This window comes from Sardina pilchardus, chromosome 5 (genome assembly GCF_963854185.1).
Source record: "Sardina pilchardus chromosome 5, fSarPil1.1, whole genome shotgun sequence".
Taxonomy (NCBI): Eukaryota; Metazoa; Chordata; class Actinopteri; order Clupeiformes; family Clupeidae; genus Sardina; species Sardina pilchardus.
This window is the reverse complement of record NC_084998.1, coordinates 22,887,861-23,159,271: the sequence shown is the minus strand read 5'-3', so window position 1 is coordinate 23,159,271 and position 271,411 is coordinate 22,887,861. Positions and strand designations below refer to the sequence as shown.

At 43.3% G+C, this 271,411-nt stretch overlaps 15 protein-coding genes across 24 annotated transcripts in view; 11 read left to right on the top strand and 4 right to left on the bottom strand.

Moving 5' to 3' along the window:
- unc119b (unc-119 homolog b (C. elegans)) overlaps positions 1 to 4,534 on the bottom strand; it is a 21,729-nt gene extending 17,195 nt beyond the window's left edge. For both annotated transcript variants that reach the window (XM_062536971.1, XM_062536972.1), the window contains exon 1: positions 3,881 to 4,534. In XM_062536971.1, coding sequence (XP_062392955.1) covers positions 3,881 to 4,178 — 298 coding nt within the window. In that variant the 5' untranslated portion in view covers positions 4,179 to 4,534. The remainder of the gene's footprint in view (positions 1 to 3,880) is intronic.
- Positions 4,535 to 9,225: 4,691 nt separating this feature from the next.
- On the top strand, positions 9,226 to 12,457 carry cryba1b (crystallin, beta A1b). Of its 2 annotated transcripts, none has more exons than XM_062535693.1 (6): positions 9,226 to 9,279; positions 10,085 to 10,160; positions 10,409 to 10,527; positions 10,888 to 11,029; positions 11,402 to 11,544; positions 11,774 to 12,457. In XM_062535693.1, exons 2-6 carry the CDS (start codon positions 10,113 to 10,115, stop codon positions 11,919 to 11,921), a joined length of 600 nt encoding a protein of 199 aa, XP_062391677.1. In that variant the 5' UTR covers positions 9,226 to 9,279; positions 10,085 to 10,112; the 3' UTR covers positions 11,922 to 12,457. The 2 variants fall into 2 exon arrangements, with proteins under 2 accessions (XP_062391677.1, XP_062391678.1); XM_062535694.1 differs by having other exon boundaries at positions 9,267 to 9,288.
- Positions 12,458 to 33,327: 20,870 nt separating this feature from the next.
- Positions 33,328 to 35,378, top strand: liat1 (ligand of ATE1). The gene is made up of 2 exons (XM_062536969.1): positions 33,328 to 33,983; positions 34,872 to 35,378. Exons 1-2 carry the CDS (start codon positions 33,710 to 33,712, stop codon positions 35,201 to 35,203), a joined length of 606 nt encoding a protein of 201 aa, XP_062392953.1. The 5' UTR covers positions 33,328 to 33,709; the 3' UTR covers positions 35,204 to 35,378.
- Positions 35,379 to 38,663: 3,285 nt separating this feature from the next.
- On the bottom strand, positions 38,664 to 48,000 carry aifm5 (apoptosis inducing factor mitochondria associated 5). Its single transcript, XM_062537442.1, has 18 exons — positions 47,976 to 48,000; positions 47,448 to 47,538; positions 46,802 to 46,911; positions 45,991 to 46,100; positions 45,328 to 45,372; positions 45,082 to 45,163; positions 44,417 to 44,529; positions 44,124 to 44,210; positions 43,784 to 43,875; positions 43,634 to 43,685; positions 42,995 to 43,069; positions 40,875 to 40,938; positions 40,687 to 40,763; positions 40,483 to 40,600; positions 39,996 to 40,094; positions 39,234 to 39,309; positions 38,969 to 39,073; positions 38,664 to 38,741 (listed from the first exon to the last, which is right to left on the bottom strand). The coding sequence occupies exons 1-18, from the start codon at positions 47,998 to 48,000 to the stop codon at positions 38,693 to 38,695; spliced, it is 1,470 nt and encodes a 489-aa protein (XP_062393426.1). The 3' UTR covers positions 38,664 to 38,692.
- Positions 48,001 to 48,911: 911 nt separating this feature from the next.
- Positions 48,912 to 54,175, top strand: LOC134079596 (TLC domain-containing protein 2-like). 2 transcript variants are annotated; one of them, XM_062535691.1, is made up of 5 exons: positions 48,912 to 49,449; positions 49,614 to 49,696; positions 49,927 to 50,009; positions 53,078 to 53,437; positions 53,504 to 54,175. In XM_062535691.1, the coding sequence occupies exons 1-5, from the start codon at positions 49,283 to 49,285 to the stop codon at positions 53,534 to 53,536; spliced, it is 726 nt and encodes a 241-aa protein (XP_062391675.1). In that variant the 5' UTR covers positions 48,912 to 49,282; the 3' UTR covers positions 53,537 to 54,175. The 2 variants fall into 2 exon arrangements, with proteins under 2 accessions (XP_062391675.1, XP_062391674.1); XM_062535690.1 differs by lacking the exon at positions 53,504 to 54,175 and having other exon boundaries at positions 53,078 to 53,497.
- Positions 54,176 to 54,691: 516 nt separating this feature from the next.
- On the top strand, positions 54,692 to 60,593 carry ccdc92bb (coiled-coil domain containing 92Bb). 2 transcript variants are annotated; one of them, XM_062535688.1, is made up of 4 exons: positions 54,692 to 55,041; positions 56,219 to 56,366; positions 57,469 to 57,516; positions 59,074 to 60,593. In XM_062535688.1, exons 2-4 carry the CDS (start codon positions 56,237 to 56,239, stop codon positions 59,799 to 59,801), a joined length of 906 nt encoding a protein of 301 aa, XP_062391672.1. In that variant the 5' UTR covers positions 54,692 to 55,041; positions 56,219 to 56,236; the 3' UTR covers positions 59,802 to 60,593. The 2 variants fall into 2 exon arrangements, with proteins under 2 accessions (XP_062391672.1, XP_062391673.1); XM_062535689.1 differs by having other exon boundaries at positions 56,155 to 56,366.
- Positions 60,594 to 62,794: 2,201 nt separating this feature from the next.
- On the top strand, positions 62,795 to 78,190 carry LOC134080829 (clustered mitochondria protein homolog). Its single transcript, XM_062537440.1, has 27 exons — positions 62,795 to 63,968; positions 64,319 to 64,509; positions 64,966 to 65,137; positions 65,382 to 65,525; positions 65,896 to 66,017; positions 66,592 to 66,746; positions 67,886 to 68,011; positions 68,297 to 68,444; positions 68,628 to 68,720; positions 68,953 to 69,347; positions 69,545 to 69,841; positions 70,326 to 70,492; positions 70,699 to 70,797; positions 71,197 to 71,297; positions 71,393 to 71,545; positions 71,725 to 71,787; positions 72,127 to 72,371; positions 72,786 to 72,870; positions 73,544 to 73,697; positions 74,095 to 74,234; positions 74,369 to 74,449; positions 74,758 to 74,883; positions 75,596 to 75,717; positions 76,006 to 76,099; positions 76,272 to 76,406; positions 76,825 to 76,898; positions 77,142 to 78,190. Exons 1-27 carry the CDS (start codon positions 62,795 to 62,797, stop codon positions 77,206 to 77,208), a joined length of 4,923 nt encoding a protein of 1,640 aa, XP_062393424.1. The 3' UTR covers positions 77,209 to 78,190.
- Positions 78,191 to 79,592: 1,402 nt separating this feature from the next.
- Positions 79,593 to 104,141, top strand: pafah1b1b (platelet-activating factor acetylhydrolase 1b, regulatory subunit 1b). Of its 2 annotated transcripts, none has more exons than XM_062536967.1 (11): positions 79,593 to 79,736; positions 90,206 to 90,575; positions 93,352 to 93,436; positions 93,694 to 93,768; positions 94,301 to 94,507; positions 96,271 to 96,439; positions 98,006 to 98,108; positions 99,262 to 99,490; positions 100,137 to 100,238; positions 100,758 to 100,914; positions 101,160 to 104,141. In XM_062536967.1, exons 2-11 carry the CDS (start codon positions 90,544 to 90,546, stop codon positions 101,231 to 101,233), a joined length of 1,233 nt encoding a protein of 410 aa, XP_062392951.1. In that variant the 5' UTR covers positions 79,593 to 79,736; positions 90,206 to 90,543; the 3' UTR covers positions 101,234 to 104,141. The 2 variants fall into 2 exon arrangements, with proteins under 2 accessions (XP_062392951.1, XP_062392952.1); XM_062536968.1 differs by lacking the exon at positions 79,593 to 79,736 and adding an exon at positions 80,094 to 80,199.
- Positions 104,142 to 111,815: 7,674 nt separating this feature from the next.
- mntb (MAX network transcriptional repressor b) lies at positions 111,816 to 130,497 on the top strand. 2 transcript variants are annotated; one of them, XM_062536966.1, is made up of 6 exons: positions 111,816 to 112,058; positions 116,450 to 117,272; positions 118,131 to 118,172; positions 118,737 to 118,848; positions 125,607 to 125,799; positions 126,949 to 130,497. In XM_062536966.1, exons 1-6 carry the CDS (start codon positions 111,986 to 111,988, stop codon positions 127,797 to 127,799), a joined length of 2,094 nt encoding a protein of 697 aa, XP_062392950.1. In that variant the 5' UTR covers positions 111,816 to 111,985; the 3' UTR covers positions 127,800 to 130,497. The 2 variants fall into 2 exon arrangements, with proteins under 2 accessions (XP_062392950.1, XP_062392949.1); XM_062536965.1 differs by having other exon boundaries at positions 125,607 to 125,802.
- A 652-nt stretch (positions 130,498 to 131,149) lies between these two features.
- Positions 131,150 to 141,867, bottom strand: septin4a (septin 4a). 4 transcript variants are annotated; one of them, XM_062536963.1, is made up of 13 exons: positions 141,629 to 141,867; positions 141,170 to 141,317; positions 139,910 to 140,215; positions 139,657 to 139,753; positions 139,396 to 139,482; positions 139,178 to 139,301; positions 137,632 to 137,766; positions 137,117 to 137,234; positions 136,794 to 136,895; positions 135,651 to 135,747; positions 135,036 to 135,198; positions 134,061 to 134,160; positions 131,150 to 133,576 (listed from the first exon to the last, which is right to left on the bottom strand). In XM_062536963.1, the coding sequence occupies exons 3-13, from the start codon at positions 140,162 to 140,164 to the stop codon at positions 133,505 to 133,507; spliced, it is 1,350 nt and encodes a 449-aa protein (XP_062392947.1). In that variant the 5' UTR covers positions 140,165 to 140,215; positions 141,170 to 141,317; positions 141,629 to 141,867; the 3' UTR covers positions 131,150 to 133,504. The 4 variants fall into 4 exon arrangements, with proteins under 4 accessions (XP_062392947.1, XP_062392948.1, XP_062392945.1 ...); XM_062536964.1 differs by lacking the exon at positions 141,170 to 141,317; XM_062536961.1 differs by lacking the exons at positions 141,170 to 141,317; positions 141,629 to 141,867 and having other exon boundaries at positions 139,910 to 140,486.
- A 419-nt stretch (positions 141,868 to 142,286) lies between these two features.
- zgc:110222 (uncharacterized protein LOC550336 homolog) lies at positions 142,287 to 143,365 on the top strand. The gene is made up of 2 exons (XM_062535687.1): positions 142,287 to 142,841; positions 143,067 to 143,365. The coding sequence occupies exons 1-2, from the start codon at positions 142,583 to 142,585 to the stop codon at positions 143,297 to 143,299; spliced, it is 492 nt and encodes a 163-aa protein (XP_062391671.1). The 5' UTR covers positions 142,287 to 142,582; the 3' UTR covers positions 143,300 to 143,365.
- A 1,934-nt stretch (positions 143,366 to 145,299) lies between these two features.
- Positions 145,300 to 160,791, top strand: mtmr1b (myotubularin related protein 1b). The gene is made up of 16 exons (XM_062536959.1): positions 145,300 to 145,562; positions 145,981 to 146,086; positions 149,378 to 149,453; positions 149,789 to 149,883; positions 149,983 to 150,090; positions 150,171 to 150,272; positions 150,888 to 150,971; positions 151,296 to 151,445; positions 151,700 to 151,888; positions 153,940 to 154,125; positions 155,367 to 155,573; positions 157,293 to 157,385; positions 157,812 to 157,925; positions 158,131 to 158,307; positions 159,896 to 160,075; positions 160,134 to 160,791. The coding sequence occupies exons 1-15, from the start codon at positions 145,426 to 145,428 to the stop codon at positions 160,046 to 160,048; spliced, it is 1,977 nt and encodes a 658-aa protein (XP_062392943.1). The 5' UTR covers positions 145,300 to 145,425; the 3' UTR covers positions 160,049 to 160,075; positions 160,134 to 160,791.
- A 1,398-nt stretch (positions 160,792 to 162,189) lies between these two features.
- Positions 162,190 to 169,069, top strand: LOC134080828 (mitochondrial ornithine transporter 1-like). Its single transcript, XM_062537439.1, has 6 exons — positions 162,190 to 162,193; positions 163,362 to 163,620; positions 163,825 to 163,965; positions 164,630 to 164,802; positions 166,887 to 167,045; positions 168,945 to 169,069. The coding sequence occupies exons 1-6, from the start codon at positions 162,190 to 162,192 to the stop codon at positions 169,067 to 169,069; spliced, it is 861 nt and encodes a 286-aa protein (XP_062393423.1).
- Positions 169,070 to 171,125: 2,056 nt separating this feature from the next.
- LOC134080487 (uncharacterized) lies at positions 171,126 to 181,783 on the bottom strand. The gene is made up of 3 exons (XM_062536958.1): positions 175,962 to 181,783; positions 175,551 to 175,835; positions 171,126 to 172,610 (listed from the first exon to the last, which is right to left on the bottom strand). Exons 1-3 carry the CDS (start codon positions 181,702 to 181,704, stop codon positions 171,697 to 171,699), a joined length of 6,942 nt encoding a protein of 2,313 aa, XP_062392942.1. The 5' UTR covers positions 181,705 to 181,783; the 3' UTR covers positions 171,126 to 171,696.
- A 40,812-nt stretch (positions 181,784 to 222,595) lies between these two features.
- Positions 222,596 to 259,805, top strand: LOC134079592 (short transient receptor potential channel 5-like). Its single transcript, XM_062535686.1, has 12 exons — positions 222,596 to 222,657; positions 224,579 to 224,897; positions 235,001 to 235,424; positions 240,974 to 241,495; positions 247,156 to 247,492; positions 249,245 to 249,384; positions 249,931 to 250,253; positions 252,849 to 253,044; positions 253,253 to 253,462; positions 255,136 to 255,177; positions 257,161 to 257,250; positions 257,526 to 259,805. The coding sequence occupies exons 3-12, from the start codon at positions 235,038 to 235,040 to the stop codon at positions 258,489 to 258,491; spliced, it is 3,213 nt and encodes a 1,070-aa protein (XP_062391670.1). The 5' UTR covers positions 222,596 to 222,657; positions 224,579 to 224,897; positions 235,001 to 235,037; the 3' UTR covers positions 258,492 to 259,805.
- Positions 259,806 to 271,411: the final 11,606 nt, after the last annotated feature.

The window sequence follows — 271,411 nt, the reverse complement described above, 5'->3', positions numbered from 1 at the left end:
AGCACATGTTTGTGTTTTGTTGCAATAATCCATGCAGGCTTAGGCTAGCATATGCATTGCATCACCTCTGGGTCAAGAGCAGAGAGATAAACAGCTCCGGTGGGTTGCAACACCCCGAGGAACCATTACCGCTTTTTCACACAAACTGAACCACTTCTACAAACAATATACCTGTGTGCCATGGCAACTGTGTGTGTTCATCCCAGTCCTGTCTGCAGCCATAGACATAGTGGTGTAGTCTAGATAGCTGTAGTGGGTAGACTGTGAAGGAGTCTAGGTAGTTGTAATGGGTATACTGTGATGTTAATACCTATCCTTGCCTATTTTACATTAAGTGGGTATACTGAGATGGTGATGCTTTTTAAGTGGGTACACTGCATAGTCCTGCGTATCACTACACCACTGCATAGACCTCTTCACGTTCAGCCAGTGATTAAATGGTCAATTTGAATGCGTTGTGAAATTTCTACCGCTCGCTCGGTCATCTATATCAGATACACTGTATTTTTTTAGACGATGTGGCACATACTATCTGTTCTAAAAGTGCACACTCACACCACAAAAACGGCACGTCCTGACTCATTCTAAGCACAAAGATCTTTATTTGTCTTCCTTTTCCTTCTCTTAATCTATCTCTCTGTCTGTCTTGCAATACTCTCTCTGCCCTGAAAATGGCAAAGAAGAGAATGAAGAGAAAGAAGAGAGTGATACAGATAGTGATAGTGAAAGAAGGAGAGAAGGCTATGACACACACACACACACACACACACACACACACATATATATATATATATATATAAAAAATGGCAAAGAAGAGAATGAAGAGAAAGAAGAGAGTGATACAGATAGTGATAGTGAAAGAAGGAGAGAAGGCTATGACACACACACACACACACACACACACACACATATATATATATATATATATATATGCGCTAGATATATGTGTTATGTGTGGACCCTCTCTCAGATTTCACGGCCCCCTTGGGAAACTGGCTTTCGAGTAGCACTGAGTGGAGGGGACCCCCATGGGCACCTGTAACCATGGTAAAAGTCTCACAAACACAGGGAGTAGGTCACTTATCAAGGTTCGCTGTGAAAGCCTTGACGCCATAAGCCATGTCCTGCAGAATGAGTTAATTAGTGTGCAGCTCCCTGGAGATCCAAATTAACGAATAAATACAGGGACGAAATAAAGTATTTACACATAAGGAGTTTGAATATGAAATGCTGTTTTCTTTATATTTATTTTCATTTTGTACATTTTATGGAGCTTTATGTTTTATGTTTCACAGCTTATGTTTGCTTTAATTTGTAAAAAGCATACATTTGTCCAGGATATCAGTAGAATGGTGGTCAGACACTGTTATGCTGGGCATCACTGACACTGTAAATTCAGCAGCCTTCAGGCAATCAGTGGTTTTGTCATAAGATCATACAAGACCAGTCTGGAAAGTAACAACCAAACAACTATCACATTTTTGCTTTCTCCTTTTTTGCCTCAGTGTTTTGTCATTGCTCGTGTTGGAGGGTGCGAAACTGAAAGTGTTCTCCTCACCCAGGACTGCTCAGGAGCAGGCCCCAAAGGTAGACACCCATCTATATTACTTTTATTATGTCCTGCCAGGGACTGCAGATGCAAATTAGCCCCAGGCTAACTCTGGCACAATACATCAAATGGCAACATTTATGTTTGAGATTGTACATGGTCCCTAATAAAAACTGAATAATAAAAAAAAAAAAAAACAAAGAAAACAACAACAAAAAAATGCTTTTGATTGAGGTAAACGGGTTCAGATTTTATATTCATATTAATCAATATACATGGAAACGTCTCTAATGACAAGCACCTGGGTTTTGACTTCATCCTGCACTTTCTTCAGCTCATAATGAGTCCCATTTGTATGGGACAGATGTGATTGAAGAAAGAAACACGCCCCTGTGTGTGAAGGGACAAGCATGAACGGCAGGGTCACCTGAACCCAACGACGCAGTTGAGCAGTACAATTTAATTATTTGATTATTTCTCAAGGGACTGTTTGTTAAAGTGGCAATGTCAATGTCATAACAAATCACTAATCGTTTAAATCACCTGTCTGAAAGTAACTTTAAGTCACTTGTTGCATGCCAGAGCCTACATCTTAAAGTGAAAGTTGAGTTAATTATCTTATTTCCCGACTGAAAATGTTGCGTCCTCTCATCCTGTCTATATTTCTACAGGTACGTAGAAGTGGTAGGCGCCTGCCAGGCTAGCAGGTAGGCCCTTTTTAACCATGTGCTTTGTGAATGTGTGTTTGTATGTGTACGTGTCCAGCACCAGAGGGGTGAGTGACACTCTAAAGGTCTGTTGGTGTGCAGGTGAGCACATGCATGTCTCTTTCTGCGTACGTATTGAAAGTGGTTGGACAAAATGTAGACAAGGCACTTGGGATTAGAAGCAAGCAGGCTGACGAGGCCACCTGTGAAACCTAATCACAGATACCTCATCTTGCTACTTGAAATTACTATTCCGATCTTGTGTACAATCAGCCAGACACATTATCGTTGATCCGCAGCATCTTCAGCTAAGTGGGTGGAGAGGGTGGGGGTGGGGGGGTCCAAAACCCAAACGGTCCCAGCTGGGTCTAGCTGGAAAGTGTTTGTGAAGTCCAGGCGATACCCATGAGATACTTAATGGAACATTGATCATTGGAACATTAGGCCTATACATGCCTTTAATTAGACTCCTCTGTGTCACTGTAACATGTAGAAGTTTATCTGCAAGGGCATGCCATGCAGGAACACAGCGATTAAGTCTTAGCTTCCTGAGGTGTGCAGGGGACCTTTTTGAATGAGGAGTGACTTCATGCTGGGTGTTGTGTAAGCCATTATGTGACACTTTAAATACAGTAGTATGCAGGCTATTTGGCCACCTGTTACCTAACCATTCTTAGGAGTGGAGAAGTAAGGAATCAGCTTATCCTTATCCTTTAGCAATGTGCATGCTATATGAGGAGGAAAACATCTTCTGTATGTAATCTGTATGCATGTGTATGTGAACATCTCTGTTAACCTGTACAATAGCAATGACAAACTATGTGTCAAGGCATTCTTGCTTCAAGCTATGTTAATGAACAGTTTATCAGTTCCACGCCTAAGCTCATCTTATGGCTCTATGCTTGTTAGTTCAGACATGCATTTCCTGCAATGACCCCATCACCATAAATAGACTATTGGCATGTTCATTCCACAGCCTAGGGCTCAAAGAAATTATCTCTCAGTGGCCAATGATTTTATTCCCGTAAGTGTGATGCATTAGCTATTCATTTTCCAGAACAAATGGCAATTCATGCAAAGGTCAACCATATATGCTACTTATTTGGGGATTCTGATCAGCGCCAAGTACGTTCAGCATGGTGATAACGTTCATATTATGGATTGGAACAGGAGTTCGTTTCAGTAAAGTAAACGACGACCGTGTTGACATGAATGAATGGCGATAGGATGTAATGGTGGTAGCATGTAAGTATGCATCCCACTGCCTCCATAGAGTCACTGCACAGGTAGGCTATCTTAGATAGTACTGCTTGTGACAAGGGCAGACAATGTGTCACAGCATGAGGATGTTTTATACGGGCTATGTTAGGATGCGTTAAGTTCAAGCTACTTGAAAGAGCAACGCATGCCTGCGAATGATGCGTTGCCTACCTCACACCGACTCACAGGTGAAATGTCTGATTAAGATGACAATTAGCCTGAGACACAAATACAGGTACCTATTTGATGTGTCGCGCTTTGCATCACAACGTCGCAACAATTGGTGTGACGCGACTACATGAACCCTGAAGCTGAAAGCGACATTGTACACATTGAATTGTCCATTGACATAAATCTGACTTACTTTGAGTGATCTTCTGTAAACCCAATACATCCTCGGGTGTAATTATCGTATTCGCCTGCAATTCCTCCTCCGTGGTAGCTGGTACCCCGACGTCTGTCGTGTTGCAGCCCACCTTGACTTTCATCGCCTCGGCTGAATTGGGGTTCGCGTTCGCCTGGCTACCGCAATTATTGTGGCTGTTGTTGCTGCTGCTGCTGGTTTCTCCGCTACCACCGCAACTGCCGGGATTATTACCACCGGACTTCTTAGCGCTAGATGGGTCCTGGCTCTTGCCTGTGTTAGTACAAGAATAGCTCATTATCCGTCCTCCCTCCTCCCCCTCCTCCTGGTCGAGCAAGATACAAAACAGTCACCCTCCCTCACCCTTGAGCAGGTCGCCCGCTTAGTTCTTAATTTAAAGCCCTTATTCTAGACGAGCTATAGCTTCAGACTCGACATCCGCACAGACGCATAACAGTCCTCCCACAAACGTTCGTCGAAGCAGAGTAAGCAAGCACAGTCAGTTCTTGAGAGTCTCATTCAGTCACCTTTACGCAGCGTTCAATACACATGCGACCATATAGCGAAGGAATGGCAACATTCACTTCGATATCGGATGATACTGAGGCAATATTATAACTACAATATTAATAGAAAAACGCACCCTTCGTCTAGTTCTCCAGACTGAATGACAGGTTAACGTTAAACCATGCACAAAATATCATTTAGAACTCTTACCACGTTGCGTAGATTGGAGAAAAGCATTTAGGTTGACATAGGTTTACTTAAACTGTTGTCTTGTAATTGAAGGCTATGGGTGATGAATGTTCATTAACCTTAAGGCAGATAACAGAAGACTTCATGTTTTCTCAATTACGGTACATTACTCTATATACTCTTTAAACAAAACTATCAACTGACCTTTTCTTTTTAGTCTATATATATAAAAAAACATGTGTTCAGAATAAATTGTAGCTTAACTCAAACCAGGCCTATACGGATAACTGAAAAATGACAGCCATGTAACTTAAGTTTACAAACTATAAAATAAATAACTGTAAATAACTGATTTCTAACAACGTAGGCCTGGCATCATTGTTCAACATTTCCAACTTAACCGAAACTTTTAGGACTTTTCAGGCCAATGGTGAGTATGGTCAATTGTTTTCCCCCGTCAAAAAGAATAGGTTCTTTGCCGTCTCTTTTACTGATGCATACGCTTCTAACAAACCTTGACTGCTCTTTTCAATAATCATATCAATTCATGTCGAGGCTTATGAAAGAAAACTATCCTGGATCCGGCTACTGACCTCAAGACAAGCAAATATTTGGATGACATCATAGCAACTCTAACAGCACCATATAAGACCACTAGGGGTCACTGTCTGAGCAGAAGTATAAAGCAGGTCTGAGTACACTTGTTTTAAAGTGCAGTGCATGACCACCTGCTGGAACTTGACTGAACATTCCTATCAGCGACACAGCATACAAATATGTTGCCATTTTGTGTCTGTCCATTATGTTCAAAGCAAATGAAAATCTAAACATGATATCTTACAGTTATTGTTAATAAACATAGTCTGTCTTGAATAATAAGAGTATGTTACATAACCACAATTTATCAACACCCTTATAACCCCTCAGTTGTCTGCAAGATGTCTGCCAAAAGGTAACTGGCTGCCAGCTTGATGAGATACTGGATGGGCTTGAACATCTAACTATGGAATCAATCAGGAACATTTTAACATTTTGCACCGAGATGTCCATGAAGAACTTCATAAAACTAGAGTGAATTGCTTTAAGGATATCTTTTATTGCAGTACTTCTCAACCAGTGCACCAAGGCACACTGTGCCACGAGGCAAAGTGGAATGCGCTTTAAAATTTTGGAGGAGCCCAATGCGTTTTTATACAGGCTCATGAAATAGGCAATAGGGTTATTTCAAAATGCATCAGTGACACAGCTTCTTAATTAAAAGGCTCAGTCAACATCACATGAGCATAATCGCTGTGGTCTCTCATGAACACTCAGATATAGAGAACATATGGGCATAAGTCTATAATATAGTCTTTAATAATGTGAGTGACATACTTTATAATCAGTAACCATGAGTTGGTGTGACGTTTTGGTTTGGTTTGGTTAGGTGTGCCCTATTAGCCCCTAACATGAGGACAATCTCTGCCTATGCATCCACTACAAAAGACTACATATGGTCAAAAGCACTCCAAGCCAACTCAGCAAAGTGTGTCTTGGTGGTTTATACTTCTATTTGGTGCTGTTATGATCCGTCTGATGCACTCTCAAAATCTAGTGTAAACAGACTATTTAATTGGTGATAATCGTGTTTTATTTGATGTTGGCCCTGTTGGCCCTGCTGGCCCTGCTCACTAGAGTAATTTCGAAACAAAAGTTTCATACAGACTCATATTTCATATTTTTTAAGTAGGCTACTGCTGGGAAAATAATGGCTCCTGACTGAATTTAAAGTATTTTCTCTGTGTTGCATGTGTCAAGTAGTATTATATCGATCACAAAACTACCATATCATAAATCCATAAATCACGTCATGAGGTGTGTTGATCAGTGGTTTATTGCTATTATTATTCTACCAAGGTAAGCATTTTGCATACAGTACATATTTGATTGATCAAGCAATAGGCTTTTCAGTATAGGCTACCGAAGTAGGCTCTGAAGTGAATGATTGGCTCTCTCTCGATAGCTTTGGGTCAGATTTAGTCTCTTCACAGTGTTTGAGGTATAAGAGAGAATGACATGATCCCTGCCTGTCAGCAATGTAGAACATGTATGGCTGTGTGTGTGTGTGTGTGTGTGTGTGTGTGTGTGTGTGTGTGTGTGTGTGTGTGTGTGTGTGTGTGTGTGTGTGTGTGTGTGTGTGTGTGTGTGTGTGTGTGTGTGTGTGTGTGTGTGTGTGTGTGTGTGTGTGTGTGCGTGCGTGCGTGCGTGTGTGTGTGTGTGTGTGTGTGTATGTGTGTGTGGCACTGGCCTGCTGACTAGGCCCAACTCTTTGTCACTGTTGGATAGCTGTCCTCATCAGCAGAAAAGCATTGCACTCAGACACACACACACACACACACACACACACACACACACAGAGAGAGAGACAGAGAGAGAGAGAGAGAGAGAGAGAGAGAGTCAGACACACACACACACACACACACACACACACACACACACACATACCAGGCAGACATTCATTCATTCATTCTTTCATGCACAACAGGTGTTAACTACCAAGCATTTGAGAAAATAACACACATGCAGATTTTTCATCTGGTGTAGGAATGCGTTTCTCTGGTGGACATCAGTTTACAAATACACTACTACTTTATTCTATAATACAACTAATAGAGGTCAGGCAAAACTATTCCCTTGATTACCATCACTGGACATTTAGTCATGTAGTTAGTCAGACGTTTTGGGTGACCTGTTGTGATAGCAGATGACAGAAAAATCATCAACCAACAAATCATCTGTTTTCAATGTCTTCTATTTCCAACATGTGTCTGCATTTTAGGAACTACGGTTACTGAATGTGACAGTATAGCAGGCCTTCAGTGTTTTAACTGGTGTGCAAATCCACACATTTCTCCTAAAGCACCTAGTCTGTTTTAGCATTAGTCTTACTATTCCTAGTTTGCATTTATTCTACGAAAAATGGGAACATTCAATATTATCAAACAATATTAGTATTTCTTATGTAATAATCATATTAATGAACACTTTATGACTTTTTATGTTATTATTCTTTATTTTATTAATTTATGTTATGTTCATGGCTGCCACATCTGAAATGACAGCAGATAATGTCCCTCAGACTACACTATTGTGCAGCTTATTTACCCACATTGATGTGTAGTGTAATCTTTTTAAAAATCAAACAGATTGATTGATTGATTGATTGATTGATTGTGTTGAAGTTATGATCGCCAAAGAAGTTACAAACACAAGGCTGTATTATAAAATGCACTATACAAACCCAATAATGCATTTATTATTTTATCTATCCTTTTAGGAAGGTTCCATTTAGATGCAATACCTCTTCTGCCAGAGAGTGCCGGTCAAGGTGGGCAGCAAATGAGATAAAAAGTTTCATTCACAAATACAAACAGAGATATAAAACATAAAACACAAACAAAAATGCAACGAGCAAACTAAAACACAGAACAGACAAAGTAACATGAGGGGAAGTTATGGTAAGAATGTGTTCTGGAAAATGACAGTGACATGCAACAAAAGTCAAATGTGAATGCAGCTGAACATCCCTTGTGCAAAGAATGTGCTTTCCAAGAGGCAAGAAGTGAGCAAGAGGCAAGTGAACCAAAATCCAAAAGGAGTGATCGCTTGATTCCGTTTTTGCTGCTGGTATAGTGAGCGAAAACACAAAGCGAATATAATTATGCCCACAGACAACCGCTCCCACCCAGCAGCAGATCTCAGTGTAAGGCATGAGAGCTGCTAGTAGATACCCACAGAAAATGCCCATTGGGACAGTATGTCTGCTGCTAATACTACTTAGTCAGGGTTGGGGTTGGGGTTGGGGTTGGGGTTGGGGGTGGGTGGGGGGGTTCAGAGAATATGGATCATCGTCCCTTAAGGTGTAATTCTGCTGGTGTCTCCTGCTCTGGCAATACCTCTGAAACCCAGAGAAACTCAAAAGAAGCAGATATCGTTGTCACTTTTCCTGCACATACGTAACAGTGCATCAGTCTAAATTAATGTTCAAATGAGTCTAAACGCGACCTTTGACCTTTTCAGGGTTTATAACTTCTCATTTCATTCTCAGAACTTCTTTTTTTTTGGTTAAGGGATGTCAATGCACACAGACACACACACAGTGTAACAAGTTCACTAAGCGCTGTAGCAGATACAGTATACTTGTCCAAAAAGTGAAATGTGAATGCCCACCATTAATAGTGATGCAGTGATGGAGATGAGGCTCCTTGTGGCTCATGATTTCCAAAATCTCAGTCTACTTCACAAAGCCAACATGTGGCACAATACCTAAGTTTAACGAGTAAATTGACATGCTTATATAAAGATAATCATATACCCCAGATTCAAATTTTAAAATACACTCTAGAGTGGCAACATATGCACAGCATCTTACTGTGTGAAACATTTCCACCATGTTGACTGTGAGTCTGTGACCATGTTACCTATTGGGAGCCGCGGGCCTTGTTTTGTGCTCCTGGACAGTGCTACCTGCTTTGTATGGGGTTGTGTTAGGGCACTAAAGCTCAGGCTCAGCCCGCAGACAAAGGGGCCCCTGGCAAAGTGCTGACGGCAGCCCAGTCAAATGAGTCACTGGGCATTCACCCGTCCCCTGTATAAATACCCCCACAGTGCCTGGGACACGAGACCGATTGGTATCCAGTCAGCGCACACAGCTCATTATTTGGGTAGGTCTGGTAAGCCATGGATGCATTGGTGAACAGTTCTTTTTTTTATTATTATTATTTTATTTTTTTAAATAATCAGATTTCATTTGGATCATATTTTTCTTAAAATATTTATTTTCCAGCAATTTCACTTGATTAGTAAAATCATCTATTAATGTGAGAATGTATCATTATCAATAGGAGGATACAGTAATTTTAAACACAAAAAAAACGAAATTGTGTATAAGTTGAAATATATTAATTATTTAATTAGTGCCACTTAAAGGGAACTATTAATAGAATAATTTAATGTTTTTTTGTTGGTAGAACTACATTTAGAACTACAATTGCGATATATCAAGTTGCTGTATTTGTGTATTAATGTACCTGATGGAGTATAGATCCTTTTGCAAACCATTTGTGTTACTTCTATCTTAACTTGATTTATAGATATACATGAGTAGGCCTACAGATATCTCTACAATATGATGCAAGTGGCATAAGATGTTGAGTGTCCATAAATAATTCAGTCATTGAATTCCTTTTTTCCATTTTTCTTTTTAGTTAAAAGGTTCGAAAGTGTTTGTTCCAGCCTTCTGCGGCTTTAAATGGCTTTTTTTCTGGTGTCAGGGTCTGATTGTTCAGACTGATAATGGAGCGAAAGGGATAACAGCAACAATGCTGTAGCGGCACTTCATTAGTTCGGTGGTCCTTTTTGACAGCTAGAGTGAATACCCTTTGGTCAGCCAGAACCCTCTGGAAGTCCAGTGCTTTGTCTTCATGTGAGGGAGCTTTGTGTACAGAACAACTTCTCTCTGTTTTGCAGGTCTGTTAGTAATCAGGAATAAGACAAAATGGCTCTGACAAATCCCATGAACCCCATGCCCATGGGCCCTTGGAAGGTGAGTTTTAAACACACACACACACACACACACACACACACACACACACACACACACACACATACACACACACACACACACACACACACACACACACACACACACACACACACACGAACATGGCTCACTGCACTGTAGTTTCAAATCTTAATTTTCATGCAAGAAAGATAAACAAGACAAGACAAGATAAAACACAACCAGGACTACCAACACCCAACGATCTAACTTTTACATTTCTATCTTGCCAGATTACCGTGTACGACCAGCAGCACTTCCAGGGAAGGCGCATGGAGTTCACTTCCTGTTGCCAGAACATCATGGAGTGCGGCATGGATAACATCCGTTCTCTGAAGGTGGAGTGTGGCGCGTAAGTGTTCAAGTTGAGAAGGGAAAGATCCAACTCAAGTCAAACTTCCTGGTTCATGAAGGGTCCACCGTGTAACCCTCTTCCTCTACATGTAAATGTTCAATATAATATTGAATCAATGTATCATTGAACAGCTTAAGGAAGTCAGTATGGAAGTTAGTACAACTAAATAAATAGCTAAACAACTTTTACCTAGCCTGGCAAGCCAAACTTTGCCGCTAGGGTGCGTCTAGATTGCTAGGCTAACTTTTACCCCCCTCTTCTTCTCAAACCCCATTCTTCTTTGTCTTCTCATCATCTTATCATCTATGACTGCCATACCTCAATCGCTGTCCCTATCCTCTTGTGCTCTGTCTTCAGCTGGGTGGGTTATGAGCACTCCAGCTACTGCGGCCAGCAGTTCATCCTGGAGAGAGGAGACTACCCCTGCTGGGAGGCCTACAGCGGCAGCAACGCCTATCACATCGAGAGGATGATGTCCTTCCGCCCCATCTACTCCGCTGTGAGTATCACATCACATGTTTAACTGCCGTCAGACATGTATCTGCTAGAGCAACACAAACAGCATTCGCTTCTATAGTACTAAAATTGCCTGTGAGCAAGGGCATTGCGCTGGGCAGTGCTAACTGGGCTAGCTAACCCGATTTACTACCCAGACCCTCCTGCTGGAAATTACATTAGTCTTTGAACAATCCTTTATCCACAAAACATTCAAGGTTTAGGATGCTTTTTTGATTCATGCCAAGTCAAATCTCTCCTCCTTGAACATTACGTACATTCATATGCATAATGTAATGCATTATGTTCACAAATACCTACCTAATAATCCTGGCTACGTCTGACATGTAATGTCCTCTCTTTATGCCCGGAGCAGAGTCACAAGGAGTGCCGCATGGTTGTGCACGACTGCCCCAACTTCATGGGCAAGCAGTGGGAGATGTGCGATGACTACCCCTCTCTTCAGGCCATGGGCTGGGGCATGAGCGAGGTCGGCTCTATGAATGTCCAGAGTGGAGCGTAAGTATCAGGGTCCCAGACTGTGGTGAAAGTGAGAGCAATTCTTTGCTCTTGCGTTTGTTAATGAAACGGTACTTCAAATGAGAGTGTACTCTGAGTAACAGAGTACACTAGGATGTGTACTCTGTTAGCAGCTAGAAGTTCCCTCACAGATAGATCAACAACACTGCTATTGTTATTTTGATACAAAAACAATCTATACACTCAACAACCTTTCCCTCTCCTCCAGCTGGGTGTGCTACCAGTATCCTGGTTACCGTGGACACCAATACATCATGGAGTGTGACTGCCATGGAGGAGAGTACAAGCACTACAGAGAGTTTGGCTCCCACGCTCAGACCTTCCAGATCCAGTCCATCCGTAGAGTCCAGCAGTGAGAGGACCCTCCAGTGCCCTTCCTTCCTTCCTCCCTACCTTCCTTCCTCACTTCCTTACTTCCCTTCACCCTTCGCTTCCTTAACACTCCCTGCCCTCCCGCACCTGCTCCCACCTCTCATGACTCCACCTCCATTTTACTGCTCCTAGCCCTGCAGGTCTGGCTAGACCACAAGGACCACAGGCCCCCCAAGACCTGGTGGTACACCACTGAAACATTGTTCACAGCACTTTTTACCCATCACTTCAGGAAAAGATAGGATGTGAGAAAAAAGACAGAAAGAAAGTAAAAAACCAGAAAGGATTTAAGTTAAGAAGGAACGACAAAACCACCTGTACGAATCGCCAGAATCACAGGACGGCTGTGGTGTGGCAGGCTGCCTCCTCTTGTCCATCGTCACACGTCATGATTGTAACATCTGCAGTCGCTATGGTAACCATGGTAACGAGATCGATGAATAAAGAGAGTGAGCAAAATCAGAACACAGTAAAAGGGTGTAATTATTATGAAATAAATTGACTGTGTGTTTTGCGTGCATCTGTTCTTGTGTTTAATTTTTCAGTTGAATTAAATACACACCAAAATGCACCAGGTCATCTTCAGCCTTTTAAGCTGCTACATCCATCAAAAAAGGCCTCAAGCCATGATACAGACAGTTAAAACAAGATTAAACATTTAACTCTGGGATTGAGTGACTCAGCAACAGTTCTGTAAAGGATGCCAGTCACAGTCCCTAATAAGTCCCCAAGCGCACATCACTGCTGCCATGCTCAAAGAATTGAAGTTTTCACAGAGTGTTTTGGATGAGTCTCATAAACAACTACAACAGTCAAGCGACTGCAGACCTTCACCCCTATAATTGGTCAGTGAAAAAAATAGAAATAAATCCTGCACTGGGACCCTATTTCACATAATCAAAATAGGTGAAATGAGATATGTTTTTTTTTTTTTTTTAAGTTATATGCACAGACACACACACACACATACACACACACACACACACACACACACACACACACACACACACACACACACACAGAGAGAGAGAGAGAGAGAGAGAGAGAGACCAGAGGCACACAGAGATGGACAGACAGACTCGATTACAATAGTGTAAGTGTTTTATACCTTTTGAATTCAAATACACATCCATAGTCTTTGGCCAAATCAATATCTTAAGGTGTTCCACAAGGGCTCACCCTTGGGCTCATCCAATTCAACAGTAGTTCACTGCCTCATGGTGATCATCAAGAGCTGCTATGATCTAACACACCAAAAGCCTTCACAAACAAATTTCTTCCACCTGTGAATATAACCAGAAAATCACAGCCTGATGCTGAAAAGTTTGTACATCTTCAACCACCAACTTGAATTGTTCACTGATAAGATTTTAAATAAGATCACCAGGAAGCAACTGAGCTCTCAGAGATGTCCAGCAGGTGGTAGCAGAAATATCTCATTCAGTGATCTCTCAAGCACTTCATATCTTCCTTTCCCTCTCTCATGGCCACAGAATACTATCCAGCTTGTCAGTCTCAGAGAAATCTAGACTGTATATGCTAATGCCAGGCGTGCTGTTGCTGAAACTTATAGAGGTCTTGCAGTGGAGCAGTAATTGCACAACAAGTACTGCCTGCATTTATGCTGTTCTTTTTAGGTTTTAGTGTAACACATTTGTCAGTTAGTGCTCACCAAATGACCCTTTCCCTGGTCATGTGACATCCTGACATCACCTTATTGCTCAGTAGTGTCTTGTCGTCTTTGTCTTGTTGTCTTTGTAATTAATGACACAGTTCCTGACTCTGTCAGCATCCATTCTGATGTTGTTCCTGTATTTTCTCCCTGAGTGTTTCCACACAGAGCCATCTGATGACCTCAGTCAGGATCCTAAATCTTAATCATTTCCACACCCTTCAAATCTCTTTGCTCTTCCCTCTTCTCCTGGGAGCTTTCTCAGTACTTAAGTGGCTGGCTGCACGGCATCCTTGGTAACCAGAAGCCTTTTAACCAGAGAGCAATTGATGATAATACAATGAATCAACAAGGCAATACCAGACATGGCCACTCGTTCTGAGTGAAGGTATAAAAGGAAGAGGAAAAGGCTCAGAGCAGCCTGTTGGCTATCCTACCCATACTGCAATCTTGACAATGACAATCTGCATGCAATACTATAGAATAGACCTTGAAGCTTGAAGCATTAGTTAGACACATCACTAAGTTGACCAATGCCAGAATGATGCATCTCTTGGAGAAACTAAGCACAATATGCACAATCAGTCTTGCATGTGGCATTATGGTCAATGTCATAGCTGTACTTTTATTTTTTATTTTTTGCCCTTTTCAATATTATAGATGTAATACAAGCTGGGGTGTAGTCTAACAATATTGTATTTCAGGAGAACACTGCTCCTTTGGTGAAGCTCTCTTCATTTCTAGCTGGCTTTTCAGATTGTCAGTCTGCTGTAGGATTATAACGTTTCTGTCAGTAGAGCGGCGCACCCGCAAAATGTGAAGTTTAATGGACTGCTACATTAGGCCTCCCAGGAGGTTCTGCTCTCTTCCTGTAAGGGAATGGGCTGCCTGGCCAAGAGTGGTATTGATTTCAAAACTTCACTTGAACAGTGACGGATCCAAGCTGTTTCAACATGCAGATCCATGAAAGGAAGCACCTTTTTTAACCATTATTCTGAGAAGCACCTGTGAGGATCAGTATTACTGTATTTTTTATATTTTTTTTCTATTTTGACATTAACTTCAGCTTTACTGATGATGGAAGCAATGTGCAGCAGATGCTGTATAGAACGTAAATGAAGGAAAATAAATTCAATACTGTACTGCCAGAGGGCTTAATCTCTAAAATAGATCTGGACAGGGCGTGAGATCAAGAGAAGAACATTATTGGATCTGGCAAAGTAACAGCACACTTTGGAAGCACATTGTGGTGGTTCTAGCAAATAGGAGACCCCTGACCTTCACAACCTGTTTTAAAGAAATATCTGAATAAAAAATGCATTCATTAAATCCATATACATAACAGAGACAAATAGCAATTATTTTAGTTATACTGTAGATAAATGCAAATATAGGAGATCATTATTGAGCCCCTACCCTATTGCTTGCCAACAAAAAACACAAGTAAAATTAACCTACTTTCCCCTGCCCCCCTCCTCATCTCACACTTCAGCATGGACTTCAGTCTGTCCAGGAAGTAGCTTGCCTAGCTCATGAACTAGATCAGGGAGCCTACTCCAACAAAGTAAATTGAGTAAGATTGACATGCCAAATGCAAGCGTATGTTAACACTGAGGACTGAAACATGTAATATACACTTAATGCTTGCCGTTTGATGATCAAGGTACACATAAGAGTTTTTCACAGGCTTACATGGTCATTCACTTGAGTTAGATAAGGTGTGGTAGAGACCATGTTGAGTAACTTTAACGCATGCATTCATAGCCCTGCATTATGTTTCCTGATTGGTGTTTAACTGAAATAATATTGCTCAATACAATGGCATGATACTGTACCAGGAGGAGTGTTATGCAAATAAATATTTGAGATAGTGGACCTTGTACCTGTATAACCAGGCAGAGGGTTAGTTAATCCACTCCAACAATGTCCGGTTTCCATGGTGCTAAGTGGACGAGAGCCACGCCCCCTGGACGGGCCACCAGTGCAAAGCAGGTAACGACCAACACCCATTTTACAGCTGGGTGGACTGAGACAATGCAGATGACGTGCCTTATCCAAGGGCATGGTGATGTGCAACATCTAGTCATCATCTGGGACTCTAACCATCTTGCCATTGCCATCCTAGCTCCTTAGACCACTGAGTTACACATTCTATGCAGGCAGAGGGTAACATCACAATGAGCTGGTCTTGCCCAGCAAGTATAAGGGCCCTCTTTATCAGAATTCTGAGTGGCCTTCACAAAGGCAAGAGGAAATTGAGCTGTTTCATGGTGATGAGAGCATCCAAAGGCCTGTGGTTTCAGAGGATAGTGGGCGGTGATGAAAACACCATGGCAATGCTTCTGTTACATTGCTCAGCACAACTTGAGAACGTGAGAGGGCATTAAGTAACAGACTAATGCATCAGAAAGGGTATAGAAGACTCAGTTTAAGTATTTTCTCTACTTAAGGAGAGTCATTGTAAGCAATTTATGACCTGGATTATAGTACACAGTGAAGTCAGCAGAAATAATGCACAATAAGACAATAAGTGCACAAGCCAAACTGTAAAATCACTCAAGAAACAACATGTTGAATCTGTTGTAAAAAAAAACATTAAAAAAAACTGTAGTCACAAATGCATTCTTGGTGTCAAGTTACAGACAGGGCATTGACTGAGCTCTTATAGAATGTAGGCATTTCAAAGAACAGTCTGTTGGTGGCTAATGCAGACCTGTGTGTAAAAACTGTGGCAACAGAGACAGAATATTGATTGGTTGTTCTTTTGATCTTATTTCTCCCCTGCATTCTCTCCCCCTGACTTTCCACAGCTTTAGATATGCAGACATCTTAGATATATGTAGAAATGCAAATGTACCAAATAATAAATGCACAATTTTACATTATACTGTACATCAATTTTCTGCGTACACAGATCAGGTGCTCACCACCACTACTGAGACCGTTAATAAAACTATCATGTTTTTGTGATATTATTGTTCATAGAACAATCTTCCAATACATCTCACAACTTATTGTTTGTGGAAATGTTTCATAAAAAAATGTCACAGGACAATTTTGTTATTTGTAGACCTTATCATGTTAACATCCCCACATAAACTAATAATAAGAAAGTATAAAGATTGACCTGTGTCAACTATATATTCAGCACTGTGTTCGACGCATAAATAAAGTATTTCCGAAATATTCATCATATAAAATGATGAAAAATGCTTTTGACTTAATGCACACTGTGACACAAGCCAATATATTGTCCATATCACATTACATAGGACCAATGCAGGCTTCTGTGTCTATGTGGTGGTGCATGCATATTGATTGTTGTGCAACAGGAAACAGCCATGCTTCCAACAAGGATAATGACACCAAATGGGTTACACTTCCCTTGAAGGTATCTATATAAGAGTGATGTGACACTGTCATGAACATGTCATAAACTTTTAAAACAAGTCCTAAATGTTTATGACATAACGCTTCTGTCATTAAGTGTCATTTGTTTTTTGTCATGACAAGTTAGGGTTAGGGTTAGGGTTCATATGTCATGACAAGGTGATGTGTTCATGTAGATACCTTCAAGTAAATTGTTAAAATTGTTTTTTTGTGAACAAAAAAATATCTATCTTTAGGTATGAAAGAATGGACAGGTAGATGGATGGATGGATGGATGGATGAATGATAAATGTCACACATGCACTGCCTGTCCCTCTGGTCCATGATTGATGGTTGAAAAGGCTCTCTGGCTCATTCAGCCTCTTAACAGCTTGTAATGGCTAATCAATGATGCAGAATGATGCCTGTGAGTCAACACACATCAGCTCTGACACACAATCACTGACCCAATGCTGTTCTATATATTCTGTGCAGTCCCTTAAAGACCTGCAAGGTCTAGTTGAGCTGTGGACATTGTTATAACCGCAGCGCGAGTGAAGTGGCATTAAGTCAGAGATTTTTTTTTTCCATTACGGATTTTTTATTTGTTTATTTTTTCCTTCAGTAATGTCAGTGGTTTTGAACAGACCAACCAAAGACCAGGCTGCACGAAACTTGGTGGGCATGCAGCCCCATATGGATGACACGGAAGCGTTGATTTTAGTGCGCACACTCGCTTGCACACAATTTGTCAGGTGTGATTTCATTTTGTGGAGAGAATGTGCAGGACTGAGCGGCGGTCATACCCCTTGACGATTCTTTAATCAATGTATCTTATATCCCACAAGATCTTGTATATACGTGGGAAGAAGTGGGCAGAAACCAAAGGTTAAATGGTCTAGGAACTCTGAGGTCGAGGAACGGAGTTCCATCAATGTTGATTGATGAGAATGATTGAAAGGAACAGTGGAGAATCAATTGAGTCGAATGGGTTCCTTCCTTCTATAAGGATCCCTTTGAGTTTGTGGAGCCATTATTCACTAAGGAGGAAAAAGGGAAGTTTGGAAAGTTGACCTGGAGGGGTATATGGCATCTGCAACAGATACAGTTATGGCTGATCAGAGACATAGATATTGTGTTACCGGCGCAGACATTTCTCCAGTTGGAGAAACAGGTTAATCACTGGATGAGACCCAGGTGGAAAGACGTCCAAGAGGTACTGTGAAAGAGCTGCATTCTTTCCTGGCCAGAATGGGATAGCTTATCGGGTCTCTAAAGGAGAGTGTGATGTTCTGATGTTTCTGGAGGTGTATGGAAAAAAGGAAGAACGCAGCAATGATAGGTCAGTTTTGACCAATGAGTCAACTTAATCTGACATGATTTAGGACATCATCAAGTGTCAGCTATATACCATAAACAGCTTTTTTGTTGCAATTGTTACACTACATTCTTCTACATGGCTGGATATACCCTTTCACCAAATGGAGGTACTTCTAATGACATCAAAATGGGTTGGAGGTGAAAGGCTTCATGATGGCCTTCTGTCAGCCAAATTGAAGGACAGTCCAAAATGGGCAAGGATGAGGGTGAAAGCTAACTGACAGGGGACAGGTCTTGGAGCTTGGAGAATTCATTGTTGATTGAGGTTTCAATGCCATCAATAGATCCTTCTTGCCTGGAAAACGTTGTGGTGCTGACAGTTTGTGATATTGCCACTCATTGGGTGGCCTTTGTGATTGATTTGAGAGAATTTTGCTAATAATGACGCCAGGAACGCCCTAGGTGCCATGTTGTTTTTATGTAATGTTGGAGCAAATAATTATCAGCTTGTAGAAGAGTTAAAATGTGCTAAGGCCAGTCTGTAGATCAGATTCCAATGATCCAGTCATCAAGATGACTGCCCCAACAATGAAAACGAGGAAGTGGAATCCAAAGGAAGCAGTCACGCATGCTCAAGGCGCTCAGAGGTAGGGATATTTTTGGGCAGGAGCAGAATGATTGAGAAGGATTTGGTCTTGGTATCAGTTGGAAAGCATGGAGTCTACAATACAGGAGAAGAGACAGATGGCAATCAGCTTTGTTTGTGTGTGTGTGTGTGTGTGTGTGTGTGTATGTATGTGTGTGTGTGTGTGTGTGTGTGTGTGTGTGTGTGTGTGTGTGTGTGTGTGTGTGTGTGTGTATTTTGGGGTCTGGGACACCAAACGGCACTGTTGAGCCTTCTGCAGGTGCTGTGGGCCAAATTGTCTGCTTGATAAACACAGATTTTGTTGCGCATGGAGGGTGCTTTGTTGATGATTTTGTTTTTGTTGCTTTGGGTCTTTAGTTGCCCATTCTGGCTACTGGCAGCACATGTGGTAGGCCTACCGCTGAATAACTGATTTTCTCACAGCCCTGAGAGCCAAGTTTCTGTCATGCCTAAATGCAGAGTAAAGTCTGCTCAGAACAGAGAAAACAAAATCATCACCTACTTTGGACCCGAATCCCAGATATCTTTAATTCACCCAATAAGGTGTGCAGTTTGCTTTATGTGACACTGTGTACTGTATGATATGCAGTCATACAGTGGGAACTCACTGTTTTAGCCAAATTAGTTAATGGGTTTCATCAGGTCCCTTTCCACAGGTATATAAAATGAAGCACCTTGATTGCAAATGGTACAGCTGTGGAAAGGGACCTGCTGAAATCCACGAATAGCAAGGACCCTTTTGAGTGGGAACATAAATAAATAAATAAATAAATGTACTTGCCTAATATACAGTATCATTATAGGCTTGCTCATTAGTCTTTACATCACAGTATCAAAACCAGAGGTGTCAATGTCCAGCTTCGGAAAGTAAAAGTCTTTTGTTACTTTTGTTCCGACCATTCACTTAATCAGCTGATTCTAATTAGCATAACTCTTAAATTTTAGTAAAATCAACTGTTTTAAGCAAACAGATAGAACCAGTACGGTATTCGGCAGATTTCTACTTTCTGAAGTTGTACTTTTACATCTCTGATCGAAACACACCACAGGGAGTTATTTGTTGAGTTAATCATTAAAAATGGATGCGGCACAATTATATACGTTTATAAGCTTCTTCATGTTTATTGGAGACATGCTGGATGATATCCACAGAGCAAATGTATACATTTGGAGTCCATGAGACAGTAAGAGACATAGAGTACTGTGTCATCAGCATTTTGATATTTCTTGTGTAACGCTTCTTGATTTCCAGACAAAACAGATTGTACCGTAGTAGATAGTGCAAATAGTAAATACGAATGCAGTTAATTCACAGTTAGTATTTCAACATAAGATAAATTCACCCCAACTGCAAGCATTTTAATAAGGAGTGCTCCAAGTGAGTGCTCTGAAGGATTTTTTTTCTAAGTTCATCATCATCAGAAACATTCAAATAAAAGACAGCATGTGGTTGCAGTAGTACCATGCCTGATAAGAATCTACAGTCCTTAACTACCTTGATCATTAATCGCACCATTTGCGTACTGTATGGGTAAGCTGAGGTAGCCATCGTGCAGTTGTCTGTTTTCAGAGATCAGCAGATGCACATGCAAAATGTCAATGCACATGCAAGTCCAACCAACACATGTCAGAAATATGGTAGAAAATGTTACAGATCAACCAGCCCAAAGGTATAATTTACAGCACCCTCCACATTTATTGACATCCCCGACATCACAGCGAGGGCAAACAGCCTGGTCATTTTCAACATGGGAAATACAAGAGAATGCACAATTCGTATACACCTCATTAGAGTTTTTGGTATCATGAAATACCTGGGCTTTTTAAATCCAAATATGGATGCCTGCCAAGACACTAAAAGTGAGTCATGATTGGATCATCCAGCAGGTCGACAATATAAAATATATGTCAATAATACAGATCAATGCAAAAATGGTGTCGTGAACACAAAATCAAGTTTCTGCCATGGGTATCTCAGTTCAATCTCATCCAAACTCCATAGAAAACCAGTGCGGTAAGCTTAAGAAGAGATTTCAAGAGAGGACCTATCAATCTGGCCGATCCGGATATATTCTGTAAAGGTGAACGACCTAAAATCCCCTGCTTTTGCCACCACCATTACACCATCACACCAACGATGAGATGTCACAGGAGAAGACTAAGAGCTACTTCAATGGCAAAGGGGGGCTTTACAGAGAATCAAAGTGAGGCCAATAACTGTGGCATGCATTTGTCTTTTTACTTTCAATGTTGGATTCCCCCATTGATTTCAAGGGGCCAAATATGATTTTTTTTTTACAAATGTGGAGAGTGCTGTAGCAGAATGCTCAGAAACAAACAGCATGCACACACACACACGCACACACGCACACACGCACACACACACACACACACACACACACAGACAGACACACCCATTGAAATATAAAAAATATAAAACACCTTAGCTTTAAACATCCTCTTTGTACCACTAGACATCTTTGGTTGAAACTCTGTAGTCAAGATTCTCAGCATCTTGCACTCGGGTATTAGGGTGCCTGTGCAGCTTTGCTACAAAGGTGTGCAGCTATAGCTGTGTTCGAAATATTCGGCCATTCACTAACTCACTCGCTCACTATTGTTATATGGCCGATTTAGTAGTGAACAAGTGAACGTTTTGAACACAACTTCTGAATGATGATATGTTTACCCTGAGGCTTGGCCTGGTTAGGTCTCGTTTGGGGAATCAACATAACCCTTGTAGACATAACTCGCCCTTTCCTGGCAAAGTTTCTTCAATATGGTTATATAAAGCAAAAGCATAATTATATTGATCCTCCATCCATTTTTTGCTTACATTGTTGTTCAATTCACATAAAAATGCAATCATTTGCTTTTCTCATTACACTCAACATTAAAACAACTGGCATGCTTTTTTTTTATTTAACCTCTGCTTTCAAAACCTCTGCGAACAGACATCACCACACACAAAAATGTAGATCCATTTGGGGAGGGGAAATATGGATCAAGGGAGAGAGAGACAGAGAGAGAGAGAGAGAGAGGGAGAGAGTCAGATCATGTATAATTACGTAACAGCATGCACAGTACGTGAGTTTTAATGCTTTAATGCTACAGAGTTGCCCATCAGCCTAATCTCAGACCAACAGCTTTCTTCAATGGAGAGCCAGGTAGCCTATACAGACCTAACAACCTATGTATATTCGGTTGTTAGGTCAGACATCACGAGCCCAACAGCTTTTTTGTCATAAGACGTTTATTGGCGCAGCCAGATGGTTTTGCAACTTGTAGCCTAAACAAACAGCATAATTACTGTTGCTGTGCAGCCAGATGATATTATCAAAGGTAACGCCCAGACTTCCACGAAAATAGGATTTTATTGGTTGAGGCAACAAGTGAGTAGTATAGGATGACAATGTTCTTAAAGGCTAGCCTATTCTGAATAGCCGAAAAATAGTTTATTTTATTGTCTTTGAAGAAAAAGAAGAGGGTCTGAAAGCCGATGGACCGGGAAAGAGACGTATCTGCCCATTATCCCTTACATGACATATTATTAGGCTAATAACCGAATAAATTAAGACATGGTGGTGATACAATGGGCAACTACTGTAGCCTATGGCAGAAGGCCAACTTCTTTCAGTAGGCTATACCAACACACAATCAGTAGATTCCACACGGTCCTGTGTCCTTAATTAAAAGCAACATATGTTAAGATTAATGCATGCATGTGTGCTTATGTGTTAGTAGCCACTTTTGTACCTGCAATTATGATATACAGGAGAACACAAACACCGACAAGGATGGCAATGATGCTCATATGTCGTGCAAGTTTTCCCACCCGTCTTGCGCCATCAACATCCCCAACCTGGTACAGTGACCGTGACTACAGAGGAAACAAAGTTGCAAAATACGAATTAATGCCATCTCTGGCCAACCATACGTCATGACAGAAACATAATAATTAAAAGCACATTAATTGATTCTAGGCTTTGTGAGGGCATTTTCCACATCTGTTTATGAGTACTGCCGTTTATGACAACTGGTCAATGCTGAAGTAGCCTAACTATTGTTTCAATGGGCGAACCCGACCGCACCCTCTCTTATCCACCTGTCTCTGTCTGTCTAACTGTGATGCCAAAGTGATGCCATTCGGTTCAATACAGCAGCACTTACCGTGTGAGAGTAATAAAGGGCGAAAAAACTTAATGGGCAACTAGGACAAAAGCAGGATAGCAACGCGAGCCAAAGATAGCTAGGCGGAGCAGGTGCCTGAGGACCGGGAGATGATGCGCGACTAAAGCTGAGCCGAGACGGAGACGGGGACGGGATCACAATGTTTCCATCAGATCCGGACTTCATCGGTGATCTGCGCCCATTTTGTTCGGCATTCAGTGACCTGGCACTGCCTCGTATACTCAGAGAAAGTGAATCCAAAGGTTTCAAAGAGTGTCCTTCGCTCTGCTCCGTGGCTGATACACCCAGAAGTTTTTGTGTATCTTTGTAGACAGCGTGATGAGGAGCTCCACTCTCACCTAGCACGTCTTTTTCATAGGTGACATCTGTGTTGATGGCCATTGCTGAAAACATATTATAATTCATGTACAAGTTAGGTACAGTCTACTTTACATTATACACTGCATATCTTGGGTTGCATCCATAGCCTACAATGTCTCATAGAAGCCCTGAAGTAACCCACTAATGAGAAGGAAAAAAAACTGCTTACTTGACGGACGTTCACAAGCTTCCCATCAATCTTTAAACAGGATACACACGTCTTGCCGTTTTAGCGAAAACAAATATCGAATATGGTTAGGAAAACCGTAGCCTACCAAATCATTTAGGCTATATTTTTGTCTAAAATAGCCTAAGTATCTTTCATTACAATTCTTGCAAAAACACAATCGAGACTACACTGACAGAGACCACTCAGTCTCCTCACCCCTCCCTTTCCGACTCCAAACTTCTGAGAAGACCTCCGGTTATGACCGTGAACTACTGGCACTACACATTCCTCTCTCAGCTTGCTTCTTAAAGAGAAAACAGGACGATGCCACCGAACACCGCGTGATATGCCCTGTCTTGCGTCAAATATGAAAAGTGAAAATAAGCCTGCCTGATAAACTTAATTGAAGACAATATATCATTGGACTACCTTACAATGTGAGAAAAGGCAAGATCCATTCACCGACCGGATGCACCAGGTCCAAACGACCCAAATAAACATTTGAATAGAGGTTTTCATATCATTTCAACTGGACTTGTCTTGAAATAGATTTGCACCAATCGGTGTGATGGTGGACTTGACTATATCCATAGCTTGTTGACTACTATTACTATTACTATTACTTTAGCTGTATTTTTAAAGATGTTCATATGTGACCTCGTTTCAATGTACAGTAGGGCCTATGCGTCGACAATGTCATTGTTGTAGTTTCTTCAGTTAATCTTGATTTGAAAAGTACAGAAAATACTTTAACTGTATGATAATGTAATTTCTGTGCATGTATCTATGGGAGATAAAGGTGTCCAGGTATATTGAAGGCCTCCTTCATTGTCAGCTAGCTGGCTTCATTGATCAAGATCAGTGCTTGATGTCATGGTACCTATGTTATTTTGATCATTTCACTGTGGGTCTAGCAAAATAGCCATTGTGATAACCACAGCACATTGCTTCCAGTTAACCCTCTGGAGTCTACCCTCCAGTTAACCCTGGGGATTTGAAAAACTGTTTCAAACACACATCTCAATCTCTGCTAGTTTTTGTCCTAGAAACATATAGGTGACACCATTAGAAACCTTTACTAGTTTCCAAATATATATGTAAAAGAGAATGTATCAATGACACTTATAATTATATTGTTATTATTTATTGTCATAATAATATAATTATTATAACAATAAAAGAAAATCCTAGGATTTCAGTCCTCTCACCTGCAGCATGCCCATTCAAAAAGCCTGTTCAACTTAATTTGCATTTGAAAGAGACACTCACTAAGTGACACATTTAGTCTGACTTTTTTCCAATTAGTAGTAACATTTCATAACATTTTTTAATGTTCTTTTTACTTATATGGAGCCAACACCATTGTTTTTAAGGTTCAAACTTCAAAAGTCCTAGCTCTATATATAGTGTGTTTTTTACCTTGACTTTTAACCTTTGAAAATAGTTTTTTTTTAAATAGTTTAAATACACTGAATTATAATAAAAAGTAATTTCATTACATCCACTTACTCTCATTTAATTATTGTTGAGGACCTCTAGAATATAACCATATGTGCCACTTTTGCATAGATGGTGTTAGTTATGAAAAACCTAAAAAATCTCAAGGTATAGCTGACTGCCTCAAAGTGCCTGAAAAGGCCCCGGACGTCCAACTAGTGGTCCGAAATTGGCCATGTTCTCCATTTATGTCATAGCAGCTAAATATTTATTTTTTTGTCCATCTTTAATTTAGGTACTTTTTTATTTGTTTATTATTATTATTATTATTATTATTATTATTTTATTCATAACTAAGATACTTTAAGCTACCGATAACCTTCCTGGAGTGTTTCCATGGACATTGACAGCTAATTCGGCAGTCTACAGATGCCATCTAGTGGTGAGAATAATTAGCACTCTTTTCAGTTTGTGAAGTAAGTTGGCAGGAAAAACCTTGCAGGAAACACCATGGTGCTCCACCTAAGGATTGGTTTTACTGCATAGGCTACTTGAACCCCTTTTAGCTGGAGGAGACATCTGCAGGTCAGTTTAACTCATCAATATGCTCTAGCCCTGCCTCCTGACACATCTGCAGACAATGAGAAGCATGTTGTGAATCATAATGATTTATTTACACCATTTAATACAGTATATCTGCTATCAACTCACTTGTGCCTTATTGCTTAAATGGAGAATGTATTGAAAAATATCTATATTCCTCATTTCTATGATTCATATTCTGTCTAAACTTGATATGACATTATGGTCATTTCCACTATAGGAAGTGGAGCTGGGTTTTAGGGGGCCGGGAGCATCATGACGAGAACTGAGAATTATTTGTCAAACAGATGGACCCATTCAGCGTGACCACAACCATTTAGAACTCATGAGTGTAAACGTTGCCCATCAAATGTTTCACAGGCAGACCTCTTCCATGTATGAAAAATAACTGATGGCTATATAATTTAGCCCGATTGCCATCCATTAGCCACATGAGGTGGTTGTGGAGTGGCCTAAAATGCATGAAGTGCAGGCTTACTTTGAAATGGAAGAGAGTCCCTGTACGTTTATCCCCATTATATCGCCCGATTGCGTCATGACGTGAGTGGTCAGTGCGATGACACACACATGGATATTGTCTGACGTCATTATCATCTAACAATCTTATTTTTATCCCACTCCGTTTCCCCTCTGTTGACTCTCCACCCCACCCCCCCACACACACCACCACCCATTCTCTCTTCACCCACATTGTGTGGCGGACAGCCTATTTTTGTCTAGAGATCTTGGTTTCTCTTTTTAGAGGATCATGCCTCCTTGATTTTTATCAGATATCACAAAGCAAGCACATGATTTTAAGTGTCAAAGAGTCTGGGATTTTGGGCACAAGAAAATATTGTTCTCTCTCACCATAGGCTGTAGACACACACACTTCTCACAAGCACTTTCACTTTATTGTCCCTCAAACAACAGAAATAACATTTGTTTACATTTACATTTATTCGTTTAACTGCCGCTTTTAAAGCAATTTATAATTACACTGACTTGGAAATGTCAATGTGCCGACCATTTCCTCATGATAGTCAAGACATCAATGAGCACCTCAAGTGGTCCAACCCTCTTCTTCACAGAAGTCTAGCATGTAAAACATGTCTGCAAAAAAAAACATTCTGTAATGACAGCAGAAGAATAGAAAACATCTCTGAGAAAATCTCAGATCAGTCTGACCTCCCAGTCTCTCGTGTTGTGTGAACGATGCCACCGCGGGTCAGAGCGACCCACAACAGTTCTTCAGCTGGCAGCTTTCGCTCATACTCAGTAAAGCATGCCAGTGAAGAACTGCAGTGGAGCAGCCAGGGATTCAAGACAGGCAGGCAGCCAGGCCTACCGGCAGCAGCGGCCTTCAGTCTTCATATCTGAGAGAAAACCATCTGCAGTGGCAGGTGGTACCTGATGCATGCACTCAAAGAGCGATCATTGTTTATTGCTCCACTTATTGAGAGAAGAGGAATGGCCATTAAGAGAAGACAAATTTCAATTGAAGGAGTTTCTATACGTAGACACATCATAAATTCATATTTTTCTAATACGAACACATAAATCTGTTTAAAATTACTTACGGCATACACTTATGTAACATTTATGGAGAGGATACAAAACAATATCATGATTGGACATCCAACAGTTTATACTGCATGCTAGACATTGATACTGGCATACTAGAAAGACAGTTTTTGAGTAAATCTATATACATACAGTAGATAGATAAATATACATTATGCATAATGCACCATGTGGACAACATCCTTCTCAACCTTGCTCAGGCTCCTTTAACCCATCTGGCCACCGCTGTTTTTTTTCCACACACAAGCCTGTGAACATGCTGCACAGATGGTGCAGGAAATCCAGCAACACAATGGCCACGCCACGGAGGTGACGTACAAGAAACAAGCAGTCATCTCAAGAATTCTTTTAATCTCGAGCTCCCACGTTGGTGGGGAAGTCGTTTCAGGATGGGCCAGGGATAGGATAGGGGGGGGGGGGGGGGAGGAGGTCGGTATAAGCCCAGCTCTTCCTGTATAATTCTTTACAGTAAGGGTACATACCTAGACTTACTAGGCCTTCACCCCCTATGCAGGGAATAATCTTTATGGTATCACTACAAACCTACTGGAATTTGAAGTAAGTATTAGTAGTAGCCTAGGGATTGATACCATAGTGGTGATACTATCTAAAGGGAGCCTGCTGTATTTTGTGCAGTCATTTGAGTGCATCCAGTTAGTCCAATCCAGCCAGTGCAATTGTGATAAACATCAGAGGACATTCCTAATACATTCCACCTGCAAGGGCTTATGTGCTGTGTGCCCTAACTGCAGAGTTTCACTATTCTATGTTTCAACTCCACATGTTAATATGTTATAGATCTCTCACTTTACTTCCCTTCCCTTTTCTTTCTCTCTCTCTTTGCTACACTTCCCCACCACTCCCACTCACATCTCTCTCTCTCTCTCTCTCTCTCTCTCTCTTTCTCTCTCTCTTTCCCTCCCTCCCTTATTCTCCTCTCAGCTCTGAATGCTCAACATTCCAAGAATTCCTAGTGCATATGTCTGAAATTCCACAAGCTTGCTTGGTCGCCCCTGCCAGTATTTCACAGTCCTAGACTTCAGCCGACCCCAAAACCTGCCTCATTCAACTTTGCCATCAGGTGCCTTGAGCCCATGGTGTGCCATTCCCTATCAGTCAATCTGTGCACTCTTTTCATTCTATACGTGGCATGCTAGCTCTATTCATGCTGTAGCAGATGTCAAAACAGCTCATCTTTTATTGTCAGCAGCACCATCTGCGTAGGTCTGTTATGACCTCAGAGTTCTGACTTCTCTCATTCAGCTTTCAACGGATCCTTTGCTTACTCACTTTGAAATCACCCAGATCTCCCCCACCTCCAACACACACACACACACACACACACACACACACACACACACACACACACACACACACACACATACACACACACACACACACACACACACAAACACACACACACACACACAGGCACACACACGCCTGTGTAGACATGAATCAGCAGGATAGAGAAGGTCACAATGTGAGTCGAGGCCTAGAAAACACAGCATAAGAATGGAAGTCACACATGCTCCAGCTCACCCAAATACCAAGGCCTACTTACAGTAACACTGGCGCATATGCATTGCAGATCAGAACAAAAGGAATAATAGGCTATGCCGTCATGAAGCTGAAGGCCTGATTTTACTTGTATTATTTCCTGGAGATAAAAGTAAAGATCTGATATATATATATAACAAAAAAAAAAACAGCATAGGCCTATGTAAAGGAGGAAAACATTAATGCTTTTCATCAGCATGAATGTCCCTATGTGCAATTGAACTTGATGACTAAACCAAAAACTCAAGAGAGCTATTTCTCTGAGATGTGCGTCAGCTAAGCTTCTGAGCTATGGCAGCCTAAAGTGCAGTGTTACACCTTTTTACATAATGTGATCAGATGAAATGAAACAAAAGATATTTGCTCTCCATTGCTAGGACTGCACAAGATATGCACTCCACACTATAGTACCTTCTTGGAACCTGTACCTGTGTGCTCCTGATCGAAAAGGGTCAGCAGTTTTGCAATGGGTAGGGCCCCCTAAGGGCAACACACAACATTGTTGCACAAGAGAGCATTATGCAATTTATCCCAGACAGACAGTCTGAACAGTTAACTGGACAAGACCTAGATATGACAAAAGGATGTTATCCAAACACAATATTGCTTTCTTTTTGTGATACTTGCCAATACAATTTCCCTTCCCAACACATAAAAGATGTGTCGTCTCAAATGGTGTACACCTTGTCGAAATGGAAATAACTACAAATGTACAGTTAATGAAGAACTTACATGCAACATTCCCAATACCACCGGTACCTAAAATTTCCGTAAGCGTAAATCGACTGCAACCGCCCAAAAAGGGTGTGGCGCTGGAATTCCTTCTCCCTGTCAGAGGTGAGTAATTTTCACAGAATTGACAGCAGCTTTGTGTAAGCAAATGAGCTACGCAGATCGATGGATGATGTGTGATGCGAAGGAAACGAAACTGAGACTGAACTATTCTGCGGGTGCATAATTGAGGGCTTTACAACGCGAATGGTCATATAGTCATATAGGCTACTTAATCTCCCCCTTTAAGCCCATCTTCTAATATCGGCTGCTTTTAGGCCCAAGACTGCAACCAGACCAAAACGAGGCCTACCCAAACTTTGGAACTGTTTGATAGTCAAACAAATCCAAATCGGACCATGTTAATTCGTTTAATTGGAACTAATTCCCCCCACACATAACAATTGATATGGGCCTACTGAATTGCACGATGACAACAATTTAGTAGGCTATTGATTGTTGGATTAAATTGTCAAATATGGCGACTCATAAAATCGGAGCCAGCATCATGCAGTTTTAAGACGTTTTCAGTTTTTTTCTGTAATTGTGTCGTTTCAGTTAAAGAAACAATTTAACCGACATGTCATGAGAGTCACCTACATAGGCTATTCCAATTTAAAATACTTGTTAATCACTGTTTGGACTAGAGCAGGCTATTACAGTGGGTTCACGTCATGACTAAAACATTTCAGATTCAAAGGTTAGGCAGTCATGAGATAACGATGTCGGTCATTTATCATGTTAGCAGAGACAAAGTAGGCTAACAGAACAGCACAACGAGAAGTTTCTATGACTTTCAGTTGACTCACAGTTGTGAAATCGAATTTACGTAAGATGTTCAGACTTTTGTGAATCTATCGTCAGGCTGACAAGTGGGTCACTTCCATAGTTTTACTTACATTCTACAGGCGCTCAACCTCTCACCAGGGGTATCGTTTCAAACTGATCTTTAACTGCCACACCTCAATCATCGATACGTTTGGATAATCCTGTAGAGCACACGCATAACTATTTGCCTCGCCTAAGCTCAAGGGCAGTTACAGAATGCGGTAGGCTACCTAGTTGCGCGTAATTGTAGCCTAAAAGATTGCAAACGGCAAGCAATGAGTGAAATACCCGTGGGCCCGCAAATGGCTTGCGCTCTGATTTAACGAAGTTGTTTCGGCACCGGCTCATAGTATTTGTTTGCCTCTAACCTACCTCAGTCCAGCCGGTTTCTTACTGTGATCAGCTGGCAAGGCAGTGACGCGATCCGCAACAGCTGGCCAATGGAAGTACAACGTCAAACAGTGGCTGTGACGATCGTCTCCTCCAGCTTGAGAACGTTTTCTTCGTCATCCAGTATCTTCTCTGATTCGTTGAGAAATAAGGCGGACCAAAGACTCATAAGCCAGTAAACGAGGACGCTTCATTGACGTTTTTCATCCATCCAATGAAACATAACCTATACGAAAGAAAAAAACTTTCCTGTACAATCATAAAGCCATCATCTGAGTACATCCGATAGGTCTATAACCAGAGCAAATTACAGTAGAAAAAAGGTATAAAGAAATGGACTAGGGAAATATGTATCTACAGTGATATGAGGTCTAAAATGATGCATCCTACCTGTGGAGTGTAACTTCTAAATTCATAATTTGTGCTGGTTCCAGTTATATTTGAGTATAGCCTCTTGCTTATCCACGAGTTATTCAACAACACTGAAAAGATCAAGGTGCAATGTAGCGGGGGAAAAAAGGGGGGGGGGGGGGGTCATGCATTGTTCCACATGCCTGTGGAATCAGTGATTTGTACAGTATGAGGAAATACTTAAGATCTGTGTCAGTGTTCTCAAATGTAAGCGGTATTTCACACTGTACTGTGAGTATTGGTACTGTATATTGCGGCATTGCCTTTGACCATAGCTTCAGGATTGCTATTTTAAATATGACTGTTTTTTATGGAGTTTATTATGTGTAGGACTCAATACGCTGCCTTTTCCCCCTAACAAATAGGAGTCAAAACTTCTGTCACTGTGCCCTAAGGACTTTCCAAGTCAGCAAAGAAAACAGAATTTACTTCCCCTTTAGTCACTGGCCTCTCCTCTGCCTCTGGAATTCTGCATGTGCATCATAATGTAAAGCAGGCGTTCAGTTCCTGAAGGGAAAGTGACCTGGACATGCAGGAATGTGGAACTGATTAGGGTCAGCAGTTTTGCAGACTCAAGGCTGCAAGCCAGATCAAGGGTTCAAGAGTCGATCAGCACACAAGTGGAGCAAGTGTGCATTGGGCCCAGGAGTTGGGAGAGCCCTGTCGTCAAGTTTGGCAGCACATTATTTCTTGTTCAGGAACGGTTCAAGACTCTGCCCGCATGTAGCATGGCATTTGTCCCAGTAGTTCGGTTCTATTTACGTAATGTGTACACTGTAACCTGCATGACTGCTAAGTTGGGCCCCACATGCTTAATGTTCCAGTGCTGGGTGATAACAGATGCATTTTCTGTGCTAAATTTAGGGGTTAGTTTCCGAGCCAAATGCAGTTTAGACTGCGTCAAGATATGTGTCAGTGTGTGTGTGTGCCCACTGCCCATGCAAGCAATTTACTAGGCTTAAGTGTTAATTACTAAATGAGTGACACAAAAAACATTGTGTGAAGTTGCAAAAAAAAGAAAAAAAAGATAAATACAGAGCTACAGTGCAACTGGAAAGCATTCAGACCTTTACAAAAGTTTACCACATTTTGGTATGTTTCAGACTCATCTTAAAATGGATTCTGTTATTTTTTCCCCTCACCTTTACGCTTTTCCCATCATCTCAACAGAACTGTGGATTTCATTAGTGACCATTGGGTCTATGGTTACCTGTCTGACCAAGGCCCTTCGTCCCGGATAACTCAGTTTGGTTGAGCGGCCAGATGTAGGAATACTGTTGGTTGTTCCAAACTGCAGATCTGTAATCTGCAGATTGCATTGAGCTCAATGAGCATCAAACAGGCTAATAGGCTAACTGGAAAAAGCACCATGCCAATCTCTAGCTATGGTGAAGGGTATGTGATGATGTGGGGCTATTTTAATTTCAAAGGCCAAGGGAACTTTATCAGGATGTATAATATCCTGGATCCATGAAATAGCTGGCCTTTAAAAATAAAAACATATAAAAAAATCCTCCTGCTCCTATGGGAATTTAACATAGGGGTCAAATACTTATGCAACCTGTAGGCTATTTAAGGAAGAACATCTATTTACGATACATTCTTCAATCACAAAGAAAATTAATGTCCTTAGCGGTTTGATTTTTACTCATTTTTTAAATTAAGGCATTACAATCAATTCTCAAAAGATGATTTTATATTCCTCTTTTTAGTCAACTTTAGCATGTGAATACTTACTATACCCACTGTATCTATCTATCTATCTATCTATCTATCTATCTATCTATCTATCTATCTATCTAGCATAGCCTACACATTGATTGCACCATCTAGTGGTAGTTTAAGATAAGAGTGATGGAATTGTGAATGGCTGATTGTTGACTTGTTGAACTGTTCATGTTTTGGGTTAATTACAGATTTGTATGCTATATTATTTGTGATGCAGGCCTATGTCTTCAACAGTATTGGTCGATCACTGAGTATTCTTTTGTAATTCTCATTTGCATGTTTTTGTTTTTTCTGTTCTTGGTACGATTTTGTTGTCATTTTTTCATTGCCTTTATATTCATTGACACCAACAGTTCTGGGAAAATAGGAGAACTCTGATGAATGGGAGGAGTTGGTCTGGGTTTCCATGGAGATGCGTCTCTAAGCATGCCTCCATTCACGACAGCAGCAGCAAGCACCTGATTTCAAGTCTGACCATGGGAAGCAGCAAGTAGCTTGAAAAGTTTACCTTTTCTATAAAATATCGTGGACAGTTTAATCATATTGACTGTTGAAACGATTTAGACAAGCTAAATGCTTCTGTTTTTTTCAATTGTTGCGACTTCTGGCTGGCTACAGAACAAATCTTTTCTAAACAATTACAAGTCTTGTCGTAGCCTGCGTTAGCTAAAGTTAACGTTTGCCGTGTTTGCAAGCCTTATTGGGCAAGGCAGTAATCTTTTTTGCTCTAGCCAGCAACCAAGTGGATAGCCTTATGGCTACTTCAAACAAACATGGTCTTGGTCAAGGAATAGGAGATGGTGAGGTTCTAGCACCTAAAAACAAGTCTACGCGAAATAAGAATTCATCAATGAAGCAAGCATCTCATTCAGATAATAACGACAAAATCACACCAGACAAAAACAAATGCAAGAAGAAGAAAAAGAAAGAAAAAACGTCGGAAAATGACAAAAAGAAAGCAAACAAGTCCAATCGTGAAACACAGAAAGGAGATGATTCCAGCAGCCCTCCAAACTCTGAAGACACAGGTTTGTCTCTGTCTCAGCCACTTGCTTGCCTGTAACAGTTTCTAACCTAGCCTACTACGTTACATGGTTAAATTGTAACATTGTATTATAAGTAGCATAACAGTGTAATTGCAACTGTATCAAAAATGCGGATATTAATTTACGCACAGCCTAACCTGTAGCCTACGCAAATAGACCTATCTTATAGCCTAGTTAAATTAGCTAGGCTTTCCATTAATGATGATGCATGATAGCAACTTGGGCAGTAGCCTTTTGATATCACGTTATAATTAATGTGCTTATTACGTTATAACGTAACCTGCATATCCAGTAGCATACATTCATATTCTTGATTTACTACACATCAACAAAGAGCAGAGGACATTAATCTTGCAGGCCTACCACATAGGCTACCCTATGTAAAAAAAAAAAACAGAAAAAGAAACCCAACAAAACGACATGTAAAAAGAATTAGTCTGGGTGAGATATCAAAAACTGAGCATAGAACAGCAAGCTAGGCGTAAAGCTTTATCTTGCAGAACATCTTCACAAGGAATCTGTTTGGGTCTGTACTGTACAATTCTCAAGTGTCATAATCAGATTACTAATTACTGTGAAAGGCATACTGTACCATTAGATGGAGTCTTTTGAATTCTCAGGACAAAGAAGCTGACCCTCCCTACTTGTGGTCAGTGTAGAATGGCCAGTGATGTCACTGTCATTAGTGTCTCCCACCCCACTCGCTGTATAGCACCTTTGTCTGAGGGATTAAGTTGTAATCTAACTGCCCCATGTTAGCAAGGTGCTGATTGTGTGTTAAACATGGCATTAATAAAACAGTCTGTATATATTTTTCAAGGCCAGTGAGTCATACAGCCTTAAGCCAATTCAAAATGTGTGTGTTCTCAGATAAACAGCCATCTGATGCAAAGTCCAGCTCCAGCTCCTCTCTGCCTATAGGTGGAAGCCAGGCCAAAAGCAAGACCAGCAAGAGGAGCAAAAAGCTGAAGAAGTCTGTTTCGAATCAAGAGACAGCCCTAGCCCCTTCTGCCGAGAAGGCCAAAGCGGAAGTCAGCACAGAGTCCCTTGAGAGCTTGAGGTGGGAAGGAGTCCTGGACGACCCTCAGGCGGAGGCTGAGAGGCTGGAGGTGTATAAAGCCAACCGCCGCAAGCGCTATTTAGCAGCGCGGCAGCTGCAGCTTGGACAGATAGCTGTCAATCAAACCTCCCAAGTAAGGTGAACTGCAAAGATCAGGGGTCTTGGCTACTTGACATCTGTGAATTTACCGACTACCTCTCCCCCCATAACACAATTTTAAGAACTGAAGAAAAAAAAACTGCCTCACTATGTATCTCAGAGTTTGTTAATGTATTGTTGGTTGTTTGGACATTATGATTAATAAAGTCACACTCAGGGACTGTGAGTATGTTATGAACTAAAGGATATTTCAGTTAAACATTACCTGACAACCACTGTCACGTCAAACGATACAAGACCCAACTAAGACCGAAATAGAGGCAAAGAATTTAAAAGGAGTACACTTGAAGATGACAGTGTTCCCGGATCTGGAAATTGTCGGTATGTTGTGGTGTTCTGAATGTGGTTTTACAGTGAGCGCCAACAGAGGGTGCCAGATGACTTTGTAGTACCTTACATCATAGCTCTAAATTGTCTAAAATGAGGTTCAAATTGTTCAAGCTGATGTCAAAGATTAAAAACCACAACAAATCAAAATTAAACATTATTTATTTTCTACAATCTCCCATTTACATTTTTTTTCTCTTTTCAAACTTTGGTTGGAAAAAATACAAATAGCCTCTGTCCAAAAACAAAATACACCTCCTTGATTAATTTAATGAAAACAAATTTGCTCAATCTATGTGTTGTTTACCCTTACAGCCATACATCAACTACAAGAAGTACAGCCTAGATGCACTGTATTTGATTACAAAAGAAACTAACAGTCATAATAGTGTACAATTACCCTACTGCTTATCACCATAATGATGATGATGATGATGTATGCTTCACCAGAGTCATGAAAGGATTGTGTATACAAATGGAACACTTTTGTGATGTAAAAAACAATGAATAAGATCAGATTATTTTATTGTAGAGGTGTTCTCAGAGATAAAATGTCAATAATTCCAAGTGTAAACATGATCAAAATACAGTAATACTATATTATTATCAGGTGTCTGATATGTTTTATAATTAACATATCATTCTGTACAAAACCCTGTACGTCTCAGCCAACGTCCCATTGATTTCACATACAGTACATTTCAGTCATGCAATGTATCATAGGCACTAGACAGGGCTGCTGCCAACAAAAGTAGCACATTTTGACCTGTATTAAAATCGATTTAACTTTTTATGGATGCCAGTAAGGATGGATTAAAGTATTTATTTGTGTGACATTTTAACCTCGGATGCATGAGTAAAAACTGATAGAAATGATACGGAACAGAACACTGAACAAAATGCAGGATCAGGAGGATAACAAATACTGATATCTACTCAAGTAGGCCACTTTCTTTTTGTCTCAGATCACTTGGACTACTTTGCTACAGAACTGCAAGAAGTGTACTAATTACACACAGATGCTAAAACATTGACTATTTTTTTTTCTTTTTTGGATGTTACCTTTTTGTGATATGCAAACCAACAAACGTTATTCAAATATATATTTCGACCCTCCTCCCCCACCTATTTCCTTCCTTTATCTTAAAGGTACGATATATATAATAAGACACCCCTACTCCCCGCTAACACCATGCTGCAAAGATTGAGACGCTCATATAGCCTATTGTGTAGATATTATATATTTTTTTGTATAAAAATAACATAAATCAGATGTCCATTAGTTCAATTGTTTTTACATTTGAGAAACTAATATTTTCAATTTACTGTAATCGTACTGATAAGTTCAATGTTTTTCGTTCAGAGATTTTGTTGCAATCGGGCTGAATCAAATATGCCATTATCATCAGCTAATGTGTGTCATTTCATTCTTTGGATTGGTGCATTTGACGTTAAGATGCATGTCCACTGTATTAGTTATTAAGCTAGCTATTCCTTCCTATATACACACTAACAGTAAGCCCTGACCATATTATATAAGTACATAAACAAGGCTATAAAGCCATCATCTACTAGATTAGTTTCAAGTTACTATGCTATAAGAGCACTGCCATACTTAAAATGACTAGTACTTGGTTGTTTAAGGTTCTCTTTCCATGATTCACCCTAAACCCATGCTACCCTTGGTCACCCTGTCAGATAGTTTAAAGCTTAAATGCTTGAGATCTTAAAATTAAGACCTACAGTATAGAGGTCTGCTTGCCTTGATTAAGTGAATGTACAGTAACAGTGCAATTGATATACAGTAGATGCAGACACTAATGGTGACCTAGATATTTGTTTAAATTATAGAAGTGTTACATGTAATCTTAGGCCTCCTCCACCTTGGAGAAACTATTTATTTACTCCTGAAAAGAGAGAGGAAGAATACGTGTGCAAACGTGTACACTTGGGGTGGGGAGTATGGTATCATTTAGGCCTAGCTCACTTACAGACAGCTATTGCCTGTACAGTACATTGTGCTGAGGGGAGGGGTGGGCCCCCTTTTGGGGGCAAAGCTATACACAGTATGACAGAAGTATAGCAGCAGTGCTTTTGCGTTGACAAAATACCAACTTCTCACAATTCTAGTGAAATTCTGCTCTTTCAATTAGTGGACACACAAAACAAAATGTCTTCTCGTCACAAATGCTAATGAGTTTTAATGAGCTGTTTTTAAAAGGTTAACTAAAATGCTGAGAATTTACAGACAGAGTGTAATTTCATAGGCCGATTCCCCTGCGCCAATGCAAAAAGTAGTAGACAATGATGTGGACAGATCCTAGCACCTATCGTCTTTTTAAAAACAAAAAAAACAATGAAACAACGGCGGTTTGATTCTGCTGCGTCATGATACTGATACTCACAAGTTATAGAGACTGACACAAGACTGAGGTATGGTGTTGACCCTGAATCAGTCACTGAATGCAGAGAGTGGACAGACATTTTCCCGTCTGAGACAACATGACACAAACACACCCCACGAGTGGCACAGAGCGACGCACTCACAGACAAGAGAGCTTATAAAAACGAGTGTGCATGTGTGTGTGTGTGTGTGTGTGTGTGGAAGAGGGACAGAGAAGGAGAGAAAAAGAGAGGCAGCACAGCAATTTTGATGTAAAGGGCCCCACTTGTTTCGTTTTGGCCTTTTGTGCTGTGCTTGTTCAGTCCTATTGTGTGTTGTCCTTTTTGTCATCGCTGCCAAATCCTGCGCCCCTTGCTCATTGATGTGGCCCGTAGACCACTGTTTACCTAATCCCCTCGTGTTCTGTTTGGCCGTTTTGGTTTACAAGGGCAGCGGTACATGCCGCCAGGGTTTTTTACTGTTGTTTTGTCTACCCTGAAAACAGACTACTGCCATGCATATGTGATCCATTCTTATCTATGTGCTGTCAAACAGATAGACAGGTTGTGACATAAATGTGACACAGAATCAATAAAGATGTCGCCCCTTTTTTTTGCATAACTTAAGCTTAATACAATTGCTTGAAAACTCTTAAGAAAGGGACAGGGTGTGTCTGAGGACACAGACTGAGATGGAAAGATGAGAGTACAGAGGATCTGGATGAGACTGGGAGGTCAGGAGGAGGAACATTCCAGGCTGGTGTCACGACAGGTTTAGATCGGGCAGATGCAACCAGCTGAGATCGTCAGATCTTTCAAAGACATAAAGTAATTTTAACAGACAAGTCATAGATTTTGCAGTTGGAACTGCAGTGCAGAGGTAAAATAAGAGGAAATATATATTATTTCATTTTTAAAACCAAGAATTCATGTATGATAATTTACATGAGCATATTGATATTGTGAGTATATAAGTAAATTAATGAAACCACAAATAAGAAAAGTTAAATATGTAAAATAAAGCCAATCGACTACTTACTCAGCTTCTGCTTTTGAAATGGTTTTACCAGTGGCTAACCTCTCTGCAACCACGGAAACCGCAGGGTCAAAGTTCAGCCCTGCAGCGGCCACCACTTTGTCATCCCTTAGGGATTATGGGTAAATGATGACAATTAGTTCTGTCTTAAAAGCATACCTGGGCTACAATATCAGCTTTGGAATTAATTACTCTCCCAGGGGTGTCAGAGGGCACATAAACTATATGGATATGGTTAACCAGATCAAGGATACTCAATACCACTTACTTGATATAGAGTGCGAGGAATTTGGAATGCTCAACTTTTCCTTTTAATACTAAATCAGTGTAGCCCTCCCCAAACCCTGAAAGACAGATAAAAAGACACAAAGCATATTTAGATTTTTAGCCGAAATTAAAAAGTTCTATAATATAATAGTATAATAATTACTTAAGGGATGATGTATAGAATACCGGTAATTATCGGGAAATAGGTCCCGACAGGTCGAACCAGTCTTGTTTCCGACCTGAAGGGACCTATTTCCCAGTAATGACCGGGCGTTCTATAGCCTACATTATCCCGCAGCTACTTGCAAAAATAAAACCATAAACTCCACAAGATAAGACTCTTTAGGCTACATTTATTTGTCACCATTTCATAATGGCTTTTGCTGAGAAACAAATAGTTCGCAACACAATCAAATCAATCATTGAATCAAACACAGCTGATCAACCGTCATTTTTGAATGAAGGTGCAATGCTAGAAGTGACCAGAATACTTATGGAGTGATATGAAAGACATAAATAAGAAGCAAAAAAAACATTTTCCTTGACAGTGGTCAGTTCTACTTAGTGACGGTCTGTTATCGAGAAATATCAGACCTCCGAACGTTGGGAAGTGAATGGAACATTCTGTAGCATTACTGTATGAAGAGCCGTGTAATAAATAAACACACACACACACACACACACACACACACACACACACAAACATAAACACAACAGCAGCCAGCATCCAGGGATGCCATGGCCCAGCCCCCCACCCACATACCTGTGTAACGGATGGTCATGCCCAGGAGGACGGTCCAGTAGAAAGGCACAGAGTCGAACTCTACCTCTTTATTCAGCATGTTCAGGGCTGCCACCCGTCCTGGTAGGTTAAAAAGCACACATGCACGGTGACTTCACGAAAATGTAGGCCTACACATTTTCTCATAGTTGTTTTATTGCTGTAAAACGTCTTATTTCTTGTTTTCCCTGAAGGGTCTGTAAGGTGTGAGGGAAATTGGAATGGGAATCTAGATCTGTGTAGAGGCTAATGGTTGTGTTACAGAAATGCTGCCCTCAAATCTTGTTTCCTCAATAAAAACACATCGGGTGTCCTCAGGGAAATCATTTTGTTCACCAGAGAATATTTTGTATAGCTATTGGAATGTGCTGAATAACCTCACCCAGATTTAACACTTTCTTCACAGAAACCAATTTGTTGTTATTTGTTGATATATGACAAGTCTGTGGTGTCTGCTGCACATAGTTACCATGTGCCTGTGCTAGCTGCCAGTGGCCTATGTTTACTTTCTGGTCTTTGGCCATTTTCAGAGGGAACGTTGACAGGTCCCCTGCACAGAAGACGTCCTTTATGTTTGTCCTCATATACTGCAGGGAAGAGAAAAGTGTCTGAGCCAAATGTCTTGAGTGGAATCATCCATTCTGTCGATCATGAATGAATGACACAAGTTTACCTTGTCAACAGGGACGAAGTTCTTTGCATCCATGGTAACATTGCTCCCTTGGAGGACCTCTGAGTTTGGAATGACACCTGCGGAGATAAGGACGCATTTGTCAGACTTGACTGTTGGTGTGAATAACGTGGCATTTCTGAGAAACTGAAAAGGGGAAAAAAGCATTGGGCCACACCTCCTATACATACCAATGCCCACTATAAGAATATCAGCAGGGATAACAGTGCCGCTTTTCAGGATTATTTCTTTCACCTGGAAGACAGACACTGCAGATGTTGTATGCATGCACAGTAGCCTACGTATATCTGATAACGTAGGTTTCTTCTCCATTGATATATTTAAATTTTCAATTTCAATTTAATTTCACATACAGAGCGCCAAAACATTACACATGTCTCATGGCGCTTTACAGAGTGTTAAACATTCAGAGAGGGCCCATGAGTAACGAGGAAAAACTCTCAAAAAGACTCAAGGGCCCAACCCATCTGCCTGGGGTCAGTTAGGGTCCAGTAAGGTCATTTTAATATATCTGCATGAATGATGCTGTTACCTCACTACCTGACATTTCTTGCATTCAGATGCATTCTCAGATTAATCTGTCAAAACATTGATGGCAATAGACCTTGCGAAGTCTATAGCATGTTGTGTGCTGAACAACATAACATGTATTCCATAGGCTATGCTTTTCCCATTCACACGACTGCAACCGGGCATGTGTGTCTGTCTGTGTACTTTCCCAACTATTAGCCGCGGTTTATACATTGATTTTCCCAATTTCTTCAGCTATGAGGTTAATACACAGGGGCAGTTAAGGGATAATCAACGACGCGCCGTGCATTTATAGGAAAATAATGGACGTTCGAAGTGGTAATATGGTCCCGACGCCGCAGGCTGCAGTTTTTAGCGTTACATTCACATTGGCGAATTAATATTCAAGTGTAATAAGCCCAAAAGAAGGGATAGCCGTGCGGTATATCGAAAAATAATGCACGTTCCAAATAGCGCATCACAATAGGAAATTTGACCAAGCAGTGGTATAATATGATATTAAAATGGTTTTGTTTCTTTTAACTTGCATAAAACACTGTCCTGCGGCAATACACAATGCAGCTAATACACAGGAGATTCCCTGTAATGAATGGAATTCAACAAATGGCTGAATCCATAGAGTTCAAAGATGTCTATCTCAAGTGAGGCTTTTGATCTTGAAGGAATTCATATGTTTATGTCCCATTCAAGGCTATAATAATAATAATCAGTCAGATTCTACTGAGTTTTAATAATATTCATTATTCAGTATCACTTATTGATTCAGCTGGAGGTGTGAACCATACCAGCTGTAAGCCGTGTTGCCATTTCTTGTTAGCTTCCATAAATCTTGGTCCCTATAGGGGCTCACCCCCTATTGTCAATGGCTGTCCATGTGCAAAACTAATCTGCACTTTTTTCTGGACGTTTCCCGATTTGTTAACACAGCTGGACCATCTACAGCACTAGATTACAGAGCCCAAAAGAGTCCAACTTAAAGGAACACACCACTGTTTTATGAAACTGGGTTATTCACCATCTCCCATAGAGTTAGATAAGTGAGCAAAAACATGCTTGTCTCTGTGCATGAATTTTAGTCCAGCAGCACCCCCACTAGATTAGCTTAGCATAGTGAATGGAATCCTTTGTTGCCGGATAGCATGTTGTGAGTACAAGTGAGCCAAATATATATATATATATATATATATATATATATATACAAAGTATACATTACTTACTTTGTGTGACCTCCATCTTCACAACGAGTACAAATGGCAATGCAGATTAAAACTAGGTGATTTCCTAAGCAGGTATAGACTTGGGACTATATTGGGGGCTAAGCACTATACTTGGGTGCAGAGACATTACACAACGCATCAGTACTTTCTCACTCACCACAGCAAAGACAATCTCTGCACCCAAGCAGCAGTGCTTTGCCCCAAATTTAGTCTCAAGTCAACACCTGCCTAGGAAATCGCCTAGTGTTAATCTGCATTGCCATTTGAACTCTATGTGAAAACGGAGGCCACACAAGTTTTTGCTGGCTCACTTTTTCTCAAGGCAACAAAGGATTCCATTCACTATCTAACTCTAGGAGAGACAGTGAATAACCAAATTTCATAAAACGCTGGTGTGTTCCTTTAAATACCCTTTTAGTTTAGATTAAATAATATAATAACTGTTTGTAAGTGTAATAATGTCTGTATGACCTCCATAGTAGATTAAAATGCCATTATTGACAAACATTCACATTTTATGTTTCATGTCTTATGTTCTTTACCTTCTTGTCTTCCCCTCTGATCTCTGTCACACTGTCATTCATGTAAAATGTTACACCTTTTTCTTCTAGTATCTGAAAGAACAATACCATATCCATAATTCGTAATCGTATCATTAATACGTTGCTGCCTTAAAAAGAAGTATTGTTTTTTCTTGTTTGGCTATAGAGACACTCTTGTGTTTACTGACCATCATAGTAATCTTCCCAATATCAGGTCCAAAGGTCCTCTGGTATGGTATTTCGCTGCTACCAATGACGGTGATGCTGAATGCCTTTTCGGTCATGTATGAAGCTATCTCCATGCCTTTGCAAACACAAAGATGATGAATGGTGTTCATACATCACATGATGTTCAGCTACAGGTTGTCAATCATCTTAAATCTTAAGGCATAATTTATGGGAGAAGACGGAGATATCACACCATGAGGCCTGTTGATGTTGTACGATTAGCAACAAGCAACACCTTAATTAGCTGAAATGTGCTAACTGTTAGCTGAAAAACAGGTTCAGCTAACTAGTAGCTGATAAAATGTAAGATTTAAAGGGACATATCAGCGCACCAACAAAGGATGTGCCCACAACAACTATCCTGTTGTTCACGCAGGCGTAATGGATTCGTCTGGCATCCTCCGGGGTCTCCAACATCAAGATGTTCTCCAGGTCAGAACCAGGACACTCCAGTCCCTTGGCTCTGAGGAAGAGCATAAACATGAGTTCTGAATCAGCTCAGATCTTATGTCCTCATTGTCTGGATGTCCCACTCTTTTAAATGTTCTTTTTGACACTTACCTACAGCCAGTTGCAATTAGAAGCTGGTCATAACACTGAGTAATGCCATCATTGAATGTCACTGTTTTCTTGTCAGTATTTATTGACAAAGCCTGGTAATACAAATATAATAGAACGTGTTACTCCATAGCAGGTAGATGTTCTTGTAGCTCACCTGGAAGAGTCAAATGCTACCAACACCAAGGCCATGGCTTGCATACCAGGGGAGCATGCATGCTAACAAAAATGTCTAACTACAATAGTACTATCATTTTGGATAAAAGCTTCTAGTAAATTACGTATAATGTGTATAAATTGCAACTGATTAATTGATCCTCTTGCTTTTAGTAAGACAGCTTACCTCCTTTCTGAGCCACATTTCTATGTCATACTGATGGAAAAACTCCATTCTTCTCAACAGGATACTGTCACTTTCCACATTCATGACCTGAGGAAGATAACTGACGTTCAACTACTACTTTGATTTTCCACAGGCAAATACATTCAATATTTCAAATGACATTTCCAAGTAAGATGACCCACATGCTCTCAACCACTGCAACGTGCAATATTTAGCCTTTATGTCACAATCATAGAGCCCCCCCCCCCCCTTTACCAAGCCATTCTAAGTCCTTCTACGCGGCCCAGCCATACCTTGCTGAGTCTGGTTTTGTCATATGGCAACAGGTCATCTCTTGTCACCATGATGATCCGACCGCCATACTTTTCTTGCCGCAATGTTTCAGCACACACCAAAGAGGCACATCCTACACTTCCACACAAAATGAGTTGAATTGAGATGGATATATGGCGCTAATAACATAGCGACCCCATATGCATTTTTCTCTGTCTGACCGTGTCAAAAGTCAAGCATGCTTAAGAGAAATATAGGAAAAACAAACATACACACAAATCATCTATAGCAGTTCAGCCAAATAGAAAAACCAGTCATCATTTAACATTCCATTACCAACTGATATTGTTGAGAATGTCGGAATCATCCTATTAAGTTTACAGTTGAAGTACACACATACCCACACACACACACACATACGCACGCACACACACACACACACACACACACACACACACACGCACACGCACACACACACGCACACGCACACGCACACGCACACGCACACAGACACAGACACACACACACACACACACACACACACACACACACACACACACACACACACACACACACACACACACACACACACACACACACACACACACACACACACACACAAACACACACACACACACACACACACAGTGAGAGTAAGGAGCATAAACAATGATTCCATTCTCACCTCCCCCTAACAGTAAGACGGTGTGGGAGACTCCAGGTACTCTGCTGCCCATGGACTTTAGCCGCTTGTTCTGTTCCAGAGACTAAAGACAGCAGTTCTTTTACACACAGCATTATGCACCCATTACAGAGTTTTAACACTGCACACAGAGCTAATTCTGTATAAACCTGCTTCCATCCTTTAAATGCTTATGATTCTAACTGAAATGGTTAAATCTTAAAATACAACTAAAGGATGCTAAATTACCTTTTTGTTGATTGATACATACACTTTACTATTCTCGACTTTCACCTGAAGGAAAAAAAGGAGAGTTTGTTGCAACATCAGACACTGTAATACCCCATGCATTGAAAAACACTGAAAGAATGCTGAAATTTCAAATGTTCCTCATAAGATGATCATGTTTCATCTATACGTGTTAGAAACTAGTCCTGAAATGACATAAAATAGTTCTCTGAATGATAATACATCGATACCGCGCGCCACTATTGGTTAGGTCAGTGTTAGGTTCAGGAAATATGTTATTCAACCAATATTCTTAAAAACCACAGACATGTCCACACAATACTATCAGTGATGGGTTACCTCCTTACATCGTAACCAATCTGCTTCATCCTTCATTTTTAAACCAATAAAACATTTAGCATAGCAGCGCATGCCAGGAAGAGAGGCAGATGTCTACACAATGTCAAAAGGATAGACCGGAATTCTGTTTAGAAGAGGTGTCTTACTGGTCCAAAATGTGTCCAAAACATCAAAGATGACATGTACTGATAAAGCTCATTCAATGTCAGAGCTCATTCTTTTAAGGTTGCATTTTGATGCATGGAACTGTTCTGAGTGCCTCATGACTATCACAAACACTTGTTCAAGACAAGTCTTAATAAGAAGAACATTGAGTAACAGTGCCTTGTGAGTAGGCAAGCAGTCCATTGCAGGGAACTCCTCCAGATCACCTGTCTTGAGGTCGAAGCAGGACCCATGCCATGGGCAGCGGACCCTATGGTCACCCAGGTAACCTGTGGACCAATAGGAAAGGAGTGAGAGAAGATTTCCAAAGCAACAACTTTTCTGTATAACTGGAAAGTAGATTGAGATGTGGTGTTTTGACATCTCCTGTCAACACCAAAACTACATTGCTATATGCTTTCTGGCTTCAGACAGTAAAAGTCCTACCATGTTTTGGTTCTACCTAAAACCTAGACTGGCTAAACCCTGCCCGATCGCCTTGCAGCTCAGGCTGGAAACGTCCACATTTTTATATCCTGCTTCAGTTATCAGATCCTTGTTCTGATTGGTTGAAGGACTATAAAAATGGGTCATTTGAATAATGCCCGTTGATCACGCCTCTTGTGCAGTAGAAAATAGAGAGCAGACTCCCCAGACTAATGTTCAATCTTAAAAGATTGAGCTCGGTCTGGTGATAGCCAGGCTACCTAAAATCAGTAAGTATATCATCTTTCTGGTTGTAGGGTTGAGCTAATATGATTAAGCTGTTTATTATTGAATGGTTTGAGCAAATATGTGGAGGGACTTTCACTTTCTGATGCCACATTTCCCCATCTCTGTCATATTTAGGAAGTCAGTTAAATTTAGGAAGTCAGTTAAATGTATAGAATACCTGTCCAGAGACAAATGTGAGGAACAGCACCTCAAATGCCATACATTTCACAGCATTCTAACCATAACATACATGGGTTGGCCTGAAGGCTTTATGTACCTTTACTCAGTGGGGCACCGTAGTGGGTGCATTGGTTTCCAACTGCATGGTAAACTCCTTCACAGCGTGCCAACAGGACATTATGGTGACCGACTTCAACCTCCATCATCCTGCATGAAAGCAAAAACATGCACTATAATTGGCAATTTCCAAGAGACATCCTCTTCACCCAGCTTTTTTTGCAAGAATGTTTGTAATAAAGCATTCAGTTCTTTAACTGTATAAATGCAAATGATAACAATCGTTATCAAACTGTTTAGAGTCAATGCCAGACGTTTAGCTGGATATCATTGTTGCATTCACAATAAGAATTTATTCCTGCAATGGCTCCATCAACCTAAAAAGAGGTTAAAGTGGGCTGCAATAATATTCCATTTCCACATACAATCTGAACAGAAGGAAGAGATGCTCAAAAATGTGACAGTTATTTGTTTTCACTTGGGACAAACGAGTAATTTGCCTCCTGGGTCATGTATTTACAACATTAAACCATAAATACATTGAACTCTTTGCCTCAACATTGTTCAGACAGGAAACCTCTGAAAAATATGTTTGTCTGCACTGAAAACTTGTTTGTTTGGCAAAGCTGGTGCGAGTTGATCTGAGATCTGTATGCCTGAAAACCTTCCTTGTCTATGGGCCTTACTGTCCATCTTGGAGCTCTGACTCCAGACACACGGCCTCTGTGACCTCCTCAGGCTCCTCGGGGTCAACGTCTGGCACAGGGTTGGTCTGACCTATAGGGGCACACATGAGACCAGCACAGCATCTGACATACACTGTTGCGTAATTCACATAATAGCGACCATGAGATTAAACGTTTAACGTAAAGCACTTTATTAACTAACATACCTTGACAAAGAGGGGAAAAAAATATTTTATCACAAGTAAAAAAAGTAGTGAAAGTAAAAAGTAAATAAATAGCAGAGAATTGTAATTATTCAACGTGGTCAAGAAATCTATACATAAAAAAGGCACATTGGTCCATAATAGCATGTGTATCAAGCTGTCCTGAGCACATCAGGCCTGGTATCTTTCCAATAGCATTTGAAAAAGTGTAGTTGACACCATGTTGACTAAATTGGAAAATACATAACATGCGACCAGTTAAGGAAGAGCCTTTAGATAAAATACATTGTTTCATCATAAATCAGGAAAAGTAGGCCTATAATACCTTTCTGCATTGGAATGATATCCATATGGGAACAAGTGTGGGTTCGTCAAGCATCTAGGAGAAGCACTGAAGTGGTTGTCAATTACTTAAAAGAGAAGAAAACAGAACACTTACTTGATTGCCTTGCGGACATTTCAATTGGCAAAGAATTTCAGTGTCTCAAAAAAAATAAAAAAAATAAAAATCCTTGTCACCAGTCGATTTGATTTCAGTAAAAGGAAATCTCGCATCTAGGCTGTTTACGCAGCCGAAGTTTAATCTCTATTAAACGAATCTAACTGGTGGAAACTTAAGTCCATAGCCTCGGCATCCACAGTACTCTGCTACCCAACTCATGACCGGGGTATACACTGGGAATTTGTTGAAACATGAATTTGGCTAGCAAATTTAAGTCCACGTATGATAAGCAAGCGGATGGAGGTGCTTCACTCTTAGAAATCCATTGACCAAGACCCGAAGTCTGTACTCCGTAGAGTGGCAGGCCTACTTTGAATCAGAAAGTGAACCTTGCTGAATAGCGCAGGGGACAATTTCCCCGCAGCACAAAAACAGACTTCAGAATGGCTGACGAGGCAACCAGCTACAACAATGGTGAGCGTGTAGAACAAAGTACGTGACACTGCACATCTTGCGTAAACTACACCGATGTGTTCATTTGCATCTTGCTTCAGTGTGACGTTTGACAGTAGACCTATCTCAAATTGCCAGAGGTTATTTGTAAAGAAACAGGTAATCAAAATAGGCTACTATAGTGGAGATGATCGCATCATGCTTGGTGTCCAACTAAATCTAAAGTGTCAAATGTGCTAAAGTAGATTAGGTTACACTGCCTACTACATCACCTGTAAAGCATCTGTAACTCACAACTCTGAAGCGCGCACCTGAAGATCCCGCAGTTTTCAGTTAAGATTGGCATGCCCCCTGGTGACGAATGCAGTGATAAGAAAATAACATTAGTCGTGCGAGCCACGAGGATCTTATCAGAGGGGGTGGAGAAATATCTCCTCTTGACTTGAAGTTGAGAGTTTAATGAAGCAATCGTACATTCCAGTGTTGCATGGCTATAGTCGATTTTGGGATACGCTTCTTTAAAGACAGGCTTCTTCTTCCAGTCCTTCAAGTTGCTGCAAACGAAATGGAGAAAATAGCCTCAATATAGTCTGTTATGATTAGTTAGTCGCAACACGTAGTGTCGCCAAAGTTTATGTAGGTTACAACAACTAGCCTACAGCTTATTAGCCTATTGCTACTTCTACTTTAAAAAGGGGAAGATTACAGAAACGTGAAAAGGACGCTTCTTCGAGATAATGGATATCTGTATTGTTTTGGGATCCGCTGGTGTGTTCAAACTTATGAATGCAGCGCTGAATTCGCTGCCAGTTCCTGCTGTTGCCCGCAAGAACACGTGGAGATGGAGAAACATATCTACATCATTAATTCATAGTATGCTTACGGGAGTTTGGGCTGTAGTTGGGTAGGTATCAAGTACATGTACGTACAGTATTTGTTTTCTAATCAATCTACACGATGCCATTCTCATACAACATTGGCATATATGTCCACGCAGTATACGTGAATTCACCGTTTTGTAACGGTGTAGTCATTGGTACCATAGTTTTATCCTTATATTTTCTACAGGTTCTATCAGCATCCTGAAATGGCTAAAGATCTCATATCAACACACTCTGCCCTCTCTCATACCCTAGTGTCAGTTTCTACAGGTATGTGGAAGTTTTTTGTAATCTGGTAGTAATTAAATATCCAATTAAACTAAAGGCTATTAGTAGATGGTGTGTCCTGCTCTGCAATGCAGCAACTTGAGCAGAGTGAACCAGCTATCTTTACCTCTGAGGTGTCAAGGACAAGGTATTTTGCTGTGTATAAGTTGTAGATAAAACAACAATATGGCTTGTTGTACTCCAATATACACACATACATATTTGTTTTCAAGGTTATTTCATCTATGACTTCATTGACAATATCCTCAACCAGAAGCTCAGTGTAGCCTGGGAAGTCTTATCTCACCATTTTGTGGTAAGGTTGCATACTGTGTCACTACATTGTAATGTAAACATTTTGTTGAACTGCATTTGATTACAGTGACTTGATTGCGCACACTGTGAAACGAGTGCCACTGTGAACTGCAGAAAAGGGAGTTGGCAGTTAAGTGGAGTACATTGGTTTAATCTGTGGATGAGAGACGTTGGCATCGGAGTGCTGGCGTCATGTAAATTGTAACCCAGATAGTAATATGTTGTGATATTCTGATCTGAATTCTTATCATGCAAACACATCGTGTAGTAGCATAAATGACACTTGTACACATGATCAGATAGATAGATATATAGATAGATAGATAGATAGATAGATACTTTATTGATCCCCAAGGGGAAATTCAAGATATATTAATGTAGTAAGTTGTTCACCATATAAATGGCATGTCTTCTCCCGTTCACATTGAGAGTGTTCCCCTATATTTTCGGCCATACTGAGAAACCCTCTGACCCCTCAAACAGCCTGTTGTTGTTGTGTGAGATCCTAACCAGCAAAACCAGTATATACTAGCAGAACCAGTAAATAACCAATATTTATTTTCTCACTTTGCAAATGAGTGAAATCCAATTTGCACCCAGAGTGTATGTGAAAAGGAAGGGCTACTATGCCCTTATCTCAATTCACATGAGAACGGAAGGGCACAATGGGAGGTGAACAGGCTGTTGTAATTGACACTCCAGGGATTGCCATCATTACAAATAGACAACACCACACACACACACACACACACACACACACACACACACACACGCAGGCGCGCACACACACACAAATGCAGAGACCAAATTTCCCTCACAGGATCAAAAGAGTATATTTATACTTAATTATACGAACACACACATACACCTACACACACACCAACACCTACACACACACACACACACACACACACACACACACACACACCTACAACTACATACACACACACACACACACACACACACACACACACACACACACACACACACACAAACACACATGTGCACACAAAACCACACAAACAGAGTCATAAATGTTTTATCTTTGCATAACCCAGACCCATCCACATGTTATATCACTTTTTTCAGGTCAAGGACTTTGTGACACAAGTGGAACGTAGTAAAAAGGTCTTGAAGGAATCCATGTGATATCTTTATCTCTGCTCACATATCCCATGGTTTTCTGTACTTGTAATAGATAACACTCAGAACAGTGACTGTGTCTGTCCTGAGGTCGACATTTTCAGGATGTGACACATATGCGTGTCATGTTCATCTCTCTCTCTCTCTCTCTCTCACACACACACACACACATATGCATCATGTTAATCAAAAACACAACACTGTGTGGACAGTGGAATCTTCCATCATTGCAAGATTGTGTAGAATTGAGGTTAGCATATGTTTTTCCGTACAGATATACTGAGGTCAGGCACAGGTTGTGAAAGTGTATGCTTTTCACATGTGCTTTGTTCCTCATTGTTTATTAACAAACACATATAGGGAAGTTTCACCATCATTGCATACATGTATGGCAATTTGAATACAGGTAGCTACAGTCTCCCTCCGTATGATTCCTGGTTGACTGAAGTACACTGCACAAAAGCTATCTAATATTCTCTTCTTCTGACAAAAGGAATGGCTTGGTAGTTGTTGTCACACAGAAAAGCACTCGTGTTGACTTCAGGAAGCACAGTCTAAAGTCCACAGTAGTGTATAGAGCAGTGGGACATGAGAACAAGACTGATCCAGAGTGTTTTTTCGGTGTTACACAAATTGCTTTCGTAGATGTGCACAGGTTTTACATAACTTGTTATAATCCTAAAACAAAGCCGCATTTACTGTAGCCCTCACTGGCTGATGGTTGACCCCTTTTACATCTGTAGAGGTGCTCAAACTGACAATTAACAAAGTGTGCGTGCGTGCGTGCGTGCGTGCGTGCGTGCGTGCGTGCGTGCAGACGTGTGTATTTATTGTGTGTGTGTGTGTGTGTGTGTGCGTGTGTGTGCAGACGTGTGTGTTTAGTGTGTGTGTGTGTGTGTGTTTGTGTAGGCACATGCATGTTCGTGCATGTGTGTATGACCAATGACCTTTCATAAATGAGCTGTCAGAAGGTGAGACCAAGTTGCTTAACTGCATGTGATCTCATGAAAGATACTTTTACTCCAGTGGCAGCTTCAGCTGACCCTGGACTGACCTTTATACAATTATCAGTGTGCCCCACAAGCACTGCTAAACAGCTTCAGGTTAATGTATTGTTCAGTGCTATCGCTTGGTGCAGAGTTGTTTTTGATTGTTTTGCTGTTGCTGTCTTTGAAATTCTTTCACGTGCTAAAGCCCATTCTTAAGAGATTTGTGATGTCATGTTTAAACAGCCTTTGTAGATTATCCGTTTATCTCGTTTTTCAGGAGTGTATCTGTGGCCACACTCGTACTGTAGAAGACTTAATTTAATTTAATAACACAGAGCTGTTACTGTTAGTGTGTCATTTTGAAGAGCCAAGTGTTGGTAAACACAAAATCCTCTCTGTGTGTGTATATATATCTACACACACACAGACACACACAGACACACACAGACACACACACACACACACACACACACACACACGTAGTTTCTATACATATAGTTTCTAATCAGAAATTATGCAAACACAGCTCGATATCTTAATATCCCTTAAATGCTGCTATAGCATAATCTGCTTTTGAACTATGTCCTGTTGATAGGATAACCAGGTTTGATTATAGGTTGACATTTATGATCTCTGCCCCTCTCCACACACACACACACACACACACACACACACACACACACACACACACACACACACACACACGTAGTTTCTATACATATAGTTTCTAATCAGAAATTCTGCAAACACAGCTCGATATCTTAATATCCCTTAAATGCTGCTATAGCATAATCTGCTTTTGAACTATGTCCTGTTGATAGGATAACCAGGTTTGATTATAGGTTTACATTTTATGATCTCTGCCCCTCTCCTCCACACTCACACACACACAAACACACACACACACACACACACACACACACACACTCACACACAGGTGGTGGCGTGCTTCAGCATTGCCGTTCTGACCCGTCAGTACGTGGGCTTCGCCGTGGTGGCCCTGCTGGTGGAGATCAACTCGGTGTTCCTGCACGTGCGCCAGCTGCTGCGGATGTCCGGCCGGGGGGGCGGCGCGTCCTCGTCCTCGGGCGCGCTGTGCCGCCTCAACAGCGTGCTGAACCTGGGCACCTTCGTGGCCTTCCGCATCAGCACGCTGGCCTGGATGACCCGCTGGCTGGCGCTGAACCGGACGCGGGTGCCGCTGCCGTTCTACGCGGTCGGGAGCCTGGGCCTGCTGGCCATCATGGTGATGAACGCCGTGCTCTTCTACCGGCTGCTGCGCAGCGACTTCCTCCAGGCTGGCCGAGAGGGAGCGAGGAAGGAGAAGTGAGGAGACGACTCAGGAGTTCTGATTGGCCTCCAGGCTGGCCGAGAGGGAGCGAGGAAGGAGAAGTGAAGAGACGACTCGGGAGTTCTGATTGGCCCCCAGACAAAGGCCTCGTCCAAACACATTACAATACACTGCCTACCTCCTAATGTATATTGTATGTTTTCATACAATGTAAACAACTAGAGTTAGGCTTAAATATACAGTGCAGGTTATGCATCCATTTACGGTACTCTTACTAATGTATATGTTTGTACAGTCTTTAATATAATTGAATGTGTACATGTATACTTTATATTCAAAGAACATGAATGCTGTGTGTGAGTTTACTTTTGGTTTCCATATTCTCTAGAATGTAACAGCCACATCCTCAGATGTATGTGAATTTACTGTACTAGGAATCCTTAATCCAGCCCCTAGTAACCCGGATGTAGACTACATTTGAACCACTCGTTATTACTTATACTCATATCAGACACTTATCAGCAACCCATTAAATGGACATGTGTTATTTGAGAAATTCTCAACTTGCAGTAGTTTATCTTTAACAGGGGCCTACTGTATATCTGGGGCCTGGTGAGATATATGATAAGGGACACTGGCATCAAGTTGAAGGTTCACACGCTCACATGGATGTTAGTTTATTGTACCCAGAGTGCTGTCTCACAGTGTAGGCTCTTCTCATTTGTCTTTTTATCTATCCTCCCTTCCTTCCCTCCTCGGTCCTCTGGCTCGTTCCCACTGATCTAGATAAAGAATGATGGGGTGACAACAATAGTCTTTCCAGTGTTCTTTATAGATCAGTGGGAATGAGCCAGACTCCAGAGGACTGAGGAAGGAAGGAGAGGAGGATAGATAAAGACGAATGAGAAGAGCCCAGCTGTGTCTCACGGTCTCACAGTGTGACTTGATTTGACGTTATAGACATTTGTTGTCGAAAATTTGTTGAAAACTGCTTTGTCCTATTGACGCTATAGAAGGCGGATTCTAGTCAAAGACAACATTTCTTTCTTGATATACGTGTCCCTCTTACACCCTTAGTATTGAAGGTTTTGCACTTTCACACCTTTTTAGAATTCCCACTTCCAGTAAACCTTGAGCCAACAAGCCTAGTCAGTGTGTCGTCTTTACCACTAGGGGTCAGCATAACGCCAGGATAACCTGCATCCTCGTCCAAGGTACTGAAAATCTGTCAAGGAAAGTAACATAAGAACAATGTCTTGGATTACGCTGCAGCAAAGATGACCACACTTTTGAACATAGCTTTACAGTCGCCTGGTGCCTACTTAGCGTTTCGTCCTGAAAGTAAATGCTGACAAGTCTTAGAAGGCGTTTCGTTTATAAGAGGAAGAAGAAGATCAGCGTCATTACGGAAAATCTGTTCGTCGGCCGTGTGATTTCCCCATTTTTTCTCAGAACCATTAATTGTGTCGCTGATTCGTTTAGCTGGGTCTCTGCTTTCTGTCGGACATTGCCCACCTCACCACAAACAAAACCTGCCACTGAGCCATCCGGTCACGATGCACTGATAGGCTACAGTCGTACCGCTGTCGAATTTTTCATCTATTGGAAAGGTGAGTTGTGACAACAGAAATTTGACATTGCCTAAATGTGGTTTGTCGTATGGAAGAGTGTAACTGATTAACAAGAACGGCTTAGCAATTAACCAGTCAATACCTTAATCTGATACGCAGCCCACATATACCACGTTGAGTGGTAAGTGAAAATTGTAGGTTGCTAACAATGGATAGTATATGGAAGGATGCGATGGCCAATTCTGTCGGAAGGGATGTTTCGACATTTAAATCAGTGGGTAACATGCTCAGAGTAAAGACCTCAAGTAAATTATAAGTTAAAGTTGCATTCATGCGCGGCAACTGAGGTATGTTTGATGAGACTACCAAGTCTTGCACTAGAGACACTATAGCATGAAGCCCTAATTTAGGTTATCTCCGAGGTGCTCTTTTAACCGACAGCGGTGCCTAATGAAGGAGACGGTGTCAAAGGCTTAGGGGAGGGCCTAACGAAAGTGTTTGATGGGCTTGGAAAATACTGCGGAATCAGCATCATAGCACAACCAAGCATCTCACTGAAGAAAACAAATACATTTCGTGAAGGACCTGTACCATTGCGCTGCGCGCGAGCAGCTGAAGAGCATCATTTAATTGCTGCGATCTTCCAGTGATGCAATCCTTTAGGCCATGTTACAATAGACCCTGCGATTTAATCGAAGCCTTGCTGATTTTGTATACTTATAACCATACCTTTTGGACCAATTTTCGAAAGATTATTATAAGGTTGGCAATTATTTAAGGAATACAATTTTAGGTGTTATTGATTTGACTTTGCATTAGGCTACATTTTCAAACTAATGCTCATGAAAAAAAAATCTCAACTGTAAAGTAGAATTCTAGATGTAGGGCAGGTGTCTATTATCCTTATTATGATACGTTGGGTTTACTCTGATATACAGTATACCATCTGCATCTATAGTTAGAGAATTTAGGATTACACCATTTAAAATTAACAGTATTCATATAGTGTATTGGTATCAAGCAAGATATGTGGCTTTAGGGAACAAATCATGGCCCAGTGGTCATCTTTGATATTGATGACATTAAAATCAATACATGCTTTTGCAAAGGGGGGCATAGACATCACATCTCAAACATTTCACCCCTCACCAGGTGAACAGCCCCACACACTGTCTCCAGCAACACTCACACTGACCCGGTGTCCTCCCACTCCCAGGTGAGCCGCGTGGTATCCATGGAGACGAGTGCCCTGGCCCAGCAGGTGGACAGCGTGGAGCGCAGCGTGGCATTCCTGCAGCAGGAACACCTGGTGCTGCTCACGGGGCTGCGGCTGGAGATCCTGCACCTCAGGAAGCGATGTGCCGGTCGGTCACCTCACCTGACGTGATGTCACTTTCTCGCGCAGAGCATGGGTGCCTCTCAACATCTCTCCTCGATCCTCGAGGGGCGTTCCCACTGATCTACAACTAAGACTAGATAGACTATCCCATTGTTGCCGCCCCATCATTCTTTATCTAGATCAGTGAGGACAAGGACCGAGGAGGGAAGGGAGGGTGTATAAAACACCACATGAGAGGCACCCCTAGTTTCACTTTCCTCACTCCCAGTGCTGTGACCATATATATTAGACAATGCGGTATCTACCTCTCTGATATCTATGGCTGTGACCTTTGTTGTGATGCTAAATACCAGAGTAGCGACCCTAGATAAGTAAGATGAGTCTATTGAATGGGTTTTATTAATTTTGAGGGCAAACAAAGTAGCACAAGGTTTGAACGACAAGTGATTGTAAAGATATACACCCTAAATCACTAAATCACTGTAACACTCAAACCCTTTATGACCAGGAGATGAATGGGAAAGAAATCAGTAGAGGGGAGTGGTGTTGGAGTAACACTTATGAAGAGGATGTTGTGTGAAGTGTGTATAAAGTGAAAAAGTACTTGTTTGTGTTAATGTGTCACTGTGCTTTATTTCTACTGCACGAGAGGTGTGCTCTCTCAGAGGAGGGGTGGGACTGTCGAGCTCTATTGGCATCGTTCAAATCATGACTCCGTAGTCCGTACGTTTAGACAATCCTTCAACCTATCAGACCAACGATCCGGTGCATCGTTTGGATAGGCTAGTTTGTGATTGGAGCCAAAGGTTCTGGCAGGGAACAGAGGAGATAGATGTGCAGGTTTCCAGCCTGAGCTTCTGGGCAAAATCCAAATTCACCGACAGGCCAGACAGGGTTCACCCAGCCTAATGTGTCACGGCATCGGAAATGTAAACGTCCCCGTCGTCTCTTCAACCAGTCTTATATCGAAGTAAAATTCCTTGTTTGTTAACGCAAACCTGGCCAATAAAGCTATCAAAATAAATTTTGATTATGATGATATGCCACCTCTGTGTGTGTAAAGGTTTAAGGTGGAAGAACAGTATTAGCTCTTTTAAAACCTCATTTGTCTAATCCTCTCTCTACAGAGCTGAACTGTGAGCTAAATGAGAGGTTACCCAGAAGAACCCAAGCTGGTGAGTACTGCAGTCAAATCTACCAACGAGCTGACCGCAAAACTATATACAGTATATATAGTTCTGAGGGGCAAGCCACGTTTGTTCATATAACACCCTTCACACATACACAGTGGTAATTCAAAGTTTATTCAAGTCTTTATGATCAGATCAGAGAGCGCAGAACGCTGATAAGATGACAGACAGCAGACCTTGGGACAAACAGAAATATGACACAAGACAACGGATACAGATGATGAAGGCTTGATGAAGAAGACTGATTGTATAAGGTCTATCTGCCTTTGCGATGTAGTACCTTGTGGTGGTACAGAAACATACCAGATATTCACCATTTTGACGTAAATCCTAAGTGTGTTGTTACTGGATAATGGATTCTCTGTTTGCAGTGCTTTTGTGATCGCAATCAAAACAAAACAAAACAAACTAGAAAAGCAAGCAGACCTCCGCCTGCATTGTTCTTCCTGGGTTGTCATACTACAACTAAACTATTCGGATCACCACCACGTGGCCATACCATGCCATTACACCACTAAGCTAAATACATAAACGCCTCCGGAATCCCGACGGAATTACAGATCCCAAAATGTAATCGTTTCTTCCTTGGGTCATGTCCGACCTTCCCTCAAAATGTCATCGAAATGGATCCATTACTTTTTGAGTTATCTTGCTAACAAACAGACAGACAGACAGACAAACAGACAGACAAACGCCGGTCCCCGATGAAAACATATACCTCCTTGGCGGAGGTAATTTATTAGACCTGTAGAGAGTGCTGTTTGCATTCTTATTTAGTATTTCCTGCCTGCTCTCTGCTGCTTTAATTACACACAGTGTATCATATTATTATGCAATAAGAAACAGTGTGGTATCTTATTATGCCAACACATAGGGGAACTGTGAGAGGTCAGAGATACACTTGACATGGCACTGGGAGTAATATGAAGTCACTGTCATTGTTTCCATCTGCTAACTGTTTCACCTCACTGCTCAGCCAAGTATGAGCCTCTGTGTCCTCATTTGTCAGTTGAATGCTTCACTGAACGGCCCTTTTATGTCAATGGGAATTTGCAGTTTATTCTTTTGAGCAAGTTACATTGACTGGATAGTGTGTGTGTGTGTGTGTGTGAGTGAGTGTGTTGTTCTCGTAATTCTCAGCACTTTCATCTTATTCTCAGTGGCTTCAACCTAATGTAGCATTTCTTGGATAGTAATCCAGCCACTATCTGTCTAATGAATGTGCTGTATGTAAAGTGTAAACCCAAGTAGTTCTGTAACTGCCTGCAGAATGTGTGTATTTGTATGTGGGTGTCTGTTATGCTCTGTGTTTCATTCATACATGTGTTTGTGTTTGTGTGTGTGTGTGTGTGTGTGTGTGTGTGTGTGTGTGCCTGCATGTGCACCTGCGTGTGTTTGTGTGTCTGTATGTGAACTTGTGTGTGTGTGTGTGTGGGCACCTGTGTGTCTGTGTGTGTGTGTGTGTGTGTGTGTGTGTGTGTGTGTGCACTTGTGTGTGTGTGTGTGTGTGTGTCTGTGTGTCTGTGTGTGTGTGGTCTGCAGACGTGGACGAGGAGCAGGAGCAGCTGGAGGCGCGGCTGCAGACGGCGGAGCGGAGCCTGGCGGAGCGCGAGTGCGGCCTGGCCGACCTGCGGCTGGAGCTGCGGCGCAAGGGGGCGCTAGCGGGCGCCCTGCAGGCCCGCCTCCGCGACGAGGAGCGCCGCTTCCTGGACGAGCTCAAGCGCCGCAGCCACAAGATCACCGCGCTCGGACGCCAGCTGCGGCAGCAGACCGACGTGGCGGCCCGCCTCTCCTTCCAGCTCCACTCGGCCCGCTTCCGCCTGTACCACCAGACGGACGGAGGAGGTGGTGGAGGAGGAGGGGGACCAGAGGAAGAGGGGGTGGACGATGACGACGACGACGACGATGAAGAGGAGAGCGAAGAGGGATCGCCCGAGTCGGACTGGTCGCTGTCCGCGCAGGCGTCCCCCGAGGTGGTGGAGCGGCGGCCGCCGAGGGTCTGCGCCACGTCCCCCCGGTCCCGGCGCTCGGAGCGCGTCCGAGAGTGCGTGCCGCGGGTGAGGGTGCACGGGCCGGAGGAGCCACGGGCCATGCCTGACCCCGCCCTCTTCCTGTACCCGTTCAGGCATAGGCTGCTGCCCCTGCACGCCTCACTGGGGCGGATCTGCAGGGAAGCCGACCAATCAGAGACCTCGGAGGGGAGACGGAGCAGACACAGCAACCAATCACCGGTCAGGGGGAGAATGGAGCCAGACACCACTGAGTTATAAGTTTATAGTTAGATACATAGGAGAAGTAGAAGTCTCCATAAAGAGTCTGGTTATGTAGCTAGGCAAATAAATGTATTGAAAGGAACATGACAACTTGTTGGGAGATTAGCTTATCTGCCGTCCACAGTTAGATGAGAGGATACATAACACCCTTTGTTCTCTGTGTGTGCCTTGCTAACACAGCAATTTTCTAAGTACTCGGCACTGTATTCATACTTGGGCCTATACTCTCATGATGGCAAAGGGGAGCGTGCCTATGCTCCCCGGGTCCTATGTTCCCCGCTTTGTATGCGATTGGGGAACATAGGACCGTTTTTTTTACATTTTAAAAAGAGTCATATGTTCCCTGCTTTTCCTAAAAAAAAAGGTCCTATGTTACCCGGTATGTATTGCGGCCGGGTAACATAGGACACTTTTGGGGAAAACCGGGGAACGTAAGACCCTTTTGGGGAAAACCTGGGAACATAGGACCCTTTTGGAGAAAACCGGGAAACATAGGACCCGGGGAACATAGGACCCTTTTGGGGAAAACCGGGGATCATAGGACCCGGGGAACATAGGGATGACCCCTGGCAAAGCACTGCCACCTGGGTGTAGAGATTGCACACAGCAGCACAGCGTGCCAGGCACCACGAGCACAGAGTTTGATCCCTCAGCGAAGTGAGGATGTAGTCCCGAGTGAGTATCTGCGTAGAAAAGAGAGGGATGTATAGCCTCTTGTCTAACTCTGGGGTACACAGCAAATTAGCCAATTCCCCAAAAAGCTGCCGTTTTCCTTTAAGGTCTATATTTGAGCCTACTGTGCTGAAACAAGGAACGACTTATATCACTTCAAGCCCTGGAATATGTAATACAGGGGTCTAAGTAAAGATGCATCATTATAATCGTCATTGTCATGTTCATCATCGCTGTTAATTAAACTACACACTGTAATCTTGGTACAATCAATGAGTCACTCACTTAAACCTCACTGATTTTAACAATACTGTGCTGAATATGCTGGCCTTAGACTGTTAGAGAAACATATGAGATTGCATAGAAAATGTTACTATTTACTAAGCTTTACTGAGATAAGCAAAGAGGTATGTTTATATTCATAATAATACAGTCATGAAGTATGATTGTGTTATGTTTTGTATCAGGTATATCACAGTATTTGATGGAACCTGAATAGGCATCAATGTCACTTTAAAATAAAGTATTTCTTTATCATTACAGTGAAGAAATCTGTTAAAGTGTTTGCAGCTTTCTCAAAAATATCTGAGTTGCTGTTTAGTTATCCACTTGTGCCTGTACAAAACCAGTTTCATAGGAAGCCATATAATGATAAATGATGTCCAAGTCCAACGAATGGAGTAGCAAACAGGGATGGTGTAACTGTCAAATAAAATGTATTTAAACGATCAAATATGATATTTGTTGCTTTTTTCCCTCGAAAGTACAGTGTGCTGCGTTATGATGCACGGTCACGTGGTTCGTATTGTATAGCAGGTAGCCTAGGCTATAGGCTAATGGCTGGAGATTGTCCAATATTTTGGACGTTTTTGCCGTATGTAGGCTATGACGCTCTGGCAAGAAAACAGAAGAACGCATGCTTTACTACAACATTCTATTAGCGCTGTCCATGGTAGCCAGCTTTTGCCGAAGTTCATTAGTGGATGGCGTCACTTCGCGATACATTTCGCCACTTTTATTATTTATTAATTCAGTCCAGTCTCCTCACACATCCTTTTGCATTTTGGTTTCATGCTAAATTGCGTGTTCGAGGCTACTGTTAAGCTAAAATAAAAAATACACACCACCAATTCCCTTGATTTACTCGGCTATTTGTTGATTCGTTGTTCGAGAAACTTCCCAGACCCAGGAATTCACACTCCCCCAACTGCTCCTCTGAATGTTAATAGTAGTAGGCTACTGCAGCACTCTGCCATAGCAACCACTGTGGAGCAGCAATCGAGCCATTGTCCTCGGAGACGCAAGAAAAAAGGTGTGTTTGTCATGGTTCTTTCCCCTGTCTCAGCCAGACCGGTGTGCTAGTCGTAGCACTTGCCCCGGCTATTTATACACACCGGCTCCGCTTTGACAGCTCCAGAACATGGCTTCACGTGACTGCAGGCTGATCAGATTCAAAGGAATCCTGTGAGTCATAGACATGAGCTCAGCTTAGTAGCCGTGGCGACGTATCGGCAATGGCTTTAAGCGTGGGGATGAATTAATGTGTGTTGGGTCGTCCTTCTGAGAACACGAAGCTAGCTGTTATGGAAGGGGGACTGGGGCCTCCCTCTTCCTCCCCTCCCACTGAGCGAGAGACAGAGGGGGAGAACGCGTGAAGGGCGCAGGAGGACACACATGGGGCTTGTGTAATGTGTCACTGGAGCAGGGGACTCTCTCTTGGGCCTCGGACGGACCTCCTCTCATCCTCTCTATTGCATCAGTGTACAGGACTGCTTGAGGACCGTCTTCTACCGGCATGCTGGCGCTCAAGTATTTCATAATGCTGAATCTTTTGTTTGTAGGATTATGCACTTTTGCTGAATGTTAACGTTTATTGGGCTATTTTTCTTGCCTTGGCTGATTGTCATTCCTTTTTTTCTACTGCTGTGCCTCTGCGGTGACTTTTCTCATCACTCCCTACCTGTCACCTGTCTTCTTCTTCTGTTTCCTCTGAACTCTGCTCTGTGAAGGATCTGTGAGCATTGTGCTGTGACTGTGACTGACCATGGACATGCTCTGGAATTCAGCACGTCATGCTCTGAGACTGACCCTGTTGTTGGAGTGAGCAGCTGATAGCCAAGCCTGGCAGTCAGCTCTCAGCAGCTGCCTCTCAGTGCAGACCTGAAGGGGCAAGCGGACCACGGGTCAGAACAAAGTAGCAGCAGAGTGGGAGTGTTAGCTTAGCCTTTGGAGGGGTAGTACCCCCTCCTGGACACTGCTGCCCCTACACACTTTTTTTGTTTCCTGTAGCGTGACTGTTGTGCTGTTTATTTGGCGCCATGGGGAACGTACTGAGTTGCTGCCACAATCTCTCAGGCCAACAGCTCCAGCCCAAGGAGATGAGGGACCCTGATCCAGAGTGGTCGCCGCTGCTGTCGGAGGAGAACAGCGACGAGGACTGCCCGTCCCCCTCCCAGGCCATGGGGGAGGCAGAGAAGTCCCCCGTCCTGGACCAGGATCACGCTTTCTTCCCTGACATCGTCCTGAGCAGCAGCCCTGGCGCGGCCCTGGCGATAGCCGGGCACTCTCTACGCCCTGACCAGGGCGTGTGGAACCCCAGCTTCGTCCCGGACGGCAGTGACGGTGTCCAGACCGTGATCATGCAGCCGTACAGAGAGGAAGACTCACTGCAGGTGGACCTGCACCCTCTCTACGGGCCCGGGAAACCTGAGCACAACGCAGAACTTTTCAAACAGGCTGTGGGTCCAACAGAGATGGACATTGATCCTAATAAGCACAACGTAGTGCTGATGGACCATATGGAGCAGAGTGTCGACGGGGCAGAATCCGACGTGTTCCAGGACGAAGCCGCGGACGGTGGATGGACAGAGGGGGGCATATTGCGGCCGGGTCAGCAGGCAGCTGCGAGGACAACACTTAGAGCTCAGCATATGGAACACAATGCTAATCAAAAGCAACAAGGCGTGGGGCAGACAGGGCAGGGCGTGACGGAACAGATGGACCCGAGAACCGGACAGACAGAATGGCCTCTGGAACATGGAGCGTTTCCAAATGCGGTTGATCTGGCTAAAGAGAGAACGCTGCTGTCTGAGCAAGGTGTAACGGCAGATCAGAACGTGGCCTTACAAGAGCTAGGCCTGGTGTACCACAAAGACCAGAATGGAACCCCAATGCATGGCACAGAGAACGATCTAGTCCAGTTAGAACCGAACGGAGCGCAAGCTAAAACAGATTTGAAGACGGTTGGACAGAATGAGAAAGGTGCTGCACAGGCCAGACAGGGTGGGGATCAGACATCTCATGGCCTAGTCCACCCCCAGGGAGCAGCTGGACAGTTATTTCAGAATCAGGATCAGGCCCTGCCAACAGATCAAGAGTTGATGCCAGTCTATCTGAATGTGTCGGATGAAGCACTTCAGGGGGAGGAGCAGAAAGAGCAGCTGACCCTGTTTATGGTGGACAGGCTGTTTCTGGCTACCCCGCCAATCACAGGTATGATGTAAGCATGTTGTGACAGCACAGGCTTTTGAATCTTCTTTTAAAGGCCTTTAAACTAGTTTCACCTTCAATCTAGAACTGATTAGATAAAAAAAAATATTCATCTCATTAGACATTTAGACACTATTGAAGTTACAATTAACTACATTAAGGAATATGAATAACATCAATCAGTAGCTTTGAGCGTTTCACCATTGTGTACTCTGGAACAAAGTGTGGCAAAATGCACATACAGTACATACACTCAGGCACTTGCGGAGGCATTTGCACCCTCCTCTGCACTATTACAATCACTCCATTATCTTTGTTTCCCTCCTCTCCGCTCCCATGTTCACCCATTCCAGGGCCCTGTGCCAACGCCATGCGAAGCGGCCCCATGATTCATGAGCAGGAAGAGGGGGCCCTGGCCACATGGAAAGGGGACGGTGATGTGGGGCAGGATGGCGATGCCAACATGGAGGAAGTGAGCCTTAATGAGGACACGTCATTCACAGTTAAAATCCAGGCCCCTGGCACCGAGCCAGTTAACTTCCAGGTATTAAATCCTATTACTGTGGCAGTGTGGAGCCTCTAAAGGAGAGTGCCTGAAGAAGAGTCACACTGCTGTTTCGTTATCAGACCCTACCACTTTAGCTACTGTATGTGGAAAGCATAAATATCTGTTATGAAATGTGCACCAATATGTAAAGATTTTGGCAGCAATACAAACAAAGGCAATTGCTATGAAATTACTACCAAGAAATTGTTTTGTGAGCTGGTTGCAACTACAAGTAGCCTACTCTTGATCTAATATCACTTTATACTGTGCAGCTGTAAGAAATAAAAGCATGCAAAAGCTTGTGTAACTGGATTGCGATCAGTTATTGACACAGCGTACTGTATATACCTGTGTGCTGAAATGAATGAAACAGAAACGGTAATCATTTTTTAATCACTTAATAGCATTGATAGTTTGCTCATTCCGGTCATGCTTCTGCCCCGTGTCCTTTAGGTGTCCCCCATGGCGATGGTGCAGGAGCTGAAACAGCTGCTGATGGACTATGAGGAGACGTGCCATCGCACCTGCTTCTCCCTTCAGCTGGATGGAAGCACGCTGGACAACTTCACCCACATGAAGTCCATCAGCGGCATGCAGGACGGATGTGTGCTCAAGACCGTAGATGGTAAGAGTCTATGTTGACCCAGCAGCCATGTGTTTGCAAGCCTGTCAGGATTATTGACTGGTGGTAACAGTGTCATTCAGTGACAGTGAAACCCCATTACTAAGTGTCAGACTACAATGTGCAACAAATGGATATATACACAAAACAATACAGGGATACACATCAGTGTAAATTAAAATCTTTCCTAATGACTTCCGGACACAGAGGTGAAATCAAGATATGAAATACTGTTGTGTGTCCACAGAGCCCTACACCGTCCGTGAGGTACGCATCCACTTGCGCCACATCCGGAACCTTCTGAGGAGCTTGGACCCCACTGATGCCTACAACGGAGTGGACTGCAGGTCGCTGTCCTTCCTCAGACTCTTCACCGACGCAGACATGAGAGGTAGGCTACCAGGCAGCTACCCTTTGGCTCATCTGGTAGTGCACAAGGCTGGAAAGATCACGGAAAGAAAGGTCGGAAAGTCGCATTAAGGCTGCACAATGATTCTGGAATATGCAATGTAGGCATAAGGAACATGCACATATCTGATTGTACTGCTGCTTGCTGCTTGTGCCAATGCATAGCCAAATTACTTATGGCTTAAAAGAAGTGGGTGCAACAAAGCATTTAATATCAGTTCACCATGTACTGCCCTTGATTAATGATGCTTCCTTACTGTATACCGTAATGTCTGCTCAGCTGAGAGGGAGCAAAATGTCCTTTGTAGATAGTGGGTACACTCTCTCACTGCTCATGCCACCTTTCTATGCAGACAAGCCCAGGAGGAGAGGGGACGAGCTGAAGCAGGAGAGCTGTGGCCCTCCAGATTACATTCTGCCAGGGAGCAAAGAGTGCCCTCTGAGCCCTCTACAGCCAGCGGAAGAGGATGCTAAGGTAGGCTGCAGAGACACAACACACTCTTAAAACCAATGCGTTGGAAACAACACAAACTGTGTTTTCAATATGTGGACACAGAGATGTGTTACAAAAACAACACAAGCTGTGTTATTTTCAACACATACTGTCTAACAAATAACAAAAGCAATGTGTTGGAAATAACACAAACTGTGTTGTCCCTTTCTGGACACAGAGATATTCAACACATTCAACACATTAATTTTGAGAGTGCACCGGAGAAGGTGAAAATGGACACTGATTCTGTCAACCATTCACCTGGTTTCACAGGGGTTGAAATCTTGAATCATGACAGCATTTCTGTTTTGTTTTCTGGGAACAAAGCAGAACGGCTGCCTTGTTTCAGAATTTACTTCTGAGGCATGGCTTACTTTGCTCTTCCGGAAACAAATACTTTAGATAGATAGACAGACAGACAGACAGACAGACAGACAGACATACTTTATTGATCCCCAAGGGGAAATTCAAGGAATATACTTTGAATACGTTGCTGTTGCTCGGCTGTCTCGTCTGTTTTGATGGACACTGATGACCTTTTGTCCACTGGCGTCAGCCTCTGGAATTCCTTAGGGCCCTGACCATGAGTAACTGGAACCCGCCGCCAGGAAACCGGAAAATGCACGGAGACCTCATGTACCTGAATGTCGTGACACTGGAGGAACGTCACTTCAGCATCACTGCCTCGGTTCGTGGTTTCTACCTCAACCAGTGAGTAGCTTAAAAGCCTTTTGTGATGCTGTTAAATGTGTGTGCTGAATTTTAAATGTGTTTGTGAATTTGTTGCTTGTGAAATCGCAGATTTTTGAAGCAGATGCAAATGTTAGTGCTGTTATATATGATATAATAATATATTATTATATCATTGGTATTAATAACTTTTTGCTTAAAGGGATATTCCGCCATTTTTGGAAATACGCTCATTTTCCACCTCCCCTCGAGCAAAACAATCGATATTTACCTTGTTCCCGTTCATCCAGCCATTCTGTGAGTCTGGCGATACAACTTTTAGCTTCAGCCTAGCATAGATCATTGAATCGGATTAGACCATTAGCTTCTCGCCTGCTAGCTTCATGTTTAAAAGTGACTAAGATTTCTGGTAATTTTCCCATTTAAAATGTGTCTCCTCTCAAGTTAGAAAGTGCAATAAGACCAACTGAAAATGAAACCTGGCGTTTTTCTAGGCTGATTTGACATGGAACTACACTCTCATCTGGCGTAATAATCAAGGCAACTTGCAAACGTGCCATAGGCGCAGTGATATCGTACGCAGCATCTGAAAATAGTCCCCATAGACAACAACCAATAGTAGTGCCAGTAGTTTGCAAGTTGCCTTGATTATTACGCCAGATGAGAGTGTAGTTCCATGTCAAATCAGCCTAGAAAAACGCCAGGTTTCATTTTCAGTTGGTCTTATTGCACTTTCTAACTTGAGAGGAGACACGTTTTAAATGGGAAAATTACCAGAAATCTTAGTCACTTTTAAACATGAAGCTATCAGGCGAGAAGCTAATGGTCTAATCCGATTCAATGATCTATGCTAGGCTGAAGCTAAAAGTTGTATCGCCAGACTCACAGAATGGCCGGATGAACGGGAACAAGGTAAATATTGATTGTTTTGCTCAAGGGGAGGTGGAAAATGAGCGTATTTCCAAAAATGGCGGAATATCCCTTTAACATAGGCTTACTGTTTTTTTTTTTTAACAAATTCATATTCTATATGTCGCTTTGGACAAAAGCCTTTGCAAAGTAACCATAAATCCTAATAACCATAACCATAAACAAATAGAATCTTAAACCTATTTCAAATGTTGCCTCTCATGTGTGTGTATAATGTGGTGTTGTCTAAGGTCAACCAGTTTCAGCTTCAACCCAAAGCCAGCGAACCCCAGTGTCCTTAGCCATGATTTAGTGGACCTTCTGAATCACATCAGCCCCTCGTTTAAGAAGAATTTCAGTGCCTTGTTGAAAAAGAGGTGTGTGTAGTCATTTGGTCAAACATAATAACATTCCAATACCTTTTTTAAACTTTACATCTAAAAGTCTGTGTCCACTACCTTGATAATGTTTTAGATATTTATTTAACCTTTACATTCTTGAGGATAGCCCTAATTTTCAATGATGCCAAGATTACAGTCACAATGAAAATAGCACACAATAATACAGTACGCAATAGTATTAGTGACATGTACAAATACACCAAAACAAAGTAACCAATGGTTGCTTATCTTCTTGTTTAATTGTGACTTTGCTCACATTAGGGTCCACAGGCACCCTTTTGAAAGGTTGGAAACCCCTTTCCAGCAGTACAGCTGGACAGCTCCAAAGGTTGACCACTATTTAGACTCAGTGAGAGCTGAGGATGCCCAGACCTCCCGCATGGGTTATGAGGAGCACATACCTGGACAGGTAGGGAGTATCACCTCAGCAGTTATAATCTCTATAGTTATCCATGCCTGATGGGGCGACCTGTCATAAAATGTCTAAGAGATTCCTTAAGAGAGAGATTCATAATCATGATATGGTACTTTTTTTGGTGGGTCACACAGTGTTTTTCTTTTGTGTGTGTGTGGGGTTGTTGGGTGTCTGTAGACACGGGACTGGAATGAGGAGCTGCAGTCCACCAGGGAACTCCCACGGAAGAACCTCGGTGAACGACTGCTGAGGGAAAGGGCTATTTTCAAGGTGAGCACTTCACACTTTATACACTAATGAATATTCACATTTGAATCCACTGAATGGTACTGTCTTACTGTATTTACCCCCTTTAGACCTCGAGATGATATTTATTGTTGGTTACTCTACATACTTTGAATAATAAAAGTGAATTCAATAAAATTTGAAATTACATATTATTCTCACAATCTGTCTCCAGTGCTTTCTCCGTCTTTATTTCTCAAACATCTCTCGTCCTCAGACAAACTCTGACTTTGTTTCTACGGCAACGCGTGGCGCCACGGCCGTGGTCGACGGCAACGTGATGCCCCTCAACCCCGGCGACGAGCCGCGTATGCACATGTTCATCTGGAACAACATCTTCTTCAGCCTGGGCTTCGACGTGAAGGACCACTACTTGGAGCAGGGCGGGGACCCCGCGGCCCACGCCGCGCCCACAAACGACCTCAAAGGCGTCCGGGCCTACGCGTCCATAGACGCGGAGGGACTCCACACACTGGGCACCGTCGTGGTGGATTACCGGGGCTACCGGGTCACTGCCCAGTCCATTGTGCCGGGCCTGCTGGAGAAGGACCAGGAGCAGAGCGTAATCTATGGCTCCATCGACTTTGGCAAGAGCGTTGTGAGCGACGCCAGGTACAAACGAACATTAAGAACGACGTCTACGTATATCTGAGCAGAGTGATGAATCAGATACAGATCTATGGATCGGTTAAAAGCTTCTGCCGAGATTAATTGATCTTGTTAGAGTCTTTGATGTTCTCATTTAGGATCTGATAAAACAAATTAATTAAACATGCAAGTCCCCCCCCCCCCCCTTCCCTTTCTTAAAGGTTTGTGGAGCTGCTTGAGAAGACCAGCAGGCACCTAAGGATCCAACGTCACCTCGTCTTAAACAAGAAGGGCGAACGTGTGGAGCTGTGCTCCTCCGTGGAATGCAAGGGCATTGTGGGGAATGACAGACGCTTCTACGTCTTGGACCTGATCCGTACCTTTCCGTCGGACCTCAACTTTCTCCCCTCGGCAGAGGAACGTCCGGCAGAGGGCCAGAGGCCCGGGTTCCCGCGTCAGCACCAGCATCGCTTGGTGTGCCTGAGGCAGGAACTGGTCGAGTTGTTCATCGAGCACAGGTGAGGAGTGTACCTGATCGACCCCTACTGATACCAGAGAGGGTTAAAGCGGATAGTAATGAAGGAGCTTTGCTGATACGCTCACTAAACTCTATAGCCAAAAAGTGTGATTTCACCGAATAAAACCATTGGCTTTGCATTATGTTCAAACATCTGAATTAGGGAAGTTGCGTTGTTTAGCACTGGAGTGAATGCTGTCAGCCCATTACCAGAGTTGATAGACAAGATAGATTTTTCTGTCTCTGAATGTGCTGAGAAGCGACACGATGATAGACAGAAACCATTTAAAGGGTTTCAGCAAAGCCGTGATGGCTTGCTGGCCCACAAACGCGACTGAAATATATAACTCCAGTCAGACAGTGCCAGTTAGAGGGTGTGGCAGTACCAAATCAATTCACAATAATGGCATCACTAAGATGGTGTAAATACCAGGATGAATTACGAGGACACCTGCAAGTGTACTACCAATCCCATCATATTTCAGGTACTATCGTTTCTTGGAGATGGTCAACAGACGAGATGGACCGTCTACAGCAACAGACAGTGAAGACACGGACATGCAGCTAATATCTCTAGACGACAGCACGTCTGTTGTAGCCGAGAAACAGATGTTCCCTCTCAGTGATTCTGACCCAGATTGGTCCATTGCAGGTAAGAGTCCTGCTTGTAAGGTATACTTGAGTATCACATGGGTTATTTGGGTTGGGACTATCTTGCCTTCTTATACCCCCAAATCTATAGACCAGACTGTCCAAAGCAGGACAACATTGAATAGTGTTTTTCACTTTTTCTCTAAGAGATCTGGCCAAAGATTTTACGGCCAAACTAAATGTTCCTTTGTTTATGTCCCCTTGAAGGTTGCGCTGACAGTGTGCTTGCTGAAGCTTGTAAAATGGTGGGATCCACAAGCACAACATCCTTTGACATCCGTTTCAACCCTAATGCCTTCTGTCCGGGTGGGTATGCTGAATCTACTGTTTGCAAATGACAAATGTGGGAAACTAACAAGGTGTCATCTGTTTTTGAGAAACAGTTTGTGTGTGTGTGTGTGTGTGTGTGTGTGTGTGTGTGTGTGTGTGTGTGTGTGTGTGTGTGCGTGTGCGTGTGTGTGTGTGCGTGCGTGCGTGCGTGCCTGTGTGTGTGTGTCTGTGTGTCTGTGTGTGTCTGTATGTGTTTGTGCATGTGTGTGTGTGTGCATGTGTGCGTGCGTGCAGGCGTGCGTGCAGGCGTTCGTGCATGTGTTCGTGTGCACATGTGTTCACGTGTGTATGTGCACCCTGGTATGTGTTTGTGTTTGTGTGAGTGTCTGTGCATATAACGTGTTATCTGTGTGCATTTGTGTTTGACCTCCATAGCTGTGCACTTCCCTGAGGAACACGCTGCGGATCTACAGGCACAGAGGCTCTTAATCAAGGAAGCCGCTGCCTTCCTCGTCAACACACAGATCCCAGCCCTGGTATGAGCAACACCTTCCACACTAACTTGACCCCCCCCCCCTCCCCCCTCCCATCTGGCTGTCACTGAATCCTCAACGAGAGTGTTTCTGTGCAGGTCAAGAGCTGCATGGATCACACCACCTTGCCGATGGATGGTGCCACCCTGACGGAGGCTTTGCATCGTCACGGAGTAAATGTCCGCTACCTGGGCACAGTTGTGGAGGCCATGGAAAGCATGCCTGAAAGGGAAAAGCTGGACTATGTCTATGTGAGTTTGCCTTATGCCACATTCATGAGTAATGTGCACAGTGTGTACTGTACATTGATCATCATCCTGCAGTACATACAAGTGCAGTACAAGTACAGACAAGTGCCCATCATGTGTCGTGTGTACACTAGGATACAAGGAGCAGAAAGTAAGTTAACTGTGACTTCATATGTCTGCAGAGGATTTCAGTTGCAGAGCTGATCACAAGATGCACAAAGCATCTGTTCAGGACATACTTCCAGGTAAGAGCTTCTCTTCCCGTGGTCATGCACAATGATTGACAGCAGAGTGAGCCGTTATTCACTTTTGTTTGTGTTTGTGTGTGTGTGTGTGTGTGTGTGTGTGTGTGTGTGTGTGTGTGTGTGTGTGTGTGTGTGTGTGTGTGTGTGTGTGTGTGTGTGTGTGTGTGCGTGTGCGTGTGCGTGTGTGTGTGTGTGCATGTGTGTGTGTGTGTGTGTGTGTGTGCGTGCGTATGTGTGCATGTGCGTGTGCATGTGCATGTGTGTGAGTTTGTGTGTGTGTGTGCGTGCGTGTGTGTATGTGTGTGTGTGTGCGCGTGTGCATTCTATATTCCTCCTCAGGCAGTGGAGCCTTCCTCCCTCTCCGCCTCTGTGGCCCATTTCCTCAACTGCTTCCTGAGCTCGTTTTCGGACACCGCCGGACCCCAGACCACCGAGAGGCGGCGGAGCAGGCGCAGGAAGAGCCGCGTGTCGGGGGCGGCGTCCGCAGTGGCCACCAGCGGCTCGTGGGTGGGCCTCACCGCCAAGGAGCTGTGGAGGACCATCTCAGCAGAGGCACAGGAGTACTACCACTACGCCCTCCAGTGGTGAGAACCCCGAAGTGCACCTGTTCATACAAACAGACTCAGTTCAGGCTCACAGATTGTGGCTAAAAGAATGCATTGGCATTGAAAATGTGTATCACATTTGATTTTTTTTTATACCCATAACTGACGATAATGTTAATTGAATGTATCTGAACAGTGAGTCTCATACACAGCTTACATGCTATTGAATATGACCGTGTGGTTACAGCCACAAGTCACATTTAACTACAGAGGTGTAAGTGCTAGATGATGCACTTAACTTTACAGTAAAATCATTCATAAAATCATGCAAACGTCACATGATGGAATCGCATCATTCATTGCCCTCTCTGTGCCCTCTACGTGTCCTGACAGTGTGCTGCCACCTGCTGGTACACATATGTATCAACTAACCTCCGTTTGTCTGTGACCTAGTGAGAGTGTGGAGCAGGCGGTGGAGAAGTACAGTGTCCAGAGGATCACGCTACTCAGAGAGATCGCCCTGAAAACAGGCATCCAGGTGACCCTGCCTTCCCATCTCTGCATGACAGTGCATCATTGGTGCAACCCTATCTAGTCGTGAATCAGTTCCAGTTTCATATTAGACAATGGCTGTCTTTTTAAAAGATGACCTTTGAAACGTACGTATAATAAGATAGGATAATAGGATTCTTATCTTTAGATTAGATTGGATTCTTTTTATAAAACCTGTACAGGAAATGACAGTGTCACAGCAGCTTCAAGACAGACACAACACCACACATTGACTCAAGTATATCCATACCTGTTAAGTTCAAATAAATGTAAAACATATTTGGTACCACTTCATTTGAAGGGGTCTACATAGGGGTGACATGTAAAAGTCATAAGAATGACAAGACAAATGTCATGCACAGTTTAGTTTTGGTTTTCGACATTCCAAAAACCGAATGACACATTCTGACAATAGTCCTAAACATCAATAATGTGTCATAAATGTGCATGACATGTGTCATAACGGTTACATGTCACCCCTATGTAGATCCCTTCAAATAAAGTGTTACCCAAAAATGATACATTGAACTGTGGAAGAGATCTTTATTATTGCTGCATCTTAATTGTGCACTTACTGTACATGACATTGGTTGTGCGATTACATTTGTACATTGATAGTGCATCGCTGGCCTGTTTAATTTTACTTGCATATTCCTTAGGTCCTACTGAAGGAATACCACTTTGAAAACAAACGCAGTCCAACATTCACAGAGGAGGATATTCTGAACATATTCCCTGTAGTGAAACACATTCGGCCCAGCGCTTCTGATGCCATTCTCTTCTTCCAGAGTGGTCAGACAAAAGTACAAGAAGGTACGTAGAATGTGATGTCACTGTTGTGGCAAGATGCTCAGTGTGCAATTACCACAACAACATGGTTTCTGTAACTGTTCTATTAGTGTTTAATTCCCTTTAAAGGTGCAGCCCACAATTCTAATCATGTACACTCTTTCATTTTTCCTCACAGTCCTTTCGCTGTATGTTATAAATATACATACAATATCATTATTATATTTATATATTCCTTTATATCACTGTATAATTGCAGACTGTGCCTTTAGAGTAAGATGATGTGTAGAAACAGTTCTGCTGGCTGGTTCTGTAGCCAGCTTTTTCAGAACCAAGTTTGTTTTGTAAAAGTGAATAAATAATACTAATATCATTGTCTATCTGCATGTGTGTGTGTGTGTGTGTGTATGTGTGTTTGTAGGACTGCTAAAAGAAGGAGCTGAGATGATTGCTCAGGCCCTCGGCCTCTTCACTAATGTGTATGGAGTTATGCATGAACAGATCTGTGCCTGTCTACGACTCCTGGGGCGAATCCACTACATCCTGGGAGACTATGCTGAGGTGTGTGGATTCATTGGGCTCTTGAAACTGGGAAATGAAAAAGAGCTTTGTTTTACGTTTGCTTTTATGGTGCATGCAAATTAATTGTGTGTGTGTGTGTGTGTGTGTGTGTGTGTGCACATTTTCCATCAAAGGCTCTAAACCACCAACAGAAAGCTGTCTTGATGAGTGAAAGAGCATTGGGAATTGACAATCCTCACACAGTTCAAGAATACGTAAGTCTTTGTAAATCATTGATAGTCACATTTGTATGTCAACATACTCTCTCATATGGTAATGCATTTGTTGTACTTCGTTCCATAACAAAGAAACAACAAACATTCTTTCATGTAGTGATATATGGTCAAATTCTTCAGAGAAAAGTCTCCGAGTCTCCTTCTTCAGAGGGAGAAACAACGACCTCAGTCAACAGAAGATTCACAGTGTTGTCCTTTTCGTCTCTGTGTTCAGATGCACCTGAGTGTAATCTGAAGACCTCAGTCAACAGAAGATTCAGTGTTGTCCTTTTCGTCTCTGTGTTCAGATGCACCTGGGCCTGTACTGTTTTGCGGGAGCGCAGCCGGTGACGTCCCTGCGGTTGCTGTACCGGGCGCGGTACCTCATCCTGATGGTGTGTGGGGAGGACCACCCGGAGATGGCCCTGCTGGACGTGAGTGCACACCACAGGGAGCAGCCCCACACACACACACACACACACACACACACACACACACGTACACACACACACACACACACACACACACACATCCAGCTGAGCTCCAAACGCAACACAACAATGAAATATGCTGTTTTTAAATGTGGGCCTGTTGTATGTTGGTGTTGTTTTGTGAAATCATTTTGAGAGCTAAGATAAGAGGGTCTGTTTTGCCTTTGATTCTTTTGAATAATCTATGATTTTACACTTACATTGCCCTCCCCCCCTCACTCAGACTCACACACACACACACACACACACACACACACACACACACACACACACACACACAGCATGATAACTAATTTCAAACAAAACTTTACAAGACTTTAAAAACCAACTCATAAATTGATCTGACAAAACCCTACAAATCTAATGCATTCATATTCCAAAGCAGAGTGCACTGATATTGCAGCATTTATCTACAACACAATGTATTATTTACAATGCATGTTTAGTGCAGAGGTGCAGATTGACCTTCCTTTGGCTTGATTTAAACAAAACCAGAGCAGTTTGGCTCCTCCTTTAGCTGCCGGAGTAGGTGTAGAGGGTTCACAGTGAACCTCAGTCTGTTTTTAGATCTGTGTCATTCATTTTTAACATGGTTGTTGTTTTTGCCTCGTTTGGCTCAATTGCATTGTTTGCCTCCGCTGCTGTTTGTGTGCAGAGTAAGATCGGTCTGGTGCTGCACGCGTTGACAGAGTATAGTCTCTCCCTGAGGTTTCTGGAGAATGCTCTTTCCATCAACATCAAGTATCATGGACCCTCATCACTCAAAGTGGCACACAGGTAAATAAATCATGGAGGTATCAGGGAAGTGAGGGAGAGTGTTAATGATTTGGTACTCAGACCAAGAGAATCTTTATTCACTTAAAAATATTCACTCTCAAAACATATGCCGTATGAATTCAGCAGATTTAATTTCCGATAGAATGTTCATTTATTCAGATTTCCTGTTTACCTCTTTAGTATTATTTATCTATTTAATTGTGTGTCATATTACAACACATATTTTGGTCACACACACCCCTCTCCACTACTTTTGTCACTCATGCAATTCTCTGTTGTTGTCTTTAGCCATTACTTAGTGGCCAAAGCATACGAGAGCAAAGGGGAGTTCCGCGCCGCTCTTCAGCATGAGAAAGAATGCTATACAGTTTACAAGAAACAGGTGAGTGATCCTTATGACAGAGAAGCCCCTTATATCTGCATTTACCTTTCTTTTTTTTTTACTGAATTTGTTGAGATGGCAGAATTACAAAGCCAAAATGTTTTATCTATTTACCTCTGGCGGGAGAGGTATATTTTTGTGATGAATAAATCCTATCATCGTTTTTCTGCAGCTCGGAGAGCACCACGATAAGACGAAGGAGAGCTCAGAGTACCTGAAACACCTGACTCAGCAGGCCGTGACCCTGCAGCGCACCATGAACATGATCTACCAGACCGGACATGATACTAGCATCGCTCCGCTCCATGTTTGTTGCTCTTCTTAAATATTAACCATAACCTTCAAAATGTTCTAGGTGTGTGTGGGTGTGTGTGTGTGTGTGTGTGTGGGTGAGAGAGAGAGAGAGAGAGAGAGAGAGAGAGTGTGTGTGTGTGTGTGTGTGTGTAAGAGAGAGAGAGAGAGAGAGAGAGCACCATAAAGCTGCACAAAGTGTGTGTGTGTGTGGGGGGGGGGGGTATGTGTGTGTGTGTGTGTGTGTTTGTGGGTGGGTGGGTGTGGGTGTGTGTGGGTGAGAGAGAGAGAGAGAGAGAGAGAGAGAGAGAGAGTGTGTGTGTGTGTGTGTGTGTGTGTGTGTAAGAGAGAGAGAGAGAGAGAGAGAGAGAGAGAGCACCATAAAGCTGCACAAAGTGTAATGTCTGTTGAGTTGTCATTCTATGTGTTGGCAGTTGGATCCTCCAAGCAGGATATGGATCCTAGAACAGCTCAATCTGATCAGTGGAGTTGTTCTCATCCCCCTTAGGTAAATAAAGGAATGTTTATATTGTGTATGTGCACAACTGTCACACACACGTTTCTTACTGCAGAGAAGTCATTTCAGTTCTCTCTGTGTGTGTGTGTGTGTGTGTGTGTGTGTGTGTGTGTGTGTGTGTGTGTGTGTGTATTAGGGATATCAGGGAAAAGTCAGAATGCAGAATGACTTGTACAGTATGTGATTTTTCTGTCATGTCTGACCTGAATCTTTCTTCATTTATGTTCTTGACAGTAACAAGGATCTGGAGAACCTAAGGGACCAAGCACTGAAAACTCAGTCACTGGCAGTCAGGGCTTGAAATCAGACAGGAACCTCCATGATCCATTACAGTGCCCCCTACAGCTTGGGAGGGTTTGAGATTCAGTGCACATTTGGGAGGGTATTGCTTTGTAGCCTATTAATTTATTTTCTTTTTAGGTCTACACGTTTCTGTTTCTGATAACTTTATTAAAGGGTATAGTAAACATTGAGAATGCAGTGCATAAACAAAACATTACATTAGGAGGCGTTATGTTATAGATTGGGTGATTACATTGTAAAACAATGGTCCTTCAAAAGGTTCATTCATGGCTGAAAAGGTGAAGACTTTCTCCAAGAATTAGGCAATTACTACTTAGGAGCTGTTTAACTTGTTGATCATAAAATAAGCTGTTCTTGGGATTACAGGCCACTGTATGATTAAGGGACAATTTCTGCTCAGAAGAAAATTGTGGTGATGAGTCACTCAATTACTGACAGTGCACTGCTAATAAAGAGAGCCCTGAATATTAGATTCTGAAATGGTGGAAGGCATGTCTTTGAACTTCTTTAAATGTTCATTTTGAATGTATAGTGACTGTTTAACTAATTAGTATTGCTACAAATATGATACATGTGAGTATGTTGTCTGAAAGGATTAATGTTAAAGATGTTGAATAGTTCATCTAATGAACAGATTTATGCCTGAAAACAGATTTAATCTAAAATCTAATGCTGCTGTTGCTTTTTTATTATTCTGTTCTTGTTTCATTCCTTTGAGTAAAAGCCCTTTCACACCATGTCCGACATTTGAGACTAAATATTTGCACAGTATCATGCAAGGAAATAAATATGTGTGTTTGTAGTCTTTACAAACAAAGATGGAATGTGTTCAGTATGTATTCAATTACCAGTGTGATTCCATGTTAATATTTCATCTGAAAATTGGGACTTGGTGTGAAAGGGCCTTAAGTATTTATTGGTTAACAAGTTGTAATGTAAGAAATTAATTTACTGGAAGTAAAAAGAAGACCAATTAAATGGTCTATTTGGGATGATACTCTGACGTCTTGTGAATGTTTTTTGTGATGTGTCTGATATTGACCAAGATCCCTTTTTAGATTTCAGCATGGAAGGATGGGATACTGGATGCTGGAGGGGGAAAAAACTATGACAGTGTTTTCAGTTTCCAAAAACATGAGTCAAAATTCTGAATACAAGTCTACATGTGGTAAATGGGGAAAAAACGGCAATACCTCGATCAACCACAAGATGGTGCAAAGAGGGATGTTTTTTGGTGACGTCCCATGTACAGAGAGGCACACTTGGTGACCTTTCCACCTCTCCACGTTGTGCCGTTGGTCTCTGGTTGCTGTTTTAAGTCTGTCTAGGTATGGTTTGCATGGGAGTGTCCTGAAAGCTATCAACAATGGTGTCTTTAGAAACAGGACTTTGACTACATTCACATAATATACCGCGTATGACTAGTCCAAGCATGAAAGTGGAGTAAAGAATAGAGTAAGTGTAGATTGTGTGGAGGAGGGAGGTCAATGTTTGGTCAACATTGCTCTCAAGCTGCCTGCATGCATGCATATCCTACTTTTATTATGCAGTTTTTATAATGTTATGTCATCACACAAAATTGATGGAATTGCAACCTAAAATGTCATGAGCATATGGGTCTAACAAGTGTAGACAAAGACACTACATGCACACACACACACACACACACACACACACACACACACACACACACAGAGAGAGAGAGAGAGAGAGAGAGAGAGAGAATGTGGCATTCATATGGGCTTGCAGGAGCAAAAGTAGGGTAATTAATCATTTGTAATGCAGCTGCAGTTTAGTGCAAGCCATTGTAAAATCTCTTGTGGATTATTTTGAGAAGATACCTGTTGTGTTGCCAAAGGCTGAAGTCTAGCCTATATCAAGCAGTTTCACTCTGATGGAACAAAAATAGATGTTTAATGCTTATTTTGCATCAAAGCAGCAAAGCATTATAATTGATATTTACTAGGCCTAATCTGATGGCAGCTAGGTCTACTATTATTCTTAATCAATAAGATGTTAATTGTTGTGGATTCTAGCATCAATTACTGCAATACTGCAACCAACATAGATGTAGGCCTGCTACAATAATTTACATTTGGATATCTTGTGTCATGTAGAATAATTCCATTTAGCTCTGAATGGAACATTGATTGTGATCAGGTAGTGACGTTTCGACATTCGTTACCGTATGCGACAGATTATTACAGTGCTGGTAATCTACGAATCATACATTATCGACTCGAGCAACAGCCTGGTAAGAAATTGTACAGATGCACCGAAATATGCACATCACTTGTTTTGCAACTATTGCACGTAACGTAGGCGCCCCAGTTTTCAATCGACGTCCGTGCGCGTGCACGGCGTTCGGGTACGATTGCGGTACAGAAACATAGGAGGAGAAACAACATTGACCTCGCCGGGGAGTATTGGTTTGTCGGAAGTGACTCGTCCTGTTAAGAAGCTTTTATATTTTATCGTTCACTTACTGGTGGTCACTAGTATATGACACCTGGGTTTGCAAATAAGGTACGACTGCTTGTTTTCATCTGAATTGTGAAGTTATGGTATGAAATAGGAAGTGCTTAAAATGCCGATGTGGCTGCAAAATTTGCGCCTCCTGCCTGTCTCAAAATGGCGAATAGGCCGTTAGCTAGCTGGCTAGCTACATTGCAAAGGGTGGAATTGTACCCTATAAGGTATCGTGATTCATACTGATTTTCACCTTTAATTTGTAAATGAGGATGTCCTTTTGTGGCTTCGGGCGTATATAAATACAGTGTCTATACTGTTATCATTATTGTCTGTAAAACAAAACGGCACTCCTTGCCAATTGAGCCCACTTGACTTTGTTAGCTAAGTTAGCTAGGTAGCCAGAAAGCTAAGGTTAGTATCGAGGTAAGCTAGCTGACAGGCAAATATTTCTAGCCTACGCAACATTAGCTAATGGGAATCAGAGACGTGAACTTCATGGTGAGAAACAAGTTAAGAGGTAAAGCAATTAATAGATGGCTTGCATGGTTGTTTGAAGTTGTTTGTTGTCATCTGGCTCTGTGGTAAAATATCAAGAGTACTAGTGTGCAGAAACCAGCAGATGAAATTGTATGATATCGAACTACGAGCTCATATTCAGTGATGGACGATAGCATCACAGTTAAAATTGGGCGTGTATCAAGGATTCAGTGCCACATCGTAGCCTGCTAGCTATCGTTACCACAACAGTATTTTGTCCTGTAAAACTGATACACCTCCCGAGCACACCAGATGAGCAGAGATAATGTTACTTGGCATGCATGATGTTATGGTTAGTCTTGTATAATTACTTTTGGTAGCAAATGTCCCCCTGTAAGCGAGGGGGAGCTGTACCAAAGGATTGGTCATTTAGCCAGAAATTGTTGCTCAGGCCAGCATCGCCTAGTCGCCTGTCTTCCATTTGATTTTATTCCCAGAATAAATGATGTGATGTGAGGTGAAATCCAGTAACAACATGCTAGTCCGGTTAGCCAGACAGACCGTCTCGCATATTGTGCGCTCGTGCTAGCAAATGTTCTAAGAACTAGTAAAACCAACAGTGTGAAATTAATCCTGGTCAAACGTTTCAGGGAGTTTGGCATGATCTGACAAGTGAACGTCCCTGCCCGAACTGATGTTCGTTGGTCCAGTGCTACGTTGTCATTGCTGTAATTTCATTTATCTTTGGCACGAAGTCAGAGCATGTGCAGTGTGATCTAACGGTTCATTTAGTTCATTACCCCGTGGATGGTCTGAGGCCTAAGTGAGGCTTTCAGATTATTTTCCAAATTTCATGGCAGAATTAAGATAGCCTTTTACAGTTGTCTAGTATGCCGCTTTTGTAAACGGCTTGTGCTAGACATGACCGCTGGCTAGCGGAGACATTTAGCACACAGATAAATCATTGAGTAGCTTTTTGGGTGGAGTTTTCGTCATGTGGCAGATCACACCACAGTCACTGTAGTCCAAATTTGTCTGTTTGCATTGTTATGCTACCATTTGTTAACCAATCATAGCTTTTGGAGAGGGGGATATTTTTTTTCACCGGGACACTATCTAGAAAGAATACTGTGACCTGACTAGTGGTGTTTGGTTCCAGCTTTTGCTGTTCATCACATCAAACACTTTGTTGTTGTATCACACAGTGGTCTAGAGGGTATGCTATTTTGGAGCAGATTCTGGCAAATTGTGACTGTCTAAGCCAAGTGATGAAAAAACAAGCACATTTATAATTGCCCATCATGTTGGTGGTGTTAGGAACTATTTTGTACATCTTAATTGGTCATCTTTAAGAACTTTGCTGGTGTAGTTTTTGCTCTTCAGGTCTCTTAACTGATCTCTATCACACTATGACTGAGATCATGGATTGACGGACTGTACACAGTATGTTCAGCATCAGAGTCTGGAGAGACATTAAATTAGGTCAGAAGGCAAAAGCTTTAATAATGGAAAAGAAACTTGACTTTTGACGAACCTGGCAGACTCGTAAGGGAGGGGTTCCGTCATTGGCTGTTCGAGATCGAAACAGATTGAAACGCATGTTGCTGTCCTAGTGGGCTTTAGAAGCCTCATTCTCCATCAGCTGAATGCCTCAGGCTGTTTTAACCATAGACTATAAGGGTTTCAACCCAAACACATCATGTTCTAAATTTATTCCATGGGCAACATTGTTTTGGTGTCTCCTAAGCCTGTGTTTACAGTGAGAACATGTGTCTCATCTCGGTTATCTGTGAGACTATTCTAAATTAGAATTAGAAAACTTATTTTTTTCTTGTGGGTGGGCTTCTGTGTATGTTCACTGATGGAAGAAAGGTGCTGATGTGGGTTAATCGAATTGAAGCACAATTATTGAAGTCTAGGCTAATTGAATTAAGGAACCTCATGTTCAAGGGATGTTGAATTGCAAACACATGCTCATAGACTTAATAACACGATGGAAGTAGCTGCAGGGTTGTAAGTGAAAATTTGTTGTTTATTCAACGGATTTGTTCAGAGCAAAATTCGATACATATTTGAGAATATGCCACATACGAACCTAAGTGCTTGTGGTCATCTCCTAGTTTCACTGTATAGCATAATAATGTAGCCAAGGTGGATGATGTGAAAAAAGGCTTTTGTAAAGAGTGTAGTAGAGTGTAGTTATCTAAGTGGATGTCTTGAAGTCAATGTCCATAGACTTTGAGAACGCCCTCAGGATATGACCTCATTATGCTTTGATCAGAGTTGACGAGAAATTCTGTGATGCTAACAAGTGTTTAAAACGTCGTTGTCTTACTATTGTGTTGAATTTGATTCATATAGGCTACTGTCCAGTCCACAAATACCCGATGGTATGGACTCAACTAGCTAGACCACATTCAGAGTCTTCCAGTGTGCATTAGGCTGTCTTTGGTGTGAGAAAATGTTGTTGTCCGTTTACCAGTTGAAAGTGTAGTCATCATTAGCATCAGATGCCACAACCTTGCCTTTCACTCTTCCTAATACCTTGAGCATCACGGCAAGCCGGACCAATTTAGCGGATGACATGTTGGCCATTTAGTGGAAATGAGCAGATATCTTGTGAACGATCCTGTCTGTATGCTGACAGGTAATCAATACCTTTATTTAAGGCTCAACCTCGGTTTGGTAGTCTGTTCATGTATTTCAGCATATACCTTTATTGGGGAATTACAGCATCCATCAGAAGACTTCCTCTTGCTGAAACATTGCCAATCAACCCCTACACCCTACCCCAACCCCCATCGGATACCTCACCATAGCAAAGGCTAAAAATTGATTAGGCAGCAGGACTATGATGCGTTAAGTGCATCTCAGAGTAATGAGCATTGTGAAATTCACTGGAGAACAAAGGGAATGGCACTCTTAAGCCTGCTGACTGCATCTCTTGTGTTTCGAGCCTAGTGTAGTAGATCACATGTGTGATGTGCATGTGCTGGAGCTTGTTTTCATTTCTCCGAGTTATATGACCATGATGTTTGCATGTGGGACTGTTGGTCTGTGCTGAGAAAACGCCTTCGCTGAGCAAGTCCCCACAGGTTCTCCGTTTCTCTATTGCTGTTATTTCTACTTATTAAAATCGTGGTAGCAGCTGCAGCATTCAAAGCAATGTGTTACTAGTGGACCTAGGCCTATTGCTCAGGGTTTGTGTCCACCTCATATCTGTTACCTGTCCTTTTATCCTTTTGTGTGATTCATTTGATGTGATGTTAACAAGTCTGACATTTGGGGCCATTCCAACACTCTGGATAGTGAGTGCTAATGGTCTAGGTATACATTTATTCATCCATTTCTGGATTAATCAGCTCTCCATACATAATTTGCTGTTTATGTCGTCAAATTGATTACTAATAGGCCAGATATCTAGGCCTACATGGGAAAAGAATGGTCTCTCACTACTTTTGCTTCAGATCAAGCACAGTTTTGCCTTTTTTAGCTGTTTGCATTGATGCCATGATTCTGTGTACATTTCCACACCATGTTGGAGGTGTTGGGTAGGTGTGTTTGACCTTCAGAGCAGTCTGAGACTGGATTTCATGGAACACGGTACAACATATGTGACCAAACTGTGAAAACTCCATTTAGAAATCTCTCTCGCACACACACAAACCTCCTGAAGATCTTTGTGGGTGGTCATTGTTGTTGGTTTGTTGTGTCCAAGTCCCTGCCGTGTGATGACAGATGGCCGCCAAAATCCGTGGACATGCCATGTTTTGCCAGAAAGGGAGCATTTCTTGTGTTTTTATTTGCTTAGCATCTCCAGGCCTTTTGTGCGTCAGTAAGGCATGGTTTGGTTGCATATTGGGTCCCCATGATTTCAATTTCATCTGGAATGAATTTAAATCTGAGGAGTTTTATGATGTACATCATGATCCCTCTATTAGATTTTTCTATTTCTATTGGAAATGCCATTGTGGGAATTTACCTGTAGCCTAAGACTCTAATGAACATTTTATTTGGTACTTTGGCCTCCAGTTGTTTGTTTCCTCATGTTGAGATTTTAGGTCATGTTTTCTGAATCTCCTTTATGACGCACATAAGGTTGGGTATCGTTTGCTTGTTTCTTCGATTGATTACCCAAATTTGATTGTATATTCAATTTATTATTAGTATCTGTAGTTTCACTGCATCTAGGCATAATTCTAATTACAGATGGCTTGCCATAACGTTACATGTAAAAATGGCTTGCCATGGATGCATATGCAATGTCAAACGTTCCTCCGCTTTCAAGTTTATTCAGTGCAGATGACTTGCAATAACTTAAACGTTAAAATGGCTTGCCATGGCCCTGCCAGGTAATATGCTTGTCCCTTGCCTCTTTGACAGCTCTAGAATATCAGTGCAGAGGTATGTTTGTAAGATAAGTTTCATACTCATGTTGCATGCTACATATTTACAAGTACATTTTTGCATGATCTTCAAATTCATTGTGAATGGGCCTCCTGTGAATGAAGGATGAATGTCATTATTAGTGCGGAAGTTTTCATATTACAACTTTGCTAATAGCATTTCAAATAAATGGCAGTTAGTGCATTTGCAAGCTTTTTGTGTGAACTAGGCCGTTGATGTTGTTTCATAGCCTTTTGCTCGTGTATTGGTAGATTTAGAAGAAAGAAAAAAATAGAGAGAATTTAAGTGGCACCAAAATTCACGTTGTCATCCAATCATCATTTGCGTCGGCACCGATTCCATATTAAAACAGAGTTTCAGTGCCCAACCCTGGACGCACATCACTTTGCTGCCTCTGTCCCAAATACATCAGAACCTGAGTGAGTACTTGGTGAAACCGTAGTGTGCAGCCTGCGTCCTTGTGTTGCAGCCTTGTGTCCTACAGTGATGCATGGCGGCAGTAAGCTTATAGAGTACAAAGTGATGTCCTTTGAGGTCATGTGGCGGATACAGCCAGCTTGTCTGTTCCACAGTGGATCCTCTATGTGATTGATAAGTATAGAGAGTTTCTGTGTACAGTATGTCTGTGTGTGGTAGGGAGGAAGGGGGGAGCATTTGGGTCAGGTCAGAGTGCCCACTGATCAAAACCCTGCTGCCTGTGCCCCAGACTCTGCTACCCTACTACCCCACGAGGGCTCAAAATTAGCACCAGCCGCCAGCCAAATGCTGGTAAATTTTGAAGTTGGCTGGTAGATTTCAGACAGAAAATACATATTTCCTATTGAATGGCTGGTGGATTTCACCAGTTCATCTGTCTCTGGCTGGTAGATATTCCCATTTCAAAAAGTACATTTTGACCCCGGTACCCACTACCCCTGCTACTTCTAAACCGTAAAGCACACAGGTGATGTGGCTGATGCAACAGAGATGCAGTGGTCGGTTTCTCCCAGACTGCTGTGAAACGGCAGGTTAGGATTCTCTGCATGACCGGGTTGGATGATATGGATGTAACATTAGTCGAGTTGAAATTATCCATAATTTCTTAAAGAGACCCTATGCAACTTTTTCATAGTCATAAAATCGCTTAGAAATCGTTGTTTTGCTTGACTGACCAGTTTTATCGAAAACAGTCACATTTCCTCCCGCCCCTAGTGTCCCTCTCCGCTATTACAACCTTGCAACTTTCTGATAAACGATCGTTTGCTGTTTACATCTGGAAGTCAGAGACGCGAAAGGAACAAGAAGAACCACGCTTGCAATTTATATATTTATATATAGCCTATATATGTATAAATATACACGCTAAAGCTGTCGGGGAAGCTCTGCAGAGAAATATGCAAGCATAAAACGAGCGAAAACTAAAAACAAAACCGAAACCAGAGATGAAATCGCCAATCCTGCATTATTCCTCTTTAACATCCTATAAGCTTAAAATGTTTGACCTTTAATCAAAACTAGCAGATGGAATAACGAACAGACAGGAGATTCTGTCATTTTTATATTGGCTATCAAATATATTTCATGTGTAATTTTCATGGTGTTGTACACACCATGAGGCTATATGGATGATATTGATAAGGCTGAAATTGTTTTATAATGGCATGACATGCAATGGAATTAATATTGGACATGTTGCCATATCAGTTGCCGCTTATCCATTCTCATGACCGATGTGGAAAACGTCTGCATTCATTCTCAATCCACATTTAAGATCCGTCTAGGTTAAGCTTCATCCATGCAGTCTCTGTTGTGTGTCATCTTGGTTGGTGTGACTGAATGTATCGGACTATTTGAGTGTCACTTGTTGCACACAATGTTATCAAGGAATGTGGTCACGATGGCCGGTTTATGAGCCAAGAAGGGAGAGTGCTTGAAGTTTATCCATGCGTCCGAAGTTTGTATGTTTGCTTATAGCCTAAATGTCATTACTAGACTTTTACAAAAGCTTGAATGTCCAGCAAGCAACAGACGTAGTTCAAATATGAATGAAGTTAATCAAGATTGCTATCCAAGTCCATTTTGAGAAGGAGAAGCTGAGGAGCTGGAGTCCTTTACTTCACAGCTTCTTGCCAGTTTTAGAATTTGAATGCCTTAAAAATGCCTACAACAACCTGTTCAGTTGTCTTTCAGAGTTTGTTGTAGGCCTACTTTCACTACCTTCACATCTGAATAGGATTATGCAGAGATCATATAACTCCACAAGACCTGAGAAATCCATTGTGACTAACCATTGCAAGCTATCATATGTTGGGAAAGTGGTTTAAATAGCCTATAGGCTACATTATGACGAGGGAGGATATGTGTAAGGGACATATGCATTGCTCAGATGGCTATATTCTGGAAGGAGGAATCGCAACAAAGATCAGACCAGCAATTTTTCTTGTATGAGTAGACCAAGCGTAGTTAGAAGTTAGCCTGCACATTTGATTGATGAATTTACGCTTGGATTTGAATAAACTGAAAGCAAAACAAAACAAGGTAAAGTTCATCTCGTTCAAATCACTGGAGAAAGTGAACAAGTCCCGCCCCCATTAATTTCAATGGGAATGCTAGGCTAGTGTCAGGCTTCAACATGGCATTTCATGGGGCCTGTTTCCGGTGCCGTTTTACTTAGCCTATTAAGTGCCAGGTTACTGATTGACGTAAGGTACAGAAGGAGAGCTCGTGCCCACACCAAGCTTGTGCATGAGCTGAGAGAGGAACAGCCACCAATCAGCATGAGGAGAAATGGCACCGGACATGATGTATTTCTGGAAAATGGCAACGAGGAAGTGCCTTGCTAGTCGGCGACGCTAATCAGTCAAATCCTGACCCCCTGGTTCAAATAGCGTGGCTATCCCTGATTAAAATGACTTGCCTTGGATAAATAAGTAACCTATTGTTGGAAAAAGAACAGCACATTTGGTCGTTGAAATGGGAAAATATGCACTGAACATTGCTCTTCAGCAGTGAGGTCGCACTTGAATACCGTGTGTGTTTGCACCTGCTTAGTATGAAATAGCCAAAATCAGATACTGTCTACCAAGTGTGAATGTGGCCTGTTAGCAAATGTCACAAAATGACACAGTGCCATGATGAGGAGACTTGGTAGTGCAGTTATAAATTTAGCCCGACCTCACCAGGGCTTGTGCTGGGTTTTCCATATCAACTCCATAACCAAGCCTAAACTGTAAGGTCGAGGTTGAGTTGTGTGCTGTGTGGAACAGTGTGTATAGCATGATGCATACTTTAGCTTGTTGTTCAAAACTGTGTTAGTTTGGGGTGGTGGTGTTGGTGGTTGGTTGGCCCTCCGACTAGCCTGAATCAGTCTGATCAGATTGACCTGGCCTGTGGTGTCACCTGGGAGGTTGGAGGCCATGGTGTCAGCAGGGTCAAGGCAACAGTTCAGTTCCCATGGAGCCCATGAACTCTGTCAATGCTCCTTCATGTATACATACGCCATTGTTCTGCAGTTTCCTATACTGTAAAGGCCAGATTAGTTCTATGGGAAGTGACTTGATTGATTTTACATGTGTTCTTTAGCTTACGTTCACTTTGGATTGTATAAAGACAAAGGGAAGCGTTTGAGGAACACGTGGGACTGATCGACTTTTAAATTCAGTGTGTAGCCTAAGCCTACAGTGCAGACTAGTCTTGTCACCAGTCGGCATGGTTTATCTTGGATAAGGATTAACTGAGGCCACAGCTCAAAGTCTTAAGTCCTAGAACCTACCCTTACCTTGAATCGACACCGACTCCTCTGTCTCTAGCCTCAACTTGCTTTCCTAGACAAAGTTTGGCGCTTACTGGCGAATCTCTTTGAAAACCAATTTTGAGAGTCCCCTGTCAGTTAGGAGGCCTGCAGTAAGGTAGAAAGATTGAAATGTTCCAGAGTCTGAGCTTGAACAAGCATGTAAATGTTTAAATGCCAGTGTGTTTGCCAGTAATGGAGAGGTTTGGTGACACTAGGGTTGAGGTAGCCTGGATGAACCCAGACAAACTTGTTAGCAAATTTGAATTTGTTCTTCACGTCTGGGTACGTTCCCATTCAGGCCAAATCACCAAACTCCCAGGAACGTGTTGTTAAATTATTTTTCAATTTCTTTAGAATTTAGTAAATAACTGCATTTAGCTCTGTTTACAAGAAAGCAAATGGCGTCGTTTACAAGAACAATGTGTTTGCTACACTCCAGAAACAATTCTGGTGGTGTAATGCACCTGTATACGTTTATTTTCACTTCTGGTTACGCTCCTGGAAGTCGTAAAATGTCATATTCAGAGATGGGTGTCGATAGGATTCTTCCCAGACTGGCCCGCAGAGCAAATTTAAATTTGCGAACATGTTAGTCTGGCTTTAACCATGCTAGGGTGAGGTGGTTTGTGACAGAATGTTCTCACATGGTTGACACACTCCCGGTGGCGAGTGAACTGTGCCCTCTCGCTGCAGTGTCAGAGCTGGCGTTGCCTTGGCGATTATGTCATAGTCCAACTGAAAATAGACCTCACTTTTGTCTGTTGACAAGAGGCTCCTGCGACCTTGTGCCCTCAGATGTATAGTGCCTTGGCCTGTAAGCAGCAAGGGTGGGCGCATTGAAATGGAAATGATGTTGGTTGGACCAGAGAAAAGCTGGCTAGGAGAGGTTGAGTTTATCTATTCATTCATTTATTTATTTTTTTATTTTTTTATTCATTCATGTATTTATTTAACCATTCAGTCCTAATGGCAGGTTAAGTAGCACAGCGCAATATCTCTCTCTTTTCATTTCACCTGCATAGTATTGTTTGTGTGGGGAGGATGCAAGGGATTAGTTTGTGTATGGGGGGGAGTTGAGGGGATAGATAGGCCATTTGGTCTTGTGCTAAGGGTTCTTCCCTTTGCCATAGGGATTAGTAATCCCTTCACCAGATCGCCCCCCTCCACCCATCTCTGGGGGCTAAGAACATTAAGCCTATTGTCGCCCCAGGTATCACCAGTCTGGAGGCTTTGTTGGATGTTGTGGGTGTACACTGGTGCAAGGATGTTGGCAATATGGAAGTGCTACTTTTTTATTTGACAGGACAAAGAGGAAGAATAAATAAAATCAATGATTTGGCCTACAACAATTCCGACCATTATTAGTTTGTTATTAGTCTTCTGTTGACTCTTCTCAATATTCAAATATTCATGTGGATATGAAACATTGTAATCTGAGATGCTTTCTCTGTGGGGAATGGCGTTTTGTACACCTAGTGATGTCACATAGAGATTAGGGTTGTGCCGATGCATCGTCCATCGTGATGATTGACAGGCATCACCATGGAAAGCAACCATCGTGATGCCACGCCTCCACATGCCAGGCACTTATTTCTGTTGTACCCTAAGCTAAAATATAAAAAATAAAAACCTTTCCCTGGAAATGAAATTGAGCCTAGAACAGATGCACGTAGGGTGCTTAAGAGGTTGCTTGTTTGTTTTGGTCTGTGTGAAGGTATTGAATATGCATAAACATGTAGTACTGTGGTCGAAATATGTAGTCTCGTAGTGTTTGGTGTATTTGGCAATGTTTGCCTTCTCAGGCATAATCATCAGAAAGTAAAAGTAAAACTAAACTAAACTTCTGTCTCTGCCCTTTTCTCTCCAGATGAAAGGAAGATCTCGCTGTTGAACCTTGCCCCCCCCCTCCTATCACCTGCGAGCATCACCTGGTCTCAACGTTTCGGGACTTTCCAGAAGCCACCCGTCTCCTAGGAGTGTGTTGCCAGTGCCGGCTTCTGTACATCTCGGCCTTTACGCCAGAGAGCGAGTGGGACACTCCCCCCGACACACACACACACACGTGCACGCACACTCCGGAGAGGAGCTGAGCAGAGTGCCGTGTAGTGGCAGACACACACGTGCACACACACACACAGAGATACACACACACACCCCTGCAACAAACGGCTGCAGCAGAGGCAGCACCCCAACCCTGCAGCCACCATGGTGCTGTCGCAGAGGCAACGTGACGAGCTGTAAGTGTTCAATACACACACACACACACACACACACACACACACACACACAGGTACAAAGTGGCTTGTGATGGTAAATTACTGTAATTTCCCTACTATTAGCCGTGGCTTATACATTGATTTTGCTACATTTCTTCAGCTATGAGGTTAATACAGGGGGGCAGTTAATATGGTTTTGTTTCTTTTAACTTGCATAAAACACTGTCCTGTAGCTTATACACAATGCGGCCTATATGTGGGGAAATTACTGTAAGCATTTTGATGTTCTCATCAGATATAGTGTTGCATATACTGCATTCATCATGATATAAAGATTTAATGGAGATGCATTACGATTACATTAATACACGGGTTTAGGTGTTATAATCCCTTGTGCCTAAATCCAAGGTAAAAACTTTTAATAAGAAGCCCCTGCCCAAATTGACCTAAGAAAGCATGCTAACCACCAATCTGTCAACTAGTGATCACAAGCACAAGACAACTGGCCCATCTAACAGCAGTATACAGTATGCAGTATATCAAGTGGGCACCCTCATTCACCGATGTTTCGTTAAGTTAGGCCCACGACACCTCATGAAGGCTTAACCGTGAAATCAGCATCCTGGAGACACTCCCCTAAATGCTGCCACCATAATACAACATTGAAATATCCAATATCCAAGATACTCTTAACCAATCTAGGCCGAGGTTGGTTAGGTTGGTCCGTCCCGTTGACTGAACCATAAACCTAAAAAACCCTAACCAACCACCATCGACCTAGGCACAGTCTGTCACAAACACAAAACAAATGAGCCAGTTCGCTTACCTTAGCTGTCGCCCCATGTTGCCACCATATTACCACGATAAAATATCCAAATACTCTTAACCAACCTGCATGCGATAGTGTATTACTGAGTAATACCCTTAGAGAAATTAAATGTTTGCGGCAGATTTGCATCAAACAAAGTCTGCCAATATTGGCTGCTAGAGGAAAACTTCCAGCCAAACTTCTAGTGAACTTCTGGTAACAAACACAATTTGCATATAACATTGCTGCAACATTGCCAAAAGTTTACCACAACTGCTTGCCAGAAACCTAATTAGCATGTTAAAATATTACCTTGCCGCAAATTTACGGCAACTGTTCACCAGAAACCTAGCATTTCTGCAAGGGCAACCACAACAAAAAGCAAGCTAAGTGTTTGAAAGCCCAAAACAGCGGTGGCTGTACATTTCAACTTGGTGAGTGTAGTGTACTGGACAGGACAGGGTGCTCAAACTTTACTGTGCCATGGAACATTCCCCAGAATGACACAATGCCACAGTTCACCATTTAGAAATGTTGACCTCATCATGGCACTGTTGCAGTTCTTCTCCTGCAAATAAGGGCTCATGAGCCGGACACAGAGATCGTTGACAAAGAAATTGAGGTTGTCATCCAGTGTACCAAAAATGCTCTCTTCTTTTGGGTGAAATGTGTTTGTTTTAAGTTGGCCTTTAATCTAAAGACAGATCAGTTACTCATCCCGGTTGTGTTTTCCGGGGCTTGCCTCAGATGTACTTATCTGGAGTCTATCCTTGCCAACATATAGCCTTTTTTTGAAGGCATGTTAATTATTCATTATGTTGTGTCTCTCCTGAAATAACCCCTGGTACAATGTGCTGAACACTAGCGCAGGCCAGATGAGGACGTATGGATGTGTAGCGTTTCCACAACAGCTTGTGCTAATTTACAGCGTCGCTAAATCTCTCAGTAATCATAAGTGTAACTGCTCCCCACGGCCACGTAGAGCTTCTGTAAATCAGAGCCACAGAGCCGTGGGGTGGGTGGGTGAGCAAGAGAGTGGCGCTCTCATCTGCTGATGGCCAGGGCCTAAATTTAGTTCCGCAATGAGCTCATGAAATATTCACCATCTCTCGGAGAAGGGACGCAGGGCGTGTTTGCGTAACACTGAATCACTGGACAAGATGAGCGGAGAGGGTGTGTTGTGTGTTGTGTGTTGTTTTCATCAAGCACTCGTACGTCTCCTCAAGAATGGACAGCTCCACAAGTCTTTTATGTTTTATCAGCACTTTGTAATTAGGGTTGGGTGCAGATCACATTTGAACCGATATCGGTGCTGGTGCCTGAGGCCTGGTTGAGGTTATTTTTGGGTGGAACTCTCTAAAGAAAGCACCATGCCTTCACGAAGAACGGAACATGCCAACACCATGCCAATAGACTGATCACCACGTACACTAGGGATGTTTTTTTTTCAGTCCTCCTCTTGCCCTCAGTTGTAGTGGTTTAATACATCTCATCAGGCCCCATCCGTCAGAGAGGTGCTCGCGGCTCCGCGTGTTCCCTCCACGCTCCGTTTTGATTGGCAGTGATTCAGCGTTTCATTTCTCGCTTGGCTGCCCACGTCCTCCCCATCACACCTTCTGATCTCCAGTGTCAGACCAGCGGGAGAGACCTGCATTAGACGTGCCCTCCGGCTATCTGACCAAATCACCGACACCTTTATCGCGCAGATGTCACGCTGCACCTGCAATGCATGTGTCTGTGTTTGCTCAGGACCTGAAAGCTTAGCTGGTCTTTGAAATTGGTTGGTCTGCTCTTTTTTTTTTTTTTTTTTTTTTAAGGCCAAAAATGATGCTGTTCAATTGGATCATCCTGTGTTCAGTGACCTAGACTATTAATGCCTTCCTGTGTTTTGTGAACACTCTGTGAACGTGAATGCTAAGCAACACCCCTACACCACTGCTGGATATTAGCACTCGATGAGCTCACCCGGTTTCCATTTGTGTTTTCCAGAAATCGAGCGATAGCTGATTACCTCCGGTCCAACGGCCATGAAGAGGCATACTCCGTTTTTAAGAAAGAAGCAGAGATGGACATGGTAAGGGCTGATTTCTCGTCTGGTGTGAAAGTTAATAGTGTCAATAAAATGAGGTAATAGTAGCGGATTTTGTAAGGTGTCACACCAATACTTAACCATGATTGTCTTTCTCAAATACAGTGAGCAGTATGGTCTCCATGTCGATGAAGCCGTTACCCCCATCTCCATATTGATTCCAATTTTCTTTCTTCTTTCTTTCATCTTTCTTTCTTTCTCCCTCTCTCTCTCTCTTGCTCTCTTTCTCTCTCTCTTTCCAGAATGAGGAATTAGACAAGAAATATGCAGGCCTTTTGGAAAAGAAGTGGACATCAGTCATCAGATTACAAAAGAAAGTATGTTGTCTTTTGAACTACGCTTGAGTGGGTCAAAGCACTCCACAGGTTGTGACTCTTGTACATGCAGTTGAAACTACTCATGTTAAGAAATCAGCACAACTTTACTACTTGTAATGATCCCCCTGTACACTGGGCCTCTGTAAAGAGCCAGACAGCTTAACATTTTCTTCTAAACCTGAAAATGGCCTAGAACATGTTTAGCACTGGCATTTCCATTTATATGACAATACTCTGAGTGTTTAGCTTTTACTGAGTGTGCGTGTATGGTATGTTATGTAATAAAGCCCTTTATGTGAACATAAGACGCATGCATGCCAGACACGGTGTTTAAACCATGGTGGAATAACAACTTTAGTGCCTGTTTTAAATGAATGTCAGAGTGGCAACACGATATTTGCTCCCTTGTTTTAGATAAAGTTGGGTACACATGAGATTGCAGACTGTTGTAGACCGGTTCACACCATATTACTATGCAGTTACAGCCCTTTGTAGATTCTGAGACCTGTGTGTGTGTGTGTGTGTGTTTCAGGTTATGGAACTGGAGTCCAAGCTGAGCGACGCTAAGGAGGAGATCACCCTAGGAGGCCCCATCGGCCAGAAGAGGGACCCCAAAGAGTGGATCCCTCGGCCCCCAGAGAAGTACGCCCTGAGCGGCCACAGGAGCCCCGTCACACGCGTCATATTCCACCCGCTCTTCAGCGTCATGGTGTCCGCCTCCGAAGATGCCACTATTAAGGTGTGTGTGTGTGCGTGCTTGCATGAGCTGTGAGGTAGTGACAGAAATGCGATTTAGAACACCCTCAAGAATCGGACAGCTGAATGGAGTTGTGCGTCAGAATTGAGTCATGACTATGCTATTATATGATGATTGGCTCTTTGTAGCACGTTCTAGATTTATAATCTAGGCGTACCCCATCAGAGAGAAGGTATTAAGCATGCAGATGATTTGTTTGTTTTGACCTCCATCATTGGTGAGATTGACTCTTTTCTCATGTACTGAGATTATATAGTGTATGTGTGTTCTCCTACGTCCCACACTTTTACGCTGGTATGGTGAATCCTTTCCTCCCGGCTCGTCCACTGAATTAGCAGCGGATCGTGGTACTGCAGGAGGATGAGGAGGAGACATGCGCTGTCCTCCTTTCTGCTGACTCACTCGGTCTCCATGGAGAGCTGGTGATGCAGTGGTCACCAGGGGCAACGCAGGCCTGGCACTGCTTTCAGCTTGATGCAGGCCAAGCTCCCTGCCTCCCCTCCTCCCCCTCCTCCTCCTTTCTCTCCCCCTCCCTCCCTCCCTCCTCCTCCTCCTCCTCCTCCTCCTCCTCCTGTTTGCCTCTCCCTCTCTCCTTCTCTCCGTGCTTTCTCCCATTAATGCGCTCCACGCCCCCCTTCGTAAAGGAAAAAGGTCAATGTTGATCCTAGTTTATGGGTTGCCATAGTTTCTGTGTGCTCCATGCCAGCCGGTGGTCTGGGGAAAGGAGCCAGTGTTGCCGTGGTTCTCACTTAAAAGCGGTAAAAGGCGTTCGTCCTGCATACCTGAACGCAGTAACCGTAGTAACCCAGTGACAATCTGGCCCTTTCTGTGTTGAATAGGAGACAAAAATGGTTTTGAATTTTCAAGCATAGTAGGTCAATTTGTATGTGTAGTATGATGGTGTCCATTGTTACCCAGGCTGTATTATGATACCTGCTCGCAACGTCAGAAAGGGGGCGAAAATGGCTTTTCAGCACCGGCTCAAAATGCGTTTGAACCGGAATGATCTGTGCTGCCAATTCAGGCTTTTCATCCTACTGCACATGTATTGATCCAGACAAAGCACCCCACCCCTCCTTTTTGTGTGTGTGTGTGAGTGTGTGTTTGTGTGTGTGTGTGTGTAGCTTTTCACATGCGAGGAGCCACCCTTTCACCACTGGATCTTTCTGGCATGAGCAGGAAAACCTTACTGGAAGTGTCTCCATGTGACTCCCTATGATTGGCCCTCATACAAGTCAGCTGCTGACATTTCCCACTGATCTGAGCAGCAATTCACGAGGGACTCCTCCTGACCTTTTAGCAGATCTAACACCCTGTCGCTCAGTTGATGGCAGGCTTGTTGACTCTGCTCCACCCCCCCCCCCCCCAGTCCCCCTCCCATCTACCCTGCAGGCTCTCCATGTCATTCAATTGCCTGTGAATTGTTTGAAAGTCATGACTGATGCCAATGATGTGATGATGGCCTTGTCTGGGATGGCTTTTATTTTCTGCCATCATTTAGCTTGATGGTGAAGTGCTTTGGTGATTCACCGTGGTGTTTAGACATCGTTATGACTAAGAGTTTGTGTTTGTTTTTAAACTCTTCATTTACATTCTCCATTTCTTTGTCTCTTTTCCTCTCTCTGTGTCTGTGTGTGTGTGTGTGTGTGTGTGTGTGTGTGTGTGTGTGTGTGTGTGTGTGTGTGTGTGTGTGTGTGTGTGTGTGTGTGTGTGTGTGTGTGTGTGTGTGTGGTTCACCTGTGCAGGTTTGGGACTATGAGGCGGGAGACTTTGAGCGCACCCTGAAGGGCCACACGGACTCTGTGCAGGACATCTCCTTTGACCAGTCGGGCAAGCTGCTGGCCTCGTGCTCCGCGGACATGACCATCAAGCTCTGGGACTTCCAGGGCTTCGAGTGCATCAGGACCATGCATGGTGAGACACCGCTCGGAACACTCACGACGAACATACCATAATGTTCAGGAAATACATTCATGTTCAGAACGTACATGAGCATACATTAACATAACATTCATGTGTGTTCTGAATGTTGATGTATGTTCAGGAAATACATTAATGTTCAGAACGCACATGAACATACATTAACGTTCAGGAAATACATTCATGTTCAGAACATTTGACCAGTTTTGGGAGTAAGGGATTTTCTCTTGCAGTTGAGTGAATGCGTATTGTTATGGAGCACAGATCCATTCACTTTAACACACACTATGTTCTGATAAGGTTTTCCTCACAACCTTGCACTGTGTAGAACAGGCGTGGCAACGCTTCTCCCAGTCTTTAATCTTTGAAGACGACTCTGACCGCGAAGTTAAGGAGCTGTTTATGTTTATGTTTCTGAGTGGCATTACAAACAGTTGGCTGCGGCTCTACTTACTGTCTGAGGGACGGAGCGTGAGATGGCCCCTGACTGTATGTCGTTGATCTGGACCCTACTGATTGCTCCGATTAACCCAGCTGGGATTAATGTAACCACCCTGTTTGGGTCAGGACGTAATCTGCCTCTGAGGTCCCCAGGGGCAGCGCCGTCCCACCACACTGGCTGAGCCATTTAACCTCCAGTGTTTGTTTTGTCATTTGTGTGTAATGGTGCATATTGTGTACTTTTTTATTATTATTTTATTATTATTATTATTATTATTATTATTATTATTTAGTTAAATGTCAGGAAAATCAGGTTTGTGTGTCGGCCGTATTTCGTCGGCCAGACCCTTCTCCTTTTGTCCCATGGCGTCTGCCTGATGCGCTACAGTCCCGACCTCAGGGAACCTCCCATCCCCTGGCCTCCCCTCCACTCCCATCCCCTGGCCTCGCCTCGCCTCCCCCCCCCCCCTCGCCTCCCCTGGCCTGGCCTGGCCTCTCTCCCCTCTCTCTCCTCTGGTGGCCTTGTGTGTCCACACGGTCATCAGACTCCCTCCCCGGGGGGTCGGCTTGTTTGGGTGGATTAGTGCCTCTGACCAGCCGCCCTTAATTATCCCCTCCGATTAGGTGACATTGTGTCCCCCAGCCATACACACACACACACACACACACACACACACACACACACACACGCCCACTCCCACCCCAGACACACACACACTCCATCCGCTTCTCTGTTCCAAACTTCCCAACCCGTCACAGCAAGGCAGCGATTCGGTCACACAGAAACCATCTGTTCTGGCGTTTGGTGAAATACAGTGCTCATTAAATGACGTCCCTGTGACTCGACTTATGGAGTACGGTGCTAATGTGGAGTTCAAGAGTTCTGGTGGAGCGCGTATCCTAATGCGTGTATTCCATACGTCACCCAAACTGGAGGGTTTTGCCACTGAATCCGCCTGGGTATGCTGATGATTCTCATCATGCTGATTCAGCGTTTCTCTGAGGCTGTGCAAACCTCCAACAGCTGTTAATGGTTTTAGATGATAAACACATCGGATCACCACACACACACACACACACACACAGCACTTTGATAATGAGCCACTCTGTCTCTTGCAGGCCATGACCACAACGTGTCGTCAGTTGCCATCATGCCCAACGGTGATCACATAATCTCTGCATCCAGAGACAAGACCATGAAGATGTGGGAGGTAGCCACTGGGTATGTATCAAACAGCTTTACCTGCTCTTACTAATGATTGCTTACTGAAATAAAACTGAAATTAATTAAATATTTACACAAACAGTAGGTTTGCTTAATGAATCTCTCAGATATAAGATTAGAGGAGTGCATTCAGCATTATGTGGCAATTCGGTTATAGATCCAAGCAAGACAACGGCACATTCCTTTGGCACCCTGTGATCTTATGCTTTGAAATGGAATGCCGTGAACACTCTACACATTCATGAGGTTGCCCCCCCCCCCGCGCCCCCCTCTTGGTTCTTCCAATCGCTCGCTTGCTCGCTGTCGCTGTGACCCCAGCTGAACTAGGGGCATTGTTTTGACCAGAGGGCATAGCTTGTTTTTGTCTGAAGAGTGCTCAGTCATGAGACTGGGTTCTCCAGGCTCCCGCACAGTATACACTCTATTCATCCCTCCCCAGGACCAGAGGGGGCCTGTTCAGGATGTACGTGAAGCGGCGATGTCTGATTAAAGATTTTAGATTTGGCCCTCAGACCAGGAAGAACACACACCCAATACTGCCAAGTAGACTTTTTGAAATGAAAAGGAAAATGTGCTACCAAGTGAAAAGTATTTTCGGTGTCAAATCGTAATCAGTCAGGCACTGATGATGATGATGGTCTGTCACCTAATGCAGACCTGAATGCATATATGAATATGATGCGCTCATTCCTGATAGGGTATAGAATAGGGCTGTGCAATTAATCAAATGAATCAAATCAATTAATCGTGATTATGACCTCCAACAATTATGAAAACAACATAATCGAAATGTAATGATTATTTTGCTATGTTCAGTTTCAGAAAAATTTTCTCCTTTTCTCTTGTCATGTGCATTATCTTTTTACATCATTTTTTTAACTGTTTTAACTGTTAACTGATTACATTTAAAATTCAATTTCAAAATGTTAAAAATGTAATTTCTTTCAGTGATCATGTTTTATAACCGTGATCTCAATATTGAACAAAAATAATCATGATAATGATTTTTACCATAATCGAGCAGCAGTAGTATAGAATGTCATTAACTTAGTGCTATAAGCAACACTGTTGTTTTCATATGTCAACATGTTCTGCCTTCACTGCACTGTGACCCAAGCATCAACTCTTATTTAATTTTTTCTCCCTCTAGCTACTGCGTGAAGACGTTCACGGGCCACAGGGAGTGGGTGCGCATGGTGCGGCCCAACCAGGACGGCACGCTGCTCGCCAGCTGCTCCAACGACCAGACGGTGCGCGTGTGGGTGGTGGCCTCCAAAGAGTGCAAGGCCGAGCTGCGGGAGCACGAGCACGTGGTGGAGTGCATCTCCTGGGCGCCCGAGAGCGCACACCCCACCATCCTGGAGGCCACCGGCTCAGAGGTGTGTGTGGGCGTGTGTGGGTGTGTGGATGTGGGTGTGGGTGTGGGCGTGTGTGGGCGTGTGTGGGCGTGTGTGTGGGTGTGGGGATGTGGGTGTGGGTGTGGGCGTGTGCGTGTGTGTACCCCACCATCCTGGAGGCCACCGGCTCAGAGGTGTGCGTGTGTGAGTGTGTGTGCGTGCACATCACACAGAGAAATGGCATAACTGAGTGAGAATGTGAGAATGACGGAGAATGTGAATTTGCACAAAGCTTCAGCTATGAGACTAATAGACCGGGGCAGTTAATATGGTATTCACATGTTGCTTTTTTTTTTTCTTTTAACTTGCATAAAACACTGTCCTGCAGCTTATTATATACAATGCGGTTAATTCACAGGAAATCACTGTACGTGCACATAACCTGTGTTGGTGTTGACGTTTACATAGTTGTTTGTGTTTACATTTAGGTGTGAGAATATGGTTATTTACACCTAGTGAACCTAGACCATATGCAACAGTCATCTTTAATTTAGTTTATAACTAGCCTTTAATAGACTTTAACTTTAGGGACTTTCATGTTGCTAAATAGACTTTAACTTTGATCTCTAAAACGGTGTTACCGATGTGATTTTCTGCCAAACTAACCGGAGCGTTTGATGTGTTGTAGAACAAGAAGAGTGGCAAGCCTGGTCCATTCCTGCTCTCTGGCTCCAGAGACAAGACCATCAAGATGTGGGATGTCAGTACGGGCATGTGTCTTATGACGCTGGTGAGTGGGCCACCTCAGCCGTGCTGAAGGAGTAAAGCAGAGCAGCTTAAAGCTGTAGGCCATGACTCTAATCTTATACACTATTTGGTCAAGTTCTGTGAATTTCTCCTCACAGTCTTCCAGTTGTTTGTTCAGTGTGTGTTCCAAAAAAGCTCTGATTTGTACACATGATGTTTAAAAAAAAAAAAAAAAAAAAAAAACTCTTATGTTTGGCCTGGATGTGTAAATTGAAAATAAACAAAAAGACTCGAACTGACATACACTTCCAGTCAATCAATAATGTTGCTTCAAGAGCACTGACGGAAGGGTTGTATTTGATTGGCTATTGAATTCAAATGTCAACCAACTCTTCCATTGGGATTGAAGAGTGCACCTTTAACCTTTCAAGAAATGCTGTCGTTATATTAGCCCTCTAGTTGTGTTGCTGTATCTCCACGTGTGCTTGCTCCAGTGTCCACATCTCTGGCCCTTATCTCTTAACTCACCCTTGCTCCCTCCCTCCCTCCCTCCTCCTCTCAGGTTGGCCATGATAACTGGGTGCGTGGCATCATGTTCCACCCCGGTGGCAAATTCATTGTGAGCACCGCCGACGACAAGACCCTGCGCATCTGGGACTACAAGAACAAACGCTGCACCAAGACCCTGACGGCCCACGAACACTTTGTAACCTCTCTTGGTGAGTAGTCGCCCTGTTGCTTGGAAACACACTCATCCCCCTGGTTCAAGGGTGTGTCTGCCTGCATCAGCAGCAGCAGCAGCAGCAGCAGCAGCAGCAGCAGCTGCCATGACTCATTTCCCAGGCTTGTAGCTTGGTGGAAAATCAGGCACATAACTGTGTTTGTTTTTGTTGTCTTTACACAACATGAACGTTAGCCATTACGTTTGTTTTATTTTTGTTTTTTTCTCCTCCCTCCCTTACAGATTTCCATAAGACGTCTCCCTACGTGGTGACCGGAAGCGTAGATCAAACAGTCAAAGTCTGGGAATGCCGCTGATCCCATCGGCGAGGCTCCTCCCCTTTTCCCATCTGCCCGCCCCTTCCAAGTCACTCATCCTCCAGGAAGCACTCATCACCGTGGTTACCACACCCCAACCCGCCGCCCCACCCCCCGCCCCACCCCCTTTATCCGAGCTGTCGGCATAACTATCTTCCTCCTATGTAAATTATTCTGGGTGTAGAACTGAGCTTATTAAAACATTATACACATGGCACACACACTTGAGAAGGAAAAAAAAAAGTATTCTTGCATGGTAAAACCCCAAAAACTTATACACTGTAAATTTGCATTACCATTGTGTAGAGAGGTATGGTAGAGTTAAACACACAGGAGCTGATGCTCTGAACCCTGGACAAGGACACACACACACTTGAGGCGGCGAGTGCAGTCCAGGGAGCTCAAACACAGGGCACTACTAAACCGAACTTTTCTGTCCTTTTTTTCCCCTTTTCTTTCTCTTTTTTCTTTCTTTTCTGCCCTTGTTCCCCTCTTCTCTCATTTTTCTGCTGTCACATCTATCTCTTGCTGCCGCAGTTTGTACACTGTCAGTGCCTAAGGGAGAGAGACGGAGGAGGAGAGAGGTAGAGGTGGATTTTTAAGACAACATAGTGCATTTCGTCCCCTCTAAACGTAATCTACCCCTCGTGTTACCATGGCTTTGCACAGAGGAGCCTGTTGTTTTAAACTCACATTGAAGTATAATGGATCCCCCCCACCCCACCCCCCCTGTGTGTTTGTATTTTAAATCTCAGGTCAGCCTGGAGTCCTTAACAAGCAGGTGAATGTGGCTGACATCCAGTGCATACTCCTTTCTCTATGTAAAGGCTATTTCCCCCCAATCCAGTTAGCCAAGCGTCTATCAGTCATGTCATGTCATTTCATGTCATGGACCTCCCTGTTAGTCTAGAGCTTGGGGACGACCCTGATCACGAGTTTGGTGGCGATCTCAAACCCACAGGGAAGTATTTTCCACATTTCCCCCTAAAAAAAGAGTAGATGAGAACCATATGCAGTTAAGTGGGCATAAACAGTATATGTTAAACATTTTCCAAAATGTTGATTTTTGTTTAGAAAAAAAAAAAAAGAAAAAAATATGATGCAATTATGTCCCGTCCCCCCTCCCCGCCATGATCTCCTCTGTAGACAGCTACACTGACCAGTGCTCAGTCCACTCCCTTCCTCATGACGTGCACTTCCACCTTCCACACACAAGCCAGTATGTGGACACTCATCACTAAAGACTAAAGCTCAGAAGGTCCCCCCCTAGTGTCTAGCACTACGGTAGAGGCAGCCCAAGCAACCCCTCCCACTGTTGACAGGCAAGAAGCGTCGACACCGCTGCAGTTGGGGTCTTTAGCAATGATATAAAGAGACCTACTCTGCCACTGTAGATTGGCCTGAGAAGTTCGTCTGTCCGGGCACTAACAAGAATGGGCCGCTCTCCTGACCCCCTGACCCCCACCCCACCCCCACCCCTACACACACACACACACACACGTGCGCGCACACACACACACACACACACCCAACTGCCCAGCAGTTTGTTCACTCATTCAAACGCCCACAGGCCTTCTAGACTAGCACAGAAGCTAGTTCACAAGGGGGGGGTGGGGTTCTCGAAAGGTCACCACAGTGACCGCGTGTACAAAGACCACTTTCACAGAACCATTTGCTTGAATGGGGATTTTTGGGGAGGGAGGGTGGGGCATTGGGGTGCATTCTAGAATATTATCGCCTGCGAAACCGATCCATTCTGCTGCTTCTCTGCTTTTGTCATCTGCCTGTGTATCTGTACATGAACCTGTCAGCTGCTGCGCTGGAGCGAGCGTGTGTGAGCGTGTGTGTGTGTGTGTGCGTGCGTGTGTGTGTGTGTGTGCGCGTGTGTGTACATCATCCATCTAAAGAAAGCTTTTGACCTGTTCAGTGGTACGGCTCAAGTGTCGTTGCACTGAAGGAGCTATCTCGTCAGGCTCTTCTCTCGGATCGGAGTGTGTGTGTGTGTGATGTCCTATAGTTTTTGTTGCTGTTTTTTTTTTATGGTTCTATGTTTGTTGCTGAGAGAGTGTGTGTGTGTTTTGTGTATGTTTTGCATTTGTCTAAACTGACAAAATTCTAACGTCTAGAGAGAAAGCCCTCCCAGGTAGATCAATATGTGCAATAAGTAATAGGCTGCTCTGTGCGTCTCAAGAGCTCCGTTTTGTATGTATGTATGTATGTATGTATGTATGTATGTATGTATGTATGTATGTACTGTATGTAAGTATGTTTGTGCAAGCTATATACATGACTATAGGAAAAGCTCTTCCTTTCTTTCAAGGGGATTGTGGGGGATTTAAAAAAAAAAAATATGAGAAGCTGGAATCAATGGGGAGGAGTATAGTTCAGGAGGTGAATAGAGGAGAGGAAGGGGGGGGGGGCGCAAAAATCACCTCCCCGACACCTTTTCAGGAGGAAGACGCTATAGAAGCTGAAAGGACGTAACCAATTCCCATCGTTGTGTACGTAGATAACCGCGTGGTCTGGTCAGCCCAGGCCTGCGAGCCCGTGGAGCTGACCAGAGACCGGCGCAAAAAATGTCCAACTGTCTTTTTCTCTGCCTTGTATACTGAGGGCCGTCTGACTTAACAGGATTTTACTCTGCTTTTGTGATCTCACTGTTCACTCACTCACTCACATTACACTCTCTCACACACAGACACACACACACATACACACACAGACAGACAGACACACCGACTCAAGCACACACATTCCCTCACTCAGACACACACACACATGCACACAGACCTACACTTACTCAGACACGGGCACACACATGCACACAGTAAAATTGTGTACCGATATATCTGGATGTCATTGTTTGCAACATAATTAAAAATAATAAAGATGTGTAAATACATGAAAACTGTCTATGGCTACATTTTTATCTAACCATGTATCATCTCCTTTTAAAATACGCTTAACATGGTTAGTCGTACTGTACAGCACGTCCACGGTTTCAGCAAAAAAAAAACAATATAAACTTTCTCAGGAGAAAACACATTTTATTCCTAGTGGAAAACAACACTTTTTGAGCATAAGGGAGAATGGTGGATTGAAGAATTCCAGACCTGATGGAAGAAAATAATACATTTCAAACAGGTCGCTAATGCAGAACATTCAGCAAGGGCTCCCCCAACATTTTAAAGGAGGAGAACCCCAAAGCTTGGTCGAATGCCATATAGCGGCCTGGCCGTGCTGTAGTCTGAGCTGCGAGAGCGTAATTGGGGCACGGGAGTATGAAATATGCAGAGCGTCAGAGAAGCCAGGACGGTGTCATCTCCCCGGGGACTCCTGGAGCCATGCTGAGAAGAGAGAGAGGAAGAGAGGGAGAGAGGGCGCAAGACTGAGAGTGCAGCCTTATTTCACATGCTGACAGCCTATCAGGGAGGACATGAGCGCCTCACTATCAAATCACACAAATCATCTGGGATGTTCGCTTACCAGGCAAGGTAACACTGGTCTGTGCACCGACCTTACGCACAGATCGTGTGCCATTTTTTGATGTGCCTGGTGGTCTGATTACTCTGCATTTTTGATTGAGCTATGAACCTTTATCCTTGACTGTGGCACAGCCACCTTTTTACTGGCCCAAGGGGGGAGTCCTGTTCAGTCGTCTCCCTCACTGGATGCTAAAATTGACAGATGGTACATCCCTCCACCCACCCACCTGCCTGAAACAGAGCTTCTGGTAATGGATGACACAGTCGGGCCTCTCAACACCCTCAGCATCCGGACTGTATCGTAGCGACGGGATGACGGGGGGATGGTTCCCATGGAAATGGAGCCCACTGCAGTGATGCTGCAGAAATGCTCGGTTGCTCAGACTCTGCTTGGACCAGCCCTTTGGAGGAAGCCATGCGTAGTTAGTCAAACCGCACTGAAACAAATACAAATCCCATGCTCAGTCTCAGCCAGTCCTCAGTTCCAGAAGGTCCTCGAAAACGTGGATGCTTTAACCGCCACCCTCACCACCCTTGCCACCCTTCTTCATTAAACATGAATGAAAATGAAAAGGATGGGGGGTTTTCCTCAGATGTACACATTATGTATTAGACGTGCAACTTCCAAGCAGTTTCAACTCTATAAATTATTTCCTCTGTTGTTCTTTTAACATTCTCAGCTACACTGACCTCCGGCTGACTCTTCTGTCACATCTCTGGCAGACACATGCTCTCCTCATTCCGATCGCACCTGCAAAAGGCAGACGGGGGCTCGGAGACTTACTTCAATAATGCATCTCTCCCTGCCAGACCCACGCCCAGGAGCACACACACGCACACACACACACACACACACACACACACACACACACACACACACACTCACACACACACCCTTAGAGCTGCTGCCCTTGTCTCCCACTCCTCCTGTATCCTGGCAACAGTCGCCAGGGTGGTGCAGACATTTGTCGTATGTCTGTAAGGCCACAGTGCTTGACCAAACAGGAGCCAATAGACAAGAATATCAGATTAGGAGGGAGTCCGGGAACAAAGGATGATGATGATGATGTCAATTTGCAGCGCTGAGGTCAGTTACAGTGTGTGGTGAGAGCAGTGTTCAAGGATTGGATAGGGGGAGAAGATGGCCGAGATGTCCAGATTAGGACCAGCATCAGTTGTCATGGGGAAGGATGGAGAGGAGGAAGATGGTGGGAGATGGAGTTCACCTGCTCTGCTGAACGATGCTTGTGGTAGTAATGTATTGCCATGGAAGCAGTGGAGCAGAATGATTGACCCACTTATGTAATTGTGATCTTCCTACACCACACATGAGCACACTCACACTCACACACACACACACACACACACACACACACACACACACACACACACACACACACACACACACACACACACACACACACACACACACACACACACACACACACACACACACTCACACTCACACGCGCATGCCTCTAGAGATCAGCATCTTTGCATTCCAACCATTTTCAACCAGCTTGCATTCCCCCTTGGCTTAACACTTAAGATATTCATGCCTGCAGTGCACTCTGAAATGTGTTGCATTATTTGCGATCAACTTAAAGAAATCCAGTCAATCGATGCAATGAGAGGATCTCCTTATGGCGTCTCTCTTTGAAACCTGGATTGTGTGCTGCACTGGTTCTAAGCAACACTTCTGTCCCGGCCTCCGGTCTTGCAAATTGTTGCTGGTTGACCAGATGCATTGGTGTGGGCTGAGATGGTCAGATCCCGCCCTGTGAGATGAAGGGAGGTCTGATCTGTGTTGTTATTGCACTGCACCGTTGAGCCGCGCGTGTTAACAGACCAACAGGATCCTGGTCTCTATTTTCCATTATGGAGCTGCATTGATTTCCACTTGTTTGCTTGCTCTCGGAGAAGAGACGCCATTTATCAGGGGACCAGTGTGCACACTGACAGTGGCCACGCTGGTATCTCCATGACAGAACAGAGCTGGCAATGTAGCATCAGAATTGTATTGCTGTTATTTTAAGATAACCTGCAATGTGTTGTGTTGCAAACATTTACATCTTTCAATGAACCAACTTAAGCATGTAATTAAACAGAATTTGCACCCTAATGTTGTACAATTTGAATAACCAATATGTAAATCATGGCACTGTGGTGTGATTAATCTTATTTTCAAGCAATTTTGATGATGTCAGTGCTAGAAAACCAGAGCTGTAGAAAACTAGAAGAGACTGCCCTCTACTGGTAGTATGGGCACATGCCATCCGCTCTCAAATGTAGGCAAAGCTGGAAGGGTAGCCTACCACACATATCCTTAAAACTCTGGATTTCTCTGACATTTTGCATCTGTTAACCATGACACAACAAACAAACAAACAAACAAACAAACAAACAAACAACCTTGCAGTGCTACTTTGATGAATGTGGCACACACTAGTATTTCACACTGAATTACCGCAGACCCAGATGACTCTTAGCCCCTGCCTTTAATCAGCACCCATCAAAAGCGCAGTCATCTGGTCGTCCGGTCATAAGTCATCTATAGGATTGTTACAAAATTATCAAAATAATTCAGTATTCTGCTATGCCATCATGTACCAATTAAGAATACTACTGCAAAGGGTAAAGTGGTCCTCCAATTAATGTGGCAAAGCTAGAACAAGTGAAATCAGAAGATGTAGACTGTGCACAGGCCAAATTTGTGTATTGGTGATAGTCTTGTTTCAGTGTGTGTCATGTGTTCCACAGTCCACTATTGCATTGTGGACTTATCTTTTTTATGGGACAAGTCAATGTACATCTTTACTTCGGATAACACATTTTCTTTTCATCAGTGAGAGGTAGGCCTGTGTCAAGATTTTCTTTTTCCAGTTATCATTTGACATCAAATAATTTTTCAGTAATTTCGGTGCACCTTGAAGTTTTCAGAAAAAGCTATGCAGATGCAGAAGTCAATGTGGGACGGACGGTGGCACCAAAGAGCGCACGGGCCAGGTCTCGCCACTGTTCTACAATACAACGCTCCAAAAGGCGCATGTCTTCCTAATTGCCACAAGGGGGAGTTCAACATCAGATTTTGAGTGCTTTGAAGTGAGAACATAAAGTAAGTCTGGCAATGCTTCTTCTGATCTTTCCACCCCCTCTACTGCCATACATGAATAAAAATGGGAGTAGCATGATCTTAATAACACAATTATGGTTCTTTTAAAAGTGCTCTCTGAGGGTAGTTCTGAAGTTTTCATTTTTCAGTAATGATTTTTCTGATGCCAATTAAACCTAATACTCATCGGCATCTAACAGAGAGGACTAGTAACATGAAAGATATTTTCACTTACCTGTTTCAATGCCTATGTAGGCAGAGCAATAATCTGTAGAATGTGGAAGGTATTCACAAATGGGAAGATTAAGATAATTTGAAGACTGCAAGCCATACTTCAGATCTCAATGAGTTTCATGAGATGGACATTTGGAACAAGAAGGTAACCACATTATTGACATAGGAAATGTAGTTGAAGCTTTTTTTTTATTTCACATTTCCGATCCAATAATCTTTGTTAAAAAAATACTTACTTCTTCATAAGGTATTTTTGTTTCTTGGAAATGTCCTTCCCTAGGGTTAGACTCATCATTGTTGTCATTGTGAGACTAAAGTAAACAGCCCATTTCTATACCTCTTTTTATTTAACGTTACTAGGGGTGCCAATATATATGGAGGGTATTGTAAATATACACTTGCGGAGGCCATAGTCAATTATCGCTTGATATAGCCTTGAGGACCATATGATCATGTTTTTTGGTGTCCATTAGTTGAATATAGTAACATGAAGCCAGAGATCACCGGCTAAGCTTGCATTAAGCACAGATTAGCTACAATCTGATACAAATCCAGACAGTATCCTAATATTTTAGATAGGCCTACAAACTATGGCTCTCTCAAGCAAAATAGAATCGGCAAAAACGGACACCGTTGTTAATAATATCTATATCTGTCTCAAGAGGTGATTCATCATTCAAAAACTATGGCACCAAATTATGCAGCAAAGAGAGAGCACCTCCACATCGTTACAGTCTGAGTCGTGCAACAGCATGTATCCTTCTGGTTAATATTGACATTACCAGTTTACATTGATCTGCACTCAAGAAACACAGAAAAGGTTGGAGCCATGTCAATGTCAAAATGCAATGGACTCCAACCACCATCAGTGATCTGCCCCTAAATCCTCAAAGGTATTTATGTGTGAATCTAGATCTATCTATCTATCTATCTACTGTATCTATCTATCTGTCTGTCTGTCTGTCTGTCTGCTAGCTATAACTGAATTCAAAATGCCCCCAAAGTAACTCCTTTACTAGTTCACGTTCCGTGGTTCTGTGACCCTTGTTCGCACATGGCTAAGCAGGGAGAGAATACATTCAGCTGTAGCACAGAGAATGGTGATGCCTTTGTACTCACTTACAGTGTGTGTATTTTTAAAATGAAGCTTTTATGGATGACTGCCTAGAGGAGGGGCTGCTCCAACCTCCATATGCGGCGCGAGATGCCTGCAGAGATGGACTGTCTCCGCTTAATTTAGCCACATTAATCAGTGTCCCTAGTAGTGGTGTGTGTGTGTGTGTGTGTGTGTGTGTGTGTGTCTCTGTGTGTGTCTGTGCGTGTGTATGTCTTTGACAGTCTACCAGTATTTGCAAGGTGCACATGGATTGTTCAGGCATGCATCAAAGGTCTGCTGTTTGTATGAGTATGTTGCATGTGTGTGTGTGTATATGAGTATGTGCAAGCGTGCATTGTATGAGTATGTTGCATGTGTGTGTGTGTGTGTGTGTGTGTGTGTGTGTGAGTATGTGCAAGTGTGCATTGTATGAGTATGTTGCATGTGTGTGTGTGTGTGTGTGTGTGTGTGTGTGTGTGTATGCACATGCGCATCCATGCTCGTGTGTGTCTGTGCAGCGTGCTGAGCTCAAACCTTACGCACTCCTGACTGTGCCGCTGATTGGAGGAGACCCTCTGACTCTGTCATGGCAGATCAGGGTTTTCCCCTATACTGTCCAATCAGAGACATGTTACCATGCAAGTGCCCATTCATACTCGTGGACCCGCTCTCTATAGCCCTGATGTCTCCAGTAACACAAACTGCATGTTTGATGTACTGTGAACACCCCCCCCCCCTCTCTCTCACACACACACACACACACACACACTCACACAAGCACCACAACTGTGCATGCCCCGGGACATCCGTCTACTGCAGACCTGCTTCAGTCTGCCCTTAATCCACTGACTGTGCGCATACTGTAGCAGCTCAAGCACGCCGCTATCACTCATTCTAAAACAACGTCTGGGAAATCTATTAGGCTTGATGTTCAGCAGGAATGAGAAGCAGTGTGTTACACAACTGCACCAGCTGCCCCCTTATGTGGTTTGAGGCCGTTACTTAAGCGTCAGAAATATGTGTGTGTGTGTGTGTGTGTGTGTGTGTGTGTGTGTGAGTTTGTGGGCGTGGGGATGTGACTTACTAGTATGCCATATTTCATGGAAATCTAATCCTTCTACGTCAAATAATCATATTGTGCTGCTATGGCCAGAGAGAGAGAGAGAGAGAGAGAGAGAGAGAGAGAGAGAGAGAGAGAGAGAGCATCTGTCGTGCTGCTCCTGACTTGTGAAGAAGACCAAGGCATATTTGATGGCAGGGTCAGGCTTGCTCCAGCACACGCTAGCCTGCATGACATCCGACTCACGCTGACTTCTTTGAAGCCTAAGAAATCTGTTCTAGGAATAAAGGACTTCGATATCATTGTTACATAATTATAGTTTGTTATTATTCTGTAGCCTACACGATGATACATTGCTGTATACATACGCTGTAACATTGTAATAATAGTTATCTATTCCAAGACAGTGTTTGTTGCAAGTTCGCTATTAAAAAACCCTATAAATACATTTCTAATTTAGCATGACCTATTGATTCAATGAAAAGAGAGTTGTGTTTTTAATCGATGCAAATCAAATGTACACTAGCACGGAAGTAGACCTGGCGGGCGGGCTGGCTGTCTGAACAAGGAACTTACTACAGTAACACGACTCCAGCCTCCTCTCTCTGCGCACCGCGCCCTGAGTTGCGCAAGAGTGCAGCTCCTTGAGAATTTGGCTTGAAAATCATTACGACATGTAGTCATTGTAATATAGGTTACTATAACATCATGGAGAACCCAGTGCCCTGCAGTCGGCAGTCCGAAATAGCGTTAGCTCTTTCGCAAATAGACGAGCAATGGCAGGCTTCGCAGCTTACGCGAATTACGATATCCTATCGCAATACATTATGGGCAAAAAAAATCCCTTTACGCACAAAATAAGTGCGCCGTCTATTTTGTTTTCTGTTCAAAACGTCGTTTGGGCGTGACCAAGAGGACGCTTATTCACGGTGATTGACGCGTCCCTGTGCAGCGGGCTGTGCCCACGCTCGACACATGCAAATAAGCAGGACTCTGAGCTAGCGGGTGCCCATGTGGACAGGCACCATGCCTTGTTGTTCTCCACGCCCATTGGTTCTCTCGCATCGACATATTTTAATCAGATGCAAATATACTGCGGGATAAGGCGGCGGTAAACCCCGGAAACTGGATTTATAGGAGATTCAAGTCTCTCCAGTCATATCTTGGTTACCACAGCTTCACTAACCGATTTATTAGCCACTGTAGACAAAACCTGGGTACAACAGTAAGTCATTATCGGCTGAAATAGAATTACAATGTCACCCTGAATGATTATATTGACTTTTATGGAGTGAGATACACGTTATCATGTCCTCACACACAGGCAATATTAATATCAATATTCAATTTATGTAATAAGTACAAATATTGTGTAATCTGGAGAAAAATAACCTCTGACCGTGAGGTGAAAAATTGGGGTTACCAAAAATAAAAAGTCATGCTCCAATTCCAATTCAAACCCAGTGCCGGACTTTGAATGTTTATAGTAGTTTAGGATAATCCAAAAAGGGTGGGTTAGAAACGTAGAGGGCGGCCCTTCAGTGGTATGCTTTTCGTCGTGTTGTGTTTGCTGTTACTCACATCGCCATCTTGTTGCATGACTATCAATGTGTGTCTAAGGATTTACGAAAGTAATCCGGATATTGCATTTTGGATTTTTCTTCTGATCAATTGCGACGTCGGCAGTGAATAAACAATTAAGCGGTCCTGTACCGACTTACTCGCTCGCATTTTGTAAAAGCGACCGTGAGGTATAGGGCGCGAGATGAGCATCGATACACTGTTGGAAGCCGCCAGGTATTTGGAATGGCAAGCCCAGCAACAACAGATTACACGTGGTAAGGCGGGGGTACCGGGCAGCCGGGCTGGTGGGGTTATATTGTAGCATAATGGTGACCACTTATCATTTACTTATTTGGTCGATGCTTGTCTTGGAATGATTCTGCAACAATTTAGTTCAGAGCATGGAAACAGTTTGAAACTAGTGGTTATCTTATAATTAATTTTGCCGTAAGTAAAGGATATGCTAGACATGAGTAGTATGTCTGACTGGACCAGTTTGTGAGGCTATTAAGAATTTATTATTTGCATTTTTCAATTCTTGCAGTGTGCGAGTAGGACATTCCGCTAACTCGGTTTCCGGGTTAAATCCATTCTATATTTAGTCTGCTACTATGTGCGCTCCGCTGTGGGTGGTACATTCGTTCTGTGACAGATAGTGGTGTATCGCGCCAGAAGCGCCTATTAAGATTGTAGAACTAATCTGACCGGTCATTGTTTGTTGAACTATTTCGCACCATGCACACATTTAAACTATGTAAGATTACATAATTTTCTTCGAGTATTTCGATATGTGAATGCAATTAAAGTAGCTACATGCCTAATATCATTTAAAGGTCAAGGCTTATTGTTTCTGGCGAGCAGAACCAAGTAACTAAGACCTTAGGGCGGTGGCAGAGCACGACAGTCTTTTTTACATAATGACCTGATATTGGCGAGCTTCTATCTTATGACACTCGAGGCCAGCCTACTTCCCGCTTCTACTTGGCAAGAGAAGTCGTAGCCTATTTGGAGCTGTTTTATGCATTTCGGTTTCGCTTTTTTGAGGTCGAAAAGACGCTTGTCCCTCAAGGACTTGTCTCCTTCGGCTTTTCTGTAGCCAATCGACAAGACGTGATAATCGGTACATTTTGGCAATGGTTTTTGTTTCAATGCTCTGGTGACGTGTCAGTTAATCCACACCCCCAGCAAATACCGCGTGTATAAAGACCGCCCTTTTCGACCACGTGCGCGCCAGACTCCCTCCTCCCCTTTAGAGACGGCCCACCGACTGGCGCAGGTCACAGTGAGGGAAAAAGTAGGGCAGTGCCCCCCCCCCTCCTCCTCCTCCTTCAATGCAGGAGTTATATAATGTACATTTTTGTGCATATTCAGACTCCAGCCTGGAAGAGTGGAGCCAAAGCCTCACTTCCCCTTTCCGTACTACGAAATCCACCCTTAAATCAATGTGGAGGAATTCCAGAATGTTTGTCCCGTTTTTCTGAGTAGATTTGTATAGGGGGTTGAAGAAGAATAGGGATTAAGAATGTCCAGTTACCTAACACATGAACATGCAACACATTGTGGTAGCTACAAAGTAACAACTTCGTAATATAGGGTGTTAACTTTCAGTTATGCTATTATGTAATTTTGTAACTTAAGAACTATTTGTTCCTGTCAATTGGCCTATGGAGTGCCTTCACTTGTCTACTCGACAACCACTGTGGTTAACTCACCACCAGTACATGTCTGGGTGGATACTTGGAGTGCAGACTTATGTGAGTTGTACAGCAGGGGTCAAGGGTCGAAAACAATGGTGCCTTTGCCCGAACTACACGATTAACTTGTCAAAGCAGGCTTATCAAGAGTATCTCTCCCACGCTAGTGTAAGAATGTCTAGTGACCTGTTTACAAATATGTCCGGCTGTATGACTGGTTTTTATCTGTAAGCAAGTAAACAGGCCAATAGACCCATTCCCCACCTCTCCTCCACATTGTCAGCATGGCTGGTTAAGTTTTGACCAGGTCTCTCTACAGCATGGACTTTGCACTTCTTTTGTCCGAAGGTGTGTTTTCAGTTATTGCGCCGTGATCTGAAGAGCCATTGCCGTGGCATGACAGATGTCCATGTCCTGTTTTGGATTATACACTCTCCTACCTTTTCTCCTACCAGAGCATATTCCCAGTGGGCCACAATGTGTACAAAAGCTTTCTTAAATAACAGTTCCTTGACTGATGGCTGCTTCACAAGGGGTTTCGAGACTCACATGATGTGGTTATTTTCTGCATAGTTTTCACGACTGAATGTATTTTGTGTGTGTGTGTGTGTGTGTGTGTGTGTGTGTGTGTGTGTGTGTGTGTGTGTGTGTGTGTGTGTGTGTGTGTGTGTGTGTGTGTGTGTGTGTGTGTGTGTAGTAAGAGGGTTGTCCTCTGGCCTATTGGCATATTTTCCCTCTCTGCTCCTGTAACTGGCTGTGAAATGACGGCCAAGATAAAACTCTCCCAGCGGTAAGCTTAACGCAATGCAGAACCTTTTCCCGTCAGCGCATTTATCTTAGTTGGTCATATGACAGGAACACAGGGGCATGTGTGCCCTGTCTGCGGATTGCATGACATCTCCTGCTATCTTTATGGTCTGACGCAAATTCAGCAGTTAAAGTCTGTAAAGTTGTACATGCTGATTAGTCTCTGTGTGGAGTGTCATGCTTGAAAAGGGTATTTATTTTTGTATGTGACCCAGGGTTGTGCATGTGGTTGCAATGCAAGGTTAAATTTATAGCCAGTTCAGTTTAACTGCTAGAATTTTGTGCTGTGTCATTGTGATTTTAAAAAGGATTGCAAGTGGTGTTGCATTTTGGTGGTGGTTATTACATAAAAGTAATTCTGGACTTGTATCTTATATCCGTAACTATTAAATACCCAAACATGTCTCAGTACATGTATAAACACCATGTTAATAGTATATTATTTATTGTGCTTGAGTGCAGCAGTTTGGTTTGGTCGGCGGCAATATTATTTTTGGCCCCTTTCATCTGGTTGCTGACGTTTGTCAGGTTTCTCTTTCTTGAGCAATAGGGAGTCCCTGTGCTCTGGCCACGCTATTGCAGACAAGGGATTGCACGTGTTCCTTAACTCTTATGACATCAAGTCCATACTAACAGCTGTTTTTAGACAAATGCTTGGTGCACCCCCTTCCATTGTGAGTGTGTGTGTGTGTGTGTGTGCTTGGTGCACCCCCTTCCATTATGTGTGTGTGTGTGTGTGTGTGTGTGTGTGTGTGTGTGTGTGTGTGTGTGTGTGATTGTGTGTAGAGGAGTGGCTACACAAGAGCCTGCAGCGACGTCAGTTGTCATGATGCTGGCCTCAATCTTATCCGGTGATGCCTCCCGAAATTGTGTGTGTTTTGTTGCACCTTTGACCAAAACACACACTTCTCTGCAGGACTCATTTCTGTGTAGGGAACTTCCACTGCATCTTTCTCTTGAGACTAGTGACCGTTGCCTCTTTGAGTCTCTTGTCCTGAGATCGCCCCAAAACAACACACACACACACACACACACACACAGAGACACACACACACACACACACACACAGACACACACACACACACACACACACACACACACACTGACCATCTCACAGTGTCAGTGGCCGGCTGGCTCCTGGGTGACGTCATCCCTAAATCGTCTGGGTCCACGCCAGCTGCTTTCCCCGGGCTTCTCTCTTAAAGAGACAGCAGGCGTCAAGGACAGAGGATTGCAGAAACCAAAAATAAAAACCCTATCATGATGAGAGAAGTGGTTAAAAAAAAAGAAGCCTTTAGGTGATTCAGACACACCCTGCTGCTGTCCTGGCCCAAACAATGATACACGCTGGCGACTAGACCGGTCCAGCCTGTTTGTTTAAAAACCAGAAGCACTGCACTCACACATGACTAGTAGTAGTGTTGCAGTTTTTTTTGTTGCCAAAAAGGAGCTCAGAGTGCTTTGCCTCCGCAATGGCTGTTCAGTCCCCGCACCCCGCTCAAGCTACCTTGGCAGAGCTCAGAGCGGTGTCCCCGTTTGGGAGGGAAGCATGATTGTTTCTGACAAACAGTCAGAGGGTGCCGCGAAGTGTGTTGTTGTGGCTTGGTGAACGTGTTCCCCCTGACTGCGCTGCAGAGAGAGAGAGAGATGGAGAGACAGAAAGAAAGAGAGAGAGAGAGAGATAAAGAGAGAGAGAGAGACTGAGAGTGGGCAAGCCCCTGATCCCGTCTCCCAGAACTGTGATGAGCAAGTCTCGTCTGCATTGCAGTTTTTTTTTTTTTGGCATTTTCACCTCTAAAACCAGACATCACTTTTGAGGAGGGGGGTGGGGGTGTTGAACTTTTAAAGGATGGACAAAGTGGTTCTCCTCTGTCCTTGTTACCTTGTTATCAGAGTGCACCTGGTTTTGTCAGGCTTGGCAGTGAACCTAGTCATACCATCTTTACAAGTGTGTTCTTTAGAAATAGCTTTTTACATCTAAAACTCATTTAGGTGTACATTTCCTGACATTTTCAGGATGCGCATATGGGATGATTCAGGATGCATATGGGATGATTTTAAAGGACAAAATTCCCAAATGAACAGTCTTTTCCTTGTATTCTGTGTCAGTTGTTGTGTTTGGAGCCGTCCCCTTTAATCTGCTGTTGTCTCTCGGAATCCCCCAGAGGAGGAGGAGAAGCGGGAGAATGCCCTCGCCGCCCGGGAGGCTGAGCAGCAACAGCAGCAGCAGCAGCAGCAGCATCAGCAGCAGCAGCAGCTGCGGCGGGCGGCCGAGATGGGTCCGTCGCTGATGCCCGCGCCCATGCAGGTGAACCACGTGAGCTGGGGCGTGGAGCCCCAGCGGCTCCACCCGCACCCGCACCAGCACCAGACCCACCTGTCCCCCATGCAGGCCTCCATGCCCATCACCGTCATCCCCATCCCCATGGTGCAGGCCAGCGCCGCGCCCCAGACTCTCCCCACCGCCACAGCCGCCGGCGCGCCCACACACCTGCGCGCGGTGGGCCCCGTGTCGGTGGTGGCCCCCCTCGCCACGGCGCTGTCCCCGCAGCCGGCTCCGCTCCTCGGCAGCTCCTCGTCCACGGCGGCGGCGGCGGCGGTGGCGATCGGTGCCGCGCCGGGAGGGAAGGAGAGTCCGTCGCCGCCACGCCAACGGCACCTGGTGGCCGCCGTGAAGGCCGAGACCAGCATCCTGCCCCAGACGGGAACCAGCCCCAAACAACAGCAGCAGCAGCAGCAGCAACAACAACAACAGCAGCAGCAGCTGCCGCCAAACTCCCAGCCGGCCCCTCCTCCTGCCCCGCACGGTCAGCCTGCCCAGCTGCTGCAGCCCTACACCGGCCCCATCATCGCCGCTCCCCAGCACGCCCTGCTGCCCCAGCCTACCCTCACGCCGCCGCACGCCCAGCCGGGCCAGATGACGGTGCGGCCCAACGGCGCCTCCCTGGAGGACATGAGGGGCCTGGATGGGAAGAGGAGACCTGGCGGGTGAGGGGCTCTTATTCTCTCAGGTGCCAGTGGCCAAAAGAATGGAAGGAGTGTGTTTTTTAATTTTTGCAAATCGTTTCTTGCTTGAAACGTAGTTTGTGCCAAAAACTACATTTAATTTGTATTTTTTTTAAAAAATATAACAATTTGAATACAGTAACTACACGTGACATTTCTTCATGGGGTATTGTTTTGTTAAACATGGAAGAACTTCAACTTCAGAACTTTAGAAGCCAGTGTTATAATATGAGTCACATATGGGTCATTCATTGTCAACTCAGATAAGAATTGATAAGGCCTGCAAAATAATTCTGTTCAAATCTTTCTGCCTTTATATTTTTTAGCCTTTGATATTATTTACAGTCTGACTATCTGAGAAATGGAGGGAGTTTAACAACTAAAAGAATATGGGGCAAAGAAATATGAAGACATGGAATTGAACAAGAATATTAACAAAAATATACGTTTTGGGAAAAAAACATATGTAGACAGACATTTAGCTAAATCTGAGACAAAATGGCAACCATTTTCCTGGATTCTGTCTGATTTGACACGGTACGACCCATACCGCATCGACTAGCCCTATGCAAGCTTTGTACACAAGCCATAGTTTAAAAAGAAGGATGTTTTTTCCTGCTGAGGAAGTTGTATTAATGGTAATGAATGGTATGTTGTCATGGACTCAGTTGTCTGTGGCTGACTAGTTAGATGACGGAACAACCCAATACGTAGGTCCACAATCAATGCCTATGAAATTAGCTACATGGTTCAGTCTTTATTGTCACGAGAGCCACTGTATGACTTTACATGTTTGATTAAATATGAATCTAATGTTTCTTTCTTCTTTAATGTTTGCAGAGCGGGAACAAGGGAAGTGCACAATAAGTTGGAAAAGAACAGGTAGGTGTAAATGATCCGCACTGGAATCCGCTTCCCATCTCCTTATGTGGAAATGCTATTTTTGACGAGGTTACACTCTCCGAGGCTGTTAAAGCAGCAGGAAAGAGTTTTTTGGTTGAAAACTAGCAGTCTAACTACTGAAAAGGCATAGAAATCCCAATTCCCTACAAACACCAACATCATCACAGTTGACACTGTTGCTAGCATTCTAACTTATCCCCTTGGCAATAAAGTTGGCAATGTCTGTTGTTGGCTGTGAAAGCAGTTTTATATTTCTGAGTGATGTTCCAACCTGGACAACAGAACTGCATAGTGCATAGCCTAGCTGCCTAGATGGAAATAATTGGTGTGTGCCTATCTTTCACTTTCACATGACCATACCACGAATATGAATTATTTTGAAGTTGATGACAGTAGTTGTTGCTTTTAAAATCATGCTTCACAAAGTGGCAAATTGATGGATAAAGACAGTCTTTTTTTTAGAGATCTGTTGATGCTGGAAATTGAGAGTTTGGAGGCGTCCACTTACTCATCCTTCTTTGTCACGCTGTCTTTACACACTAGACGAGCACATCTCAAAGAGTGCTTTGAGACCTTGAAACGGAACGTTCCAAACGTGGACGAAAAGAAGACCTCCAACCTCAGTGTGCTGCGGAGCGCCTTGCGTTACATCCAGGTAAGCCAGTGCAGTTCAGCGCGGCAGCCATCTTGGTTCAGTCCGGCTCGGCAGACCACGAAACGGAGGCCTTTGTGTTGAACACTGCGTTGATATTTATTACTGCAACTGCAACTGCAAAGGGAGCCAAAGAGTTAGCGGAGTGAAAGTACTGAGAAGTTGATCCTCTGTGATGAACAGTGTCGTAACCTTTTTTTTTGTTCTTTTTATTTTTGTGTCTGGCCGTGGAGAATTGTTTTGTCTACATCTGTCGATGTTTGTGGTCATTGTGTGGAGTGTAGCATTGTGAGTTTTCCTGAAGGCTGACTGCTTGGAGAATATGATCACTCATTTGTGCTGTAGCCATTGAGTTTGAACTTGAACGCGATGCGAGGAAGCGGTTTCTTCACGTGTGCTTCAGACTAAATAGACGATGAAATATTTGAAAATCATGCCATGAGAATGACATCTCGAGCCATTTAAGTGTGTGTATATAACAGTTAGCAAGCCAAGCCTGCAAGATCCAGCCGGTCTGGGTAGTCATGTCATGTGACAGTGAGTCACTGGAATACAGACTTTACATTGTCAGAAGTGACCCACAAAGAGAGAGAGAGAGAGAGAGAGAGAGAGGTGTGACTCTTCTTCTTGCCCTGGTTCTCTTTCCCTTCTGTCTTGTTTTCGTTCTCGCACACCCGCACATGCAGAACTAGAAGCCTGGTGTGTGTCCCGATCTGCACCAACCCTCTCTGATGAGGTCACAGCTATTTGTATTTCAAGTCAGCATTTGTCATCACATGTTCTCCTGTACCAGTACAGTCATGTCTTGTCATTTTGTCCCATATTAGATTTAGTCAATAGTAAACCATAACCAGGCCATAATCATACTTCTTGAAAAACTCAATACAGTATACAGTATCTTTTATTTTAAAAGCCTGGTTGATTTGGTCCACATGCAGACGTAAATCAGAGGAGCAGAAGAAGATCTCACTAGAAGTAATTGATGACTGGCTCTCCTATGAGGCATGAGGCTGTGTGGTTTGAGAATGAGTACAACCCTGTGGAATTTGTCTGACACTCACTCCTCTGCTAACTGCAGCCCTGGCCTCTCGCGTAGCTGCTCCTCCCTGCTGCTGAGATTTCTCTCCCTCCTCCTCCTCCTCCTCCTCCTCCCTCTGCTCCCGCCCGCCGCCTTTTACTCTTTGCTCTCTCTGTCTCCCTCCCTCGTGCGCTCGTCGTCGTCTCTTTCTTTCTTTCTCTCCCCCTCCCCCCTCCTCTCTCTCTCTCCCTCCCTCCCTCCCTGCACTCTCCGTCTCTGCGCGGTGCTTGGTCCACGTGAGCTGGGAGCACATGGCGAGCGCGAGCTCAGTGACGTCACCCCCCCCCTCCCCCTCCCCTTCCTTCCACACTCTAGGTCCCGCCTCCTCTCTGCTCTGCTCTGCTCTCCCTCCCTCCCCCTGTCTCACTGCGTGCATACCAGACAGAGCACACCCCTACTCCGAGCATGCCCAGTGACGCGGCCGCTGGAAACTAGGAAAGGGAGGGAGAGAGAGAGAGAGGGAGGTAGACCAAGGAACGAGGGAAGAGAAGAGACATAGAAGGAGAAAGATACATTCGTGTAGAGGAAGAGGAAAAAGTTTGACGAAATAAAGCGGGGGGGGGGGGGGGGGGTGGGAGGATAATGGAAATAAGAAGAAGTTTTCCAGTTGATGGTGTTGAAAATAGCTGCCAGTTTCACGGTTGCTCCAGTTTGAGACTGTGACTGGCAGATGAGGGAAATGAGAGGGAGTTTGGCTAGAAAGCCTGCCTTGGGTTTGCATGCATCTTAAACCCCCTCCCCCTTTTTTCACATTAACCTGTCCTTTCAGTTTTCTGTAACCATGGAGACTGTTGGGGGATGCTGGTGGATAGCGTGCCTACAGGAAGTCCAGCCCCCCCTCCCCCCGTCTCATTCGAATGCGTGACCCCACCGACTGGGTTCAGCCTGTGGTCGTTTCAACCCCCCCTTACTCCGCTTCATGATTAAATCACTTACCTTTGTCAAAAAGGGACTGCTTTTGACGGAGAGAAATGAAACAGTGGTTGATGTTAGAATCATGAGGCATGAAGGGTCTCTGTCTGTCTGTCTGTCTGTCTGTCTGTCTGTCTGTCTGTCTGTCTGCAGAGGGTGCCCTTAAGAGACTTGAGGTGATAGAAGCGTCGTCCAATCAGGCTTCTTACGGCTTGCATGCACATTTGCCATTTACTCGCATTCACTGTGCGAAATCAAATGAGAGCCGTGTTGAGATTGGACACATTGTTATTGACTGTTGTGAGCCATTAATGCCACTGTAATGCATCCAAATTAGGGCACAAAGAGGGTAGTCTGCTAGTCAGGTCAGGGGACAAATCTCTTCGATTGGTGGAATAGCCTGACATCATCGTGATAGCCTGACATAACATCATCCATTGTAATAATGGCGTTGCATGACTGCAACAAACACGAGATCGAAATAAATCCTGCATGCACTGAGAGCCGTCTCGCAGCATTTAGAGAAGATCGGGGAAATATGAAGTAGTGTTTGACCGCTGAGAAGTGTCAGAGTCTGGTATTGGTGGAGGTGGGTTGGTGTGTGTGTGTGTGTGTGTGTGTGTGTGTGTGTGTGTGTGTGTGAGAGAGTGTGTGTGTGTGTGTGTGTGTGTGTGAGAGATAGGCCAAGGGGGAGGGGAGGAGGAAGCAGTGATCACTAGACTGGAAAACACTGGAGGTCTATGTGTAATCCAATCAGACCACCCCATTAGATTCTATTACACCTTCTCACACCGGCGCATGCCTCCTTCCTTGTGCAGTTGCTACGGTAACTGTGGTGGGTTCCAGCTGTTGCCGTGGTGACACCCTGAGGGATTCTGCCGTGTAGTTTCATGTTCCTCAAACAAAAGGCTCAACAGTCCAGGACTGTCCTCTCCTCTTGCCATCCTAGTATTTCCCAGCTTGTGTATCAGGCCAAAAAGCATGTCGCCGACTTGTAGGCCTTGCGGGTTGTTTGTTTACGGTGTTGCCATCATGTCTCACCACAGAAGCATCTCCGATCTCCCTCACTGCATTTTTGCATTTTGTTTTTTCGGCGTGTTGAGGTCGACAAAGTTCTTTTGTGCAGAGCTGATATTTACAAACAGGTCAGATTTAGATGTAAACTTGTTGTGTGTATCATGCCCGAGTTACAAGAAAAGTTAGGATGTGCTTTTCAGTGGAACTTTATCTCCTATCTTCACACCTAGAGATAATAACCATGCCTCTATTTTCAGTGCACTTCCCAAAACAATCACATTTTCACCAGACAGTCACCACACACTTTATTTTCTCAGACACCTCCGAATATAGAAACACGGACACACACCGGTACACAGCGTAAATGTAACATTGCATTGCTGTTGAGCTGCACATTTGAAACACTGGACGACGTGTAGAACAGAAGGCGCAGCAGGCCTTCAGTGGCTGCGTCAGCTGGTGGCTGGTGTGTGTGTGTAGATGGCCAGGGGGCATGTAGCTGGCTCCAGGGGGGGGGGGGGAGGAGAGGGCCAGGAGTGGGCCAGGAGTGGGCCAGGAGGGGTACAGCTCACTATGCCCATGCATGGCTGCCCTGCCTGCCTGCCCGCCTGCCGTCAGAGGGGCTGTGGGGTGGGATCGTCTGGCCAGACAGAGGCAGCGCCGGCCGCGGTCTCGTTCTCTAATCCTGGATCAAGACTCCAAGGGCCACATGCCAGTGCTGCCCTCCATCCACTCTTGTTATTGAGCTATATTTATATTCATATATATGTGTTATGTAATCTCGCTCGCTCTCTGTCTCTCTTTCTCTCTCTCTCTCTCTCTCTCTCTCTCTCTCTCACTCACTCACTCACTCACTCACTCACTCACTCACTCACTCACTCACTCACTCACTCACTCACTCACTCACTCACTCACTCACTCACTCACTCACTCACTCACTCACTCACTCACTCACTCACTCACTCACTCACTCACACACACCACACACACAAATGTCACACATCCAGACTGTAAGATATGCATTGGCAGTCCCCCTCCCTGTCTCCCCCTGTCCTCTCTCTCTCTCTCTCTCTCTCTCTCTCTGTCTCAAACACACACACACACACACACACACACACAGCCTGTAACACACACACACACATGCATGCTCAAATGTCACACATCCAGACTGAGACTGTACCACATGCAGTGGCGGTCCCCCTCCCTGCCTCCCCCCCCCCCTGTCCTAAATCTCCTCCCTCATCTCTTCTCTAACTTACACACACACAAACACACACACAGAGTCCATAGCACACACACACACACACACACACACACACATGCGCGCGCAAATGTCACACATCCAGACTGTACCACATGCAGTGGCGGCGTTCCCTCCTCCTCCTCCTCCTCCTTGCTGTCCCATCTCTCCTCCCTCCTCTCCCTCTGTCTCTCTCTGTGTGGCCACTGCAGCAGCAGCACGCTGCCGGAGCTCCTCCCCGCCGGCCCACGCGGAGCCCCAATGGCTCCCAGTCGCTCACTGGCTGAGGCCTGAGTTGCGCAGGGCAGGGGAGGGGAGGGTGGAGGAGGGTGGAGGAGAGGGGAGGAGGCCGGGGAGGAAACTGGGAACCGCCGTGTCGGTCGGCGTGTGTGGACACTATCACATGCTTTGTGCTCTGACAGATGGGGGTGTAAACAGCTTTGCTCTCTGGACGTGTCTTTTCCTGAAACCACGTGGCCCAGAGGCTTTAGTGCTCCAAACTCCCCCTCCCTGCACCTCCCTCCCTCCCTCCCTCCTTCTCTCTCTATCCTTCTTCCTCCTTACCACTCTCTTGCTCCAACTCATGCTCTCTCTCTCTCTTTCCCTCTTTCTTGCTTGCCTTTTTTTGAAGGTGTTGATTGAATTTGGTTTTTGATTCATTCCAACATGTCTGTCTTTCTGTTGGACCAGATACTTCGATCATTCTTCTCCCTGTCACGCTTTCTCTCTGTTCAGCTTGTTGTTTCCAGTTGGAACACCCCCCCCCCCCCCTCCTCCTCTGCGTCATTTGTCATACCTCTTTCCTGTCTGCACACACGCACATAAACACACTCTCATGCTTTTCAAGAGCTGTGTAATCCCTCCGGTCCCAAGCCACTAAAAGTCTTAGCCTGGTTGCCTGTTTTGGTGATCCTTTGTCAGCTGACCGAGACAAAAAAGTGGGTCAGCAAACCATTTGCCTGCGTGACTACTCAGGCCTTTGCTCTTTCCCTCCCTCCCACCCTCTTCTCTCTCTCTCTCTCTCTCTCTCTCTCTCTCTCTCTGTCTCTCATTCTCCTGTGTTCTCACATGCTTCCTAGTACTGTTGCTCACCGTTTCTCAGGTCCCCTTTACATTTTCTCCCCCTCACTCGTGTCAAACTTTCCCAGTATTCCAATGCGTATGATTAGTTTCACTTTTATCGCATTCTTCTCCTACTTGTTCGTCCTCTTGTCTCTCTATCTCTCTCTTTCACTCTTACTCTTACACTCACACACACACACACTTACACACAAAAACGCACACACACACGCACACTTCTTGTCGTGTCTCACTGTCTTGTTTTCTGTTCAGTGTGCCCTGTTGTGAGGGCTGCTCACTATCTCCTCCAGACTTCACAGGTTTCTACAAACCAGACTGTGACAGGAATGAGGAAGCCATGCTAGTGTTCTTGTTTTCACTCTGTTGTGTATGTGTGTGCATGCAAACACACTCACTCACACGCACACACACAATCACACGCGCATGGTGATTTCCTACTTACACACCCTCACCAACCGGTCGGGTTTTTTTTTTTTTACGGGAATGTTGTCAGTGTTGGCTGATGAGGGCAGTCCAGCAGGGATTTTCGAGGGCAGCGATTGGCTTAGAGCGGGAGGCTGCTGTGCGTTCAGCCCGGCTAGGATCCGCCCCCCTCTGTTGCAAAAGCACCCAGTTCCAAGAAATCAGAAGGGCCACAACTGGAGTCAATGATGAACAAGGGCCGTGGAATGAGCAGACTGAAAGAACTGGCAGGGACTTTTAGAGGAGAGGAGAGGAGAGGGTATGAGGGAGAAAAACAAAACTGGCAGGTAGTGATCACATGACCAAGGAGTGGTTACTAGTGTGTGCACTCGTGATCAGGAAAACACACACACACACACACACACACACACACACACACACACACACACACACACTTGTGATCATGCATTTTTGATTGATGGTAACCACATATATCAACATGGTGTACATATCTTTATCATACAGTACATTCATTCTTAACAGTTATCATTGACATTTATTCTTAACACACTGCACACTTTGGAATAGTAACTCAACTCCGGTGTATTGCAGGTGTGCATGCTACAGAGCCAAGACTGGAAAGCTTATCAAATAAGATGGTTTTATGAATACAGAATATTAATGCTATTCAGTTTCTAGCTACTCAAAGGCCTTAGCGTACAGAATATCAATGTTCTTCAATTTCTAGATACTCAAAGGCCCTTAACGTACAGAATAACAATGCTCTTCAATTTCTAGATACTCAAAGGCCTTAACGTACAGAATATCAATGCTCTTCAATTTCTAGATACTCAAAGGCCCTAACATACAGAATATTAATTAATGCTCTTCAGTTTCTAGATACTCAAAGGCCTTAACGTACATCACTAGGGCACCTGCTAGTTGAGGGTACTTGTGAGCGTGCGTGTCGAGATGAGGCGGCTGGTAAACGTGCGGGGTGGCACCTGTGCCTCTTTGTGCCCTCCCCTGCAGACGCTGAAGCGCAAGGAGAAGGAGTACGAGCACGAGATGGAGCGGCTGGCGCGCGAGAAGATCGCCACGCAGCAGCGGCTGGCCGAGCTCAAGAACGAGCTGGGCCAGAGCATGGACGTGCTGGAGATCGACCGGCTCCTGCGGCAGACCGTGCAGCCCGAGGACGACCAGGCGTCCACCTCTACTGCCTCAGGTAGCAGGACACGTGGACAAGGGGCATGCACACACACACACACACACACGACAATACAGACAACATATACATACACATACGCACACACACACACACACGACAATACAGACTACAGAAAACACACATACACACACACACACGCGGCAATACAGACAACGCACACACACATATACACACACACACACACACACACACACACACACACACACATACACACACATACAGACACACACACATACAGATATGACAATACAGACTTCTACACACACAAAATGACATTCTCACAAGCACAACTTAGCTGAACTCTGGAATTGTGTGTGACTTGGTCGTGTTCCTACAGCTAGCGCTATGGCCAGTTTAGCTGAAGTGCCCACTCTGAATGGACAGCTGGAGGACAGGGAGAGGCAATTTGCTGAGATTGACAGAAAGTGTATTGGATTAGAATTGAGGTCCACAACTTCAACTGTCACTCCTCTGACCACGGAGTGCATATAAAATATACTGTGGCGAGCTATATACCTATACCTCAAATGTGACCCTTCAAAGCGAAATCAGTCGCTTTGCGCACAGCGTTATTTTGAGAAAATCCACAATAAACAAACTTCGGGGTTAAAATGTTGAATTTCACGTTTTCGCATAATTCGACAGTATACAGTCCACAGTTTCATATCGTGAACTCATTTTACGTAAAAAGATACGTTTTGACTGTTGAACCCGGCGAAGATTGAACACATTTGCAGTCATTCCCGTTGTCCATGCCGCTTAAAAAGGTGATTTCTCCTCTTTTGGCATACCATGACAGGAGAACCATGTCAACTTTGGATGCGGTTATCTTAGCGATAGTTTGTGTAATACCCTCGATATGCATATCATTGGAAAGCTTAGTTTATGGCCGTTCATGTGAGCACAATAACTTAATTTTGTAAATTTTACCTAAGTGACTGGTTTCGCTTTGCCGGGTCACAATGTGTTATTACTACACACACACACACACACACACACACACGCACACACACATACACGCAAGCTATATACCTATACCTCAAATAATGCATTACTACTCTCCACACACACACACTCACACACACACACACATTTGTGATTGATTCTTGACTCTAGCTGCCACTCATACCCGGTCTCATTTCACAGAAGGAGAGGAGAACTTCGACCAAGACGTGGACAGCGACATGCCGCTGGCCCCCTCCGCCGCCCTCCCCAAGCCGCCCCACGCGGCTGCCCTCTCCTCTGACCCGCGGCCGGCCATGGCGCCCGCTCCCCTCCTGCCCGCGCAGCACCTGACCCTTCACCCCCACAAGCTGGCGTCGGCGGCGGCGGCGGCGGCCATGACGGTCTCGGCGCTGCCCACCGCCGTCACCGTCTCGGTGTCGTCCGTCTCGTCGCCGTCGCCGTCGCAGCCCCAGGCGCTGGTCGCCCCGCAGGCCATCGCCCCGGCGCCGCTGCCCGCCGCCGTCGTGCCCGTCTCCACCGCCACCCACGTGGTGATGCCCCAGCAGCCGCACCCGCAGCAGACCACCGTCATCGCCCGCGCCTCCATGTCCCACGCCTCGGTCATCCAGGCGGTCAACCACGTCCTGCCGGCCGGCTCCAAGCACCTGGCGCACATCGCCCCGTCCGGCGGCGGCCCCGGGCAGGCCGGCCCCGCCGTGGGTCAGCCCATCGGACACATCACCGTGCACCCCGTGGCGCACCTCAGCCAGCACCTGCCCGCGCTCTACCCGCAGTCGCTGGCCGTGTCGCAGCCGGCCGTGGTGGGCCACATCGCCCACGCGCTCACCGCCGCACACCACCCGAGCCACGGGCCCATCGTCAACGGCGCGGTCCCGGTGACCGGCCCGCAGGCGGCATCCACGGTGGTGGGCAAGCCCACGGCGGTGATGGCGCACCACCACCACCCGCAGCTGGTGGGGCAGACCGTGCTCAACCCAGTGACTATGGTGACCGTGCCTCAGTTTCCCGTCAGTACGCTCAAGCTGGCCTGAAAACGAATCAACGAACTAACACAGCAAACAGACTGAATGACTGACAAACAAACAAACAAACAAACAAACAAACAAACAAACAAACAAAAAAAACGAGCGAGCGAGCTGTGTGAGTAAGTGAATGAGTGAGTGACTGAGAGAGCGATTGGGTGATGAGTGGGTGTGGTGTGCAGTGGTGGCCGTGGTGACACTGACAGACCTCTCCGTTGGTGCGAAGCGGCCGACGGCTTCACGAGCCCCAGGTATGGGAGTCAGACCCGGAAAACGGAACCTGATCTGGGCCACATCCAGGCCGGATCAGGCCCGGACCCAACCCTCTCTAGGATGCTTCCTCATAGCTCACGTCCTCCAGTTTTGTTCCTGGCAAAATGTTTTGAGTGAAACCGTGCGTCTTCAGACTTCCATGTTCACCTGATGTTACTGTCCGAGTGAGTAGACGCTGTGGGTCCTAGCTTGTTTAAAATCTAGACCTTCAACGATCTCAGTCATAGTATGCACTTAGTCATGGACTTGTAGAGTGGAAAATGTGTCCCTTTTGGCTTCATGTCATGTTTGTGTTTGTTTTACATGTCGATTTATTTGTTGTTATGTCCTGTGTGTGGGTGTGTGTATGTGTATGTGTGTGTGTGTGATTTTTTAACTGTACCCACAAAGATGCCCACAATTCACGTCTCCAAGGCATAATCCCCTTCCCCAAACACACACACACACACACACACACACACACATGCGTGTGCACACACACTGACAAACCCTCTCTGTGAGAGCCCAGTGGTGGCTCCTTGGCATTACCGGAATGCCAGGCTTTAATGTCAAGGCAGCATCACCGTTGTCATGGCAGAGCTGGGGAGCTGGAAGTCTGTCTGAAGCTCAATAAACACTGAACTGCTTTTACCCACAAGTGTCCTCAGCAAAATACATTGTCGATCTGTCCTGCCCTTGACAGTAGTTTTGGTTTTGGCTTACTGGCCATGGTCCTCATGAAATGTTTGTGTCCCAGTGGAAAAGATACGCAGCGATCCATTGAGGAATGAATTTCTGATGTAGACGGGTGTCGTAGAGTCCATGATGGATTGGGCCCGGATCAGGGCCAGAGCCGGACTCTTGTCTCTGGGATGCTGATATTCAGAGTCTAACCTCATCTTGGCTGTGTGTAACAAGACATACACACGCAAACCTGGATACTGAGATCCTTAAAGTGCCTCAGATAGGGAGGAGTATAGCCCAAGTCTGCCCTCTGGTGTCCACAAAGAGAAACTGAATGTCCGGGAAACACTAAACATGTGTCACCATGGCTTTAGCAATTAGTAGCCACCGAGCTGCACTATGTCGATTTAATCACATGCTTCACTTGGAATTCATAGGAGAGACCACAACTTTGCAACTTTCAAATTAGAGCCCAGAGAATGTTGAACATGCCCACCTTAGTGCTGTTCATCTTATTCACGCTGGCACAAAACCCAGAATGCTCCTAAGCAGTTGATGTGGTTGCCATTGACTACAACATTAAGTGTGAGTTAATAACAAGTTAACAAGTCTCTCATATTTCACAGTGACTGATCCTGGTGTACAGTAGTTTTAATTGTGTGTATGTACTGTATGTCTTTTCTCTCTGTTGACGCCTGGTTTAGGTAGTGTGTGCATCTGGATGAAGCAGTGAGTTAGAACTGGATGATAACAATGCTGTCAAAGTATGGAATGTGTGCATGTGCACACTCGGTTGCTCATAGTGTTTAACCTATTCATTCTGACTGTGACTGTCGAGTTTACTTTACCAGGGTCGCGTTCCTCGTCTGCATCCTAGAGACGCGGAGCTTGTTGTGGGTACTTCAGCAACACCAATCTTACCGTCGAGACCGCTAGCCCTGACATCAGTCACTATCTTGTGATGACACATAAAGGTGCTGGTTTCTGGTACTTTCAGTGTGTTCTTTTCTTTTTGTTCCTCTAATCCTTTGTTCTCTGAAGAGGGTGACCTGGGAGTGCTCATGCCGGCTGAGGAGTGCGCCCTCTCTCGTCGTAGTGGGTGTAGCGGCGCTGATGTAGCGTGTGTGTGTGTGTGTGTGTGTGTGTGTGTGCGTCGGTGTGGCGTCGTATCAGGCTCTGGGTTGAACCTTAACACTGTGACACCCCACTTAAGGCCACCCCACCCCACCTCCATTACTGCAAGGATGCGTGCGTGTGTGTGTGTGTGTGTGTGTGAGTGTATAGAAAGACCATGTTTTCCATACTCTGTAAAAGAAAGAAAATGTAATGTCTGTGAAATTTATTTGTGAGGGTTTTTCTTTTTTTTAATATGTGTATGTATGTATACATGTGGGTATATGCACGCATTCACATATGTGTATGTATAATTAAGATTATACTGTTGCCTGTTTTTTTGCATGTAGATTGCAATTCTTTCCATTCAGATATTGATTTGTGATTTGTATTAATTTCCTTATTATTTTTTCTGGGACCATGTACTATGGTATGATGTGTGGGGACCTCTAGACCTCATCCTACATTGATATTATATATAAAAACTGTGCGTTTTTCCCTATGGAGAAAGTTTAAGTTATATATTGCCTGTACATTTTGGGCTGCATTTAGATCTAATTGTCCACTATGTTTAAAAAGAATAACAATCATGAAAGTAACAACAAGAAAACATATACTACATTAATAAAAAAAGCAATGAAGATTCATAATAAATCTTATGACGTTTACAGCCCTGTCTGATCTGTGCCCTTATTTCTGTAGCTCTTTAGATATATCTGTTGAACTACTGCACACAACAACACATACACATAGACCTTTCAAGGCACCGAAGGCCCTTAAAGGCAGGCGCCCACCGGACACGGTGTTCAGCAGTGTGGGCTTGACGCGCAGGATTTTAGAACAGTTTTCAATCCCTGTGCGGCTGCCGCATGGTAGACATTTCTAATGTGCTTTGCTCCGTTAAAAACTATGAAGTTATCTTTTTTTTCCCTGTCGCATTGTGCCGTGCCGCGTATAGTCTCCGGTGGGCGCCGGACCTTAACTGTGAAGGGGGAACCTCACTAACCACCACCAATGTGCATCACCTACCTGGGTGAAGCACGGCAGCCATTATGCGACAGAAGACTCTCCACACATCAGCTTGAGCTTGAGAGTGAGGGATGCATGTACTGTATTTCCCCACGGACTCATTCAACAAGAACCTGACTGACTAGATTAACTGAGGCTTATTTCCAGTGGTTTTGTGCTGGTCCATGCTGTTTTAAATCAAAGCAAATGTAAGAAAAAGACCAAATAAACATAGGCACAGTAGAGTCCATTTGCCAAACCATAACAAATAAGATATTTATTTGATAGTAAAAGTGTTAACATTGAATTAGCATTTGTGGAATAACATTTGATCTCCTCTAAAGCAATCTTGTAGGCTTAAACTGTAAAGACACTGACAGTGGAGGGAGATCTAAAAATGCTACCAATAACTTTATATAAAAATGTTTAAAGAAATAAACATAAAAACATAAACATGACCATTGTTATCCTATTTGTCCTCTGGTAAAAATGGAGATGGACAAAACATTGCTCTCTAGTACCATATTAGCGTGTTCTTGAATGCCGACACAGCAACTGACAAATATAAAACATGGCCCACAGGGGTGAGATATTTCAGGAAGCCAATTGAACAATTTCACAACCTGGCACTGGCTCACTGACTCACAAGCTCATTCCTATTCCTTTTGATGGACAGGTGCATAGAGACCCTGTGTTGGCATGAGGCAATCACTATGACTGTCCTTAGAAGACTTCATCATTTATACTCTCACCAAACCAAAAAGCCTTTGTATAAATCCTGGGACTGCCTTCAAGTGGGCTGCAACTGGGACTGCCTTAATTAGGGCTGCAACTAACTAAACTACATTTTTGTAATGCATTAATCTGCAGAGTATTTCTTGATTAGTTGTTTGGTTGATCAATTGTTACAAAAATTGTGAGAAAAAAATGTTGATTAGTGTTTCCCAAAAGCTTAGACTAGCTCATAAGATAAAGTGTTTATTTGTTTTATTCCGTTTTTTTCTCTTGTAAACAGGTTTTAAACGCTGTTTACTCATTCAAGGAAGACAATACAAGGCATTTAATACTGACAGCATCAGTGCAGAGTAGACATTGGTTGTATTCAACAGTGCTCCTAACCATACTCTGTCAGTCACTGCATAAAGCAAACTCCTTGCCAGACAAGTGGTTGTGACTGGTTTTCAGTGACAGATGGCTTTGCAATGTGCTTGGGTCATTGACAAATAAGGCTTTTAATTAACTTTTTTTTCCAAAATCATCTTGAAAAATGGACAGAATGCATTTTTTTAAGTTAGAGGACTGTGTTTGTAATGCTGCGCAACATTTACATGTTTTAATAAATTTTTAGGCTTATACTGTATATATGTGTTTGCAATTTCACCATCCAAAATTTGTCAAGTGGCAAAAGAAGTACATTATTAGGTACAACATGTTTTACAACCATGTATTCACTTTAATCTACTATTTCTTGGTTTAAAGTAATATTTTACATGGTTGCACCACCTGATGATGTGGTTGCACCTCTTGACTTTTGCTACTAATCTTCTTGGACACCTAGAGTATATGACCTTTTGACTTTTCTAGCAAGTTTATCCATTCCAGTTTCCATTACAATAAAGAGTTTTCTATTCAAATAACTTTTCCTTAGATTTACATTGGTTGAACCACTAGCATTTTTTTCTATCCATTTTTGAGAGAAATTTACAAACTTTTCATTCATCAGTAAAGGTCACTTGGGGTCCTCTTGATGAGGCAATATCCTGTTTACTGTTTTTCCTTTTGAATTCAAAATAAACATTCTATGAATGCAGTTGCACCACCCCAACATGTCAGATATGCAAACAACTTAAGAGCTATCAAACTTCAACATAAAAGTATGCCCCTATATTTATTTTTAACTTCCTTACCTTTTAAATTCTATGTGTAATACTTTTCATAGTGTTAATTTGCTGAGACGGTTGCCCAACCTAACATTTTGAGGGTTTGAGATGACAGAACATAAAATATATATAATCTGTATGATAAACAGAAAATATGTTCAAATTATACAGGTTTTATAGAATAAAATTATGCTTGTTATGAATCATTTAAAATTATTCTAAACCAAAGTAATAGAGTCAGACACAGTCATCTGCAGGTCACGTCATTGACCTGCTTGCAGATTCGTTTGGGTATACCCAGGCTACTAAAGCCAAAGATCTAAAGCTAAAGCCTGAGGGAGAGGGTCTTCAAACACCATGTTTTTGTCCACATGCTACTGACATAAAATTTACCGTCACAAAGCAGTGAGTAAACCACAAAATGTTCAGGATTAAGAAACTGGAATCTGAGATAAAATTGTTCATCCCCTATGAAGCGATTGGTTACCTGAATAGTTGGTGATTAATTCAACAGCTGACAACTAATTGACGATAAGTTGTTTGACTGACAATTCATTGTTGCAGCCCTAGTTGTAACTGCCTGTTATTTCACGTGGTGCATGGATTCTCACAACCAGTGTTTAAGTAGGTATGAGAGTAGTTTGTGTGTCCTGATCTTTAATTCTGTCAAAAACAAGTGTTTCCCTCTATGCCAAACCAGTTGTCTCTCTAGCCCTACCATTATGTCTGCGCTAGTGAGCGGACACTTGGTGATGGGTTAAATGTAAGAGGGAGTGTCTAGAACCCTTCTTTGTGGGCGATCTGCATCTGCTCCTGGATCCTCTGAAGAACCTCCTGCATCCGCCGCAGCTGCAGAAAGGAGGAGAGGGGGCTGATCAGGGTAGTAGATAACACACATACTAAATGTGTGTGTGTATACACACACACACACACACAGTATATGCACCCAATAAGCACATACACATACACACACACACACACACACACTGATACACAAACAAATGGCATACTGTACACACACACACACACTGTAGGATGTTCAAAAAACATTCTAGGTCTCCCAGCCACATTTTAATGGAGGCCCCCTCCACTGTATCAAATCTCTTGCCAAAGGTTGTTGGCCATGATGAAGGCCCTAAGCAACAGCTACAGAGTGCAGTCTTCTTTGAACTACAATTACAAGTCTTGTCATGGAAAATGTAAAAGGTGACTCCTCCAAGGCCTTCATCGTTGATGCAGGCTATGCATTTGATTCTCCTGCAGAATGGACCAACTCCATTCATTTTGTGTTTGATCAGGAGAACACAGCGCAAGCAGCTGCACCTGCACACACCTCTTCGTCCTTCTCCCAGATCAGCCGCTCCGTCTCACTGTCCACGGGCACCAGCGGGATTGGGATGTCAGAGACACTCTCCCTCAGTCGGCTACACAGGCTAGAGGACACACACACACACACACGCGCACACACACGCACACACACACACACACAGCCAAGATATACCACAACTCTTAAAACAGAGGTAAACACACTGTACTCTACCTAAAGAAAGGCATCTTATTCTTTAACTCTTTAGGAGCTTGTCCATTCTAAAACTGGTTAAGGGTTTACTGTACAGTATAGGGCAAAACGTATTGGGTATTTCAAATCACATCTGAAAAGAATGATGAAAAGAAAACTTATTCAGAAAAGACATTACAATTACAATTACAATTTTGGATCTGGATGACCCTTTCACATTAAAAACCTGTATTTCTGTAATATACACTCAATTTTAGGAAGGACCAGTCCAGTCCAGTCCAGAATGATGTACATTACAGGTATATGTGGTAATTCTGATATCTGAAATCTTTGAAAATGTTCTGTCTCTAGCCTCTGTCAGGTAGCAGCCCATGTTCGAGCCACTGAAGTGCAGCATGTGATTGACAGCAGTGACTGAGGGTGTTAGGAGCTGCAGTATGTCTATGTTCAGACCAAGGACCACTTATCCAATAAAAAAAAAACCTCACAGAACAGTAGACCTCCTTCAACAGTATATTGCACAATAGGCCTACTCACTGTGCAATCTTGCTTATTGTCTTTGCACCTTGTTTATTGTGTCAGAGGATTCATATGATTTAAACTGGCATAGCTTAGGCTACTTACTGTAACTATTTGGATTCACATACAAGTTGGTTCAATATTGCAAACAACTCATCTATATCATATTCATCCCACTTGGGATAGCTTGCGGACCACACTTTGAGAAACACTGGTCTGGGTGGACATCTCACTGCACCTGCCCTCGCCCCGCCCTCGCCCTCCCCTGACCTGCGTTTGCGTTCCATCACCACCATGCGGGTCATGCTCTGGATGCACTGGGCGCGGTAGTTCTCGTAGTGGGTCTCCCGGGTCACGTCCTTCAGGTCCTGCATGTGAGTGCGCACCAGCATGTTCCGGAGCTTCAGGAAGTCCGAGTGAGAAGGATTCTCCACTGTGTTGAAAGATAATAATATTAATTAATAATAATACATTTTACTGTATTGCACTTTATATTATGGCAATCTCAACGCGCTACAAAAAATATAATGCAAATGAAAACAGATAAAAACAGATAAAACCAAATGATGCCTTTAAAAGAAAAAAAAAAAAATCTATAAAATACATTTAACAGTTTTTTTTTTTTTTTTTTAAAGATGCCAGACCAGACAGAAGGTGAACTGGTAAACATATTAGCTATAATGTTGCGCTACTTATGAACAGCCTATACAGAGAAAAAGCACTAAAGTGTTTCATGAGATAGTGGGTAGGTTTAGCATTTTTATGTGTACATTTTATTCTGCCTGTGTGTGCAATTTATCTATACATATTTTTTTCATATGCATATTTCTATTTACATACGTAGGCTATCTGTGTTTGACATGTATGCATACCCAAATTACATACCTTCCACGACACCCCATGGATACATGCGGCCTCTGAACCTTCGGCCCTTGCTCTCAAAGAGCATGTTGCTGCCTATCACTGCGAATGGTAAGCTTTCCTATGGGTAAGAGGCATAACAATTTATGGAAAACGGGTGCATACATCCAAAATGTATATTCACAGGTACCAGGCTAAACATGTCAGAGGGAGCGGGAGATGGTCTGCACACTGTATATGAGCTACCAAAAAAAAAATTATCACACAGACAGCCTATATCACACGACCATAGGCCTATTAAAATCAGACGCAGACTACAGATCACATTAAAACACATTTTTACAGAAACAACATTATGCAAAATACATGGAAAAGCACATTTAAAACTAGATAACTAGAGATTTAGTAATTAGAAATGTGGGCCTAGTGCGTGGCATGTTTGTGCTGTTTACCACCTACGGTATGGGTGCACCCTGCCTGGTTAAGGTTGGTATCTGATTAATAGGTCTATGGTTATATGATACAGGCAGTCTCTTCCATCCCTACTGGAAACAAACAGCAAGAAGTCAGCGTATGCTGGTAGCTGGTTTTAGCTGCTTTAACTGGTCTATGCTGGTTTTCTTCCAGCTATGGCTGGTCTTTGTTAGTGTAGCTGGTTAGGCCACCAGTTGGAAATGCTGGCGTGACCATCTGATGAAGCTGGTCATGCTGGTGTCACCAGCCTGTCGTGTGGGATACAGCTGGTGTAAGCTGGTCATGCTTGGGACCAGCCTGCCTAGCTTGACATTGTTGGTGTAAGATGGTCATGCTGGTTTGCTAGAATTACCAACATAAGCTACCAGTAAAAAACAGCAATGTAGACCAGCAACACCAACTAAAATGACCATCTTGAGGTGGTACAACAAGCAAAACCAGCTGAATTACCATCGTAAGCTGGATAAACCAGCTGAAGGTAACATTTTCACAAGAGTTTTGCTGGTCTAGCTGGTCAACCATCATAGGGTGGTCAAACAATCTGGTTAAACCTGAAGCTCGTCAGGCAATTTTTCCAGCAGGGATGTTTCACAGTCACGGCACTATAAATAGTAAATATAATATTAATGGCTATCCAGACTTTTTAGAATCTGTCCAGTGGAATGATTCCTCTGTAAGAGATACTGTAGGCACCTTGAGTTCTCGATCCTGCTGCTTGAAGTCCTCATCCTCATCCGAGTCACAGTCAGGGAACTGGTAGATGCGGATCCCCAGCTGCTCGATCTCCTCCCGGATCTGCAGCAGCCAGGGTGACAGAACAGTCACGCGCAAATACACATGCACACACAGACACAGATATACATGCACATGCACACACACACACACACACACACACACACACACACACACACACACACACACAGACACAGACACAGACATACACATAGACACAGACACAGACACAGACACAGACACACACGCACGCACGCACGCACACACATAAACACACACAATACCTTTGTCTTTTTCCTCCTGATTTCAGCTGGAGTGAGACTGTCTGCCTTGGCTAGGACAGGTACGATGTTGACTTTGCCATGGAGGGCCCTCATGAACTCAATGTCCAGTGGCCTCAAACTAAAACACAGTGAGAGGCAAATGTCAGTTATGCATGTACTAATGTACACACAATCTTTTGGTCCCTTAGCTCAGCTTAGTAGCTCAGTAGTCTATGCCCAGAAAAAGTCTATAATGATCAACGTAGCCTAATGGCAATAATTCTGAACAAAAACACTGATATCTGACCCTGGAAAGAAACGCAAAAATATCACTGTCAAAGATTTACTAACAGAAATACACTCAATACACAAAAAATAACACAAATTAGTGATTATAAATGCTTGTAAATCATTGAACATGTAAAACACAAATCAATGGTTGAATTTCTAAAATTTCAGTGAAAACCAGTTTATCAGATATTGAATAGAGGTTCCTTAATAGTTGGTGTGTTGTCAGTGCTGATTGGAGATTGTACCCATGGCCGTAGGGGGAGACGAAGTAAAGGCAACAGTGCACGCGGTTGTCCTGAATGTTCTTCCTGTTCAGTCCACTCTCGTCCCTGAAGTACTGCTCAAACTGCTGGTCAATGTAGTCCTCCACTGTCTTCCAGCTGAGTATATGAATGCAAAAATAAATTACAAAACTACAACAACAACTAAAGTTGTACTACAACTGTCGTTACAACTAAACTACAAATATGGCCTCACATACTCAAGTACCACATCTCATTTGCTGCAGCCCTAATTGAATAGTTAAATGCGAGTGAATGCTTATCTAGTACTTGCAGACTAAATGAGTGCCAGAGAGAGTGACGTAGAGGAAGATGGTTAAGTGTCCTGGAAGGGCAGGAAGCAAGACGGCGTGGTAAAGATGCTGTATTAATGCACGCACAGGCAGGCCGACTGTGCGGTAGTGTACAAAGCTTTATTCACAATGTCGGAGACAAGTTTCTAACACACAAGCATCCTAGGCGAGCATGAGAGCATCAAGTCTGCCCTAGACAAAGTCTTGCCATTATCTATAGGACTAAACAAGGTATTCTTTACACACCACGTAAGTGAAATACAACTGTCATGATAAAAAAAAGTTAATTATAAGAAAGCTGTTATAACGCCAGACTCCCTAAGATAGTTGACCTCAGAGGTCATAGACAAGAGAATCACTCCAGACTCCCAAGTGAGGTTGACCTTGGAGGTCACAGCTAAGAGAAAACTAAAAATAACTGAGATCATCCTTGTAATGTCTACATTTCATTAAAGTATAGACAACATCAACCCGAGTAGACATTTAACAGCTAAGATGGTGTCTAGTCACAGGAAATTTCCCCGCAACAGCTTACTATGAAAATACTTTCCTCAGACATTCCTTGGCAAAGCCATGTGTTGTTTCAACTCCGCTTATGTACACTCAGTATCACTTTAACATAGACTGCATAATTGCATATTTGCAATTGTAAATGGCAAATAAAGACAATATACAAATACAATAAATATAAAATACTTGAATGCAGCCTCACACTCGCACTACGCTTAGAGTACATAACATCAAATAAATAAAACACAGGGCCTTTATCTAAATGCTGGCCAAAGAACCAAGTCTGAAGTCTAAAGTCTTGCTTAATATCTATGTAAAATCTGTTTGCAGATTTAGTACAATAAGAAAGATCCTAAGCACAATGGTGGGTCAGCTAAAATCATGCCCTTAGTTCAAGCAGGAAAACTTTGCTCATAGACAGACTGCACATTTAAATTAGGGCCCACAAAGTACATCTGTTTAACAGGAAGTGCATTTGAAAAGTTAGCTCAAAGCATCTGGCTGGTTACGATAGGAGCATTTTTGAAGAAAAAAATAACGATTTTCCTTTTCCGAAATTAGCTTCCCTTCACAGCAGAATTTTTAGATAAAAATCCCAAAAGACTAATTTGTACACATTTTTTAACTAATCTTTTCCAGAGGTGGCAATAACATGCATATTACCGTGAGTGGTTTAAAAGCAAATCTGAGGGGGAAAAAATGCATACCACTCTGTATTGTTGACAGCATCTCCAAAGCCCGGTGTGTCTACGATGGTTAGCCTCAGCTTGACCCCCTTCTCCTCAATGCTGACCGTGTGCTTGGTGATCTGCACTGTCTGCATGATCCTCTCTGCCAACAGACACAAGATGCCAAAATGTGACCGACAACTTGCGTCATAGTCCTGTCCTGTGTGCATGCGTTACAATGGTCTCATCTATCTTACCTTCAGAATTCAGCAGCTTCCTGTCTCGGTAAAGGTCTGTGAGGAAGAGGCTGTTCACAAGAGTTGATTTTCCCAGTCCTGACTCTCCTGAAATAGACATACAGTACACACTGTACAATACAGCTACTAAAAGGCATACTGATAACATGCCTCTCAGACATGTCCAACAACATCAATATGATTTATGATTATAATAACATGACTGTTAAGATTTTATTTTTGTATATTTGTGAATGCACTCTAGGTCCAGTTAAACCTTACCTGCCACCATCAGCGTGAAAGCAAAGCCTTTTTTCACAGACTTCCTATGCACTTGATTTGGCAGTGTAGCGAAACCTACATATTCCTTATCCTGGTCCTAAAACAGCAAACATCAAGATAAGCATCTCTCAGTCCACAGATTTGTTTTACTTTATACACTTTCATGTAACTCATTCAAAAGCACTGTTATTGGGGCACCACAGTAAACCTCAATAATCAATCTGATCCCTCCAGTTGCTAGTCACAGGGGTACCTCAGCGGAGTCGTAGGGGTCATATCGCCCCCAGGGGCTTTTGGAGCGCGAGGGGCTCATGGTTGAGTCCAGGGAACTCATGGAGCTCAGCTGGGACCTCCGCAGGCCCTCCAGCTCCGTCTCCAGGTAGTTCCGGCCCATGGAGCCGCTGGCGCGAGTCGGGGTCCCGGGCGTGTGCGGGCGACTGCTGCCTTCCTTGATGGGCACGTCGCGGGGGAACGTGTGCCCCCCTGCCCGCGGAGGCAGGTCCCGCATGGTGTAGGCCAGCTCGGCATCCTCGGGATCGTCGATGGATAAGTTTGACAGCTGATGACCAGGAGATTTAGAGTCAATTCTGATACTGGGCCTTAATTTATGGCTGGGCAAAGTGCAAAAAAAGTTCTCATGCATGAACAGCACCGTGCCAGACAGCTTATAGCTGACCCACCGTTGTTGGTGCTTATAGGATCTTTCTCCTGGTATTAAATTTGCAAATAGATTTTGCGTAGTTGCTAAGCAAGCTTTAGCTATAGACTTTAGACTTTGCACTTTACCCAGCTTTTAAATTACGGCCCAATTTATCAGTAGTAGGTTTAGACACAAGCGTGTTCTAGGCGACTACAGTATATCTAACAGACAACAGTGATATTTTCTGATTGTGATATACAGTATATGGAAAATGGTATAGGTGCGGGATTACAGGAAACACACACTTGCAGACACACACACACACACAGTATAGCTAACAGCAGACCAAACACATGGGCGGGAAAGGTAAACACTTCTAAGGGCTGTTGACTCGGCCCGGCCTTGTGCGCCTCCAAAACTAAGATCTCATTAAGTCATTACACGTGAAGTCATGAGCACGGCATCAACCTTAGCAACAGGAACCAAACAGTGTCAATACAGGGGGAGAGAGAGAGAGAGAGAGAGTGCAGGACAAGAGCAGATGAAAAGACCACTTACAGTAATTGTCCAAGTGTCACTGTCTACATCGGTTTCCATGAAAAGCCCATAAAATTAGCTTAGGTTATTGTGCTACTCCGTGAGAGGATCACTCTATTGTTCAAGATGTATGGTGTTGTATGCTCTAGCCAGGCCTACTGCTTGCTGTATTATGCATGTCTTAACTTTGGCCAATAAAAAAGCCAAGACTTGAGGGAAATGTGTCGCAGCAGGGCACCCAATTCTGAATTTCATAGACTTTACTGTGCACACACACCTGGTGAGTAGTTAGGCCTACTGTTTCCTCTGTTAGCACAACGTGAGTCTGTGTCTTACCTGTCACTTCTAATTACCCACAACCCCATTCCAGCCTGGTTAATTCTCTAGCACTAAGCTCTGATCTCATCCTGCAGCATGGTGAAGGTAGGGAGGATGGGGGTTGAGGAATGACTTTTATGCATTCTGTAGACTCTACTATGGCTATCTAGAGAGGAAAACATTGGTAGGCTACAGTTAATCAGTTTGCACGGTATAAACTACTTTGCAAGTGTCATACCTCAGCTTTACCCAAAAGACAGTGATGAAGGCAAATAAAGTAGGAAAGACAAATCAAACGCAATTAGTCTGTTTGCGTGTGTTCAACAATATAACACTGAAGGTGAATTCATAGTCTGGACTAGGGCTACTGTACTGATGCATCATCATTATTTGATTAAATTGATTAACTATGTCTATGTGCCTCGATTTATCGATGTTTGTATCTCACACATTTATTATTTACATTAGGCTACTCACCTCGTTTGTAGGAGTTCCTAAACCGATGGGCTGATGAAGAACGTTCCATTCTTACGCTGCGCAGTGAAGTTTATAAGTCATAGAATACGCTGTTAACCTTGCAGACAGACAAGGCCCTATTCAGAAACTCTTGTCGTTCGAAACTACTATTACGGTCAGCAACCTAAAGAAATGATACCCTTCCATGTAAATACAGCTCTAAAATGAATCGGCGCAACTTGATTCCGTACAGTTGCCCCGCTGACCAGCGGCAGCGCTTGGGGCAGGTGGACTGAAATGGATTGACCTACCGTTCGAGACGCATGTATGACGTAGGCAACCAGTAGTCTTTTCCCACATTTGCATTATATTATAGTTGCCGGATATGCATACTGTAACAACACACTTTTAATCGGCGTTTAGAAACTGTATCCTATGTGCTTAGAAGTATGTGGTGTTTGATTAAAAATATATAATTGAGTTTTTCTTGTAGGCTATGCAAAATGTAGGCTAGCCTACTTAAAAAAAAGGCATTATGATAGCAGCCTGCTTTGAGAACATGACACTATATTTACAGTATAATGACCTGCTTTGAGATTAGGCTACAAATTACGGTATCTGGAGACTTTTATTATGATAAACTCGGAAGTTAAAGTCTTATTTCCTCGTCAACAGTGTTGCTTGGCAGAACTACGGCTGGCTAGTTGCTTCTTGTCTGCTCTCCAGAGTCTGTGAGCTCAATTGTCTAGATAATGTACATAAATTGATTATTATTTCATCCATCCTCTTTCGGTTTTTACTGGGTTGTTTGTTTGCATCAGAACAGTTTTGTATGCGCTCATGCGCCAAGCTCCTCACAAGCACCAGGTCCATCACCTCGACAGCATTTTTAGGTGCATTCAATGTTTTAAACACCCGATGGAATTCGTTATATGTTGCAACAGCTGATGCAGTTTGGAACCACAGATTTGTAACATGACTTTACAAGTAGGTTGCCTATCCTTCAGGCAGCCCTACGCAGGCTTTGTACTTGATGGAGTGAAAACTATTGAGACGCGTTGGCGACCTCTTTTGGCAGAAATGAGGAACTGTACTCTGGCCATTCACATCGCTCAGAAAGACTGGGAATGCGATGAGTGGAGAGATATGCTTACAGGGCCTTTGGGAATGGACGGAAGACAGATACAAGAACTTCTGGATTCTGGAGAACGATTTGGCAGAGGAGTTGTTGCAGGTTCTTATTCATTTGATCAATTGCATGAACTTTATTCAGTGCAGCAACCAGTCAAATAAATTCATAACTCCTGGTCTTTGATATTGCTGGACATTGTTGCATGTTGAAATCTTGTCCAGTCATGGGAATTGTATTCCCCACTGGAGTCCTATCCCTGAGACCGGCTATTTAATAGAAATGACAATCTCTCAAAAAAATGGTTTCTGTCATTCTTTGACTCAACAGGTTTGGTGGAGGTTGGGTACACCTGGTGTTGTCCGGAAGATCAAACAGAGGTTGAGCTGAAGGAACTTGAGAGGGCAGCGCTGCTCACAGGACTGCCCCAGAAATACCTCACCCGTCTGTCCAATCCTCGCTGGCTTCAGCAGCCGCTCTATGCTCGAGGACATAAAGATGTATGGACTGTGGACATCCCCGTGCAGTTACTCCCCTCCTCTTCTCTGCCAACGGCCGATTAAATGCATTACAGTTAAACCATTGTATCTGTCTCTATAATAAATTTGTTTCATATGTATTTTCTAGAATATTCTTTGTCTATTATGTCAATTGATCTTTTTGCCAAAGAAATAAGCGAGCCAGAAATATTAGAAAGGCTTCATTACTATTATTATTATCATTATATTATTATTATTATTATTCTTTACAAATGTATAAATGTAAAAGCACCAGAAGAATTGTAAAAATATCTTGTATCTGTACTAGAGTAAACCAGAACCTCGACTGAAAGAATTTGCTAGATGGTGGTCATCATTGCTGTTGCGTGTTTAGTGCTGCGACAGCTGAGAGAAGAGTGGTCATAGCCATCGTCACCTGTAGGGACAGGCAAACTGCCACCTGCCTCTGGTGGGCATCCACACTTTGGCCCAGGAAGGAAACGGGCTCCTCCATGGTCATGGCCTCAGGGGTCGATTTGACCAGACTGGGGGCTAGAGGTGGATGGTGCCATGCTGGAATCTGCTGCCAAGCTGATAGGCTTGTTGCTCCTTTTTACCCTGCATGCCATGTCAACTTCTGTCATTTCACTCGTGTTCAGAGCTAAGACCAGGGGCTGAGATGCACGTTTGGAGAGGAGGTGTCCCTGTGGCTGGAATGATCTGAGCAGGCCAGGCTTTGCCCGGAGTCTGATAGGGTTCCCTTTGGGACACTTGCACCTAACTCCTCCCCCATAGGGCTTTCTCTTCAGGTGTCTCTTCAACGGGCATAGCAAGTCTGGGTGTCCACGGCAAAAGCTGCTGTGTTGATAGCACAACAAGAGGGGTAAGCAAGGTTTTAGAATATCATGTTATGTCTATGTCATCTCAAAACAAATTGAAGAGTTCAATCAGTTTCTTACCTTGGTGACATTTCTGCTCTGACAGCAGTATAGCTTTACTGAACCCATAGCCTACATGTTGAGCTGACGGATGTAATGTAACTGTTCATCTTTTTGGTATGAAATATCTTTGAGGGTTAGTTTCTTTCAAGTACTGTATCTCCTTTTGGAAAAGTCCCTCATCAATGATGACCTACGTTCCAGTTTTATCCCACACTATTGACTTGAAATTTGGATCCTCAACAAGATGCCACAATTTCTTTGGAAATAGCAGGGTGAACAAAGTCATGTCAGAGGATTCTGATTTTTGCTTTTGGGGATGAGGCTTCTTGACACTCACCTCTTCTGACATCACTCTGAATGCCGTTTCCTCCAGTGCAGTTCTCAGTTCCTGTCCTCATTGGAGTCAGGGGTGACACTATAATAGGAGTCACTCTAGATCCCTTATTTTAACACTCTCCTGGGGTATGCATGTCCTAACCAACAGTTAACATGACTAATTTCAGACGTGGTAGAACTGGCCTCTAAGCCTCTGGATTTGCAGGTAACTATTTTTTTCATAAACCACACTTTCAGGTTCTAATTGGTGCATTCTTTTAGTCTGGCTCCAGGCTATCATTCTTTGAAACGACGCAATAAAAAGCAGAGCGCTTTATTCATTATTTCTCTGAATATACATTATTTTCCCTGGAGTTTGACTGACAAACTAGCCTACATACAGTTAAGTAGTAGACATATCACACTAAGGCTTACCCTATGTGGTGGTTCTTAAAATAGACTGCATAAGCTGGGTATACTTAACAACATTGCGGCAATAGGCTAAAATATTGAAATATGATAAATCGAGCTTGAAGTGTCAGGGTTAAAGACTCCGTTATTTGGATGATTTTATTTGTGAGATTTATTTTACTAAGCCCAGAACAGACCTTACTATTCTGGAACTTGGCTATGTAATACACGAATTAATAAAGCAATTATTAACACGCAATTGCATGTCGAATGTTATAGATTTTGGACACTGTCACGAACATGGACTAGGTTCCGAATTGTTTTTGTCCAGTGCATTTTGGGTAATGGAAGCGCTGTATCAGTCACGATGACGTGGGCAAGTCTGAAAAGTCTGGAGGTTGGGTGAAGAAGAGAAAATCACAGCCCTGCACTACTGTTTTCACATGAGACAGAGTTAAGCGGAACGTTCAGATGACAAGATAAGGTCCGCTATAATTCATTAACTTGGTAACAACTTTTTTTCGGAAAACCTACTGTACTGACATGGACAAACACCTCAGTACTGGATGCCACGGAACCGATTACAACGCTTCGCAGACGAGTTCAAGTCGAAAACCTCCAAGGACTTTAACGTTAGGGGGAACTGCTTCCAGACAGCCCAGTATCGAGGCACTTGACAGGCGAGTCGATTTACAGAGGTTTCAGAAGTGTGACGGCGATATGCCTATGTGTAGGCCTATAGTTTTACGATAGCCAACTTATACCCAGAGCCCGTCTTATTAGACATTCTCTGTTATACCTGTAGATTTTGAACCACGGCAACAGAGTAGCTGTCGTGTTTTTTTTGCAAACCTGTTCAGGTGCGTCAGTTATGCATTTTACAGAAATATCATAGGAGTGGGCCTATCGTTGCTATAGACAAATACAGTGAGTGCAATGTTAGATTGAAGAGATATGGTTCAGCCAGATAATTGTGGCAGCATGTTTAGCATATTCTTGCATTGTTATTATTTTATTTGTTCAAAAGAAAAATGCAAAACACAATTAACCAGTTGCAACAATCAGCTTTAGGCTACTGACAGACCTTTTCTGTAACAGTCCTACAGGATCACACGTTGAATGGTGCAAGCAGTTAATTGCAGCCACCATGTCAAGCCAAATATCTGGACCTGTTGCACCTGAGCCAATGGCTCGTGATTACAAGGTAGGAACTCCATTTACTGTACACTTCTCATGAAAACAATAGAGAGCAAGTGCCCAAATGTTCATCCACCCATCTGAACCTTGCCCTGGTGCAACTAATCCGCGCCAGAACAAAGAAAAGAAACATAACCCTGTCAATCTCAGTGTGAGCGTCCATCTGTTCTGCTGAACACTCCAAATATATTGCTTAGAGGGGTTATTGAACTTTTGATAATAGGTGTCCTGTTACAGAAATATCAGGGTGCCTACCAGCCAACCAGGCATTTCAGCACAGGGGTATTAAATATTGGGTGAAACAACTTTGGCTGTCATCGTGGTTGGTGTATCTGCGTTTTTCTTGTGCTCTCCCTAATCAATAACTTTGTTAAACCTTATTTTGCTATGTTTGGCTGTCTAAATTGCCACAGATTAAAACTTTGTTTCATACCCAGACCTTGATAGCCTACAAATGAGGTGCAAAGAACATTCCAGAGCTCTAGAGATTAAATTTAGTATGCTCCCTTATATTAGTTTACAGTTCAGGTTTTAGTTGAAGTAACATTTCAATTCATCAATCTGAAATAAATAGTCATCATATCCCTGCAACCCACTCACTTAAGACATCCACGGTCATCTCATCTGCTGGCACCATCTCTTTGGTAGCCTACTTTATGTATGACACAATGGTAGTAAATGGAGCATGGAGAGAATACAGTGTTTGTTCAAGGTTACTTTTCAGATAATTTGTCAAGATAACATCGGTGAAAGTAGTGCTTTAAGAGGAGCCAGTGTTTATTTTACTAGACCAAATGTTTACAGTTTGATTTCTGTCTGATGAGAACACACCCCGAGGTTTCACTGAGTAGTATAAAGCCATCAGCAGCTGACTGTAAATGTTGCAAGTGGAACACTTAGACACTTATTGTGAAAAGCTTACAAACCATGGCAGCTTTTCTCATTATTGCTCGTTGAGCAATACGCCCACCACTCTCCCTTTTGCCAGTATTAGTATTAGTAGCCATGGTGAACAGGATCCAGATCCATGGGCCTTTTGTGTGCTCTCGCTTTGCTGGCTGTGTGTGTGTGTGTGTGTGTGTGTGTGTGTGTGTGTGTGTGTCTCTCTCTCTCTCTCTCTCTCTCTCTCTGTGTGTGTGTGTATCTGTGTGTGTGTGTGTGTGTGTGTGTGTGTATATCTGTGTGTGTGTGTGTGTGTGTGTGTGTGTGTCTGTGTGTCTGTATGTGTGTGTCTGTGTGTGTGGGTGTGTATGTGTGTATGTGTGTGTTTGCCCGGCTTTCTGGTGTGGTGTCCCACTCACAGCTGGGTCTCGGGGAGAATGGCAGAAATTCTCCACCGCGCTGGCCTGGATGCCTGCCAGTGGCCCGTGACGCTGCGGCGCTGTGCCGAGGCTGGGTGGAGCGGGCCCGTGACGCTGCGGCGCTGTGCCGAGGCTGGGTGGAGCGGGTCCGTGACGCTGCGGCGCTGTGCCGAGGCTGGGTGGAGCGGGCCCGTGACGCTGCGGCGCTGTGCCGAGGCTGGGTGGAGCGGGCCCGTGACGCTGCGGCGCTGTGCCGAGGCTGGGTGGAGCGGGCCCGTGACGCTGCGGCGCTGTGCCGAGGCTGGGTGGAGCGGGCCCGTGACGCTGCGGCGCTGTGCCGAGGCTGGGTGGAGCGGGCCCGTGACGCTGCGGCGCTGTGCCGAGGCTGGGTGGAGCGGGCCCGTGGAGCAGTGGCCCCTCCAGGGCTGTTCTAGCTGCACTACGCACTACGCAGCCTGTTCCCATGTGGAAGGGCTGAGAGGGGTGGTGGCCTTGGCGTTGCTGCAGAGTACATAGTTCTCGTGTGACAGATGTGTGTGCTTGGGCCTCAGGTCACTGTGGAATACTCATTTTTCAGGCGATAGGGTTTGAATGCTTGCTTGTTTTTTTTTTCTTTTCTTTTCTTGTTCTTATCTGCTTATTTCCGGCCAGGTTCAAGTGTTGATTTTAATCCTAATTCTTATCTGTTTTGGTTCATTGAGATGGAGTACTTTAGGTTATACATTTCATGTGCACGTTCAAAGACCTGTGATTGTTGTTATTTTAGGTGTCTAGGATAAGAGTGTCTAAGCCTAGATAATCTTGGACTGCGTTGTCAGCAACAAAACCAGTTTTTCCAAGTTAAAATTTTAACTTGCATTGCTGGTCAGATCCTGTGAAATACATGACTGCCATACAGTCATTCCTTCTCTCTTTTTTGGCCTGCAGAATTAGCTTTTAATTTTAGGGTCAGTTTGAAAATAGCCCATGAATCTGTTTTGATTGCATGGTGGGTCTCAACCAGCATTCCTGAGTCTTTCTTAGAGCAGCTCTCAGCTCTCACTGTTTGGTTTACAGTATATGCTGGTGGTGTTCAAACTATATAGTTGCCCTGCAATAGGGGGGAGTTTGGCTGATTCAGGGAGAGGTGGTCTTGTGCAAAACTCAGCTCAGTTCTTCTGGCATTTATTTTGGAATATTTCAAGCTTATACTTCTCTCATCATGTTGTGTTTACCCTTCTGGTATGACCTCGTTTGTTATCAACATTTATTGGATGTGCACTGGAATGAAATTGTAGTCTACTGCATAATGCTCCACACTGTAGTCACACTTATCTGACTACAGTGTGCTTTTCTCTGTTATCGGTGGGCATCTGTGTTTCTCAAAAGGGTGTAATGGTGTGGGGGTTTGTTCATTTTTGTCATGTGATTTACTGTGTATATTACTCCCAAACAATTAGTATTTTATCTATTGGTTTATTATTGCATTCTTTTATTTCTTTGTTCTGTCTTGTTTGTTTGAAGTCTCACTCTGCCCTGGTGTTTGCATGGTGTCTGATTGCAGTGTGCTGCGTTGAACTATTTATTAATTTCTGATTGGACGAGAGGCATTCCATGAGTCATTCCATGATGACCAGCTGCACTCAGACACTCTCACTCATGCCGTATTGCTTATCATTATTCCGATAGAATTCCTCCCCATGAGAAAATGATTGATAGGTGATGACATGTTTATGTGCTGCAAGATGGGCGGCTCGCATGAGAACAAAGATGAATGCGGAGTTCAATAGAGTTCAATACTGAGGAGGGTCAGGATCAAGTTAGACTTTTTTGTTTGCATGGCTCTCAAGGCTGTAAGCTGACATGCCTTGTGTCTGAGAAAGCTGTGGTGAATAGTACTATTGTCATAGTCATCGTCGTTTATATAGTTTTCCCCCAAAATATAATGACATGGTGATATAGTTTGCGTATAGTGTACAGTATGTTGCCCATCCCTACTGTGTTGGTCTGTTCGGCAGGCGCTGAGAGACGCCAATAAACAGGCCCAGCTGGAGGAGGCTCCTCGCATTCCAGGGGAGGCCATCAAAGCCATAGGTGAGGAAGCCTCTCAAGTACAGGCGCACACACACACACACACACACACACACATATGCACACATGTACACAGGCACATACACACGCACACATGCACACACAAATGTACACGGGCACATATACACACGCACGTACGCATTCACACACACATACACACAATCTCTTTAGTAGGGTGATTAATTCAAAAGTGCAACTAATTCTATGCCTAAATCTGTTTTCTGAAGCAAAGAAACTACACATATGTGGCTTGAGTTTTGTGAGGCTCTCTGGTTTAGTGAGAAAGGGCACACAGAAAAAAAAACTGCTTCAAAGAACTGCTCTCTGTCTCCTTCCAGCCAAAGATGTCATGTACATCTGCCCATTCTCTGGGGCTGTTAGTGGCACTCTGACCATCACCGACTACAAGCTCTACTTCAAAAGCCTGGCTCGGGTGAAACTTCACTTTCACTTCCTCTATTTGGTGGTAGTTTAGTATGATACTCCTTTTTGTGTGTGTCCTAAGTAAAAAACTGTTTCATGTTGGTGCTAGGATCCTCCGTTCGTCCTGGATGTGAATCTGGGTGCCATCAGTCGGTTGGAGACTATCGGGGTGCAGAACCATGGCGAGAACACAAGAGGCCTCGAGATTGTGTGCAAAGTCAGTGAGAAGCAAAAGAACATGAAACATATTTAAAGGTCTTTGGAACAACCATGACTCTACTGTGCCCTTCTTGACAGGACTTAAGAAACCCCCGGTTTGCGTACAAGAAGGAGGAACAGAGTAAGCTGCAGATTTTGGAGATGTTGACCAGATATGCCTTTCCTCTATCCCATGAACTGGTACATAGACATGCTAATCTAAATTTAGTCTCAACTCTCTTCCTCTACTGCCAGAATAGGAGGCAGGATGCATTAAATGCCCAAGTTAAATAGCCTACCATATATGGCATATTTCTAGACTTCCACCCTGACAGGCTCACTTCATTTGACTGTACACGGAACAACTTATAGTGTCCTTTCTCAGTTCAGATATTCTAATACATGTAATTTGGTGGGCAAAGTGCAACGTTTAAGTCTTTTTTTTTTTTTTTACTTTATTGCATGTTTGTCCACATATACACCACAAACTTCACTTGCTTCCTCTATTTTACACTGCATTATTTTTGTTATTAAATGAAAGGCAACAGAAAAGGCGTTACAGACAAGAAAGAAGTTTAAGTCTTCAGATGAGGTCAAATGCATTTGCTAATGTCATACCATGAGCGTCATAAACTGAAACCTGGAAGGACCAGCTCAGTGCTGCCAAATGCCACATGATGGCTTTAACTCACGCGGGAGACACTCTGCTTATTGAGTGGCTTTTCTCTTTGGCCGTGATATAGATTAGAGCCCTTTGTGTTTCATCTCATCTCAGCTCATCAACTCATACTGTAGATTTGATCTTTCCATTTCCAGCCTCTGTTTGCATTCTCGTACCAAGAGAAGTTTCCGGAAGATGGCTGGAAGGTTTATGACCCTACAGCAGAGTACAAAAGACAGGTACTACTGCAGACATTTTGTGAAACTGTTGATCTGATTAGTGTGAGTTATTCAGTTGTTTACTGTGCATTATTTGTAACATGTGGTGTTTTAGCAGGATTTACACAACCTTTATGTTTTTTCCAAACTAAATGCATTATGATTTAAATCTTAAATTTCTTCAATTTGACAAAATTGAAGAAATTTAGATTTTATGTCTAGTGTGTCTGCATTGTATTTATTCGTCTTTTATCGTTTGTGTCACATGCAAAGTCAGTTTCTCCCTGTATTGTGTGTGTTTGGCAGGGCTTGCCCAATGAGAGCTGTATTGTGTTTGTTTGGCAGGGCTTGCCCAATGAGAGCTGGATCATCAGCAAGATCAACAGCAGCTATGAGGCGTGTGACACCTACCCTGCTCTTCTGGTGGTGCCCTCCAGCATCAGTGATGACGAGCTGAAGAGAGTGGCCACCTTCAGAGCCAAGCACCGTATACCAGTAAGCTCTTACTTAGTGTGGACGGGCTGTTGGCACACACACACACACACACACACACACACAGACAAATCATCAAAATGTGTACTATGCTTGACTCTGACACAGGAGCAAACTTTGAATTATCAAGTGAATTATCTTTATATATTATCAATATCATGTGGTGATTACAGTGTTGCTTTTTGTACAGTGCTAGTAAATCCTGCTTAGTGAAAAATCGCTCGCACTGCAGTGACATTGGCCTCTCTCACCCTCAGGTTCTGTCATGGATCCACCCAGAGAGCCAGGCTGCCATTGTTCGCTGTGGGCAGCCTCAGGTGGGGCCGTCGGACCGGCGGTGCAAGGAGGACGAGCGCTACCTGCAGACCATCCTAGATGCCAATGCCCAGTCACACAAGCTCACCATCTTTGATGCACGGCAGAGCAGTGTGGCCGACACAAACAAGGTGCAAAGGACATGGAGACTGTTGAGCACAGTGCTCTGCTTCAGACAATGACCTCCTCTTGCCCCAATGTCTTTATCAGAAGAATGAAATTAGAATAATTTAATTCAATTAGAATTGAATTAGAATAAGCAGCATATTGTTGTCATTTTGTTGTGAGAAAATATCGGTTGCATTTGTAATTACACTGAGTAGGGATGGGTATTGATAAGTTTTTATCAATATCGATGGCATTATCGATTATGCCTATCAATCCAATTCCTTATCAATTCTCTTATCGATTCCCCAAAAATGTAGGTGCACCCACATTTTTATGCATCGCCTTTAATGCCAAAAGGTCACCTTTTATCGCTCTCCTTTCATATAATGTGAATGATTTTTTAACAGTAAGGCGTAGAAAAAGCCTGTCTTTATTTAAAACACAAAAAGGAATATACATATTATTTATAAAGAATTATAAAGATGTATATATAGCCTACAGTATATATATAATATAATATAATTCTTTATATATTCTAATCTATACTACTGACATTTCTGATATTCATGACATTCATGACTATTCATATTACAACTCTGCCTCTTTAATTCAGCTGTCGGCTTGAAGCCTCAAATTGTAAACAAAGTAGCATAGTTGGCTAGCTTAGTCTACTGGTTGGACTGTTCAGTTTCCCCACATGTGTTTAAGTTGCAAGGTAGGCTAATACTTTTTCTCCTTGGGACAGGCCCTTTTGAGTCTTAGAGTTGGAAAACATTGAGATGATCAGTCAACTTGAATGCAAGAGTTTGAATCAAATTTGTGCAGTAGCTTCGCTATGATGCTAACCGAAATTAATTAAAGGCTAAGGGCGCTTACATACTCAACGCGAGCAACGCAAGCAAGTAACGTTAGCTACGCGAGTGACGGGCTCCCTTTCATAGTGTACACAGCGAACGCAAGCAACGCGGGCAATAGCAAAACGCAATACACCGCTCACGCAACAGGGGGTAGCACTGTATTATCCACATTCACATCATATATAGGCGATAATCATCAACACCCTGAACAATTTAACACCACTGGTATTGTTAAAAACATTGGACAATAATCTCTCTCTCCCATTTCAGCCTCTCGAGGAGGTCACACAGCATATTAACTTCGTACACAACGTTGATTATTTATTGCCTACCGAAAATGTTCTCTCGGTAATCCTGTGCTTCACGAACTCACTCAACCATCTTAACTGCCAGTATTTATCGGTAGCTGGGTACAAATGTGGACATTTTCGTACTTTCACATAGTTTTTACTCTTTGCCCGCAACTGTATTCAAAGCTTCTTCTGTAAATATGACATATAGTTGAAATACTGAACAATTATTGGAGTATCGCCCCCACCGACAACGCATGGTATTGCATGTTTTGGTGCGTCGCGTATCAAAAACTGGGATGACACATTTTGCTACGCATCGACGCATAATGGCGGCCGAAGCGTAGCGATGCGTAGCCTTGCGGCCGCGTATGCGTAGCAATGCGTTGAGTATGTAAGCGCCCTAATGTCGCTAGTTGTCTTCTATGCGTCATTGCTTTCACGATTGTGCATGTCAAGGGGAGTGTGTCCATTGAGCGCGCACGAGAGAGGGAGAGGGAGAGAGAGCGGGCCAAGGGGGTTACTTCTATACAGTTTGGCAAAGTAACACAACATTTCAGGAAAACCAGAAAAAGTCCGACGTCATGCAGGCTGAGGGAATCGTTAAGGGAATCGATAACAAAAAAGACGTACGATGTCGATGGAATTGATAAGTTAAACCCGGTTCCAAGACGGAACCGGTTATCGATGCCCAACCCTAACACTGAGTAGTTTCATGGTAAAGGTAAAATCAACTCAAAACAGCAACTCAAGATTATTTTGTTTCCCAGTCTCTTAACACCATTTGCTGTTGATGTCTTGGATTTTATGTACCATTTTTGTTGTGGCTCATGCTGGTATATTTTTGTTACAGTATGTTCTGTTTTTCCTGTTATTCTGTTCTGTTATTTTGACAACTTTTTGTGATATCTACTCATCTGCTTGTAGGCCAAAGATGGAGGCTATGAGAATGAGAGTTTCTACCCCAATGTGGAGCTGAACTTCTTGGAGATCCCCAATATCCACGTGATGCGTGAATCCCTGAGGAAGCTGAAGGAAGTGGTGTACCCGGCCATCGATGAGGCCCACTGGCTCTCTTCCGTAGACGCCACCCACTGGCTGGAGTATATTCGGGTGAGGTTTACTGGACATGGATCCTAGCTGGGTCATTCCGTGTCAAGACAAACAGAATCCAGGAAAATGGTTGCTGCACCATCTCAAATTTCATTTTTGATCAATCCCAGAGATCTTCTGTTTTAGTGTTAAACTAATCTTTATCCATGAAGGATATTGACCCAAAAGTGTGTTTACTGGGTCTTAACTGGGTTTGATCTGCTGGTAGATCACAATGTTAATGTTCCCTTGTTACAGTGTTTGTGAATGCATCATTGTCCACACCTTCTAATAGGCTACGTGCAGGAAAGGCTCTCTGTACGCTCGTGTGTTTCCGATGGAGCTAGGTGTGTTTGAGGCTGCCGCTATTGGTAATGCAATTAGTGTCTACACGGACCCGGTTGGATGCTGCACCTGGGAATCAGCACGTTACGACAAAGAAAGATTTATAAGTGTTGAAATTGTTATTATTAGTTGAACAAGATATTCAGTGTCAAAGTGGAAGATTTAACGAGCATAATTTAACAGAAGATGCCGTTACAACAGTTTAATTTCCACCGGAAATAAATGTGTGTACAGGAAGAGCCTTTTGTGCACCTAGGCTATTAAGGTAGATTGTGTTGATGATGTTTCAGAGGATGATAATTGCTGATTGTAGTGACCGGTGGTTTGCATTTGGAATGATAGGTGTGCCACTGATGTGGCCATCCTTGGACCTCATGTCCTCGCAGTAACATTATTTATGTCCATCATTAGCTCCACTGTCTGTAATTTTCAGAATGTAAGTAAGTAAATAAGTACTTTTATTGTCTCTCTTGCGAGAGAAATTTGTCTTGGGCACACAAGGAGCATCGGCGGTACACAAAGGTTACATAGACATACAGTACATAAAACATGAAACATATGGTACCCCCCCCCCCCCACACACACACACAGAGAATGTTTTACACAACAATGTGTAATCCCAGCCAAACAGTTTACACCGTAATCCCAACACTTAACACTGTAATCCCATTCCCAACACTGAACACTCTTAAGCTGTTGATCACTTTCAGAGCGATTTTGAGAACGATAAAAAGCTAACAGCCAATCAGAACCCATAATATTCTAGCCATCACATTCATTAACATGAGGAGAGACTTTTCTTATCGTTGGCCAGTGTGGACGCTTTTATCGTTATGGTTATAGTTATCGTTATCGTTCTTGGTGTGAACAGCCCTTTACTGTTTTACCAGCCGTGTGTTTTCTGTTGTCTGTGGCAGTTGCTGCTGGCCGGGTCGGTGCGCATAGCGGACAAGCTGGAGTCGGGAAAGACGTCGGTGGTGGTCCACTGCAGCGACGGCTGGGACCGCACAGCCCAGCTCACTTCCCTGGCTATGCTGATGCTGGACAGCCACTACCGCACCCTCCGCGGCTTTCAGGTCCTCATAGAGAAAGAGTGGCTCAGTTTCGGGTACCGCTTCGCCTCAGTAAGTACAGGAAGCTGTAGGGGACATTATTAAAAGGGTTTTTTTTTTGTCTTTGTTTGATTTCCATGTAGTAGAGTCAGTGGCGATTCTAGAGATTTGTAACAAGGGTGGCCCTAGTGCACCATACTCATAAATTGAAGGACAAAGAAGGACAAAGACCATACTCTCACATCAAATGTCTTTGTAATTGGATAAAATGTCAAATACAGTTTTCAGCTCATTTTCAGCTCTGAACAAAACCCGTTCAGAAATTAGGCCATTTGAGCAAAAGTGGAAGTGTGAAATGTTTTTTTTGCCAGTATTTTTTAACTGGTCTGGTTTTGGAACCCATAATTTCCCAAGTTCATAAAGTTGTGACCAACTATATATATATATATATTTAGCATTCAGGCCAACGAATATGGTGAGGTAGCCTACTTAAGACACGCAAAGTGCCTGGCCTATTTGTGTGAAAAATGCAGATGTTTGGCATTACATTTGTGAAGTCTTTAACTGCTGATATTACCTCAAAGTACTACTCGACAGGTTTGTCTTTGACAGGGGTGCGTTGTTTCCAAGTGACACTTTAGTTTGGATGGTTTTATGCTCTCATGTGCACCCTACACTGTCTTATTTTGCCCAAGGGTTGCAGCCAACTTGCGTTTCACATGATATCTTAAAATTATGCATACTTTTATAAAATTAGCTCCCTAACATTATATCTAACATGACCTGTCACATAAACATTGTCTATGTCCATGCCATGGCAATGGCTGACATAGGCTACGAATAAATTTGATCAAAATAACGGGCCAATGATAGATCTGATCAGGTAGTATTTTAAATTGGCGATTTTTAATTTCTTTTTAGCCACAAATTCCACGACCCATCACTAAGATCAGTACCACAACCCACTTTTGGGTTCCAACCCACCTATTAAGAAACACTGGCCTAAGCTATAAACTTTCCACAATGTCAATATTACATTAGGGTAGTAGACTATTTACAACATAACAATACAACAGTGTCGGCTGAGTAGGTAGAATAGGCAGATAAAAATGTGCCTATTACGTGATTCTACAATTACAATACTGGGTTTTGTGTGTGTAATAAGATAAATGGGCACTGGCAGATGTGATAGGTAAATAAATGTTTTCGTGTTAGCGCAAGCAGTAGCCTGTAGGCCTTTGTAAACTCACATGCTAAAAACAATAAGCCATGTAGCCTATAACTGCAAGCATGTTTGCTAGATTGCTTATATTTCTGAACCCTGATATTTCAAACTAGTGTGCTGCAAGTGCATCAAGAAATTTCTCGCCTTTGACTGTTACAGTAATGGCAAATAGTAGACTAGGATTTTGGGGTGGCACCTGGGGTGGCCAATTGAATCTCAAGGGTGGCCTGTGCCACCCGGAGCCACCCCTCTGGCTACACCCCTGAGTAGAGTAAGACCATTTGGGATTGATTGAATATCAGATGAGGACAGTGCCTTTAAATCTTTTAAATTCCTCAGGTTGTTGTTGCTCTAGTGTGGTGTGTGGGTAGTGTATATTCACTGTAAGTACATGCTTTAAAATGATGGCCTTGGATACCACTTATCATCTTTGTAGAAGAGGAAGGGACTTCATTCATTAGTCTAGTTTTGGGGTCACATTTTGTCAAATGTAATAATAATTTGGTTTCACCAGACTCACTCTTATGATAATTATGAATAAGTGTTCTCTCTTGTGTTGTTTCCAGCGTGTGGGCCATGGCGATCAGAACCACGCCAACTCAGAGCGCTCTCCACTGTTTGTGCAGTTCATAGACTGTGTGTGGCAGATGACTAGACAGGTGGGTAGACTTTAGTGCCCCCTAGTGGTCATGCACTGGCATGTTTTGGGTTGAAATAAATGCAGATTGTTATTTGGTATGGTACTCATTGCATACCAGTGAGAGTTAAAACTAAATATACTGTACTCTTATCTTGCCTTTAAACAACAATAAGATTGGTTTTGACTAAAGGCTAGACATCTCAAATGGCCATGTAACATAGCAATTTAACATGAGTGCTGAAAATGTGCACACCCAAGTGAAAGTGCTATTTAGGATGACATCATAAACGATGCAAAGAGTAGCAGCACAGTCCTTTCTTTTCAAGCTATTAATTTGACATTATTTCTTTGTGGTTGCATCCTTCTGAACATTGTATCAGTGAAGGAACCTCGCGAAGAAGATTAACCTCAAGAAGTGTAACCTCATGTTTTTCCCTTCATACAGTTTCCCTCAGCTTTCGAGTTCAACGAGGTGTTTCTCATCACTGTGTTGGACCATCTCTACAGCTGTCTTTTTGGGACCTTTCTCTACAACAGTGAGCAGGAGCGGATACTCAAAGTAAAGGCCTTTTATAAAATGTCTAAATATGACACACACTTCAACAACTTCGATGAATCTGATGAACAACATAAATTGATGAATTAAATAAATGCATCCAAAATATATAGATATGATTAAATTATTTTCAATTATTATACGGCAAATATTGTTTACAACTCTATAGTAAATGGCACTTGTTTCTGACGTTTGTGTTTCATCTCAGGAGGTGCCAGCCAAGACCGTCTCCCTGTGGTCATACATCAACAGCCAGGTGGAGGACTTCACCAACCCGTTCTACGTGTCCTACGAGCACCACGTCCTGTACCCCCTGGCGAGCACCAGGCACCTGGAGCTGTGGGTGAACTACTATGTGCGCTGGAACCCTCGCATGAGACCCCAGGTGAATGATGTGTGGAGGTGCAGTGCCATGCAGACGTGTGTTAACACTAAGCGAGCGTCATTTGTCACGCGTCTTGGCTCTCGCGTGGTCATCATGGTGACGCATCTGGGCAGGCTGAATGAATGGAGAGAGTTGCAACTCTGCATAGGGAGTACATAGACATGGTCTGGCTTTAAACAGGAACAGAACACAACAGGAATTACACTATATGACGTCAGTGATATAAACCATTTCTCAACTGTTCATCAAATGAAGTTTACAAAACCTACTTATTGAACTTACTATTCTTAATCAAATGTGTGGTTAATTTCGCTTTGGAGCTATGTCAAGGTATGCCTTTTCAGATACAGTAGTGTAATTGTCTCTTTGCAATATAGGACAGGACAGATCTGCCACCTTTTAATGTTAGAGGCTCTTCAGTTAATAATTTCCTCAGTGGCTTGTGTCCGGAGTGATGGATCCTGGTTAGGTTATGGTAGTCTCAAAAGGGCAAAGAGTGAAGGTGATGGTCTGCACACTGTGTTATGGCTCCAAAAGTTCTTTATTAACTATAAAAGGCAGCACTTTTGCCTGATGAAGATCTGTTGATCGAAACGTTGCCTTATAGCAACAAATAAAGAACTTTTGGATCCATTACACAGTGTGTAGACCGTCGCCTTCACTCTTTGACACGCGTTTTGTCTGGCACCCGTCTCTCCAAATACACCTCAAAAGGGCAGACATGATTTCAGCACTCAGTAATAAGAAAACACCGTTAGGTGACATCATCAGACACTGTCAAGTAACTTGCACAACCAAACCACAGCTTTACAAAACCAGTTTCTACTGCTACTTTGAACTCCGGCCTCACCTCAGTCACAAAGGGAAACAATTGATTACTTGGACGGGGTCAGAGAGTTTCCAATGCAGTGGACAAGGTTAGAGGGTTTCAATTTCAGTCTGCTGTTGTTTTCAGAATGCTGTTTGTTATATCATATTTCTACATACCTGTAGTTTTCTCTAAATGTATATGTACACTGTTATTCCCTGATGTTGCAGGGTTCTTATAGGCTTACTTACATTAAGCTGTGTTATACATGTCATACGCTATACATGTAGCATGTTGTAGCCTACTGTGTTGTGTTGTACTGTTGTCGACTTCTTTTGTTTAAAATGTGTAATGTAAGTCAAATTACTTGACCTCTCTCTCTAATTCGGTCTTCTAATTCAGAAGCCAACTTCTAATCCTTGTCACCATCACCTCCGTTTTAGTGAGGGTAAAACAAAATCGCTTTTATTTTAACAGAATTGGAGTAATCATAGTCATAATATAATCAAGTGCAACGTCCAGGCTTCCACGAAAAATAGGGTTTTATTAGGTGGAGGCAACAAGTGAGTAGTGGGATGACAATTTTCTTAAAGGCTCCTCGGAATAGCCGGAAAAACAGTTTATTTTACTCTCTTTGGAAAAAAAACAAGCCGGTCTAAATGCCATTGGACTCGGTAAAGGACCAGCAGCCCATTATTGCATCAAGACTTACTGTAATAACCAAATTCTCTACCTCTACCTCTCTCTCTCTCTCTCCTTCTCTCTCTCTCTCTCTCGTAGGTGCCGGTGCACCAGAGTCTGAAGGAGCTGCTGGTGCTGCGTGCGGAGCTGCAGCGGAGGGTGGACGAGCTGCGGAAGGACGTCTCGTCCACGTCAACGCAGCCCGCCTCGGGCACACACACACCAACCGCAGCCATGCACACCACAGTCTAGACTATCACACAACACACACACACACACACACACACACACACACACACACACACACACACACACACACACACACACACACACACACTATCGGTCAAGCCTTTGTACCTGCTCTCTCTCTCTCTCTCACACACACACACACACACACACTTATCAGTAATATTGAAATCAGAAAGATGAGCCTTAGGATCCTTGAATCCTGATACACATTCACATATGCTTACCAAAGTGCTCAGTGTGGTGCTTTTATAGTGGTCTGCGATTTGTAAACATCTCATTGTCTGTTTATTTATTTAGCGTATAGTCTGGTCTATTTTACACACTTCAAATTCAAACTCTTGTTTGTCAGTAATCTTATTGTATGTGAATAAGATACTGTAATCCTATACTCAGTATACTGCATATCTGGTGGCTTTAGCATTGCTGAATGAATGGAGAGTGCTTTTAAGGCAACTGTAGATGCCATATGGTATTCACTTCAATATTTCTCATACTGAAGTCCATGTCTTGCAGTTCCCCTTGCAGATATTTCGACCTGTTGAAGCTGTTACTCTACATGACTGTTATTGTTTTAGTATTTAGCAGTGATATACTGTATGTTGTGTTACTTCTGCCATTGTCACTTGTAAATATATTTTTAAAATGTACATCAAATTATTTGCTATTTTAATAAGCAATATTTTTAAAGTTCTTCTCAAACAATATCAAAAGTGTTTATTCTTATTAAAACGAATGGTTAATAGAAATGATCTGTGTTGTTTTTCTATACCATGTAATAGGTGTTTTACCAATATTTTCTAACATATGAACTCTACAACTGAGACCAGGGGCGGAGTGGGACACAAAAATCCACCGGGAATATTCTGACCACACCGGCCCCCTACCGAACCAAAAAAATGCCAGCACCACGCATTCTTACATCTCTACCTTGCCCTCTCCTTGGGCCTGCTCCTGCACCTCCTGCTGCACCTCTCACTGCTTCTCTAACTGTTCCTGCACCTCCTACTGCACCTCTCACTGCATCTCTCACTGGGTGTGCTCTTCTCCCTGGGCCCCTTGTTCTTACTCTTCCTCATCCAGATATTACAGTATTTGTCTTTTTCTGTTTCCAAAAACATCACCTCCTCCTTCAAGTGTCAATGTAATAGACACTTGAAGGAGGTCTAAGACAGACTGGAATCAGCTGTGGTTGGCCCCATACCCAACATAAATCATCCTTGTGCCAATTATTCAATTGTTTGTTTATCATCAGCTGAGATATGTTTTTGAACTGATACCATTGCAGAAGCAGACGTTAAGGTTTGGAATATTGTTTTAATTGTGGGGTGTTGTGTGTTAACATCTGTAAATAATAGAAAAAACGATCCATAATTTTGTTGAGAGGTATAACTTGTCTGTTAAGAAAATGTAAGGATGGTTCACTGCCTACACATTGTGCGAAAACGACATGAAATGTGTGAATGGTATGGCCACAAAAGACGGATGCTGTGCTAGTTGGGAGACTTAGAGTTTTGAAAATGTGACAACTGTTTGGACAATTCACGCTATGTTAGCCACTGAAAAAAACTGTAAGCCTCAATTCGTTTGAAATGTAAATGAGTTAACTAGCTTGTGATATTTTCCGTCTAGCAATAGTAACGTAGTTGAGCTTTGTGTCAGTGTTTTTCATTCTGTCAAATTTACCTGCACTCGTTGATGGCCTTGGACTTGGCTACGGATAAATCTGTTTTGAGCATTTAGATGCATGCTCCTCCAGCAGTCGCTTCTTCTTAATTCTGCCCTTTTCAGTCCCCTCTTTCTCGTCTTTCCTCTTCTTGCCTTCCATATTAATCACGCAAGCACCTGCTAATCCGTTCACTATCAAAACGCTACGTTCACTAATACAGGCTAAAGGGCCATGCCATTAAAGGAGGGGCCGCTCATCTATCCCCCTACATTTCTGTAATAGACTTGACCTAGCAAACGTATTTGCGATTCCCAGGAGGCTTTGCTGTTCTATTTTGAATTTATTTGTGACCAAAAGAGTTAAATAACACTTTAATAATATATGAACAATTAAATCAAGACACCCAAAGGCTACATACCAATCCACTGATGAGAGAGAACTGAGATGAATAGGCCTGTAATTAATATGTAAGGTAACCATGAGTAAGGTATATATCGCAACTGAATGGTTTATATAGTGGTTGGCTTCCTTACTTTGATATATGAACTTTAGGTGACTTCTTAGGGGACTAAAATTCGCCTCACACACTCTTATGATAGTAAAAAAAATGTAGGCCTACTAACGGCCGCTCAGGCCCGTCATGGGCCAAATCAAATGCAACGTAGGCCGGCCGGCCTGGCGGGAAATGTCCCGAATCTCCCGATTACCACTTCGCCCCTGACTGAGACCATCATCTTTCTTACTAGACACACGTTAGCGATAATTAGTCGGGATTTATGTTGTTGTCTGGTAGCCTGGCGTGCAAAGACGTTGCTCTTCCAGTAGCATGGACCACATCATCACTCATCATATGACTGCTAATCATGACAGGGTAATCATTGAAAGACTGTCTCTATTGGGATTGCGAATGTTATGGAAGTAGATAACCCTGTCTGTTCTCATGGAACTAGTCATGAGTTGGGGACTTAAATTAACGACAAATATGTAACCGTTTGTTTTTAGAAGTTAATAAAAGGCGTTAACAATTCTGCAACTTTGAAATTGGTTGGTAGGCCTATACTTGGAGTCTACATCTTAACGCCGGTCCATCATCTGCTGAAACGTGCTGGCAGTATGGTGGACAAATGCGCAACTCATCCTGTTATTGACGCATTCATAAATATGACCGCTGGAGCTGCAGGTTTGTTAACGGCATTCCCTTTGCAAGTCTACACAGAAATGCATAATAGTTTAAATATGTTGAAATTAGCAATACAGAATGATTAGGCTACAAGTTTTTTTATTCAACTGTGTTGACATGTTCACACTGTAGATGAGAATAAAATAACAATTCACCAGGAATTCTATTAATATAGGCTATTTTCTCTGCTAACGGATAATGCATTGTAATGTACAGTATAGGCCTACTTATGCTGAAGGTTCCTGTTCTGAAATGCTTGCTGTTCAACTAATGAAGCTCTGTGAAATTAAAATGTCTTGGTTGCTAAAAAAGGCAACGACCAAACTGCTATTGCAACAGACGGAGACATGCAGTTTTAGGCTACTAGAAGTAGTCTGGAATTGAAACATGGAAAATGTAGTTAATGTTTATGTGCAAGGATTAAAAATATACTCTTCTCAGACAGTTTATCTGGCCTCTCCACTGTGTAGGTGGTGCTGCCTGTGTCTTGAGTGGACAGCCCTTTGACACAGTCAAAGTCAAACTGCAGACCTTTCCCCACCTGTACCGAGGGTTCCTGGACTGCAGTCTGAGGACTTATCGCCAGGAGGGGCCCCAGGGTCTGTTTCAGGGGACCGGGCCAGCTCTGCTGGCCAACGTGGCTGAGAATGCCGTGCTTTTCGCCTGCTATGGCACGTGTCAACGGATCACCACTGGACTATTAGGACTGGACAAGGTCTCTGAACTGAGGTTTGTGTCCTCATTTTTCTTTTTTTCGAATTTTAAAATGTAGCTTCTGACGACACTGAAGGTGTCCTAGCAGTCCCCCACACACACACCCTGATGTTCTTACGTCAGTATTGCAGTTAGAAATGTTTGAAATGTCCGTATGAGTCTGCTAGTAGGCCTACCTCGTCCGTGGTCACTCATCACAAACCTCTTCCCTCTGCCCAGTGACCTGCAGAATGCTGTGGCTGGCTCAATGGCATCTGTGTTCTCCTCCCTGGTGCTCTGCCCCACAGAATTGGTCAAGTGTCGTATGCAAGCCCTCCAGGAGATGAGGAAGGAGGGGAGGACCTTGCTGGCTTCCCGCGTGTAAGTGTTGAAATATCCCATGGTGTTATTTTATTTTCAGTCTCACCTCTGTTGATGTTGAGGATACTAATGTGACAATTTTTATGTCATCACATAAGTCTTGACCATTACTTTCAAAACATGAGCTCTACAGTATTATGTGAAAATTAATAAGCAAGAAATGGTTCTCCCTTCGGATAAACAGCTACTCCCTCTTGGCTACATCCCAGAGAATACAGCTTCATTGTCCACTAGTCACAATTCCTAGCAATTTGCCAATTTACCACCTCAATTATGAAAGTGCCCCTTTCCTGCAATTGGACATGATGCTGTAGACTAAATATTCAAGAAGCACTCATGTCTGAAAGCCTTTTTGGTTCATAATCTTGCAGTGGTGAGAATTCAAAGTGCAGAAATGGACAATCCTCCCATGCTTTACCCAAACCATACATTGAAACGGATGAGTTCCCCTATCTCCTCCATCCGTCCATTCTCTCTGTGTGTTTACTGTATGTTGTGATAACAAAGTAGTTCAGATGGCAGTGGATTTTAACTTTGGCTTTGGACTTTCACATTGTGATCCTAAATGCTCAAATCTCCACTAATGTAAATATAGTAAAGAGCCGGTTACAATCACAAACAGTAGGTACTGTAGCTCAAATGATAATGCGGGAGTGTTATTCAGGTCTGCCTATGCTGTGGTGAAGAGTATCCTTCAACAGGAAGGCCCTTTGGGCCTATTTGAAGGGATGACTAGCACCTGGCTAAGGGAAGTGCCTGGCTACTTCTTCTTCTTTGGTGGCTACGAGATCTGCAGGAGCTTTCTCACCAGGCCTGGACACTCAAAGGATGAGATGGGTGAGTATAAAATCACAAAAGAAACACATTTCAAATGAATTGATTGGTATATGAATTTCTAACACGAAAAAAATGACTTGGGCACATGCTGTTGCTTAATATACTCAGATAGACAGGCAGGTACACTGTAGTCACATTACAGTTTTTCTCAATTGTTTACACACAATTTCTGGTACTTCTGACACAATTCCCATAATATGTAGCTCATGCACCAAACTCCTGAACCGACTGTGCTGAACTATAAGCACAATTTCTGCTTTACACTCAAATTGCAATTCTATAACACAATGTTTTCAAAACACATGAAGAAAATCTCTTGTTTTCACAAAGAACACCCTGCCATTCAAATTCTAAAGCTAACTGCTCTACCATGCACACTGACTCATCAGATGTGCAAACTCCTGTCACACAGTCTTACAATTAGCAATCAGAGCTTTAGTATTACAGTATAGTACAGGCAGAGGCAGAGCCAGAGGAGGAGGATGGGGAGGCCAAGGATCATAATCTCTGATGAGATCCGAGCCACTAGAACATTGCAGTGCTGCGTATCAATACAGTACAGTACCGGACAGTACAATACAGCTCAATGAGCACATGTAGTACAGTATTGCCTGTGGGCTGTTCTGTAGGACTGTAAAAATAAAGTATGTTTCAAGTATTTGGGGAAAGGAATCCTACTTTGTATTCCTACACAGTTTACAGTATTTTACTATTTGTTTGGCAGCCGAAAGATTACCAACACCAGGGCTTCTGTCTCCTGAACAGGAAACTGATATCATGAGTATTGTCCTAGAAAAAACGGTATAACATTACGGCAAATACAAAGAAAAATAATAGAAAACAATGAGATATTTCAAAATATTGATAGGGTAAGCATATCAACTTACTATATCAGCTTATCTACTGTTTGTAGTACTGTTTGTAGTGTAACACTGAACAAAAAAAGGCCCAAGTCATTATAATGAATGGAGAAGAAGTGTTTTCAATTAATCGCAGTGTTTTACACTGAGCACATCAGTGTTCAACTGGTCCTTATAAATGTCTTGATATATGATGGTTTGTGTGTGTCTCTTGAGAACAAAAGAGCATTTTGAGGAGAAATTACATTGTTTTGAAGGTAAAGTGTCATTTTGCAGGAGAATTGTGGAGTTTTGCCCATTGTGTGTGTTGTTTTGGATTTGTGTGTAGAGTTCTGAGAATATGAGGCATGTTTTCAGAAAATGTGTGTTAACAATCGAGAAAAACTGTAAGATACACAGATGACTGCACACACAGAATGGCAGTCTGGTTAGGCTACACAGTTATTTTAGTCAACCGTGTTGGAATGTTTTCATATTGTAGTAGAACAATTCACCCAGGGATTCTACTCATATCTATAGGCCATTTTCTCTGCTAACAGATAATGAATAGTATATAATGTATACACATATCTTTGTTGAAGGTTCCTGTTACAAATGCTTGCTGTTCAACTAAAGAAGCTCAGTGAAATTAAAATATCTTGGTTCAGTCAGGACCACTTTGTCAATAAAATATTTTTATTTACTATTGCATGAAATACATTCTTGGCGGTATGTTCTGTTCTGGGGGCCCCCTGCCCTTCCATGTTCAAACATGGAAAGCCCAAGGCAGGGAGAGCAGCAATAAACCCCCCATGGGGTACAGAACAGAACAAACATCAATGACACAACATTGATAAGTCAGAAGTATGAGGGGGTTAAGGGGAGGAGGTGGGTGGCAAAATTGTAGAAAAAGCAGATGGCAGCAGATTGGCAAAGGCAGTTTAAATAAGCACTCTGAATGATCTCCACCAATGAAAGCAAGGCTAGGCCGGCTGGCACTCAGCTGGCAATCAGCTGGCAATCAGCTGGGCGATTAGATTGACAGTCAGCTGGGCCATTCAGGGAAGCTAGCGAGACTCCGTGACCTGCCTGAACTAACGCTGTGCTCCATTTACTGAAAAAGGTGACTACCAAACCAGGCTATTGCAACAGCAGGAGACAGTTTTGCTATAGAAGTAGTCTGGAATTTTATCTGACCTCTTCACACAGTGTTCTGTCAATCTGAGATCTTCTCTTGATGTTCAGATGCCACTCGACTTGTGATAAGCGGGGGTGTTGGCGGTGCTTTGTTTTGGCTGGCTGTGTACCCCATCGACTCTGTCAAATCCCGTATCCAGGTGCTGTCGATGTCAGGCAAGCAGGCGGGGTTCCTCGCGACACTGGCAAAGATCATACGCACTGAGGGTATGGGTGAAATCTTCATTCTCTTTCTTAATGAACTCACCAGTACGCTATAGCATAATACTCATCTCAATCTCTGCATCAAAACGTGAGATAGTCTTTTAAAGGTACACTATGCAGGTTTAGGTATTTTTGGCGACGGTAGTTATGTTTTACTCTGCTGTTGTAAATAGCAAACTTCTTGTGACTTTAACCCCTTATTATATGCACAAAGGAAATTATTTTATTGTGGAGATGAAGGATTACCAAGAGGCAAAAACTATTTCCAAAGAGTTATATCTAACTCAGCATGGGTCTGCCGTTCTTGAAGTTGCTTAGCTGGTTTTCTCATTAGGGACTCGCTATGTCTATGCTGTATAGCTGTGCTAGGTGAAAAATGTGCCTATTACAAGTTAGTTTACCATCAAATTGGCTTTGTAAAGGTGAAAATGTTGTATAGTGCACCTTTTAACCCTATGAGCCCGACGGACGCAAAGTGCGTCAAAAAACGCACACATTTTCTTTGTTACATTGCTCCGCTATTATTAGTCACAGCGAGATAAAACTTATATTGCAGGAAAGAGCACAACCGGGGCTTTCCAACGATACTAGACACTTGTCTGTGCGATCAAGTATGAAAATAAAATAAAATGATGAAGTTAAATCAAAGTATATCATATTTACAGTCTATATTGCTCTGCGTTCACCGGCGCATCCAGAACTCTCGCTTAAATTACTCGCGGACCACGCATCGCACAGACATGACACGCATATCAAATGAAAGAGGAGAAGCAGAGCTTTGCATTGATACCAAATACATTGATCATTTCGTATGATAAAATCAGACGAAGTTACAAACAAATAATAATATCATATAGCTTTGGCTACCTTTACTCTAGTTTGATTTCCTCGTGAAATCACGATCAAAAAGATTTGGCACGCATGTCAGATGAAAGAGGAGAGCTAGAGCTATCCACAGATACCAAATACAACCTTCTAGGCCATAAAACAGACGAAGTGACAGCAAAATAATATCTTCATTTAGCTCCACTTTGTGTGGAATAGCCTATGTTCATAATCCAATGTTATCATGTGTTTCTCTATGACAAGTCACGTTCATAACACGGTTTTGAGATCCTAGCACACTCCTGTATGGTATCCAATTCAAGACTCATATTGCATCCAAATTTGTTTGACAAATAAACACTTTTTGCCTTTACTTTGTTCATTGCAATGCAGTAAAACAAATATTATAGAGAATCATCATCTGTGCACGTCATGTGTGGTACCGCAAACAAGTCATGTCAGATCAGCTAGTGTCACAAATATGGAGAGCAAAAAGTGCCAAAAAGTCATTTTTTCATCACGAAATAAAAATTGCCATTTATTTCTGGAAGGCACACACCACATATTTCTGTAAATTGCTCAGCCCCAAAGTATACCTCCACCATGGTTCTTATATTGCCGTGTTCAGGACAGTCAGGCCTACATAACCATGTAAGTTTCGTCGAGATGTGAGCTTGCTGTGGTGAGATACACATCAAAATGTAAGAATTTATATAGTACGCTTTTCAACTTTACATTATTTAAAAATCTAAATCAAATCAATGCAAGTATTTATACATGATATTGTGGCAGATCTGGATAGCCTAGACTGTGCTGAAAAAAACAATATGTAGCATGTGTGAATGGCACTTACAATGACCAGGATAAATGCTTCTAACTAGAGGTAGTGAAAGTGCCCTTAAAACAGCTTAGGGCTCATAGGGTTAAACAATCTGCCATCCCATTTTATTTCACCGACACCTCCTTTTCTGTGCTGAAGCAGTCGTCCTCATGTGATGTTCTCATCCTTATGGGATGTTTTCGTGTTAAGAGGCAAACTATATCAATTTTGTTGAATAGCCTTCTTATCTCCTGCAGGTTGCATGGCCCTGTACTCTGGTCTTACCCCCACCGTCTTACGAGCCTTCCCCTCAAATGGAGCTCTTTTTCTGGCCTATGAGCTGACCAAGCAGGCCCTGTCCAAGCAAATCTCCAGCAGTTGAGGAGCCACGAATGGGGGCAAAGTCTGTGTTGAGACACACAGGTCAATAGGATGGGTCAGTTGAATAAAGGAAATACTCATGGAAAGTGATCTACTTAGTATGACAGTCAAATCTCCGCTGTTCAGCTCCTACTGTATACCAGGTGGATATGGATATTGTAGCTAAGTCTGAACCCCATGAAAGGATGCCTCAATATTTTTGTAATGTCCTGGAAACTTCCCTGTTAGTTGTCAATACCATTTCCTCCACAAGTGAATCCATCTCGGGTAGCCACTCCAAATACCCCCCATGTCCTCAAACTTTTATGTGCTTTACTGAACTTCAGTAAAGCACATAAACTTGGCCTAAACAACACATGTCTGATAATGAAAAGTTGCTGATACCTCCGTTTATAATGTATTTACATAGATACTGTATATTTATTTTATATGTATGTATGTATGTATGTATGTATGTATATACAACATGTTTGTTAAACCAAGTAAATCAAGTTGTCAAGTGGTTTAGCCGTGTCAAGTGCTTGCAAATGATGACGATGGTAAATCACAACAAATGCCATGTGAATGTGTACCTTATTGCAATAAATGTGGAAGTTATAGCCTGTTATCAAGGGAATGCTCATAATGTCATAGCATAATTAATTTCACTACTGGGTTTTAATTTATCTTTTACTTTTTATTATTGTTCATTTGTTTATTCCTGTCTTACTTAATGCCTGCATGTGCTTACGGGTACACGATACGTCCTGCATCTAGTTTCTGTTTATCCTCAATTATTTGTTAATTTGTCTGTTTTTTGTCTTGATGACTGTGGTTGGAGCGCTTTGGGTTGCACTCTGCATATACCGGTAAAAATGCACTATATAAATAAACTTACCTGTTTCACCAGTTTGAATCTTTTGCAAAAATCTACAGTATATGAGAAAATATGTAACAGACTGTACAATTAGATTCAACAGGAATTCCGAGCTCTCTTTCCACAAACTGCCAATGATGTATCCCCTCTATATGTACAACCAACGTATCATCTATACATACAACCTAGTTTTTGTTTTTTTATATTTAATTTTCTTTCCATTGTAACCAGTGACTGGACCTGACTCTGTATGTAGTGACGCACACTTTTTATTGAGGTGACTGTGACATACGTATGTATTTTAAGTAGCCAATTATTTCCTGCAACTTTTCATGTATCAGGAGTCCATCATACTTTCACTTCTTTACTTTCCAATCATAACTATCCCCCTCAAATGTGTTCACAGCTCTTTTCGTACTTGTCTTTACTCTTTTGTTTCGCCTCATCTCATTCTCTTATTATTTTATTTTCTATCCCCTCTTTTCGTTAAACTCTTTTGTCCAATGTTGTGTTAGTACTTAGGCCATTTAGGTTAGCTTATTGTGCCTCCTCCTTTTATTTATTTTATTTATTCTGAAATCAATATTTATTCAATATAAACGTTTCACTATACGATAGCGGTATTCTATATGCTTTATATGGGACAAGGGTATTTGTTTAAAAGCTAGTGTTTGGTTGTGGTGATTCTGCTGATCACTATGACACCAATTCGTGTGCCAACTTTTATAACCTGTGTCCTCAGTCCTCAAGGTCAAACATCTCAGAGTGTGAGCTACCTGTTGGAACCTAGACATAAACAAATTCCTCTAAAACTAAACTTCCCTTGGAAGCCTGATCAACTTTAATTAGGGGTCAAGGTTATATGTCAAATAGAGAAGACATTGGCTTTGCCTGTCACCTATAATAAATACGGAATATAGTATAATATACATATATAATATGGAAGGACTCAAAAGAGAAACGACTGAAGTCTAACCATTTCCGGGTGTTACCTGCAGGGGGCGGCTCAAGGGTGTGGGATATTGGCAAACAAAGAAGTCAAGTATTTTAATGTACAGAACTAACTTTGTGGAATCCTTTGGGGAACCTTGCTTGTTCTTTTCAGATGTATTGTCAATTTTGCATTGGACTGTGTAAACCTCCATCCTTTGGAATTCTTTTTATGGTTCTTTGCTCTGAACATACATAAGATATATCAACAAACAGTTGCTTTTAGTTTTATTCAGTCTACAAATCACCACATGTTGTTTTCAATTAAGGCAATGTTATGTTATACCTTAGCAACACCATCCATAGATAGAAGCTATAAATAAGAGGATATTCTATAGTATTTCCCCAAATATGCGAAGAGGTAAACTCATTCTGATACTCTTCAGAAACCGGTTTTAACAATATAACAAGTTTTGTATAACAGATATATCAAGTTTCTCACATAGTGGGGTCATTACCGAAAATAAATATATAGTTCAGTCCATGAATTAAGGAGAAAGTAGAGATGATTCAGTTACAAGTGAGATATGAGACAACAATTCATAAATCACCACACTATGTTTTAAGATTAATTATACAAAACATTCTAGTTAATTGAAAATGTTTTGAACCCATACTTTAAGGTATCGATAGAATCTAAGAAGGAAAAAATATGATCACTTAATGATTTAGTTTGATTTATCTTTTCCAATGACTCAATCATTCCTTTCAGCTGTACACATTCTTGTGCTTGACTGAAGTCTGAAAAGAAAGTTTGGCCACAAAATTCTGACAACAGATTCTCAAGGATATAGGTACTGTTGCAGCTCTCTAGGGTAGCATGTTTCCCCAAAGGGGTAATCAAACCATTTACCCACATGGTGCCAGGCATTGGCATACCAATGCATGCCCTCCTCCTCCGCCTGGTGTTTTAGAGGAAACAGCTTTGAAAAGAAAGGGACATAAGAGCGCAGTGTGTGGAGGAGCCTGTAGGGGGCGAATGGGAGGTGGGCAAGGTACTGACGACACTGCAGGGCATAGCAGGACACCAGGTGCCCATCTACAATCAGATTCCCCTCCACAGTCATGGGGGCATAGGCACCCAAGTCCTTCGAGTCCTGGACATTAGTCACACAGCGGGCCACCAATGAACCAGTTCCTGGGTCGTGACGGAAGAGCAGGTGACCCCTCTGCAGGTCTTTGGCGAACACCGGGATCATGTCAGTGGCTGAGGTGGCAGTTCCGTTGGACGTGGCGATGAAAGTGACGTGGTCATCTGACAGGGCGAGCGGTTCTGGGGATCCCTCTGTCGTCAGGAGGACATAGTGCTCCACTGCGGCGGGACGGCGGTCCAGCCACAGGATGACCTCGCTGAAGACCAGCTGTCCGTGAGCATTCATGGCAAGGACTCTATCCCCCAGCTTCAGCTCTGCCATAGTCTTACCCGTCCCGTCACTGGTGAGCACAGTGGCATGACCAGGGAAACACTCTTCAACCTCACAATCAGGGTTATAATGGAAATCCTCATTAAGCGGTAAACTTGCCATCTTTCCCCTCACCTCAGCAACTGTCCAGTGATTGTACATAGACCAGTAATCTTCTCTTTTGGTCGGGGAAAGGTTAGCTTCTAGATGACAACCAACGGAAGTCCATAGCTTTTTCAAGCAGCCAACTGAATGAGGTCCTCTTTCATGGTCATAGCCACATTCTCCACTTTCTAGAAAAAGTATATACAGAATGTAAGTGAATATTGTTTTTGCAAACTTGGGTTTGGGTTCAAGAATTCACAACACATTATGCACCACCATTCCTGAATTTAAGAGTCATTGCATGAGAAAACCAGGCAGAGGTGGGAAGATGGGGGTCGGCCAAATTGGCTCATACTTTGTATATGTGATATATGTGGAACTATGAACAGCCATATACTTAAAACCCTCCAGCTGTTTTTTGTTATGGAGTTCTGGGACCCCTCTCAGAGACCCTCAAAAATCCAACAATTCATGGCTGAAAATGACTGAAATTGCCATTTCTACCTAACCTGACTTTCGCCAGATCCTGTAGTTCGCTGTCTGCTTCACACAAGGATCTGGGACTTCTCGATAGGGTATGTATTTCTGAAGGCGGGTCCTTGTAAAACATCCTCGCATGTGATTTGATAAACCACTTGCCTGTTATCTTGAATGACGTGCTCGGCTTCTTCAAGCTCTTGCCAAACCCGGTAGGAAGAAGAGTAAAAACATCCTTGCCACCAATAAACGTCTTCAAAGCTATTCTCTGTTAATCTTTTAAAGAATGAATACTCGATAGATCCGACAAAACGGTTGAAATAGCAGAATCAATGTCAGCACAAGACTCCTCGCTGCGTGCCGCCATTGTTATTTGAATCAAACACTCGCTTCGGCGCTCCTGATTGGCTGCTCATTTTTTGATCACTGGCACAGGGGTTTGGATTGCCCTCGCGTCCAGACCCTTGTGTGGAGCTCAGCGAAACGCCTCTGGTGGAGCATGGCGGAACTACAAGGGTCTGGCGAGAGTCAGGCTAATTTCTACCCTGATTATCCTGATAAAGATATGAACATAAGCTTTATATTTCCATAGAGCCTAGGTAGCATAGTTTTAAAGACCAAAAGGTGCACCGAGGGGTTATCTACACCACTGAAAGCAGAATTTTCCTCCATCTAAATTTCGGTCATTTTTAAGAAGCATTATCTCGTATTCGCAGTGGCTTTGGTGGATGGTTTTACTGTTGCTGGAGAAAGGAACATCTACTGATTCAAAAACAATTGTTGTCTAATTGGGCCACACATAATGTGTGCCGTGCCAGGAGGGTCTTTAGCAGGATTTTTTGTGTTTTGGCCTATGATAAACCATATTCAGATCGCCATCACATGGCCATACCATGGCATTACATCACAAACAGATGTAATGCCAGATGTTTGCGATGTAATGGCATGGTATGGCCATCCGAAAACCCCCCGTAAAGACCCTCCTGGCACGGCGCACATTATGTGTGGCCCAATTAGACGACAATTGTTTTTTAATCAGAAGATGTTCCTCTGTCCAGCAACAGTAAAACCATCCACCAAAGCAACTGCGAATGTGAGATAATGCCTCCTAAAAATGACCAATTTTAGAGGGATGAAAATTCTGCTTTCAGTGGTGCAGATAACCCCCTAGTGCACCTTTTGGTCTTTAAAACTATTCTACCTAAGCTCTATGGAAACATAAAGCTTATGTTCATATCTTTATCAGGATAATCAGGGTAGAAATGGCAATTTCAGTCATTTTCAGCCATGAATTGTTGGATTTTTGAGGTTCTCTGAGAGGGGCCCCAGAACTCCACAACAAAAAAAGAGTTCGAGGGTTTTAAGTACTTTTGCAGTGCCCGTGCAAACAATGTTTTCCAAGAAACGTGTTGCCCAATGACGTTGATGCAGGTAGATCATGTTAGATTGGTGATGAGAATCAGGCCCGTGCTGTTAGAGCTTTTTACTCTTTGCAAGGTAATAAAAAAGTGAAGGGGAAAGGCGTTTGAGTTGCAGCTAATTGCTATTAGACACATTACATACCCGTGCGTTTTTGCTGTTGTTTGGAAATGATAGCCTAAAGCTAACCGCATGCATGGCCCGTCTATGCCATGGCCATGCCAGTGCTATGAAGCGCAAGGCAACCGCGGTTGTTGATGAGTAGCCTATGCAACGTTACGTGACTTTAACAGCCTGCTTACCAACATGGGTGCATGTGTGTCGGACTTAGCATGTTTATCCAACATGAACAATCTTGAAACGGTCCGTTGTTTACGTGAGACATCGTAATTTCCATGAACACGGAGTTTGTCAGCGAAATGGGCTTTTTTGTTTCTATGCTGGAGTAAGTGAGAGTGAGGGGGAGGGGCTAGTGCAGAGAGCGGTAGAATTGTGGGATTGCGGCAGAGTTGTATTTTGTTTAATTTAACGATATCTTTGATATTTTTTGTCCGAACATGACCAAACTTTGCACTGCACTCACGCATGTCATTAGCAATACATGTGTCAAATTTTAGGTCAGTTGGATGAGTGGTTTGAGAGTTATGCGTGGAACACACAGACAGACAGAGTGACACACAGACAGACGTTCCTTGCATTAATAGATAGATATGGCTGTTCATAGTTCCACATACTTATCACATATACAAAGTATGAGCCAATTTGGCCGACCCCCATCTTCCCACCTCTGCCTGGTTTTCTCATGCAATGACTTAAATTCAGGAATGGTGGTGCTACCCACTGCAATAGCACTTTATAATGACTCCCCCATGAGAAGAGAGAGAAGATGAATCTTTTAAGGACATTGGCTTTTAGTCTTGATGCAATTGCACTTTAACTTTACCTTTACCTTGTTGGGAAGGGTCTTGTTTCTGTTTTCTCTAGACCATTCTTTTATCAGACTTGGAGGGCCATTATGCCTTTGGCAACTACTTCTGGCTATGTCTTATGGTGAAACCATGTCTGTTGTGTCTTATATGTGTATGTGATTGTTGATTGTTTATATGTTTGTAAGGCTGCTGAAACAACAGAATTTCCCTTTGGGATGATTAAAGTATATCTATCCATCTATCTATCTATCTATCTATCTATCTATCTATAGTTATTATCACTCATAGAACACCTTGACCTACCTATGCAATAGGGGTTGCTTGACCAACCATTGCTTGTGCACCATATTTCAGAGGATCCTTGGAGGTTGAAAAGTCGATTACAAGACACAGAGCACATATGGCCTTCAAGTAAGTCACATTCGGCCCGGCCATTGGGAATGGGGAAAGGATCGCACATGGCTCTGCACTGGATGTAACTGAAGCAAGACTGTCCTTTTTTCTGGAAATGGCATTCATGATGGTGGTCACAACGATATGAGTACCCAGCATAGAATCTTGGCCTGCTCCGTACAGACACTGTCCACTCTGTGAAGAGAGCATGACTACATGGCATTGGCAGGAATAGAGACATACCTTGAGCAATAATCTACTTTTACTTTATATTAAACATTACAATTAATATTACAAAGAAATATACTTGCAGTTATTGACCTTGACTTTGAAACAGCATCTGACAGTAAGACCTTGCTGCAGAGGGCTCTTCTATACATATCTCCTCCCAGCCATTTCCATCGATGTTTCCCACAGCTTTGCCCATGTATTTTCTGCCATGGGTCTCAAGTTTTATGCCAATACATTCTACCTTTATGTGCGACAGTCTTCTTATTGCATGAAGCTCTAACCCTCTTTCTTTACAGCAGAATTCAGATAGGCGTCTGGCATCTGAAAAGTCAACTCTATAAGTCCATACACCTAACCTCCATTGCTCGAGTATTCCATGGAGTTTGTAACCTTCTTTGTAGGAGTGGGTCAGACGGGCATTTGGTGTACAGGAAGAGAACAGTTCCCATCCACCATCTCTGCATGTTATCCATTCATTGTCAGAGGGATGGTACTGATCATCACATTCCAGCACCAAAGTATCACCCTCTTCAAAGTCCCTAGACTTCAGTGGTGAGGTGAAGCTGCCATGGGAAACATGGGGTGGGTCTGGACAGCGCTTGGAAGAACAGGATGGCAACTGGGGATAAGGCCTGGACCACTTTCCTGTAGTTAGGTCACAGGTAAGGTGATTGGGTCCTGTAAGCAGGTATCCCGACTCACAGGTGAAGACAGCTCTAATTTCTCTATATGAATAAATGGATATTATAGCTACATGACTATTTAAGATGTATGGCAGTGGTGGACAACAGACTGGGATGGGAGGGTGAAATACTCCTAACTGACATCTACTGAAATAAACGTTTTCAAAACAAACTTCCATATTATTAGTACCATGTGTTATGAACCTTCCCTGATGGGTGCATGGCTTGGGGACACATGGTTGGAGATCCCTCTCTTCTGAACAGAGGATCTCTGGACTAGAAATAAGCTGAAAACCTTTCTCGCACTCTATCACCACCACTGCACCAAATTGTGTCATCTTCTCATTAATAACTGTTGTGCCCTCAGGTACAGCAAAGTTAGTGCACAGGTTAGGAGTCTCTATATTGACTTCTCTAGAAAGACTTTCCACTCCTTCTATAACTGATGAGACAGATAGTGTGTACCCTGTCCCTGATTTTAAATCTGTAATCTTTGCACTAGTAAGAGAGGTTTCGAACTCTAGAGGCATTGTATCCCAAGGACCGTACTGAACTAAATAAATGTATTTACTGTTGTTTGGGTCAGATGCAGTTGGTGGGGCAGTCCATTCGATCTCTATTCTGTCATGAGAGATATGAGTTACAGTTAGATTCGTCGGGGGGGTTGGTGGTGTTCTCTGCATTGCTTCAGTAAGCACAAGAACAGGCAACTCACACAGAGCCACATATAACTTAAAATGGTAAATAACACCCGAGAGAAACCCAGAGTACATGATGACAGGTTGTTTTTCCCAATGGAGACTATCACTGAAGAATAACTGATCAGACACCTCCAGATAGTACTTCAGTTGAACTTCCATTTTGTGGACTGTTTGGTCTTCCTCATGCAGAACATTAACCTTAACCTCTATTGCTGTTTCATTTAGTGGTCTCAAAAAAAGGGTATGACTGGTTGAGTTTAACTCCAGCACAGTTGGGCCAATATCTACAGCTGAGTTGAAGAATGAGCTCTTTTCTGTTGTATCATTAGCAAAGACAAAATCCACATGCTGGTAAAATGATCCGTTGTTACTCCAGTTATCCATAAGAATAGTGAGAGAATCTCGTTGGAGGAGACTGAGCAAAGGGCTGTGACGTCTGAATGCAATGACGAGGGTTCTCTCCTGCAGGAAGAAGCAGGCATCTTCAGGGTTGAAGTCCTGAATGACAATGTGGTCAAGGGCTTTATCTGAGGCAAAGTTATTGATGTGTTTAACTCCACTGCAGTCATCTAATATGTACAGGTCATTTCCAGGCCCACCAAAGAGGTAATCTGAGCCGTGCCATGGTATGAGTGTGTCATTACCAAACTTCCCGACTAGCTCATTGTCGTCATCATTTCCAACGAGAATGTCATTGAAGTTTGTGCCGCTCACTGCCTCCACGTCGGTGTAGGTGTCATTCTCAGCATCTGCCCACTTGCCTGTGCCCAAATTCAGATCCACTCTGACTCCTGTGGATGTCTTTACATCTCCACTGAAAAAGATGGTATCAACCCCTGGCCCCCCATCTATCTGGTCAGCTCCCCAGCCACCATAAATCATATCATTTCCTGGCCCCCCAGAGATGTTATCATCCCCAGTTCCACCAAATAGAACATCATCCCCACTGTCACCTATTAAGATATCATTTCCTGCAAGACCTTCTATTCTCTCATTGCCTTCATTACCCTGGAGGTAGTCATGGTTGTTGCCCCCTATGATTATTGAACTACTCTTACTACCAGTTATATAGTTACTGAAGTCTGTGGCTCCATAAATTTGGGAAACTGTGGAGAACTCGCCCCTCTCAGCACAACTAATGTTACAGCTCTTGGTGGATGTTGAAGTGTCAATGTAAAGTACAGACTTGTATGGGTATGACTGAAGGTTTAGCTTAAACAAAAATCCATCTAACGATTTTATCACAAGATGTTGGTGTTCAGGACCATTTTGATACTTCAGTAATCGGACTTGAACTGAGTCATTCCTGGACTTGGAGGATAAAACAACATTATTCTGCTCCAAAAGGACAGTGATATGCTTGTACAGAACTCCAAGAAATAAATAATCTGTTTTCATGTCTTTGGCTTCATTATCAATTTCATTCACATAGCCATATCCATGACCGAAGACATAAGTGTCTGACCCATTGCCACCCTTCAGATTTTGATATTTCATGGCATTGCCAATTCCTGGGTCGATATAGTTATCCTGAGAGTTTCCAATCACATTATATGAACACTCACTAGATTTTGCTTTGAACCTTTGCACCTTTTTATAGGGATATTTACTCAAATCAAATGTTCTTTTATTATTTGTGCATTTTTCTTCACTTAAGTCTATCTCAAACGGAGTTAAAATGTCTGATTCAGATATATTTGAAGGTAGTTTTGAAATTACGCCATCAATAGTTTGCAATAGCAGGTGCTGGAACTGTTCACCTTTGAGCCAGTCACGTAGACATATTTTTGTGTTTGGACCATCAACTTTTAAAATCAGATTTGGCCATTCATACGTTGCTTTAACTTTATCAAATGGATATCCAAGGAATAGCACATCAGTGGACTGGTCCTTTGCTAAGTTATTAATATTTGCCTCTTTGCATCCAGATTTTATTACATATTTATCACTCCCATCAGCTCCCTGCAAGTGGTCCCTGCCTCCACTACAGCTGAGGAAGTTCCCAAGACTATTGCCAGTGATGACATCATCATGGGCCGAATCAAAGACAGTTATGACGTAGAGCAGGTGTTGATTAGGTTCAGAGAGATTGATTGTGCTGCCTTGGGTGTCTTTGCTCAGGTCGACCATAAGTGCCATCATTGACAGCTGACTTTGGTTCCTTAAGATCTGAAAAGTCACATGATCAGCTGACAGAAAGGCCACATGTTGAAAAGCTGTCTCAGTGTCCCAGCTTCCCAGTAGCACACAAGTTGAACTGGCATTATTTTTATCAAACACGAAGAGACCATCACTCCGCAGTTCTGCTTGGATTCGACTGAAAGGCGCGTGAAACACCACCAGGTCCATCTTCTGGTCCTTGGCATAGTTGTTAATTGTGTCACAGCCCTCTCCGCTAAAGATCTCATAAGTATCAGCTCCTTCTCCTCCCTCCAACTTATCTTCCCCAGGGCCCCCATTGAGGATATTGTTCTTTTGATTACCCACAATGCTGTCACTAAAGGCACTCCCTATTACTGTGACCACACGTTCATACTTTCCCTCTAAAGTAATGGCTATGGGAACCTTTGACTTCGTATTGTCTAGAGTTTCAGCAACACACATACAACGGAATTGGCCTTTTCTCCATACTCTGTCCTCTACCTTAAACCTGATGCCATCGGATGACTGAAAAGTCATGTGCTGGTAATGATCAGCCTCGCTGTGCACAAACCAGTCCCTAATAATAATTCTGCTTCTTTGTGCTCCATATACAAGGAGAAGATCTGTGTGATCCCGAACACAGTCAATGTGATCGAAAGTTGCCTTTATAATCATGTAATCTTCTATCCTATCCTCAGAAAAATTATCAATCTCTGCGTTAGTTCCACTTGGTGGAAAAACATAGAGGTCTCTTCCATCTCCACCTGATAGCACAGATTTCTGTGGCCCCATGAAGAAGCTATCATCTCCTCCATGGCCATGGATGGTGTAATGGTAATTCTTAATGACAAACTCTAAGTCTATTTGCCCATGAGCACATGGATCTTCAGAACTGGCAGAAGTGTGCTTTGCAGGTACTTGCATGGCGGTAAACTGATTATCTTTGTCATTGCCATAGTATGTGCCAAACAAGGAGGAGTGCAGTTTAATCTCTCCGCAAATTACTTTTTTATGATACACTGGGATGACCCACCACAAATGGGCGGTCTTTTCTTTGTAGAGGAATTGAGATGATTCTCCTACTCCCAGTACAATACTCTGAATACTAGGGTTATAGAATAATTTCTCGATTGTCTTGAACCCACCCTGCCCATCATCCACCCCTCCTACTTGTATTTTCACACTGCCATTGTTGAGCAGTTGGACTGTTACAAATCCCCCATACTGGGAGAGAATTCCGTCCATCAGGTCTAATGTGCTTGTGCTTCCGTCATCAATTGTTATTTTGAAGTAGGACTCAGGGGTTGAGAGGTTGCGCAAGAGGTCTTTATTCTGCTGCTCCTCCTTGTCAAGTGCCTCCATTTCTCTTAACAGCCCCCCAGTGACAAAATCCACATAGCCTTCTTCTAGTCCATTTATGACGGCAATCATCTTATCAAAATCACTAGCTCCTCGGGGCAGTTTATCTAGCTCACTGACTATATCACAGTAAAAGTCACCAATGGACATTCTGGCTATTGTCAAGCCAATGACAATGGGCTCCAGGATGATGGCTGCAGGAGGGAAAGCCACCTCCGCAATTGTGAGCACAGTTGTTGACACATCCAAAACAAGATTTGTGACCTTCAGACCAAAGTACTTATTCTGATTTGGGCTGGATCTGTTGCTCTGTTGGATGGCAATGATGTCCTCTGCAATAAAATATCCTTGAAAGCCCAGGCCAACAATGGGAATGTCTTTAAGAAAGTTTCCGGCAGTACTCTCACCGAATCTCTCCAATGAACTGCTAGCTTTTTCTAGTACACTTTCCATGCCCATTTCCCCAGCTGCTCGATGGAGGGCCTTCTGGAATATGTTCCGGGACATTCTGGAGATCTGTTGATTCAGCCCTGTCATGTCCCCAAGTCCATGAAGAGACTGGCTTAGAGTGAAGGCCCCTCTGGCAGTGTCATTTTCTGCAAAAAACTTCCCTGCCCCAATGAATCCAGCGACAATTCCATATATTCCCATGGCTTTGTTGATGTCCTCCAAGGTTTGAGCCACACCTGTTTTTGCCAAGGATGCAGTCTCCCTTGCTGTCTCCCTAACCTGCTTCATGTAAAATGTCTCATCAAGAGGAAAAGAGACCAAGTGAGTGTCTTCTGGAGTCTTTCTGTTGACTAACTCCAGCTGAACTTCCCCTTCATTAATGGTTAAGGACTTCTCATTAATCACATACTCTTCTTCAACACCATCCACTGTCCATGTGCACACTGAAGGGCTTCTTTTCTTCCTTTTCTTTGGACAATACTTGTCTAAAAAATCCATATTCTTTTCAAAATTCTCTTGATCGTTCTGTGCATTTAGGCTTGACTCCAGTTGTCTCTCACTATGATTGTTGTCGGTTGTTTTTATTAAATTGTAGCGACGAACTGTTCCATCATCTTCCAAACTGAACAACATCCTCATTTCATTTTTGTTTTTTTGATCCATTGAAGATGTTGTTATTCCATCATCCCGCAACTTCTTTTTTAACTCTTTATCAAACTTATGCCCTTGCTTTTCAAAAAACCAACGTATCTCCTCAGGGTAATGTTCTCCAGTTGAAATGTAGACTCCTAGGGTATTCTTAGTAGACACTGCAGTACGGTATGCTACAATTTCACGAATATTGTTACTGTTCTTCATCTCTTTCAGAAAATCTGCTATATAGTTACTTGCCGCAACAGTTCCTGCATTACAAGTAATAAATCGCATTCTTTCATTAGGTGTGATACCTGATACCTCAATGAAGGATTTTATGGCAGTTGCAAGTTCTTTTGGTGATTTTCCATTAATGCTAAATTTTACACTATAAGGATAGGTCTCATGTGGTGTTTTTAAGATCTTTCTGCCACCATGAGAAATGATAGTAATCTTCACCCTCTTATTCCTCAAGTCCATGTCAGGGGTAAAGTTCTGATCATTATTAAAATACACCTTAGGCATGTTGCCTTTTATTTTTTTGTCGGGATAATACAATTTCTCAGTGAACTTGAAGGCGGGATCATCGGGAGATACAAATACCAGATGTACACCAATTCCCTCTGCTGGATTATTGTTTTTTATCCTGACGCCGCCAGGCTCCCACTTCTTATCAGAATCAGGTCTCCACCCTTCAGGTCCTTGTGCGGAGGCAGTGTTGTAGAGAATAAAAAGGAGAAGTGCTGTTGTCATGGATTCGGGAAATCCCTAAAAACAAACAAAGAAATAGAAATGGGTGAAAAAGTGGCAGAATGCTACATTCCGAGATGGATAAGTAAGGGATAATCAACAACGCGCCGTGCGTTTATAGGAAAATAATGCATGTTTGAAGTGGTAATAAGGTCCCGACGCCGTAGGGCGCGGAGTTGATTATCCTGCTTATACCACTACTATCATTTTAGTTTATATTGCCGCTGTCTTAAATACAACGTTGCTGTCTTTACCGTCACATTCACATTGGCGAATTAATATTCAAGTGTAATAATCCCCAAAAAAGTGTGTTTGTGTACATTTTTATGTACATGTACATGTGTGATATTCATTTCTATACAAACCAAGACGGCGGATTCCTAAAGAAACACAAGCACCCACCCCATAAGTTTATCTAAATTAGCTATGTAGCAAAATTATATTTTACCGTGACTCAGATAGCAAAGCAGAGAAAAGAAGAACTAATAACGTTGATAGACCTTTGTCCAGAATGTTTGTCGCTTCTGCTTCTTCTTAATCTTCTTTCGTTTTTTAAAAAAATATATATTCTTCTTTTCGTCTTCTACTTGGCGACGGCACAGGGCTCTATTAAAAATGCGCCGTCGACTAATGCAAAATCTCAAAATTCAGACCGTAGGGATCCCATGATGCAACGCGGTTGCTGTAAAACTCACTTGTAAAACGCTTGTACAGTGTAGTTACAATAATAATACAGTACTGTCCATAAAAGTCCCATGATGCACTGTCATTTACAGTAAAAACACAAATACAATACATTGTTGTAAGATTTACTGTAGAAAATACAGCCATTGCTAACAGTGTACATAGCTTATTTATTGCGTGGGTGATTGAGTTTCCGTAGGTATACGCTTTCTTGGTTTGTATGGAAATGAAGTGACACATACAACAAGAGGGGAAAGAGGGGACGTGCAGCAGGCATAGACAGCAGGCCTAGTTGGTTTCGTTTCAGCACTGGCTCGCGGTCACCAGCTTTGAGTATGTGCACGAAAGGGTCTCGCGCACGCAGGGAGGAGGGGGAGGAGGAAGACGAACGAGCTGTGAAATGATGGTATAGGGTTTAGAATCCTATTGGCTGGAGTTTTTTGAGTCCTGCCCGTTCCGCAGATGATTGACGTGTTTAATTTCCATTTCAGTGCTTCCAACTCAGTGGCTGTAAGTGGGTTAGGAATAGGATTTCAAGTGATTTTGCAAAAATGGCCAAAAAAGCTAATTCCATATGTAGCGGATGTGTACTCTCTCTTGCGTTGTGTTAATGATGACAACTGGCGTTCTCTCTCTCTGGCTATCACAGCCGTTTATTCTGATAGCACAGAAGTGTTTCACAGTCATACAACATTGGCAATATAGAGCTCCAGCATGAGACAAGGCTACTGCCGACTGGTTAACAGTATTTACAAAAGACATGAAGTACCAGTATGAATTAGAAAAGGTAGAAAACTGTACCTGATCGCACAGAAGTGTTTCACAGTCATACAACATTGGCAATACAGAGCTCCAGCTAGTAAAATGGAAACACAAACGATTCAGTTCGCAGCATATACAGTGTAATACCTTAAGCTGGACATACACTGTGCGATTTTTTCAATCGCGGTATTCTGCTGCTCATACTGTACGAGTGAATTCGCAGGGGCAGCTCACGATTCCTGTTCTCACACTACACGATCCGATGGTCGGATGCGATTTGACTGCTCACACTGTACGTCCATATCGCAACATGTTGGACTCTTTTATCTGGAACTTTATCAGCTGTGCTGCCATGCGGCTCCGTGTTGTCTAATTGCTTTCAGTGTTGCCAGGTCACGTGAGGAGAAATACTCTGAAAATAAGCCATAATAAACACACAACCCCAAAAGGTTATAGCATCCCCTCCCCGAACCCCTTTTACATTTCTGGGGTGGTCATAGAGGAGTCTACCGTGAGAGTCGACGCAGCTGCATAGCCTATAGGTTCAAAATGCCCCCTGTGTAGCGTGTAGGCGCTGCGTGCAACCAGCAACTTCACACAAAATCAAGCCCAAGTCACTTAAAATAAGCAGACTATGGCAACACCGTTTGTTTTGTTGTCCGTATCTGTGTTCGCGCATGTGTAGTGTGACAGGTTGAGGTAAATCGTCTCAAACAGTGCTTCAACAGTGCGATAGACTCACGAGGGGCGACCAGGATTTCAAACAAGTTTGATATTCTCCCGATCGATCGAGAGGTGGTCGGGAGGTGGTCGTGAGGTGGTAATCGCTTCTCGTTACCCCATGTATACTACACGATGCGAGACGCACGACTGAGCCAAAATTCGGCCCGATCCCCAAAATAGTCGCACGACTCAAAAATCGTGGCAAAATGGGCCAAAAATCGCAGAGTGTATGCCCAGCATTAGTTAGACTAGCGAGCTAGGTTATAAACAGACTAGCAAGCTAGCACCTCGTGGTGAACTATTTCACTGTAAAGCTAAAACAATAGAAACAAAACAAAATAGTCTCTGATATAAAGTTAGCAACCTCCTGTGTGAATCTACTATATGCATATTAGCTTGTTATTACGCTAGACGTGTTTAGCTTTTGCAGCGGAGCTCAATATATGTGACTTACCATGAGACAAGGCTACTACCGACTGGCGATTGTGTATGAACTTGCCCTGAACATCGGCAGAATAGCACCAGTAGATGGCGCTCGAGTTATGTGAAAGCCTGTCTCATAGAAAAACTAGTAGCTAAATGAAAAGTTCAATTTTAATAGCAAGTGGATTTACTCTGCTACACATACCCTACCTTTAAAGTAGGTTGCTAAAATAAGGTGGAGGTTCAAGTAATTGAATTAGACATGAGTGTTGATAGACAGTAAGGACAATTTCCAAACTGATCATATGGATAACACACCAGCATGGAGCCCTTGAACAGTCCAAAGGCAGCTAGGCCTAGTTTATTTTATAACCTAACATGATATTGGCCTGTTTTACGCCTGTTTTTGGTCGTACGCTCGTTTGATAAATGAGGGCCAGTATGTTGTGATATGAAGTCATGCATTTATGGTTAAAGTGTAACTTCACCCCATAACCACCCACTTCACATTTCTGAAAAAGGCTTTCAAAATGGGCAGGACGTTCTGTAATTTGGAAGGTAGGCTACTGTAGTGCAACACTGCTGCAGCCAATCAACCATGGTGATTTCGTGTCAATCTGGGAATGAGTGCTGCAGACATGGCTTATCACAGGTAGGCCAAAGCCTTCGATATAACAAAGTTGCGACACTTCCATTGACTCCCGTGAACAAACAATGGCGGCACATCCGGTATGTCAGGGTCGTTGAAAGGAACTATTCCATTGAGAATGAATGAATCTCAGGTGTTATAATAAGACTTTTCTACATGACTTATGGTCGTGTGCACAATAATGCATTTTCATTGAGTAATATATGTATGTGGAAATGCCGTTTATAGTAATTTTCATCGAGTATTTACCGTAAATATTAATGCGATCGCTGCTGTCAATCCCGTAGTAAACCAGGGACCAAGGGAACTACTGAGGCTACCCACTAACCACGTGACCGCTCTAATCTGGCTTTAACATGGAAGTCAATGGCTGTCGCAACTTTGTTATATCGAAGGCTTTGAGGTAGGCTAATCAGGGCAGCAGGTGTTGGGGCGTTTCATTCCTAATTTGTAACGACCCGGTGACGACGGGTGTTTCTCAAAGTCAAGAGCTCGTCCTTGATAGAATGCTTTCTTTCGAGTCGAGTGCTAGAGAGACAAGGCTACACACCTTCCCAGTACCCTCTCCAGCCGTCAAGATCACATGCAATGGAACAGCCCAAAGCCTTTGATATAACAAAGTTGCGACACTTCCATTGACTCCCGTGTACAAACAATGGCGGCACATCCGGTATGTCATGGTCGTTGAAAGGAACTATTCCATTGAGAATGAATGAATATCTCAGGTGTTATAATAAGACTTTTCTACATGACTTATGGTCGTGTGCACAATAATGCATTTTCATTGAGTAATATATGTATGTGGAAATGCCGTTTATAGTAATTTTCATTGAGTATTTACCGTAAATATTAATGCGATCGCTGCTGTCAATCCCGTAGTAAACCAGGGACCAAGGGAACTACTGAGGCTACCCACTAACCACGTGACCGCTCTAATCTGGCTTTAACATGGAAGTCAATGGCTGTCGCAACTTTGTTATATCGAAGGCTTTGAGGTAGGCTAATCAGGGCAGCAGGTGTTGGGGCGTTTCATTCCTAATTTGTAACGACCCGGTGACGACGGGTGTTTCTCAAAGTCAAGAGCTCGTCCTTGATAGAATGCTTTCTTTCGAGTCGAGTGCTAGAGAGACAAGGCTACACACCTTCCCAGTACCCTCTCCAGCCGTCAAGATCACATGCAATGGAACAGCCCAAAGCCTTTGATATAACAAAGTTGCGACACTTCCATTGACTCCCGTGTACAAACAATGGCGGCACATCCGGTATGTCATGGTCGTTGAAAGGAACTATTCCATTGAGAATGAATGAATATCTCAGGTGTTATAATAAGACTTTTCTACATGACTTATGGTCGTGTGCATAATAATGCATTTTCATTGAGTAATATACAGTATGTATGTGGAAATGCCGTTTATAGTAATTTTCATCGAGTATTTACCGTAAATATTAATGCGATCGCTGCTGTCAATCCCGTAGTAAACCAGGGACCAAGGGAACTACTGAGGCTACCCACTAACCACGTGACCGCTCTAATCTGGCTTTAACATGGAAGTCAACGGCTGTCGCAACTTTGTTATATCGAAGGCTTTGGAACAGCCTAGCGAGTGTGGAAGTGCACGTCAATTGTACACGGTTCTGGCTGCACGCTTAATTAGAACCGTGGAAATTGTGCTGCTTTTACAGGAGTTCCGACAACTGCAGCTGCACTTTCCTCTAAATAAACTTTTTGGAGTAGCCTACAGTATTTCCACATTCGGCTTGGTCTTCACATATCACAATCCGTAGTTTATAATTATGTTAGTGTCAATGGAAAGTTATACCGGTAATTGGCAACAGCAACGGTAATGTTAAACTTCTACAAAGTTCGCTGATAAATTAATAACAAGTCTATCACAACTTATTCTTGCACATTGACATATGCATTTATGATGAATATGCACAATAACCTGATATAAATGCCTGAGCAAATATACTATGGCATTAACAAAACACTTGATAAATCATATTTAGCCTACTACATTAACACGCACTGCTTCTTGGCATCTACTTTCCATCTCCTTCTCCCTTTTGTTTTTTTAAACAGCACCGTCAGAAAATTTCTAATTGTTCATATGCAAAGGATTGTGGGTTATTTCTTCACTCCAAGGATCCGTCGACGCATCCTCCAAAATTCTCAGAAATTCTCAGAACGAAGGACTCAGTAGGCCTACTGTACTTGCTAGAATTTGAAAGCATCCTTGACTTTGGAACAGTGCTTGATGAGATTTGATGATGTAACGTCCTTGAAAAAGTGGCTTGGAAGGAGCAATCCTTGACTTTGAGAAACACCCGTAGTCTCCGCAGAAAAGTGCAGGACTACGTCAGCATTCCAATAGCATTTTGGACCAAAATGCCATGGCATGTTTCAACCTGTAGAGGAGGCGGAGAGCTATATCTCCAATACAAAATCATACGAAATATTACTTTTCTCTGGAAACACGATTTTTTGACAATATTAACCCTGGTAATAGTGTAATAGTGTTTTCCTATTATAAACTCAGCAACTTAGGATGAGAGCACGAGGGATCACAGCAAGAGATCATTTGTGTAGACATTAGGCTATGTGTGGATAAATCAACTTTTTTCGAAATGGTGAAATCTTCAGAGGCCATTATTTTACTGTCTATGGGTCATGCATGCTCACAATTGCCTGCGTTAAACATCATATAATTGTATTGCATTATCCTGACTGTAGGAGAGCGTTTAAAACAGCGCTACATTTCGGACGCGCTTGAAGGGAGAAGGAAGTTGACGTCATATTCGTTTTCATAGAAATCATGAAGGCAATATATATTAAAGGAATAATTCGGAATTTTGGACATAGGACCTTATTTCCAACTTAGTCGGGGTGATATAAGTCGGTGAAGACCATTTTCAGTGAATTTCTGACCTTCCTTGAGTTGCCGCGTTCATCTCGTGCTAACCTAGGTGCCGAGATAACGCAAGTCAACGGTAACATCCAGCCTGCCACTGAAAACACTCCACAGAACACCCGAAACAAATAAATGATAACGTCAGACTATCAATGCACATGCCTGTGTTGATAGAACAATGTTAGAAATAAAACTAACTTTGCATCGCATTGCAATAGCCTACTTTGTTCCCTGTATGGCAGTGGCGGATTGATATTGAGAAACTAGTCCCTCAAAATGTAATAAATCATTGAGTTGCAAGGTTAGTTTTATTTCTAAAATTATTCTGTCAACACGGACACGTATATCGATAGTCTGACGTTTTAATTGACTTGTCTCGGGTGTGCGGTGGAGTGAGTAAGACTGTTGTTGATGTCAGACTGATGTTACCGTAGAAATGCGTTAGCTAAGAACCAGCGTTAGCAAAGGGGGACGCTGCAACTGAAAGAAGGGGGTAAACGCGATAAAAACGGTCTCCACCGACCTATATCACCTCGGTAAAGTTGGAAATGAGGTCCTATGTCCAAAATTCCAAACTATTCCTTTAAATCACCAATTAAGATGTTCTGGACACCCCTGTGTATAAGGATATACATCCCTCTTCTCTCCTTTCATTACTATGAGTGAGGAGTTGCATTTTATGCTTTATTTAACATCAAATTATAAAAGTGTTGTAAATGCGACCTGCACATGTGTTTAAATATTACAGCCTACTTTTGTACGATCTTGCACATTTTACTGAGTATCAAACTAAACATGAGTTGTTACAATGTAGCTTAAATCACGCTTTTGTCTGTAAATGCTGTCATACGGACCAAAAAACAACTGGCAGGGAGATACGCGAGCTGCACGAACACCTGAAAATGGTTGCACCTGCGTTTCAAGACAGCATCCATGCTGACTTGCTCCTGGAGGCGTGGTAGCCCCTCTCCCTAGGCACTTTACTCGACTCAAAATTCATTTCGGATGATACTTAATGTGGCGGACCCTCGCGAGAACGCGCAAACGAAGTGGAAGTGTGTAGGACTAGGGTTTAGGGGCAGGTTTCGGAAAGGGCCTAACACCCTAGCCCCTTTCAGACAGACGTGTATTTACGCAATGTTCACGGACACGGACGGTAGTTTTTTTTCCGTTGTGCTGTCTGAATGCATATGTCCACATATCTACTATCGGAACTTTTCCTGCTGCCGACCTAGTCATGTTTCCGTAATGTTGCCGCCACAGCTGCTATTTGACCAACAATCGCGGAAAAAATCTGCACATGTCAGTGATGATCAAGGGAAGTATTACCAAAGATCCTCAATGACTGACAAGATAGAGCAACAAAATGCATCTCTATGGAAGAAAAATTCGAACAGTTCCTGTCTGCTTAAAGAGGCGTGTCGCAAAGACGTCATAGTGGGATATCGATTTCTGTCAGATTGGCAAGCAGTTCAGTTCGAATGTTAACAGGTCTGCTTAAAGGGGGATTTAGCCCCCCTCCCCTTTGCGAAGACAGAACGCGGAAATGATCGAACGTTTGCACCTCTCGCTCTGCTTTAACCCTCTCTGGTATTACGTGTATTTAAAGTGCCCGATATCACTGAACAGTTAGCCTACATCTCTCTAACACGCTGCAGATCTGTTTCGACCTTTGACCGTCACTACAGTCTAAAAAGGGATGGTGACAGTCATCCCTCAGTCTCACAGATCCATAGTTACCTTTGTAACCTACAGTAATGCAGCAAGGCTACTCCCGGTGTGAAAACTACACTCGCATGCACAGCTGTCAGTGCGGCCGCATTTATTAGGCGTCATTATCTGCCCAGCGAACTAAAGCCCATTTGACGGAAATTCTACATTAGATGTGACCAACAGGTGGCCGTATACATTGCGCATATATGCTTAATGTTTGAATGTCCGCTACCGTCAGAAATGCGGTAGGCAATTATCGCAAAATGTGCGCAAAACCTGTCTGAAAAGGGCTTCTGTCTCAAACCGACTACTTCCATGAGTACACTTTCGTGCAGCACCCTATGTGCACTGTGTGCTTACTGGCATAGTGTGCACATTTTAACAGAATAGTGTCGTCTCATATCAAACGCTAACCTCCGTGCACTTCACGGAAATGACGATCGTAACGTTTGAATATAATTTTATTGGTGTCCTCTATTAGACCGTGACATGGTCGTACTTTGTCAAAACATGAGCAGTTTATGTTATATGCCTAACTTGCTTGTAGGCTACCTCTGTAAAGTGTGTTTTCCACCGCTGCTGCTACAGATTTCTCTACCGCGATTTCTACGAGTTTGAAAATACTCCCTCCCCTGTATATAGCCAAGATGGCGTCCGTTGAGGGCGAAAAGTGTCCATTGTTCCACACTCTTTGACCGTTATGAGTGCACCATCCAGGGACTTGCAGTGCCCTTCGTATCGTTCGAAATTTCAGTGTGAACGCCCTCACACACTCAAATAAAGTATTTTAAGTGCAGAAGTGCGCGGTTTGAGACACAGTGTAAGTTGGTTAAACTAGCGAACGTTAGCTTCATGTTATGCCATAAGTAGTTTGAAATTGCTAACATCATGCCATTTTTAGTCCCGTCCGCATTGGACTTTTACATTGTAAAATAAGTCCTGTCCGAATAGGGCTATAATAGAGTTAAGGTCTGTTAATGAATGCTCTGTTAAAAGTGTGAGTTGTGGCTAAAACAGCAACTCTGTTGTGATATAAGCAACTTGGTTGATAAATTAAGCACGGGAAGTTTCCCTCAAGTGTGACAAAGTGTCTGGAGTATCACAATATTTATCCTGGCTGTAGCCTAACTTTAGATGAAACAATAGGCTATGAGTTTCACAATAGGCTATTACTGAAAAACAACAGTGGAGATAAACAAAAAGGAAACATTTGAGGGAGAGGTGAAGAGGTCAAGGAGTGTTAAAAGCCAGGGAGAAGAGGTAAGTCTTTAAGTTGGATTTAAAGGTAGTAATGGTGGGGCAGGATTTGACAGTATCAGGAAGGCTATTCCAGAGTTGGGGGGCATAGACAGAAAAAGCTCTGTCACCTTTGGATTTAAGAGAAGCAGAAGGAACACAAAGAAGACATTGTGAAGAAGAACGAAGAGGTCTAGGAGTTAAGGAATTAAGAGATCACAGATATATTGAGGTGCTAAGTCATGTACAGTAAGGCTTTATAAACAAATAACATAATTTCAAAATTAATTCTATATTCTACAGGAAACCATGCAGTTTAGCCAACATTGGTGTAATGTGGTCATGTTTCTTAGATCCAGTTAGCAATCCTGCTGCAGCATTTTGGACAAGCTGGAGTCTGTTCAGGGTTGATTTAGTTATAACTACAGTGAGTTGCAGTAATCAAGTCTTGATGAAATTAAGGCATGTATAAGCAGTGTTGGGGAGTAACGCATTACATGTAATTGAGTTACGTAATTTAATTACAAAATAAATGTAACAGTAATATATTACAGTTACTGTAGAAACATCTCAATATTGTCAGCAAAACTTTGCAAAGAATATTGTATGTAAAAAAAACTGTTTCCCTCCGCAACCATAGTTTGATACGGGACCTTCTGATAGGCTCCATCACGTCTACAGCGCCATCAGCGTAGGCCTACATGCCTGCCTGTAAACGTGTTATGATTATCATTATATTATCCTCACAAAAACTGTGATTCTAATTCATGTATTGAATGCCCTTGCTGCCTTGTGCGCTTGTACAGAACTGCTCGGTAGCCTGTAGACCAAGGCCGAAATCTTCGCATGGATTTTGGGGACTATATATATCATTAAAAAATCGGAAAAGTATTCAAAAAGTAATCAAAAGTAATTAGTTACGTTACTCAGAAAAAGTAATTCAAATAGTTACACTACTATTACATTTTTAACAGAGTAACTTGTAACTGTAACACACTACATTTCTAAAGTAACCTTCCCAACACTGTGTATAAGGACTTCTAAATCACTGTAGGAAAGACAGGACTTAATCGAGTCTATTAGCTATTAATCGAAGCTGGAAAAAACTTCCTTTGACAACGCTGTTAACTTGCTTATTAAAAGTTACAGTAGAGAAGAGTCTAGGAAAACACCTAGGTTTTTAACAACACTGTAGTGGTAAACAGACCGAGGGCCAAGAGCTTTGCTTACAGTGTTACAGAGTTTGGTGGTCCAAAAATGATCACTTCTGTCTTATTTTCATTTAGCTGAAAAACAGGAATTTTCAGGGGCCACTGGTATATTAAATTGGGTATCATCTGCATAGCAGTGTAACGGATATTGTGTTGATTATTGGATCAACATTAGCAGCACTAGGATCAGGAGGGCACACGACCAGGAGGGCACACGAACCATAGTCAACAGAGAGCAGTAAATCATTATGGGCCTTAACCCTCATGTTGTCCTTGGGGTCAATTTGACCCCAAGCAATGTTTAACATCATAAAATATATGGTTCACTTTTTTTCTTTTGCTTCAAGTTTCATGACTTTTCCTCATTTGAAGGGTACAACAGAGTAAACATGAAATCTGCACAAAAATATGTTTCCAATGTCCTGTAAAAAAAAATAGTTATGCTGGTGTTCAGCAAACATGAGGTAAATTAATATTTGACACATTATGGATATTATTATTGTAATAGTATGAGAACATGTAGTTATTATCACTATTACATGTACAAGTACATATTACACATCAGTTATTTTGGCAGGTCTGAAAAAGTCCAAAAAGTCAGCCTTTGGGCTGTTGACACTAGATTGGCCATATTGCCAGCCAGGGTTCCAGGATTCATAAAGGGGTGTGGGGGGTGGGATTGTGTTGTAGGGCTTTTGATGGTGGTTATGACACTCTTGTTAAGTACCAACCACAAAAAAACTGGGTAAAAAAAATAATTTCAATCATTTTTTGAGAGTTTTTTTTTAGCTGGGGTCAAATTGACCCCAAGGATAACGAACGTCGGTAAAAACCAGATTGAAACTTGTCGAGGATAAAAAATAAATAGGAAGAGACCTGAGACAGAACAACTTTTTCTAAGATCTTTGTGAGAAAGGGCAGTTAAGATATGCACCTATAATCTTTCAAATCAATAGGATCAAGGCTAGGTTTTTTCAGGAGAGGTTGCACTATTCATGGGATTCATCCGGTCCCTTTCCACAGGTGTATCAAATCAAGCCCCATGATTATTAATGCAGACTGCATGGTGCTTGATTAATACACCTGTGGAAAGGGACCTGATGAAACCCGTGAATAGCGTGTTTGGAGGGTACCACTCTATTAGCCAGAGAGCTGTTAATGGTGCTCAAGACAAAACATGGGTGCCAATAATTCTGGAGGGCACTGTATGATTATACTTTTTCTTCCTCTGTGTTTTCAAACATAATTTTCTAATGCACTTGGTACCAGGGACATGCACAGGAATTTTGAGGGGCAGTGCTCTGATCTGAAAAAAGGGCATGTGAGTTGAGAAGGGCATATGGGCTGTTGCCCAGCCAACCTGAGCAACCTGCCTGTGCACGTCCCTGCTTGGTATGTGGTTATTTTCATAACTGAAAACTATTGAGGTGACACATCCACACTTTACAGCACTGTTTTAAATACTTTTTCATAGCCCTACTGTATCTTTGAAGTGTCAAAGTACTGTACAGTATTGCTTAATGGTTGTACACAAACACACTATAAAGCGCAACATATTATAAACGGTGTAATTGCATAGCCAAAACTGTTCAAAATAGTATGAAGCATATTTGAGTTCTTACCAAACTGTGAGATGAGCTTGATGATGCCATTTTCCAACAGTAGGCCTACTTGTAGAGAAGAAATGTGAAATGACATATGGACTCTGTTAGACACACTGACTTCACTGTTTCCTCTTTGCCTCTGATATTTCCCAGCAGTCTTTCCTGGCTGCAAATACTGTCCGGGGAGAGACTGCCCACTTCCTCATATTCAGATAAATACTTACAGTTACAGTTATGGTGCTTAGCAGACGCTTTTGTCCAAAGCGACATACAAACAAAACAACACAATAATTAAATTTAGCAGTTGATCAGACTATACCCACTGAGCAAGTAACATCTATGGACATCCAAGACAAGTTGATATCATGTCGGACCGTCCAGGCTATGATCTGGACGTTTATTTGACAGCTAGCATTAGTTAATAAATGACATTGGGACTTACAGTCCAGCATGCCTCAATTCGGGACGTCTATAGACAACCAAAATTAGTTGCAAATGGACGTTCTGCCAGGTCATAATGTGAATATAGCGGTGCATGCTCAAAAAACCTAAATGTCCTAAAAAAGTCCTAAATCTAACAAGTTTGGATTTAAAAAAAAAAAAAAAAAAAAAAATGTACGGAAACGTGGTGCTAAATTCCCATAAACATTGTTAAGTAAACTGGTAAAACCGGCTGTTTGTAGGCAAAATAAAAAAAAAATGATCTTTTAGTTTGTTTACCGTTAACTAGCAACCACAACATAGTGATTGAAATATCAGTAGTAGCCTATCCATTATGACATCAGCCTATAGCCTATGCAGGAGTGAGCGGGTTGGGAATCTGAGATCACAGGTTCGCATACCATCAGAAGAAACTTTATTTTGCATGTTAAAATTAAATGTTGTGAAAGTATGGGCAAATGACTCTCTTTTCTTTGATGACTTTACCTCGCGGCAAATAAGAGTTTGTTCACCTGTTATTCTCTAGTTTTATTTTAATTGTCGTCAAATGTTCATTCTGGCTACTCTGAGGACATCTTCTGGATATTCAATAATTAAGTCTTCCAGACGTCTTCTAACGACATCTATGTGACACCCAGCGTAGCACATCAATGTCCAGGACATACGTCTTAAAAACTTTCATTCTGGCTACTCTGAGGACGTCTTCTGGATGCCCAACAATTAAGTATTTCCAACGTCTTCTAAGGACGTCTATATCACACCCAAAATGTATAGAACGTCAAGAAAAGACATCTTAAAAACTTTCATTCTGGCTAGTCTTTTTGACATATTTTGGCCCATTTTTTGCTCAGTGTAGTGTCGACTAAAGAGAATAGCTACTTAAACAATAAATAGTGTCAATCTAAGCAAAGCACTTATACAATGGACACAAGTTCCTGCAGGCTGGAGTAGGACAGCAAGCAAAAATAGTTTGGCTAGTGTTTCCCTTGAAGTCCTCTAGAATGTATGCATATAATGCGTGTGTGTGCATGTGTGTGGAGGGGTTGAATTTCAGATGAGGGCAATACTAGTATAATTGACAAAGGTATAATTTCATTATGGAAATTATTTAATTAAAATTATTTATTAAATTCAGTTCAATTGTATGTATAGTGTCATTCGGATATGACTTGAGGTAGGATACTGCTGTAACATATTTTCTTTCAAAGGTGTGATATAGGTGTACAATGTTGTCAAATAAATAAAGTGGGATTAGATCTATTGCCCCTATTACCACAGAATCTTTGCCTGACATAGCCATACTCAATTCTGTTCAGAATTCGAGTCTGATACTGCATGATTGGGATGTAAACAATGGGGAACAATTGGAAAGACCTAACCAATCAATGCAACAAAACATCCCTCTACTCAAAAAATGCCTTAATCACTGTTTTATACTGCCTAGCTTCTCTGTGACTGGCTTTTTGTTGCACAAAATAAACTCAAGCACACTGACCTCACCATAGTTCATTTTTCCATCAAGTCCGCCCAGATGATTTGATTGGTCGGCCCGGAGGAGGGTTCTGGAGGTACAAATGGAGTTCACATTCTCCTCTGAGAGCTGGAATATGAACCATAAAGCTGTAACATTCCCAGGTAGTCTTAAAATCAGCTGTACAGTAGCATGATTAAATGGTTGTATATGCTCATATAGAAGGCAAAAGTTTGCGGGGCATCTACTGTATCTTGTTCTAAGAACATTTTAGGCCCTATTGTTTTTGTAAGAATTATTAGGGCCCAAGCACTGATGGTACGCATGGCCAGGACTGTCTTGTAGTAGTGCATATTGTTGTCTTACGTAAGCATTTTCAGGTAGTGTCACCGAGTTCTGACCTTTTTTTTGCATTGGAAAACACTGAGAGAACTGTCATAATGAAAACATGACAAAGCCATTTGACTATCTCGTTCATAAACGATGGTGTCAAGACTTCTCATTTTGATGGCACTGGCTGTTTCATTGACATACATACTTGCTTTTGAGGAATGCACTATTCATTTTGAGCAAGTGACATGCTTTTGCAGGTTCTCTACAAGGTTTTGCAGGTGCACTAATAATTTTGAGAAATGCACTAACTGCTGTGCAAATGTTAATAGTGATGTGAGAAAAGCACCAAAGCAACTGAGAACATCTGTAATTCAGGAGTTGCACAACCATGTCATCACTATATTTCACATTTCCAAAGGTTGAACACCAGAGGGCAGTGTGCTATCAACAAAGTCTTCTCTGACTGGTTGTTTCTCATTATTAGTGAGGTATAGGCTATGATCCATAATGTTTGTTTTTGTGTGTGGTAATTACACTGTACATGTGCCATTGCTGTTTGGATTAGCTAAAATGTGAAGCTCAATGAAACATCCAAGACATAGGCAATTGAAATATTAGAAGCTGTATACGTATCCCCTGAAAAAAGTGCATAATTCTATTCAGATTAGGGAGGAAAATTAGTTTAATTTCCTGAAGTGAAAACATGACCCAAGCTCTGAATGAGCAGCACTGTACCACGGGCCCAAAACATGGTGTTGTAGATAATGAGCGCAAACTATCAGTGGATTTTGCCCATTTCTAGTTCATTTAGTAAAATAGTCTGTGGTCTAGGTTGGAAATGAAATAGTGTATGTTCTATGTACCGTCAGAGCTGAATATAACTGCAAACCAAACCTTGTGTATTGAGCTGAGTTTGTTTTTATAAAGAGGTGTGTGTGTGAGCATGCGTGTCAGACCCCTGTAGTGTAGAGTGAGTGTATTTACAGGTGGTATGTACAGATAAGCAGAAGCAGAAAATAATTTCTGCAGAGGGCTCTCCTCCTAACCTGCAGCTTCAACCTCCCTTTCCTAACTGCACTAGTTTTAATGGCCTGTGTGTGTGTGTGTGTGTGTGTGTGTGTGTGTGTGTGTGTGTGTGTGTGTGTGTGTGTGTGTGTGTGTGTGTGTGAGTGTGTGTGTGTGTGTGTGTGTGTGTGTGTGTGCGAGCGCGTTCGTATGTGTGTACTGTACAGTATGTGTACCTCCAAGAAAATTATAGGCAATTTCTGCACTTTCTTATATGTATGATGCCTATGCATACAGGCAGGGCTGTGGATTGATGTACAGTATTGACCTGATCTAACAGGGCGAGCCATCCGCTTTTAGGATCATCTTTTGGTGGCCTGGTAATTAAGACCTGAAAAAACACAGCCTGCTAAATTCAATCAATTACTTCAAATTGATTAGGTGTGCTGTGCTGATGTGTCCATTGCACACACACACACACACACACACACAAATATGAATGACACCGTTTACACATAAACCACCACATCCGAAAGGTTTACACAATGCTCAATTGGTGCAAAGGGGCTCAAATTGTGCCAAGGAAAGATGCCCCATACCATCATACCACCACCAGAAGCCTGAACCGTTGGTACCAGGAAGGATGGATCCATGCTTTCATTTTGTTTTACACCAAGTTCTGACCCTATATAGTCACATTACAATTTGGTCCTTAATTACACTGGAGTTGATGATGTTGGCAACTATCCATTACCAGAACCATATCCCCAAACAATACAGCCCAGTCATGAAAAAGAATGTACTTGGATTTGATTTGACCTACTGTCCCTCTAATATCATGTTATCCTTTGACCAACTGTCCCTAATATCACGTTATCCTTTGACCAACTCTCCATCACTGTCACCCCCAGAGCTGTGAACGATTACTCAGTCCTCTGTGAACCCTGTCAGTGTCATGTCCTCAATGAATCAAATCCTTCTACCCCTTGGTTGTAAAGGGCTTTCGCTCTCCTGGTATCAATGCTCTATATTTCATAAGTGCATTAGTGACTACACAGTCTGTAAATGGATCGATTAAAAGATTGATATGAAAATCTTAAGATTTTCATATCAACAGTTATCTTACAGTTTTTTTCTTACAAATCGACATACTGTAGTTGCCTACATAAGATGGTCAACTCATGGTAACCAAAGGGAAATGTTTATCTCTTTTTTACATTGCCAAATAGGATCATATTGCATTGAAGAATCTGCTACATAAATAGTATAAACAAGGTTAAAACTGTACATTGTTACCAGAGCTGCACTGCTAGACTGGCTAGTTTTTGCTGGGATTAAATTCTGGATTGCCCATCTCGCAGATGGTTCACTGCCGATTCATCAGTCCACAAGCAGTGCTACAGACTTGGACATGCTTAGACAATGACTACCGAACAAAGTGTGTTTTGGAATTCAGTAAAAATGAATAATATAAATGAGGATGCTGAAGGAATCATTACTCAATGTTTATTGTGGTGATTGTAACCCGAATCCTGATCGATGGACATGTCTGATTCTGTGGATGGAAATAATCTAAACATTTCTAGACTACAATGCAAATATACAGTGACATTAGTATGCCAGTGTCAGTCTACATCATGGACAGCAGATTATCAGTCAACAATGTAATATTTTGTTCCCAAATACTGTTGCTGTCAGCTAATCCATGTATAGCATTACATGGCGTAATAAGGTTGTAGATATTCAGAGAGAGAGAGAGAGAGAGAGAGAGAGAGAGAGAATATATATATCACTCAGCAGAAACCTCCAGGTCATGTCATGCATATTATAAAGTGGGCTTAATGACCTGCGACGGCATAATGTTAAGCCAAACTCAAGAAATTTAGCGTAGTGCGTTGTACACTTACTGCATATTTTATGTTTTTGTCTGTAGTGATACCCCATTATGATGCACTGAATGTATTTTATTACTTTGTTATAGGTTTACAAAATTGGTCCTACAAAATGATTTTTCTTCTCGCAGGTATATTGAAAAGAAAGAGAAGTGGATTTTGTTGCAATACATTTAGATGAGTTTTTGTGGCAATGGATAGAGTGGTATGTTTGCTTAATGATCCACAGGTGTGCCAAATCAACAGTCACAAGTTAATTGCTGTTACTGTTATTCTTGATAAGGACAACACATTTGAACTAATTAATCCGTGAATCTCCTTCCATGATTTACTCATTTATTAATCCACTCTGTTGAATGTGGTATCCATCCATGAAGAGGCGGAGCCTATAATGGAGACACTATACCCATGCACGATGAGGTACATCAACTAAATTAAAAACAGGAGCTTACTGCAATGTTATCGATCCAGTTGTTGTTAACTTGAGTTGAGCTATTTTGCAAATATTCTTGAGCTAATAATGTGTTCATATGAATGGCCATTACACAGAGATAAAATAATGATTGCTCAACAACCAAATGGCTTTGGTTCCTAGTTCCAGCACAGAGGAGATGTCGAGTTGTGGAGTGCAGTCTTGCACTCGTCCCCTTAGGAGACAGGAACAATGCCATGCCTTGTATAGAGAGCCTGAGCTTTTCTATCCTCCATAGAAGCATAGCCATCTCACTGAATCATCCATTCTGATCATCAAGCACAGCAGTGCCAGTATTTATGTTGGATTATTGGACAGTGTTTAGTGGATGTGGTGTAGACTGACCGGTAGGCTATTCTTTGGCAAATGTTTACAAGTAAAATAACTTCTAAATATAAATATCAGTGCCATAGAAACACACATTATTTACAAATCCAGAGAAGCGATTTATCGAGACTTTAAACATACAACTCCAAAAAATGTGGTATTACTAACCTGGGAGAGCCCACAGACTAGCCTTAAGCTCAGGGGTCTCCTATACCTTTTTTCCTCCGAGAGCTACTTTGACAAAATGGACATGGCCAAGAGCTTTTATGATAGTATGCCATGTATTCACATAGCTTATCTCCACCCGAAACCGCTGAATAAGATTTGTATTTGAATAAGGTTCCTTTCAACTCATTTACCTTCTCTCTTTGTAGACTGAGAATTTGATTTCATTGGAATTTTAACATGTTTCCCAAATGGCTGGGTTATCACCTTCCTGAAACCTTTTGGAGAGCTATAGAAATAGATTGAGATAAGATCTGTTGCTAAGGCTCTGCTATCACTTGATAACTTGCTACAGTATCACTAGTGAACTAAGTTAAACAAACCTATTCATACTAAAAACCTATTAAAGGTAAACATGGTAAATTGCATTTACAAAGGTCTTAGAAGAGCCCATGTAAAACATAAAGGGAATTAGATAAGGGCAGATACCGAGATAAACACACTGACATCTTACAAAGAAAATGTTAACTGAGTAGGTACAAGAAGACGGAATGGAAAACCGGAACCACGAGCCTTCAGGAGTTCCTTTGTACTCGTGGGCTTCCCATAGCCTGGAAAATCCGGACGTACTGTAATCTTTCCGATTAAGTATCTGGCCACAAATAATGTAATGGCCCAACTCGAGGGGAGGCACCAAGCATGCGTTTGCAAATCTCACTGCACGCAATTGGATGACAGTACAACCAATGTTTACTTGACTGATTCCGACTTTGCCGCAATTGGATAACACTACGACCAATGTTTACTGACTTGAACGATGCAGCGTTGTCGTCATCAGTTTAGCTCGCCTTTGGCCCGCCTATATCAGATACACCGATTTGATTGGTTTCCCCTGATGGTTGGGGGAAAACGTACATGCATCATTGCTCGTTGCCAGAGTATCTTGCAGACACAATTCAAATTGTGCTCTCGCGAGAACTCTGGATTTAGGCTCCTCAGTGGTGTGAGGGAGGAATGCTGCTGCTCAGTGCTGACTCCTCAGTCCTGTCCTCCACCCAACTTCCTGATAAAGATCTGAATAAGGATCTGATGACATTGGCTTTCTGAAGAGGCACTGAACGCATCAGATGTAAGAGGGTTTTGGAAAGTGCTGAGGCGGCACAACACAGCAAACTTTAACATTTTATTTTTCTATGGATGGCCCAAAATACCCCAGTGTCACAAGCTATGATGAAAGATGTTTCCCTTTGCGAGGCAAGCACTGTCCCATTAAATGATGTGCCTTACAAGTTAAATGTATGGCCGATAGCTCTTGTTCATCAAGTGTATTATTTTCAGAAAAGAGTCATTTGCATTTCAAAAACATTAATATAGCAATATAATGGCATTGCATGGCATTAGTTCTTTACCCCTCTTCCCCAAGGTCTGGACTCCCCTTCAGCATTATTTTCAACTTACAGAGTTTCATGCGAGCCAATCGGTCTGCTCTGCTTTTGCATATTAGAAAAATGACTAAAAATATATATTGCTATTATTATTATTATTTCATTCTTCCTAAAGTCATATGGTGCAAATATTTAGATTTTTCAGGCACCATCAAAATGAGTTTAAATGTGTTTAAGGTAAAAAAAGAAATGTTTTACTATTACTAATCTTGAAGTAGCTCGAGAGAAGGCTCTTTGATAATCAGGAACACTAATGCAATAAAGTGTTTCCTCTTGGGGCTTCACTGTCCTGCGCCTTCAACCACACAACAACGAAAGCTGCATTCAGACCTGCTGATTAATTCACACACACACACACACACACAAACACACACACACACACACACACACACACACACACACACACGCACACGCGCACACACACACACACACACACACACACACACACACACACACACACACAGAGTGGTACACACACACACACACGCATACAGTGGTACACACACATGTACGGTGGTCAACCCTGAGAGCTGACAAGCAAATGGATTACAAGAAAGAGGCGGGGGAAAGAGACAGCAAGTGAATGACACAGGAGAAGGATAGACTGTGACAGAGTGATGTGGGAGGCGGGGCGGGGGAGTGGGGGAGGGAGGGGTAGTGCAGTATGGATTGCTGTTGGGAAATGGGGGCTCTCTGGCCTTGAGAGTCTGACTCCACGCCAATCCCTCTAACCATAATCTCATTGCTGTGATGCACAGGTCACAAACTGCCAGTTCTTTGTGCTCTGAACTGAGCTACTGCCAAAGGTCAGAGTTATGCAGTAGCGTTCAGCATTAAACAAAGCAAAACAAATGCCTAAAATGAGTAAAGAAATAAATACATGAATACATGAATATATAAATAAGAAAATAACTTCCTACTTATCCAAAAACATCAATGAATTATGGAATCTGGAAACAGAATTATGTAAAAGAAGGTTGTTATGCTGATTTGCAATGTCACCAGGATCGGGGGTGGTTAGAGATCGGCAGGGTTTGTAAGGCAGGTCTCCTTCAGAAGCTCGCGGGGAAAGAGTTGTCCAGAAAGATGTTCCCTCTCCATGTCAGAGTGAAAGGACAAGGGCTGCATGCATAAAGAAGGAGGAGACCGTCTCAGCGATTCAGGACAGAAATGTCATGGGCAGCACAGTCATTCATTGAGGATGCATTGGAAGAGTATGTACCTCTCACTGCTACATATTTCAGTCAAAAGGTGAAAAAAAACTATTATGCATGTTTATGGGAATAAATCTCTCGCACAACTCAATGCACAGTAGATTTACTCCATTTTTACCTGACTACAAGTAATGGGCATTTCCTGGTCACCTCTAATCATTATATATAGCATATAGCCTACACTTACAGAAGTCTGTGCTCTTTCTTTCAAACTTTTCAGAAACTACGGTCCGCAAAATGCCTCAAACTCTTTATATTTAAAATAATAAGCATATAATATAACAAAAATGTTTAGGTTCAAGATTCTGCCTCATGCCTTGGACTTGAGTGAATTAACTCTTCAATTATAACAATAACGGCAAAAAAGCATCACTCTATAATACAAATGATGACGTCCACACATAAACTACTATATCGATAACAACGGTAATATTAGGCCTATTATAATTGTTACATTGTTAGTTATCATTCCTGGTGTGAACCGCATTAAACTGAGGCCCTGAACGTCCTCAGTTGAGAAGAAAAAGCTTATCATAGTGCATTGGCTACAATGTAACAACAGCATCAGGCTGTTGAACCTGAGCAATGTGCGTGTCTACTCAAATCCCTCTCACCAAGTGAGCTTGGGGCCTAATGGATCTGTTTATTAATTCAACCATTTTCATTTCTTCTAAACAGTAGCATCTTACTGCAGCCTTACACATAACATTTCTCAGAACCAGACGTGCATTATGTTATACCATATGCTGTAGGTCTTGAGTAAAAACAAGCCTAAATGGGAGTGAGAAAGATTAAGGCATTTTAGAGAGTATGAAACATTGCAAAACAACCCAAAAGCTCACAAAGGCCTGTATGGTTTATGTGTTAAGTTATGGTCTTTTGGAAAAACCTAGCACTGCAGAGACTCATCACACTTCCATGCTAAAAATGTAAGCAGGACGTCTTGCCAAAGTGCAGACTCTCATTAAGGAGAGATTGATTTGATCGTGTCAGTGGTCTTCAGCAATATAAAAGGGAGCATAAAAGAGAACTAATTGTACATGGTTGTGCACAAAGAGTCACAGACTCATCTATTTAGGCCATCAGTCTGAAAGCAGCTCTGAAAACGTAATCATGGCCTTTAACCAGGTTTTACCCTGCATGAGTAAAGAGTACATGTATTTAGGCAAACTATAGTGAAATTAATATGTTTGTCCATTGATTAAAAGAGTGAATAGTATATACTTTTGATGACAAGAGGGCATCACAGGTGTATTTATGGTACAACTTCAAATCAACAACTCAAAATATGTGTAAAAGAAGCAAATGCAGCAAGCATGCAATCTAGGAATAACACAGATTAGTTCAGAAAAAATAACAGAAAGCATGCTTTTACCATATTTAAACCAACCAATGTGGTGTATTTCATTAAATCCTGTCTCAGAATAGGAGCTCAATCAGGAGACACTACCATTGGTAGAGTTATTGTGGAAGGGAGGGGTGAATGAACTGTAGTCTTTTGCAATCATTTGAGTACCTATACTGTATGATTGTGCATGTTCGCCAATTGCTGAGGTAAGTACCGAGGTCTGGGTGTGTACAATGGTGTGTGCTTGCCAGAGCATTATGGACTGCTGGCAAAGGCAAGCAATAGCCAAGAAGGCTGTGTGTGCTGCATGTGGGGTCAACTGAGGCAAAACTGGTGTAGACAGAGCTACCACACTGGAGCCAAGAGGAGGTGTCATGAGTAACAGTTGCCATTGTAAAAGTGGGTGTGAAAATACACGGGCTAAAGCCCGGCGCCCACCAGAAGCGCCGTTCAGCGGTGTTCGGCGGTCTGGGTTTGACGCGGAGGATTTTAGAATAGTTTTCTATCTCTGTGTGGCTGCTGCGCGGCAGACGTTTCCAGTGGGCTTTGCTCTATTGAAAACAGTGGAGTTCTAATTGTGTTATTGTCGCGGCGCGCCGCGTACGTGTCCGGTGGGCGACGGCCTTTACACACTCTAGGGCAACCAACCTCACTCCATGCAGCGGCGAGATCACAACACATGATTGGCACAATGTTATTCACAACATACCACATGATTGGCACAATGTATTGTGCCAACAGAAGTGTGAAGCTTCACTATGACCAGGGAGACATACAGTACAGTATCCTTTTTTTTAAAGTATATTTTTTGGCCTTTTTTGCCTTTATTAGTACTGTAGGACAGTGAAGAGGTAGACAGGAAACAAGTGGGAGAGAGAGATGGGGTGGGATTGGGATATGACCGCAGGCCGGATTCGAACCTGGGTCCCCGTGGGCACTCGGACCCGTAAATGGTACGGGAGCTGTAGCCTGCTGCGCCACAGCACCCCCCCATACAGTACAGTATCCTGATTGATGTCCGCCCTGTGCTTGTCTGATGTTGGCATTCAGGAGCAGGACGCAGCAGCACCCTTGGAGAGCGTGAGCATCATGTTGTGTAGCGTATATCCAACCTCTAACTATACTGTACGTACAGTACACACCGCCGCCAACTTGGGCTTCCAAGGAGCTCTAGACGCCCTGCCAAGGACACCGCGGGAATCTTTGGACGCTTTGGCCGCTCTGACGTGGCAGCATTCTATGTTCGATCACGTTCGTTGCTGGTCATTTGTCGCTGAACCGCGTCATAGCTCATTACCATAAAGTTGTACTGTACAGGTCGGCAAGATATTTCATTTGAACTCATCACTGACTCAAAAGATCATTTTTGTCGGACATTATTGACAACATTTCACAAAGTTTATGTCTAACTGTATGTGGTCATTACCTGGTCAGCGCTAATCTTTACATTCACAGAGGCTGTTATGAGGAGAAAGTGCTTTGGGTAAGCAAAGATGACACACTTGATCCCTTTTCCAACTTTTGACATGCTTTAATGGATAAGAGTAAATTATTAATGAACTTCAGATTGGATAATATGTAACTCTGGGAGGCGATATCCCACTGATGAACACACAGAAATGAACTTAAGACACATAACAGAGAGGATGCCCCCCCTCCCGCCCCCCCCCCCACAACACACACACACACACACACAAAAGTCAAATCATCATCAGAAAATCAGCCCCTTTGAAATGTTCATACTGTATATAGTCTCACTTTAGAAAGGGACATGTTTTTAGTTTGTTATCCATTATTAATTCCATTACCATCACATAATACTGTTGCATGGAGCTGTTGGTTGAGGAAGGGGTTTTGCACAGATGCAGCAGAATTCTGAAGAGCAATCACTGTAATATGTGATCCCCCCCAAGCTCTGTGTGCGTCTGAACATCTGACCTATGAATTTTTTATATGATGTGGCAGCTGCAGTTTGTGTATGGCAATGTGACACCAGCAAAGATGTGAAAAACCAAAAGCCATAAGAAATTCCTGATCTTGTTATGCCTGTTAACAACAGTGTTGCCATCAACAGCTTCCGTGCACACTGCTAGAACACATTTGTCAAGTGCATGTGAACACAATGTTATTCATAAACACACACATTTATGAACGCACATGCAACATGTTTTCATGCATACACTACACACATTCACAACACACACACACACACACACACACACACACACACACACACACACACACACATACACACACACACACACACACACACACACACACACACACACACACACACACACACACACACACAAACTCTAACTATTAAGGACATAGAAATAGCTGCAACGTTCATCAATTCTACAGAATGCACAAATGTGAGAAACCAATGAGCCACAATTAAGTAAAACAAAGCCATTTTTCATGATCCACACAGCACAGATGTGCTCATTTTCAGCTATGTGTCTGCTCAAGAACAGCAATCATCCCCTTGCTTACTATCAATACAAACTGGATTTGGATTTTATTAGGGCCTCCCTCACAATTTGCAAAGCACAGATGTGAGATTGTGGCTGCTCTAAGTGCGTCAAATATATCGTTAACATTATTCCTCCAACTCTTGCCTCCCTTCCCCCTACACAATGTGCAAGATGTGCGGAAATGAAGCATATCTTCTGTTTGCTCAGATATAAATCTTGAAATGAATATTTTATGTTCCCCTCAGTGCTACATCTTCCTGATAAGAATGAAATGTGACGGTCATATCTTTGAATTTACCCTTTCAAACGAGGGAAATATGTCTTTCTGTGTGTAGGGATACAGTTTGCAGAACTCGTCTTTTACTGTCAAACTAAGTCTTTGGGCCTTTCTGTGACCGAAAGCCTACCTTCATAGGCTGGAACATCTCAGCTTGCTTCCGCCCATTTCCCTCATTCAATTATAATCATTCTTGAGTGAGTGATGAGAGGGATTTTAATTGGCCACGTTGATCATTTAATTTAATATATTGCCCGTGCAGATTCCACACACAGCACCCAGGATGCACACTAAATGTTTGATCAGCAGTGCAAGGACAGCGGATTCTCTTACAGTATGTATTCATTCAAAATAATCTTTTGCGCTGAGTATAATTTTCTGCGTAACAATTATGACTAGCTTCTGATTCGGTTTCAGTGTGTGAAACAGGATTCAAACAGGATATGAACTTATGAACTCAAGTGACATCCCATTCTTAATCCATAGGGTTCAATATGACGTTGGTCCACCCATTGCAGCTATAACAGCTTCAACTCTTCTGGGAAGGCTTTCCTCAAGATTTAGGAGTGTGTTTATGGTATTTTTTTTACCATTCTTCCAGAAGCTTATTTGTCAGGTCACACACTGATGTTGGATGAGGAGACTGGCTCTCTGTCTCCGCTCTCATTCATCCCAAAGGTGTTCTATTGGGTTGAGGTCAGGACTCTGTGTAGGCCAGTCAAGTTCATCCACCCCAAACTCAGTCATCCATGTCTGTCAAACCAACAATTGGCTCTTACAATGTCTTTGAAGACCTTGCCTTGTGCATTGAAACACAGTCATGTTAGAACAGAAAATAGTCTCATTCATATGCGAATCAAGGCAGGTGACCCAATATATTTGGCAATATAATGTATGTCGGAGCATGTTGGATCTATGTGAGATAGGCAGCATCTTGCAACAGGTGAAAAAAGGCATCTACGCACATATCATTATCATTTGCACGTCCCATTAATAATGTCATGTCATTGTGTGGGTTAATAACCTTGTCAGTTAACCTAAGAGTGGACGAGGTTGGCAGGCTAATCAGAAGTACAGGATGAGGAGGGGGAGGGGGTAGACAGACCCAAGGCTGACTCTCTATTGGAAGCCCAAGGTTAAGGCTGGGGGTGTTAGTACAATACATTACATTGTGCATCTCTTTGTACAGTAGCCTACTAATGCAATTAGTCAAATTATTAACCATCTTTTTGAATATATTTGTATATATTTTTGTATATATGTTTTTTATTTATTTATTTAATATATTATTTATTTGTGTCATCAGACATTACAATTTTTCGGTGTGAGGGAGCCACCACTGAACCTGTATAATGGGACTGCTAAGGAACTGCTAAGGAACTACGAGTGGTACATCAGTGGTATACCGCTGAACCTGTATAATGGGACTGCTAAGGAACTACGAGAGGTACATCAGTGGTATACCGCTGAACCTGTATAATGGGACTGCTAAGGAACTACGAGTGGTACATCAGCTCCACAGCTGCTGCATTCCACAGGGTGTGCAACGAGGTGTTCCCTCATCACAGTCCTCCCAGGAGCTGCGCCATTTAAAGCAGCCTACCGACCAATGCTGCACTCTGTTAATGATTTACACCAGCGCACACTGACATCCACTCAGAAATTGCCGTCACACTGGCACACATGACTCCAATTTGTTGTGCGACTCAAAAAGGGTGAAAGAGACAATGAAGACTATTTAAGCATTCTTAACATATCCATGTACTCCTTAGTCATACTATACATAATGCAACATCCAGAAATTTGCTTACTAAGCAGTGTTCTTGAAGCAGTAATGAGTTTTGGTCTACAATTTGCAAGCTTTTGCTAAAGTACACACAAAGTCCTTGCAAAGAGAGACACAGCACAGCTGTAGCATGTACAAAAGCATGTTACCTAGGGCTGCATATTTTTTTAGAGGGAAACCAGGTTTGTTTATCAGTCAATCACATGACCATCCCTCATTAAAATGAATTTGCTGATAACAAAATGAATGGTGGATTAAAGCATACCACACAAAGTGGTACAGTAATGTTACCATCTTGCTATGTGTTCTTTGAAAGAGTGGACTATTCTCATGAATAAACTAGAACTATAAGGTGAAATGAAAGAGAGCTTGCTGGGGAGATCTCTCGGGGTGTAGTTTGCATGCGGTTGCCATGGCTTTGGGGTTCTCTTCCTGGGGTTTTCCGAAACAGATCCATCATGGCTGAGAAGACCAATAGATTTGCGTGTCACTGCTCATTGATTTATGTTAATATCACTCCTCTTACTCATTGTCTCATAGGGCAGCAAGCAACCCTCATATAGTCAAGGGAATGAAAAAAAAAGACTTGACCAACACCAAATTCACCCATTCAGGGCAGCATTTACCTCAAAGACATGTTGATTTGTTCTGTGAATTATAGCAGCCTATACACATTCGCTTAAGTGAAGAAATATCCTAGCCAATGCTGGCAGATAAGCAATATTGTATGATTTCGAGTTATTCTTGTACAGGCAATGGTTATCTCCAAGCTGGACTACTGCAATTCCCTGTTAGCTGGCCTACCTGCTTGCGTATTAAGACCACTACAGTTGATTCAGAATGCTGCAGCACGACTGGTCTTCAATCAGCCAAAGAGGACACATGTAACCCCTCTCCTAGTTACTCTCCACTGGCTCCCTATAGTAGCCAGAATTAAATTTAAATCTCTCACTCTGGCCTATAGGACACTGACTGGATCTGCTCCTAGCTACTTCAGTTCTTTGATCAAGATGTACATTCCCAACCGCCCATTGCGATCTTCTGAGGAGCGTCTGTTATGTCGACAAACCATTCATGCTAGGTCAAACTGTAGATCCTATTCTTCAGTGGTTCCGTGTTGGTGGAATGAGTTGCCCAGTGCTCTCCGTTCCAGCAACAGTTTTGGATCTTTCAAGCGGGGTCTTAAGGCATATTTGTTTAATATGCACTTAGTCTTTTGAGCGTTTGTTATGTGTTATGGTTTGTATAATAGTATTGTTTTATTATAATTTGTCCATTGTTAGAATTTGACATTTATTCTGCTATTGTCCTTAAATTTAGCCATACCATACCATAGTTATTGTTACTATATAATTAACTGAGTGACTTATTTGATTGCAATTCTCATTTCATTGTTTTATTTCTCATTAGGTTAGTGCTTAATTGATTGTTTATTGATACTATTGCTATTCTCCCTTTTTGTAATTGTTCACTGTTATTTAATTTGTATTGTTATTTATTTGTATGTCGCTTTGGACAAAGGCGTCTGCTAAATAACCATAACCATAACCATAACCATAACCATAACCATATTGAATATTGTATGATTTCATGTGTAATCAGGACTTAAGTTAGAGATTTGTTCTGGTTTGACACTTTACAATTACATGATTCTTTAATCGAAAGGTCATTAACATAGATTTAACACATTTAGCTGCCCTTCTTTATGCTTAACCACTGCTACTATCAATCATTTTAGTAATTGTGGCTGTTGACAGACACAGCTTCAATACAACAACAAATCAGCCTCACAGCAACGAAACCAGCAATTAGGTGGCCCTTTCGCAGTATGTTGACAGACACTTCAAGTGTTCAAGTGTAATAACACCTTAAGAAATCAAACAGACTGTGCAACACTCCAGGTGATCAGCCTTCCTCTCTCTCTCTCTCTCTCTCTCTCTCTCTCGGGGCACAGCGGAGACTCAGTGTCTGATGAACGATGGTGTTTGACCACACATTTGTCGGCTTCGCTCTCTGTCCCCGGTGTGTAGTGGGGAGCTGTGTTTTGAGGGAATGAGCGTGTGTTGATAGTGCTCTTCTATACCCAGAAGCCCCCATGGTGTGAAGTGGCTCCATTGATTGCAGGGAGTTGTCTGCAGCCAATCCTTTCCCAAAAGAGACGCTGGCGGCAGGAGCAGATCTGGCCGAGATGTGGCCCACATCTGGCCCTGATCTGGCTTAAGTCTACAATCATTACCAGCACTGTGTGGCGATTGTGTCTGTATCCACTTGGGGCTTTGTGTGGGAATTTGGCCTGATAAAACCACCTACAAATGCACACACACACGTACAGAGCATACACATAAACAAGTTTAAATGCACAATGTCCCTTCCACATATAGGCCACCACTGATTCAGTGATATGCACATCTGCGGTTAGTCCACAGACTTACACAGACGTGAATAAACTGACAAGCAATCTTCTAACAGCAACATTTCCAATGTTTATATACACAAAGCTGCTACTATACCTCATCCTCTCTCTCTCTCCCTCTCTCTCTCTCTCTCCCTTCCTCTCTTCTCTGTCAACATTACCATTTGCTGCTCTCCAGCAGTCCCTTCGCTAGGCAAGGAGGGGGAAGAAAAAAAAAACTCCCCAGTAATTTGTACATTTAAATGGATCCCACAACGTTGGCGCGGTGCGAGCCGGCAAGCATCTGATCACATGTCGAACCCTGTGGAGGCATGTGCTGTGTGTGTGCCCCCGCCGTGTGCTCTAATGAGGCTCCGCGAGGATGGGGGGGGGGGGGGGGATCAGAGGAAGGTGATGAGCACGGACGCTTCCGCCAGCCTGCCCTGGATGGGCTAAAACCCATGACTTAAACAGGCGATTTCCTCCAAAGGCACCTTCTTCAACTAGGGGGGATGACACCAGTCTGACATGAGCTGTGGTCTTGGTGGATTTGCAAGTAGAGAGAGAGAGAGAGAGACAGTGTGTGTGTGTGTGTGTGTGTGTGTGTGTGTGTGTGTGTGTGTGTGAGAGAGAGAGAAGGAGACGGCAGTTGTGTGTAAGGTATTTTCATTGTTTTTTGTATAACCCACAGCTGAGGCTTAACAAAGATAAACTTTCAACAGAAATAAAAATAGAATATGAAGTGTAAATGTGACTTGTTTTGTGTATTGTGTGTATGTGTGTGTGTGTGTGTGTGTATGTGCGTGCGTGCGTGTGTGCGTGTGTGAGTACCCCCTCAATAAATTAGATGATCCATCTCAAGGGATTTATCAACAGCAATAAACAGAGTGTTCTGTCCCTTAAAATGCACAAAAGTGTCACCAAAACTTGTAAACCTGATGGCAACCGTGACCGTCTCTTACAGTATATGTTTCCTCTCTCTGCTGTTTGACTGTGACCACTGATCCGGCTACTAAATAGGCCAAAGTCTGTGTACCTGAGGTTTGTGTCAGAGTGGTGTCTGGACACAGCTGCAGCCAACACGAGGTGTCAAATTGGGGTTAAGCAATGGACCGTGCCTCAGACCACCCCAGATCACATCCCAGATCTGTCTTTAAGTGTGAAAGAAGTGCACATGTTACTCAACTCTTTGACAATGATATCTCTGAAGGCCTTCGTAAAGAACCCCCAAACCCCTGGTCATCCCCGTTGAGCACATATTACGTTCTAATTGAATTCATGCTCTAATTAATATCTTTAGTGGCGTCAGCTCGCACGTGCGTCAGATCAATACCCTTGTAGCCCGACTTGAGCAAAATGGCATCATTAATTAAACGACTTCAAGGATCACTGGAGCAGACGAGCTCTGATGATAAAGAATTACAGCTCATGAAATGGCTCCACGCTAAAAGCCCAGGCAGAATGTATGCAGTGTCTTGAGGGCATGATAGCCTCCTTTATTGACACCATATGGCACTGATGAGCTGAAGGGAGGCTGTGAGAGGATCCGGGGGGAGTTGGGTTGAGCCATTATCACACTGCACAGAACATGACCCTGCATTCCATCCGTGTACTGATGGAGTTTCCAAAGAAACTTTGGCAAAGAAACATGATCCCTATGGATGGATACCTATTATGCTATCCTCAATATATTGCACTCTCTTTCATGTTTATGATATTTTTTATTTTATTTTGTATAATAATCATCTGCCAATAATAACCTTTTTTTGTCATTTTGTGGCACGTGTGTGTGTGAGAGAGGGGTATTATCTGTGCATTATACCACTGGTTGGTCAAATTTCTTATTGTGATGCGCTATTTGGAACGTGCATTATTTTTTCGATATACCGTACGGCTATGAAGTAGTTCCCTTCTTTTGGGCTTATTACACTTGAATATTAATTCACCAATGTGAATGTAACGGTAAAAACAGCAACGTTGTTTCTAAGACGGCAATATAAATGAAAATGATAGTAGCAGTGGTATAAGCTGGATAATCAACTCCGCGCCGTGCGCTTATAGGAAAATAATGCACTTATCGCCTGCGGCGTCGGGACCTTATTACCACTTCGAACGTGCATTATCTTCCTATAAACGCACGGCGCGTCATTGATTATCCCTTACATAATGTAACATTTTGTGGCATGTGCAAATGTGTAAGCCACAATTCTATTATATCTGCACAGATACCTCATTATGTTGGCCAGTGAAGTTAAACACTAATTATTGTATCTGCTTAATGAATCTCTCTATTAATTTGCAAAACAAACAAACATGAATAGAAGCCATCTGGTGCTTACACTTTCGTAAAGGCCTGCCACTTACAGAATTAGATTTGAGAATGAAAAAAGCATGTGTGTCAAAGAGATCTCCCATTATGCTTTTTAACACTGATGTTTACACCAGAACATTTGCTGTCAATTCTGCCCACAGAAATGTCACCTTAATGTCATTCAAATGTCATCATGGGGCAACTGTCTGATGGTGTTACTGAATCCAGTGAGAAGACCAGTAGCCACTAGAATTATGCTAATTTACCTGGAATAACACTATGGTGCTTCAGCTTACCATGGTCTAACTCACTGGCATCGTTGTGATACAAGAAAGAAGGGAGTTTTTTAGAGTGGTCTAGGGCACAGCATGTGCCAGGACCATCACTGTGATATTTATTTAGTGTTTAGGGCATGGACTTGTAAATGGAATACAGTATGTATGGAGGGCTGTTCAGCTATCTCATTTGTTTCCAGTGGAACCAGGTGTGTTTGAACCTGCTCCTATTGTTAATGTAATAGTGTCTACACAGACACGATCGGTTGTGGCACCTATAGTGAATCATCTCGTTGCAATATAAAAGGATTTATGGGTGTGTTAAAATTGTTATTATTGGGCAAACCATAGTGTTGGAGTAAACAAGTGAGGTGCAAAATATACAGAAGATGCAGTTGTAACACAACTAATGCTCCACATGAAAAAAAACAGATACCTGAACAGCCTTCCGTGCAACCTATTGGAAAATACCACAGGAAAGCACCATAAGCCAGGGGTAATATCATAGAGAACCTAAGAACAATAGACATCCCTCATAAGAAATACTTCTGGAGGTGCATTTCTTTCCCCATGCCTACAATTTGGAAGACAAAGCAGAACATTTTCTGTCTGAAAAAAAAAAAACTCCAGCCAACTTCCATAGCAACAACAGCCTGTAGTGTGCAGTTTGTATACTGAGTAAGCTGGAGCAATAAAATAAATATAAAAAATCATCCAATGTAGCTACATATTGTCACTCCATTAGGGTCAGCCTGGTATTATGATAAAACTGTGCCATGCCTGCAAGTGCATGCTGAAATGATGACCGAAATGCACTTCCATTGTCTCGTTCATTGTGCCAGTTGTTGTTTTATGGCCATCATCTACAACTCCATCTTCTCTCGCACCATTTTGCCTGTCTCTCTCACTCAATCACTCATTCATTCACTCTCTCTAATCACTCTCTCTCTGAATCACACACACACACACACACACACACACACACACACACACACACACACACACACACACACACACACACACACACACACACACACGCACACACACAAACAAACACAGAAAGTCTATACAAACTCCCTGTGTCCTGATCTGAAATGATGGGTTGCTAGCATGGCATCACATGTTTGGAAAATGAAGATAAGCAATAGGGTTGAATATTATGGGATGGGATCTAATGGTGCCATATGTGTGACCTTAATCGGCTGTGATGCAGAATGGCAAGATGTGATCGAGGCAGAAGCCAATAGGCTAACACTCACTAAGTAAGATAACAGATTAGATAACAGATCAGTTTGGCAATATGTCACACAATAAGGAAAGGTTGAGGTCTTCATCAGTCACTTGCACGACAGCATAGGTTAATTTGAATATGATCATGTGGCAGTATGATTGACGGCAGCATAACAACCAGTCAGCCACACCCACTCCGGCCTTGCCAAGATTCACCTGAATGTTCATATCTCCAGTGGATAGCTTGCTAATAATTATGGGCTATTTCTATTGGAACCTCAGCAATGATATTAGAATTTGGCATAATAGTCCAAGAAAATAATGATTGATGGTGGCGAATATTGGAATTAAATGTAGACCCGTGTCAGTGAAAATGTTGATTTTCTTTTTTTTGGCCTTTCCAGAGCCAGAGTTTTTTTTAAAAATAATAGCTGTGTGGTAAGGGTAGGGGAAGGGGTGGTTGTAGTAACACACAACGGGCGAGCTCTGTGCAAACACAACACCATCCTGTAGCAGACATGCTGCCTGTTTAGAGACTCAGTGCCTCAGATGCAAAAAACACCCCCAGGTCAGCGCTTCGTGTCAATCACTGACTGCTTTCCCAAGGTTCACCTGTTCCATTCATGTTCTTTATACTGCTCCTCTCCAGGGGGTCTCTGTAGCAAAGCCTCTAACTGCCAGGTTGGGTGATGCTTTGAAATGTCAAAGAGTTGGTTTGGCAGTGATCGGAGGTGCATCTTTGTGTGGTCAGACATAGGGACTAGGGAGATGCAGATAGACATGCTGTCTGAGGGCCCCCAGTGGAACCTAATGGGATCCAATGGAAGACAGGGACCAGACATACTGTAGGAGACACTCATGGCCATGAAATGAGAAACTATAAAATCATCATCATTATCATTGTGATTGTTATGTGAATGCTGTTGTCCCTTTTTTTATGGCATGCAGTGAGACCGCGTCTGAGCAACCTCTAAGTGCCCGTTGTCATAACAAAACAATCAACATGATTGATGTCATTTGTACCCAGTCATAACCTGTGAGCGTGTGTGTGTGTGTGTGTGTGTCTGTGTCTGTGTGTGTTGCTATAGTGTGCGCGCGCACCACAGAAACACCTGCTGAAGGGGCATTTTCAGAAAGAAAGCCTTTCGGTTGAAAACTGCTCTGTCGGAGAGGCGCCCAAATGTGCTGCGCGGTAATTAAAGCGGGCATTGGAAATGCGCGAGGTGAAACAGGGCTCCACTCCGCTCGGCGAGCGCTGCACACGCCGAGCCCCTCAGGCGAGCGTTCACATCCAGGAAATGAAAAACCACGAGCGCTCGTCCGCAAGATGACAACAGGACAGAAAGACAGAAAGAGGGAGGGAGAAACAGACAAAGAGAAAAAGAGAGACAGAAAGACTACAAGTCACATTGGAGTCACATGGCCCTCCCTCTTGTTCTTCCTCTTTTTTTCTCATCTGCTTCCATCGCTCTCTCTCTCTCTCCCTCTCCCTCTCTCTGTTTGATATTCTTTGGTTCCATAAGCGCCTCAAGAGGAGCCTAGGGAGTGTGACGGAGGGAGCCTCCACGTGCGCCTGTGCCAGTGTAAGCGGATTGTCGCAGTGTGCCGTCCATGTCAAATCCTCACCAGTTCCCCACCCCTACACTGTTAGATGATGCTGAGACTCTTGTCTCCTTTTCTTTCTTTCTTTTTTTTTTAAGACATCCTCTGTGTGTGTCTTTTGAGATGTCTGGAGATTTCAGAAATAAAGATGTTTTTTTATTTGCGCTGCATGATGTAATGTGGCTTCCCGCTGTTTTGGGGTCTCTCTCCCGTTTCCCCTCGGTCTCTTGCCTTGGCTCTGAGCGAGGCAGATGAGCTCCAAGCTCAGGAATTCATTTCTTGTGCCCCTGTTTTCTGGTAAGAGACATACGCAGCCCGTGTGTGTCAGAGTGCATGTTTTCCTGTGGGTCAACCTCAGACTGAACCAGTCAAACACACACACACACACACACACACACTCACTCACTCAAAGGTTTGGATTTATCTCCATTATTGTGAAGCCTGCAGTACTTTCATGTTAATGTTTTACTTCAGAAAATAACCTTTCACCTCCATTGCATAAGATTTCTGAGTAATCAAATGTTGATATTCAAGCTCATCAGCCAATCAAATTAGGGGTAATATCACCTCATCATGCCCCCTACCTTGCTGATATTGATTGGTTGGATTTGTTTTAATCAAAGCAAACATGTTTCCCATTTACAGAACCTGGAACAATGTAGAAACAGCTTTGCTTTGTTTGGGGTGCACAAATTCAGCAGCTGGAGAAACCTTTGAAGTGATTTACTAAATTGCTAACAAAAAGTGTAAAGGATTGGAATCACAGATTTTAACTTTGAAGTCATCTGTAAGAAATTGTAGACCAATGGATGTTTGTTTTGGTGGCCACTAAATGTTGTAATTTAATGAGTATTCACTGATGATTTCATGAGATTATTATTTACTTTAAGATTATGGTCATTTCCCCAGTAGCATGTATGATGTTCATCTGGCAGATAATAGTGTAATGCAGTGTACGAATGAAAACACATATTTGCATTCAAAGAAGCTCGACTGCCACACATTACTATACCTGGAAATGTGGTTGAAATGAATCTGCAGAGTAAGTCAAATTCTCCAAAGCGAAATTGACCAGGCCAAACAAAGCCATCTTATGTTAAAGTGTAACCCCGCGTTCACACTGTCCACATCCGTTGACGGATCTCGGAGGTTGTGTCTGCCGTATGTGTATTTGCATACACGCGATCTGATTGGCTGACGGATCCGTCGCTGCCTGAAAAGTTGAAAATGTCTCAACTTTCTTGACGGAGGTTACGGAGCTGAAGGAACGGACATGCAAAGTGAATGAGATCCGTTGACGGACGTGGACAGTGTCAGAGCGGTAGATAAAACAGAGTGGCGACACTCCCATAGACCTCCATAGGAAAAAATGGCAGCGCTTTTTCCAGGCTATTTCCTCGTTATGGGGCTTTTGGAACTGTTTACAGCCAATCTCTTGGTCAGTAGTCAATGAGTTAATTGATTACACCTTCCAGCATCAGAAGTACATCCCCCCCTCCTGCGATTCAGCCATTCAGCACAGGTTTTTTTGGAACTGTTGATCGTGGCAGCAACATCAAAGAGTGTCGCAACTCTCTCTATCTATGGCTCTGGACAGTGTGAATGCGGGGTAACTTCACCCCATAACTCCACCCACTTCACATTTCTGAGGCTTTCAAAATGGGCAGGATGTTCTGAAATTTGGAAGGTAGTGCAGCACTGCTGCAGCCAATCAACCATGGTGATTTTGTGTCAATCTGGGAATGAGTGCTGGCTTATCACAGGTAGGCTAATCAGGGTAGCAGGTGTTGGGGCATTTCATTCCTAATTAGTAACAACCCGGTGACGTAGTCTCGGTAGAAAAGTACAGGACTACGTCAGCATTCCAATAGCATTTTGGACCAAAATGCCATGGCATGTTTCAATCTGTAGAGGGCGCGGAGAGCTATATCTCCAATACAAAATCATACGAAATGTTACTTTTCTCGGGAAACACGATTTTTGTCAATATTAACCCTGGTAATAGTGTAGGTCACCACTTATGAGTAATTTCAACCAATCAACAGGTCAAAAAACAAATTTTAGGGTGCAGTTACACTTTTAACTTGTTTCCATCCTCCAATGGTGTCTTCCAGCACCTTTCCAATTCTCATGAAAACTACTCCGTTTTTGTTTTAAAATGAATACAGTACATACCGAAATGTTGTCCGTCCAAACTAGAGCATTGATTTGCAAACCACTTTACCATTCACGTATGTCTACCCTTTGTAAGTCACACATATCCTATGCTTCTATAACTAGGCCAGATAAACAATGGCCATATAAAAGCCATCATCATCAACACTTTGAATGCTGTACTGCTTTTGGAAGCTTTGGCCCAGAGTTCCAGCAATCTAGATCATTGTTGACGACTTTTTGTAGAGCCACGGCTCTCAGTGGGTACAAACAGTTTATTTCTACATGCCTTTGTTCCTGAGAAACCCCAAGCCGAACAGCTAGTTTTCATGAAAATCCCTGTTTATTGTCTAGAAATGGAGATATATCGTCTTACATGAAATATGAACTGTTGCCGGGACGTGACCTAGTGACACCTAGTGAGACCTGGTGAGACAAAAATGGCCTGGTTTTAACCTGACATGCATGCGTCACTGATTTGACCCAAAGCGGCAACCATAAAAAATGTCCAGATGCATATTCACGAGTTTCATCGTCATCATCCTCGTCATCTATTCCAGTTCTATTCCTCACAGACTTCCTAAAATCACAAATAAGGTGTGTTAGAGTGTCTATTTTCGTTTTTTTTTAATTTTTTTAAGCAGGAAGCATGCTGACAATCGAGCTAAAATCCCAGGCTGCTAGCTTTCATGTCAGCACTGCTCTTGAGGCATCGGGGAATGAGGTTTACTAACATTCCACAGACACAGCTATGCTAGCTGGCATAACGGATGCCAGAAAGCATAGCGCTGTGTGTGGAATGTTAAGCAAGTTAGACATACAGTATCTAGGCTATCTATACATACCGAGGCCGCACAAAGCCTTAAAGGGATAATCCGGAGTGAAATGCACTTTAGATCAATTTTTCGGACTATTGGGAGTACATACGTTGAGTTGACACCAAAATCATGTCATTCGGATGTATTTTGAGAAAGTTCGAGTTCACCGTTTTTAGCCAAAACTCGTTAGCCTGGAAGTGACCGGGGCAGGTCCTTTCGCCACTACAAAACGCTATTTTTATACCTCTTCTACTGTTCCAAACAACGCTACACTTACGTGGTAGTGAGTAGAGGGTCCCTAAAGCCAAACCGAAGTATCCCCACGTCTTTATGTGGTCGGATAGAGAGTCCAGAATGAATTTAATCGAGTCAGTACCTTCCGGAAATGTCACTATGGCAGCTGCGCAACGCTTCAACAACACTTTACTAACATTTCCGGAAAGGTACTGACTCGATTAAATTCATTCTGGACTCTCTATCCGACCACATAAAGACGTGGGGATACTTCGGTTTGGCTTCAGGGACCCTCTACTCACTACCACGTAAGTGTAGCGTTGTTTGGAACAGTAGAAGAGGTATAAAAATAGCGTTTTGTAGTGGCGAAAGGACCTGCCCCGGTCACTTACAGGCTAACGAGTTTTGGCTAAAAACGGTGAACTCGAACTTTCTCAAAATACATCCGAATGACATGATTTTGGTGTCAACTCAACGTACGTACTCCCAATAGTCCGAAAAATTGATCTAAAGTGAATTTCACTCCGGATTATCCCTTTAACTTGAGGTATTAAAGAGAAACTATGCAGGATTGGCGATTTCATCTCCGGCTTTGGTTTTGTTTTTCGTTTTCGCTCGTTTTATGCTTGCATATTTCTCTGCAGAGCTTTCCCGACAGCTTTAGCATGTATATTTCTACTTAAATAGGCTATATATAAATTGCAAGCGTGGTTCTTCTTGTTCCTTACGCGTCTCAGCCTTCCAGATGTAAACAAGGAGCGATCGCCTCCTGGACAAACTGCAAGGCTGCAATAGCGGATAGGGACACTGGGGGCGGGAGGAAATATTACTGTTTTCGATAAAGGGTCAGTCAAGCAAAACAATGATTTCTAAGCGATTTTATTACTATGAAAAAGTTGCATAGGGTCTCTTTAAAGGAGGCGGGTCAACCAAACGCTTGGAGAAACCGTGTAGCACAGGCTCTTGGTCAGACTAAAGTCTCGCAGAGCCTTTCAAGTCGATGGCAATCAGGCTAGTAAGCACATAGAAGGAGCATGGATTCCAAGCACTATTCATTATCCCCTGTGTGAGAGCATGTTAGAGGCTGTTTGTGGATGGATGGAGCATGCTGGCTGGAGGGAGGCAGAGATCCACTCCGTGTGTACAGTACATGGAGTTTTCTTTACACACACACACACACACACACACACACACACACACACAGAAACACACACACACACACACACACACACATGCACACAACCTTGCAAGATACTGTACACTAACTTAATGCACTTATCAGAAACACTGACTGTGTTTACATGGATATTAAAGGTGAACTATGCAAGTTGTCACTGGAATGGTTATTTGACTTATTCCAGGTTGAATGATGGCTGTCTCGCTCCCCGCTAGCACCTGTGAGCGGAAAAAAACATGCTTGCAAGTTTGTTGAAGCTGTAGGGGAAGCTCTGCAGAGAAACCTGCCAGCGTAAAACAAAAGACGAAAGTGAAAACAGTGAAGAAATAGCCAAACCTGCATTGTTCCTCTTTAAGTGCCTCGATTTGCTACTGGTCGATGTCAGAAAGCGGTTTGCCGAGTTTAAACCAATAACAACACTCTTTCCTCTGCCTTGAACACGCCTCTACCCAGAGCCGTCGGAGCTGCTCAAAGTTGATTGGTTCTCGACCAAAGGGGGCAGTTCCGCAGATTTGGGGAATTCAGAAATCCTTCCCGATTAGCAGTTGACCAGACCAGCGACAGCAACGCCGAAGGTGTTACATCACTGGGAGGGCGTGCCAGGCTATGTGCTTACTACCCCGACAGGCACAACTGTCTCAACCAAGGTGAGCAAGTGAATGGTACACCTGCTGTACCCTTTGGTCCTGTTCAGCTGGACCTTTTCTACTCCCAACATCACTGCCCTTAACCTAAGCTACACTCTACCATGATGAGCACATTCATGGAACAACAACAAAGTAAAGGAAAGTTAAAAAGTAAATGCTTTTTTATAGCACATTTTTCTTTTTTTTTAGCACAAATGACGCGCTTCACACAACTTAAATAATCAACAATAAGTGGCAATGGTGGCTCTTGGTCTAGAGTAGATGATGCAGAGCACGGTGTTCTTAAAGGTTCAGATTTTTTGTCACATACACTGTACAGCAAACATCTCCTGATCCGCTAGCTGCATGTCTCCTGAATATGCTGTGAAAAACCTTGGTCCCTGTGGACACAGCCCAGGCTTCAAAAAACGCAACAAATCCAGCCTGCTCCAGCCTGGACCATGAATCAACTGATTGTTTCAGCCAATCACCGATGAGATGAACATTCATGACAGTGTCAGTTGCACAGGTGGGAGGGACGAGCTACAGTACGTAGCTCTCTGTTTTGTTCGAAACATCAACAGAGGTGACGTCACCCAACCCTGCTTGCCTTTAGACAGTCCAGTGCCAGTGAGCCGTCTGCAGAACTCTGGACATGCAGATCAGGCTATGATTCCAAGTAGGTGGTTTACTGTAGTTGCAAACCTAGGTAATATAACCCAGAGGAAGCTGTAAACCCGCTAATAGAATAGCCCAAGGGCTTTAGCCTCCAAACTTATCAAAGCCAAAAGGTCTTTTCGGTTTGTCCTTTAACAGACTGGAATACACAGTCTGTTAAAAAAAAACAGTGACAGGTCAGCAGCTCGGGGGACATTTGGCAATGCTAGCGTCTTTGCTGATACTAATCGTTAAGACCAAGTCCCTTTGTCTCTCTGACCAAGCGCTGGAAGGGCAGCTTTCACATCAACAGTTCAAACCTCAGGAGGGTAGTGAGTGATGGATCAACAACAACAACAGAAAGAAAAAATGGATGAAAGAGGAGTTTATTTTCCCTCGCACGACAACAGACAAAAAACCCCATAATGGTCGATGCCGTGGTAGAGCTGGTTGAGTTGTAGCAGGGGAGTATGTCGCCTGGGAAATAGTGTCAGTAACTCCCAGGATAATCTATCAGTAAAAGGAGGATACAGGGCAGAATGTACTAAACAGACAGGCAGCTGCTGAACCTAGAGAGAAAGACCACCCCTCACAGAGCCTGGTCTGGCTGATATTTACGTCTGACTTCCAGGATAATTTTAGACATGGCCACGAATCGGGATAATTCACCAGTGACGATGAGCACACAACCATTGCGTCAGGTGTTCTTTTGACGTCGTCATGTAGCCAAAGACTACTAAATCACATAATGATTGCCTGCAGGAAACATTAACCGAACATTTGTCTGGTTTGATCTGAATTTTATGATTAACAAAGAGAAAGCCCTCTTCCCCTTCCTTTGTTCCTTAAGTGAGAAACAGTGCCATTTGCGCACACACACACACACACACACACACACACACACACACACACACACACACACACGCGGCGGCGGCGATGACAACAGAAGCAAAACAACCTGATATTGGATATGAAGAAATGGGGGTTATGCAAGTGTGTGTGTGTGTGTGTGTGTGTGTGTGTGTGTGTGTGTGCGTGCGTGCGTGCGTGCGTGCGTGCGTGCGTGCGTGCGTGCGTGCGTGCGTGTGTGTGTGTGTGTGTGTGTGTGCGTGTGTGTGTGTGTGTGAGAAGGGAGCTCAAGAGGAACATGCAGGAGTGGGTGAAGTGAAATGGGGAGGGGGAGGAAGGAGAGACAGAGATGAGGAGAGGGGTGGAATGAGGGAGAGAGAGGGAGAGAGAGAGAGGAGGGGGATGATTAGGAGGTGGAATGGGGAGGGGAGAGGAGAGAATGCATAGAGCAAAGGGGGAGCCTGATCTAAGGATGCACAGATTGTAGCTGGCTGGTGCCAGTGAAAGACAGAGAGGTAGATAGAGAAAAACAAGAGAGAGAGAGAGAGAGAGAGCAGGAGCGCAGACGACACAGCCGCCACGGCGACCACACTCTGTCCGGCACCATGACAACCGAGGCAAGCACATGCCGAGCCCCAAGCTCTCTCACTATGCCAATCAAGGGGATGTGAGGCACGGTACGGTGTGTGTGTGTGTGTGTGTGTGTGTGTGTGTGTGTGTGTGTGTGTGTGTGTGTGTGTGTGTGTGTGTGTGTGTGTGTGTGTGTGTGTGTGTGTGTGAGTGTGTGTGTGTGTGTGTGTGTGTGTGTGTGTGTGTGTGTGTGTGTGTGTAAGAGCATACTCATGTCTGTGTAGGTGTGTATGTGAGTGTCTTTCGGGGGAGAGAGAGAGAGAGAGAGACTAAACGAGAGAAAACAAGAAAACACACACACGCACACACACAACCACAAGGCAGTCATCCTCAGAGGAAGAGAAGGAGGAGGAGGTGGATAGATCTCGCTCTCTCTGTCTCTCTCTCTCTCTCTCTCACTGAGCAACTGTGGATATTTACATCGTTTCTTCTCCTCCGTTATGTTTTCATTGTTCCTTGTGTAGCGGTGGGGAGCGTGGCATCGGGGGTAGCAACGCTGCTGGAAGAAGATGGAGGGTCTCCAGCCCACCACCTGCTCTCTAACTGCTGCGTCCCCGGACTGGGATCCACAGACCAGGCGCGCCACAGTCACTGCTCAGCAGTAGCAGCCAGGGACCCCCTCAATGATCAAGCAGACGGCAGCTCTACTACCAACGGAGAAGAAAAAGCTGCTTGGGAAAAAATATACACACGCGCACGCACAGGCACACACACGCAGGACCTGCTTGCGCTCACTGGTGGCTGGGTTGCCACCGACAAAGCATGTGAAGAGATCCACGTTGGGTGAGTTTGGCGTTGTGAATCCAGTTTTGAATCTGATACTATGCCTTCTATTGTGCTATTGAGTAGTTCTCTCTCTCTCTCTCTCTCTCTCTCTTTCTCTCTCTCTCTCTCATGGGAGCTTAAGGTTCCGGCTGAATATTTCAGAGATCTTTATGGATGGCTTAACAGATATGCATTAATGATAAACAGTCCTCAGAAGAAAGAGAAACAAGGAGTCAATTTCAATGAGAAAAATATGTTACTACTAAACACCTACTGCCAAATAATTTTACTTTTACTTGAATAATATGTGAGAAGACAAATAAGGGAAACATGATCTGGTTAATGAGGAGAAAAGCATATCACCAGCAAGCTGACGGAGTACAAAAAGGGTGTTTAACACCCCCAATTCTTACGTGATGTTCATGGCTTATTGAGATCGAGACAGCCGTAACAGGGGCACGAGAGGCGAAAGAGCTCATGACACCTCTTGTCCTCAAACCCTTTTTAAAGAAAAAGGACGCCAAGACAATTAAGCAGTGTGCTTCACCCCTTGATGGAGAGAGCGAAAGGGGGGAGGGGGGGGGGAAAGAGAGCGAGAGAAAGAGAGAGACGGCTCCACAGGTTATTAACACCCTAATGAATCTCCCTCAGCTGCCAGCCTTAAATGCCAGCGAAACACCTGAGAGCTCTTCTGTCTTCTGTCACACGCATACACGCACACACACACACACCTACAAACACACACACAGAGAGAGAGAGAGATGTGTAAGATTTATAGACAGAGGTATGAAGCGCTCAAGAACCTATACAGTCATGTGCTAACTCCAATCAAGAGATCTGTCCATTAGCCGGACAGTCAATCAATGGCCACGTGTGGTGTAATAGCTTCTTCACCGCAAGCCAACACAATGTGTGTTTGTGCCTTGATATGATCACTGATAGAGGCAGCTAGAGTGAAAGAGAGAAATGAAAAGAGTGAGAGAGAAAGAGAGAGAAGAAAAGAGAACGGGGACAGGAAGAGGGGGAGCAATTTAGCATAAGGAATGGACGATCTCGATGGCTTTGCCGCATTTACAGATACACACGTTACATGCGCCACATAAAGGCATACAGTATGTAAATATGTGGGGCGAAGCTGCGTCTCTGATTGAATGCTCACTCCAGGGAAGACGCTGCGCACCCAGGTGGGCTTTGAAGTGACACCTGTGGCGATACACCTGAGAGGGACTCACGCTCGTATTTCATCTTCTGGCAAGGGTTACCAAAAATAATATTGCGTTATGTAAACACATCCGCTCCCCGTTTACTCATGTTCGATAAAGTAACGTACAGCTCTGTTTTACGTTCCACATCACCTAGGCTACTATTGGTATTTTTTAGAATGTTTTCTCAACCATGCTGGAAAATAGTGAGGAAAAAAACAGTGAAAAAAATGTGAAATGCATGAAAGGGTTCTGTGTCAAAAATTTAATAATTGAATATTTTGACATCTTTTGAATTTTTTTTTTAAATGTTATCCTTTAAAGAAAGTATGACAAAATCTAATATTCCTAGTAATGAGTTTGTGATTTCAAACTTTTTAGGTGACGTTAGCTTAGCTTATCTGGAATGTTGCTGTTGGGTTCGGGAGTAAAATGTTTGCTGTTTTTTTTTATGTATCTGAGTGCAGTTTAATCCAGCCTAAATTGTCCCGATATAATATGTCTGCTTTGTAGCAGAAGGAGAACCCGGGCACAAGTGCCATCTTGGGGATGACGCCATTCTCCCCACCGAAGATTGGGGGGGGGGGGGGTTAGCGCTAGTGGTGATCATCCATCACCATGGCGTGAGTCACTCTGACAGGGGAGCAGACGATCTGAAGGGGCAGAATAGGGTACAGCAACGTCACCATCTCTCAATCTCTCCCTCCATCAGCTCTCTCTCTCTCTCTCTCTCTCTCTCTGTGTCCCCGGGCCTCCTGCTACCAACAGACAGATGACTGAAAAAACAACCCCTAAGGAGAGGGGCATTTTAACCTCCAGGGGAACAGTGGGGGGCTAAACTGTGTCCTGCACAGTCAGATTCCTCGATTTCCCCTCCGAAAAAAGACTCGAACGAAAAGAAATAACATGGAAAGGAAAAGTAGAATATATAACATATAGAACACATTCTCCAAAAAAAAATGAAAATAGGGAAAGACATATCTTTCTCCTAAAATAACAAATAAAAAAAAGCAAGACAGAGAGACCATAGCTCAGTATCGCAACAGTACTTCAGTACGAAAACAAGTCCTTTCTGGATGGCACTCTTGTGAGGGACTAACTGCGCTGCACTGGGAGCTTCCCCACAGGAGCGACGCGGTGCCACTAGGGCCTCACCAACATGTCAGGCTGCCTCCGCCGCCAGTCCCGCGCTCACTCCACCGTGCCCCGTTGTTGGCGTCTGATGGTGTTGTCAGTGTAATCCACACAACACCGGTGGTGTCAAGGTGAACCTCCTTCCCTCCCTCCCTCCCTCCCTCCCTCGCTCCTTCCCTCCTTCCTCTCCTCAGCGTACTTCGCTTCCTCAAGATTCTTTGGAGATGTCAGCGATGCTACTGCTGGCTTGCCGTTCAAAAAGAAACAGCTATTACTGGCAATGTAGGGCTCCCAGGAGTCTATGTATCTCCTGAGTGTTTGTGTGTGTTTGTGTGTGTGTGTGTGTGTGTGTGTGTGTGTGTGTGTGTGTCTGTCTCTCTGTAAGCTGTAAATGAAGATGGTGTTACACATTTAATGGAATATATAGTTTTGTTGTGTGACTGTAATGTCCAACAGACCATGAAGGGCCATTATGCAGTGTTTACGGGCGCCTCCATACGCCATGTTTCTTTCATGAGGCATGACTGATGTGGCAGAGGAGAGATTACACCCAAATGTCTCTGTGCTTGAACCAGCAAGATCATATTAATCATTTCTGTGGCGGTTGAGACGATGAATGGCCTGATAAGATCCCCTTAAAACCCCCTTTCCACATCGTCACTTGTACATCACTCGCACTGTTTTACAGCAGACATGCAACATAAAAAAGCTAAACATCCCTTCTTGGGAAAGATCGGCGGCTTCCGTTCGTACTCCCACCAGACTAACACAAACTTCGCTAAATGCAGTAAAGGAGAGAGAAAAAATCTCTCCATGAAGAAACGATCCATTTCACTCTTCACGGAGATAAACACTCAGATGATGATACACACTAGCTGAAAGGAGACGAGCGGCTATTCAGTTCTATTCACAGTGAACAGCCAGAGCTAAGTTCTGTTAACTTGCCACCTGCGCTCGTATCAGTGTGTGTGCCTTTTTGAAAGTTCAAAACTCCCTGGGGACTCTACACACACTGTTGTTAATTCCTTCAGGTCACTGAGCAGTACGTTACATTTATACCTACTGTATGTTTGTGTTCCACCTGGGGCTGTCTAATGTGGACAAAGTACCACTTACTCCACGATCACATTCTGTTTCTGGGTTTGTTTCATCGAGAGAAACACACACACACACACACACACACACACACACACACACGCGCACGTGCGCGCGCTCGCGCACACACACACACACACACACACACACACACACATACACACACACACACACATTCACACACACACACACACACACACACACACACACACACACACACACACACACACACCTTGTTATTGACAAAAGCATTTTTGATTAGTCACTTCTAACTGGAAATGTGTCTTCCATTTTCTCACGGGATAATGAGAAGGAGTAGCGGCGATTGCATTTCATGAGAACAATTTTAAAACCACAACCAAAGCTTGCCTGCATTATTGATATGCTTGCCATCAGCTAGCCATGATTTATGGTGAAGAATAAATAACTGCAGAGAGATGGTGGTGGTGGTGGTGGTGGTGGTGGTGGTGGTGTTGGTTGGAGGTGGGATCTTAAATATGCATGTGGCCCTTCTTCACCCTCTCCCTCCCCCCTGCCCCCCCCCCCCTTCAACAAATGTCTCTCGATTCTTCTGCAAGCTAATCAATGGGGCGCCTGTTGTTCCTGCCAACAGTACAGCGAAGAACAAAACAGAAACCGTGTCCGTGGCCTAGATCACCTCTCTCTTGTACCTTTTCTTTTTCTCTCTTTCTCCCTCTCTTCCTCCCTCTCAATCTCTCTCTTTCTCTCTCTCTCTCTCTCTCTTCCTCCCTCTCCAACTCTATCTTTCTGCCTCTCTTTCCTTGCATCCCTTTTGCCTCCCGATGTTGCATACTGCTCCTGGAGCCTAGCCCAAGGCCAGGACCAAGAGCCAGGCTTCCTCACAGTTTTTTCGTCCTAAAAAAAACAGAGAGAAGAAATAATAATAGTAATAATAAACACATCCATGGCTTTGCCCTGTTGAGATGCATACAGTACCCATGTGCAGCCCACTCACTGTACCATGAGTGTGGAGCCTGCCCGCCCGCCCGCCCGCCCGCCCGCCCGCCCGCCCGCCCGCCCGCCCGCTCCTGCCCAGAGAAGTACTTTGAAACAGTGATGTTAACCGTTTCCCTGCATCGCAACGCTCACACGCTCGCTCCTGGACATGCCAGATGATGCCAGCGCTCTATTTTTACTGCATCGCATTACAGCGCGGATTGATAAGCGTTCGCTCAGTGTTCTAAATGCCTATATGATGTTCATAGTCGGATGAAAAATGGCATCATTGACTTTCATTGCCTTTTTAACAAGTCATATAAACAAGTGAACAACTGAACTGTATATCAGAATGCAACCTCCTCAATGTTTTGTTTGTTGATTGTTGGTTTTATTGTCTTTGGCCACTTACCAATTTGGCTCAGAAAAGTATACCTAACCTATACCTAACCATAAACATGTTTTTGATATATGGATGTTTTACATACAGTATGCTGTATTTAGCAGTATACAGTATAAATTGCACTGAACAGCAAGCCCTGCCAGATGAAGCCTCTAAGACTAAGCCTTTAGTTTGTATGTGGTAGCGCGGTTACCACTAGCAGCAAAAGGGCTTGCTGTGCAGCTTCAGCCATTTGGTCAGCCTAATGACAAGCCGCACACAAGCAAAGAGCTAATCGATAAATACCTGAATGCTTGCAGCTGAAGCATGTCTGCCATTTACAGTGGGCATTTAACTAGCCAGGTTCAGGCTGGCCTAGAACGCATAGCATGGTGAATTGTACTTGTATGCAGTTTCTGCGGTGGCATCGAAGACAATTTGATTGTACTGAGACTGTGTAAGTCGCATGATCTTATGTTTTGCATGAGTGTGTGTGTGTGTGTGTGTGTGTGTGTGTGTGTGTGTGTGTGTGTGTGTGTGTGTGTGAGTGTGTATGTGCTATTTATGTGTGTGGGTACAGGTGTCTTAAGTAGGTGTATGGTGTATAGGTCAGGAGGATGAAAGGAGGCGAACGCATTGCGTGTAAGTTTATATGAATGTATGCCTGGTTTGTAGGCCCATGTGCATTGTGTGTGCGTGTGTGTGTGTGTGTGTGTGTGTGTGTGTGTGTGTGTGTGTGTGTGTGTGTGTGTGTGTGTGTGTGTGTGTGTGTGTGTGTGTGTGTGTGTGTGTGTATGTGTGTGTGTGTGTGTGTGTGTGTGTGTGTGTGTGTGTGTGTGTGTGTCTGCAAGTGCCTGGGGAGGCTATGTGCGTTTGCAGCAGTGCTCATTTGTAGCAGAGGCTTTTCAGGAGAGCCCAGGTGTCAGTGCAGGGCTACAAACACTCTGAATAAAACATGCACTGATGAACACTGCTGCTCACACAACATTCCCAGACTGAGTCTGGGGCTTCTGTTATTGAGGCAGCCAGTTCAGCCAACATCAGCACCGCCAACCCAACTCAAACGCAAAAAGCATCTGGCCATGCCCATCTTCACCTCCTCCTCCTGGCATGGAGTTGGGCATGAATAAATAGTCCCTTCAAAGCATAGAGGATCTGACAAGGAGGTTGTGTCTGTTGCTGCTAAAAACCAGGCGTAAGAGTGAGACTACAGCTGTGCTCTGTCCCCAGTGAGACCGCTGCCAATAAGGGTGAAATGTTGCATCTGTCAGAATGTGGAAGAAGTGGACCTTCCCCTCCGAGGGGTGCTTTTTTTAGTGAATAATTCAGGACCTCGTCTTGTTTAATGGTGCACAAGTGTATACCGGCCAGTCGGTGACTAATCGGGTGAAATACAAATGAGTGTGTAATGGTTTTCGCTGCTAAGGCTCTCATTCCCCGTTCCCGACACAAATCATAGGTTTGGACATGACAGGGTGGCACATGCAAAATACAATATCTCATGACAGTGGATTGCTTACCAGCACACAGTTTATAAATAAGCGGTGTTCCATTTTTGTGAATGATTTCTTTTTTTTACATGGCTTGGAAAAACAAGAAAATATGCTACTATATCCATATCTAAGATGTTACGAATTTATGGAACGAAGCGGGGGTGAGATGGCTGATTGGGGTATATATGTTTGTGTGTGGTGTGTGTGTGTGTGTGTGTGTGTGTGTGTGTGTGTGTGTGTGTGTGTGTGTGTGTGTGTATGCATGTTTTGTGTGTGTGTGTGTGTGTGTGTGTGTGTGTGTGTGGCTGGCATACGGTGAGGTTTATTAGAAACCGCAAGGTGGAATCAATGGAGCAAACAGTTGGCTCAGTGACATGCACACCACACACACATGTCTTCTCACTGACCTCAATGTCACTTTGTGTGTGTGTGTGTGGTCCATGACAGCTGACTTTCACAGTTGATGTTTGGACTTACCTGAGGCCTTTTGTTGTTGTGTTGGTGCTACCACTTCCTGTCTTTGATTTTAATTAGAAGCCGCATTACACGACACTTCGCCATATCCAAAGCCGTAACTCAGACCCTAGTAATTGTTTGGATTTGAAAGACGGGACAGAAGGGCTATTATTGCGTTCACTTATTGATTTCTCCATATTCTCCAGAGAAAGCTTCCCGAATGATTTGTGAGCTCCAACTCTATTGTACAGCACTTAACCATGAATTACTAGGCCTCAAGTGATTGTATTACTGGCCACAGCAACGATGGGACACATGAGCTCATCAGTAATGATGCCCCTGCTAAAGGGAAGTTGCTCCTCGTTAAAAAAAAAAAAAAAGGGGGGTCATCCTGAGGATAGACGCATGACGGCAGCACACGCATAATGGGCTTGAGGACGTTTGGGGGTTGAGGGGTTAATCCCCCTGCGATTGAAATCAGGAATGAGATGTGTGCGTGAGGACCCCGAGGTTTGACCGGGCACAAGGCCACACCGCGGGGAGTTTGACAAGAGGCAGGAGAGGAGGACAACTTAACGCAGTGTAGTATCTACTGTACAGTAACTTCCTGTGTATTAGCCTATTAGCATTGTGTATAAGCCACAGGACAGTGTTTTAAGCAAGTTAAAAGAACAAAAAAAACATTTTAATACCATATTAACTGCCCCTGTGTATTAACATCATCGCTGTCGAAATTTTGCAAAAATCTATGTATAAGCTGTGATTAATAGTTGGTAAATTACGGTATGATGATGCCTGGCCTGAAGGCCTCCATAGAGCTGTGCGTAGTGGTGCGATGGTGGGTCGACACCACGCCAGTGTGGTTTTCTGTTTCTCCTCATGTGTAACCTACTGCAGGGGCCAACTGACTCACTCAGCACCTCAAGGCCATCAAGGCAGCCCCCCTCCACCCTCCACCCTCCACACACACACTCCCTCTTGCCCATGGGTATCAGCAAGTCAGCTCCCCAACCCCATCCTCCAGCTCCTCCTTAATCGCTCTCTCTCTCTCTCTGTGTGTCTGTCTCCATGCCCTTCCCTCTGGTCTGTGAGTGCCCCCCCCCCGTGCTCTCTGAAGCCATTAGGGAGGGAAAGGGCTTGGTGGGGTGCTGCATGGGCTCACCTGCAGGCCCCCATTTTGATGGCAGCACTGCAGCATGAATATGGATGCACCTCTATCTCTCTCTCTCTCTCTCTCTCTCTCTCTCATGTGTTCTCTCTCCCTCTTGTATTCTCTCTCCCTCTCTTGCTCTACCTCTCTATCTCACATTCTCTCTCTCCCTCTCTCTCTCTCCCCTCTCTCTCTCTCTTCGTCTTTTCTTTTCAGTACCAACTGAGAACCCAGGAGGTAGCCTGCAGAGGCATTCTGGTTCCCCCTGTGTGAGGGACTGTAATGAGTTGTGTGTGTGTGTGTGTGTGTGTGTGTGTGTGTGTGTGTGTGTGTGTGTGTGTGTGTGTGTGTGTGTGTGTGTGTGTGTTGTTTATGTGAGGGTGTTGCACATGGGGACCACTAGATCAGTCACCCATTGCTTCCCTGTGTGTTAGTATCTTGGGAAGGGAATTGAGTGAGGACGGGAGTGTGTGTGTGTGTGTGTGTGTGTTGGGGGGTCGGGTCTGGGTGTGCGCTTGCTCGCAGAGATCAAAGGGAGATCTCCACCAAGCGTTTACACGTCTGATTAATTCAGCCTTCTGGAGAAGCATCAGAAAGGGCAGATTGAAGAAAAAAAAATGTCAGGCTGGGCCAAAAAAGTCTAGAAGGTTCTATCTACAGTACTGTGTCCCGCAGACGGCGAGTGAAGGGGCAGCTGAGTGTTTTCTCCCTCTTTGAGAGGAACTGTTCATCCAGTTTTGTACACAAACTAAAATAGACTGACGGGGGGAAAAAAATAAATTTCAATCCTCTGGAGAGGAATGCTGTTAAGCTAGTGGCAAGCTAGAGTCTCTCTAATTAGGACCAGCTGATGTAGCCATGCGATTTCAGGTCTTCAGATGTTTCATAATAACAGAATGATTATTTATTTTGTTTGTCCTCTTTAAACTACCCCTGTCTCATTCTCATCTATGTGCCTGGAAATCAGCTACTCAAGCCGCTCAACAGCATGAGCAGAACAATTATTTCACTGAATGTGTCTCAGGAACAGACTCAATATTTAATTTGGGAGAATGGCTCTTTTTCGTCTGTAACTGCAAACAAAAGCAACATTCTCAACTGATGTCTCAGGGCCAGGAGAACCGTTCCTAACGTTCTCTCCTCGGGCATTAATTACAATTGATTAATCTAATATGCATTGATCCAAGGCAGAAGGTTCACACAAGGTCAGCAAGCTTTAATGGAATTCTTAAAATCCATAGTTAAGAGTGAGACAGGGACATGGGGTTGTGATGCTAATGCAGCAAATATTTTGGCACAACGCAGCAGCAAAACCTCACAGGCCTATACAGTACTTTATACGAGATTAGATTAGATTCAACTATGCAATATTACATATACACTAGACATGTTTTCATGTGTGCCAAAACATACACTTTTTTAAATGACAGTTCCTATTATGAAATTAACTGAAAAAATATTTCTCATCTGACTGACACATGATTGTATAAACCACACTATGCCTAATTCTAGCTTCCCTCGAGTACCCATTAACGGCAATAACTGACCTCTGTGACAGCATAAACATTATCATTTTGCTTGTGTTGCCAGCACATCCACTGTTGCCATGTTGACCACAATGTCTTCATCCACATGCTACCCCCTAAGCATATTTTTGCCTTTAATCGGAGAGAGCCCGCAATAATCAGAGATAGAAAGCTGAGGCACGGACTGTAGCCTAGATCCCAGTGTCAGGTAGCCTACGCAACAGAAAACCATTTTAGCCCAGTGTGCCACTAACATCTGTGGGTGGAATAATCAGAGGCAAAGTAGAGCGCATTCTCCAGCCTCCCTGGCAGTGTGGCTACATGTGTTCTAACAGGATGGGTTCCATTTCGTGACATTTACATGCCTGAACAATGTAGCAAATGCACTTCATAATTAATAATCAATATACAATCAATGTACTATGTGTCTTACATAAATGTATGTTAGCAAAATGAGGTGAAACGTAAGGGTCAGGCTTTTGGGCCTGACATGTACAGTAGGAATGTCTTTATGAGCATAAAAAAACATTATGGAGAACATTATGCCTGACATGTAGGAATGTCTTTATGAACATTACAACATTATAAAGAACATTACGAAGTGTAAGTAAGGATTATCCAAGATCCTGAAAGCCCAAAAGAAAGCTCTATATCTCTCTGTACCTCTCTCTCTTTCTGAAACTCCTTCCCCTGGTCAGCGTGTGTGTCTCTGCCTGCCCTCTCCAGAGCCCTGTGAGACCGCTCAGACCCCACCGGCGCCACCATGAACCCCATGGCGCAGCTGTACTACAAGAAGGCGAGCTACTCGCCGTACCGCGACCGCATCCCGCTGCAGATCGTGCGCGCCGAGGCCGAGCTGTCGCCGGGCGAGCGCGCCTACCTGACGGCGGTGGAGAAGGGCGACTACGCCGGCGTCAAGCACGCGCTGGAGGAGGCCGAGATCTACTACAACATCAACGTCAACTGCCTGGACCCGCTGGGGCGCAGCGCGCTGCTCATCGCCATCGAGAACGAGAACCTGGAGGTGATGGAGCTGCTGCTGAGCCACGGCGTGCACGTGGGCGACGCGCTCCTCTACGCCATACGCAAGGAGGTGGTGGGCGCCGTCGAGCTGCTGCTCTCCTACCGCCGGCCCAGCGGAGACAAACAGGTAGGGCAAGCGACCGGTGGGGGTGTATTAGGTGTGTGTGTGTGTGTGTGTGTGTGTGTGTGAGAGTGTGTACAGTATGTGTGAGTGTGTATGTGTGTCTATGTCAGGGTGTGTGTGTGTGTGTGTGTGCGAGTGTGTGAGAGAGAGAGAGAGTGGGGGTCGTGTATATGTAAGTATGGGTGTGGCGGAGGTAAGGTGTGTTTTTGTGCACATGTGAGCAATTGTTGTTGTCAACAAGTCATTAAGTCATGTAAGTCATTTTAAGAGTGTACACAGTGTAACAAAGGCAAAGTGTGTTGTCCTTATCTGGACATATGTTAAAAACACAAGTTGTGTTGTTTTCAGCAGATTTGTTTTAAGAGTGTGCCTGTTACTGTATGCTCCGTATGTCTGTGTGTCTCTGCGTAGGTTAGCTTTTGCATGCTTTGTACAGAAAATGTGAGTGTGTTTGTGTGTATGTATGGCCATATTTGTGTGTATATTATGTCTACACTCCTTGAGTCTGCCAAAAACATCAGGGAATGTATGAATTGGTTTGCTGGTTTGCTTGAGGCATGGAATTCTAATTTCCTATGGTTGTTTGCAGTCTTTTGGAACCACTAAATGCACATACAGAACATGATTATACTCACAAAGGCTCCTGAACCATTGTGGGAATTGGCAGAAGAAAGGCTCACAAAAACCAACTGCAATAAGCGCCATTCCCCCAGATTCCTCGCTAATTGCAGAACATCCGGACCTTTCTCTGCAAATACTGACATCCTCAAATCCCCTTATACTGCACACTTGCACACGTCACCTCACCAGTCACAAAACACTGCTATCCACTGCATAAAAGAGCCCTCATCACAACCCAGACTCCGAGAAAAACAATCTCCAGTGTGTCAGTGGTTCAAGCTGAATTGCAGAGTGTTTGGATGAATAACTATTGCCACAGGCACATTGATGCTTATTGAAAATGGATCCCAGCTGAAGGGGCTTGTATTGTTTACTATATTGTGTACCTTAGACCAGTTCTCAGATATCCACATACAGGAAACAAGGCCAGCATGCTTGCCTGGCAATGGGGCCGTGCTGTGAATGGATCATTTGAATTCCGAATCTTAATCAGAATTGTCACACATAAAGAATGCACATGTGTTAGATTGATGTAATTACAAATGAAAACGAACAACTCAGCATAATTGGGTCACACTCTAATTCAGTGTAACAGATGCAACTCATATTAGTCAACCCAAAAAATCAATTTACTTTTAGTGTGATCTGCAGTTTGTATAGGGAATGTATCCATTATAATGAAATGTATGAAACTGAAAGGTGTAAAGATTAAAGGTTGCCTCAGTAATGGAGTGCTGATTGGGGGGATATTGCACCATGCTTTAGGGAGGTGACTCAATGCTATTCAACTCACTACTGTTGCCCATTAGCGTCCGCCTCCCCCCATTCTCATCAGATGCTGGTGACGCCAGAAGATGGGTTCATTATTCACAGTAGTTGTACTTCATCCATCAGGTGCATGCTAATCTGCCTGTGCTGGAAATGCAGTGCAGAAATAAATTACCATTTAGGGTCACGTGACTACGTCGACTACGTTGTTTCAGGCAAAGCCATCGATATCTCAAATTTGCGTCAGCCGTTGACTTTGCTGTTCGAGCCAGATTAGAGCGGTCACGTGGTTAGTGGTAGTCTCAGTAGTTCCTTTGGTCCCTGGTTTACTACGGGACTGACAGCAGCGATCGCATTAATATTTACGGTAAATACTCAATGAAAATTACTATAAACTGCATTGCCACATACATATATTACTCACTGAAAAGGCATCATTATGCACACGACCATAAGTCATGTAGAAAAGTCGTATGATGTAACACCTGAGGTATTCATTCATTTCCCCATTGAGAGGAACTATTGAACGACCATGACATACCGGATGTGCCGCCATTTTTTGGACACGGGAGTGAATGGTTGTGTCGCAACTTTGAGATATCGATGGCTTTGGTTTCAGGCTAGAGTAGACGGTTGCTCGGGTATATCTTTGAAAGTGCTGCCATACACAAGGATGACAAAGTCAGGCTGACAATTAGAACTCCAACTTCATGGGGGCTTGGATGCAATTGGGCAGAAAGCCATTTTACTGCCTTCTAACTGTAGCTCTTATTTCTGAATGTTTACTAAATGGACAGAGCCAGGGGCTCTACAAATGTATCTTACTCGTGGAGTGGAGTGCTCAGCTGATGCTGCGTTGTCATTTGTTTTAACTGACTGAGTTAGTGTGTATCAAGAGTTCAGAGAGGTATAACCTCTTAAAGGGACATCTGATGGATGATGTCATTGCTGACAATAGTCTGTGATTGTTAATCAGATTTCAAATTGACAATCTTTGAAAGAACAGAAAAGTGAAATTTGGGAAGAAGGCACATTTTCTCAACTATCCCTAAGCCTCTGCACATCCAGGAGAACTCATTATGAGGCCTAGCGGGCCCTATCAAATTTATTTCACAATTTCGCCGGCTCATTTTATTTTTGAGATGTCAGCTGAAATTAGCTGCCGACGGTCACGACATCTGAAGGTCGATCTCCAGAGACCCCTCTCAGTGCTCCAACAGGGCTCAGTGCATCCAACAGTGCACCAGTTACAACACCTAGCTTGCTCGCTACACTCCGATAAACAGCCCTGTTGACATTTCTTTTTTTTTCCCCACATATTCATGAGATTGATGGTAATGCTGGCCTCTGTACACCTGATGTGATTTGGACTCCTGAATACAGTCCCCCGTGCTCCTGAACAGCCAGGGTCAGTACTGGGCCTTTAAAGTGTGCACGAGCGAAACAGCGAGCATCGACTGCAAAGGTCTGCTCTAATCAATTCTTTTTTTTTTTTTTTTTCGCCCTCTGCTTTCCCTTCACCCTCCCCCCTTTTTTCCTTCCTTCTCTCGGAGAGACGTGAGGCGCCTGTGGCAGACTTCCTCAAAATGCATTCGTTGCGGCGAGCAAGGAAGCGAGCGAGGGAGCGAGCGAGGGAGCGAGCGAGGCGGCAGACACGCAAGCTCAGACTTTTGTCTGCTTTGAAGTGGCGCAGGGAAGAGGGAAGAAGAAGAAGAAGAAGAAGAAGAGGAAGAAAAAAAATGCCCATTTTATTCCGTCGCCACCGCCACACGCTCAGGAACGCGCTGCTCGGCCTGACTTGTGATGTGCGCGTGTTGCAATCTGTGCAGTCAGTGTACTGTATTCAAATAAGGGACCGCCGTTTTTTTCTCGCCCCTGCTGGTTAGGAAAAATGGTGTCGGAATTTGAACCTACCACTTACCTGGGCATGATCAGAGCATTCTCCATCCCCGTGAAGATAGATCACTAATAATTGTTCACTCATGCACAAGATGAGGCACACTGCAGCATAGGCGTAAAATAGGAGGGGGCCCAGTAATCAACACCAGCCAATACACCCCCCCCCCCTCACATCACCCCGAATAATCATATCATCATGATAAATGAAACTGCAATAGAGCATCAGAAAGTGGGACACTCAACCCCCCCCCCCCCCCCCCCGCTCATGGCCTCATAGGGCCTTCATGGAATCATATTAGACAGTCCTGAAAATTGGTCCACCAATACAGTGGTTGTGCTTACGGGATAGTAATGCATATTTCAAAAATTGTAGTCACCAACATTAGTCTGTTAAACATTTGTAGCCTCTGCACACTGGTGTCTTATTGCTGGGTTTTGTGTACTGTGTCTGCCGTGCGATGCTTACTGAGTGTGTATGTCCTCTCTTCCTCCCTACAACACTGTCTTCCCCTGATTTGTGTTTTAATTAAATGTTCATCAAGCCCTTGAAAAACACAAGGGACTGTAGCCATGTCCTAAATTTAAGAACGGCAACACGTCACAACTGGCTACATTGTTAGGTGCAGATCTGAAATGATCTTTTGCTTCATGTGAGGTGATTTGTGTGTGTGTGTGTGTGTGTGTGTGTGTGTGTGTGTGTGTGTGTCTGTGTGTGTGTAAATTAGAGTGTATACACACTCACAGACAGTTTTACAGTAAACCTGAACAAAGGAACTCGAGGTTGACTATGGGAGAGAGGAAGCAGAGGACGCCTGGCATTGTGATGAAACTGAATTAAGTCCTCTTGTGCTCCGTATCCCACCTCTCTCCGTGCCTTTCAGAGACGAGCGAGAGATCACTTCCGCGATGAGCAGACATTACTAATCTAATTTAACCTTCTGCTTTACTATTAGCCTTTTGTTTGCATGCTTGTTTGTCTTCAGACCTGCTTCTCTGCCTCTGAGGTTGTCCTCGATTATAAACTCGTGTCAGTTCCTGAACAACATCTGTCCACCCGGCCTCTCACTCCATTGTTATTCATCCAAAATGTGCCCCACAGAGAGCTTCGGAGAAGTGACAGTGCAGAAAGTGAATCGCGCTCAGTTCAGATGGGCGTTGAATGGAGAGCTGCAGCGGGATGGCTCATGCGTGTAACTAAGCTTCTAAATGAGATTAATGGTGTCAGCCGTTGCCAAAACACCCAGGCAGCGCTGGAATTTATGAGGAAATCCCTTCCAAAGGGAGCACTATAAATCGTAAGGGTTTCAGATGATTTGATAAAATCTATGTGCATTAAGTTGAGTCTGCAGTTCTGTTGTCGATCACTGATATGAATCTCACACCGTGGAGAAATTCCATCTCTTGAAGGGAGCAGAAAGGCAGTCTGAAAAGGATTGGCGGAAGCCTACCACATTTTGCTGACATCAAAGCACAGATGTGCTCGACATTGTTCACTATTTCTTATTTGATTTGGACACCAAAAGGAAGTGCTACTTGGTGGTGTAAGCCTGCAGCCTTTCTGTGCTGAAACCTATTTGAAGTAGGTTATTCTCCCACCAGTTTTTGATAGGATGGGAATTTTTTGTATGTTGCATACATCCAGTCAGTGTATCGTTGTGTTGTCTCAGCATGCCTCCATTACCTGTAACCATATTCCCACGCCAATGTGGTCTAACCCAGTGGTTCCCAACCTGGGGTCCGGGAGATTGCAGATTGCCTGATATTGCAGGGGGTCCAATGTTGCCTGGGCTGAGGAGGTGATGATATTTGCCAAATGATATTGACGCACATTAAATGTATAAAATGGCAATAACACACACAGTTGGATAATCAAAACTCTGTATAATCCAAATGAAAACATATTTTTGTTCCACATTCAAATTCATATAGCTATTTATAACCTCTTACCTTGCGTAAGCAACCTTCAGGTCGGGCTTTAGGCATTGGTAATTCATCCCTGGACCCTGATTGTTGAATAAAACAATGTATTTTGTGTGTATGCGGGTAGGAGTTCAGGTAGGGGGCCCTGGCTTGTCTTAGACACAGGCAAGGGGGCCTTCAAGGAAAACAGGTTGAGAAATGGGCATTTTTTATATGTTGCATACAGTACATCCAGTCAGTGTATCGTTATGTTGTCTCAGCATGCCTCCATTACCTGTAACCATATTCCCACGCCATTGTGGTCTAACCTGCCCTCCTGTCCTCCTCTCCTCCCCTATGCCCAGGTGCCCTCCATGTTGATGGACACGCAGTTCTCCGAGTTCACGCCGGACATCACGCCCATCATGCTGGCGGCGCACACCAACAACTACGAGATCATCAAGCTGCTGGTGCAGCGCAAGGTGACGGTGCCGCGTCCGCACCAGATCCGCTGCGACTGCGTGGAGTGCGTGTCCAGCTCGGAGGTGGACAGCCTGCGCCACTCGCGCTCGCGCCTCAACATCTACAAGACGCTGGCGTCGCCGTCGCTCATCGCCCTCTCCAGCGAAGACCCCATCCTCACCGCCTTCCGCCTGGGCTGGGAGCTCAAGGAGCTCAGCAAGGTGGAGAACGAGTTCCGGCAGGAGTACGAGGAGCTCTCGCACCAGTGCAAGCTCTTCGCCAAGGACCTGCTGGACCAGGCGCGCAGCTCGCGCGAGCTGGAGATCATCCTCAACCACCGCGACGACCTCAGCGAGGAGCTGGACCCGCGCGAGTGCCGGGACCTGGCCAAGCTCAAGCTGGCCATCAAGTACCACCAGAAGGAGGTGGGTGCCGCGGTTTGATCAATGGGGCTGTGATTGCAAGGATACAAGGATACAAGGATACAAGGATGCATATGATTACTAATGTGAAGAATGCAGTGAAATTGTCAGCACTGACGTACTACACACAAAGGATATTACTTCTGTATACTGTAGAGTAACTGTGATTTGAGCTCACTTTTACTTAGCGTAAGAGTTGCCAAAATGTTTGTTTTTTGACCTCCACATTATCTAAGAAATGGGCAAGTCACTGCATTCTTTACATTAGTAATCATATGCATGTGACAAATAAACATCCTTGTATCCTTCTATCCGTACACATACACACATATACATACACAACCTTGCCACGCAAATGGCATTCTTATCTAGATATGAAATAAACAATGACTTATTTTGGCAAAAGCATTAATATATAGCTTGACAACATTGACCAGAGGATACAATGCATATTTCTCGTTCGTTCAACAACAACCCTCCATAACACCTCCACTGTCTGATCCCAGCGGGGTATTGTCAGTCAGGACACTCTTCCTTCCTGCCCGCCTCTAGCTCACAGTCAGGGCCCTCAATAGAAATGGGTCAGTGGTGACTCCAAAGTGCCGCGGCCGGTGACTGACATTTCACAGGTGTGACGCGCGCTCTCTCCGCTAGCGTCCCTCGGAGCAGATGACAAGCATTGTCTGGCAGGTAGTACCGAGCGCTGAATGGTGAGAGAGGAGCGAGGCAGGCGGCGAGCCCATCTGTTGTTTAGTGACTCCGCCATTTGTCGAGAGGCTCTCTGGACAGAGTCCGCGCTTCTCCACCGTACGTTAATGGGGATCGCTTGCCATTAAGAGTGAGGTGATATCCACTCGCCGCAAGCGAAAACAGGCAGACAATAGTCCACTTTCGCGGCACTTGTTGTTGTGTCCATCCGGGGCTGAGCGCGCGCAAGTAGATGGTTGGGCTGGAGAGAGTGTGTGTATGCAAGAGTACCTGCCAGAGAACGAGGCCACCGGATGGAGGCTCGGAGAGAGGTGCTGCTTATGCAACGGGTGTTCTGACAGGCGAGGAGCGGATGGAACCTGCTGGTGTCGAGTTCCTCGCGCTTCATCTCGGATCTGGAGTCAGAATTGAGAACGCGGAGACGGTTTCTTTGTTCCTTTTGGCTAAAGGCGGTATCCATTCCTCGCCGTAGCTCTTCAGCTCCCTGGGCTTTTGCACCTCACTCGCTCCTCGTCTGCTGTGAGGCCCCTTTGAAGAGCCTGACAGGGGAGCCGGTGGGGAGACGGGGTGGGGGGGGGGGGGGGGGGGGGGGGGGGGTTGGTGGCTGGGAGAAGGTGAAAAAAATCCACAGAGGAGCAAATAGTAACAGCACATGTGAGCAGAGAGCTGCAGAGCGATCGATGGCGCTCTCTTCATGAGGAATTCGGTCGCCGTATGGTCAGCGATATCTGCCAAGTTCACCCTATCATTCAAAAGCACTCATTCCAGATGGCTCTGCTTAACACAAGATTGCGGCTGAATGGCAGTTGATTACTGCAGCCCGACTACCTTGTGAAATTGTGTTCCAGAGACCCGGTGTTCTTGGGGGGGGGGGGGGGGGTTGTTTATTTTCAGGCCGCTCCCTCTCTCTGTTTACCCTTTTTTGTTATTTTCAGCTCAGAGCGCCTTTTTCCTTAAGCAATTAAATGACTTTACTGTGTAACAGTAAAAGCAGCGGCTGCCACCGCCACTGGCCCTGTGACTGTCAACAGAACGGACCATTGCTTTTTATGTGCTACTTTATATTCCGCCGCCCTCCTGATTAGTGCTTTACATATTCCATAAATGTGATCACACTGGGAAAGGCCATAGCAAAAGAAAGAAAAAAAAAACAGTAGGTAGGTTATTGAGGTTTTGCTTATTTAGACACAGTCAGCACGGACCTTTGCAAGTGCATGTTTACAGGCAAGTCAAATAGCACATCAAGCCCGCACTGTGGGCATGTGCATGCAATGTGCGCACACACAGACGCACACACACATACACACACACACACACACACACACACACGCACACACACACACACACACACACACACACACACACACACACACACACACACACACACAGAAACACATATACAACACACACACACACACACGTGGGTGTTGTCAGTTGGAAAGCGTGGTTTCATGGCAGGGAGCTAGAGAGGGAGAAGAAACAGTATGAGAGAGAGGCGAAAGAGCAGTAGAGATGGAGAGAGAAATTGAGCAAGAGACAAAGAATAGAATAGAATAGAATCTTTATTTGTCATTATTCAACAAGTTGAACGACGAAAATTGCAAGTGTCCACTAACAGTGCCAGTATAAAAATAAAGATAAGAGATAAAACCTAAAATATAAAAATATAAAATACATATAAATAAATATTTGGCAGCATTTAGAAGTGATATGGTTGATGGGTAGAAACTGGAGGAGAGGGAGAGAGATAGTGAGAGAGAAAAGAGAGAAAGAGAGAGAGAGGAATAGTGTTCAAATGAAATGTAAGCAGGAGGGAATAAGGGCTTGGTGTTTGGGCTGTGCCAGTTGAGCCATTCTTAAGGGGGAGCATCCTCCTAATAGCATGCCACTGTTTGTGAAGTATTTAAAAGCCTGTGGACTCACCTCATCCATATGCATTCAGAACCCCACAGACATTTACATGCATGGCTTGCACACCCATCTTTTTTTCTCCCTTTCTTTCTTCACTAGAGCAAAAGAAAAAAAAATGACAAGACACAGACAGGCTATTTCCCCCCTTATTTAGACATGGCAGGAGAGGAGGAGGGGAGATTCAGCCAGACAGGGGCCTCGTGGTGCTAGTCAGAGACTCGAGCGAAATCCATTTGGGAATTGGCCGTCTGAAACCTTTTCCCCCTTGCATGTGTCATCTTGTATTATGACCGGGCGCATAAAAGTAGTGACACGTTCACGGGGGCAGGGACAAAAGAGACAGCATTGGTTTGGATCCAGGCTGTTGCCCCACGCATTCCCAAAGGGTAGGTCTTGTCCAATGTCATGTGCACTGTGAAGATGTGGGGGGTTTCGGGTTGTGGCAGCGTAGCCTTGGTGCAGAAAGCCGTTGCTTTCATGACGGATCCCGTTTGGCTTTCAACTCAACAATTCTCTTATTTGGCTGAGCTCTAGTCAGGGGTACTATTTGCAACAGAGAAAATATTGCGCCATTATTACTTCTGGTCTGCGCTTCATAGCTGTCAAAGTCTCCTGATTGTGCTCGGAGAAATCCGGCGGGAGAACAAACAGGTGCTGGATGAATCAGAGGCTGAATATAAAGCAGTGCAAATCTACCCTCCAAGATTTCATCAGGATTTTAGTGCACAACCAGGCAAAAATGTTCAAGGAGCTTGGCTGATACTGATACCTTACTAGATCTACTGTATATGTGTGTGTTTGTTTGTGTTTGTGTGAGTGTGCGTTTGTGCGAGAGAAAGAGAGAGTGAGTGTGTGTGTATAAGTCTGTGTGTACACTCCAGAAAAACATCCCATCGTTGCTCAGAACCCCGCTCTTGTGAAAGCCTCTGAGAACACGGATATCTTAAGTTGCCGGCTGCTTCTTTTGGCCTCCGTGCGTGTTATAAAATGCAGATATCCTGCTGCAGTGTTGCACTACCCACCACAAACCTTGTAGTTTCCCATCATCCAAGTGTTCTCTCCCTCACCCTATCTCTATCCCTCTCACCCTCTCTCGCTCTCCCTCTCTCTATTCGTCTCTCCCTCTCTCTCTTTCTCTCTCTCTCTTTATCCCTCTCTCTCTATTCCTCTCTCCCTCTCTCTCTCTCTCACTCTCTATCCCTATCTCTCTCTCTCTCTCTTTCTCTCTCCCTCTCTCCCTCTCTCTCCTTGGTCCCTGGTGAGGCCCTCCGCTGGGCTCTTTGTAATCTTGTATCTGTGCGGTGTGAAAACTCCCCCAAGGCAGATTGTAGGAGTGTTGCTATCGGAAATAAGTTTATTTAGGAACAGCAGCCTCGCCTGCAGTAGCAGTTTATTATCCAGAGCAGTGAGTAAGTTATTGAGCCATCTCTCCCACTGTATTTTAGGCTCTTTTTTTCTGTTTGCATTTAAAAAAAAAGGAAAAAAAAAAGAAAATCAAGCAAATAATCATTTTGAGTGCAATTCTGTCCCCCCCCCCCACATCATGCTTCTTCCTCAGTTGTGATTTAGTCTCTTGACATCTTGCACAGTCAGTTTGAGCGTCTGAGGTTAAGCGAGATGTCTCACAGGGCGAAATCCCCTTCATGGCTGCTTTCCTCACAGTAGCGGATCACCGGCCCGCGTGGATAAGAGGCTTTGTGGGAAGACGCCACAGTGCTGGGGGATGCTGCTGTGGTGATGACTTTAATGGGTCTTTTCTCTCACTAATTGAATTTGCAAGGGCAGCATCCTGATGATCTCACCAGAAATGCCTCTGTTATCGCATCCAAAGTTGCACAGGTTCATTTATCAAAGTTTGACAAAAGCAGGGCACGACAGCATAAAAATGCTGTTTTTTAATACAGTGCAGCCTGTATTGTGTCTCCCATTTTCCATAGGATGACTTAAATGGATTAATCATCTCTCTCAGTTGAAGACGTATTTTCTCTCTCCTTCTGTTTACACATCTCGTGCTCACAGGGTTTAATGATGTTACTGGTAGCGGATACTGAGGCATCCGCAGAAGAGCTGAGACCACAAGCACATTTTAGGCTCAGAGCCACCAAGACTCTGTGGCAACTCAACTGGAAATGACCAGTCAGTTGGTTCTGCATTAGACTTGCAAAGGGGCTAAAAAAAATCAAATCAGAAAGCGATTTAGTCTCGAACGGGGCCAAATGCCGTACTCTCATTTGTCACATACTCGGAGAGGCGTTTCGCATGGACTGTTTGGGTTGCGGCTCAACCTCCTGATGAGAATAATGCACTGTGTGCGCCACAGGCCACTCTGGGAAGCAGAGAGGAGTAACAGAACCATAACACAGCATCTCCTGCATATTTTAAATCTGCAGTGCAGTCTTTCTACTAAAATGGAGAGCAAGCAGGGGGAATTCAAAGACATACTTGGCAACGTATGCAATAGAATTCCTATGGGATCAGATGAATGTTGTCAGCTATAGATGTCTGGACTGAGTGGTGTGTATTTTGGTGACATTGCTTGCCTTTGTTGCATCCTCTGGTAACACTTTGCTTGGATAGTCCGCCTACAGAGATAACAGACGGTTTGTTGAGATTCAGGTTGGGACGTTGAAATGGTCGTTGATCAATTACTAAATAGCACTTTAACCAAACCTAACTCCTAACCATAACCATAAAGTATTGTCCACAGACAGTAATCAGATCATCTGTAGATAGCCTTTAAAGGCAGTTTACTCCAAGAGCAAGAAGTATAACAAAAACAGCAAAAAAGTATCACTAGCTAATATGAATCCCCCTCCGGGATTATCACTAGCTAATATGAATCCCCCTTGGGGATCAATAAAGTATCTATCTATCTATATATCTATCTAATAACGTCCACAAAATTATAACAATAATGACATGAAGAAACGATAATGGTGGTGTCACTTTGAGTTGTTATAATTGTCATTCTTGGTATGAATGCCCTTTTCGGAGACCACCCAAGTGAAAAGTGACCTGTCCTCTTCCCTTTATCTCGTGTGTAGTTTGTGGCTCAGCCCAACTGCCAGCAGCTGCTGGCCACCCTGTGGTACGACAGCTTCCCGGGCTGGCGCCGGCGCCACTGGATGGTCAAGCTGGTCACCTGCTTCGTCATCGGGCTCCTCTTCCCCGTCTTCTCCCTGGTCTACCTGCTGGCGCCCAAGAGCGCGCTGGGCCTCTTCATCAAGAAGCCCTTCATCAAGTTCATCTGCCACACCGCCTCCTACCTCACCTTCCTCTTCCTCCTGCTGCTCGCCTCGCAGCACATCGTCCGCACCGACCTGCACGTGCAGGGCCCGCCGCCCACCGTGGTGGAGTGGATGATCCTGCCCTGGGTGCTGGGTAAGAGAGCGCACCGCACATGGTGGGAAGACAACACATGCAACAATGACAGTATACAGAGACATACAGTACAATACACGCATGCTGTAAGAATTCAACAATGACGGTATACAGAGACATGCAATACACGCATGGCGTAAAAATTCAACAACGATAATATACAGAGACATACAATATGTGCATGCTGTAAAAATTCAACAACGACAGTATACAGAGACATAGTCTACAATACACTTATGCTGTAAAATTCAACAACGACGGTATACAGAGACATAGTCTACAATACACTTATGCTGTAAAAATTCAACAATGACAGTATACAGAGACATACTGTACACATACGGCAATATTCATTGACATACACATAAATGAATAAAAGATTATTTATCGATACACACCTACCATTACAACAATGACAGGGAAGCTACACCAGGTGCATAACTGAAGCGATCCGTTCGCATTGCGGCTGCTGCAACAATTAACCTCCACTATAATCAGTGGAAGTAGCTATAACAGATGTGATAGCAGTGTGTATATTTTTAAAAAATAGATCAGTCCTCAAAAATTGATTTTACACGCCGCGAATGGAACGCTTCAGTTATGCGCCTGGTGTAGCTTCCCTGTCACCGTATACTAAGACATACACATGCTGTACAAATTTGACAACGACAGTGTTCACAGATATGCACATACTATTACAAGAGTGACAAAGAGACAAACTCATAAACATTATACAGAGACAAATTCAACGACTGTATTCACAGACATACACATATGACAATACTCACAAACGTACATTTACAACAGCAGTTATAACAGACACATGACAACATTCATGGACATACACACATACCAAGATAACAACAGTAGTAACAGACATACATACAATTATAACAATGATATTATACATTGTAATAACAGATGGGAAATGTATCGCTTTTTTTTTTTTTTATTCATTATTATGCAAAAAATGCTGCATTGACACATTTCACTACAGTATATGGCAGCACACCATACTGCATATGGCATATGGCGTTGTTGTGGCCAGTGCTGCTCTACGGGTTATTTTATGCTGGTTGTGAAGTAGATGGACGTGGGTTAGAGAGAGTGTGGAATGGGTGGGTGGCTGGAAATGATGACGTTCACCACTCGGCTGTGAACACACAGTCCCGTGTAGCCGAGGAGAAGATAGCATCTTTGCTGTTACATCAGAGTTGCAGCAAATAATGAAACAGCTTTGATGGAGATGTGCAATAACAGTATGCCGTGTGAAAACATGTCATCCTATTTCATGCCAATCATGAACTATTCCCCTAGTCTGAGTGAAGCTTTTGAATCGGGTAGAGATCTCTTCATCACAGATGCATTCGTACGCCATAAATGACATATGCAAGTCTCAAAAAGAACCATGAGATGGTTTCAGGTCTTCTGTACGCCAAGGTTAGATCCTCTGCATCTTAATTCATGTTAATGTGTGATAATACAGTAATCTTCTTTACATAATATGTTAACATGATGGTTACATCTTTAGATCCAAACCCAAAGCCTCACTGTAAGTACATTAGAACATACAGCAATAAAACATAGAATGACAAGAAACAGAATGTTGCAATTGATTACACATTAAGTAGACAGTGCCTAAAGCTATTTAGGAGAAAGGTTAACCTTATTTGTTTTAATTTGCATATGGTTTTATGTGGTACAGTAGCTGCGTGTGGGTAATTGTGAGTAATCATCACTTTTGGTCCACAGGCTTCATCTGGGCCGAGATTAAAGAGATGTGGGATGGTGGCTTCACAGAGTATGTTCACGATTGGTGGAACCTGATGGATTTTGCTATGAATTCACTCTACTTGGCCACCATATCTCTGAAAATGGTCGCTTACTTCAAGGTACAACCGGTTACACATTTGGTTGAAAATGAACTGCAGCTATACAGTAAATCAACTTTGATAAATATCCTTTGCCATTTCTGGACTCAGCCATGCTAAGCAAAAGCAATTATCTTTCACAGATGATAATATATCATCACAGGCTTCTATCAGACCAAGATATAAACCTCAAAGCTCACTTTGATGTATATTAATCAACCTAATCTATGTAGCCTTTCACCTTCTTCAGAAATTATCTCTGCAACCAAGACGTGTTGCAATTGAATTTCTGTCTATTTTCATATTTGTCTATTTGATGAAAACTCACAAACTATTACTAATGAGAAATTACTGTATTGTGATTTAACAAAGCGTTTTTTGTCATTCGCTGTTTATATTTTGAGAATGGAAACAGTGTCCCATATAAAGATAAATGGAATCTCCATTTCTCTTGACTTTAATTGTAATACATAATTCTTTATCCATCTCTTTTTTAAACAAACTAATGACACACTTTGATCTCGTTTTCTCCGTCTCATTTGCCCCTACCCCGTACCGCCCCAAAAGTACAACAGCTCTCGCCCACGTGAGGAGTGGGAGATGTGGCACCCGACGCTCATCGCCGAGGCCCTGTTCGCCATCGCCAACATCTTCAGCTCGCTGCGCCTCATCTCGCTCTTCACGGCCAACTCGCACCTGGGCCCGCTGCAGATCTCGCTGGGCCGCATGCTGCTGGACATCCTCAAGTTCCTCTTCATCTACTGCCTGGTGCTGCTGGCCTTCGCCAACGGCCTCAACCAGCTCTACTTCTACTACGAGACGCAGGCGTCCGACGAGCCCAACAACTGCAAGGGCATCCGCTGTGAGAAGCAGAACAACGCCTTCTCCACGTAAGTACCACCACCAAGACATTTCATTTCGGACAACCGAAACATTTCAGTGTTTTCTCAAGTGCCACCAAGATATTTCAGTGTTCTGCCAAGGATTTGGTGAAAAATGTGCCGCATTGTGTGAGGAGAGGAAATGACAGCATACATCTGTCGTTGGCACTAGTGCAGACTTGGGCAAAGTCAGTCTGGAGGGCTGTTGTCAGATGTGACTATAGTCAGGGGGCATGGCGGATTATTTATCTCACTGCATCGGCAACAGTTGTGTGATTTATGATGGGTTTTTTTTTCTACCTGTAATTGAAGAAGACATTTCAGCACCGTAAGATTGGTACAGAGAGGCAAATGATGTCCTTTTCTTTTCAACACCTGCATTATTGAAGATGATTTATCGGAGTTGTTCCCACATGAGTGCTTTAATATTCTGGCCATATTGTTTTCATTCATCTATTTCAGGGGCAGAGAAGGACGCAGCATGTGCGAACAGATTAAATAGATACTGTGGATGGAGAGGGGGGGCATATTTAGAGAGGAAAAGCTCCTTTCACATCCTGTCATCTCCTCCAGAGCTGGAGTTCATTTTGAAAGTGAATTCTCTGGCTTATATGGCTTAATGGAGACGATCAGATCAACAGACAGACTTCATATTATGCATTCCTTATCACAATGTAATTACACAATAATTAGTACACCATTGTGACTGTGGAATAGAATGAATTACAAAGACCCCAATGAGAGCTTAGGCTTAAGTGATACAGAGTAACAAAGTGCAGTTACACATGGATAAGAAGCATGTTACATAATGGCATTACATGTACATACTGGTACATTGTAACGAGAGCTGTGTAACAAATTCACTATTTAAGCATTCTTCTTCAAGGCATAATGTTTTCACAACGCTTTTACAGTAAATCTCTCTAAACAAACTAGACATTTTCCCGCTGTTTGTTATGATTTCATGGGAGCACAGCAGGTTGTAATAAAACTGGAGCGGTGTTTGTTTTGATTATCATGTTTTAAAACAGTATGGCAACCCGCCCAGCTAAATGTGCTCTGTGTGTATATAACACTGCATAAATAATAAAGTAATTTACTTTAGTAGCAAATAATTTATAGCTAACTCAAGATGCAAAGTAAATGTGGCAGCAAAGATGTGAGGGAAGGTATTCGGATATATAGGACACGAGTACACACAGTTTCCTCATCATTTATTTAATTGCAGATATCTTCTTCAGTCATTAATGTATACTACTGCATGCTTTTCTTGATACCAAAGGCAGGGAAAACTGCCTATGCTTGTATGTTTTCTCCTTCCCTTTATTGCCTGCATTTTTCCTGTCCTGTTTTGATCTTTGCTGAGGAGGAGAAACACACTTCCTGAAGCAAGAGTCTCTCTGTTGGGGTACAGACTTTTCCTGGCAAATAAATGTCTCTCCACAGTGCTCTTTCCAGCCAGTCAATCTAAGGTTGTCAGTTCCAAGATGAAGTCTCACCCTGCAGCGGACACTGGGGCCAAAAACATGTCCAAAGTCACCATAGATATACTGTATGTTTTGGTCTGTGAGTGATGAACATAATGTTGGTGGCTTTAAATGGATTCAATGATCACTTTTGTTGACACATTCCTCCAACCCCAGTAGCCAAAACAAGTGAAAACAATACAAGTTAAGGAGGTTTTGCCATTTACGCGTCACAGATATCTTCTCATCTGTCACCATGTCATTTTCTGTGCGCAGTTATATACTGTAGCAGAAGATATATCACAGACATATGCAAGATCTTTGAAGCATCATCTCACAGGTCTATGTCAAGCCAGTCTTGACAGGAACACTGTGTGTTTCTGCCTATGGCAATGTACAAGAAGGAATAAAGAGAATTCAGCCTTCTAATCCAACCATGCTCTCTTCCATCAATGCTGTGATAAAAGTCCAGCCAAGACTTTGCCCTCATGAGTTCAAGTTGAACGTCATCCTGATGGAGCAAAGTAGTGTGATGGGGGTACATCCTTTCGCCTGCCACTTCTCTCTCTCTCTCTCTCTCTCTCTCTCTCTCTCTCTCTCTCTCTCTCGCGCTCGGTCACTGTCTTGATTCTCTTTGTCCCTGTTTGTTCCCACTTTCCTCCTCCTGTTCCTCTGTTCCTGTCTGCGGTCTCTTCGCTGTCTGTCTCTCTGAATAAATGATGTCAGCAGCGCTGTTCTCATCAAGGGAAGCGTTCTGCCTGCCTGCCGACTGCAGCCGTAGCTGGGAGCCAGTGTGTGTTCTCTCCCTGCCTGGTCCTCCCATCGCTTGATTTCATCTGCACATCGTGTTTAGCCTAATGGGAATCCATCTAAATTATTGAACTGCCGAGGCACATCTGGAGCTGTGGCACTGCCTTTCTTATTGTTTTGCGATTCTCCAACTTACCTCCCAATTTCACTGACTGTGCAGAGACTGCAGATATTCAGAGAAATCACACTAATATACGAGACCGTGTTGGAGGTGTTTTGTTTTACAAATCACAAGCAAAAGCCGCAGCGTTTGTAATATGCGTGGAAGAAATTGAAATGAAATCCAGGCGGGCATATTTTCACTTATCTATGTTTACTTTTTCTGCAGGTTGTTTGAAACTCTACAGTCACTTTTCTGGTCAGTGTTTGGGCTCCTCAACCTGTACGTCACCAACGTCAAAGCACGACACGAGTTCACGGAATTTGTGGGGGCGACCATGTTTGGCACTTACAATGTCATCTCCCTGGTGGTGTTACTCAACATGCTCATTGCCATGATGAACAACTCGTACCAGCTCATAGCGGTAAGATATGCGCCAGCTGAAATGCTATATGCCCTGTCTCCGTGTGTTGCAAAAACCAACGACATTTTCTAAATATAGATAACGCCTTCTCTGAATATCTCTTAAAGATCCTCACGCAACGGCCACATCCTTTCTGAATGTGCTATGCCATGTTAAATGTTTAAAGCGTCCCCCTGTCTTGGCTCTCTGCCCTTGCTCTCACGTACAGGACCACGCCGACATCGAGTGGAAGTTCGCTCGAACGAAGCTGTGGATGAGCTACTTTGACGAGGGCGCCACGCTGCCCCCGCCCTTTAACATCGTCCCCAGCCCCAAGTCGGTGTGGTACCTGTGCGTGTGGGTGCACAGCCGGCTGTGCGCCAAGGGACAGCCCAACCCCGAGGAGCAGAAGAAGCACGAGAACTTCAAGGAGCTAACGGTGAGAAACAGACAACGCCCAGAGAAAATATGTTATATAGAAATAGGACTCTGACCTGAATATTTAAAATCGTTTTAGCCAAAGCCAAAATATATTAGGTGGTCATGTCCTTGTCTCTCTCCTATATTTCACCAGTTGGGAACCGATTATGGGATGGATCTTGGGTACTGGATTTCCCAGAAGCCCTATTGTGTAATGACCGTTATTAAATAATAGAGAGAATAGTATTCTGAGCCCAGTGCTATGAGTTACTGCAGTCATTATACAACACTGCTTTCTGGAAATGTTCCCTTAAGCCATAAACTTTGCATGGTCTTCTGAGTCTGTACTCTTGGTCTAACCCCTCACCGATGCACACTTTTAATGACTGTGCTAAGAGTTGTGCCAAAATGCTTTTGTTTCTCCTTGTCTTGTCTTCAATTTCGTTTTCTCCAGATAAGCTCAGAATTGCATTGCAGGGAGCAGACATTTCCTTGATTGCTGCTGCTGTCGTTGTGTTTGTCTGTGTCTAATAATAATAGTGGGCTGCTGTGTGGTCCCTCTGTGTGTTTTGTTTAGAGAATTAAATGTACATTTGCATTTCTGTATAGTATCCCTCACCGTAATCTGCTCAACACCAATATCACGCCTCTGTAGTTTTTTTTTTTTATTATTATTATTTTCCCCCATTAAATCAGGACTTACTGTACAAGCCAATGATTACATTCGGGTGGCCACGTCAACTGTTTGGATAAAGCTAGAAGGTTGGAGCCGCATTAAATTGTTTGCCACAGCTGCAGACTCGGTGTGCATCAGTTCAAACATAGCGGGGAGCATCGGAGCGTGATGCCTGGCCGTCCACACATTTGAACAGTTTCTTTTTTTCCCAACGCATACGCTATGAGAGAGAGAGAGAGAACCCTGGGCTGTCCAGCTTCGAGTTGCAGTAGCCCGCCACATGTTGCTAGGCAACCGGCGCTTCAACCATACCGATTCCCCTGACATCCCCCCCATCAGATGAACTTCTCTCCTCTTTGAGCAAGGGATCGACTGTTTCGCTACTCTCTCCTGCAAGCGTAGTCACCCACGTTCACCCACACATGCAGTAGAGAGACACACACACACACACACACACACACACACACACACACACACACACACACACACACACACAGAAACACACACAAATACACACATAGTACAGAACAGATGAGATGGTTTGGGATGAGAGCTATTATATAAGGCACCTCATTCTCACTTTTTGAAATCCGAGCTAAACCTGCAGAGCTAGCAGGCTGTTACACTGCTGGCATCACCACCCCAAGCTCTCCAAATCCCCACAGCAGAAGTTTGATCAAGGGATTTTATTGATTGGTACATTGCTCAAGGAACTCCGGGACAAGATGTCACATCTAATATTGATTTGGCCTGCTGAAGTTTCTATATTAGGAAGTATGTGAATTTGTCATGGTAAAAAGGGATTCTCTAAATTTAAAAGACTGTAAGTTGAAGATTCATCCTCCAAGTCCATGATCTATCAGTAGGACCATATATCAGCTCACAATTCAAAGAGTGCACACATGAGTGCCTGTTCATCATTGTTTTAAATCGTTCTTGATCACAATCTTTACTTAATTATTACATCTTGGCAGTTTCAGATGTCAATTATGATTTTGCTCTTCCTGTGATTTCAGGAGCGTCATGCTGACAACCTCATTCAGAATCAGCATTATCAGGTAAGACACATGCTTTCACGGCAAAAGATTACAGGGGTCTGTGATAGGGACATAGCCTGTAGAACCAGTCACTTCATTCATTTGACCAGGCCAAGCTCCACAGGTGATATTTTCAAATTGTGGAACTGGGCAATGACATTTACTAAATTAGTTTTTTATCAGCTCAAAGATATTCACTGCATTTGAGATATCCGTCTATCTTTATTCTTCATAAATGACAACACGCATTCTCAAATGTGACTGGTTTGGTAGTGAAACTGAAACAGTAACGGGACCGAACAGTTAGAGCATATCTTGGCCAGATTCCACATGAGCCTCTCCCCTCTTGAGACACTCCCCACTGGTTGTTGATTGGTGTTCTTTTCAGCATGGCTTTTGAAGAGGGCTTGCAAATAAAGCACACAGGCTTAAGTCAGTGTCTGAAGACAGACTAGAGGGGATATCTCTACCAATAGAGATACACACTAAAATGCAACTGCAACAAATGAAAGGTTCACCCACAACCAGTGCAATATTTAATCTATAATTATCGGATTACGATATATTCTCAAAATGGGCATTGGTTTCCACATTGAGGCATGGCTAGGCATGAATGTTTGCATTTATGTGCGTTAATCTTTGACGGTAAGTGTAACGATGAAAAGAGCCAGACTGCTGTACTATGCCACATATAATTAATCTGTTTTAGAGCGCTCTATTTTTTTTTTTTCTAATGTGATTATTTGTTTAGTCAGTGGCTGTCAAGAGAATGACTCCCAGAGAAAAAGAAGAGAAGGGGGGAGGGGGGAAAGAAGAAAAAAAAAACCTTTATAAATGAAAAGTGTCCCCCGTGTCCTTGTCACTGGTGTGTATGTCAGGGGGAGGCTTGAGCCGTTAATCTCGTTTCCATCGCCGAAACAGTCTGACCGTTGGCTTTCCGGCTCGTTTGCCCATCACGCTAATTGTGGCTTGGCCTGCCTTCAGTGGCGTCCCTCTGCCGCCCCCTCCCCAGGCCTGCGCTCTGCTCTGCTCTGCTCTGCTGCGAGCTGCCTGCCTGCCTGCCTGCCTGCCTGCCTGAGCTCCCCTACTGATTGCTAATGTGCCTTGGACTTCACCACCAGTGCAGCGCCAGCTAACAGCCGTCTGCCGGATAATGAACAGGCATCAGCGGGAGGGGAAATAAATAAATAAATAAATAAAATAAAATAAATAAATAGATAAATAAAGGGGATAAATAAAGAAATAAACGAGATAGATAAATAAGCAAGCAAGCACGACACTGCTGTTGGACTGGCGCATGCACACGATGCAGGGATGAGGATGACGAGAGCTGAGCTGTCAGTACAACAGATCCTTAGGTTCTGCATCGGCAGATCGAGGGGTGGTGGTGGTGGTGGTGGTGGTGGCGTTCAGACAGGCTAAGGGATCACTGTGCACGGAGCTGCACCAACTGGACAATGTATGACGGCCTGGGGAGAGTATGACAGCTTTAGCGATGGGTCGATAGATGCAGGACCATTCATTTATTGAGCAGTACAACACTACACGCTGAACAGGGAAGTGCAGGGAATCGAGTTGCGAGCGTGTCAAAGCTGCTCGCCTCTCCGAACCTGAGCGCACAGACCACTTCTCCTCCATTCTTCAGGATGTCTTATATGTACTGCACCGCAGCAGTGGCACTGTAGCTTATGCTGTGCTAAACATGTAAATAAATGCAAATATATGCATGTCCAGATTTCCACCTCTAGCAATCACATATGTCATAAATATGCCTGTTCTCCGTGATCGAATTAAAACAGAAAATATGCTCATGTAAACAAGAGCCTGGTCCCTCATGGATGTCTCAAAAATGCTTTCTCCTTATGTCAATAAAATAGTCAATACAGTGTTAATAATAATAATAATAATAATAATAATAATATTATTATTATCATCACATGTTTTTACAAGGGTTTTGGGGTAGTTGAAATATAAAAATAACCCTTCTTTCTCTTTGAAATACAGGAAGTAATTAGGAACCTGGTGAAGAGGTATGTTGCTGCAATGATCCGCAGTGCAAAGACTGATGAAGGCCTGACAGAGGAAAACTTCAAAGTGAGTTACAGATGATGGCCTGTCCAAAATCTGACGCTCATTACTTACATTCTTTTTATTTCTTCACTTCTAAATGTTTTCACGACTAAATGTGACACTCATAAGTCCTATCGACATATAAATCCAAGAGAAAATATTATAGTATTATGATATTTCATTTCCTCTTAATTATTTAGGACCAGTGATAGGAAAGAATGGGATTCTCTGTATGTACAGGTAGTATTTACAGTGAAATGTTGATCACTGAGATCTCTTCCTCTCTGTTCTCCGTGCAGGAGCTGAAGCAGGACATCTCCAGCTTTCGCTACGAGGTGCTGGACCTGCTGGGCAACCGCAAGCCGCCCCGCCGCACCTACTCGTCCAGCAGCGACGCCACGCAGCAGGACGAGGACCCCGCCGACGACCTCAAAGCCAAAAGCCCCAAGGGCGTGTCCTTCAGCCTCTCCTCGTCGTCCGACAAGCGCTCGCGGGACTCCGAGTACGGCGTGTCGGCGCTCTTCCACTCCATGTCGGGCGCGGCGGACGACTCGCCCGCGGAGGGTCCGGCGCCGGAGGAGGAGGACGACGACGACGAGGCCGGCGATGCCGACGGCGACGGCGGCGCGCCGGCCAACGACAAGAAACCAAAGAGCAACGGCCTGCGCAAGTTCACGTGCTCGTCGGCGTTCATCCGCAACGGCGGGCGCCTGCAGCGCTTCTCGCGCTCCAAGAAGGACTCGCTGCGGCGGCTGGGCCTGCTCTTCTCCCGCATGAACGGCCACCTGCCCGAGCCCGCCGGCGCCTCGCGCTCCGCCTACAGCATCTCGGACGGCGTGGACCTCCGCATGGCCGCCGCCGAGCCCCCGCCGCAGGTCACCCGCAGCGAGATGCACCTCCACCGGCTGGGGGGGCTCGGGCTGGACGAGATGGTGGCGGGGGCGTCCCACCACCACCACCACCACCACCAGCAGCAGCAGCACCACCAGCAGCGGCATCAGCACCACCACCACCGGCAGCAGCTGGAGCAGCAGCAGCGGCAGTCCAACGGGCGGGACGGCGTCCTGCTCCTGCGGCCGCCCTCGACGGGGCAGCCCCCGGCCCTGGGGCCCCTGCACTGTGCTTCCAGCATCACGGCGTCCAGCTCGCGCCTGCTCAGCTCCAGCGAGGACATGATGTGCGAGGGCTGGGTGGGGCCCTGCGACAGCCTGGGGTCCATCAGCTGGACAGGAGATCAGGAGGAGTCGGTCACCACTCAGCTCTGAGGCCTTGCTTTTGGCAGAGTGACTTCTGACCATTTTTTTTTACTGCATAAAAAAAAGCATGGGCATGCACTCTTAAGTCCAGGATGAAAACAGAGAAACTCTTGGCTTGGCTAGCCACGGCGACACAACAGGGACATCACTATACTCCTATAAGAGGTGTTCAGTAGCCCGGTAAAAAAACAAACTGGTTGTGAATGGGAGAAACTGAGAGAAACACATTTACTCTACCTGCAAGATATTACTGGCAAATAATTAGACTTAACATACTGTATTTATTGGAAAAAAGCAAGCTTAGTTTATGGCAATATTGGGGCATATTCTGCCCTCATTGCATTTTTTTTAATTATTATTTTTGTTTATATTTGTATCACTTCAGTGCAAATTCTGTCATGTCCAGCTTCAGCTGATTGAGATGTCGAGTGTCAGAGAGTGAATGAGTCTGGACGTGCATTCTCCCTCTGACTGTGCCAAAGCTTCACATGTAATGTCTAATCCAGCATGGCACAATTCATAAAGCTATCACATCCATGCGTTTGTGCAATGTCTGCTTTTCTTTTCATTTGAACTGATAAGCTTGTGGCTAACTATGGCAACAGTGTTGACTAGGTGAGGATTGAAGTACAGCTTAGACAGCTAGAATATTCCGTTTTTGGATGCTGTGGGTAAAAATGACCACTGAGGCTGTGTGAAGAAAGCTGCCTCAGGGAAGATTAGATCGAGATGTTTTTAGTTGTACTGTCATCAGACAATGCAGGTGATTATAATAATATCCTCATAAGCATTCATTATATCTTGTCTTGCATTGTGTTAGAAAGACCTGAATGAAAACAACAAAATTTCTACCCTTAAAATAGCATCTAAACTCTTCCCTATACAAACTATCATTGAATTAACATGTTTACCATTATAAATAATTAGGGTTTACTAATTTATTTTAGAAAGTGAAGAAATTATCATTATGTTTTATAATAAAATTTTATTTTTCTATATTTTTTCCTGGGATGATGACCATGATTTTTGTTATACACCAAGAAGCATGGTATTCCTCAGTATATGAATGAGTTGGGAATTTTATACCTTGTTTTGGCTTGAGACTGAAATTTAAATTTCTATGGCATCCATTTTGTTTCAGATCAATGTGACATTTGTCTCTTGAATTAAATAATAAATCAGTATCATATTGTAGAGAATCTGATAGTATCTACTTTATCAAGAGTCCTTCCCTTCTGGTGTACATTTCCCAGAGACCAAAAAATGAAACCATTCATGTTTTTATTTTATTTTTTAGATGAAGGCATACATATTTAAAACCACCAATTACTACTGATAATATTGAATAAAGGTTAAGTCTTCAATTATGTATCTCTTCAGAAAGAGCAAGGTGCATGGTGTCGTTATTTTATTACTGTAATGCTGTGTGACACAGGTGGGGGTACTGGCTGGTCAGTGTGTTGGGTGGTTGTAGAGCCAAATGAGACTCGTGGAAGACTTGCCTGTGTGTCCCTGACCCCAGGGGTCGTCTTCCAGTGAGAGGTTGAACGAGGAAGAGGATGAGACATGGATGAGATGAAGGTTCAAAGCAAAAAGAGAACTTAATGTTTGCACTGTGGGATGTAAAATGGGGTTAAAATAGAGAGCTGGGTTGAGAGATATTAACAAAAAATGAATACAGTAAGAGATGTCTCAGATTTGGCATTTGGCATCACAGACACACAATGGTGTACAGTACAGTACCTTTGTTCAACTGAACCTTGTTTTTTTTTACCCCTCAGTCCATACAGGAGTGGTATGCACAGGTAGTATGCCCTAAAACAAACAAACAAAGAAACAAAAAAAAATTAGTTGCCTCCTTCGGACTGAAACAAGATACTATATGATGTAGAGTGGGCTATGTACTCAATCCATAACTATTTGTGGGGTAAGAGGGAACAGCTTTGAAGTTCAGTCTCCCAGAGGACAGACACAAATAGACATATTTTCCAAAAACGTAGATAAAACATTATCTGGCAGTCTGGTTCAACCAATCACTGAATCATGGTTACGTAAACATTGTTCTCCTCAGCTGAAACAAAAAAAAGGACTGCTCTCGAGCCATTCTGCATGCTTTTGTGTGATCCCTTTAACAGTGGTTAAAATGCAATATTAAAGAGGAGGTTTGGTCAGTGATATCACTCTGTTTGGATGTTTTAAAAGATGAAGAAAAAGCACAGCAACATTACAGTGACACTAGGAAACACGATGGCACTTTTGTCAGCAGAGCCATTTAGATAAATCTATATACGGCTCAGCCTTTTGTATGCCTACAGTGCCATCTTGTGGCCAGAGAGGGAAAGCACTGACAAATGTAAGAGGACTTAGTCTTTATTTCCTCATTTGGGGAAATAACCTGGCCTCTTTATGCAAGGAAAAAATGTTGTGTGTTTATCCAAGTAAAATTCCTGTGTTCACAAAGGGCAGACAAGCTGCATTGACACTAACACATACACATAGGAGTCATGATGGACAATGTGGGAGGATATTGTGAGACAGACTACAGTGGGAAGACTAAGTATTTGACCACATGCTAAAGTTGACTAAAAATAGGAATATAGAATCATCTTTTGACAATTGATCTTAATTCAAGTGCATTTATTCAGAAGGAAAAAAATCCCACATTAAGAAATAATAATTATTATTTTTTTTTTTTAAGTATATTTTTTGGCCATTTTATGCCTTTATTGACAGTGACAGTGGAGAAAGACAGGAAGTGAATGGGAGAGAGAGTGGGGGTGGGATCCGGAAAGGACCACGGGGCGGGAATCGAACCCGGGTCGCCGGCGTGCGGTGCAGGTGCCCCAGCCAGTTGCGCCCGGCTGGGGCCAAAAAATAATTATTTTACATCAAATCATGTGTGCCACAATTATTGGCACCCCTGATTTTAATATTTTGTACAACCCCCTTTTGCCAACAAACCAGCACCTAATCTTCTCCTGTAGTGTTTCACAAGATTGGAGAAAACAGCAAGAGGAATCTTCGACCATTCGTTGCACAATCTCTCTAAAGCCTACCTTACACTGACAGACTTTGACAAGATTTGAGAAAGATTCTTGAAAGATTGTAGTCTTTTGAGTAAAGCTTGAATGATGTGCATTAGTGAAAAGACTACAATCTTTCAAGAATCTTTCCCAAATCTTGTCAAAGTCTGCCAATGTAAGGTAGGCTTGCATCATCCAGCGACCTGGGTCCTCTCCTCTGCACTCTCCTCTTCAGCTCACCCCAGAGGTTTTCAATGGGGTTGAGGTCTGGGGACTGAGATGGCCATGGTAGGAGCTTGATGCGGTGTCTGGTGAACCATTTCTGGGTAGATTTGGCCATATGTTTCGGGTCATTATCTTGCTGAAAGACCCAGTGACGACCCATCTTCAGCTTTCGGTCAGAGGCCACCAGATTTTGATTTAAAATGTCCTGGTATTTCAAAGCATTCATAATGCCATGCACCCTAACAAGGTTCCAAAGGCCTTTGGAAGAGAAACGGGCCCACAGCATCACCGATCCTCCCCCATACTTCACAGTGGGCATGAGGTGCTTTTCTGCATACTCTTCCTTTTTGTTACGCCAGAACCACGTAGAGTGTTTGTTGCCAAAAAGCTCTAACTTTGTCTCATCTGACCAAAGCACACGGCCCCAGTTGAAGGCCCAGTACCGCTTAGCAAACTCCAGACGTTAGCGCTTATGATTTTTAGTCAGGAAAGGTTTTTTCCGTGCATGCCTCCCAAACAACTTGTTGGCATGCAAATAGCGCCTGATGGTTGTTTTGGAGACTTTGTGACCCCAAGATGCAACCATTTAATGCAAATCTGTAACAGTGAGCTTTGGAGAATTTTTTATTTCTCTTACCATCCTCCTCACTGTGCGTGGTGGCAAAATAAACTTGCGTCCTCTTCCAGGCTTGTTTACCACTGTTCCAGTTGCTTTAAACTTCTTAACGATTCCCCTGACCGTAGATATGGGCCTGACTTGTGAAGGTCGACACACATCTGCCTTACTGGAATGGTGTGTTCCTTTGTCTTTCCCATGTTGAAGAGAAATGGCCTCTGTGTCACGCCATATTTATAGCCCAGGGGAACAGGATGTTAAGAATTACTAATTAAATGTTCCTACATACTCTGATCAACTTTGTAAAACAGAACAAGAAATTACAGAAATACTTACATTACAATTACATTAATTTCCTAGGAATTGTTAGGGGTGCCAATAATTGTGGAACAGGTGATTTTACGAAGAATAATTATTTCTCAGTCAGGGATTTTTTTCCCCACCTTAAAATTCACTTGAGTTGAAGGTTACATTTTTCTACAATTTTCAGTGTGAGAGTATGCTTCTACAATAGAAATTGTATTTATTTTAAGGCTTTTAACGCATCTTAACCAGGGGTGCCAATAATTGTGGAGGGCGCTGTATGTTCAGACGAATGAATGCCATTTCTGTCCCAAGGGGATTATGTACATTTAACACAGAATTTTAACCCCAAAGCCAAAGATTTTTATTGTTAACTAATGCTCACTGCATACTTAGGTGCAAATTCCAGGTACATGGTTCAGAACATAGGACAAAAACGCCGAAAATCTTGTGCTGTCCCTGATGCTAAAATTAAAATTTCACCATGAAATGTTATTCCTAAAATCACTCTGAAATCGTCTTTTTATTCTTATGTACTCTACGTCCATGTCCCAAGTGTCTAACATGTATTTTTCATAAAAAAACGTATATTTTGTTATTTAAAATACTAATTATAGGTGCTTCCCCAGGTTTTGACTCATTCCTGTTACCCCAACATATTTTCCCTCCCAAAAACATTCAACAAATCACATATTTAGTTAGATTATTAAGCCTTCTGAAGGCCAAAGGGAGGCCAAAATAAGTTGTCTCATTTTTATGTCTTGAATATCTTATGAAATTGTGACAGACTCGGTCATTCTAAAATTTCTTTCCTGTTACCTAAATTATTTTTTAAAGAAACCAATAACATCAAAAAATATTGAGTAATATTAAAGCATTAGTATGTGTTCAATGTCTTCATGAAGTTAGAGTAGACATCAGGTGGCCATACTTATTGTATTTGCATATTTTATGCCAAAAACTCATTGCTGTTACTTTCAGTGCTGTTACCTTTACAAAGAAATAATAGCACTGAAAGGCATACCAAATAAAATAGTCAGATAAATTCATATGTGTGTTGATAGATTCTGTGAAAAATTCATTTATTTTTGAAGGTCTTCAACAAGCAAATGACACTCATTCAGCTGAATCATAAACAAGAATAACTATCACATGACAAGCAGATACTGTCCCAACATCGCTGGGTTGTTATTGCACGCTCACTGCATTACTTGGCAGGGTGTGCTATACTACACAAGTATAATTCCCGCGGTTGCACATGTGAGGGTGTGTCAAACTTTTGATTGGAACACTTGGAACACTATTGATGCAATACACAGGTAAACACATTCATGTGAAGCAGAATACACTCCATGAATATGCTGCATGGAAACACATTGTGTGGAAAATGACACATTGCATGGAAAACGTGAATACTGTACGTAAGGGATAATCAACGACGCGCCGTGCGTTTATAGGAAAATAATGCACGTTCGAAGTGGTAATAAGGACCCGACGCCGCAGGCGGAGGGGACTTTACACTTCGATAAGTGCATTATTTTCCTATAAACGCACGGCGCTGAGTAGATTATCCCGCTTACTGCTACTATCACTTTCGTTTATATTGCCGCTGTCTTAGATACAACGTTGTTGTTTTTACCGTTACATTGACATTGGCGAATTAATATTCAAGTGTAATAAGCCCAAAAGTAGGGAACTACTTCATAGCCGTGAATAATGCACGTTCCAAACAGCGCATCACAATAGGAAATTTGACCAAGCAGTGGTATAAGGTGCTGTGTCCACCAAACGCGTTTTTTGCGCCGACGGCGACAATTTTCAATGTAAAGTCTATGTAGCTCAGCGCTCACAGCGCTGAGCGCCCTCGGCGGAAAAAAGCTGTCGGCACTGACCGTTTTTTGTCGCAGCACTCAGAGCGCTCAAAGTTGAAATCTGTTCAAGGTACTGTGTCCACCAAATGCGTTTTTTACAGCCAGAGCGCCCACAACCTCCTCCTCTCGGCGCTTCGATAAGTGTTTATTGTTGCTAAGTTACCAAAACCAGAGACGGTTTATAACGAGAAGTGCCATTGACGAGCCCGGCGCTGTTCTAAAAGTTGAACAGATTTCAACTTTGAGCGCTCTGAGCGCTGCGACAAAAAACGGTCGGCGCCGGCGTTTTTTTCCGCCGAGGGCGCTCAGCGCTATGAGGGCTGGGCTACATAGACTTTACATTGAAAATTGTCGCCGTCAGCGCAAAAAACGCGTTTGGTGGACACAGCACCCAACTTTTAGAACAGCGCCGGGCTCGTCAATGGCACTCCGTCTCTGGTTTTGGTAACTTAGCAACAATAAACACTTATCGAAGCGCCGAGAGAAGGAGGTTGAGGGCGCTCTGGCTGTTAAAAACGCGTTTGGTGGACACAACTAATCACACATAGGGTGCATTTCATGCAGCGTTTATACGTCCTCCCTCGCTCCTCGATGCCTCGATCCTCACTGATCTACATAAAGAATGATGGGGGGGAAACAATGGGATAGTCTATCCAGTGTTAGTTATAGATCAGTGGGAACGCCCATCGAGGATCGAGCATCGAGGATCGAGGAGGCATGATGAGAGGCACCCAATAACATCTACACCGTCGCATGGCATTAGGAACACTCACTCCATAGAAAACACATAACAAAACCCATGGACAATATATTCATCTTCACTGTAGCCTTGGAATTGTCCTGGAGATCTCAGACATCCAGCAGCTGGCCTTCAGTCCACATTATGCTTATCATCCAGCCACCACCTGTAATAAGAGTTGAAGATATACATTAACCTTCTTGAGATTGACTGGACTTGTATTACAGTTCTTTAGTCATTAGTAATGCACACATGATGTCTCTGAAAGTAGGCTAGCCCTCTTTGTCAAAACTCACAACAAAGACCAGCACATTTTACAAAACAAAAGCACTACTAAAAGTAGTATTTGTTCATCATAACTTGACATACTCCAACAAGACAAATGTGCAATGCATACTCAATTTCGAGTCTTTGTCTTCTTATAGCATGTTGTAAATATAGCATGAGTATGAACACAGATGTATTGGGATCTAATATAACTTTTGAAACACAGATGTACTAACGTTTTGCGCCCATTTCAGGTGTAGCGTGCGCGTAAAAACATGGGGAGAATATGTATTAACAGGCCGCAATGAGAGAAATGCGCAGACTGCCTGCCGTGGGAGCTGAGAATGGCTATATTTGCGCTTTTCTGTGTCATGCATATTAATTCCTGGGCGGATCAGCTGAAAATGGGTGTAACGCGTATTGATTACATATATCGACATTGACGTATGTATGAAAACAGCGCACGTCTATTTTGCGTTGAAAAACTTCAGCCTGCTAAAAGCAGGTGTAATCCAAATTGCGGTTGACTGCGTCTCTTAGAAAAACGTTTAAAGACAGCTGAATCAGTATTCAGAGCATCAGTTTTCTTCATTGTACTATGTCAAAAGCAACCTTAACTTTCGTTTGCTCTCTAATATCGTATTGTCTCTTTCAGGACATAGCCCTTCTCAATCTGTTAGACTGTATTAAGTCATAGCCCTATCTACGTGTAGTAAATAGTTCAAATATTGTTTTAAGTGGATTAGAACTACTAGGCCTACTCTGTCTGTTGCTGCTCGTTGACATCTCTTTGTATCATGTATGATCGCTAAACTTTGATTCTTTTTAATGTTGCAATATTCAACTGTGCTTGTGGTTCAGCACGCAATAGACCTCTGAAGTTCGCCTACAAAAAGGATCCAAAGCTGCCATCTTTGCCCATATAAGGAGATCCGGGAGTTAATTGAAGCTAACGGCCTATGGCAAGTTGCATTGTAAGTTAGCTTTGGGGTAGCAAATATAAAAGTGTGCTGTCTTCACCTGCCGAAGAGCACAGTATCCATTAGAAGGCAGTGGACAAAACTGTGTAGTGAAAAACGTCTGCATTTCAAATGTCATCATCCCCGCGAGAGTTTAACAGGTGCGATTATTGAAAATCCCCATGTTATTTTCCCATAGAAAAAATCTCAAGATACCGGATCTCCTTGTTTGGGCAAAGATGGTGGCTTTTTTGTAGGCGAACTTCAAAGGTCTATAGAGATCGCTAAGACATGTGACCAACTTCATCAAAACACAAAGAATTATGGGTATGTTTGGCTCGCCTGATGGCAGCCCATGTAAACTAGTGTTCTGGGTCTATATCTGGCATGATAATAATGAAAACTAAGCGTGAAAAAAATGTGTGAAAAACAGAACATAATCTTGCGCTTCCTTATTGATGCTATCCATAGGCGCATTCAAGATGGCTGCGCAGCACAAAAACTGCGCAGCACAAGATGCACGTGGTTAAAAATCTGTCCACGATGGTCTAGATGGGTGTGTTTTTGACTCGGCAGTCGGTATCACATGGCCTCAACTTATCGCGAGAGCAAGGCGTGGCCAGGCAGCTGCGGAGCAGCGGAGCAGCCGCTCTGGAGGTACTGCGGAGCGCAGCGGAGCCTAGACCCTGCCTTCATGACGTCAGGTCTTTGCCCCAATTGGCTTTTACATCCCTGACGTATGTGCAGGTGTTTAGATGCCTCCTCATATCCACAAGGGTCCGTGCGGGTCCGTGCCTCGTGATTCGTCACATGGTCAAGTCTAGCCAAGTCTAGACTACGGGAAGTAGATCATAGCAGCGTTTGTATCCCCGCCCCTGCTGCCACCGGCAGCTCTCGTTGCTGCAAAAGGTCATTTGGAGTTGAACTTGAACACGCCTCATGCCATTCCTCGCCTTTTTGTCACCTCTGAAACATGGCGTGTACTATTATTTTTCCAGGCTGGAAAACGATAAAAGATAAGCTTCATGTTACCCTATTGAATTTTATAACACAGCAGGTAAACAGCATTTCGACAACTGCACTTCGTTGTTCCCGCACGTCAGTAAAACAACTTAAGTTTTGGGCCACCGATTCCCAAAATGCGTTGCGTTTTACGTCACGTTCTCAATCTCTATTGGCGTTGTACAGGGGGCGGGGACGGGCGTTGTTGGACGCAGTTATAGGGAGGGAAAGTAATCTCATCGCCATCTGGTGGTTGCGTTCCTAGAGGCTAACGGGAGTGGATGGGATTTTCTTTTAGAAAAAATATTTCTCGGCCCACGATCGGAAGTTAGTTAAATGCCTTCAATATGCTATGCATGTAGGTCAGCTCTATTGCTTCTAGTGGTAATACTTTATTTTTTAGGATCAGTTTAATTGTTTTGAGTTTGTTTATAACATGGTGATAACGAACTACAGTAGCTAGCTACAGTAGCATTTGACGTCACCAGTTTGGGCGCTCCATCTCCAACTGATCAAAACGGCAATTTGCTTAACTTGCTTATCATATTTTTGTAACAGAGAGCGATGTAAACCGCGTGGTAATTACCTTTATGTTGGGATAACTTGTGTTGTGCTCCTACTCACACAAGAGCTGGCAGTAAGTGTGATTGTCTACTAACTAACCAACTAGCTAACAGGCTAATAAACAAACCATGCTAGGTGAGTAACGTCGTCGAAGGGTGTCACGTCACTTGAAGTTGTAGTCCATTTATGAAATGAAACGAGCAATTACGTTTTTTTTTTTTAAATAAGGCGAAATAGGGTCTGATATTTTCACAGTTAGTAGATTATTACAGTATGCCGACTGAAAAATATTTTTGCTGGATAAGATCGCTGGTATAGCTGCGTAGTATTTTTTTGAAAAGTCCGTCTATGGGACTTAAACGGACACTGTGTAAGCCTGAGGAAATTTCATTGTGAAATTCTCCCATCTAGCGGTTAGGGATTATATCGCAGTCTATAGAGACTACGGTAGCCATCTCAAGTCAAACACATAACTCAAAGATCTGCGACGAGACAAAACTGTTGCAGAGGTGTGAATTAAATGAAATTATCTTTTACTGTCTATGATTAAACGTTGCACATCGTTGCCAGCATTTGCAAGCCGTTGCAAAGCATTCAGGTTGTTGTAGCATAAGGTTCATCTCGTGAATCTACCAAGACAATTTCCCCTTGGGGATCAATAAAGTATCTATCTATCAATGGCCCTAGTTCCAGTCTCCTAGTTTTCTCCTACTTTTCTCTATTGTCGTTGCTTGTGTGTGATGCCAATAAAGCACACTTTCGGACACGTAAATTATTTCACTTTGCCTGTTGCTAACCGAGCTAAGCACAATAGCTAGCTAGCAGTAGCACAGTACATAGAAAGTTAATGTGAAGGGCTAGTCAGGCTGGCTAGCTAGGTAGCTAAGGACTGTGGTTAAACTTGTTGTTGCAAACTAACCTGAAATAACATAAAATCGAAACTTCCCCATTGTCGTTACTTGTGTGTGATACCAATAAAACACACTTTCAGACACAATAAACCATTTTATTTAGCCTGTTAACCGAGCTAGCTAGCTAACGTTTGCACCAAAGGCGTTAGCAGCTAATGGGTAGGGATGTTCGCTAGCTAAGATAGCGGTTTTGTACACACCTTACAAGTTGGTTACAGCTCCTCGAGTCACGGTAAAATGTCATGTTTGATACATAGCTAATTTAGATACACTTATGATGTGGGTGCTTGCGTTTCTTTACGAATCTGCAGTCTTAATTTGTATAGAAATGGCCGTCTTCACGCTGCTTCTCTGTGCAACGTGAAACGCGTTTTCCCCAGCGGTATTAACAGGTAGTGTGTCCCTCTCGGCCGTTCATACACCGGAAAGACATGGAAGTCTTCCGGTAACGTCCCTTTCAATGTAAATGCCGGGAAGTGATTCATCGGCCAGGAGGACAAGTCAGATCATTGGCATATGTTATTTTACACCAAAGAGGATCTATTTATGAATGAAGACGTTGATTTGAGGTACTAAAACACTTAAAATCCTACATAATGTACCTTTAACATTGTAGCTGCTCTTCGATAGGAACGCAACCACTTGGGGCGCTGGTTTTCACTTTCCCTCCCTATAAGTAGGCCTAATGAGGTGACAGCTTAGGGGCGTCATGCAAGCCAAAATTCTTAGGTGGCACAATCAGCGACGTTGCAATAATTTTCAATTATTAGATAAATATTAAGGGTGCTGTTAGTATTGCTATAAAGATCCCAAAATCCCAGAATAGACCAAACAGTAGGCTACCTTAGAATTCTGTCACCTGGCTTGGCTACATTATACCAGTTCACTTTGGAGGAAGTTTAAATAGGCTATTTAGGCCCTAGTAGTTATTTCTCTGTGGCTATTCCGTACGTTCATCTGCCTTGCTGTTCCATTTTGAATCTCCCCCGGTGGGTAAGATCTATCAAATGGCTTTTAAAATTCAAGTACACATAGCATTGTCAGGCGTTAGCCTATTTAGCGAGCTGTAGCCTATTGCTCACAAATATACTGTAGCCTACGAGAATTTGAGCTGCAACTTGCCTTGGCTTTGACTTCACCTGCCAACACTAACGTCAACGCATCCCTGAACTTGAAACTCTTCTCCAATCGCGACATATAGCCTATGCTTTCAATCACAACGAGTTCTAGCCACGTTCAGAGTGGTAGATACAACAGTTTGTCCTGGCGGGCCACATCCCACTGCCCATTCATCCCTAGCCTGATTACCATCGACTTTCGAGGGCGTGCCAGGCTAATTCACTCCCTGAGAAGCCGGCTTTTGGAGCGTTTGGTGAACTTTGTGATCATCACTCAACATTTCCAGGTCCACAAATAATTCCGCTACTTTTTAATATCATCCGAATCTAATGTTGATTATTGCATAGCCTACTTACCACTTCAACACCATTGACTGTAGCTGTCCAAACTGTGCAGTTCAACTGTTAACTGTAACTGTTCAACTGTAGCCTAACGTTAACTGTAACTGTGCATTCAGACCGAAACCGTCAAGAGAGTCAAAAATCGCTGGTGAAGCTCATAGCCCGACGCTCAACCCAGTTCAGCGCTGAAAGCGTCAAAAGCCAAGACGTGAAACATTCGAACCAACCACAAGCAGCAATCCTGCGAGTTTGACATTCTAATTGGTTGACGCCGAACCGTGTCACAGCAAATTACCATAAATTTAACTGAGGCTCAACTTTTTTTTGACACCCGTGAAGCTCATGAAGCCACGCTCACGCCCGGAACGCATTTGAAGCTGGTAACGCCGACTCTCCATAGGAAATTAATGATTTCCGGCGCTCTTGAAGCTTTTGCCACTTTTGGTGTGAACGCACAGTAGGCTAACAGTTCAACATAAGCAAACAATGCGCGCTCAACGTGCGTGTGCGTTTCTACGGGAACATAGGCCTACACAGTAGGCTATAGATACAGACGGTTAGAAGGTTGCCGCCCATCTATGGTTGCCGCCCCCTCTGTGGGGGAAAACATGCTAACATCGCACAGTGAAAGTGAATGGGCGAACTCGCTAACAGTTACACTTTATATATTCGTTTTACTTTCAAATGCAGCTCTGCTTGTTTCTGAACACAATGATGTGAAGGAATTGTGTTTACCTAACTGTCCAGTGTATGCTAACAACTTAACTCACTCTCAGTTTCCCAATTTTGATGACAAGCTTCGCTGGAAGCTAATATTCGATGGTAGCTTCATTAGGTTGCTAACTAGCTAACTTTAATATCATCAGTGTAACATAACCAACGTACACATTACGTATTAAAACTATTCCCACGGACATTGTAGGAAATGTACATTAATGTGAGAATACATTTAGATGCAACTTATGTCTATGTGGTGTTATGCCATAAGA

Bases quoted from the DNA above. Each gene is read 5' to 3' on its own strand.
- cryba1b (XM_062535693.1), top strand. From the start codon at position 10,113: ATGGCTCTGACAAATCCCATGAACCCCATGCCCATGGGCCCTTGGAAG. The intron at 10,161-10,408 runs GTGAGTTTTAAA...CTATCTTGCCAG, and splicing joins TGCCCATGGGCCCTTGGAAG to ATTACCGTGTACGACCAGCA. The intron at 11,545-11,773 runs GTAAGTATCAGG...CCTCTCCTCCAG, and splicing joins ATGAATGTCCAGAGTGGAGC to CTGGGTGTGCTACCAGTATC.
- liat1 (XM_062536969.1), top strand. From the start codon at position 33,710: ATGGCTACTTCAAACAAACATGGTCTTGGTCAAGGAATAGGAGATGGT. The intron at 33,984-34,871 runs GTTTGTCTCTGT...GTGTGTTCTCAG, and splicing joins TCCAAACTCTGAAGACACAG to ATAAACAGCCATCTGATGCA.
- aifm5 (XM_062537442.1), bottom strand. From the start codon at position 48,000: ATGGATATCATTCCAATGCAGAAAG. The intron at 43,686-43,783 runs GTAAGTGTCAAA...GCTCTTCCTCAG, and splicing joins CTAATTGCAACTGGCTGTAG to AGCCAAGGGACTGGAGTGTC. The intron at 40,939-42,994 runs GTAAAGAACATA...TCTGTCTTCCAG, and splicing joins TCAGAGGGGAAGACAAGAAG to GTGAAAGAAATAATCCTGAA.
- LOC134079596 (XM_062535691.1), top strand. From the start codon at position 49,283: ATGGATATCTGTATTGTTTTGGGATCCGCTGGTGTGTTCAAACTTATG. The intron at 49,450-49,613 runs GTAGGTATCAAG...TATTTTCTACAG, and splicing joins GGAGTTTGGGCTGTAGTTGG to GTTCTATCAGCATCCTGAAA. The intron at 50,010-53,077 runs GTAAGGTTGCAT...ACTCACACACAG, and splicing joins TCTTATCTCACCATTTTGTG to GTGGTGGCGTGCTTCAGCAT.
- ccdc92bb (XM_062535688.1), top strand. From the start codon at position 56,237: ATGGAGACGAGTGCCCTGGCCCAGCAGGTGGACAGCGTGGAGCGCAGC. The intron at 56,367-57,468 runs GTCGGTCACCTC...CTCTCTCTACAG, and splicing joins CCTCAGGAAGCGATGTGCCG to AGCTGAACTGTGAGCTAAAT. The intron at 57,517-59,073 runs GTGAGTACTGCA...TGTGGTCTGCAG, and splicing joins ACCCAGAAGAACCCAAGCTG to ACGTGGACGAGGAGCAGGAG.
- LOC134080829 (XM_062537440.1), top strand. From the start codon at position 62,795: ATGGGGAACGTACTGAGTTGCTGCCACAATCTCTCAGGCCAACAGCTC. The intron at 68,445-68,627 runs GTAGGGAGTATC...GGGTGTCTGTAG, and splicing joins AGGAGCACATACCTGGACAG to ACACGGGACTGGAATGAGGA. The intron at 75,718-76,005 runs GTAAATAAATCA...TGTTGTCTTTAG, and splicing joins TCACTCAAAGTGGCACACAG to CCATTACTTAGTGGCCAAAG.
- pafah1b1b (XM_062536967.1), top strand. From the start codon at position 90,544: ATGGTGCTGTCGCAGAGGCAACGTGACGAGCT. The intron at 98,109-99,261 runs GTATGTATCAAA...TTCTCCCTCTAG, and splicing joins ATGTGGGAGGTAGCCACTGG to CTACTGCGTGAAGACGTTCA. The intron at 99,491-100,136 runs GTGTGTGTGGGC...GATGTGTTGTAG, and splicing joins TGGAGGCCACCGGCTCAGAG to AACAAGAAGAGTGGCAAGCC.
- mntb (XM_062536965.1), top strand. From the start codon at position 111,986: ATGAGCATCGATACACTGTTGGAAGCCGCCAGGTATTTGGAATGGCAA. The intron at 112,059-116,449 runs GTAAGGCGGGGG...GGAATCCCCCAG, and splicing joins GCAACAACAGATTACACGTG to AGGAGGAGGAGAAGCGGGAG. The intron at 125,803-126,948 runs GCAGGACACGTG...CTCATTTCACAG, and splicing joins CACCTCTACTGCCTCAGGTA to AAGGAGAGGAGAACTTCGAC.
- septin4a (XM_062536961.1), bottom strand. From the start codon at position 140,299: ATGCATGAGAACTTTTTTTGCACTTTGCCCAGCCATAAATTAAGGCCC. The intron at 137,235-137,631 runs GTACAATCTCCA...ACTGTGTTTTAG, and splicing joins GTCTCCCCCTACGGCCATGG to TTTGAGGCCACTGGACATTG. The intron at 136,896-137,116 runs GTATTGTGTGTG...TGGCTGCTGCAG, and splicing joins TCAGGAGGAAAAAGACAAAG to ATCCGGGAGGAGATCGAGCA.
- zgc:110222 (XM_062535687.1), top strand. From the start codon at position 142,583: ATGACTTTACAAGTAGGTTGCCTATCCTTCAGGCAGCCCTACGCAGGC. The intron at 142,842-143,066 runs GTTCTTATTCAT...TTGACTCAACAG, and splicing joins TGGCAGAGGAGTTGTTGCAG to GTTTGGTGGAGGTTGGGTAC.
- mtmr1b (XM_062536959.1), top strand. From the start codon at position 145,426: ATGGACAAACACCTCAGTACTGGATGCCACGGAACCGATTACAACGCT. The intron at 145,563-145,980 runs GCGAGTCGATTT...TTTCTGTAACAG, and splicing joins AGTATCGAGGCACTTGACAG to TCCTACAGGATCACACGTTG. The intron at 151,889-153,939 runs GTGCAAAGGACA...ATCTGCTTGTAG, and splicing joins GTGTGGCCGACACAAACAAG to GCCAAAGATGGAGGCTATGA.
- LOC134080828 (XM_062537439.1), top strand. The intron at 163,966-164,629 runs GTAAGTGTTGAA...AGTGTTATTCAG, and splicing joins ACCTTGCTGGCTTCCCGCGT to GTCTGCCTATGCTGTGGTGA. The intron at 164,803-166,886 runs GTGAGTATAAAA...CTTGATGTTCAG, and splicing joins ACACTCAAAGGATGAGATGG to ATGCCACTCGACTTGTGATA.
- LOC134080487 (XM_062536958.1), bottom strand. From the start codon at position 181,704: ATGGATTTTTTAGACAAGTATTGTCCAAAGAAAAGGAAGAAAAGAAGC. The intron at 175,836-175,961 runs GTCAATAACTGC...CTCTCTTCACAG, and splicing joins GATGCTGTTTCAAAGTCAAG to AGTGGACAGTGTCTGTACGG. The intron at 172,611-175,550 runs GTAGGTCAAGGT...TACTTTTTCTAG, and splicing joins AAGCAACCCCTATTGCATAG to AAAGTGGAGAATGTGGCTAT.
- LOC134079592 (XM_062535686.1), top strand. From the start codon at position 235,038: ATGAACCCCATGGCGCAGCTGTACTACAAGAAGGCGAGCTACTCGCCG. The intron at 241,496-247,155 runs GTGGGTGCCGCG...TCTCGTGTGTAG, and splicing joins TCAAGTACCACCAGAAGGAG to TTTGTGGCTCAGCCCAACTG. The intron at 247,493-249,244 runs GTAAGAGAGCGC...TTTGGTCCACAG, and splicing joins GATCCTGCCCTGGGTGCTGG to GCTTCATCTGGGCCGAGATT.